This window comes from Felis catus, chromosome C2 (genome assembly GCF_018350175.1).
Source record: "Felis catus isolate Fca126 chromosome C2, F.catus_Fca126_mat1.0, whole genome shotgun sequence".
In the NCBI taxonomy this organism is placed as follows: domain Eukaryota; kingdom Metazoa; phylum Chordata; class Mammalia; order Carnivora; family Felidae; genus Felis; species Felis catus.
This window is the reverse complement of record NC_058376.1, coordinates 82,943,031-83,191,188: the sequence shown is the minus strand read 5'-3', so window position 1 is coordinate 83,191,188 and position 248,158 is coordinate 82,943,031. Positions and strand designations below refer to the sequence as shown.

General features: G+C 44.0%; 9 protein-coding genes, 3 long non-coding RNA genes and 2 pseudogenes across 28 annotated transcripts; 10 read left to right on the top strand and 4 right to left on the bottom strand.

The window, feature by feature from the left end:
• Positions 1-4,568: 4,568 nt before the first annotated feature.
• On the bottom strand, positions 4,569-97,161 carry ABCC5 (ATP binding cassette subfamily C member 5). Of its 10 annotated transcripts, none has more exons than XM_045037203.1 (30): positions 97,139-97,161; positions 83,123-83,306; positions 62,162-62,319; positions 61,815-61,970; positions 60,993-61,140; positions 55,834-56,067; positions 55,500-55,673; positions 54,580-54,727; positions 51,490-51,638; positions 50,990-51,097; positions 46,579-46,935; positions 43,247-43,318; positions 40,948-41,072; positions 40,753-40,825; positions 37,918-38,121; positions 36,925-37,068; positions 34,445-34,547; positions 31,373-31,557; positions 30,843-30,989; positions 30,407-30,536; positions 28,836-28,989; positions 28,623-28,751; positions 25,965-26,151; positions 24,341-24,430; positions 22,156-22,345; positions 18,254-18,413; positions 10,719-10,797; positions 9,396-9,509; positions 8,641-8,805; positions 4,569-6,024 (listed from the first exon to the last, which is right to left on the bottom strand). In XM_045037203.1, the coding sequence occupies exons 2-30, from the start codon at positions 83,249-83,251 to the stop codon at positions 5,923-5,925; spliced, it is 4,314 nt and encodes a 1,437-aa protein (XP_044893138.1). In that variant the 5' UTR covers positions 83,252-83,306; positions 97,139-97,161; the 3' UTR covers positions 4,569-5,922. The 10 variants fall into 10 exon arrangements, with proteins under 10 accessions (XP_044893138.1, XP_003991917.2, XP_044893137.1 ...); XM_003991868.6 differs by lacking the exon at positions 97,139-97,161 and adding an exon at positions 87,120-87,272; XM_045037202.1 differs by lacking the exon at positions 97,139-97,161 and adding an exon at positions 85,215-85,237.
• Positions 97,162-101,474: 4,313 nt separating this feature from the next.
• LOC101090286 (5-hydroxytryptamine receptor 3D) lies at positions 101,475-105,617 on the top strand. Its single transcript, XM_045037201.1, is given in 10 exon segments — positions 101,475-101,784; positions 102,145-102,194; positions 102,633-102,773; positions 103,039-103,074; positions 103,076-103,177; positions 103,416-103,474; positions 103,477-103,559; positions 104,369-104,621; positions 104,748-104,963; positions 105,093-105,617. Coding segments are annotated over 10 exon segments (1,410 nt in total). The 5' UTR covers positions 101,475-101,544; the 3' UTR covers positions 105,323-105,617.
• Positions 105,618-112,037: 6,420 nt separating this feature from the next.
• On the top strand, positions 112,038-118,331 carry HTR3C (5-hydroxytryptamine receptor 3C). The gene is made up of 9 exons (XM_003991866.3): positions 112,038-112,104; positions 113,415-113,581; positions 113,993-114,037; positions 114,507-114,616; positions 114,886-115,055; positions 116,679-116,839; positions 117,367-117,571; positions 117,755-117,970; positions 118,102-118,331. The coding sequence occupies exons 1-9, from the start codon at positions 112,038-112,040 to the stop codon at positions 118,329-118,331; spliced, it is 1,371 nt and encodes a 456-aa protein (XP_003991915.2).
• A 1,783-nt stretch (positions 118,332-120,114) lies between these two features.
• Positions 120,115-127,532, bottom strand: LOC123380006. The gene is made up of 3 exons (XR_006585212.1): positions 124,422-127,532; positions 123,185-123,232; positions 120,115-121,090 (listed from the first exon to the last, which is right to left on the bottom strand). It is a non-coding gene; the product is annotated as an uncharacterized LOC123380006 (long non-coding RNA).
• Positions 127,533-128,833: 1,301 nt separating this feature from the next.
• LOC101089793 (5-hydroxytryptamine receptor 3C-like) lies at positions 128,834-131,659 on the top strand. Its single transcript, XM_045037323.1, has 5 exons — positions 128,834-129,002; positions 129,324-129,499; positions 129,820-130,024; positions 130,231-130,446; positions 130,563-131,659. The coding sequence occupies exons 1-5, from the start codon at positions 128,834-128,836 to the stop codon at positions 130,763-130,765; spliced, it is 969 nt and encodes a 322-aa protein (XP_044893258.1). The 3' UTR covers positions 130,766-131,659.
• Positions 131,660-131,740: 81 nt separating this feature from the next.
• LOC109503542 lies at positions 131,741-182,004 on the bottom strand. Of its 3 annotated transcripts, none has more exons than XR_006585211.1 (6): positions 181,907-182,004; positions 180,781-181,631; positions 168,508-168,618; positions 144,157-144,219; positions 142,164-142,365; positions 131,741-133,255 (listed from the first exon to the last, which is right to left on the bottom strand). It is a non-coding gene; the product is annotated as an uncharacterized LOC109503542 (long non-coding RNA). The 3 variants fall into 3 exon arrangements; XR_006585210.1 differs by lacking the exon at positions 131,741-133,255 and adding an exon at positions 135,824-138,921; XR_002162603.3 differs by lacking the exon at positions 131,741-133,255 and having other exon boundaries at positions 142,043-142,365.
• LOC111556430 lies at positions 145,446-145,514 on the top strand (annotated as a pseudogene).
• On the top strand, positions 153,780-161,278 carry HTR3E (5-hydroxytryptamine receptor 3E). The gene is made up of 8 exons (XM_003991865.3): positions 153,780-153,846; positions 155,805-155,971; positions 158,619-158,728; positions 158,898-159,067; positions 159,392-159,552; positions 159,898-160,102; positions 160,274-160,489; positions 160,618-161,278. The coding sequence occupies exons 1-8, from the start codon at positions 153,780-153,782 to the stop codon at positions 160,845-160,847; spliced, it is 1,326 nt and encodes a 441-aa protein (XP_003991914.2). The 3' UTR covers positions 160,848-161,278.
• EIF2B5 (eukaryotic translation initiation factor 2B subunit epsilon) lies at positions 181,032-191,676 on the top strand. Its single transcript, XM_003991863.5, has 16 exons — positions 181,032-181,226; positions 182,229-182,353; positions 183,195-183,380; positions 183,474-183,651; positions 183,739-183,819; positions 184,096-184,173; positions 184,452-184,764; positions 186,010-186,155; positions 186,764-186,905; positions 187,027-187,128; positions 187,326-187,433; positions 187,867-187,957; positions 188,266-188,389; positions 188,896-189,021; positions 189,438-189,548; positions 189,725-191,676. The coding sequence occupies exons 1-16, from the start codon at positions 181,032-181,034 to the stop codon at positions 189,782-189,784; spliced, it is 2,166 nt and encodes a 721-aa protein (XP_003991912.1). The 3' UTR covers positions 189,785-191,676.
• Positions 186,518-186,603, top strand: LOC111556493 (annotated as a pseudogene).
• Positions 191,677-195,145: 3,469 nt separating the features above from the next.
• DVL3 (dishevelled segment polarity protein 3) lies at positions 195,146-211,187 on the top strand. 3 transcript variants are annotated; one of them, XM_023260347.2, is made up of 16 exons: positions 195,149-195,568; positions 201,153-201,222; positions 201,735-201,856; positions 201,978-202,087; positions 202,256-202,391; positions 202,573-202,666; positions 202,881-202,950; positions 203,570-203,709; positions 203,893-203,969; positions 204,085-204,152; positions 204,308-204,457; positions 205,019-205,150; positions 205,336-205,503; positions 208,497-208,712; positions 208,811-209,221; positions 210,078-211,187. In XM_023260347.2, exons 1-16 carry the CDS (start codon positions 195,408-195,410, stop codon positions 210,107-210,109), a joined length of 2,157 nt encoding a protein of 718 aa, XP_023116115.1. In that variant the 5' UTR covers positions 195,149-195,407; the 3' UTR covers positions 210,110-211,187. The 3 variants fall into 3 exon arrangements, with proteins under 3 accessions (XP_023116116.1, XP_023116115.1, XP_011284349.2); XM_023260348.2 differs by lacking the exon at positions 208,497-208,712 and having other exon boundaries at positions 195,146-195,568; XM_011286047.4 differs by lacking the exon at positions 210,078-211,187 and having other exon boundaries at positions 195,150-195,568; positions 208,811-209,369.
• A 1,694-nt stretch (positions 211,188-212,881) lies between these two features.
• Positions 212,882-222,028, top strand: AP2M1 (adaptor related protein complex 2 subunit mu 1). 4 transcript variants are annotated; one of them, XM_019840056.2, is made up of 13 exons: positions 212,882-213,036; positions 215,059-215,175; positions 216,402-216,407; positions 217,052-217,317; positions 218,015-218,097; positions 218,499-218,504; positions 218,704-218,839; positions 218,929-219,070; positions 219,542-219,661; positions 219,764-219,899; positions 220,000-220,097; positions 220,648-220,759; positions 221,417-222,028. In XM_019840056.2, exons 2-13 carry the CDS (start codon positions 215,102-215,104, stop codon positions 221,549-221,551), a joined length of 1,314 nt encoding a protein of 437 aa, XP_019695615.1. In that variant the 5' UTR covers positions 212,882-213,036; positions 215,059-215,101; the 3' UTR covers positions 221,552-222,028. The 4 variants fall into 4 exon arrangements, with proteins under 4 accessions (XP_019695615.1, XP_003991910.1, XP_019695616.1 ...); XM_003991861.5 differs by lacking the exon at positions 216,402-216,407; XM_019840057.2 differs by lacking the exon at positions 218,499-218,504.
• A 1,078-nt stretch (positions 222,029-223,106) lies between these two features.
• LOC109503541 lies at positions 223,107-223,773 on the bottom strand. The gene is made up of 2 exons (XR_002162602.3): positions 223,632-223,773; positions 223,107-223,368 (listed from the first exon to the last, which is right to left on the bottom strand). It is a non-coding gene; the product is annotated as an uncharacterized LOC109503541 (long non-coding RNA).
• A 96-nt stretch (positions 223,774-223,869) lies between these two features.
• ABCF3 (ATP binding cassette subfamily F member 3) lies at positions 223,870-230,863 on the top strand. Its single transcript, XM_003991859.6, has 21 exons — positions 223,870-224,011; positions 224,242-224,389; positions 224,548-224,627; positions 225,139-225,185; positions 225,368-225,465; positions 225,567-225,689; positions 225,854-226,120; positions 226,438-226,518; positions 226,608-226,667; positions 226,766-226,822; positions 226,936-226,958; positions 227,061-227,116; positions 227,243-227,443; positions 227,535-227,611; positions 228,687-228,731; positions 228,810-228,942; positions 229,478-229,566; positions 229,665-229,756; positions 229,944-230,076; positions 230,227-230,314; positions 230,404-230,863. Exons 1-21 carry the CDS (start codon positions 223,939-223,941, stop codon positions 230,560-230,562), a joined length of 2,130 nt encoding a protein of 709 aa, XP_003991908.2. The 5' UTR covers positions 223,870-223,938; the 3' UTR covers positions 230,563-230,863.
• The last annotated feature ends 17,295 nt before the right edge of the window (positions 230,864-248,158 follow it).

The window sequence follows — 248,158 nt, the reverse complement described above, 5'->3', positions numbered from 1 at the left end:
GCTGATGAAGGTAGTTGGGCAGGGGCTGTGATGGTAACTCCTACTTTTGGAGATCGGGGTGACATAGAAAGATGGATCTTTCATCTGTCTTTTACTCCACTGACCACATTCCATTTGGCTTCAGCTGTCATTTGCGTATCTTGGCTGGGAATGTTGTCCAAAACCTCCTCAAAATCAGATAGGGCATTTGAGGACTTTTCTTTAAGTTGCAGAAATGTATTACCCTAGTGGGAGGCTTGCCTACTCAATGTTCCCAGATGTGTTGAACTTTAAACTCCCCCTCCTTCTTCTCTTGCCCAAGGTCACACTGTCTGGCTGCTGAGGGTGGGATGCAGCTCCTAAGCCAGAGACACACCCAGCACACAAGGCCTGACAGCCTTCAGATTCCAGGGATGGCAGGTCCAGGGACGCAGACCTGGAATGGAGACCCCAGCAGGGTACCAATTCCTTCATTTCTTGGCCAAGGCCCTCAGTGTCAGACTGTGTGCTGTGGGCTCCTGAGTGAGATGGTGGAGGTGGGCCACAAGGTACCCACCTGAAGGGAAGCTCCCATGCGGAGTATGTCTGACCCCGTGGGAGTCCACCCTCAAGCTGTACCTTCATAGGCGGTCTCCCTGTGATTCTAGCCATCATTGCCACCCAAGCCACGGGGCCCCCTGTTTTCTCTTTCGGATTCTAGGCCAAGGATGGACAAAACTCAGACCCCTCTCTCTTGGTCCTCTAGGAACAACTCAAATCAACTAAGATGTTTTTGGCTGGGCACCTTCCCTGCATGAGGTATTTTCACATCAAATTTCTAAACCAGTCCCCTCTATACTACTGTGAAGAAAACTGCTTCCCACTTTACAGATGAAGAAAGCAAGGCTTAGAAGGGTGAACTGATTTGTTTAGTAATCCAGATCTTCTGTCTCCAAATTCAGTTTTCTCTTTCCACAGCTGCCTCCCAGCTGGGACAAGCCTGCATACTCAAAAGGAAGTTTGTTAAAGGCTAACAGAAAAGAGATGTTTTCTAGAAGCTAGTCATGCTTCTAGAGGCTCTGATGCAGCTGTAGGGGACTCCTTTGCAAGGCCTCACCTGTCTGATGCTGCCCTCAGAAACCCCTTCTTCAGAGCCAAAATGCCCTTTCTTCTCTGCCTCCCTTCTCTGCCCACAGACCTCCATCCAGGTGAGAGCCCTTTCTGTGGCCTTTGAAGAAAATGGATAAGGAGTGCACATCACAGACTCATCCCAGGGGGCTGTGCCCCAGGCAGGAGCCATTTCCCGTGACAGACTGCCCCCCACTATAGAGCTCTCAGCCCCCATCTCAATAGATGGGCTCAGGTGGCTTCTCCCACCTCTAGATCTACCCAAATCCAGTGCCTAATCCATGTTCAGTGCCTAGAGGATGTTCCATCCTGCCCCCCACGTCTCCATCCACGGGAAAGAACCCAAGTATCAGGAGGTACAGAGACCACTAGAGATGGAAGAAATGAGAGTTGAGGCAGGAGAGGTCCCCAAACTTATCTCCATACACCTGAACAAAGAGGGGCCTTTATTTCTTGTTTGTGTTTAACTTGTGCAATGTGCCCCAGGGTCTCATGGGAGTGAATGGAAACAAATACAGGTGGCCTGATTGGCCCTGGACAGTTAGGTAAAGTCCCCAAGGGACTGTAGCTATGACTAGGGAGGGTTGGAAGACCCAGGGACCTCTAACCAAAGGAAGGATTCTAGTCTCAGACACTATATCCAGGCAACCAGGGCAAAGGTCAGTGCTAGAGGGCATGGCACTGTTTTGCACATTTTATTATTAAACTTTGTTATAATGTTTATTTTTAAGAGAGTATATGTGTGTGTGTGTGTGTGACAGAGAGAGAGAGAGAGAGAGAGAGAGAGAGAGAGAGAGGGAGAGAGAGAGGGGAGGGGCAGAGAGAGAGATGGAGACAGAATCTGAAGCTGGCTCCAGGCTCTGAGCTGCCAGCACAGAGCCCAACGTGGGGCTCCAACTCACGAGCCATGAGATCATGACCTGAGCCAAAGTCAGACGCTTAAACCAACTGAGCCCCCCAGGCGCCCCTGCACATTTTATTATTATTTGTGCCTCCCTTCACTCTTGCAAGTATCTGCTCTGCTTCCTGTAAACACTCTACAACTGCTGACTCTAGTCTCCAGCCTTTCTAGAAGGGGAAATAGTGATGTGACATCTGACAGTTTGCAATGAACTTGGCATTTAGAATTCTGCTGAGTGTTCCAGGAAGCTTCCCCACAGGGAGCTGCTCTCTTTGAACCTCATCTTTGAAGGCAGGGCAGCACTATTCAAGAGTCAGCTGAGTAGCATCACAGTTATTAAGCACCCACTATATGTAAAACATAGTATTTAAGCCAGGAATTATAAAGTATACAAAAATAAGATTTGCTGCCTTTAAATTTATATTCAGATAGGTGGCTCAGTCAGTTAAGCATCTGATTCTTGGCTTCAGCTTAGGTCATGATCTCACAGTTTGTGGTTTGAGCCCCACATCGGACTCTGCAATGTCAGCATGAGGCCTGCTTGGGATCTCTCTCCTTTTCTCTCTGCCCCTCCCCCACTGGTACTCTCACTCTCAAAATAAATAAACTTAAAAAATAAAAGAATTTTATATTCATGGGCAGAAATATAAGAAAATGATCCATTATAATATGCAAAGAAAACAGAAACAAACCCTAAAATAGATGCGTAAGGAAAAGGTTATAGGAACCCAGAGGGATGTGAAGAGAAAGGTTTTGTAGGGGAGATAATAGTTGACCAGAGTTTTAAAAAATATAGTTTATTTATTTACTTTAGGTGCATTCTATGCCCAACATGGGGCTTGAACTCATGACCCCAACATCCAGAGTTGCATGCTCTACCGACTGAGCCAGCGAGGCGCTCCAAAACATGGCTTTTTTAAATAAGAGAGATTCCAAGCTAATAGCCAAGACTTAAAGGTGTGAAAAATATTTTTAGGAATACTGAATAGAAAAGGAGGGTTAGAGCCAGATAATGGACACCCTCAATGCCAAGCTAAGGAATATGGGCCACTTTATAGGCAATTGTTCCTTGAAGATTTTTGGTGGGTAAAGCATTTGACCAACTTGCATTTTTGGTCAGCATTTGGGCACTAGAAGGACAATGAGGCAGGGAGACTAGTTATGAGCTGTAGCTACAATATGAAAAAAGAAGGGAGGTGGGCCTTAATTAGGGCAGAGAGAGAGAGAAGGGGGTAGTGGTGGTGATATGTAGGACCTGGAATGACAGAATTTATTTGGGAAGAGACAGGAGAGCAGAAATAATTCAAGGCTTCTAGTCTGGAAGACTAGGGAGGCCCTGGGCCTACTAATTAAGACAGGGAGCATTGTTAGACTTTCGAGAGGCTATTTGAGGCTATTTGAGGACGCCAGTGGCGATGCTCGGCGCTAAGACAGGCCAAGCCCGCAGCTGAAGGTATGTCACTGTGCCTGTAAGAGTGAAAGATCCACTCAGGAGAGAAAAGGCAGGAAACGTCTCCGTTTAAGGGGCAAAGCAGGGAGAGGGAGGTGAGAAAAGACCAAGAGAAATACGAGAACAGCACCAAAAGGGGGGACACTGGAGAAAGGGTCGCATGCAGCAGGGGGCTTCAACAGGGTGACCGTGTAGGGGCTCTTCTTGCTGACTCTGTCACCTTCTTGGAAGGTAAACTCAGGGAATCAAAAAACGTGGCTGTTTACCTTAGTGCTATCCAACGGAACATTCTGCAATGATGGGAATGTTCCATACCTGCACCATCCAGGCCACACGTGCCTACCAAGCACTTACTATGTGACAAGGAGCTGAATTTTTTTTAATTTTAAAGTTTATTTATTTTGAGAGAGAGAGAGAGAGAGAGAGAGAGAGAGAGAGAGAACCCCAAGCAGGTCCTGCACTGTCAGCACACAGCCCGATGCAGGGCTCGATCTCACAGGTCATGTGGGATCACGACCTGAGCCGAAGTGGGATGCTTAACTGACTGAGCCACCCAGGAGCCCCAAGGAGCTGAATTTTTAAGCCAGTGGTTTACACAAATGGCTAGGCTTAAGATACGATTTCCGCTTGGTGGTCAGCAGAGCCAATACAAATAGTTTAAAAGCTTTCTTGGCTGCATTCAACACAATATATCGAGAAACTTTACAATGAGTACCTTTTGAATGGTACTCAATTCTCAATGAGTTAATCTGAATGAACTGGCCGAAAGGGCGATTGCATATTGTTTGAATTGCTGAGAATTCTCGACTAACTGTTCATTTGAAATCTACTTCACCACAATTTCCCACCTCCCCACAGCCATTCACCCTGCCCTTCCGCACCTCTTATTAGCCCCACAGGAACTTTGTCTGGTGACCATGCCCAAGAACACAGGCTGTAGGGACTAAAGCCCACCACAGAGGATTCCAGGCATGCCAGGCCCCGCCCCCCTTGCCAACCAGCCCACTCCGTTACGGGTCTTTCTGGCACGTGACTCCCTCGTTGGATATTCAGATCCAAGGCTCTTGTACACCAAAGCCATTACAAAGACATCTTGCGCCCTTCCCAGAAAACTATTTTCTACACCAAGAGTTTTACAAAATCCAAAATAATTTTATTCACTTTTTCAGATTTTTGCTTCCACGAGGTGTTCAGCAAACATGCTAAGGCGACAGAATGTCTAGTTGGTCACGACATGCAACTCTGACCATTCAGTTGATGACAGCAGCGACCACGCCCACCTGAGCTACTGGTCCCACAGCACAAAGGGGGTTTGCGGGAACACACGGAACCACACAGCAATCAGCAACCTGAGGTAGGTCTCTTTACAGTACAAAAAACTTCTACACCAGTGTGAGACACTGATTAGCAAGAGCTGCTTAAAGTCGCAGACTTTGGAGAGAGACAGAGACTGTGTGACAACTGCAGGGAGAGAGAACAGACCCACAAACTCCTGAACCCTGTCACTGAACCGTGGAGGCGTGGGACCAGGCAAATGAAAAAGTACCACCGAAGAAAGCAGCAGCTGGCTCCCGGGTTTGGAGCCAGCGGGTGTAGGAGCTGGAGAGCTCTGTGCAGTGGCCAGCGTTAGGAACCTGAGGCAGTGGGACACTCGGAATAGACTTGATTCTGGTTAAGAAACAACAGCAAAAAGAGGAAGGCAGGAAAAAAAACGCCCCCTGTCCGAGGAATGCTCTTCTGTGATTCTCATTCCCGACGGAGGGAGTGAAAAGGGGTCTGGGGCTTTACCCCACTGCTCTCCTGACAGAAACAGTGAATGACAACAGGACAGAAAGCAGGAGCCCTGAGAATTCACGGCGCTCTGCATGGCCTCCAGCCGCCCCCTCTACCCCACCTGGGAGTGGCTGGGCGGAGGCGCAGAGGGGGCCGCTGGAGGGCCCGCTATTGCCACACATCTTCCTTTTGGACATCCAGAGAACCCGGCACCGTGAAACCACCAGCTGAAGAACAGTATGCTACCCTTCCTACAATCTAATAGCAAAATCAGATCTCTAGTACAGCAAACTGTACAAAAATGATAGAAAGGAATTTGCACTGTTATCAGCACAGTGCTTATTTTAATATAAAATAAACAGCTTACATTTTCACTGTAAATATAGGCTATGTACAGAATTATATATAGATATAGCTACACGTATAAAGCTTCATTATAGGCCTCTGATACATTTATAATACGGTTCCCTGAACCTTTTAGAGTGCAATTAAGAACAAAAACTAAATTTTGTTTACATGAATATGGAATAAATACGATAATCAAAATATGACTCTCCCTAAAATTGAAACACATAAGCCAATCCTGAACTGCTGTGCGAAAGATAAAATTGGGAAAGGCAAGGTTTCGGCAGGAGGACGTGATGAGGGGCCCGCCCTAGGCAGGGAATGGCAATGCTCCAAGGAAAAGAGACGTGGCAGCAGCAGGGAGGAGTTAGCCCTTGACAGCGACCTTGTTCTCCACAGCGGCAAACATGGCATAGAACCGGGAGCTGTCATTGGACAGAAGGACTGATGGGGTGTCGAACTCCACCACCTGCAAAGGAAAGAGACACATCACTTGGGGTCATTCAGAGGACCACTGCCAGGAAGGGGGCAAACCCCAAGTCCCCCTGGGGAAGAATCGCAGTGACACTTTGATCAATCCTGCCACGCCCAAATGGGTTCTGCATTTGGTTTTTTGTTTTTACTAACTAGGGTATAAGGAAAGGTTAGGGACAAAGACATCCAGACTTCCTTCACATAAATCTCGGGGGGGGGGGGGGGGAGTAAATTACAGCTCAAGTCAATGGCATAGCAGGCAAATCTCATCTTGTTATACAAACTGATCCCAACCCAATGATGGAAAAAGAACAGCCCAAAATACTGGGTCGGTGGAATAAAAAAGGAAGTAAGGGATCCATCCAGTCGATTATCCATTCTTATGACAGACTTCAGTGTAGCCGCTGAAAATCATATTGTAGCAAAAAAATGAATGATATGCTGGCAGAGCCTGCCTTCCACCATAGAGGCAGAAAATGTCACATATTCACTTTCCCAGCTTTTCTTGCTACAGAGCCAAGACATGGGGCATAGCCTTGACCAAGGAGCAGTCTCTGCGGTGCTTCTAGGAAAGGCTGTCCTGCCCACTAGATGCAGACATAAGGACAAAGCCTTCCACAGGATTGCCTGTGTGAGGATATGACATTAGGAGCTAGAGCAGACATCCTGCACCATGAGGGGGAGGGAAGGTAGGAGCTGGCTGGAAGCTGACGTTGCTGGGCTGCTGAATAACCAACCATCAGGCCTCCTGCCATGGGATAATGAACTCCTGCCATCCAAGCCTCTTTCATTCTGGTATTGTGTGTCTACAGCAAAGCACATCCTATCTGCTGGAGTCTGTGTGCATACAGGCATGCAAAATGCTGGCAGGGTGCAAATTAATGTATTAATGATGCATATCCCTGGGGACGTAAATGACTTATTTTTGCTTTTATGCTTTTTTTTTTCCATGTTTTCCAAAAATTACAAGGAATTTTAATGAACACAAAAATTAAGGGATGGGAAGGACAGAGTTCCTCATTAAGAGCCAGTCAATCCCCATTCCAAAACATTGAGCCACTCATAGAAACAAAGTGGTGTGCATGTGTGACTTTAAGAAAGAATTTCCCAGAAGGTGTTCTTGGTCCCATCTACTTTTATTTCATTATATTCTATTTAATACCTATGTACAGAGTAGTACCTCTGTATATCCAATGTGTAACAGAATCTCACTAAACATTTAGGATAATGCAAACAAAGATGGTAACAAAAAACCATTAATGTTAACATAATTTCAATGTGAGGGGAAAAATCATTAACCCTATGTTCTCTCAAACCAAGCTGTGAAGCCCAGACTAAATCTGCAGTGTTAGATGTTTTTCTCAGTACTTCTCTACAAATAGAGGGATAGTGCAGTCCAGTAGTGGAAAGCATGGTTTTGGAGTCACTGGCCTACCTTGCCTCCAACTCTCCCTTCCTGCAGACTGGAGACAGGTTAAATTCCCTGAGCCTGTCTCCTCTTCTGGAAGGTAGGGTTAAAATATCTGTATCTTTCTCAGAGGTTGTGATGATTAGTTATATATTGAGAGGCAGTATATAAAAGCACTTAGTGCGGTGCCTGACATATAATAAACACCCAATGAAAGTGGCTATTATGGTAGTGGCTATTATGGTAGAAAGTGGTATTATGGTAACTTGTCTCATATAACACAAGACAAGTTATATATCGTAACTGGCTTGTTCCTGCTACCATCAATTTGCTGCCATCCCAGGGGCACACAAAGGAGGTACCCAGCCAACACAAATCTACTTAACATCTTAAGTGACATACTTAACTTCTATCATGTGCAAAGAACACAGTACAGAGCCCTGCCAGGGACCCAAAGATGAATGAAGTATGACCCATGACTCTAGAGAGCTTACAGTCTAATAGGGGAGAAAGAGCATTAGCCAGTTACCATCAGAGGAGGCAGAAGAGGTACACATTAAGTTTAAGGTGGCAGAGGCAATCAGGGCATTTAAGCCGTGTCTTTCTTGAGAGACAGGCAGGCTGTATGCAGACAGATGTAGGGATGTGGGCGAGGGGACAAGAGGAAAAGGTGCTGGAGGTAGATGGAACCAAGTGAGGGAAGAACAGAGGAGAACCAGCTTAGGGTATGCAAGACTGGTTAGAGCCACCGGCACCTGCAAGGAGAGAGGGGGAAATGAAGGCGGCTAGGCTGGGCCAGATTGTGGGAAAGTTTGGAACAGCCAGATGAGAAGTTTGGCAACACTACATGATTGCAGAGAGCAAACAGAAGGTGGCTGGTCTCAATATGTCTCGGGCAATTCCTGCCTACGTGAGTGAGTTAGTACGAACACATGCTTTCTGATCTAAGTCAAAGTGTCACTTTTACAAGCAACAAAAAACAGGTAGTCAAGTACAATGAGAACCCAGGAAGAGTGCTCCTACTCAATCTCTTGATTGGGGGGGCTGTATCCCCCATGCAGCCGCCAGGTTAGAGCTGCTAAGGATGCTTATCTGAAAGCTAAGAATTGCCCTGAGATGGCAATCAGCCCAGTCCTGCCAGGGGCCAGTTTTCCTCCCAGACAAGGCCACATGTCAAACCACGGTCCTTCAGGGGCTCAGTACCTGTCCCTGGGCCAGCACCATAATCCTATCGGAGCCTAGGACTGTATGTAGGCGATGGGCAATCGTCAGCATGGTGCAGTCAGCAAATGCTTCTCGGATAGTCTCTTGGATTAGTAAGTCTGTCTCCGTGTCCATGGCGGCTGTGGCTTCATCTAGAATCAAAATCTGCCAGAGAAGAGAGGAGAAAGAGAGATCCAACCAATTTCTTCCTAAGCATTCTACTTAATCTAGGTTTCACTAAAATGTATTTTATTATTTGAACCATAATCTGTTTTTCCTAAGTAAGTACACACATATGCAAAAGAACCATTTTGCTTAGAACGGAGACAACTTCAAACCCATGTGTTCACCTTCATTTCCACAAATAAAAGGAAATGCGTGTAATACTGATCTAACAAAATGCTGGCTCCTGCTTGCTCTGTGACTTGGAAAAACATCTTTCTGGATCTTCCTCTTCTGGTTTACAAAACAAGGCGACTGGATTTGATGGCCTGGATATCTCCAAGTCTATGGTTTCCAACAGTACTACAGCTACTCACTGGTCAGAAACAAAAGTCACCTTGGGAAATTAAAGGCTCAGGGAAGTCTGAAGGTTCAAAAACACTTGTATACCCAGATCGTGTCAAGGTTAATTTAGAAGCCTCTCTGGGCTTGCTCCTAAAATGCTCCACTGGGCTTCGTGCCAGGAATGCCTTTGGTTCTCTTATGACAGAGAAAGGCTGTTCTTCCTCCCCACCGCTCACCAAACCACCTACCTTACAGTGACGGAGCAAGGCTCTCGCGATGCACAGGAGCTGCCGTTCCCCCACTGAGAAGTTATCCCCGTTCTCCATCACTTCAGATTCAAGTTTCAGAGGTAGCTGAGCAATCTAAGGAGAAAGGAAGGTCTGGACTTGAAGAGTCCAAAAGTAAATTTTGAAAAAAAAAAAAAAAAACCCAACGAATAAACAAAAACTATACTAAATTTTGTCAAAACTCCAGTAGCAAAAATATTCTGAAATAGATGAAACAATTTTTAGCCACAAATCTGGCTCATCTAGAAAGAAGGTACAGGTGTTACGATCACATGTACGAGGACCCTCATTTTTTTTTTAATGTTTATTTATTTTTAAGAGAGAGAGACACAGAGTGCTAGTGGGGGAGGGGCAGAGAGAGAGGGAGACGCAGAATCCAAAGCAGGCTCCAGGCCCTGAGCTGTCAGCACAGAGCCCGACACGGGGCTCAAACTCACAAGCCGTGAGATCATGACCTGAGCTGAAGTTGGACACTTAAGTGACTGAGCCACCCAGGTGCCCTGAGGACTCTCATTTTCTAGGACATTCCGTATTTCAGATAGATTATTCTGTTAGCCTCATACCATTAAAAGGTCCTAGAAATTCCAGTATTTTCATGTCCCCAGATCCTGTCCAATGTCGGCCCTAATTTTGGTTCTGAAAATATGGTCATGCAAAGAGATCGCTCTTTCTGAATTTCAAAGCTATAGGTCCATGGCTGTTAAATTTTGCCTTTAAAATAAGCTATCGAGCCTACTCTTCAAATGAAATTATTTGAGGAAGGTCAATATATAAGTGATAAAGGCACAGCTGATCTAGTTGAGTCAGGGCAGGGGATCCAGAGCTTTAGGCAACTCAGGGGCATGAGAGATCTACTCCAGGTCAAGGGGATCACCTGTGGCCTTGGGAGGGTACATACTGAGTTACCCCAAGAAGTCTATGACTCCATATGCATGCTGCATGCTTTTTGTGGACTTGATACGTATTCAGATGCTTCAAAAACATGTTATACTGTCATGATGAATAAAATAGAAATTAACTTAAAAGCATTACAGAATCTGAGTGTTTGTCATTAATATCTTTTTTAATCAATAGGGAGCAAAAGGGCAATATGACCATGGTCCAGAGATATCAACTTTTATGCCCCTTCTGAAATGCCTGGGAAGCCTTATCTAAAGTGCTCCTTCACAGGATTTCACAGCCATCCTGGAAATAGAGCAACAGGCCAGGCTGGACACACGTGTCACTGCATTCCCCCCCTGCCCCCAGATTTCCAGCAAAGTGCTCCCTCTGTGCTTTACTTACACATTCTTTCATGTGTGTCCTTTCTAGGGCATCCCAAATCTGGTCTTCAGTGTACTGATTGAAGGGATCCAAATTTGATCTGGAGAGAAACACAGTAGGAATTTCACAATGATCCAACATGTAAGTGACCATCCTGCAAAGGTTATCTGTCATAGGATCATACATAGGGACAGGCCAGACCTGTCTTCTTCTTAAGTTTATTTATTTTTGAGAGAGAGAGAGAGAGAGAGAGAGAGAGAGAGAGAGAGAGAGAGAGAGAGAGAACGCGTGCGCGCACATAAGCCCAAGTTGGGGAGGGGCAGAGAGAGGGAGAGAGAAGCCCAAGCAGGCTCCACAGTGCCAGCATGGAGCCAGATGCAGGACTCAATCTCACAGCCCCAGGATCCTGACCTGAGCCGAAATGAAGAGTCGGCGCTTAACCAACTGAGCCACCCAGGCACCGCCTCTCTGTCTTCTTTATAAAACTTTATTTAACTTTTATTGTTTTTATTATGTAAATAATACAAGTTAGTTACAGAAAAATTAAGAAATACAGATCTGTGAAACACAAAACCAAAGCCAATTGACATTTTAATCACTTCTAATCTGACCCCCCAGAAACAAACACTGTTAGCATTTCGACATATACGTGTTGAAATACATCTCTCTGTATGTTCAAACTTAGAAAAACATCCTGATGCACCAGGGTGAGAGCCTGTCACTGAACAGGGACTCGAGGTCAGCTGGCCGACCAGGAGGAGGAGCTGATCCAGTAGAGGAGAAAGAAGAGCGTGAACAGCAACTCAAGAGGAAGGAATTTACTGGAACAGAAAAGCAGGTTGGGGACTATTCTTGCTTACTGTGCCAATAGTATCTGCTTTAAGAACATCAAGGATGATACCAAAAAATTGGCCTAGACATTTCTGGAAATCTTAAAAGACAGGGGAATCAGCTCTTTGTCCTAGAGGATGAGGGTAAAGTGGTGGGGTGGAACAGATAATTGATAGAAATTGGGATGTTACATGAATTTTGCAGTGCCTTGTCTCCATCTAAACATGACATTTATAGTTCTAGTAACCTGAAAGGTATTAGGTATAATTTGCTTTGTCCATAAAATTATACTTGGCATACAGGAAATAGGAAAGTCTTTGGGAAAACTTTAGCTCTGTGTCACATCCGTCTCCATGCCTGGGGTTAGCAATTCCAGGCACATAAATGCAAGCAGGACATTATCCCAGAACTCCACCTGACAGGAGGAAGCACAGGCTGGCACCGATCTCGCTCATCCCTTTGGGACACTTGTGGACTCTGCTGGGAGACTCTAACTGGCTCTGCTCTCTTATGCCCTTTGAACATGTGCACCTGTCCCCACCCTTTTGCTTGAGAGACACTGGTGAAAGAAAGGGCTCTGGGACCAGACTTGCTGATTCCTGTACAGCTTCTACTACAACTGTGTGACCCTGACCAAGTTAGCCTAACTTCTCTATACTTCAGTTCCCTCACTTTTTTATCTCCATCTTAAATAAAAAAGCACTTGTCTCTCTGTTCATTTGTCTGTCTCCCCCAGTAGATCAGGATCCTTGTCTGGATCTTATTCACTGTTGAAACCCATGTATATTGTCTACTATTTGTTGTAAGAATAAAGGAACACACATTCTTACTTGACTTCCTGGTAAGAGGCATTAGTGTGTCACAATTTAAGCATTTTCTGTAATCACAGAGGCGAAGAACAGTATGATGCAGGGAGGGTGTGAGTACACAGAATCCAGGCAGATTGGGCTCAAATCCCCACTCTGCTTCTTACCATCTGCATGACCTTGGGCAAATTACTCCTCAGTCTCCTGCTCTATGAAATGGGGATATAGTGACATGACTCAGTAAGTTACTGTAAACATTAGAGATAATATACCTACAGTGCCTGGAATAAGGCAGACATTCAATCACTGGCAGCTGTTAAATAGACAAGGTACATGTGGACACATTAGCTGTCTCATTCCAATGCTTGGTGGCCTTCTGATTCATATATTCAATGCATTTTCCAAGTGGACACAATAATCCAGGATCCTGAATACCAGGCTCAGAAAGAGTTCTGATAAAGTCCTATCTGTGAAAAGTCTGGATGGGGAAGACTAATCTATAAGCATACCATCTAATATCTATTATCTCTGTGGGTATATCTCTTAAAGAAGAAGGTAGTCCAGGGGACTTAGGTGGCTCAGTTGCTCGAGGGTCCAATTCTTGATTCAGCTGAGGTCAAGATCTCACTGTTCGTGAGTTTGAGCACTGTGCCAGCAGAGCCTCCTTGGGATTCTCTCTCCCTCTCTCTGTCCCTCCCCTGCATATGCGTGCACGCATGAATGCATGCTCTCTCTCGCTCTTCAAAATAAATAAAACATTAGGGAAAAAAACAGTACAGTGATGCCTATTGTTATGGGTTGAAGTGTGTCCTCTCCAAAAAGACATGAAGTCCTATCCCTCAGTATCTAAGAACGTAACCCTATTTGGAAATAGGGTCATTGCAGGTATAATTAGTTAAAATGAGGTCATTCTGGAGTGGCAAAGTAGAGTGGGCCCTTAATCCAACATGACTGGTGTCCTTATGAGAGAGGGTCACGAGAAGGCCAGGTGACAATGGAGGCAGAGATTGGAACGATGTATCTATAAGCCAAGGAGCATCAAAGATCGCTGGCAAACCACTAGTGGGTAGAAGAGACAAGGGAAGGATCAGAGGAAGCATGATCCTGCTGATACCTTGATTTCAGACTGCTAGCCCCTAGAACTGTGAGACAATAAATTCCTGTTGTTTTGAGCCACCCAGTTTGTGGTGCTTTGTTGTGACATCCCTAGGAAGCAAATACACCTAGGAAGTTCACCACATACCTCTTATCAGACACAGAGTATGCACACAAGGGATACAGTTACCTGCTCACTGAGGAGCCTGCCCCAGCGGATTGTCTGTGGGTGAAGACTCAGTCGACACATGGGTAGGCTCCACATTCAACCCTCTGAGGCTCATCACACCAGCTGATGGAGCCGCCGAAGGCTGAGCAATGGGCTCCAGATATATAAGGAATATTTACATAAGGAATATTTACATACACCAGTAGGTGGTGTACATACACATTAAGACAGACCAGACTGATCTCAACAGGGAGCTCAGTCAGGAATAGAAAAAAATACACTGTCATTAGAGAAGCCAGATGGCCCCGAGTCTAAGCCACAAACAGAAGCGAAAGCAAAGTTGCGCATGCACAACATCAAAAGTTGTAGCTGGACGGATGGATGGGTAGATGGATGGATGGATGGATGGATGGATGGAGAAAAAAAAGCACCTGAGAATGAAGACACCTATTTGTAACAGTCAGAATTCCTGGAGTCCTGGGGTACCTGGGTGGTTCTGGTGGTTAAGTGTCTGACTTCGGCTCAGGTCATAATCTTGCAGTTCATGGGTTCGAGTCCCGCATCAGGCTCTGTGCTGACAGCTTAGAGTCTGCTTCCGATCTGTGTCTCCCTCTCTCTCTGCCCCTCTCCCATTAGCACCATCTCGCTCTCAAAAATAAATAAACATTAAAAAAAAAAAAAAAAAAGAACTCCTGGAGTCCTAATGCTGCCAGAAGTGCATTTTCATCTTTGGTCTTTCATATTTTATTTTTAGCAGTATTCTAAGCTTGCCTGGTAGCCATGGCTAAACGAGGCTGAGAGTACCTCTGAGAGTGTGAGAGGATACAGGAGTCCCCTCTGCCCCCATACATGGGAAGACACTGCTATGCCACACCGTCCTGCCACGGTGGGGGTGGGGGTGAGGGGGCTCCTGAGCAGCCTGGGGCCTCAGAGCAGGGGACTTGGGACCTGCAGACCTTCTTCTGCTATAGGAAGCTAAAGGAGAGCTCTAGATAGTTATTCAGAAATATGGACTGGTTGTTAAGAGTAAAATTAGATAGAAAAAAGTTTAGAAGTGGAAAAAGAGAAATGGGGAACGTAGAGTAAATGAAAAAGACTCAAGAGAATAGCAGAGAGTGCATATTTTTCTTTTTTCAAGATAAGGGAAGCCTGTACAAATCTGGAATCAGATGAGATTTTGAAGATGCTAGAAAAGAAAGGTAACTAAAAGTAAGGCCCCTGAGGAAGCAGGTCTAACTCTGGTTTTTGGAAAGACGGGGTACCTCCCAAGATCATGATTATTAGCAGGTGTTGTGATAACTTCAGGAGGCAAAACAGTGAGTGTGGCACATAAGAGCCCTGACAGCCCAGGTTCAGATTCCTACCTTTGGGCAACTTACTTAACATCTCTGGGTTTCACTTTTTTCATCTATAAAATCGGAATAATAGTACCTACCTCATGGGGTTTTGAGTATTTGATGAATTAATACAATTAAAATGCTTTGGACAACATCTGCCACATACTGTTCTGTTGTTCTTTAGAGCAACAGTATCTGGCACAGAATGACCTCCCACCCCCCACCCCCCACCCCCTTTTTTTTTTTAATTTTTTTTTCAACGTTTATTTATTTTTGGGACAGAGAGAGACAGAGCATGAACGGGGGAGGGGCAGAGAGAGAGGGAGACACAGAATGGGAAACAGGCTCCAGGCTCCGAGCCATCAGCCCAGAGCCCGACGCGGGGCTCGAACTCACGGACCGCGAGATCGTGACCTGGCTGAAGTCGGACGCTTAACCGACTGCGCCACCCAGGCGCCCCATTAAAGATAATTTTTTAAGAGCCAATTTAGCTTCACAGCAGAACTGAGAGGAAGGTAAAGATTTCCCATATATCCCCTCTCTCTGGAATGACTTCAGCAAATGTTAGATAACATCTAGTGTTCTTGATACAATTATTCTAGACTTAACATTACTTTCTGATGTTGACGCTAAGGAGCTTTTGGGAAATCCCAAGTTCCACAGGGACTAAGACTATCAAAATAAAAAAAAATTAAAAAAAGGAAAAGGACACCCTTTCTTAAAATTTATTTTATTATTATTATTTTTTAATTTTAGAGAGACAGAGAGAGAGAGAGAGAGAGAGAGAGAGAGAGAGAGAGAGAGAATATCTTAAGCAGGCTCCATGCTCAGTGCAGAGCCTGATGCAGGGTTCGATCCCGTGACCCTCAGATCATGACGTGAGCTGAAATCAAGAGTCAGCCGCTCAACCAACTAAGCCAGCCAGGTGCCCCAGGCTTTCTAATAGTCTAAGAAAAGCAAAAGAACACCAAAAACTGAATACTCCTTGGGATAAAACCTGGTCTTATGTAAGACCTGAGAAGATAAAAGGAAGAATATCATAGGTCTGTGATTTAATTTCACCTCAGCATCTACTATTGACTTAAAAAGCCAAAATTACAGCTGGCAGAACATGAAACTCACAGGATTCCCTAAATTTGTACAGTGGATTGCCCAAATAGCACTCTGAGCACAATGACTAAAAACTCAGGGCAGTAGCACACCAGCCATAAGCTTGTCCATCAAGCAGCAACATGTCTCTGGAGTTGATAACAAACGGCCCCAACTCCCAGAAAGGCTGCACTTCCATGAGGGTTTACAAATACCAGCTGCCGTGCCAGCAGGTCAGTTCTTAACCATTAATTCTAGCATATGTGCTGCCAAAGCTAGCACTTAACCATCAACTCTAGAAGCCCCTGATTCACAGCCCCAAATGAAGTGCTGTAAAATTTGGAGATAAAACGTGAGGCATGTCAGTGGCAGTGTCCTTAACAGAGTCAAGTTTAACACACTTTATTTCTTAATGTTTTTCCAAGTGATGATAAAAAAAAAAAATGGTTCTTTTGTCCGGAGCCAAAAATTGTAAGGCCAATTATATTCTCAAAGGCATTCCTTGTGGCATCTAAAAATGGAGAGATTTATGGGAGGGAAGAGCAGATTTGGCAACAACTCTCAATTTCTTAATTTTAGACCCTAGTCTTCAATAAATTCTAATTCTCTTCTGACATTTGTTTGACTTTGTTATCTCAGTTCCTAAAGGGAACGACTGATCCATTCTATGCTGCCCAAATTCATTGGTGGTTAGAGAAAATGCCAAAATAAACACACCCAAGAGTGTTGACCCTACATGTGTATAGGAGAGAATTCATTTTATCTACCAAACCTCTTTGAATCAGTGAGTTCAGGTGCCATTTCCGAAGAAAGGGAGGGGACCTCATTTTTTTTTTAATGGTTATTTATTTATTTTGAGTCAGAGAGTGAGAGCGAGAGAGCGAAAGAGAGAGTGAGAGAGAGAGAGAATCCCAAGCAGGCTCTGTGCTGTCAGCACCAAGCCGGACACAGGGCTCAATCCCACAAACCGTGAGATCATGACCTCAGCCCAAATCAAGAATATGACGCTTAATTGACTGAGCCACCCAGGCGTCCAAGGAGGGGACCTGATTTTAAAGATAAGTCTGTGGTTATTTGAAATTAAGTTGGTACCAATTTTTTAATTTTGAAGACCACTAAAAATGAAAGAAATGGCAATACTACTTTCAGAGTGATTAAAAAAAAAAAAAAAAAAGAAGTCCAATCTAGGTCAACTATATAGTTAAAGATATTTTTAGTTCAAAGGAGAGGCAACTTGAATAGAAATGGACATGGATTATGGAAAGCCATTGTTTCCAGGAGGCAAAAGCTTAAAGCTAAGGGCAAGGGTGGGATAATTTATAAGGAAAGATATTGGGCTTAAATATTATTTCCTTCTTAGTTACTATTTTAACAGGTTGAGAAGAGGAATTTTATCTTAGGCATCCTGGGAGATTTCAGAGAGGCATCATTCCAGAGGTAGAAAAACATGGGGAATAATAAGGTCAGAAAACCATCACGAGAACTGCAACTTGGAGCATAGCTAGGGGAGATGACAACGTGGAGTGGGAGGAAGATGAAGGATGATGGTGGTGAGGCTGATGAGCTGCTACTATTCATCAGATGCTCACGGTTTGCCAGGCTCAGTGCTTATATAATTTATATGGACCTATCCAACCTTCACAATGAAAATCATCCCCACATTTAATTAATTTAATATTAATTTAATATATCCCCACATTTGGGACACCTGGGTGACTCAGTCAGTTAAGCATTGACTCTTGATTTCCGCTCAGGTCATGGTATTATGGTTGGTGAGACTGAGCCCACACTGGGCTCCGCGCTGAGCATGAAGCCTGCTGGGGATTCTTTCTCTCCCTCTCTCTCTGCCCCTCCCCACCACGTGTGTGGGCTCTCACTCTCTCTCAAAAAATACATAAATGAACAACAAAAAAAGTTTTTTAATCCCCATTTTACAGATGAGGGAACAAGCTTAGTTAGGTATGTTCAGGTAACTTAGTCACAGGGCAGAGATCTGAGCCCAGATCTCGCTGACTTCTTTACCACCATGCTGCAGGGCCCATGGGCCCTGTTTCGTTAATGAGGTGGCTTGTGCAGGGGAGCTGCCCCTCACTTCTGCACTAAGAAGCACAGGGTGGTGGGAAAAGCACTAGACTAGAGGTCACTAGATCTCAGTCCCACATGGAGGCTCTAACATGCCCATATGGTCTCGAAATGCAGCACGAAGCACATGGGCGCTCAGGTCCTTACCTGACAGTGCCACTGAACAGCACTGGCTCTTGAGGAATAATGGAGAGCTTGCTTCGCAGGTCGGCAAGGCCAATGTCACTGATTCTCACTCCATCAATCTTGATGCAGCCTCCGGATAACTCCACCAGACGAAAGAGGGCCATCCCTAGAGAGGACTTCCCTAAGGAGTCAAAAGACATGCAGAAAAGTAGCTCAATTAGCAAATTCCGTGAAGACAAAACTGGTTTATTCTCAGGGCAAAATCATCTAATTTTCTAGTTCTATTCGAACACTATTTCATCTGATTAGTTAAGATAATGTAGAAAATGATAGCCAGAGGGGCACCTGGGTGGCTCAGTCAGTTAAGTGACTTCAGCTCAGGTCATGATCTCATGGTTGGTGAGTTTGAGCCCCACGTTGGGCTCTGTGCTGACAGCTCAGAGTCTGAAGCCTGCTTCAGGTTCTATCTCCCTCTCTCTCTGTGCCTCACCTGCTTGTACTCTGTCTCTCTGTCTCTCTGTCTCTCTCTCTGTCTCTCTCTCTCTCTCTCTCTCTCTCAAAAATAAATAAACATTAAAAAAGAAAAAAAAAAGAAAATGATTGCCAGGTATAGCAAAAAAATACACTTTCCAGAGCTACCAAGCATACATATTTAAATCACACAGCTTCAGCCTGAGAAGGAGTTTGAGGGACTGTCAGAATTTCACAAGAGTAAATTGGAAGAAGGCCTGCTTTTCACCTTTGGGGTGGGCACACAGGCTGAAATGCATCTCAGGCAAAGTGAGAAGAACAGAGAGCTTATAGCAAGGAACTAGTGGGGCAAACCAGAGGACACGATGTCTTCTCTCTTTTCTGTCCCCGTATCACAGCCCAGAGAGAAACAAGACAAGGCCTTTCTACCACTGCCGCAGCAGCTGGGAACGGAAGAAGTTCTGGGGTAAACACATAGGGAAGGAGGCTTCGGCTTAAGTAAGTAAGTGGCTGTAGATAACTACTGCAATAAGGAACTGTGATAGAAAAGCAGGTCTGAGGGAGAAACTGATGAGGTCAGAATAGCTTTTCTTAATTGAATCTTCATTTTAGGGGCGCCTGGGTGGCGCAGTCGGTTGAGCGTCCGACTTCAGCCAGGTCACGATCTCGCGGTCCGTGAGTTCGAGCCCCGCGTCGGGCTCTGGGCTGATGGCTCGGAGCCTGGAGCCTGTTTCCGATTCTGTGTCTCCCTCTCTCTCTGCCCCTCCCCCGTTCATGCTCTGTCTCTCTCTGTCCCAAAAATAAAGGTTGAAAAAAAAAAAAATTTAAAAGTCATATAAGTAATTCAAGGAGATAATGTTAATCTCCTATAATCTCATTACTGTTATTTTTGATACATTTCCTTTCAGTCTTTTTCTCTGAATTGAGATCACACCAGAGATACAATAATATAATCGCCTTTTCCCACTTATTATATAACAAGCACTCAACCATGTTAAAAAATTTTTCAAAATAAAGTTTTATTGGCTGCAATATATTCCACCATGTGGATGTGCTCTTGCTTACTTGACCAGTCCTCTAACATTGGAAACATATTTAATACTATAATAATGTTATGGCATGCTCAAACTGTGCTGCCACCTCAGATGATTTCCTTGGAAGACATTCTCAGAACTACTATGTCAAAGGATATAAACATTTAAAAAGCGATAGTGCCCCCACCCTCCAAAAACTTAAGACATAGTCAGGTCTGCTTTTCTGCAACTCAGACCCGTGGTTTAGATTTAGAACCACAGGTTTTTAGCTTTTCAACAACTTTTCCTTAGCCAGATGCCTGGTTCTTGACCCCCCCCTTACTCTTCTTCTGCCTCCATGTTTTGAAAGTCCTCTCGTGAGAACTTCATGACTTTGTCTATTTAGCAGTCACTGAGGGCACAAATATCCTGCCTTCTCCCCAGTGTCTACAGCCACATCTCCACTGTCTGGATTTGTCCCTGGGCAGACCCCTGTCAAATAACTAACGGGGACCCTGAGAAATGTCCACCTTCCTGAAGCAGTGATCCTTACATGCATCTATTAGAAATGAGCTGGGAAACCGGGTCCACTCAGCAGGATTCTTAAGGAGGACTTCTCCTCTTATAGGTAAATGCCTTTGTTCAGAATTGGGGGGGGGGGACTCTGGTTATTGGTCCCGTACCCTCATACAAGGAAGGCAGGGAGACTCTCCCTTAGTGTCAAGGCAGTGCTTTAAGATCTAAACCAAGGGAGGAATTTTCTTCAAATAAATAGATCAAGTTGTTCCACCTTAACAAAAGATGCTACCTGGACTGGAAGATCCTACAGTTCTCTGAATCCAGACTACCTTTGCACTGCTGGAATGTACTAGTAAAAGAGGCCATGAGGTCCTCACAGTGATGTCCTTGACTATAGCCATGGCAGAGTCCCGGTCTAACAGTCTTTGCAGAAGCTTGTTAGAATTAGAGTCTAGATTTTGCAAGTCGGCCATTTATAATTATTTTATTTTTTCTTATTTTTCTTCTGTCACTCCTTATGGCTCAATGAAGTCTTAGTGAATACTTCAGTCTGTCTTACCTGTGTCAAAGGGAATCACAGGGGGGGGACATCAGTTAGAGCTTTCAGGGGAGCTGAGTAGCCCTGGAAGCCAATGTAGCAGAGGGAATTTGAGGGAGGAAAGCATAGGCAGAGCTTTAGGGACAGCCTAAAGCCTTGGCCAAGGCTTTAGGACAGCCTAAAGCCAAGGACAACCCTCCTTGGCTGAACATCCTCCTGCCAGTGTAAAAAACCTACAAACTGCATTGTTCTGACATGAAATAATTCCTTCAAGCAGGAAGCAGGAAACGGCGCTTTTTTTTTTTCTCTTCTTAGCAGGTTCTTTAAAGTAAATTGGCCAGAAAAGACACAAGGCTTTTTTTTTTCTTCTTTAATGGAAAGAAACAGACCTGGAAGAGTTCTGATGCCAGGGAAGCATGGAGCCCCAAAAGCTAATGAGAACTGAACCAGAGAGACTGCTTAAACCAGGTACACCAGTTAGTAAAACAAAACAAGACTCAATGTTTGAAATGTTATTCAGGAAGGAAAGGGAAAGAAATGAATTACTCAGTTCTTAACCCTAGAAATCTAAAGGGCACATAAGTAATATGATACTAAGGGCAAAGAAGAACGCCTAAAATGAGGGCCAATTCTCAATTTCTTTGCAATCAATATCAGGTTAAGAAAATAATTTCTGTCTTCAAAGGGACACAGGTTCCTTATTTAGAGCTGTGTTGGCTTCTGGTAAATATGAGGCAACACTGGCAATATGTCACAGAAAACTTAACTTTTTTGTGTATTTTGACCTCATAGAAATAAGGATGTTCACTGCAGTACTATTCATAATAGTGAAAAATTGACAACCACCTCAATTCCCCACAACCGGGGATTGGTTAAATATAAATTATGGTATATCTATAAAATAGAATTTTCTATCATGCTGCATAGAATTCATGTCATAGGCTATTCATTGACATAGAGAAATAACTGGTAGACTTAAAAGCAGCTCATGAGTTGGTGTGTGTAAAATGACTTCATTTGTGTAAACATATTTTTTTGATAGAAAAAGCCTGACAAGATACCCACCAAAATATTAATAGTAATTATCTCTGGGTAGTGGAGTTATGGGTGCTTTTCCCCCTTTTGCACTTTGCTATATGCTCCAAGTGTTCTGCATTGAGAAAGTACACTTTTATGATTAGAAAAAGCACTAAATATTACAAAAGCAGAGTTAAGAACACATTTAGAAAATTGCCTTCAGAGACACCCCTCTCCTCATTACTCATCTAATACAGAACTGGTTTGAAGGGATGAGAGTGATAGTCAATAAAACAGCAAATCATGGGCCCCAAGCTTAACTCAGATAGGTTCAAATGTTTCTCCAGAGGCCTTTGCATTCTTACCTGATCCGGTCCGCCCCACAATGCCAATCTTCTCCTTAGGTTTGATGGTGAAGGACACTTTCTTCAGAACCAGAGGGAGATTTTCTTGGTACCTCATCTCTGCATTCTCAAAGGTCACCTCTCCTTCCTGGGGCCAATCAGGGGAGGGAGCCTTGTTCTTAATTCTGGCAGGTGCTTCCAAAGAGAGAGTCTGGGGAGACAGAAGGGGCTGGATCAGACTGACCAGATTCTGTGGGGGCTGAAAGGCCTTCAAAGAGAAGTAAAATCAGGACAACCATAGCAGCCACACAGAGGCAGCTGCTACCCTGTCCCCGCCCTATGAAAGGGAGCAAGGGCTTATTACCACTAAACCAGACAGCGCACAATGGCTACTAGCTTTTCACTTAGCAGTTTACAGTGGCTACTAAGCAGCATCTTGAGGAGGACAGCAGCTCTCAAACAGTTTTCTGTCTTACGGAATTTCTCCACAAAACCACCTTGGAGGTTAATGGTGGGGCATGAGACCTTTCACTGGCTCTTCACACACAGCCGTTTTGATCGGAATTCTTTGAAAATATTCTACTTGAAACAAGATTCCACCATTTGAAAGCCAATGGCCTAAACCCAAAGGAAGGAAACTACCATTTACTAAATACTTGATCAGATGCTGGCATTCTGACGTATCGGTCACCCCAGGAGACATGCGCTGTAATCCCAGTTTGCCACCAATAGCTGTGTGACCTGGATATATCACTTCTTCACTCTAGGTCTTAGTTTCTCATCTATAAATCGTGAGGACTGGATTAAAGAATGGTGGAAATCCATTCAGCTTTAAAATGCTGTGTTCAATGTAACTGCTTGGGTGATTTTTGTTACCAACGGCCCCACCTTGTAATGTTTGAAAATTCTCTGGCAACTAGTCATGGAGCTTTATAGCCTCATAGGGAAGTGAAGGCCAAGGGCTGTGGTGCTCTGGGCAGCAGTAGGGGTGGGGGGTGCAGGTAGAGACTGAAGTCTCAAATTCCAAGCTGGAAGGACTCCATGCCGGCACAGGCATCCAGGTTGGGGACTGGCAGTGGAGTCAGTCCTCAGAAACGTGACTGGTTTGTGCATGGTCCACTCTGGTATGGCTGACCATCACCCTGACCTCTCCAGCAAGAGACTCTCACCAACAGCAATATTAAATCAAACACTACACACCCGTATATACACCCACATATTATCCACAGACATGAGCACTGGGCAACGAGGCTAACAGATAAACATAAGGAACAGCTATTAGCAGATATATTAGATGGTTATCTGCCATTCTGAGAATAACAGTTTGTAAGCTTAAGAAGTATCCTACAATTAATGAGGCTCATTGTCAAAACAATTCAGTGACGCATGTGTGCTGGCAAATGCAGTTTACATAATATACTAGTTCTCAATGGAAAGGGTAGTTTTTTAACACTATGCTTGTAGGTCAATTATTGGGAAGTTGGGATATATTCTTCCCATGTAAACAATGATAAAGTCTCTGAGCAGTTCACAAAATAGGTAACTCCTGAGAACTGAGTTAAATTTGCGAATCCTAACTACTCATGACTCTGCTTCTCTCTATAGAAAACTGCTTTCAGAGCTCCAGCTAGGACACCAGCAAGAGGCTGTCTCCTGGCAGCACTGCAGGGAAGGTGGGAAGAACTAGATCATCTCAGTATCCACTAAATTAACTGGTTTCTAAACTATGAGTGCAGTTTAGAATTAACTAGGGGGCTTCTAAAACTTCAGAAGCTGGGGTCTCACCCCAGACCTACTGCGTCGGAATCTCCAGAGATGAGGCCCACATCTGTCTCTGCCTAAAGCTCAGCCGGGGACACCGATGGCCTTCCCTGGTTAAGAGCAAGTGAACTAGGCTAAGATTTAAAACAATACATGGTTTCAAACAGGGTAAAGAAAACGTTACAGTAGTCAGCTTAACCGAACTAACAAAATTCTGAACATTTTAGAAGTTAGCTGATGAACCTACGTTCTCAGACACAATTCACAAAAGTATTTAGAAACTCTTAAGCTATTCTCTTCTCCATTCCACACATGCTGAAGAGTCCTCCCTGTGGAATAAGGCAGAGAAAACAAGCATCCTCCCTGCACATCCAGCTGAGGCAGTAAAAGGGCAAAAGGACCCCATGAAGGGTCACATCACAGTAAAAGGACTTCTCAGCCTGACCTTGATGTAGTGGTTGATTCTCTCCACTGAGGTGAAGCGGGCTTCTGTCTCGGATGCCAGTCTGACGGTAAACTGGAACAGCCCCGTTAGCTGATAATGGAAAGCAAAAGCCAAGGGAGAATTCATTATGAATACATGTCAGGCCAACAATAGAAAACCTGCTCCATCTAGGGGATTAGAGCTCAATATACGAACTAACTGGGCACCTGCAGCAGCTAGTTTTAGGGACTGAGTCATTCTCTAAACATGTAACACAATGCCTATTATCCTCCAATCAACTGCAATTCTCAGTGAATGTAGGTGGCATTGTGGTACTGCACGCACTAACTTTCCTGTATCCAAAGGATTTCCATCCATCTTTACATTTCCAGTACACATATCTGCAGCTGAGTAACTTCTGGGCTTCATACTTGCACCTGCACCTGCTCTGGCAGTCCTCTCCTCCTGAGAGGAATGAGTGAGAATGCAGAGCCCCTGTGTACCTCAGACTGAGGACCCTCAAACACAGCACATATCACACATATTCTTCCCCACCCAATAATCAAGTAAGTCTGCATAACACGGACAGACGTCTTTGGGAATCTGTAAAGATACATATGTCCTCTTGGTTTTCTTTTGCTACTTATTTATTTTGATCTTTCCCATAGGGAAAAATGTCAAACAGATACAGGAGTAGAAAGGGAAGTATAATGAACTCCCATGTACTTAAAAAACTGTCAACTTACAGGCAATATTGTATCATTTATACCACGCAACCCATCTGTATTATTTGAAAGCAAATTCCAGACATCCTATCATTTTATCCATAAATACTTTAGCTTACATCTCTCTAACATACAAAGACTCTTTTAAAAACACAATACCATTGTCCAACACCATGATGACACCTTAACAGCTTCAAATACTTAGTGCCCAAGTTCCCAATTGTTCTTTGAGCTTTTTATTTTTATTTTTTTTTTAATTTTTTTTTCAACGTTTATTTATTTTTGGGACAGAGAGAGACAGAGCATGAACGAGGGAGGGGCAGAGAGAGAGGGAGACACAGAATCGGAAACAGGCTCCAGGCTCTGAGCCATCAGCCCAGAGCCCGACGCGGGGCTCGAACCCACGGACCGCGAGATCGTGACCTGGCTGAAGTCGGACGCTTAGCCGACTGCGCCACCTAGGCGCCCCTCTTTGAGCTTTTTAAAGACCTTAGACTACCCCTAGGGGCCAGGTCTCCACGTGTAACAGTACTGGGAAAATCAGGGGCCTGAAAATAAAATGCATATAAGAAGCATACTGAGGACACAGTATTTTTTAGAAGACCAGGAAAGGCCAGAGATGGGAGGGTGGTGAACGTAGAAACCTACAATTAACAAACTATTTTCAAAATCATGTTTATTTATGAAGAAACAGCACCTATTTCTTAAACACATGCAACAGACTTAAATCTCTTTGTTCCTATATAGCACTTGGATCTCTCTCCCATTCTCCCTGCCCAACCAAGCCTAGGTTGTTACTAACAAAGAGATGGACAGAAGCTCTAAGAGTCAAAGGCTTAGGTAGAGCCCCCTACCATGCCCCTCCTAGGGCAACACAGGACTCAAGTGAGGAGAGGTAATGCTCCACCCCAGAGACTGACCTGGACAGCATAAGAGATGGCAAGACCCGAGTAGGCAGGGGGAATCTGCCCATGCATGAGAACAATCATCAGCCCAGTGGTGGTGATCAAGGCAATGCTGATCAGGTCCAGCCGCACAGCCAGCCACCGCATTGCACACGTGAACAAGAAGAAAGGACCTTGGTTGTTATCCAGTAGCTCCTGGTACCTGTGAGGGAGACAGAACACCTAATAGGCCAACAAAGCACTACACAGTCCTGGGGAGGGGTGATGTCAGAGTTCTGGTGGATTATGGATGGAGGGCTAACTTTTAAGTACTTCCTGTGTGTCACCAGGAAAATGCTATGGAAACCTAAGGACTGCAGAGTATTCCAGGCTCCATACACAGGACAACTTGTGGTTTTCCAGTTTTACTCCTTCAAAGAAACATACTAAATTTGTTAGGGAAAGATATCTATGTTAACGGCACAAGGAATGCACGGGGAAAAGAGACCAAATAAAGAGGCTGGTTAAGCTTTAGCAAAATGTCTTAGGTCAGGGGTCATTTCCTCAAAGAAAGAGAGGTTACACAGGCAAACTGCAGAAATGCCCTAGGGCCTGGAAAAATAAACTCACAGAGTGAATATGGTAAAATGGAAAATGTCTGCTGGGGCACTGATGTTGGGCAAAACGGTGCTTGTTTCCCAAGGCCGCAGAGCACAGAACCAGGAATTAAACCACAGTAAAAAAAAGACCTGGACAACCTTTGCCACTGAAGGAGCGAGACACTACTGAACCTGGGGTCCTAGAGAGCAGATCAGACACCATCCAAAGGCTTGCGTGTCACATACAACTACAACTTCAGAGCAGGGAGTCTTGCCAGGCAAATGTGCTTTGTTTTAAAAAAAAAAAAATCTCTTTTCTTCTTTATATATTTGGAGAAAATCTAGAAAATGTAGTAAAGAAGAAAACGCAGTATTCTCACCACTCTGTTAAAACCAGGGTTAATATTCTGCCATATCTTCTCTCAGTACTTTTTCTAATACACTTAAATTTATGTGTGTGTGTGTGTGTATGTGTGTGTATACACACATACAGTGTATTTTACTGTTTTTCTCTTAAAGTTAGGATTATTTTTCTGAGTTGTTTAACCTAGACTTTCCATTCTAGATTTTCTTTTAATTAATTACCTAATTTTTGGAGTAGACAAGATATGCACAGAAGATTTAGAAGGCATAAAAAAGTTTTTTTTTTAATGTTTATTTTTTTTTTTTATTTTTTTCTTTTTCCAACGTTTATTTATTTTTGGGACAGACAGAGACAGAGCATGAACGGGGGAGGGGCAGAGAGAGAGGGAGACACAGAATCGGAAACAGGCTCCAGGCTCTGAGCCATCAGCCCAGAGCCCGACGCGGGGCTCGAACTCACAGACCGCGAGATCATGACCTGGCTGAAGTCGGACGCTTAACCGACCGCGCCACCCAGGCGCCCCTTTAATGTTTATTTTTGAGAGAGAAAGAGAGAGAGAGCACAAGCAGGGGAGGGAGGGACAGAGGGGGAGACAGAAAATCTGAAGTAGGGTCCAGGCTCTGAGCTGTCAGCACAGAGCCCGATGCAGGGCCTAAATTCTTGAACTGTGAGATCATGACCTGAGCCGAAGTGGGACACTTAAGCAACTAATTCACCCAGGAGCCCTGGCATAAAAAGTTTTACCGTGAAAAGTCAGTCTTTCTCCTGCCCATCCTCCAGCTACTCAGTTCCCCTTTCCAGTGGCAGCTAGTACTTCCTCGTGCACCCTTTCAAGGATATTCTAAATGTCATCTATATAAACATATACTTAAAAGGGAGCATACCATGCACACTCATCTGTATCTTGCTCTTTCACTAGTGTATTTTATTCATTTTTTAATGTTTATTTTTGAGACAGAGAGACAAACAGAATGTGAGTGGGGGAGGGCAGGGAGACAGAGGGAAAACACAGAATCTGAAGCAGGCTCCAGACTCTGAGCTTTCAGCACAGAGCCCGATGCGGGGCTCGAACTCACAAACATGAGATCATGACCTGAGCCTAAGTTGGATGCTTAACCAACTGAGCCACCCAGGCGCTCCTCACTAATGTATTTTAGAGATCATTCCATATCAGTACCTATAGTACTGTCTCATTCTTCTTAAGGGCCACAGAGTAGTCTATACGGGTATACCATAGGTTGCTTGGTACAGTACCATATATATATTCTATGTGGGTATACCATAGCTTGATGCTACAGTACCATCAGTTCTGTACTGAAGGACATTTGAGTTAGTTCCAATCTCTTGTTAATACAAAGCTCGAAAATGACTGTCTATGTACATGAATTTCTCATATAAACAATCTTCAGCAGCTAAAATAAAAATGTCAGTCTAATGTCAATGTTCATCTTCTACTGTTTCAAAAAAAAAAAAGAAAAGAAAAAAGGAAAACTCCTTTATATATAGCCATTTAGAGTCCAAAGCCAACAGACTCCAAAACCTGTATTTTGCCTTCTCATTTGCTTAGAAAGGAGTTCCAGCAAGTGAGTGAATGAATTTTAATCAGAGACCATTAGATCACTAATACTTTTTTTTGTAATGAGCTTTACAATCCCCAACTCTTCTTGGACTTATTAAATACTGGTGTGCTGACCCCCCCCTTTGAGCCCTCTGGCCACCATCAGCACTAACCTGTGCAGAAATTCCTGCCCTTTGTTGTAGGCATGGATGGTGGCAAGGCCCTGTATGCTGGATGTGATGTGGGAGAGGAAAGGTGACTGTGTGATATTGTCCAGACGCTTCAGCTCTCGAATCAGCACCCTGGAGAGAGAATGAGTTCCATGTCAGAGTGGTAGACCAGCAACTCTGGCTTCATGCTGGAAGATGTAAACACTTCTTGTTTACCTGGAGACAATGTGCAGAACTGAAAAGAGGATGAAGAGGGGCCCCACCGCCACCAGGAACCATGGGAAAACTCCAGCGATCATTCCAACACAGAAGAACACCAGGATGACATTTTGGATGAACATCTCAGCCTGGAAGGGCAGGCGGACATCAACTGCAGAAATCATAAAGGAACAGGGAAAATGAGACCAAAAAATTTAAAAAAACACAAAAAGATTCCACAAATTTTCTGTCTGAAATGTGTGTGTTGTCTTTTAAATCAAAGAAAAATCTAGAAACCTGGTTGCTCTAATTTTTCTTGTCCCAGGAAATTCTAAGTGATCTTTCTTTCCCCAGTCCCTCTTTTGGGTTTACCATGCCACCCAATCACTTTAAACATTTTTTCCCTTTACAAAATAAATATGCTTGTTGCAAAATATTTAGAAAATAAATATTCAAGAAGGAAAATAAAAATGATCTTTTTCTTACCAGTACCAATAAACTGCTGCTAACATTTAAGAAATTTTTCATTATGAAAAAATTTAAACGTACACAAAAATCAAAGGAGTATAGAACCTTCAACAGTTAACAACATTTTCTTCATCTCCTTTTAGTTATATCCTCTCCCAACTTTTTCTGTTTTTTTGTTTTGTTTTGTTTTTTTGTTTTTGGCTGGAGTATTTCATAAAAATCCCAGACATGTTGATATCACTGATTTTTTTCTTTCCATCTTTTCTCCATGTGTGTGTGTGTGTTTTTGTGTGTGTGTAGAAGAAATGGGATCGTGTCATGCATCAGTTCTGTATATTAGTGATGGTTCTGATCCCTTGTTACTTCTGGTCATAGCTTTACATTGGCTTATCAACATCTGAAACATGTCCTTGGAGGCAACACAGGGTGACAGTTAAAAGCATTAGCTCTAGTGAAGAGATCTGGGCTCAATTCCCAGTTTTGTTATCTAATAGCTGTGTAATCTTGGGCAAGTTGTTTAACCTTTCTAGACATCAGCTTTCCCATATAGTCAGTGGATGAAGCAATACCCACCCCCCTAGGGCTACTCTGAAGATGAGGATAATCCATCTAAAACATTCAGTACACTGCTGGTTACACAGTAAGCCATCAATAAATATCAGGTGCCACTACTATTATTCTGGGCTATGAGAAGTATTTAAGCTCTGGTGCTGGCACAGCCCATGTGACATCCAGAAAACCTGCCAGAGGTTGTAGGTGTCCAGGAACCAACACACTGCCTTCAAAGTAAACATGTTTTGGAATCTCAGATGCTCCCATCCAAAGCATTTATGCCAACTGAATCCTCAGAACTTATTTTCAGGTTTAATGAGATCAAATGAGAAGTTAGATGGCAGGTAAGAAATCAGATGGGTCCTTAGCCTAAGTACAAGTTGCAATCTGGAGAAAATGCCAAAACTAACATGTTCCTGGTATGGACACCAGCACACCTGGTGAGAGCCCCTGTGCTCTCAGAATCTAAGGCTGGATAGATGTGCACACCTGGTGAGCATCTAGAAGGCTGGAGAGCACAGGGAGCTGCAGCTTGGGCTCCAGAGCATAAAAGAAGAAGCAAGAAATACCTTCATCCATGTCTTTGGAAAACCTGTTGAGAATCCTCCCTGTGGGGGTGGTGTCAAAAAATTTCATAGGGCTTCGAAGGATCCTTCGGAAAAGTTCATCATGGAGCCGGGAAGAGGCTCGCAGTGTGCCCTAAAGAGCAGAGGACAAAGTGATCATGGCTCAGAGACCCAGGGACTCAGGCAGACTCAGTTCCTATTTATCCAGGTCACAACCTCACAGGACATCCACTCCCAAAGCTGGAGAAGGGCAAATGGTCATGGAGGAAAGAGGTGGGTACTAAGAAAAGGCTGGGGCTAATGGGATACAGGTCATTTCAGCTAGGGCCATCTTGCTTCAGAGATGCTCCCCTGCTCAGAATTGACCTGAGAGAAGCCATGCCAAAGTCTGACCACGGAGTTACCAGGGAGAGCATGAGCAGAAGTCACCACTGCATACCTTGACAAAGACAACTCCTCGAATGGCTTTCAGGATCAGCATGACTGCCATGGAGAGGGCGTAGATGCTGGCATAGTACTGCATGAGAGGATTGTCCTTCATGCTGCTGCTCATAGAGGTCTTGTTCCCTTGTGTCACTGTGGTGTTCTGTTTGGAGGCAAGGCTGTGTGAGGCAAGACTCCTACGGACAGCAAAGAACTCCTACTCAGGGCCATTCTCAGTTCAAGGGAAGGTGCAGAATAATGACCATGGGATCTGGTTGTGGCAAACACAGGCAGGCTTTGGCCACCACTTCTCTCTTTTCTAAATGAGGGCAGACAGCTTTCAGGTGTCCTATTGCTGCATGAGCTGGTTAGGGAGCAACTATCTTGTGAGGTTACATTAGGGACTCGTCTTTTTTATCCTGGGTAATCCTTGTTTATTGGTTCTTTCAATCAAAAACTGAGCAGTTTCCCCAAGAACACCCAGAGAATACAAAGAAATGGCCACATTATTAGACATATAATTTTCCCATTAATGAGTAACCTTACCCCACTTCCTTGCTTGATCCAGTAACTCAACCACCAATTGCTGAAAGCTGTGCTGCCCACATTCAGCATGAAAAGGGATATAATGACTAGGAATGCCAAGGGGCCCCCAGCAGCCTGGATGTAGACACCATATACTGACCAGGGCACTGAACCCTGCCCCTTTTCTTCCAGTTGCACCAGCTGCCCTAGGTAGGAAAAAAAAAACACCATAAACTCAGCAGAAAAAGGCTACTTTTCTAAAACTGAGTCACCTATAGAAGAGCAAAATCAAAGAAAACCAATAGTTTCACATAGCTCTAGATCAGAATTATTTCCTCCTTATTAGAATATTATTCCCTTTAACATTTACTAAGCACCTATTATCAACCAGGCCCCAGATGAGTCCCTGGAGCAGTAAAGAGGATTAAGACTATGTCCCTGCCCTTAAAATCTGGCTGAGGATCCTTCCACAGCCTGGTAGGACAGACAGATAAAACAAGCACATAATTATGATAAAATGTGCTAAATGCCATGTTAGAGACATATGCAGGGCAACATGGGAACATCCAGGTGTACCTAAACTATTTGGGGGAACTGTTTCAGGGAAGACTTTCTGCATGGTCTCAAAAGGTATGCCAGGTTTGACCAGGTGGGGAAAAGATGGGCACTGGCCCAGAGGTGGGAAAACAGCACAACCAAATCAGCCAAATCGGCAAGGCTAGAATATTAAGTGCAGCTAAGAGTAGCAGGAGATAAGGTTGATTAGTAGGGAGGCCGTGGTCAGAGGATAAAGGCATTTGAACTTCATCCCTCAGATAAGAATTTCTCCCAGCAGGGCACCTGGGTGGCTCAGTCAGTTAAGCATCCCTGCATCCGGCTCTGTGCTGATAGTTAGTTCAGAGCCTGGAGCCTGTTTCAGATTCTGTGTCTCCTTCTCTCTCTTCCCCTCCCCCATTTGTACTCTATATCTGTCTCTCTCTCAAAAATAAATAAACATAAAAAAAAAAAAAAAGAATTTCTCCAGGTGCCTGGGTGGCTTAGTCAGTTAAGTGACCAACTTCAGCTCAGGTCATGATCTCTCAGTCTGTGAGTTCGAGCCCCGTGTCGGGCTCTGTGCTGACAGCTCAGAGCCTGGAGCCTGCTTTGGATTCTGTGTCTCCCTCTGTCTCTGCCCCTCCCCCACTCACACTCTGTTTCTGTCTCTCAAAAATGAATAAACGTTGGGGCGCCTGGGTGGCGCAGTCGGTTAAGCGTCCGACTTCAGCCAGGTCACGATCTCGCCCTCCGTGAGTTCGAGCCCCGCGTCGGGCTCTGGGCTGATGGCTCAGAGCCTGGAGCCTGTTTCCGATTCTGTGTCTCCCTCTCTCTCTGCCCCTCCCCCGTTCATGCTCTGTCTCTCTCTGTCCCAAAAATAAATAAACATTGAAAAAAAAATTTAAAAAAAAAATGAATAAACGTTAAAAAAAAAACCAAAAACTTCTCAAGAGAATGGGCTACAGGTGTGTGGAGATTTGACTCCTGCCCAGGCTATGGATGGCCAGATCAGCCACCTCAGGCAGGAAGCAACCTCATCCTGTTGTCCCTACGTGTTTTCTACGTGTGCCCTATCAGGACAAGGATTAGGAAACACTGCTTTGAAATGGGAGGCTCCTGAAAAGACTTCCTGAGGGAAAGTGAGTTAGTTGGTCTCCTGTTTTTAACTAGATCTCTCGGCTGTCTGTATGGAGGACAGATTTAAAAGGAAGTAGCTATAATACTCTAGGTACAAGATGATAAAGGCCAGAACTAGGGCCGTGGCAAAGGGGATGGAGTTTCAGGAGGTAAATTCATTCAGGCATGGTGATTGGCTGAGGAGGAGAGAAAAGTTCAAGGGTCTCTCCTAGCGGCTCCCAGGGATCAGGTGACTGATGCTGGTGCACTAACACAGAGAAACAGCTCTACAAAAAGCCAGCGCCTCTATATCATGGTCAATGTTTAATTATCTTGGAGCAAGCCTCGTGTGCCTGGAGTACTTGAAGAGTTATGAGTAACCAGGTCAGGGGCTCTGCAGATGAGAACAAATGTTCCCTAAGGGTATTCTGGGTTTTTTTAATACTGCCTATGGCAGGAACCAACAGATGACTCAGGCTTCTGTGCTATGTTTGCTTCCTGTGTAGAGGTATCTTACTTAAACCACACCCCAATTCAAAGTCTCATACATGGTTTATGAAAAGGAAGAAAAGCTCCAGAGTGTACTAAATCAGGGTGGTTAACTCCCAACACCAAACATCCACAGCTTTAAGAACAAGGAAGTGAAAACGGGCCAGGGCCAAAGCACAAGCAAACCCAGGGAAGGTCCTGGATTCAGAACACTAGGTGACATGATGACACAACAAAACCAGAGCTTTAAAACAGACACATTCCTTTCTTTCCTTTCTTTTTGGTAAACTGATATGCAGCTTGAAATTCACAAAGGTGAAAGAAAAGACCTAAGGTATTGTAAATAGCTTTCCTAACTCTCAATGTTTGTTTTATTGCTAAGATAAAGCATTTAAAAAACAAACAAACAAACAAAACAAGACTCCCCAGGACTTGTTGCCCCAGGACTCCCCCTGGGGAAAGTGCAACAGGAAAAACCTGCGCTATAAACTCTTCACCACAGCCCAGCTGCAGCCTTGTCGGAAAAAGCCAGGAGTGTATCATCCTAACGAGGGGGCTACTGAGGATACAGGCACTGCCGGTGCTGGAACATCTCTGCCTAGACTGGCACTGACTTCTCAAGAGCAGAGGTGAATCGCAGGAGGAAGGGTGTATCTCTAGCCATTATTCCATTTTTCCTCACTCAAGATGACTCAGCTGATTGTTGACACCTGACCCACACTGCAGAGAGAGGAGGCGGAGGATTAAAGGTCCTTCTTCCTGCTTTGGTGTGTTTAAGCAAACAGAGGGTGCACCTCATGATCTCCCAATATTCTGTAAGACTTTGTTATTCCAGAGGTAAAAGGCCAGAGACTCTAGAACACACAATGCTGTCAAACACTATGAATCACTACTTGGCATAAAGTTTCTAATAAACTTTAATGACAAATCTAAGAGGTCAGAAAAGGTCATTACCTTCCTCTGGCTTCGCTGCTTTCTCCTTCTTTACTGATCCTGTTTTAGGACCCTTGTCTTGTGACTTCTTCTGTGAACCGCTGGTTTCTTTTTTTGAATTAATCTAATAAAAAAAAAAAAAAAGCGTCTCCAGTTACAAGGCAGCCACTCAGACAAAGGTCCATAGAACATACTCGAGAATTCATCTGGCAAGCTGCTGCTACTCTTGAGAATACATCAAAACCTCTCAAAAGGGCCACCTATTCTCATTTCTTGTGCTTCCTCCACTCCTTCAATCTTTGAGATCTGGGTTCCTACCCTTGTCATTCCATTGACATTGCTCTCCCCAATGTTCTCAGCCACTCCAACTTGCCCAAAGTATTAGGGCTGGGGTCATTTCCATTCCTCTCACCTCTTATCTCCACATTACTAAATCAAATCATAGATCTGATCATTTCCCACTGCTACTACAGGATAAAATCAAACTTCTCAGCCTGATTTTGCAAAACCTCCATATTCTCGCCCCAGCCTAACTCTACATGTTTCTCTCCCATTCCCATGGCTTCTACTCTACAGCCACATTGGATTTCATACCATTCCTCACACCACACTGCCATTCTCTACTTCTGGACCTTTGTCCACAAGGGTTCTTCACTTGGAATGCCTCTCCCCTCATCCCAACTCAGTTAGTTGTTCCCATTCAGAGGGATTCAAATCTTATATCCTCCCTGAGGCAACTTAGACTCCTCCAGAAGAGAGCTCACCTCTCCCCTGTTCTCCCAGGCACTTGTTCTCCCAGGCATGCTGCTGTAGATGTGACCTGGTATTACAGTTCCCTGTAAGAGCATAAGAGCATTGATCTTTCCTAGGAGAATGTGAGTCCCTCAGGGATGGAGAGGATGTCGGACTCATGGTGATAACCAACGTTCACAGGGCCGAGCCCTAAGCACTGCCCATAATAGGGCACAAATGGACTTAATATAAACACTCATCAGGGGCACCTGGGTGGCTCAGTGGGTTAAGCGTCTGACTCTTGGTTTTGGCTCAGGTCATGATCTCATGGCTCATGAGCTCGAGCCCCCATTGGGCTCCTCACATCGGGCTCCATGCTGGCAGTGTGGGGCCTGCTTGGGAATCCTTCTCTCTCTGCACCTCCCCTGCTTGTGTGTATGCTCGCTCTCTCTCTCTCTCTCTCTCTCTCTCTCTCTCTCTCTCTCTCTGAAAATAATAAATAAACTTGAAGAAAAAAAAAGAAAAAAAAAAGATGAGGAAACCGAAGCTCAGGAAAGTTAAGTGATATATTGGAAGTATGTTCTCTCTGCTGCAATACACTGACTCTCAATATTCTTTTATTCCTCAGACATTTCCTATTTTAACTTCTCTCCCTCTCATTTTCCCCTCCATGTCTACAGTGAGGAGGAAAACTTCTGAAGAGTCTAAAGTACCCTAAGACTCATAAGGAGAGATCATAAAATCCAAATCTGGATTCTGGCATCTCTATAGAAGTTCCCGGTGACACTCTGAAATGCTTGAGTTATCCCCAGAGGCCTAAAATACATTGGTCATGAACAATTAGTTGTTCTGTATCTGAAATCAAAGAGGATGACACCCAAAGACTGAAATAGGACTCCCAGAAAAGGCCCTAATAACTCTGCTTTTATCATGCATAGACATCAAAATGGTAGCTAAGAAGTTGCTTTTAGGCTAGCCTGAGTGCACCCCCAGGACCCAAGGTGACCACAGGATAAGGAGTTCAATATGAGAGCAGGTTGGTAAGAAGGAAAAACAACGTCTTTGGTGTTTGCCTAACTTGGAGCCCGGAGTAAAGCCATGGAAAGCCGCCATCTTTCTGTGCTGCCACAGGAGGCAGGATAGCAAGGCAGAAACAGCACCGTGGAGTCAAATCACCCCCTTGTTAGTGAGCTGCTTAACTTTTCAGATCTTCCATTCCCTCAGCTGTAAAAGTGGGGGATAATCCCCTTTTGCCACAGAGCTCTATTAAAATGACTAAATGGGATGACATCTATAATGTGTCTAACCAGTAATTGGGACACAGTAGGTGTGAGTTAGTGAGTGCCAAGTCAGCAGTCAAAGCACCACAGATCATTTTCAAATGTATGCAATATTTAATTTCTTTTCCCTCACTCCTTATTCTCTCTTGTTTATTTAAAAAGGAGCTCCATAATGCTTCAATCAGGATCGGTTGCGTTTATGAAGCTAAGTTATGACTGAACAACACTGAGCCCATATATCCATCTCCCTGTCATTGCCTTATTAATAAGTTCTCAGTGGCAGAAGACACTGGCTCACCAGCCACATAATCCTGCTCTTCTAGAGTAGAAACAGTATGTGAACCAGCACAGCAGTCTGGTCACCAGAAAAAAGGGCCCCTTCCAATAAGACAGACACTGAGTTCAGCTGAGATCTCTCCATCAATCACTATGGTCGTGTCTCCCTTGCTAGAAAAGAGGAGGCACACACAAACACCATGAGAATCTTACCTCAACTGGGGGTGTCTCTCCCAGCAACAGGTTATTAAAAATGGTAGCATAATCACCATTTAAATTCATCAGCTCCTCATGGGTGCCTCTTTCTGTAATACAGCCCTCTTTCATGAAGATCACTTCATCACAATCAGCCAGGTACTGGGGACAAAGGCAGGGACAACACAGTGTTGCTGAGATTTGTGCAAATACATTCAATACCTATACCTTAGTTCAGAGGTTCTTAGCTGGAGGCAATGGAGCCTCTCGGGGGACATCTGGCAATATCTGGAACCTTTCTGGTTGCCACAACTGGGGGCAGGGTACTGCTGTTATCTAGTGGATAGAGGCCAGGAGCTCTCTGGGCCCAAATGTCAATAGTACCAAGAGCGAGAGAACCCTTGCTTTAGTTTATTGTGGCTTGTGACGTAGTTCAAAAAACATCTCCCATTTTTGGCATAAATCTGCTGATGGAGCCACATAAGCCTTGCATTAAACTTCACACCCTTTTGTTGCACTCAGAAGTGCATACAATTACAGACTTTCTGTTGCAGAATGGGGGATTAGCCCCCTAAACTTGACGACATATGCAAAGCAGATGGCAACATCCTGGAGCTGCTCTCCAAAGTGGCTGCTTGTCTTGGAATGACAGAGGGAGAAGAGCTTGTTTTCCTTAAACAGTTCCCACTTGCATATAGATATTAACACAAGCTTTCCAAACTATCTCATACCCAAACTCCAGTTTTAGCCTACTCCTCTTAGCCCTTTTACTTACTGATTTACATGCAAAAGCTAACATGCTCCAAGGATCTCTAATTCAGATGGCCATCTGGTACACCAGTACAATGAGTTTTATTGGTACATTGGGCCAGGAGCTATTTGCTGAGGAAATAACCACTGATGACTCCAGGAACCTCTAAGGAGTCCCGTGAAGGTACCTGGACCAGGCCCACCTCCCTGTTTCTGATTTTCCAAGCCAAGGTGGGCAGCCTGAGGAAGAATGCTCCATACCTGTAACTGGTGGGTAACAAACAGAACTGTCTTAGACTTTAAGTGCTTCTGGATAGCACTGTTGAAGATGTGGTTGCCCACATGGGCATCTAAGGCACTGAGGGGATCATCCAGGATGTAGATGTCCCGGTCACTATACAAGGCCCGGGCAAGGCTGATCCTTTGGCGCTGTCCACCACTCAGGTTCGCTCCTCGCTCGCCAATCTACAGGAGTCCAGAAAGCATAGTGAAACTTCCAGTTCAAGTCCAGTACCTTACTAAGTGATCACCCCAGTCACTGCTCCTCTGTTCCATCCATACCAGCTGCTTCTACTGAATTCCCCACCTGGATGAACTGCAACTCTTGATCCTCCAGGCCCCACACCAGAACCGGGGAAGCCACCCCAGAGGAAGACAACTCTTCCTCTCCCATAACCAGCTGGTTACTACTCAACCTTACTACCTCTGGCTTTACACTCCCCCTTGACATACCATCCCAATCCATTATCTATGGGCAGAAAGATCTTTGCAAAACACAAAGCTGACCATGCCCCACTCTCGCTTAAAACTCCCTTTCAAGGGGCACCTGGGTGACTCGGTCAGTTAAGTGTCAGACTTCAGCTCAGGCCATGATCTCACAGTCTGTGGGTTCAGGCCCCATGTTGGGCTCTGTGCTGACAGCTCAGAGCCTGGAGACTGCCTCAAATTCTGTGTCTCCCTCTCTCTCTCTACTCCTCCCCTGCTCACTCTCTGTCTCTGTCTCTCTCTCACTAAAATAGATAAACATTAAAAGAAAAGAAAAACCTCTTTTTCAAGAGCCCTAAGAAATAAAATCTAAACAAACATGTCACAGAAAGCAGGCCCTTTGCCACCTGGCTCCACCGCCAACCCTCTCTTCTACTCTCTGGGATCTAAGCCATTTTAAATTGCGTGTGTATCTGAACCCTCACAACTACTGTCATGCCTTTTCTGTTACCATATCTGCTCAGTTCTGACATCCTCTCCTCTGTGAAACATCTCCCACCCTCTTCTCTACTACTACCCAAAAAGGGGGGGACTTTTTTCTTTTTTTAATTAAAAAAATTGTTTTAAGTTTTGAAAGGGGACTCTTTCATCAGCTTATTTTGTGCCTATTCAAGTATCTCATCCTCCCAGCTATATGCTTTTTGAGGGTATAGATCATTCTCCTATTGCTTTATATCCCCAGTGCCCAGCCGTTTCTGTCTATGTAGCTGGCACATGAACACGTGAATAAATCAATTGTCAAATGGTAACTGGCTCTGTACTTAAAAAACCATTCATTAAATTCAGAGGTTTCAAATTTGAGCATGTATCAGATCACCTGCAGGGCTTGTTAAAACAGATGGTTGGACCCTGCGCCTATGATTCAGTAGGCGTGGGGTGAGGTGTAAGAATCTGCATTGCTAACAAGTTCCCAGTAACACTGCTGCTGCTGATCCACTATGAATCCAGGAACTAAGATTTGAGTACCAGTGAACTAAAGAAACCATTCTGGTTTGAAGGATTTAACTCAAGTCAGATGAAAAAAAGTGCTGGCCCCAAAGACCCCCAGGGTAAGTCATGGGAGACAAATATCAACAGGGAAGGACACAGCCAGTTCCAAAGACTCACCTCTGCAAACTGCTCCAGGGCAGAGAGCCAAAGAAAGAGGCCTTTGTGCTAAGGCCTCTTTCTTTCTAATTGAAAAGGGCTCTCTGAGACTGTATATCAGTAAGGATATACAGGATTCTGGTCGGCAGAATGAAGTTCAGAGAAGCTCAACAAGCACATGCTTGACTTATGGTTTTTTAAATGAATAGTGTGGAAAACATGAACTCTGAACCAACAATGGGATTTTGTTTAAAATTTGTATGACATACAGAATGGCTAAAATTAACAACCCAGGCAACAACAGATGTTAGCGAGGAAGCAGAGAAAGGGGAACCATTTTGGCACTGCTGGTGAGAACGGAAACTGGTGCAGCCACTCTGGAAAACAGGATGGAGGTTCCTCAAAAAATTGCACGATCCAGCAATTGCACTACTAGGTATTTATCCAAAAGATACAAAAACGCTGATTTGAAGGGGCACATGCACCCCAATGTTTATAGCAGCACTACCCAGAATATGGAAAGAGCCCAAATGTCCATTGACTGATGAACAGGTAAAGAAGATGTATATATAATATACATATACAATGGAATACTACTCGGTGATCAAAAAGAATGAAATCTTGACATTTGCAACAATGTGGATGGAACTAGAGGGTATTATGCTGAGCGAAATAAGTCAGAGAAAGATATCATATGATTTCACTCATAAGTGGAATTTGAGAAATGCAACATATGAACATAGGAGAAGGGAAGCAAAACTAAGATAAAAACAGAGAGGGAGACAAACCATACAGACTCTTAAATACAGAGAACTGAGGGTTGCTGGCGGGGTATTAGGTGGGGGGATGGGCTAAATGGGCGATGGGCATTAAGGAGGGCACTTGTGGGGATGAGCACTGGGTGTTATATGTTAAATTCTACTCCTGAAACCATTATTACACTATATGTTAACTAACTTGGATTTAAATAAAAAAAAAAAATAAATAAAATGATATGCAGATAGGGAAAAAATTCAAATGACATATAAAATATTTATACGTTTAAAACAAGTAGTGTTGATAACCCCGCCCTAAGGAACACATGCTTTCCTAACATAAAGTTTCAATGAAAGCAAAACTCCCTGTGTGGGTACTCCTGCATTTAAGATGCATTACTAGTAGATGGTTCTGGCACAGCCCCGCAACCCATCTTCCAGAATCCTCTCTGTTAAACACATTGCCCCAACAGGGGCAGAAGGCCTGTACCTCAGTCAGGTCACTGTTGGGAAGAATGGCCAGGTCAGGCCTCAGGCAGCAGCTGTTGAGCACAGAGTTGTATCTGAAGGACATAAAGAGACTAAGCATCAGGGACATGTTTGGAGTAGAGCCTGCTGCCTTGGGCTGCCTTGAGTCTCACACGGCCAAGATGGGAAAGCATGAGAGAAACCAAACATTCCTTGCCTTTCTTCATCAAATTCCTTCCCAAAGAGGATGTTGTCTCTCAGAGTGGCATTGAGGATCCAGGCCTGCTGGGCCACATAAGCGAAGGTTCCACTGACTGCAATGCTGCCCTCTAGAAGTGTCATCTAGGGAGACAGACACCATCCAATGGCATCATGATGCAAAAACACCACCCTAAGCCAACAGAACCCCCCACATTGCACAATGGAGTTCAAAGTTTTGGCAATCTTCTTGGATGCTTTTGGACCCAAATCCAGACCTCACCTTTGTTCCACAGAGAGAGCTACAGCAGCAAAGAAAATCAAAGTTCTCCTTGCTTATGTGTGATGGGAACCCAGCATAACCCATGACCTGAATGAACAAACACTTCATTCAGCAACCCATAAGCTACTCGATATTCTGTCTCCCTAACTGCAAACTGTTTTAACTAAGGGAAGCACTAGAGTGGAAGGTCCTTTCAGAATTCCCCTGAAGGGGAATTCTGAAGGGGAGGATGCTGTAAGGATTTAGAGCTAGTCCCTGCCTCAAGACTGGGGCAGGCCAATTCATCCATAAAATTAATTACTCCAGGCTGTTGGCTAAACCAGCTGCTTCTGTAAAATGAGGACCAAAAGGAAAAAAATTTGTTAGACATGAACTAGTATTGCAGAGTATCTATACGATGAGGATGGACCCTCTCGTTCAACACGAAGGCACTGCATGATGAGCCATGTGTTTCGAGTTGTGTTTTCACTCACAGTGATTGATATGATTTATCCATTTTATCCTCTTTCGGGGTTCCTTTTGGGACTGGCAGTAGACATCTGTCTTGAGTTAGGGATGTTATAGCTTGAAACAAAGGTTCATTAGCCAGCCTGCACATCGAAGCTTGTCCTCTCAAACACTGTTAGCAGACAGTGTATGGAGAGAGGTGCACCCACCACAGACCATAACAGTGGTATTAACTGCCCAGAAACTGGTAAGCACGCCGCTATGCACCCAAAGTGTTCCGAAACCCACAGAGGGTCTACCGCAGAAACTCCACACCCACACTGCAGACTGCCAACACAGAGTTCAACTCCAAAGAGGCCAGGGCCACCAGCTTTACCAGCCTCCCTGTCAAAGAGATCGCTGTCAGAGATTTGGTCTAAAAGCAAAGTCCCACTCTGCTTTCAACCTAACCACCACCCACTCAACACCACTGCCCCCTGCCCCCTTCATTTCCTCTGTGTCTCTCATCATTGACCCTTAAATCTGACCCCTAAGTTATCAGAACATCTAGGGGAGGTTTTGGCTTTTTACAAAGACCAAGGGCTGAGCCCAATCAGTAGAGTCTCATACAGCAGAGGGGTGAGAGGGTTGTCATTCCAGATGATGTGAACGCAGCCTTCCTCAGACCACACTAGGTACCACGGCTCTCGAGGAGAGCCACACTCTACCAACTGTGACAGTGACACTCAACAAGACAAAATATTCCATAACTGGACGCTACAAAACACTCTTCCCCAACTCCATCTCACATGAGTTTAATCTCCTCAATATGGATAAATGACTCATTGGACCTCATCCACCTGCGGGTAAGAATAAGCTCAAGTTTATCCTTACCTCAACCTTGTAAGTCAAGCTGGTTCAATTCAAGATTAAAAGCAGGTGGAAGCACCTTGTGTTTTTTCCCTATTATTTGGTTTTAAAACACAGTAAAAGATAATTTGTCTTAGCTGGATGACCTTTGCCCCTGACAGCCCTGGGCTGGCCTCTCTGTAAACCATTCACTCTCTGCCCTGGGCTATGCTTGTGGGTCTGGAAGGCATAGCTCCTCAACTAGACCACCAGCTCCTTGAGGGCATAATTCTTTCCACAGTTAGGTTGAAAAAGGAGTGCGGCTTTGCTTCTAGATCAAATCCTGATATCAATCTCTCTGACAGGGAGTCCGGTAAGGCTGGCCTGCCCAGCTTCTTCAGCTTGTGGGCAGTATTCGGTTTGTTCACCTCTTATATCTGACACCTCCCAACACACCATCTGGCATCATATGCCACTTAATAAATACATGCCGAGTAAAAGAAGGCAGGAGAAATAGAGGACTCCAGCTAGACATCAACCAGTCATTCGTCAGGCGTGCACTGAGCCCGCTTCCAGATGCAACACCATTAAGGGGTGGAAATGTGGGGGTGGGGGCAGGGGGCATAACGCAGACCAAGGGTTCATTTTGTTTCTGCCTTTCCTCTCTTCGAGAAAAGTAGTTCATTTTCCCCAAAGACTCTTGTTAAGCCAATTCCAGAGAAAGAAGCAGAAAATGCCAAGGACAATAACAAAATATTACCTGGCCTAAAATGGCTGAAATGAGAGAGGTTTTTCCACTTCCCACACTGCCACAGATTCCAACCAGTTTACCCTGCACAAAGCACACAGAGAAAGGAGGGTCATTACAGGACCACTGACCACTTATCTCTAGGGACTGCTGATTTCTTCAAGGAAAAAGACATTAACGACAGGCCAACAATATGGGAACTATCATCCTGATGACTCTGCATGTCACTTACCTCTGTTTCCTCCCTGTCAGCCACCTACTTCCTAGGGTTTCTGTGGGGATACACGGAGGTAACAGATGTGTAAGCCTTTTAGAAAAATTAAATATGCCGCACACATGAAGGTCTCCCACATCACTTTTAGAAAGGCTCAGCCTCTTTCCTACTTTTTTTGGCAACCCATGTTTTTTGATTATTTTTGCTGTTGTTTTTGGAAATAAGGGCAGGACTCTTAAAAAATTATTTTGGGGGCGCCTGGGTGGCTCAGTCAGTTGAGCGTCCGACTTCGGCTCAGGTCACGATCTCACGGTCTGTGAGTTCGAGCCCCATATCGAGCTCTGGGCTGATGGCTCAGAGCCTAGAGCCTGCTTCCGATTCTGTGTCTCCCTCTCTCTCTCTGCCCCTTCCCTGCTCATGCTTTGTCTCTCTCTGTCTCAAAAATAAATAAAAACATTAAAAAAAAAAATAAAAAAAATTAAAAAAAATTATTTTGTTGATTTTCATTTTATACGATTTTTTTCCTCTAGGGTCTATAAATTATTTTCAATAAAAACTATGTGCACTCTTGTTTCCATTTTTCTACAAAACATTTCCAAGAATCTGAAGAATATTGATACCATCAATCCCACTTAAAAATGGGGGAAAAAAAGCCTGTGATGAACTGAATATCCTCAGGCAAAATAATGAGTTCTCTTGACAGGTGGTGCTAAAAGTTTTCAAGGGCAGACTGGTGATTTTGAAAAGGTCACTTATTTAGCAACCCTGCATCAGCTCAAGCCTCGCAGCAAAGGAAAGAAGAGTGGTATGTAGAAGAACAGGGATTCTGGAGGCAGACAGGTCTCGCTGTGAACCCCAGCTCCATTAGAACCTGCCAAGTGTGTGATCGACGTCTGGTTACTTACACTAACACCGTCTGTCTCTCACGAGGCTTTGAGCAACTGGAGGAAAGGCGTTAACTTTGTAGAACGAAGTACTTTGTACAACCAAAGTATCTTTGTCTCGGACAAAGTATGTTGGACAAAGTTTTTGACGCTGTCCTGGAGTTTGAAAGATTACAGCCTGGTGGTCATGAGGAGACCAAGTCACGGGTTCAATCTCTGCTCAAGTCAATTAGGTTTACGCAAACAAAACCCCGTTCCCAAGACTAAATGGCAACTAACAGAGATATCAACAAGGAAGTGCACGCCCGGGGTGCAGACAAATATTAACTTCCCTTCCCCTCCCTGAAGAGGGGGGCCGGAAGAATTAAGGTATCCCTCTCCAAATAGCTAAAGGTCTGTCATGTGAAAGGGGCTCTAAAAGGGCAGAATGAAGATCAAAAGAAAGTAGAAGAGTACATTTCAGCTGAATATGAGGAGTAATCCTCTAATAGGGCTGTTTGGAAATGTAACAGAGCTGCCGCACTAATCAAAATCATTATTAAATGAGAAGTCTGTTGTCAAGAGTTAACTGAAGTAAAGAACTGATGTCAGTGGCCTCCAGTGATAAACTACACTAGTGGTTTCAGGTGTTTTCACTAAGGACCATCTCCTGCTCTTGTTTATATCTTTCAAGAGCTGGGAGCTTTTTGTTCTCAGAGTCTATCTCTGGGTCTGTGTAGCATACGTTAGTCGGTGGCTGACTTTGATACACACTGCATTAAAACCCACTGCTCCCCACCTCCAGTTATGTAGGTAAAGTCTCACCACCACCCCTGGTCCAAGAGACACTTCTGGGTTAACTGGTCTCCTTTCTTGTTTCTCTATACACTCTTTTGACTCCAGAGGCTAAAATATTTCTCTTCATACATGAGTCAGATCATATCATTCTTCTCCAAAACCTCCAATGGATTCTCTCCCACTCAGAGTAAAGCCAAAGTCCTGTAAGGAGGCTCAGACACCCCAGCTGCCTCTCTGCCCTCAGCATCTACTATTTTCTCCTGTGCCACTCAGTACACTGCAGACTCAGGGCCTTTGTGCTTCTGTTCCTTCTGCCTGGAATGTTCTTCTTCCTCCAGATATCCATATGGCTCAGTCCGCCACCTCCCTCCTGCCTTTTGCTCATATATTAGTTTTTAAATGAGGCCTTTCCTCAGGCAGGCTGTTAAAATCGTAACCACACCTGCTCCAGGCCCCAGCATTCACAATCTTCCTCACACAGCCTTCATCACCACCTGACATACCATATATTTTACTTGTTTATTATCTGTCTTTGCCCACTAAAACATAAGCTCCAAGAGCACAGGGACTTTTGTTGGTTTGGTTTTCCACTGCTATAGCCCCAGCCCCACAACAGTGTCTGGCAGAAGGCTGGCACTCAAAAAAATGGCTGATGAATGTATGTATGTGTATATATATGTATGTATGTACATACACACACACACACACACACACACACACACACACACACACACACACACATCTCAGACCCTCTAAATGGTTCACCCTTCAATATGGTGCTGGTGGAAACCAGTCATAGACTGTATTTGCAGAGCCCTGAAGTGGAGTCTGTTCCAGCCACTCTGTGCAGGAACCGCTCTGAGAGACTCTAGTCCTGTGCTACCTGGGCTGTGACATCATACACCATAATGATCCTTCATTTACATTAAAAATAAACAATTACAGAATCAATACGTTGTACGCCTGAAACTAATTTAACATTGGCTGTTAATTATACTTCCGTAAGGGTATACAAATAGATAAAACATTACAATAGATTTGTCACTAATAGTAGCACTGAGAGTTCTTCCTATGGGCCAGGTTCTGTGCTATGCACAGCTTGGTGGTAATGAGAAGTTCACCCAGAGTTATAATAACCAGAAGTAATTATTACAGCTCACACACAACTCTAACAACTAGAATCTATTCAGAGCAAGATCTTGGAAAATCCACTTGAATGCTTCATTTCCTTGCTTGTAAAATGAGCATCTCATGAGATCAGTTGATATTAATTTCTATTGTTAGATGCCTAAATATGCCTTTGTAGAGTTGGAGCTGGCCAGATTTGCTCTTTAGCTCAAAATGAGTCCCCAGCCACAGAGGACTTTGCTATAAGGAAAGCACCTGCCTACTCCGGCCGGAAGAGACACCCGCAGACACCTGCAGATGGATGGAGCGCAGGTGGGGAACGGGGGAGGCGGAGGGCTTACCTCTTCGATCTCCAGGTCGATGTTGTACAGGGTCCTCTGCAAGCGGAGGATCCCCAGGTGGATGTGCTTGCCCTCCTCCTCCTCAGGACTGGGCCTCTCGTCGCTGTCCAGGAGGAGGTGGCCTTTCTGCTCTGCCAGTACCGCCTGCTGCTCAGTGCGCTGCAGCTGTCTCACCTTCTCTTTCTTGCCCCTGGCAGCCCTCTTGTCTTTTTTCGTTTTGGGGGTCAGCTTGGGTGAGTTCTGGACACTGCAGTGGGAGGAGTCCCATGCCAAGGTGGCATTTCTCACCTCTATCTTGATGTGAGGGCTGGCTGGTTTTTTCTTTATCATGTGAACCTCTTCCATCAGAAACAAACTCTGATAGGAGTTGTGAGAGAGGTGCAAAGATGAGACACTGGATCAAGACCAGGGGGACAAGCCTAGGGCGCACACTCACGTAGCAAAACACATCAGGCTATACAGTGGAAGGAAGCTGAAGGGCAAAAGGTAGCTCATTAGTGTAGCCCAGCCTCAGGCCCATCGAGAGGTCACAGGGGTGTGGGGACACCCTCAGAAGGGACAGCAGCCATCTCAATGGCCCAGCGTTCCACACTGCCAATCACATCCTAACCTACCTTTTCCTTTCTACCAATCTATCGTGGCCAAAGCACAATTAACTAACCTGTCTACAGCCCCTCGTTCTCACCCATGACTTGCCAAACAGCAGGTAGTAAAATGCAAGCAGAAAAACCAAAGGGCATGCTTCTCTCCTGAACAGACAGACCCTCATCACTCTGTTCCCCTTCCAGAACACTCCTGTGGAACCTCAAAGCCTATGTTCTTCCCTCACCTACAACATGGCTCATGTCTGGCGGGAAGAGGGAGCTGAGATCACGACCACGCCTAGCTTGATGGGTCGGAAGGGAGTACCTAAGCCTATATCACAGGCAGAATGCCTCTTCTTGGCAACAAGTTCTCATGTCTTCAAAATCCTGCCTAGAAACTTGAGAGGATTCAAACAACCAAAGGAACAGACTTGGGAGGAAGTGAAGGCTATCTCCTCCCTCAGAAACATCCTTGGGAAACAACAAGATTTTCCTCCCACTTATTCCCAGAGACCCTCTGAGTTATGCTAGGGGAAGAAAAGAAGAATGATTGAAAAGCTGAGTGTTTCTGAAATTAGATTCAAAATACTAACTGCAGTAAACCTTATATGTGCCCATGATTTTGAATCCACTTCTGACAGCTCTCTTAAACTGGAGATCACAGAATGCTATCCCAGTTGGATTTCCAATATGATAAAAATAATTTTTTTTTAATAAAAAAAGGTTAGGGGCGCCTGGGTGGCGCAGTCGGTTAAGCGTCTGACTTCAGCCAGGTCACGATCTCGCGGTCTGTGAGTTCGAGCCCCGTGTCAGGCTCTGGGCTGATGGCTCGGAGCCTGGAGCCTGTTTCCGATTCTGTGTCTCCCTCTCTCTCTGCCCCTCCCCCGTTCATGCTCTGTCTCTCTCTGTCCCAAAAATAAATTAAAAAAAAAAAAAAATGTCGAAAAAAAAAAAAGGTTAAACATTACAAAGAAAGAAAGCACCTTTAGAGAAAAAGGTGACTTTCAGGGTCAGGATTCTGCTTATTTACTGAGAACCCCCAACTATTTTAAAGTTTGTGGGTATTTTTAAAAATTAATTAATTTATTTTGAAAGAGACAGAGAAAGAGTGGAGGGAGGGGCAGAGAGAGAGGGAGAATCCCAAGCAGGCTCCACACTGTCAGCACAGAGCTCGACGCAGGGTCAAACTCACAAAGCTGTGAGATCATATGAACTGAGCTGAAATCAAGAGTCAGATGCTTAATTGACCGAGCTACCCAGGCACCCTTTTGACGGTGTTATTAAATGTAACATATAATCCCCTTCCCTTAGAGCGAGCCCTTTCCCCTGGATCTTAAACGTGTAGCTTCCTCTTTTCCTTCCTTTGATTCCAACACCTCCTATCCATTCCTAATCTCCAATCTTCCCAGAAGTGTCATGGTTCTAAATATCCTCGATAGTCTTCACTCTTGATCAACCTTAGGTTTAATTTCCAAAAACAGCTGTTGGTTTCATTTGTTCAGAGTCTTCTAGAAAGACTGAACTAAGAACAACATGCCAAATATCTTGACCACCTTCACAGAGTACACCCATATGCTGACAGATCTCCCACCATTGCTCTCCCCTAAGGAAATATTAAAAGGCTCTTTCAGGCCTCAAAGGACGATTAAAAAAATAAGCCTTTGCCTGTAGTTTGCACAGCTCCTTCCCCACATCTCCTTCCCATGGGCTCCCTGCAGCCTGCCTCCTCCTGAGACATGCTGAGGCACACAAGGGCCTCATAACACTTGAATTTATATCTATCTGAACTGGCACCTACCAGGACAACAGACTCTTAGAGGTACATAAACCATAGACCTCGGGGTGCCTGGGTGGCTCAGTCAGTTGAACGTCTGACTCTTGATTTCAGCTCAGGTCATGATCTCACAGTTCATGAGATCAAACCTGGTGTTGGGGTCTGTGCTGCAGGTGCGGAGCCTGCTTGGGATTCTCTCCTTCTCCCTCTGCCCCTCCCTTGCACATGTGCTCTCTCTCAAAATAAATAAACATTAAAAAACAAAACAAAACAAAACACCAAACCCATAAACCTCAACTTTATCATAGGACAGTATCAAAACACAACCCTCATTCACTTGGAATGTATCTATTGAGCAGAAGAGGGGACAGAGGGTCGCCAGATAAAATAGAGGACACCTAGTTAAATTTTGACTCTATACAACCATTGAGTAATTTTATAGTATAAGCATGTCCCATGCAGTTATTAACTAACTGGGTGTCTTTTCATTTGCTAAAACTGGCAACCCTATACTGATGACTATCTTATCAGAAAAGTCACAGGGTGGCTTCTTACTGCCTTTCTACATGTTATCATCCTCCTGGAAGGAGGAGGAGGGGTAAGGGGAAGGTGAGAGAGAGGAGGGGCTGGAGGAGACTGCTAAGAAGAATAAGACAGAATGGAACTGAAGGCTCATGGGGCATATAATACAGCTGTGAGTGATTTTGCTTCTATTATTAACTCTGAAGTTCCCTGGATAGAGGAAGGAGCTATGATGTGAAAAGCCACCTGCTAATACCAAGTCCTCACCAGTAAATGAAGACAAGAAAGCTCTTGAAAAACATGGGGAGGACAAACCTATACTATAAACTCTTATTCTTTCATCCAAGATGCTACCAAATCCATCCACTAACAAGGACAGAGGGACAAACTTATGGTCAAAACATTTACTTTCTTCCAAGACTAGATACTGTAGATTGGGCAAAATAAAGCTCTGATTATAATTAGACCATTTCTTTTATATAGCTCTGGCTCTTAGCCTTCTAGCAGCCAGGCTGGAATGAGGGAGGGCACAGAGCTGGGGACGCATTCTTGAGGACTGGCTTTCTTGCCCAAACAAAATTCGCCTTGTTAACTGTAAACAAATAGGATATAAATAAATCACAGAAAGCTATATTGCATTCTTCATATTCTCCATCATGCCAAATTTGTTTTCTCCTGAATATCTAAGGTGAGGATATCAATGCCTCAAACATCTGAGCCCCAAACCTTCAAGCAACAAACATTGCTTTTGCATTGTTCTCACTAGCCAAGAAGGCTTAGCAGGAGTCCAGAAGCTACTCCACACAGGGGCATTGTCAAGGAATTGCAGCCCACACAGGTGCTGTTCCTGTTTAAAAAAGTATTAACCATGATTTTCAAATATCCCTCTACCTTCCTCAACATATCTCATCTCTTTGTATTATTCTGAAGGCACAAAGAACACAACTGAGGCATGATCAACTAACCACCCCCAGAAAAACCCTGCTATCTCCTTAGTTGCACTTTGCAACGTGGTCTCATTTTATGACTATTCCCATATCACTGCATTCCCTGCATCATGAGTGGCAACTACAGGGCAGGGAAAAAAAGTATCAAAAAAAGGCTTAGAGTATTGACCAAACAAAATGACAACAGCATTTTGGTAGAGGTAGACGCTAGACTGAGGTGAAGAAAAGCTGACAGTCACATAACATTTCTGATCTTCCAGGTATGAATCACTGAAAGGCCTAGAAAGTTACGACATATACCCATATAAGGGCCAGGAAGAAAGGCTCAGCTCTGAAGGGGAACACAAATCCTGGGAGCCCAGAACTAGGTGGGTCATCAATAAAAGGTAAATTTCACGTTCACTTGAAAAGGTAACTAGTCTCGTCCCTTAATTCACTCTCCTCCACTACCCTCTTTCTTACCAACTTGCCAAAAGGTGAAAAACCAAGTGCAGCCAGCCTTGTGTGGCCCATTGGAATAAAGGCAGCGGTGAGCTTTGCCAGGGATGGCTCCTGACATGGAGGAGGGGAAGGGAGCCACTCACCTTAAATCTGTCAACAGCAACCGATGCTTCCGAGAGGGATTTTACAGAGAATGGTGTTACTTTCAAAGCAAAAGTCATGGAATTGAAGACGGTCACCACTGTGAAAGCCTGAAAATAGGAAAAAATAACAAGACATCATCACTTTCCTTTCAGGTTTAAAGGAAGCTGAAACTTGACTGTCAAGTTGGTATGAGTCACATATGCTTTTTTTAAAGGTAGAGCTTTTATGAGACCTTCAATTAAAATTCTCAGTAAATCTGAACCAAAGGATGATCTGTATTTTCACAATTAAATCTGAAGTTGGGTTGACTTAAAAATAACCCATAACTTTATTTGTGCTTAGACCTGAGTCTTTACTCTTCTTACTTCTCAGCTTAATCACATAAAAGAAAAATACCTTCCGATTATTGGGGGCACCTCCAAATCCAGAAACAAGAGGACCAGAGTATCTCTATATGTGGTATTTCTAAAATTTTCCCAAGCCCTGAGGGCTCACCGACCTGTGCTGCCGTCAGGTCAAAGCCAAGGGTCATGTGAACAGAGAATGTCACCACGCTGGCAATCACCATCACAATGGGAGCTACACCAACAGTGATGCTCTGAAAGTATCCAGCTTTTTCCAATATCCGACGTTCCTCCTCTCGGATTTCTAAGAATAAAAAGCAAGCCAATTGCTGAAAGGCAAGCCAATTTGCTCCTCTGTCACCAAAGACTTGGTAGGTCTTCAGCCACACAGGGTTTAAAACAACTCTTTGGGGTGCCTGGGTGGCTCAGTTGGTTAGGTGTCTAACTTTCGCTGAGGTCACGGTCTCATGGTTCGCTCATGAGCTCGAGACCTGCATCGAGTTGTCTACTGTCTGGGCAGAGCCTGCTTCGGATCCTCTGCCCACCTCGCCCCTTGCCCCTCCCCCACTAGCATGCACATGAGCGCGCGCTCTCTCTCTCCCTCTCTCTCAAAAATAAACAAGCATTAAGGAGTGTCTGGCTGGCTCAGTCAGTTGAGCATCTGACTTTGGCTCAGATCATGATCTCACAATCTGTGGGTTTGAGCCCCATGTTGGGCTCTGGGCTGACAGCTCAGAGACTGGAACCTGCTTTGGATTCTGTGTCCTCCTCCCTCTCTCTCTGCCCCTCCCCTGCTTGTGCTCTGTCTCTCTCTTTCAAAAATAAATAAACATTTATAAATAAATAAATAAATAAATAAATAAATAAATAAATAAGCAAGCATTAAAAAAAAAAAAAACAACTCTTTAACACCTATAATATAAAAACCTAGGTCAACGTGACTATCAATTATTACCATTAATGCTGGTATACAAGCCTGAAATGGGATCAAGTCATAGGAACAAATGTAACAGAAAGCAGTCCCTACATATCAGTGCAGTGATCATCTTCTGCCTTAGTCTGATTTTTCTTGCAAACATCTTACATCTAAAAGGAATGAGCAGAGTAACTGCATCTGCAATCAGCAGTTTTGTTTGCTTACCTGCGTGTTGTTTATTTCCTGCCCAGGTAATTACAGAAAAGACTACCACAGTAATGGAGAATTAAAAAAGAACTCAGGTTTACCACAGTGCCTACTGTATGTCAGTGCTGGGTAAAGGCTTTCACACAAAAAGCAGTGAGGATGATTGAGAGAAAGTGAGTGAAATACAACTTTGGTAGGCAGAATGATTTTTCTTAAATATTTGCAAAACTGCGACCTTTATTAACAGAGCAACCCTAGAGTACTGAAGACCACGGAATAGGAAGTATGACAACAAAGTGGTGCGTTTTGTGTATGCAGGGTTTTTTAATGTTTATTTTTGAGACAGAGAGAGAGGGGGAGAAAGTGTGCATGCATGCGAGCAGGGGAGGGGTAGAGTGACACGGAGAAAGAAAGAATCCCAAGTAGGCTCCATGCTGTCAGCCTGAAGCTCGACTCAGGGCTCAATCCCATGAGATGTGAGATCAAGACCTGAGCCAAAATCAAGAGTAGGATGCTTAACCAACTTAGCCACCCAGGCACCCCTATTTTTTTAAAACATATAAGCAATTCTGAGAAGCTTTGCACTGACCTTAAAGGTATTACCACTGCCCAAGACATTGCGAACTATCCTCAGAGCTAGCTCCTAAGTCATATTTTTACAAATCTAACTCATTGCTTTCACATTTACTGTATAACTTGCCTAAGTCCATAATGAGCAAGAATGCTCTTTTCAAACTAACACACACAGGTAAAGACACCAGAGTCAGGGGCTGAAGAAAGAGTGGACTCTCAGAAATAAAATTATGAAACCACAGAGTGAGAGAGCCAGAAAGGACCGTGGGCAGTCACCTTGCCTAAAACATGCTGGGCAGATATCCAGTTAGCATCCATTTATTCCATTCTATTGGCAATGAATTCACTACTTAACAAAGCTGCCTAACCCACTGCTGGACACCTCTGAGTGGCCACCTCCTCCTGATGACCACTGATAAATAAGCGTGTGAACTGGACACAATGTTCCTGAAGATTTAATCGAGAAACCAAGCAGTAAAACTAAAATAGCTTCCTTGCTCTGAACACTGTATTTCTATTCAACCTAAAATTGCATTAACTTTTGTCACTGTAATGTATTGTTAGCTCACTATGAGGTGATGGTCAATTAACAGCCCACATTTTTTATACTTAAATTAAGTTTAAATGTAAATACATCTTCTTTTTTCAACTCCAAAGTGCCTTTAAATATATCCTTCTTAAATGTCACCTTTTTAAAAAGGTTTATTATTTTGAGAGAGAGAGAGCACTCACAAGTAGGAGAAGGGCAGAGAGAGAGGGAGAGAGAGAATCCCAAGCAGGCTCTGCACTGTCAGCACATGGCCCGAAGTGGGGCTCGAACTCATAATCGTGAGATCATGACTTGAGCAGATGTTAGATGCTTAACCGACTAAGCCACCCAGGCGCCCCTAAAGATCATCTTTTTTAAGGTCCATCATTTGGTATTTAAATATTAGACAAGTCTCTGTCTGCGTTGAATTTACTGATCATGATAACCAGGATAGGGCCAGGACAGGCCTTGTGACTCAACATAAGTCAATTGTTTGAAAAGATAAAAATAAAACAACAAACCAAAAACCACGATGAGTGAGGAGCTGAGCTAGACCCAGAGCCCCGCTGTCTTGACCCCCTGCCCGGCACTTCTCCTGCTCCCCCAGGATCTTACATTTCACTCACTACCTGTGGTGTACATGCACCTGTGGTGGGGAGGGGAGGGCGAAGCCCTCAATAGCCACTTGATACTGTTTTCTGTAATGTCTTCATGGCTAGGCCACAAAATAATGGGCAGGATGACAGTATAGATAGGCGGCTTTGAAACTGAATTAATTACTCATAACTGGCTTAGTTATCTTGGGAAAAATCACAATTTTCTGGTCTTAATTTCCTCCTGTGTAAGAAGAGATTATGGGTTCAAGTCTCTAAGATCCCTTTCAATATAAGATCATAAGATATTATAAGAATATAAGATATTATGATCCTATGACATTAGGATTCCTAGCAGCTAATGTGCTCAGGAAGCTAAGACACTAAAGCCCTTCTACCAGACACACATATAAAATCTTAAACTCACTTTGTACAATTTGAGAAAATGCTTTGACCCAGGCATACATTTTAATAAATTTAATGTAAGTGAGGACTTCATTCATCTTCTGGACACGTTCATCAGTGGTGGTCACACATTTTCTCCTGAAATATGCAGTGATCCGGGATACAAACATCTGAAAGGAAAAGCAATGTTGTGCCAAGTCAGGGCTTATTCAAACTTAAGAACCGTCCAGCCTTTCTGGGAAATAAATCTGCTCAAGATTATTATAAATAAAATGAGCATCAGGTAGGTGTACTGCTTTTTAATAAAAGTGGTCTATTAAATTAGAATAAAATAGTATTTAATTCTTACATCTTTGGAAGGAAGTTAAGACAAGTATTTGTTCTCATGGTAATTACAGATATTGAATGCTACCAAAGGGAAGCAGAAGAGCCTTATCAGTTAGTATCAACTCGAGATGAAGAGACTCAACACTCCCGTGTTAGCTGGAGGCCTCCTCCTTCACTCAGATTCTCTTTTTTATTTTATTTTGTAATTTTTTTAAGTTTACTTATTTATTTTGAGGAGAAAGACAGAGAGAGCAGGAGCAGAGGAGGGGCAGAGAGAGGAGAGAGAGAATCCCAAGCAGGCTCCTCACTGCCAGCGCAAAGCCTGATGTGGGGGCTCAAACTCAAGAACCGTGAGATCATGACCTGAGCCGAAACCAAGAGTCAGACGTGTAAATGACTGAGCCACCCAGGCACCCAGATTATCTTTCTTAAATCTCATTAAGAGCCATGGTCTTTATTCAAGTGACACCTTAGAGTTTTCCAAACCAGGTACCTGCTTTGAGGAAATTTCCGGTCAGAGATGTGATGTCTCAGTGGTGCCTACTACATAAAACCTAATGGAAATAACTCATTTTAAGGAAAAGCTGCTAAAATACGGGAAGGAGTCTTACTCACCATTGCTGGGTAAAAGAGGATAAAAACAGCTGATCCTAGGAAGCCTGTTGGTCCTAGAATAATTACATTATAAATCATGCCTAAGATGGCAACAATGGGTCCTCCAGCCAACAAGCTGCCAACGGCGGCTGCCTCAAACATCCTCTGCCCGTCATTGGAGCACATGTTGATGAGCTACGAGACATAGAGAGCAGTGAGAGGACCCCGCGAGGATGCTGGCCACTCAGCCACTCGTCTCAGGAGGAAGAGGCAGGACAAAGCAGAGATCCAACGGAAAGAAAGAGCTCAAGCTGGGAGCTTTCCCTCTGCCCTGAAGCAAACACCCTGTACTCACCTCCCCCACGGACTTCTCTTTAATGTTCTTTAATTTAAGGATCTTCTTAAATGCCATGGTCAGGATGGCCCCTCGCAAGCGGACGCCAGTTCGGTAATTCAATGCCCAAGTCAGTGCAAGTGACCAGGAGCGCACGACTTCCGTCAGGAGGAGGCCCAGGACTAAGAGCAAGCTGTACCGGAGGTTAGAGTCTGTGACCTGGGTGTATTCCAAGAGGTGTTTCACCACGAAGGCCTACAGGGAGAAACACACCCCACTGTCAACATCTCCACAGCACCCACACATCACGCCACAGTTTTATGTTAAGTTAGAAAGAGGAAGCAGCTCCACTGTGCAGTGGTACGTACGTACATAAGCAGAGAAAGACCTTGAAGGACCAAATCTTACGGACTACGTGGCCTGCGGGTATTTATTCAGGGCATTTCGCAGGTATGTCTAATCTGAAATTTTCTTCCTTCAGGACACCACCAAAACCGTTACTCTTTCTAATGTAACATAAACCTGTCCATGAGCTGAAATTAATTCTAAACACACGGTCATTAAAAAGTATCTATTTGACCTTACTCCAGTATCTCCACACACTGATACATTTCTTTAAATGAAATTAAGACCTTTTTTTTTTTTTTTGGATCGTTTCAAACGTGCTTATTTGATAAAAAGGAACAGTGTACCTACAGTTGGACTGGGGAAGAGTGAGAAGTGCATTTGCAAAACATTCCTGAAAATAAACATCGGCAGTTTAATAGTACAGAAGACAGCAAACAAAGCAGACTATCCAAAATCCAGAAACCCTCCCACGGACCCTCCCCACTCCCCACTCCCTCCCAAAAACAAAAACATGTTACCTCAGGTAGTATATGTCTAACACCACCTGCAGTGAGGGAAGGCAGCCAGCCCCCAAGAACCACCGAGTGCCACCTCCAGCTCTGAGGTCCTGCAACGCCGGAGCACACACTCACACAAGGCACATTCAGCAACAGGATTAAATACCAGGAAGTGGGAGGTAATGTACTTTTATTGAAAATGAAAAAAAAAAAAAGTACCATCTTCAAAGAGCATCTCACAGACACTGTACAACAGGAGGAGCATTGCGGTAACATACATGGGAACATACAGAGTCGAGTTATACAAGGCTAGCCGTCTAACAGGTCATCGGGCCTCCGACTGTTGTTTTAGCTACACACAGTGGAAATACAGAATAGAACCGATATCTGTTTCCAGAGTCCGGAGTAGTACATCAAGCTGACAGCACTTAATCGATTAAGGCTCCTGAAGCTGCAGGGAGGCTGCAGTGGAGGAGATTCTCCAGGAATAAGACCTTGCTGCTAAGGAAAGAGAATTAAAAAACAAAAAAACAAAAAACTAAAAACTCCCCAAAGAGGTAGCTCTGCTTAAAATCACTGGCGCTATTGGTTCAGCAGGCTGTGATGAATGACTTCTGTTCAGGACAGAATACAAAAATCTAGGCCTCAAGGAAAAACTGGTGGGATCCTTCAGAGTCTTTTCAAGTCCTTGCAGCTAAAATCGATCTTGCCAAAAATGAAAGAAAACAAGCCACGACAAAAGAAAGCCAAACCAATCCCCCACCCTGAAGGAAGAAAAAAAAAAATTAATGAGAAACCCATCCACCCAACTACCCCGGATCCTTATAGCAAAAGGTACTGTAGATGGAAGCCAGCTCTGAATGACAGACAAAAATGGAGGCCAGACACAATTGTCCTGAGGCGGCTAATACTGAATTCCAGAACCCAGACGCTCTCTGGTTAACTGGCATTTCTCATTTTTCCTGAAAGGAAATTAATACCAGATGTCCACTAGATCCTAAGAGATCCCCACCAATCAGATTTCTGTCAAGTGTCGGCAAACAACCTGATCAAATAAATGAGATTTCAGATTCCAAGCACTATTGTATTCCACCTCTCCCCTCCCTCAGATTTTTAGGTTTATATCCATTGTTTGGGTCACCACTGCATACAGCTGGGTTGTTGGTTTACTAGCAAGAAGATTGGCTTCTTTTCCAGTATGCAATCCAAAATGTGGAACTGAGTCACTGAGTGGCAGGGTCAAAACCCCATTTTTCCTCACGTGAAGCAACTCAGTAAGATGGCGATGCAGTAAAGCATTTTCTCACACACCTCGGCACTGATGGAACAGTCTCCAAAGGAAGGCGTGAAAGGACAGCAGGTTGTAGTTTGGGGTTCCTTCCTTCCCATACCTTTACAGTGCCATCTTTCAGCACCGGGCAATAGCATTAGTACCTCCCGGAGGTGAGGAGCCGGGGGAAAGTCAAAGACATAATGAAGGCTGACATTATGTAAAACTTTCAGAGGGTGGGGGGAAAGAGGAAACAGCAGATTAAAGAATTTCCAACACACAGGGTTTAAAAAAAAAAACAAAAAAAAAAAAAACAATTACATTTCAAACCATTTTGCATGGGATAAAGAAAAAAAGGTTTTTCATGAAAAATCCAACCAAAATTTAGTTTTAAAAAGTTACAAACTTATCATTTAAATGCAAACAAACTGGGAGGAAAACTCGAGATTGTCAGAATAGCTGTCTGGCTGTGGAAAGCATTCCCAGTGAATAAACATTACCTTACCTGAACTCTTGGCGAGAGATTCTGCCCAGCTTGACTCTCTCATTCTGACCGCAGAATACAGCCATCCTGAAAATTCTAAAGAACAGCTTCTGTCACTGGTTCCACTACAGAGAGACTCCCCCCAAATCCAGATCCTGACAGCACCAAGCAAGCTGCAGCTGGGGAGAGGTGGGGAGGGTGGGAAACTTACCTCTCTAGAGGCTATTCACTGCCCTTTCCCCAAAAGGCCCTGGAGCAGAGTTAGCATTCACCGAGATGTAGTGCTGCAGGAGGTAGTCTTCTCTTGCAGATCTACAGGGTGGATGCTAATTCTTTACACAAAAAAATCATAGGTCAGGCCTGGTCTTTTTAAATTGTTTGAATCCAAGGAGGTCACAACTTTAGCAAGACCTTAGCAAGTCTGGCCACTCATGTTAGGTCAGGACCATACCCATATACGTTCTGCTACTCCGTTAACACTACTGTGACCTTTGGACACTCTGCACAGAGCTCTGGTCCACCGGCATCACTGAAACCTTGGATCATCTCGATGTACAAACGTCCAGCCAGTTAAAAAACATACACACACATTAACTTCATTGTTTCATATATTCTGCATGTGGCTACCAAGGTTCAGTGAGGCCTGAGAGGAGATCAGAAATATCCCCATATTTGGGGAGTCGGTTCTTACATAGATTTCTAGAAGAACAGACTGAGCCAGTTTGAAAGTCGTGCCACATTAGAAAATGTCCAAAAATCTAAAATGGATGTTCTTCGAAAGGATTTAAATCCACAGAACAGAAGGTATGCTCATTGCTAGTACTAATCTCAAAACCAGCCTGATTCTTCAATTTCCAATTAAAAAAAAATTTATAAGAACTGGAGCTCCAAAAAAAAAAAAAAAAAAGAAGAAGTTTGCTTTGCTTATAGTTTTAAATCTTTTTATCATTTAGATAGACTACGGGTGGGACCATTGCTTTCTCAATTGTTCTAGGATGGAATCACATGAAATAACACAGGCCTTAAGTTGCTCTTCCCCAAGAGGGTAGAGAGAAGGAAAAGCGTGCTGCAGTTTTCCTATTAAAGGAAGGCTCTCAGTGTTCCCTGGCATCTAGAAGAGTTTACTAGAGTTAGCAATCCAGTACGCAGTGCCTTAAAAGAGAGATTAAGGAATATGCAGATGCTCGAGGGAGTGACTGTAGGCCCCAAACTGAACATGCATAGGTAGCTTTTTTTTCCCCAAATAAAAACTTAAAATTGCAGTAATCTATGGAATTTCTTCCCTTTCTTCCTTTCTTTTCTTTTCTTTTTTCTTTCTTTCTTTTTTTCTTTTTTTTTTTTTTTTTTTGTATGGGGGGGAGCCAATGAACTTCTTGCACTGGCCAAATGGAATCATGAAAGCCTGTATACTGTGCTATCCAGCTCAAGGAATTCCACAGAAGATCCAGAGCAGCCACCAGCCCTGTAGTGAAACAATGACAGAAGCTCTTCTTGGGGGAAGCTGGTCCTATGAACATGTTTGCCATTTTGGTCAATAACATAATATCCAGGTACATGGTCTCTCTTACTTAAAACTTATACAAAAGTGTGTTAGTTGGTCAATTAATATAGAAACCTAATACCAGGAAAGTAGTGTTCTCTGCTTCAGAAAAGAGATCAGAACTTTTAAAAAGGCATCAAACATTAAAAAAAAAAAACCCAAAAAACAAAAAACAAACAAACAACAATAATGACAAAAAAAAAAAACACAGAAAAACTGCAAATTAGTTTTACCTAATCACCATGCATCTTAGGCATATACTTACCAAAACCATGAACCTCCAGCTTACCCACACACGGAAAATGCACAGTATAAGTAGCACTACTGCTCCGATGCCTCAAGGCAAATATGCAGAGAATAGATTTAATCAAAGTCTCAAGTGTAAGGAAGCACAGCAGGTGTAAGAAACAGGTGTCCAGAGAACAGCGTGAACATCACTCTCTTACCTACCCTGCTTCAGTACACACTAGGAAAAAACCATGGCTACCACCCCAACACCTACAGCACAGTTCACACCATACACCAGAACTCAGCAGACTCCAGGTCAGACTCTAAAAACCTCAACGCTCCTCTAGTTTCTTCGGGCTCATTTGCCACGGAACCGCCAAACACGTGACAACCCTGCCTCCAGGCATTCGGTGTGACTCCAGCACTGGCTCAGCAACCTACGCCACACAACGCCGCTCTCGCCCACTCACAGCACCGTGAGACACCATCTCCCCAAACCAAGACTGTCATTTCATGTAGACACGCAGCAAAGAAGCACAGTCCTGCACAGGGCTGGAATCATTCATTTTCACCCGCCCCAGGAAAGCAAGCCAGGTCCAGCTCTCCTCTGGCAACATGGCCCCTCATCCTTCCAGCTGCTGACAAGCCACCATTCACTCCAGAATCGACTGTTCCCTTTCAACAGACCTAGAGGCAACTCTAAGGCTGCTAACTAGCCCAAAGGTGAGCACAACCCCTGCAACAGAACAAGAGTGTTAGAGCTGGCCATGGCCGGGCCCCTGGAGACTGTCAGAAAGGATGGTTAGAACTTACTGGTCCACTGAAGCCAGCCAGCTGTGTGATCATCAGGCACACGATGGAGAGGATGAGCCTGGTGCGGCAGAAGATCCACACAACCCTTCGGAGGGAAGCGGCGTCTGGCCCAACTTCATTCAGCTCTTCTTGCCACAGTCTCTCTAGTCTTAACAAGGGCACATGTCCTCGTTACACATCTCCCCAGGTGAACAGACACTCCCTAGATTCCCTCCTGCCATTGCTTTTTGCCTCCAGGCTTTGACACCACTCACACGAGCCTCTCCTTTAAACTGTGTACGCGGACTTCACCTTCTGGGAAAAAAATACCCTTCCTGGGTAACTACATATTTACCCTGTATAGGGAGTCCCTCATGACATAGAAAATAATGAGAACAAAAGTCCTTCCTTCCCCCCAGAAAAATTATCCCTGAACAGAATTTGCTCATGGCTAAGAGCGCCTTCCTCAAGGGTCCCCAACCCTTTCTGAAGAATCCTGTAGTCAAATGTAAAGTTGTAAGCTAGATTTTAATCATGATAATCAGCTACCACAAAAATGTATTCTGTCACAAGGCAGCAACATAATTTCCCTGTCGACTCAGGAAGAGAAGCGGGGCTGAGAGAGAGAGAGAAAGCCCGTGGTTAAAACAGGATTAAAGGTGAAATAGGAGATAAAGCAGAAGAGCAAAGAGAAAGTCATCCCCAGGCTACCCTCCCTCCAGAGGACAGCTCAGATCCTAAATGAACACAGAGCTGAGGGCATCACACTGCCGGACCCACCCTCCTAGCTCAGGCCCTACGCACCCAGTATGTGGGAGACCAGGGTGGACCAGAGACGCCTACCTTCTGCAGTTCACATCGGAAGACTCGTGTTTGGACAAAGACCACACGTCCTCCATTGAGAGCTCTCCCTTCCTGTGGGCCACACGGGCCAGAGGAGAAAGCCAAGAAAAAGTCATGCAGGAGAAGAGCCCAGCATTGTCCACTGGGTGCTGGTGTCTAAGGAGAGAAAACCCAAAGCACAAAATTGTCAGTGCACACAGACAGGCTAGCCAGCATTTATAATACGCTGTTTAGCAAACGGTTCCTGACTATAAATGGGTCTTCCCAAATGGTCTGATCTTAGCCCGAATTTTCAAAAATGCTTTTGGTGCTTCACAGACAAGTCATTAACTGGCAGAGCCTCTTACTTGGAAGTGGTCCGGATGGGCTTCAGAACACTTAAGCTGTGATGGTACTTTCCCTTGGGATGTTCCTCATCCAGGATTCTGAGCTGAGAATGCATGGAGGCGTCCAGGGAAAGACCCTCAGCTCGGGCTGCTGTTTCCAAGGCATCTTGGCATTCCAACTGTTTTAACAGATAGAGAAGGCAGGGGCACAGTTAATGAACATTACAAAAACAGAGGGGCAAATCTACCTGACATAGTAGCTCAAACTGCAAACCAGATTCGTCTTACCTGAGAAATCCCAAGACTCGGGGTTAAAACTAACTTGTATGATAAGAACTTGCTGAGGAACATTAAACCAGTTACATAGAACTTCCAAACTCTTGAGCACTTTTAGGTTCAGAAAAATTGAGCAAAACGTACAGAGAGTTCCCACATACCTCCTCATCTCCCCACCTCTTCCCCATCTGTTTCCTCCACTAGTAACATCCTTCCATTAGGGTGGTACATTTATTAAAATTGATGAACCAATACTGATATGTTACTATTGACTAAAATCCACCATTTACATTAAGATTCACTCTTTGTGCTATATATTCTAAAATTTATATATATTTTAAAGTGTATTGTATTTATTTTTGAGAGAGAGAGCATGAGCAGGGGAGAGGAGCAGAGAGAGAGAGGGAGAGAGAGACTCCCAATCAGGCTCCATGCCCAGCACAGAGTCTGATGCAGGGCTCGATCTTGGGGATCATGACCTGAGCCAAAACCAAGAGTTGGATGCTTAACTGACTGAGCCATCCGGGCGCCCCTAAAACTTATATTTTTATCACCAAAATGTTTTATCTTTCATTTTCCAATAACTGAGAGTCAGTTATTTCACTACTAACTGTAAATTCTGTCGCCCATTTTCTATGACAAGAACTTCATAATCATCCCCAATTAAACAGCCCTTGTCACACAGAAAAGCCAGTATGTACACGTGTTTCCCCCCTTTCTCCTTTATCAGCAGCAGGGAGAGCAGAATAGGGGCTCTCACCTGGCTGCACAGCTAAGAGCTCCAATACCCAGATATCTGCAGCATGAGGCTGAGGGTCCCATGAGTTGAAATACAAAGTTAACCAACCATATTTACCACAAAGCGTTTATAAATACCACTTAATCACATTAACAGAAATACATGTAATTCAAAGTCTGACTGAGGCAGAAGACGGTGGGCCAAGAATTTGAACACCTGTGTCCTTGTCTAGTCTAAAAGTAATTAAAAGTTGACATTTTCCTGTTGCAGAAGAGAGGTGTTATTTTCCTCAGATATGGATTATAAGCACATCATCCTTTTCTCACACTGTCACAAATATTTCCAGCAATGGTTATGAAACAGCAAGAAAGAATAGATCCCCAAATCAAGAAAAGTTAAGTAGTGCAGCACCTAACACACCGTCTTACACAAAGCAGAGTCTCCGTTTTTATGCACCACTTCTTTTCCACACAGAACAGAGGCCACTCAAATGTTGGCGGAAATGAATTCATGCATGGAGGTTACCTGGATGCCTAGGTGGCTCTCTCCTCAAATACAATAGCTTTAGTTCACAACACAGTTATGCATCTTCAGATAAGATAAGGTACTGTTTAGTATTGGGAAAGTACACAGCCCTCCCAACTGGGAAACACATTTTTTCCCTTTTGATAAAGGCAAGGTAGACCAGTTTCAAGAATATAACAACATTAACATGATAAATGAATCAATACCAAGAAACGAATTAACTTAAAATTTTTTTTAATGTTTATTTATTTTTTAAGAATGAGAAAGGCAGAGCGTGAATGGGCGAGAGGCAGACAGAGAGGGAGACACAGAATCCAAAGTAGGCTCCAGGCTCTGAGCTGTAAGCACAGAGCCCGATGTGGAGCTCGAACTCACAGAACATGAGATCATGACCTGAGCTGAAGTCGGATGCCTAACTGACTGAGCCATCCACGCGCCACAGAATTAACTCTTTTATAAAGTACTTAGGTATTAGGTGAACACTTATTTTGTGGTTAGGGACTATGGAACCTAATAACAAACTAAGTACAACAAAGGTAGGTTTTTTGGTTTTTTGGGTTTTTTTTTAACTTTTAGGCTGCCTATAACCACAACAAGAAGAAAGCCATTGGGTTGAGAAAGGAGAAAGATATACTAAAAATACAAACACACCTACTATAAGGAAGTAGAAACTGGGAATACGTACAGAATAGGTATAGAATGTTGTGAGGACCAGCCTTAGTTGGATATCCAAAGCTTCAGAAGAAGATAAAAATTAAAATAATACCACTTCAAGTGCACACTGGATATTTGCCAAAACGGACTACATGCTGGGCCCTAAAGCAAACCTCAACAAATTTCAAAAGACTGACATCACCATGGTGTATATACATTGACCACTTTGCAATTCAATTCAAATTCAGTAACAAAGAACACAAGAGAATCTCCAAATATTTAGAAATCATGCAACACACTTCTTTTTTTTTTTATGTTTATTTATTTATTTTGAGAGAGAGAGAGAGAGAGCTGGAAAGAGAGATAGAAAGCAAGCAGGAGAGAGGCAGAGAGAGAGGGAAAGAATCCCAAGCAGGCTCCACACTGTCAGCATGGTGACCGATGCAGGGCTTGAACCCACAAATTGTGAGATCATGACCTAAGCCGAAACCAACAGTTGGACACTTAACCAACTGAGCCACCCAGGCACCCCAACACACTTCTAAATAACATGAGTTAAATATATAAAATGGAAATTAGTAAATATTCTGAACAAAACGCTAAGAAATTATAGCACTTCCAAATTTGTGGGATGGGGCTATAGCAGAACTTGGAGTAAAACTGTGAACGTTTTAAAATCATATATTAGAGGGGCGCCTGGGTGGCTCAGTCTGTCAAGCATTTGACTTCGGCTCAGGTCACAATCTCGCGGCTCGTGAGTCTCAGCCCCGCATCAGGCTCTGTGCTGACAGCATGGAGCCTGGAGCCTGCTTCAGATTCTGTGTGTCCCTTTCTCTCTGTTCCTCCCTGCTCGGACCCTGTCTGTCTCTCTCTCTCTCAAAACTAAATAAACATTAAACAAATTTTTGGGGGGGTGCCTGGGTGGCTCAGTCGGTTGAGCGTCCGACTTCAGCTCAGGTCATGATCTCAGAGTTTGTGAGTTCGAGCCCCGCGTCGGGCTCTGTGCTGACAGCTCAGAGCCTGGAGCCTCCTTCAGATTCTGTCTCCTTCTCTTTCTGCCCCTCCCCACTTGTGCTCTGTCTCTCTGTCTCTCAAAAATAAATAAATGTCGGGGCGCCTGGGTGGCGCAGTCGGTTAAGCGTCCGACTTCAGCCAGGTCACGATCTCGCGGTCCGTGAGTTCGAGCCCCGCGTCGGGCTCTGGGCTGATGGCTCAGAGCCTGGAGCCTGTTTCTGATTCTGTGTCTCCCTCTCTCTCTGCCCCTCCCCCGTTCATGCTCTGTCTCTCTCTGTCCCAAAAATAAATAAATGTCAAAAAAAATTAAAAATAAATAAATAAATAAATAAATAAATGTAATAAAAAATCTAAAAAAATTTTTTTTATCATGTATTAGAAAAGAAGAAAAAGTGAAAACTTGGGGGAAGAAATTTTATTATTTCTGTGACATCCTTTTTAAAATAATAATTAGATTTATGACTGAACCAGGACATATCAGATTTTTAGGAACTGTGTACAATTTCTGGAACAACATAAAGAAAGTTGAGCATCACTTCTTATTTGACAATGCTTCCCATGAAATTTAACAAACAAATTAAGCCTAATTAGTTCAATGTCTTCCTTTCACAAGTACAGAGAATACATCTTTTGAGATGTTTCTAGGGACCCTCTGAAAAATCCCAAAGTTAGTTCAAAGTGAACAAGACTTTATTAGAATTAGATTTGGGGTGGGGCACCTGGGTGGCTCACTCAGTTAAGCATCCAACTTCGGCTCAGGTCATGATCTCACGGTTCATGGGTTTGAACCCCACATCAGACTCTGTGCCTCCTGCTCTCTCTGCCCCTCTCCTGCTTGTACTCTGTCTTTCTCTGTCTCTCAAAAACAAATAAACATTAAAAAAAAAAAACAATTAAAAAGAAGAATTTGATTTGGGGGAAGTTTGTCAAAAATATCAAAAGGCTTAAAACACTTGATTAGATTACAGCCACCATGAAACAATACTTAGTTACCCATTTTGCCAAAGTGACAATTAAAGACTTCAAAAGCTAATACAGAAAGCTACAGAGTTGTAAAAAACTTAGCTCTTTTAATAGAGAAGACTCAGTTTTCTAAAATAAAGGTAACATAAGGTGCAATAAATTATTTTCATAAACCATAGAATCTTTGTTTTCTAGGCAGATTACTTAAAAGGTAAAGAAAAACCTTTCACAGTCTCATCTAGACCAGACCAATAGTTCAAGAAAACTTTGTCCTTTTAAGCAGATGAAATAAAATTTTTTCAGTTTTACAGAAGTATATTATTGATATTTAAATTTATTTTTCCTGAAGCCAATTAAATAGAACTCTTTTACATAGTAATTTTGGCAATGCCCTCTGGAGGTAGAAAAACACCACATATGTAATATATGTCCATAGACCTACATAACATGCAGACACAGAGACCCTGTAGCTTTCATTCCAAAACTCTAGCTGTGAATCAGGTATTTCTCACACGGCCAAAGCTTTTTTTTTTCTTCTTCTTTTTTTTAATGTTTATTTATTTTTGAGAGAGAGAAAGAGAGAGAGAGAGAGAGTACGCATGAGCACAAGCTGGGAAGGGGCAGAGAGAGAAGGGTACAGAGGATCCGAAGTGGACTCCACACTGTCAGCAGAGCCCAGTGTGGAGCTCAAACTCATGAACCGCAAGATCATGACCTGACCCGAGATCAGATGCTTAATCGACTGAGCCATCAGGCGCTCCATGGCCAAAGCTTTCTGAGGAAAGGGAGCTTCTATAGCAGTCAGTATTTTGAAAAGCCTCTTTTTCCCTATTAAAAAAAATTTTTTTTAATGTTTATTTATTTTTGAGAGAGAGAGAGAGAGAGAGAGAGAGAGAGAGAGAGAGAGAGAGAGAGAAAGAGGCAGAGAGAGGCAGATCGCAAGCAGGAGAGGGGCAGGGAGAGAGGGAGACCCAGAACCTGAAAGCAGGTTCCAGCCTCTGAGCTGTCAGCACAGAGCCTGACATTGGGCTCAAACCCATGATCCATGAGATCACGACCTGAGCCAAAGTCAGACACTCAACAGACTGAGCCACCCAGGCGCCCCTCTTTTTCCCTATTTTTAAATTCACTCTTTGTGGACAGTGTTTTGGTTATCTCCTGGGGTGTTTACATTTCAAAGACATGATAAAATTTACAACGTTAAGGGGCAGAGAGAGTACAAGTTTTCTCTTAGGAGTTTTTTGAGTAATTGCTATTTGGAACTTTCCTCTGTATTAAGGGTTGGACAGCCTTGGGCATTTTGTCTATTTCACTGCCAATCACCATAATATTCTCCCCTTCATTCTCTTCACTTTCCAGCAATTACAACTCTTAGATCCATTTTTTTTTTTTTTTTAAAGAAGGCTCCATGCCCAACATGGGCCTTGAACTCAAGACTCTGGGATCAAGAGGACCCTGGGATCAAGAGTAAGATGCTCTACCAACTGAGCCACCTCTTAGAGTCCTAATCAGGCTTTGTCACAAGTGCTCAGACCTCAATCCACAGAAGCCTACACCCTCCTAGCTTTGCAAAATGGCAAAATGGCAAAACGGAGACTAAGGTCTCCAACTTATTATCCTGCTCTCCCACCTAGTCTGCCAGTCCCAAAACTGAATAGTGGACAACTGCATGTCCTTCTCTAACTTCAGCCCTTACCCAACTTTCTGATCCAAGCTTCAGCCTCTAGTTAGTTGGGCATCAGTGGCCAGCAGAGCTGCCCAGACTAGAGGCCAGCTCACAATGAATGCTCACTGGGCAGAGTGAGCACAGTGTGCTATGAGTAGTTTCTCAAATGTGTATCAGACCTGCTGGCATTTTCAGGGTGTCCTAGTACTCACATGGTGGTCCACAAGCATCTAACATACAGGCCACCACTCCCCACATCAATGTAGATAGCCAACCAGGGATTTCCCCCAAGGAGGATGCCTCTTTCCCAAGGCCATTTCTTTGGTCTCCTGACTGGCTTGCCAACAGTTGGTTTGTAAACTGGCCCCCATACATGCAGGGCAAGGAGAGACCAAGGAAAGAGGCAAACCACCTCAGATTGGTAGGTAGCAGGTTTGATAAGCAAGGGAATTTACCTATGAGACTTTTCTTGAGTGACAAGATGAGTATATCTCCACACCCACCTGCCAGAGTCTTAAAAGTTTATATAGAAGCCCTAACCAGGTTCAGTCATGTATACAGTCCAGATGGTCTCAACAACACATTATTATCTCAAGGCTGTGTTCCTCGGGAAGCTTCTGGGAGAGGGGAAGGCAAGTGGAAGCCACACATTCCAAGGATGGGGGAGGGAGTGAGGAGCTTCCAATTGTAAGGGTCCAGTTCACAGGTCAACTGGCACTTGCATCCTCTTGATGAACCTTCTTCCCCCACTACTATTAGCTTTAGTAATTTCAGTTTTATTTTGTTGACCTAAAGCTGCCTCTATCCCACCTACCCCGGGACTTTAGCAAGAAATAGAAGAAGCTAGAGTAATTGTCCTTGTTTATAGCCAGATCTCATGACTAGCATTTATCTGTAAAGGCAAACAGCTTACTTACTCGAAGATGACAGGAATATCTGGGCAAATTAATTTATACCAAGTCAACACAGCATTCCTATGTGCCAAGCATTGTTTCAAATACTTTTTAGGTATTAACTCATTTAAATCCTCCTAACAACCCTATGAGGTAGGTACTATTATTTCTCCTATTTTATAGCTGAGGAAAGGGAGGCACTTAGATGTTGAGTGGCAGCAGGGATTTGAGTCCAGGCTCCAGAGTTGAGGCTCTTAATCACTATGCTATGACGCTTTCAAACAAACAAACGAAAAAAGCAAATAAACTATCACTGTACAAGATGACCTCAAATGTACCCTCATAAACAGCTCTCCTCTTTCCCCAGGGTGAGTATCAGATTAAAATAAACTATGACTCTCTAACTCTGACTCTCTCAACTAACCTCATGATAAGCAAATGGTAGTTTCAAAGTCAAAGTCACAAGTACATGATTAGAATACTAGAATGCAAAAAAACTACTTTATTTAAATTGCAAAAATAAAAAATGTGCTTCCTCATTATTTTTAAACCAAAGATGAACAGATGTTAAACACAGACACATTATAGACTTATACTGAAACAAAATAAAATTATCTTTATACCACCCTGTCAGTAACCACACAGATGTCTCATCCTTCCAACTATTTGATTGTAGGCCTAACTTCTCCTCTCTAGCCTTCCTAAAAAGCTTACCTGGCCAAACAGGCCAGGAATAAAAGAGTATGTCTGTTTAAAGATAAAAATAAACTTATCCCACCACATTAACATTCTATAAAGTGAGTTATCGACATTCTAAGTTTGAATGGATTAAAGATGGAAATGAGCCAAGAGAAAAGACTTAACATATTCAAACTATAAGTGTTTGCTGTATGAAAGCATAAATAACAGGGTAGAGAAACATGATTCAGTGAATATTGTTGGGAAAAACAAATAACAGATTAAAGATGAATTCATTGAGATCCAGGTTTCACATTGTGATACTGTGATTTATAAGAAATGTATATTTGGTCACTCACATAACCAAAATACATTTCTCGTATATATTTGGTCTTCAACCATAGTTACTGGATCATAGCTCCAAAACCCCTTAGCATTTCCTAAGTGCCAAGAGTGATGAAGGTGTCTTTTATTGTCTTAATGAAAGTGACTTTTGGACCTCATCCAAAGCTGGGGGCTGGATGCTGGGAGGACCAACCACGTGATTAAAGTGTTGGAACTTCCAGTCTTGCCCCCTACCAGGGGACTGCAGGCTGAATCAGTCAATGGCCAATAACTTAGTCAATAATGACTGTGTAATGAAACCTCTGTAAAAACTCAAAAAGACTGGGTTTGGAGAGCTTCCAGGATGGTGAACACATGGAGATTTCAGGAGACTGGTGCACCTGGGGATCCATGCTCTTTCCCCACACCTCGCCCTGTGTTTCTCTTCGTCTAGCTATTCATTCATACCTCTTAACATGTCTTTTATAAACTGATAAATGTAAGTAAGTGTCTCCCTGAATTCTGTGAGCTATTCTAGTGAATTACAAGAACTTTAACAAGGAAGTTGGTGGAACCTTCAATCTATAGCCAGTCGGGTCAAAAGTAAAGATAACAAACAACCTGGGGCTGGCGACTAGTGTCTAAAGTTGAGAGATGGAGGGAAGTCTTATAGGTCTGAGCGCTTAACAGGTAGAATCTGATGCTGTCTCGGAAGAGAGTCAGAATTGAGTTGAACTCTCAGACATCCTGCTGGTATCCAAGAATTTCTTGGTGTTGTGGGGTGGGGGTGGGGTGGGGAATGCCCCCCACATTGGAAATTGGCAACTCCAACATCTAAAAGATATACCACACATTAATCCATCTGGGATTAACCCAAAAAGTTACATTAAAAAGATGAAATATGGCACAAAAACAGACACATAGACCAATGGAATAGAATAGAAACCCCAGAACTAGACCCACAAACGTATGGCCAACTCATCTTTGACAAAGCAGGAAAGAACATCCAATGGAAAAAAGACAGCCTCTTTAACAAATGGTGCTGGGAGAGCTGGACAGCAACATGCAGAAGGTTGAAACTAGACCACTTTCTCACACCATTCACAAAAATAAACTCAAAATGGATAAAGGACCTAAATGTGAGACAGGAAACCATCAAAACCTTAGAGGAGAAAGCAGGAAAAGACCTCTCTGACCTCAGCCGTAGCAATCTCTTACTCGACGCATCCCCAAAGGCAAGGGAATTAAAAGCAAAAGTGAATTACTGGGACCTTATGAAGATAAAAAGCTTCTGCACAGCAAAGGAAACAACCAACAAAACTAAAAGGCAACCAACGGAATGGGAAAAGATATTCGCAAATGACATATCGGACAAAGGGCTAGTATCCAAAATCTATAAAGAGCTCACCAAACTCCACACCCGAAAAACAAATAACCCAGTGAAGAAATGGGCAGAAAACATGAATAGACACTTCTCTAAAGAAGACATCCGGATGGCCAACAGGCACATGAAAAGATGTTCAGCGTCGCTCCTTATCAGGGAAATACAAATCAAAACCACACTCAGGTATCACCTCACGCCAGTCAGAGTGGCCAAAATGAACAAATCAGGAGACATAGATGCTGGAGAGGATGTGGAGAAACGGGAACCCTCTTGCACTGTTGGTGGGAATGCAAACTGGTGCAGCCGCTCTGGAAAGCAGTGTGGAGGTTCCTCAGAAAATTAAAAATAGACCTACCCTATGACCCAGCAATAGCACTGCTAGGAATTTATCCAAGGGATACAGGAGTACTGATGCATAGGGCCACTTGTACCCCAATGTTCATAGCAGCACTCTCAACAATAGCCAAATTATGGAAAGAGCCTAAATGTCCATCAACTGATGAATGGATAAAGAAATTGTGGTTTATATACACAATGGAATACTACGTGGCAATGAGAAAAAATGAAATATGGCCTTTTGTAGCAACGTGGATGGAACTGGAGAGTGTGATGCTATGTGAAATAAGCCATACAGAGAAAGACAGATACCATATGGTTTCACTCTTATGTGGATCCTGAGAAACTTAACAGGAACCCATGGGGGAGGGGAAGGAAAAAAAAAAAACAAAAAAAACAGGTTAGAGTGGGAGAGAGCCAAAGCATAAGAGACTCTTAAAAACTGAGAACAAACTGAGGGTTGATGGGGGGTGGGAGGGGGGAGAGGGTGGGTGATGGGTATTGAGGAGGGCACCTTTTGGGATGAGCACTGGGTGTTGTATGGAAACCAATTTGTCAATAAATTTCATATAAAAAAAAATAAAATAAAAAGATGAAATAAATAGAAGAAAGAGAATTAAATTGCTTACTTAGTTGAGCTATGGGAGGAAAATAGTCTCCATTTTCCCCCAAAGCCAGAAACTTATCAAAGGCAAGATGGATGAGTTTAAATATAAAAAGGAAAATGTTTGCATAATGAAATTAACATTAAGGAGAAGGGGAATAAAGCTAAAGAAATGACAAGGTAACTGATATATTTGAACAGCCAGTTTTTACTGAAAAATATATGATTTTTTAAATCTATTCATTCAATAAATACTTACTGAAGGACCTACTATGTGCCAGGTACTGCTCTAGGTGCTAGGGATGCAAGAGTGGACAGACCCCACACCTCTAAATCACTGCCTTCATGCAGGTTACTTTCTAGTATTCACAAAAGGTCGAAATTCAGAACAGTCTGCTAAACTGGTTCAAAAGCTTCTTTCAGCCTCTAAATGCAATGTCATCAATTGAGAAATAAATTATATTTTAAGATACAACTCTATATACCTCCCATACAAGAAGGAGGGAAGTGTTAACACAAACATACATCGTCTGAATATTGAACTGATTTTTTAAAAATCAGTCTTCCTTTTGCTCTTTTTTTTTTTTTTAATGTTTGTTTGCTTATTGAGAGAGAGAGAGAACGCATGCAGGAGAGGGGCAGAGAGAGGGAGAAAATCCCAAGCAGGTTCCACGTTATCAGTGCAGAGCCTGACTCAGGGCTCAATCCCACAAACCATGAGATCATGACCTGAGTGGAAATCAAGAGTTGGACACTTAACCAACTGAGCCACCCAGGCGCCCTTGAACATTGCAGTGATTTTTAATATGCCACTGACAGGTACTCAGGAGAACAAACTGGTGATACGTAACACTCTACATATTCTCTGTCTTTATAATAGTAATGTATGAAGGAAAATTTTCAAAAGAAAAAAATAATTTCAATCCAATGGTTTATTGGGTATTAAATACCTAATACAAAATTAATGGCTAAACCACATTTGATCAATTAGATCAGTTCAGTGCTGTCCAATAGAAATATAATGCAAGTCACAAATGTAATTTAAGTTTTTCTAGTAGCTACATTAAAAGAGTAAAAAAAAACAGGTGAAATTAATTTTAATAATATATTTTACTTAATCCAATAGAAAATATTATCTTTTAAATACATCATTGATAAAATTGTAATAATGTAATGTTATTTACATTTGAATGTAATATATAATAAATATTACATTAATTATGTAATGTGAAAATATAATAATAAAAATTACTAATGAGATGTTTTAACTTTTTTTTGTACCAAGTCTCTGAAATCTAGTGTGTATTTTTTTTAATGTTTATTCATTTTGAGAGGGAGAGAGTGTGAGCAGGGGAGGGGCAGAGAAAGAGGGAGAGAAAGATAATCCTAAGCCAGCTCCAGCTCCACTCTATCAGCACGACCATGAGATCATGACTTGAGCCACAAACAAGAATCGAACGCTTAACCGACTGAGCCACCCAGGCACCCCCACTGTGTATCTTATATATCTAGCACATCTCAATTCAGACTGCACATATTTCAAATGCTCAGTGACATGTGGCCGCAGTATTACATAGTGTATGTAGCCCCACAGTTCTCAAGAGAGGGTGATTTTGCTTGCCAGGGGACATGTGGCAATGTTCGGAGACATATTTGGTTTTCACAACTGTTTGTCCTGTAGGTAAAGGCCAGAGATGCCGAACATCCTACAATGCAGAGAACTACCCACCCGCCCCCCCCCCAACAAAGAATTATCTGGCCTCAATGTCAATAGTGCTAAGGTTGTCCTAGACAGCTAAACAGATTATATCATTAGTATTTGACGTACGCTGATCTAGGGGGGAGTGTATTTTATGACGCCTATTTGTTTTTTATGTTACAGTATTTTAAATCCTTTTTAGAAGTAACTTTTTACAGTTTCTCCTGAGATAAGAGCCCCCATTTCTCCTTATTTCTCTTGACAGGCACTGCAGACAGAAAGGCTTTCCATGGCCAGATGACTCGGCCAGAGAAAGGCCTCTGCAGCAGTCGATTCATTCCAAAGGGAAAAATACTGCTTGATCCAGGAGTTGAGAAAACATTAAACAAGGAAATACTACTGACATTTATATCTTCCTGAGGATTATGTAGCTACAAGATACTGAGCATTTTTTTGTCCTACCAAGGCAACGGTGATGGGCACAGTGGGGGGTATTGGGGAGCTAAAAGGGGTCAATGAAATCCAGGTTCTGCATGGTTCAAATAAAGGTCAGGGAAACACACAGTCATATTCATGTCCATCTGGTGAGGGAAACAAGGAACATTTGATCCATAAGCAAAGGGAGATAACTGCATAAGAGACTTCCCCTCCGCTGTGCACACTAACAGCATCCCAGTGGCTGTGATAATTAGCACACCTATCGCACAGCATGGCCACCGCATAACTAGTTTGTCCCATCTCATTTTAACAGGCTGCCAGAGCGGAATGTCTGCTGACAGGGCAACCATGGGCTGTCCCCTGCATGGAGGCCCCTGGAACAAGATACTAGGGGCCAGAAATCATTCCCCAGGCTGAACAATCCCTTCCTGACAGCAGGACAACAGCAGGACAGCCTTCCTAAGCCTGGGGGCTGAGGATTCATCCAAGTTGTTCCTGAATGTGGGGACGGCAGGAATCAACTGGCAGTTCAGAGGCGCCTCTCAGCTTTCAAGGGGATTAAAGGCTACAGCACTCCTGTCTGGCACACTCCACAAAGAAAGCAGTAATTGGGGGTGCCTGGGTGGCTCAGTCAGTTAAGCATCCAACTTTGGCTCAGGTCATGATCTCTAGGTTTGCAGGTTCGAACCTCTGCTGCCAGCACAGAGCCTGCTTCAGATCCTCTGTCCCCCTCTCTGCCCCTACCCTAGTCTCTCTTTCAAAAATAAATAAATAAACTTAAAAAAAGGCAGTATTTGGGGTACAATCAGAATAGACTGGCCTCAGACGCTACAGCATATTCTCCCTCTCTTCTCCTTAATTCACAAGATCTTAATTCACAAACACAGAATGGGTAGCCTCTTATAAACTTTTCTGGCCCAAGTAAAAGTTTTTCTGAGATGTCCCTCCCCTGAAACTGCCTTTATGACAAACATCTAGATGGATAAACTTTTTAAGGGGAACTCTTGTATGATCAGACACAGGTTTCAAGAGACTCAAAATATTAAAAATTAAATCAAAAAGAAATTAAAATGTGTTTTTTAAATCAGAGAAGAAATAAAAAAGTTGATGCCCTCCCAAGACCAGCTGACTTTAGGCATTCCCATTCTCCCTACCTGCAACAAGTTAAAGAAAACTACAAAGGACATTTCCTCTCCTAATTCTCATCCCATCCTTACTGCAATAGGTTAGGAACATGATCCTGACCATCTCAAGCTCTTCCCTTAAGAACTTAGTCCAATAGTGGCCACTTCAGTCAAGAGGGATAGCAAAATTCTAGAAGGCAGCCTTCATGGATTCATCCATAAAACCAATGGATATAACTTAACACCAATACCATGGCAAATAGGTATTTTTCTGCAGTTCATAATCTAGCATTACCCAATAATTGGCAGGAATTTGAGAGTTTTTAGCTGCTTCATATAAAGCTAAATTCCAAGGAACTTATTCAAAGTTTCTATTACACTGGGGAGTGAGATTAACTTTGTTATTACAATGATAAGGTTTCAAAGGATTAAACTGAAAATGAATCAGAAGGGGAGAAAAAGACTTACAGGAAACACTTAGAGCCCCACTGGTGGAGGGGATAGAAGAAACTTTATTCCATGAGATCCAGAGCAGAGATTCTCTGTGCTGGCTACATTACGATCACCAGGGCAAATTTACAACAACATGGATGCTGGAACCCTAATCCAGAGAGTGGTTTAATCAGTCTGGTTTAGGGCCCTTCATAGGTATGGTTTTTAACGTTCTTCAAGTGATTTTCATATGCAGTCCAGACTGAGATTTAGATTTAGATAGAATTTTGATATTTTGCATTTGACAAAAGCTCTTTAAGACTGTCAGGCTTTAGCTTTAGGAAAAAAAAAATCTGGGCACCTAGGTGGCTCAGTCAGTTAAGCATCTGACTCTTGATTTTGGCTTAGGTCATGATCTCACAGTTTGTGGGATCGAGCCCTATGTAGGGCTCTGTGTTGACAGCATGGGGCCTGCTTGGGATTCTTTCTCTCCCTCTCCCTCTGCCCTCCCCCCCCCCCCACTTTCTCTTTCAAATAAATAAATAAATGTTTTGGGTTTTTTTTTTTATCCAAAGTATAATTCACAAATAAAACTTCCTCCAGGGGCACCTGGGTGGCTCAGTCAGTTAAGTGTCTGACTTCGGCTCAGGTCATGATCTCACTATTCATGAGTTTGAGCCCCGCTTCGGGCTCTGTACTGACAGCTCAGAGCCTGGAGCCTGCTTCAGATTCTGTGTCTCCTTCTCTCTGTCTGTCTCCCTCTCTCAAAAATAAACATAAAAAACAAAAACAAAAAACTTCATTCAGCACCTTGTACCATACATAGACCCATGTTAAATGCTTAGTATAAGATGTTAGTATATGACATTAGGATTCTGTCATGTGACCCCTGTGCCGCAGAGCCCCTACAACTGCTGACAGTGGTGAGAAGCAAGAAGTGAAGACTGGGGCAGTCTGGCTAGCTTTCTACTGTGAGAATACAACATTTAAGAAAACCAAGATATAACACCGTATCTGCTTTGGTAAACACAAGTTTTCATCTGATACCTAATAACAGAGTGAAGTTGATTCCTTGAAAAGCTAATTTACACAATAATCTTAAATAATTAAAACATATGTAAGATCTAATTACCTAAATAGGTTAACTCCCTAAAGGGAGGATAAGAAGGGAAGGGACAGACAAGCTTAATTCTGCTAATTAGTGAATTTCAGTGCACCAAATTAACTTCACATTAATCTGTAATTTTGATATTGACCAATTTGATCATTGACAAAGACCTCTGAAGGCCCAGTTTCCTGTTCCTGGCATTGACCTGTTTATTTCTGATTAAAAGAAAGTGGAAGAATGGCGAGACATTAAAGAAACCATTAGCAGAAGGCTACCTAAAAGCAGAACCAAGATTTCATCAAAAAAGTTTTCATTAACCATTTGTAACATCCAGATCATACATCTTAACCAAATAAAGGCTTAGGTATTTAAAACTGCTTAGAATACAGGAAGCTGGTTTCAATACTCTTCTTCCCTTTTGACAGAAGCCTCCTTCAGCTCCAGCCAACAGGCTATATTTATTTCCCTGAAGCAGCATTTCCTAGGAGAGAAGCAGCAGCCTCACTGCAGACAGCGTAAAAGAGCTCATGATCACGGCAGCAGGCCAACCTCAGGAGACCCATGGCCCTGTAGATTCATTTCACCATGCAAGAAAGCCACTGGGCTCTGCACCAATAGGAGTGCTGTTGTCATCTCCAGCAGAGGACTCTGGGCTGCTATTGGAAACCAACACCTGGCACCAAGCCAGATAACCGTATCACACCCGTACTGAGCTTTATAAAGCTTTATGGATGCCCACAGGGAAAAGAAAAGGAAAAAAAAAAAAAAAAAAAGCAGGTGTTCTTACTCATCCTATCACTGACTGTCCAGAAAATTTGCTGAGTCACTGAGTACCAATCAAGAGAAAAATAATGCAGAGTCTGCAAATACTAATCTCCTTCATCCTGCTCTCCTTCCAAAAAGCAAGTAGACTCACAGGTAATATTCCTGACTCTGAAAATACAAGGGCATAGACAAATTCACACACCCTTAGTCCATACAGAAGAGTTTTCAGAGTCAAATATCTGAAAATATAATGTACTCGACAAAGCTATTTTTTTACTTAAAAAATTTTTTTTAATGTTTACTTATTTTTGAGAGAGAGAGAGACAAAGCGTGAGGGGAGGGAAGGGCAGAGAGAGAGGGAGACACAGAATCTGAAGCAGGCTCCAGGCTCTGAGCTGTCAGCACAGAGCCCCACAAGGGGCTCGAACTCATGAACCATGAGATCGTGACCTGAGCCACCCAGCACCCCAGAACGTGACCTTTTAAAAACACTTGACAGGTATGCATTCAGTTTAACATATATAAAAAAACAGACAGGATAAACTTATGATTTTATTTATTTATTACTTAGGTCAAGACTGAGCAAAAATAAAAAATCCAGATTAAAAGAAATACTTCAAGTAAGAAAAAAGTTCAGAGGGCACAAGGATAAGATAAAAATCATTAAAACAGTACTCAAATTTAAAAGTCTGGGAAACATGAAAGGATAGTGAAAATAAAGTTTATGTGGACTCTTGAAATTTTATAAAAGTAGTAACAGCCTTCCTGTTTCTTCAAGATAAGACTCGATCACATGAAGGAAACTTGCTGTCTGGCTCCTGACTTAATAAGTTAGGGGACAAAGGGCACAATAGTGATTCTATTTACAGTTCTTCTCCACCTGGAGAGGAAAAGCTGGCTGTTGCCACTGTATGTCCTAATGTCACTTCTACTGTAACCAACTGGGTGGGGACCCTGTCTCCAGAAATTTCACCAGACTACCCACATACAATAGCTTCCCAGCTTCCACCTTTTTTCTGAGCTATAAGCCATCCTTGCTCACTCCCAAGGCTTCATCTGTATGGATGCACTAATGACTTCAAATTTTTCTTCTCCTACCTTACTTGCCTGTGCTCTATCTTCTGATCATTTTATCTGGATGCACTCAAATTCAACATGTTCAAAGTAAACTCATTCTCACCTGAATCCTCTTCTCTTTCTATACATCCATTAGTAGTTTTAAACTCTTACCACCAATCCCAGACCCCCCAATACTTCCTTCTCCTTCCAGAGATGCCCCTGTCTCTCCTCTCTCATCTCTCCTCACTATTATGCTTGGTTGGATGCAGACTCCCGGCCTCTTTCACATAGATTGGCACAGGAGCCTCCCGACCGCTCCCTATATTTTATCTCTCTCCTATGCAGGTTTTTTCTACATTGTCTCAAAACTAATCTTCCTAAGATAAAAATCAAGTCTTAAAAATCCCTTCTCAGCTCCATATCATTAGCCCTTGGGTAACACAAATGAAAACCACAATGAGATATCAGACATACCTATCAGAATGGCTAAGATAAAAATAACACCACCACCAAATACTGCCAAGAATGCAGAGAAACTGGATCATTCATACATTGCTGGTGGGAATGGAAAAGTGTACAGCCAGTCTGGAAAAGAGTATTGAAGTTCCTTATACACCGAAACATGCACTTACCATATGACCCAGCAACTGCATTCCTGGGCATTTATCCAGACAAATGAGAGCTTATTCACACAAAATCCTATATATAAATGTTCAAGGCAGCTTTATTTGTAACAACTACACACTAGAAATAACCCAAAATGCCCTTCAACAAATGAATGGTTAAACAATCTATGGTTCCTCTATAACATAGAATAGTACTCACAATGAAAAGGAAAGAACTACCTAAAACATGGAGTACTACTCACAAAAAGAAAATACTGATCCACATATCAAACGAGATGGATATCAAGGAAATTATGCACAGTGAAAAAAGCCAATCTCAAAAGTTACACGCTACGTGATTCCATTTATATAGTATTCTTTTTTTTTTTTTTTTTTTTAAGACAGAGCAAGCAGCAGGGAAGAGGGGCAGAGGGACAGAATCTCAAGAAGGCTTCAGGCTCGGTGCAGGGCCTGACATGGGGCTCAATCCCACAATGCTGGGATCATGACCTGAGCCAAAATCAAGAGTCGGGCACTCAAACGACTGGGCCACCCAGGTGTCCCTATAGCATTCTTCAAATGACAAAATTGTCAAGGTGGAGAACAGATTAGAGGTTGCCAGAGACTGGGGGCAAGGGGAAGGGAGGTGGCTATGGCTGCAAGGGAGGTGAGAGTAGCATGAGAGATGCTTGTGATGGTGCTGTTTTGTGTTCTGACTGTGGTGATGGTCACAAAAATCTACACATGCGAAAAAACTGCACAGAATACACACATGCAAATGAGTATACACAAAACCATACAACTGGGGAAGTCTTAATAAGGTAGGTGGATTGTTTTAATGTTGAGATATGGTGCTATAGTTTTGTTTTTTATGTTTATTTTATTTTTGAGAGAAAGAGAGCACAAGCAGGGTAGGAGCAAAGAGAGAGGGACACACAGAATCTGAAGCAGGCTCCAGGCGCTGAGCTGCAGGGCTCAAACCCACAAGCAGTGAGATCACGACCTGAGCCGAAGTCGGACACTTAACCAACTGAGTGACCCAGGTGCCCCTACGGTGCTATAGTTTTCTGCAAGAAGTTACCACTGAGGGAAGATGGATAAAGTGTATACAGAATTTCTTTGCATAGTTATCTCAAAATAAAAAGGGGGGGACAAAAACCCTCCTCAATAACTTCCAATAGTTCCCCAGTGCCCATAGTAAAAGATTCCTTAGCATGACATGCAGAATTTTCTCTTTCACATCCTAAGCTCTAGACAACTGGTTCTAAGATCTAACATTTAGAATGTTAGAACGCCATCTTAGAATGGCAGGCATCAGTCTAAGCATTTTATATGCATTATCTCATTTAATCTTCAATAATCCCATGAGTCAGGTTCTACTATCAATACCATTTTATTCATAAACCATCAAACCACAGATGACATAGTAACTTGAAAGCATCCCTACCTAATCATCCTTCAAAGTCCTGCTCCAATGTCACCTTTGTGACTTTTTCTAGAGTTAAGTGCATACTGACAGTGCCTGGCACTCAGAAGATACTCACCACGTGGTTAATTAACATAAGGCTTAGACAAACAACACACACCACAAACAAGTTATAGAACTGGCACCTTAAGGATTTGACAGTGATTACATTGAATGTTTTCCAAAGTTCAGCTTGAGTAGGAAAGCACTATATAATAAACAGTGGGGATGGAGCACCTGGGTGGCTCATTCGCTTAAGCATCCAACTCTTTATTTTGGCTCAGGTCATGATCTCACAGTTCGTAGGTTCAAGTCCCATATCAGACTCTGAGCTGGCAGCACACAGCCTCCTTGGGATTCTCTCTCTCCCTGTCTCTGCCCCTACCCTCCCTCCCTCCCTCTCTCTCTCTCTCAAAATAAATAACCTTAAAATATATATATACGGTGGGGACAGAAAACGCCTATTACTGAGAAAATGTTGTTTAATAAGGCAACAGCTTTCACATACCAAAGAAGGACAGGTAATGTCAGGCTGATGAAACTCCAGCGTCAGCTGCAAAGTTTTTCTGATTCTCAAGTTTTCACATAACAAATACTGTACATGAATACAAACCTTACCTTCCTAAACCCAGTCACCCCCATTCTTCCTTTGCAATTGAAGAAAAGGTATAATTTTTTTTTTTCAGAAGAAAGATATTTCTTCCATTTTAAAATGTATACTCATGGCACACCTGGGCATCTCAGTTGGTTAGGTGTCCGACTTCAGCTCAGGTCTTGATCTCACACCTGTACGTTTGAGCCCCGCATGGGGCTCTGTGCTCACAATTCAGAGCCTGGAGCCTGCTTTGGATTCTGTCTCCCTCTCTTTCTGCCCCTCCCCCACTCACACTCGGTCTCTGTCTCTGTCTCTTTCTCTCAAAATAAATAAACATTTAAAAAAACTAATTAAGGGGCACCTGGGTGGCTCAGTCGGTTAAGCGGCCGACTTTGGCTCAGGTCATGATCTCGTGGTCCGTGAGTTCAAGCCCCGCGTCGGGCTCTGTGCTGACAGCTCAGAGCCAGGAGCCTGTTTCAGATTCTGTGTCTCCCTCTCTCTGACCCTCCCCCATTCATGCTCTGTCTCAAAAATAAATAAACGTTAAAAAAAATTTTTTTTAATAAAAATAAAAAAACTAAAAAATTTTTAAAATGTATTTTAATTATTTCCCTTGGAGAAAACAAAATTCTTATCTAAAGACTCCTTCACATCCATGGAGTTCCTTGGAAAACTTACTTATCATACTACCACAGTCTAGAATTGTTCCAGTACTCTGAAATCTGCAGGAGTCCCTCCAAAGGATTCACATTTTAAACACAGACAACAGAGGCAGAGGCAAAAAAACAAACAAACCAATTTTAAGTACATGAATGAAGTTTGGGGGGGTTTGTTTCTGTTTTATTTTGTTTTATTTGAGAGAGAGAGAGAGAGAGAGAGAGAGAGAAAGAGAACATGAGCGGGGCAAAAGGAGAGAGAGGGAGAGGGAGAGAGAAGATCTTAAGCAGGCTCCACACTCAGCACTGAGCCCAACAAGGGGCTCGATCCCACAACCCTGGGACCAGGAGCTAAGATTAAGTCTGATGCTCAACCGACTGAGCCACCCAGGTGCCCCTAAGTACATGAATGAAGTTTAATGGTTCATATTCCCTCTCTTCCCTCTTCAGCACCCCCACCCCCACCCCTACAAGGTGACTTCTCTCAAGCAAAGCCTTTTCAGAATTCATCACAGGGCAGTACAAGCAGGAGAGAGGAGAACTCAAAAGGAGAAATAGGTGGCAGGCTGAAGCCAACCAACCGCTCCTTTTTTATATGTAACCATAAATTCTTACCAGTGATCTGAAGCCAACAACAGGGATGCCTGGGTGGCTCAGTGGGTTGTGCTTCCAACTTCAGCTCAGGTCATGATCTCACGGTTTGTGGGTTTGAGCCTGGCATCGGGCTCTGTGCTGACAGCTCAGAGCCTGGACCCTGCTTTGGATTCTGTGTCTCCCTCTCTCTCTGCCCCTCCCCTGCTCGTGCTCTGTCTCTCTCTCTCTCAAAAATAAATAAACATTAAAAAAATTTTTTTAAATAAAAAAATAAAGCCAACAACAAAAATGAAATTTCGTTTTAATTATGCATTATATGAAAAAAGAAGGTGTAGTCTAATACAACAAGTAGGTAAGAAAAGGAATTCAGGAAAAGGAATACTGACCGGTCGATTTCTCTTATATTTGGAGTCCTCTCGGTCTCTGTGCTGCCCGGAAGTGCTGGTTCTCTCTCTCACGTTTCTATAACCAGGACTGGGGATGATATACTCTTTTCCTATGTCGATATCCTTCATCTTCTCTGAGTAGAGGTGCCAGGGCTCACAGACTTTTGGTTTCACTTGAGAATTTCTGAAATTAAAAATTCATCAAAGAATAACACTATATGTTAATTATACCAGAATTTTTAAAAAATTTTCTTTATTTCCTTAAGGAAAGAGATTTTCTAAATTTGTACTTAATCATATGCAACGGCACTTTAAACTAGAAAAAAAAAGGGCAAAAGCATTAAAGTTTACTACCATTATACCTATAAAAATAATTTTTCAGAAATGTTTAAAGTGCCATTTCATTTTTTTAAAGAAAAAAATATCAGTGTAATAGAACCAAGGATTACCACCTCCCACCCCTAAGGGGGACGAAAAGGATTAGAAAAAAATAAACACACTAGTAAAGAGATATCATCACCTTCAACTAAGCTCAAACCCATGTAAGGAGCATTCAGATAAGTCTTTCAAAAAAAAAAAAAAGACATCTTTTAAGTTTGTTCCAAGCATTATAAACTCCACAATTTTAAAATGGATATTATTTCTCCTACTAAATGTTACTAAATGAAAATTTACAAAGCACTTATTCTACCAATGATATATCCCACCTCTGCGTTTTTATAATAGGGTAATTGGTTTGTTATTTTAAAGCTCCATGAAGTTACATAAATACAAATACAAAACAAATTTATACTTGAAATGCAAAACAAAACAATATTATCACACCTTAACTTAGAAAAAAAAATTTTTTTAATGTTTATTTATTCTTAAGAGAGAGACAGAGACAGCACGAACAGGGGAGGGGCAGAGAGAAATAGAGGCACAGAATCTGAAGCAGGGTCCAGGCTCTGAACTCTCAGCACAGAGCCCGACACAGGGCTCAAACTCCTGAGCTGTGAAGTCATGACCTAAGCGGAAGTAGGATGCTTAACTGACTGAGCCACCCAGTTGCCCCAACAATAATACACCTTAACTTTATTTATTTATTTTTTTATTTTTTAATTTTTTTTTCCAACGTTTATTTATTTTGGGGACAGAGAGAGACAGAGGATGAACGGGGGAGGGGCAGAGAGAGAGGGAGACACAGAATCGGAAACAGGCTCCAGGCTCTGAGCCATCAGCCCAGAGCCTGACGCGGGGCTCGAACTCACGGACCGTGAGATCGTGACCTGGCTGAAGTCGGACGCTTAACCGACTGCGCCACCCAGGCGCCCCCACCTTAACTTTAAAAACAAATTCCCCTTGGGGTACTGAAAGTGTTCTAAAATTAGACAGTGGTGATGGTTGCCCAAGCCTGTGAATGTACTAACCCAAAACTGAGTTGTAATACTTTAAAGGGGTGCATTTAATGGTATATAATTTATATCTCAACAAAGCCGTTATTAGAAAACAATAACAAAAAGAAATTCCCCATCCTGTCCAACAAAATCTTACCTAATATTTACCTGAAACTCTGCTCTAAACCTCTGCTTGCCTGGCTAACTTTGATCAATATACTGTATCAACTCTGGTTAATTCTGAAAAAATAAAACACACACATTTCCCCCACTCTGAGATGGCTCAAAGTTTCCCAGATACAAGCTGAGAAAACACCTTTCGCACCAGCCTCACTAGAAATTAAAGAAGTGTAGCTGTGTTGCCTTTTGGATTCCATAACTTCCTAGTTATCACTGGGTCTTAAAAGTACTACTCTGCAGACAAAATTCTGACCACTACAATTCATTTTTCTAAGGTATCAGAGAAAAGGAGAATACTTACTAAATAAAAAAGAACTAAATCTCCTCCATACAGACGTGTTTCCAACACACTTCTTGCCTTTCAGAAGTCTAGTTCAACTACCCTGAGTCGATACTGCTAAATTACGTATCTTTAAAAAAAAAAAAAAAAGTCACCTTGTCCAAGGACAAACTGCACCATAAAGCACTCCGGCTTACAACCAAGAGCACAGCAATCACGTCACTGAGACCTCATTAAGCCTAAACTATAAACAGACCTGGGCATCTGCCTGTGTCCCCAATGTCAGGTTGCAGCTGCAGATCAGAGTAATCCTTCTTGTTAGAGGGATAACTGAAGTCCAACCTTCCTCACAAAAGGCTCCCTAACCTAGCTGATTGTGTGGAAGCTGAACAGATAAGTCCCATGTTGAAAAAAGGCAAGAGGAAGGAAGTGGGTGTGAAAGGGGCACGGCCCAACCAACTAATTCACAATTCCAAATGCCATATCAAGAAGAACATAAAGTTCATCCCAATTGTCTAAGAACTCTTGATAACCAAAGTGTGTTTCAATCATTTTATTTCAAGTTATTCTACGTATGAAGGAGGTGGGGAGTAGGTCTCCATTGCCTCTAACACTCTTGTTTCTTAGCTTCCTGGGAAAAGAGGCATAGCCATGAGAGTAGGCAGGCCTTGAGTATGCACAAAGTTACTATCTCTTGGCCTTGAATATAAGAATTCCATCTTCTGTGTATCAGGATTATAAGACCGGGCACCCCACATAGAGGCCACCCAAGAGCTAGGAATCCCTATGAGTTTTAGAAAGAAAACAAGCCCAAGTCTGAATAAAGCAACTAAGAAAGGATCACTATAGGCTTGACTCTTTTTGACTCTATTTGTACTTCCCTATTTTCTTCTATTCTCCTTTTGGGTGTTAAAAAGTTGTTTTGCAATGCTAACTTGACTCAGCTGTCAAGAACGGAAAAAAGGAAAGGATTTTTTTTTTCTTTTTTGAGTCAGAGCTATACAACAACATTAGCAGAACAGCCAAAGTGGTAGAACCCCAAAGAAGTGTCCAGATTCAAAATCAACAGAGTTGAGGCCAGACAACTGCCTTTTTTTTTTTTTTTTTTAAATCAAGGTTCCCCTTCCAGTGGTAAAAGTGTAGGCATTCTCCCTGCACAATGATGCAGAGGAAACTGCATGGGGGAGGGGGATTGCAAGAACTGGAACTAGCCAGACTGGTGTTTCCAAATTGCCTTCATTACAACATTCCTTAGGTATCCAACCTCAGGAATTTCATTCAGGCCCTGAAGCTGCACAAGAAGACCTGAAGCTATCTACCACCCTCTGATAATCCACTTGTTGTGCTTCAACCTTCCGCACCCTTCACTTAGGCAACAGATTCCAGTATAACCTATCCATCTTGTCCTTCAAAACCTTCTGAAACTTTGCCAATCATTCCTGTGCCCTTCTGCCTCCTGCCTCCCCATGTCTGTGCAGAAGCCAGATGACCCCTGTGCAACAAACACAAAGCAACATGCAGCTCTGTGTGGTGGAAGTGGAAAGGCACTGATGACAGTCAAGAGATCAGGACTCCCTCCATTCCTGGCTCTGCCCAGGGTTTGCTGTGCGTACTTGTGTCACGAACCTCCATTTACCCGTTTGCAGAAAACGAGAGGATGACTTTTAAGGTCGCTGCGCTGGCAGCTCAGAATCGCTGGTATAAGACTTGAGCGGGGTGTGCCCCGGGCCGCCCTCCCCACAACCATGAGGATGGGGGCTTCTCTCTCGCCAGCTTCACCTGGGGTGCCTTGACCCTTGGGCGTTCCCACGGCCAGTTTGGGCCTGACGAGGCCACAGCGACCCACACCCACGGGCCGCGGACGCAGCACCCCCTGGTGGCCGCATCCGGGTATGTAGCCAGCACTCTCGACCACTCAGCCCACCCTACCTGCCTTCCGACGCCAGGACCTCAGCATCAGCCAGCCCTCAGGGATTGCGTCCCGAGGAGGGGGCGGCGGGACACTAGAAGGAGGCCAGGCTGCGCTTCTCAGGTCTCCGGATTCCCCCCGAACCTCCTCTTATCCCCGATCCCAGTCCGCCACCCCGGGTGGGAACATACAGGGGTGACCCCCGTGACAACCAACAGAGAAGGAGGGGGTGCGACGTTAGCTGCTACCTACCTGTGCCCCGGCTCCAGGACGGCCGCACCGGCCACTCGACCACGCTCCCGAGCATCAGCCCCGGAGCAAAACAAGCCTTTATAGCGGCATTGGCCGCCAGACTGCGCAGGCGTGCTGCACAAAGACTCCCCAAGACTGAAGGGAATTGTAGTCCCTCTTCTAGGAGCCCGAGGCTCGACACGCGGCAAAGGACTATATTTCCCAGAAGCGCTGCAGAAGCCCTGGAGGAGGTGCAGGCTGCTCCTCCTTTCCACCGCGCTCCTGGCCCTGCACCATCCTTCTCAGAGCTTCTGCGAGCCTGTCTGGAATCTTCTCTGAGGCCGTGTGCCCCAGTGGGTGGCCGGGAGGGTTGACAGTAGCCCTTGGGGGAGGGTGGGGGGCGCAGCTCGGTGTTTGCAGGCAGGACGGAGCCGACGGTGTGCGGCCATTTATGCACCAGAAAATATCATGAAGGTCATCAGCTATCAACTAGCCCCAACTCGTGTCTTTTATGGCAGTTAACATTTTATGGCAGTATAACATTTTACGATTGTTTGCTCAGTATTCGACCTGCATCCTGCGCTGATAGCACCTTTATCAGTTTTATCCCATTGCCCGTCACATAACCTTGTGCTACCTGGTTTCTAGATAATGAAACGCCAGGATCACAATTTCTACGGTAGCAAGAGCCTTGGAAACGATGTACCAACTCACTCCTTTTTGTAAATCAAACTGAGGTTCCCAAAGAGACTGATCACAGTATTTCTCTTTGTGTTTCATCTGTACCTTCAACATGATCGTAACATCACTACTCTCTATTGAGTGCCTACCTACTCTGTACGTGGTGCTTTACATGAAATTCTTGTTTCTTTTAATCTCCACAACCACACTGTAGGTATATCTTCTCCATTTCAGAGATTATTTTTAAAAAGGTAAAGTGACTTGTTCATCTTTATACAACTAGCTAGTGTGAAGACACTAAGGTATCATAATTATTTAACACGATGTTCCTGAGTGAGGATGGATTAATAGGCCTATGCAACACCACAAAGAGGCTGGGAACAGACTCATGCATATATGTAAACACGATCTGTGACTGAGAAAACATTACAGATCAGTAGGGAAAGGAAGAAGTTTGGATAAATAGTGCTGGGACAATAGGTCATCTGTATTTTTAAAAACTCAGGGATTACTACTTCAGCCCACACAGAAAAATCGATTTCAGGTAGATCAAAGACCGACCTGTGAAAGGGAAAACTTTAAAATGTTGGGAAGAAAATGTGAAATAACTTCATGACCTTGGGAGTAGAGAAGAACCTCTTAAACAAGTTGCAAACACAAAAAATAAAGGAAAGATTGATACATTCTTACTATAGTTAAATTTAAATTTCTGTACAAGAGCCATAAATTGAAAAGCAAAACCACAAGTTATAACCAACAAAATTTTGGATACAAGATATACAAATAGTTTCTACAACTCAATAAGAAAGGGCAAATCACTCAGTCGGAAAATAGGCAAATGATATGAACAGACAGTGAACACACCGTAAAGGAAACCTGAACAACCATTCAAGCATGCAAAGACACCGAATCAGGAAAAAAAAACAAACAAACAAAAAAAAACAGGGAAATTCAAGTTAAAATAGCAATGAGATACTGTTTTATGCCCTTCTCATGGGAAAACATAAAAACCTGACAACACCGACTATTGTCAAGGATCTGGAAAAACAGGATATTTTGCACATTGCTGGCAGTGTATCAACTGATAGAACCATATTAAAGAGCAGTTTGGCCATATTTAGTAGATTGGAAAAGGGCTATATATAGGGCAGTATTGTTAGATCCCTGGCAGACACCTAAAATTTAGTGGCTCGGAGTCAAGAAGTTTATTTCTCTCATAAATAAAAGTTTTAGGTAAGTATCCCAGATCAGTAGTGTAGTCCTGCTTCCTGCAGGTAGTCAGAGACCAAGGGTATGGTGGCTCTGTCAGGTTCAACATATAGCTCCAAAATTTTTCTACTCATTGCTATTACGAGTCACCCGGGTGGAAGGAAGGAAGAATATGGAGATATGTGACCTGATCTTGAGGCACCAGCAGGGAAGCAATATACATCATTTCCATTCACATTCTACTAGTGACAATTTAATCATCTGGGCACATCTAAGTGAGAGGGAAACTGGGAAGTGCAATCCTCAGCTGGGAAGCTATGAGCCATCTACAATTCCATTACAATGGAAGAAGGAAAGAACAGATTTCAGTGGAAACTAATGGTTTCCACCTCATATGCCTATCCTTGAACCCAGAAATTCCACTTCTACATATATGCTGTAGGGTAGCCTTTCTCTATGGAGGCTTCTGCAAGTGAATTAAGCCCTAAAAAGAATTATTTGAGTGATTATTTTCTCAGTTCTCCCAAGGATAACACATATCTAGTATCATTCTAGATGTCCAAGAGAGAAGTTAATTCATTACACACAGTGAATGCTTTAGGGCATCAGGGCTTAATGCTATTAGCTGAGAAAAGATGCTCTAAAGGGCCTCCCACATATATACACAAGGAGATATACTCATTGTCCATTGTCTGTAGTAGTGGAAAGAATCTAAATTCCATTAACAAGAGAACAGATAACTAGATTATGGTATTTGTATAATGAGCTACTATACAGCAGTTAAAGAACATGGGCTATAATGTATCACTATGTATAAGTTTCAAAAACAATGTTGAGCACAAATAAGTTACAAAAAGACTCAAATTGTATAACCCCAATTTGTATTTATTTTGTAAATATGTAAAAATGTGATATGTTGTTTATGAATACACATATATGTACTTAAAAATATAAAAAATACCTGGGCATGATGAACAATTTCAAGGTGTAATTGGAGATATAGCTGGTGTTGGAGGTACTAGAATAAGATCAGAGAGGGAGACACAGGAGCTTCATCTGTTTCTGTAATATTTTATTTCTTTTTAAAATGATTTATAGGGGCGCCTGGGTGGCTCTTTTGGTTGAGCATCTGACTTCAGCTCAGGTCATGATCTTGCGGTTCATGGATGGAGCCCCGCGTCAGGCTCTGTGCTGATAGCTCAGAGCCTGGAGCCTGTTTCAGATTCTGTGTCTCCCCCTCTCTCTGCCCCTCCCCTGCTCATGCTCTGTCTCTCTCGCTCTCTTAAAAAATGAATATACATTAAAAAAATTTAATGACTTATAAATGTTCATTTTAACGAGGTTTGGAGTGGGTACACAGGTCCTTCCAATATCATTTGCTGTACGTTTTTGGTGGCTTTAAGTATTTCGTAATAAAAATGTTTTAGTGTCATAGGAACAAATCATATCTCCTCTCACTGGGACTATATGCACTTGAGCCAAAGAATCTTGCAGGTCGCTATATCTATATCTGCTGATGAGAATTCCTGAAGCGCCTGTGGCCATCTGGTTGCATAAGATAAACCTCCTCAGCACACCTCAAGCCACCTTGCTGAGGTATACTACACTTCCTACCATGCCTCAAACACCGTAGAACCCCAAAGCTGCAAATCTGATACTTTAATATAAAATCAAAAGCTTCTAAAAATCTTCCTCAAATACTCCAAATATATTGATCATAGGTTAAAAGAAAAAAAAAAAAAAACAATAATAGACGACCATTGCGCAGACCTGGTGCCAAGCCTCAATACCCTAAGGTCTTATCTCTGTCTGTCCACAGATAGCCTGGGCCAAAGAATTGTACTTAACTTACACTTACTTATAAGTATAATTAGACTTCTACTTATTTACATGATACTGATTGCAAAGCATCCCCTCCTTAAAATGATTTTGTGTTGTGAGATGTTTGGGGGAGTGATAGTCTCCAATCCTCAGGCAAGGGGCTAGAGTAGAGAATCTATGTAAACCCACACTTGTACATATTTTAAAAATAATACTTATTTTGTGTAATCCACTAAAAATATTCATTCAATATTTGATGGAGATATAATGGAGCGAAAACAGAGAAGTTTCCTGTCCTTATGGGGCTTAGAGCTCCAAATAAACTTGAGTCCAAAGTTAAATTATAACTGGAGTAGGTACGAGACAAGGAAGGTATGAGTTGTGCCTGAAGGACAGTGGGAGTTAGTAAGGTGAACACGTGGAGGTGGGCAGAGCAGAGAGCACTCCAAGCAGAGGGAACAACAAAGACCAAGCAGAAGGAAAAGGAAGAGAACATCTCCAAAGGCCTTGTAGACCATGTTACAGGTCTCAGAGGAAGAGCAACTGGCAACCACGACAAGGTTTTTAGTGGTGAGTGGGTTAAGTGTTGAGAAATCAAATTTGCATTTTGAAAACTGCACTGTGGCTGGTAGACTGGAGAAAGAGTCAGAAGTATCTAGAAGGGAAGACAATCAGCAGACCTTGGTGATGGAGTAGGTAAAGTGGTGTGAGAAACAAAGGGGTCAAGGGTACCACCTAGGTTTCTGGTTGCAGAACTGGATGGATGGTGGTACCGCTGCTCATTGACAGAAGTGTTTTATTGCAGTAGCTTCCTCTACCCAGGTTACCAGGACCTAATGCCAAATGGCAATGATCACTGCACATCTGCTGTGGCATTCGCAGTTGAATTCTTATGAAGACAAAATTTCACTTTTGCAGATCAATTTTACAATGAAAGTCATTTTCAAGAAATAAGACCTTTTTTTCAAGTTAGCTAATAAAGTGAATATTTTACTTGCCATCACAGAAACAACAGTGTGAGAGAATAATAAACCTCTTTAACGGTCTCTGGCAACTTAAATTTTTTTTTTAATGTTTATTTATTTTTGAGAGAGAGACAGAGAGACAGAGCGTGAGCAGGGGAAGGGAAGAGAAAGAGAGGGAGACACAGAATCTGAAGCAGACTCCAGGCTATGCTGTCAGCACAGAGCCGGATGAAGGGCTCGAACTCACAGACTGAAAGATCATGACGTGACCTGAAGTTGGTCACTTAACCGACTAAGCCACCCAGGCACCCAGAGAATTCTTTTTTTTTTTTTTTTAATGTTTATTTATTTTTGAGAGAAAGAGAGCCAGAGAGGGAGCGGGGTAGGGACAGAGAGAGAGAGGGAGACAGAGAATCTGAAACAGGCTCCAGTCTCTGAGCTGTCAGCACAGAGCCCGACGTGGGGCTCAAACCCACGAACCATGAGATCATGATCTGAGCCGAAGTTGGAATGATCTGAGCCGAAGTTGGACGCCCACTGACTGGGCCACCCAGGCGCCCCTAAATGTTTATTTTTTGAGAGAGAGAGAGAGAGAGAGAGAGAGCGAGCGAGCCAGGGGAGGGCAGAGAGAGGGGGTGGACAGAGGATCCAAAGCAAGCTCCACACTGACAGCAGCAAGCCTGATGCAGGGCTCAAACTCACAACTGTGAGATCACGGCCTGAGCCACTGAGCCATTCAGGTGCCCCCCTGGCAACTTGGAAAAGAGAAAAGGATTTCACATATCAACAATTCCAAAGTTGGTGCAGCCACTGTGGAAAACAGTATGGAGTTTCCTCAAAAAATTAAAAGCAGGAGCGCCTGGACGGCTAGTTGAGCTTCCGACTCCAGCTTAGGTCATGATCTCATGGTTCGTGAGTTTGTGCCCCATGTCAGGCTTTGTGTTGACAGTTCAGAGCCTGGAGCCTGTTTCAGAGTCTGTCTCCCTCTCTCTCTCTCTGCCTCTCTCCTGTTTGCACACACACTCTCTCTCAAAAATAAACATTAAAAAAATTAAAAATAAAGTTACCATATTATTCATTAATTCCACTACGGGGTATTTACCCAAAGAAAATGGAAACACCAATTCAAAAAGATATATACACCCCTATGTTTATTGTAGCATTTTTTACAATAGTCAGGATATGGAAACAACCCAAGTGTCCATCCATAAATGAATGCATAAAGAAGATCTTATATTTTATATAAAATAGAAATATAGAATATAAATATAAATATAGACGATTATAAATATATATACATACAGATTTATATAGAAGATTATATATGCAAATATACATACATATACATATACACATATACATATGTATACATATACACATATACATATATACATATATATACACATATACACATAGGTGTATATATATAAAGGAATATTGCTCAGCCATAAAAAAAGCATGAAATCTTGCCATTTACAACAACATGGATGGATGTAGAGGGTATAATGCTAAATGACATGAGTCAATCAGAGAAAGACAAATACCATATGATTTCACTCATATGTGGAATTTAAGAAACAAATGAACAAAGAAAAAAGAGACCACCAAAAGTCAGATTTTTTTTTAATGTTTAGTTTTTTATTCTGACAGAGAGAGAGAAAGCATGCTCACAAGTGGGAGATGGGCAGAGAAAGAGGGAGAGAGAGAATCCCAAGCAGGCTGCACACTCAGTGCAGAGCCCCATGCATGGCTCAATCACATGATAGGGAGATCTTGACCTGAACTGATATCAAGAGTAGGTTGTTTAACCAACTAAGCCACCCAGGTGACCCCAAAACACCAGACTCCTTTTTTTTCAAGTTTACTTACTTATTTTGAGAAAGACAGAGAGAGCAAGCAGGGGAGAGGCAGAGAGAGGGAAAGAGAATCCCAAGCAGGCGCCACACTGTCAGCATGGTGTCAGATGTGGGGCTCAAACTCATGAACTGTAAGATCATGACCTGAGCCAAGACCAAGAGTAGGACATTTAACTGACTGAGCCACCCAGACACCCCCTCAAAACAGACTCTTAAATATGGAGAACTGGTGGTTGCCAGAGGGGTGGTAGGTGGGGGAGGGGGGTGGGTACAATAGGTCAAGGGGATTAAGGGCATGCTTATCATGATGAGCACTGAGTAATAATATATAGAATTGTCAAATCACAACATAGCCTAAGACTAATATAGCCTAAAACTAATATGTTAATTATACTGGAATTGAAAAAAAATTTTTTAATAAACTAAAAAGAAAAAAAAAGATGTCAACAATGCCATATGAAAGCCAAATGACATTGCATATTATATAGACAAAGATTTCACAGTATTTTCAATAGAGAACTGCAATGGGTGAAGCTGAGTGTTCATACAGTGCACAGCAGTAGAGGCACGTTATGGTAAGTCATATCACATAGCCACTTTATGAAGGAAAGAATTACACACTTCTCACCTTCGTAGCAATAACATCTCAACTAATTAGCAGTAAAGGTAGTAGTGAGAAAGAAATGAAGAATTGCTTTAAAAAAGCGTTAAGTACAGTTATATTGACATGCACTATCATATTGACCCAATAAAATAACAGATAGGTGTTCAAAAACTAGCTCCTTGGGGGCGCCTGGGTGGCGCAGTCGGTTAAGCGTCCGACTTCAGCCAGGTCACGATCTCGCAGTCCGTGAGTTCGAGCCCCGCGTCAGGCTCTGGGCTGATGGCTCAGAGCCTGGAGCCTGTTTCCGATTCTGTGTCTCCCTCTCTCTCTGCCCCTCCCCCGTTCATGCTCTGTCTCTCTCTGTCCCAAAAATAAATAAACGTTGAAAAAAAAAAAAAAACTAGCTCCTTGTAAAAAAGATAGGGAAATGGACAGCAGTTATCTAATTTTAATAAAACAATATTATCTACCACATTAATGTTCTGTTGATTCTACAGTCTTGTATGTACATAATTTATAAATTTATTCTAATTTATAGAATATCTAATTTTTAGAATTGTTACTTCTCAAATGTTCTCGGACAGTAACATTTTATTTTTTATAAATCAAATAAAAAATTCTCATTTGTAGAATATCTAATATATAATTTTATCTTATAAGAGCTATAAGTATAAGGACTTTATACATGATTTTATGATTATAAATATTTAAGTGATATTATAAATAATTCAAGTTAACATCAAGGGTTTAGGAGTTTTGTTTCTCTTTAAAAAAAAATTTTTTTTTAATGTTTATTTACTTTGAGAGAGAGAGGTAGCGTGAGCAGGGGAGGGGCAGGAAGAGAGGGAGACACAGAATCTGAAGCAGGCTAGCTGTCAGCACAGGGCCTGGGGGGGTGGAGCTCAAACTCACAGACCATGAGATCATGACCTGAGCTGAAGTCAGATGCTCAACCAACTGAGCCATCAAGGCGCCCCTTGTTTCTCTTAAAAGAGGTCTGAATCTTATTCAACTTTGGGAACCACTGAGTGATAGAATAAAACCAAATTTCAGCTGGGTATACAAAGCCTTCCGTGATCTGGCACCACATAATACCACAGCTTCATTTCCTGTTACTCTCCTACTCAAATCTGAGGTCCTCACAACACTGTGATTTCCATGTTTTTACTTAAGCTGTTCCTTCCACCTGGAACAACCACCTAAATCTATTCAACTAAAATAAGCATCACAGCCCATAGACCAGCGTTGGGATTGTAAACCTCCCAGAATGACAGCTAATGGTTACTTACTCGACTGAATAAAATCAGAGAGCATGTCTGATGCCTCTCCTGGTTAGATGTGCAGGGGAGATTCTCCCACATTATTGAGAAGTATGGAGTGGGCACCTGTCAGACACCAACGTGGGAGGCCCCACTAAACAGGGTCCCACTAAACCAGAAGAGCCAAAGATAAAGAGTGCAGCCAAAATGGAGCCTTCTTTCTAAAACAGGCTGTCACAGGCTGCAGGAATCACTCCCAGTCACTCCCCAAAACTTCTTGCATGTTTTTGCTTTATAAATATGGGCTTCTGATGAGACGAGATAAACCACTTCAGTCTGTTTGTGATAACATTTTTGGCATGAATATTTGTTTAGGAAAACTGGAAATCTGTGAAGGCTGTATTTATTTTTCACTCAAAGTAACTCATCTATTGAATACCATGAGGAAAAAGTGTGTACTCTTAAAACACAAATTATATACTCGATTGATTATAAGACCACCAATGAGAAAAATTAGTATTGCTTTTTAGCTACTAAAATGTTACTTCGGGGGTGTCTGAATGGCTCAGTTGGTTGAGCAACCGATTCTTCATTTCGGCTCAGGCCATGATCCTGGGGTTGTGAGGTCAAGCCCCACATCAGGTTTTGCACTGAGCATGAAGCTTGCTCAAGATTCTCTCTCTCTGGGGGGCGCCTGGGTGGCGCAGTCGGTTAAGCGTCCGACTTCAACCAGGTCATGATCTCGCGGTCCGTGAGTTCGAGCCCCGCGTCAGGCTCTGGGCTGATGGCTCAGAGCCTGGAGCCTGTTTCCGATTCTGTGTCTCCCTCTCTCTCTGCCCCTCCCCTGTTCATGCCCTGTCTCTCTCTGTCCTAAAAATAAAAATAAACGTTGAAAAAAAAATTAAAAAAAAAAAAAAGATTCTCTCTCTCTGTCCCTCTGCTCCTCTCCACCGCTTGTTCACTCTCTCTAAAATAAAATAATAATAATAATAAATCAAATAAAAAATAAAATGTTACTGTCTGAGCACATTTGAGAAAACAATACCAAGACATTTTATCTATTTAATTAATTTATTTTTTTTCAACGTTTATTTATTTTTGGGACAGAGAGAGACAGAGCATGAATGGGGGAGGGGCAGAGAGAGAGGGAGACACAGAATCGGAAACAGGCTCCAGGCCCTGAGCCATCAGCCCAGAGCCTGACGCGGGGCTCGAACTCACGGACCGCGAGATCGTGACCTGGCTGAAGTCGGACGCTTAGCCGACTGCGCCACCCAGGCGCCCCTAATTAATTTATTTTTAATACTTTATTTTATTTTTGAAGTAATCTCTACACCCAACATGAAGCTTGAACTCACAATCCTGAGATCAAGAGTTACAGGCTCCACTGACTGAGCCCGCCAACTGCCCCCCAAAATATGTTTTTAAACTCTCATTCTAAAATTGGATCTAGGCGAATGACATGTGATCTACAGCTGGTAGGTAACTGATCTAAAGGAAAAGAAAGAAAAAGATTCCTTTTCAAGTCAGTCAAGTTTATACTGCTAACGGAATCAGAAACAGCTTAAAATTTTATCTATTTTACTTCCTATTTGCTTGTAGGTTCTTACAGTTCTAATCAAACTTCACGTTTTAGTATACTTACCTAAGGGGCGCCTGGCTGGCTCCATTGGTTAAGTGTCCGACTTCGGCTCAGGTCATGATCTCACAGTTTGTGAGTTGAAGTCCCACATGGGTCTCTGTGCTGACAGCTCAAAGCTTGGAGCCTGCTTCAGATTCTGTGTCTCCTTCTCTCTCTGTCCCTTCTCTGCTCATGCTCTGTCTCTTTCTCCTTCAAAAATAAATAAGCATTAAAAAAATGTTTAGAATACTTACCTAAAATATACTTATTGGGGCATCTGGGTGGCTTACTCCATTAAGCGTCCAACTTCAGCTTAGGTCATGAACTCATGATTCATGAGTTTGAGCCCCGGGCTGGACTCTGTGCTGACAGCTCAGAGCCTGGAGCCTGCTTTGGATTCTGCGTCTCCCTCTCTTTCTCTGTTCCTCCCCCACTTGCTCTCACTCTCTCTCTCTCTTTCTCAAAAATAAATAAAGACTGAAAAAACTTTTGAAAACACTCATCTAGTTTATTTCTTTAATTTCCTGATTGATTTATACATATGTTGCTTGCATTCTATACCCTATCTATAGAATTTTCAAGTTTTTTTCTTCTACATTTACTCTATTCACCTAAAGCATTGTTTCCCCAAAATAGTAGATGAAGTACTACTCCTGCAAGATATTCTGAGAAAAAGAAATTCTCAAAGTCAACTAAGTCTGGGAAATTATACATATGATATTCAAGTCACATGAACATTTTAGCTAAATACTCTGAGGAATCCTATAGTAAAAAAAAAAAAAACAACAACAAACAAAAAAAAACCTCTGCTTAGCTTTATTTAATTCATTGTTTCTCAGACCCCTTTGAAGTTTAAATAACAAAAATAATTTTTTTAGAAAAGAATTTAACATCCAGTGGAACTAGTGTTCTGCAAGAAAATGCTTCGAGAAATACTGATCTAAAGGGATGCCTGGGTGGCTCAGTCGTTAAGCATTGGACTTCGGCTCACATCATGATCTCACGGTCGTGAGTCAGAGTCCCACATCAGGTGAGCATGAGCCTCGCTTCGGGTGAGCCCCGCTTCTCTCTCTCTCTCCCTTTCTGCCCCTTGTGGGATTCTCTCTGTCCTTTGCTCACTGTGCCCTCTCTCTTAAACAAACAAACAAACAAATAAAGCCATCTTTTAAAAAAAAGAAAGAAAGGGGCGCCTGGGTGGTGCAGTCGGTTAAGCGTCCGACTTCAGCCAGGTCACGATCTCGCGGTCTGTGAGTTCGAGCCCCGCGTCAGGCTCTGGGCTGATGGCTCGGAGCCTGGAGCCTGTTTCCGATTCTGTGTCTCCCTCTCTCTCTGCCCCTCCCCCGTTCATGCTCTGTCTCTCTCTCTGTCCCAAAAATAAATAAACGTTGAAAAAAAAAAGAAAAAGAAAAAAAAATTAAAAAAATAAAAATAAAAAAAAGAAAGAAAGAAAAAAGAAACTTCCCAAAGGAGAAGGGATCCTCAAATGATGAAGAGGGCTCCTACGGAGTGAGGGACGACCTTTATGGTAACCTACAGCTGAGTGAGGCTGAGAGAAAAGACTGATGCCCACAGCAGCCAGGGTTGCTTCAGTCAACCCAGACATTTGGAATCCAGAAGATTCCATTCAGGCTGAAACAACCTGAACAATCTCAAGAGAGCCAGGGTAACAATAACAGCTACTATTATTGCCACTTTTACTGTTATTTCTGTTTCAATTCAGTAATTGCTTAGAACAGAAAAGGTAACACACAAACATTATCCCTAACCACATAAAACCCCAATATTAGAGATAAGGAAACCTTTGCTACCTTATTGTTCCAGCTCAGGCCATAAACTTCTTCACTGAAGCAATTGCTCTCTTTGCTCTCTAAGCCACTCATTACTCTCTCTGGAGCCTTCTCTAATGGAATTAATTCCAGAATAAAAGAGGTTAAACCCTCTGATGACTTTGGCCCACTTAACCATAACATGTCTGGTTTCCACCATGAATCAAATATTTGTACATGCTAAATCTGACAAGACCTGTGATCATCTAGGCATGGCATGGTATGTTGAAATTACTTCCCAAGGCTCTTTTAAGACTACATGAGAAAGTAAATCTTAACACTCAGAGGCAAATTCAAACACCTACAGAGGATAAGCAGGTAACATACATGAGGGGAGCTGGTCAGGAATAATCAATAGTTGGTGACAGACTGTGATGATCTAGAGAGAATGTTCCATCCAAACAGCATAACCATTAGCTTTGGCAAATTGTTGCCAAGCAAAAACGTGAGCCCAGTATTGGTTGATCTTACTTTTTAAATCAAGCCAGAAATACAGGTCTTGCACGAAATCTCCCAATTTTTAATGTCGACAACTAACTAATTTCTTATAAAAAAAAAAAAACAGCAGGGTCTAAACAACATGAATTTGCAAGCTTTCCTTTCATGTTCTCATCAGTCAACTTCTACTAAAAATAGCATTGTCTCTACCACCTCCCCTCTACCTCACTGATCACTCCTTCCATCCAGGAGATCTGGGTTGCTTTTGACACACTCACAAAATCAAAAGCTGAGACTAGCCAGTACTGAAGTCACGTTTAAAACCTCAAAGTCTGAAGTTGATTATAAAAAGGAGGCCCCAGTTTTTCTGAAAGATGGTAGCAAGGTTAAAATAAGTGCATGTGCCACTTGAAAGCAATGGCAATTATCATGTGCCTTGTCTATGATGCATTGCAGGCCACAGTGATTCTAAAGTATGAGGAGACTATTAGCACTGCTCCAGTGATCAGATATTTTTTTCTTCCCCCTCTCCTAACTGATTTTCCAGATTACTTTTGGAGATGAGATTCAGGCCCAGTTAGGGCACAGGGTGGGCTAGTCCTCTGTGACACTCTCTTGTCAGTGGTGCTTGTTAGAGAGACGGCTAATGCCACCTGATACATGTATTATTCAAAACTAGGGTTCAAGGTGTGGCCTGTGGTCTTTTAAGGTCAACATCATCACTAAGTCCCCAGAGATCAACATTATCTCAGAGAAGAGCCAAAGAGAAGAAGATGGAAAGAGGTTGGCTCCATGAACATGGATTCTTCCTTTGTCTCGTTCTCCACCTGCTGCTTCAAGGTAAGAAGGGACAAGAACAAGAACAAAGCAAGCATACAACTTCTAAGAAACAGACCAACCAGACTAATTTTTATTATTCCTAGATAGTAAATGTCTGGATGTTCGTCCAGGTAAAAATGAAAACTCAAGACACTGATAGCTTTGTACCTCTTTGTAAGATCCTTCTGTCCCTATGTTTCTATTGGGCCTCTTCTCTTTTCTCATGTCTTTCTCTTTCCAGGCATATAATCTAACCACATGGTTTCTGAGTATCAACTAATGTTAAAAAGAAGAAGATTCTTTCTCAGCTCTCTTGAATCAAATTAAATGGAACAGAGAAAATTCTAAAGGGAAGAAGGTGATGAGAAGGTCTGTCATGAAAAAGGGAAATATTTTTAGTAAAAATTTTCAGTGTAGATTATTTTTCTCATTCATTATTGAAAATGAATGATGAGGGAGTACCTGGGTGGCTCAGTCCATTAAGTATTTGACTTTGGCTCAGATCATGATCTCACAGCTTATGAGTTTGAGCCCCGCATCAGGCTTTCGGCTGTCAGCACAGAGCCTGCTTCAGATCCTCTGTCTTCTCTCTGCCCCTCCCCCTTCTGGTTCTCTCTCTCTCCCTTCTCTCTCTCTCTCTCTCTCTCTCTCTCTCTCTCTCTCTCTCGCTCATTCTCTCTTTCAAAATAAATAAACTAGAAAAAATGAACGATAAGGGTTAGTACAATATCAGAGATAGATATGAATAGACTCTACCAGAAGATGTTATCACATAATTCTCTATTTCTGCATCACAAAGTAGTTCTAACCCTAGAAAAGGGTTAGGTGTAAGATGGGAATCAAGGAACTCTCTTTAATGTAGTCTCACTGGTGATAACCACTGTGTTTTAGACGAGAACAATCATAGCACATAGTGGAGATACAGTAAATCCTTATTAACTTGAAAAACTGAGTTCCTTCCTTAGGGTCCCACATACCTCCTACTACCTACCTGATTATTGCCTTCATCATTAATTTATGATTATCTATGCTGCATTAATATAGTGAGGAGAACTATGATTGCAAATATTGTCACTGACATCACCCAGATGGCTCAAGGACAGAGATGAGCAATGGAAGGACACTGAGTGAAGGTGGAGAAGTTTGTGGTGAGATTCAGCAGGACACTGAAAAGTGGTGGTCAAGGCTGAGTTTGCCTACATGTTTGGAAAAATTTTGCATGTGGACAGAAACAAAGGAATTGAGGATGGAGCCCTGACTCAGCTCACCTCATCAACTTCCACCATTTGCCTACCAGCCCAGCCCACACTCCCTGGTCCAGGAAGGAGGAGCTCACACACTTCTCCCATGCCCCCTGTTTTCTTTGTGCAGAAATGCTACCTAGCCCCCAGTCCTGACACTCTTCTCACAGGGTCTCTGCTCTCTTCAGGAAGAGGAGACACATTCACCATCAATTGCTCAGGCTTTGACCGGCATGGAGTGGATCCTGTTGCCTTCCAAGCAGTGTTTGACAGAAAGGCCTTCCGTCCAGTCATCAACTATAGCATCCCCACTCGTGTCAACATCTCCTTCACTATGTCAGCCATTGTGGAAGTGGTGAGTCCTGGCTCAACATTGCAATGTGCTGATCAGTGGCAAGTGGTGGTGGGTTCCTCACTTGAATTTTGTAAAATGAAAATCTCATTCCATGAGGTGGGAAGATATGACAGGGCATGTTTCAGTGACATCATAGCAGATAAAATCTGTCCCTTTTCAGACTATTCCATAAGAAACATGACCCCAATGTACTTTTATACTGCCTTTTTTTAAAACTATGTTTTCCATGTACTCTGGAGTATTTGACCTACATTTTTCAGTGGTTTATGATTAAAAATCATAATTGTGACATAGAACAGCCATGGAAATGAGAAAGAGGTGGATGGTGGCATTGGACTTGACTTCATGGAGGCAATGATCCCAGGTGAAAATTGTTTTTTCAGGATGCACAGCTTCAACTGATGACATCTTTCCTATGGCTAAACATGGTATGATAGACTTTTTCCCCTTTACTGTGGTACCTCCCTTTTCCCACTGCTGGGTCCAACTTTGCAGTGTACAATGGATAAAGCTTAGAATACCCACAAATTAGACAAATTCAAATGGAAGCAGACCAACAATGAAAACACAAAATTTCCTGATTATTCTGTCAGCTTGGGGCACAGGGAGAAGGTAGCATAAACAAAGGTCATGGAAGATGATACCTAAGTGGCTCCATACCAGGGACTCCAAAGTTGAGGTCAAGGTCTCCCTTGAAAGAATCAAGGGAGAAGTAGAAGAAAGACTTTGTTAGTGCACTGTGATATCTGTCACCAGAGAGGAGGTAGGAGAGTGAAGAAATGAGAGAAAAAGGAAATATAAAGTGTAAGAGACAGAGTGTGACTAAAACAAGTTCCCACCCTATTGGTCTCACACCATGCTTTCCTATAGTTCTGGTACAATCCATTCATCACGTGGAACCCAGAGGAATGTGGGGGCATCAGGAAGATCAGCATAGCAGCTGAGAATCTTTGGCTTCCGGATATCTTCATCGAGGAGTTGTGAGTATCCGCACTGAGAAAACAGCAGGAAGGAAACGCTATCTCCAAGGAATGGGATGATATAACCAATAGGGGGCACATAAAGACTCAGTTTAGAAGGAGCAGTGTCTGAATTGAGTTTATAAAACCCCCAGAACACAGTGACAGGTGGAAGGGGGAAGTCAGATAAGTGGGGTTAGAGCACAGGAATGGTGTGATCTGAGAGAGAAAGAAGGCCAAGACTGATAGCTCACAGTACCCACCTTCCCATTCTTCTCACATACAGTATGGATATGGATCAGACAGCTACAGGTCTCATGGTTTATGTCAACAGTGAAGGTCTCATCAAATATGATAAGCCAATGCGGGTGGTCAGCATTTGTAACCTGGACATCTTCTATTTCCCCTTTGATGAACAGAACTGCACACTCACCTTCAGCTCATTCATCTACACAGGTAAGTGAGACTCTGTATAGTAGCTGATTGAGAGGCAGAGAAAGTGTTTTGAGAAAGAAGAGGCCAGGAAGCTGGGAACGGTGAGGGATTTCCCCTAAAGGGGTGTGGAAGCTAAGTGGTAAGAAATGCAAGTCTGGGTAAGGGGTTTGGGAACATTTGGGAGGCTGAGTTGTCTGGGTCTCTTTTGCAGTGGAGAACATGCTCCTGGGCATGGAGAAGAAAGTGCAGGAGATTTCGAACACATCACAGGACCTCATTCGGAGCAAGGGGGAGTGGGTACTTCTGGATATCCACCAGAGAATGATGAAGATGACTGTGGGCACCAACCAGTATGACCAAATCATTTTCTATGTGAGCTCAGGGGCCATGGCTGTGATCTTCTCTAAGATGCATAACTTATGTCCTCCACCAGAATGTAAGCTCTCCCACTAGAAAGTAAGCTCCGTGAGGGTGGATATTTTTATCACTTTTTTCACTGATAAATTTCCACTACCTAGGACAGAACCTGGCACTCAGTAAATATTGATTGAATAAATCCTCCTTGGGGAAAAAAACAAAGGTCCTATGGCAGTGACTCATAGTGAGAGTGAGCTTTCCATCTCCCATGGCTATCAGAGCTCTATGGAAGGCAAGGGTTTTTAAGTTTATTTTTTAAAAAGAGATGGTGTAAAAGTTATGAAACACTGTCTTAGGGATATTATGCTTTCAAATCTTGGTGACCTCAAAATTATCTGCCACTGTCTTGCCTTCCCTCCACTGGTCTTGAATGGACACCAGCAAAGTCACTAGCGATTAGACCTTGATGAGAAAGCAAGCAGAAATACAGAGATAAAAAGCACATGATACCTAAGAATCTGGCCCCACAGTCCTGCTAAGAGCACATTGGTAGGGCTAAAAGTGGAAGTGGAGAAAGTTGACACCTTGGGTCAAGAAGGAATGAGATACATTTCAGTGGTAGGCAGCATGGCAGAATCAAACTCTGGAAAGGCAGACAGTGGTGATTAAGATGACTTTGTTGAAAGACAGGACAGTGAAAGGGACTTGAGGCAACATTTCCTTCCTAGACAGTGTGGTCTGGGACATATCTTAACTCTTGCTCTTAACTGGCTCAGCAGCCTCCCAGCCTACTCCTCACTTGCGCCCCTCTCTTCTTCCCCCAGGTTGCCATCAGGCGCAGGCCCAGACTCTATGTTATAAACCTTCTGGTGCCCAGTGGCTTTCTGGTTGCCATTGACGCCCTCAGCTTCTACCTGCCAATAGAAAGTGAGAATCGTGCCCCATTCAAGATGACACTTCTGCTGGGCTACAACGTCTTCCTGCTCATGATGAATGACTTACTCCCTGCAACTGGCACCCCCCTCATCAGTATGGTCCCTTCCTCCATCAGGAGAATGAAAGCAAAGTGGGCGTGGGGTAGGGAGGCAGACCAGTGGAACCTGGTCAGAAAAGGGATCCTGGAAAAGGACCCTCTGGGGAAAGAGGAAACACAAAGTCCTAGGAGGTACCTCTGGCCCTCACATTGACCCATCTTCCCTCCAGGTGTCTACTTTGCCCTGTGTCTGTCCCTGATGGTGGTCAGCCTACTAGAGACCATCTTCATCACCTACCTGTTGCACCTGGCCACCACCCAGCCCCCACCCATGCCTCAGTGGCTCCATTCTCTCCTCCTCTACTGTACCAGCCCAACAAAATGCTGCCCCACTGCACCCCAGAAGGGAAATAAGGGCCTAGGCCTCACCCCCACCCATCTGCCTGGTAAGGGGAGTCAGCACTGCCCACACATTCTCTTTCCACACCTCCACTCCTCTGCTCCTGCCTCCTTCCCTGTTTCCTTCACTCCCCAGGTAAACTTCATGGCCCATGGCTGAGTCTCTATCTCTGTAGGTGTGAAGGAGCCTGTGGAGTTGGTGGGGAAGGTGCCAGGTCCCAGAGAGGCAGAGTTAAATGGGTGCCCTGGGTCAACAAGGGCCCAACAAGAATATGAGGCTCAGAAGCGGCACTTGGTCAACCTGTGGATAGAGTTCAGCCACATGATGGACACCCTGCTCTTCCGCCTCTACCTGCTCTTCATGGCCACCTCCATCATCACAGTCATCGTCCTCTGGAACACCTAGGCAAATGCCCATCTGCAAGCTCCAGTCTGGAGCTTCTCTTGCCTCTGGAAACCATCCAAGCTCCCATGTGTGTCCAAGTCCCAGCCTCACAGGCCTGGCAACCACCTTGTTTTCTGCTCAATCCTTCTGTCCGGTTTCAGACCAGACCTGGATGATTGCCTATGCCTCCCAGGATTAGGTCCTTGCTCCTGCACTCCATCAGCTCCCGTCAGCACTCCCATAAGTGATGGCCGCCTGCCTCATCAGGATTCAAGTTCCTGGAATACTTTCTTGATTTGAATCATCCCCAATAAACCCCTTTGCAGAAAGCATTGGCTCTTCCCTACCTTATATTACAGTGTCAGAAATCTTGGATTGAGAGTCTTCTTGCAGAAACTACTCATTAACAAAGTAAAAAGGATTTTATAAGACTATTATGCAACTTAGGAAAGTGAGGAGAGGGGAGAGAAGGGCTCAAAACCCATTACAAGGAATTATAAGAAAATAGAGCTAAATCTCCTAAGTCCAATTTTCCGATTTAAGCTTTAGAAATCAATAATGTGCCAGAATCAGGCATCTCTTACTTAAAAAGTGAAACATTTCATCACAGCCTGACATATGACTCATTCATCCTTAAGCATCTAGATGTTAACGTAATCCCGAATTACCGTTAACTGTCTGCACTGTAATCAAAGTTGACTGCCCTTAATCATGCAAAGGAAAGAGCAGAAGCCAAGGAAAGCACATTTGAAAATGGCATCTGCCTTACTTGAGAATAACACAAATGCCCCCATATGAACTGGAAAATTCCCCTTCCTGGAACTTGCCTTCTGATTTTGCAAGTGTTTGTCTTTTGGCCCATCTCTCCCACTAGCTGTCTGGGGGAGGTGGAGGTTCCATGGAGCCGTGACATGATTTGTTGGACACCCCGGGTTCAGAAAAGCACAGATGTGAGAGCAAATTAATTACAACTCATACAAAATCTTTTATTTTTAGCAATCATTTCTTTTCTTTTCTTTTGTCTCTTCTACTACTTTCTATTGTAAGCCTAAGAGATTAATGGTGGTCTTTACTGAACAATATTTCCCTGGTGCCTCCTCTCCACTGCTCTTCCTCAAACTTCTTTGGCTCCCTCTGGTCACCGTAGATGCCTAAAGAGGGGCAAGACCACCAATGCTCACTAGAAAGGTTGCTGTTGGTGGTGCAGGCCCAGGGTCCTTCCCCAGTGTTTGCTGCAGGAGACCAAGCCAGCAGGGGCAGATATCCCCAGCTGAATGCTGAGTCACCAGGACCAGATATCACTTGTTCTTTCCTTGCGGTCTCCTTCCACAAGGACTCAGACAGGATTTCATGAGAATCTGGGGGCACTGAGGCAGAAACACCCTGCTAAACTACAAATCACTCCTTGCACATGCCCATGGTTTTCTAACTCAAGTTGTGTTCCTTAATTCTCCTTTTCTTTTCTCTGCATTTTTTTTCCCAGAAAGGTCTTCGGTTTCTCAGCTTCTAGGGCCCTGACAAGCTCCTCCTCACCAACACCAGTCTTCCGGGAATGTCCAAAACCTAGCATCCACACAATCTAGGCTCAAATCAGGAGCCCTGACATTCACCTAAATAAATTAGTGTATCTGTTATTATTTCCGCAACTCCTCAACTCACAGCTTGCTACAATGTGGGGCCTTAGAAAGGATACAGTATACTAATAATAATACCAACACTTATTAAGTTATGAATATGTAGCAGGCACTCTCCTAAGTGTCTTAGATAAATAACCACATTTAATCCTTACAGTAACTCTATGAAGTGGGAACTGTAGATCCACAAACCCTTGGAGTCAAATGCGTTTTGGAAGTTAGAATTTTTCAGACTTTAAAAAGGAAATATTTATGCACATACTGTATGGGGCAGGGGGCAGCACCCTGAAATCAAACACATTACTATTTCTGCAGTGAGATCTATGAATATTCATAGTAGGGAGCAGAAACAAAACCGTGGATAGACTCTCATCAGCCCAGGTCATCTTTTGCCACCAAATAATTTGTGAAAAATCATTTGGTTTTCAAAGTTCTGTAAGTTTTAGTACTGTGGTTTTGTATTATTATCCCCATTTTATAGATTCAAATAAAGGGGATAAAATAAATGAAGCAAATGAAGCACAGAGAGGTGAAGGGACAGCCACTGAGTGGGCTCCCAGTGTTCTGAGCTAGTTACATGAGAGTTCTGCAGGGCAGCTGACTCCAGACACCGGCCTCTCAGCTCCTGCCACACTGCCCTCCAAACTGAGGAAGAGGGGCACCTGGGTGGCTCAGTTAGTTGAGCATCTGACTCTTGATTTCGGCTCAGGTCATGATCCCAGGGTCATGGGATGGAGTCCCATGTCAGGCTAACACCTTAGGAGAATTAAAACAGAAAAAGCAAGGCCCTGATCAGGGTCCCAAAGACAAACTTTCTTTTACATTTCTTTTAACTCCCTCCCTCAGCCTTCCCCACTCCTCCTCTCTCCCCTCCACCCCCTCCACAGCCGGCCAAGTTCACTACTTGCACTTTTTCCACTCCTTTCCGTAGCATGCATTTCCCCAGATCTCACCTGGGAAATCCACCTTCCCTTTGTATTCTCTATGGATTTAGATTTTTGCTGCTGATACATATTCTATGATTTTTTTTTTTTTGGATATCTACTCCTATGCCTTATTCCAGGATAGTCATCTCACCTGGAAACTCATCCTTGACTTTGCTAAACAGCCCATTTACCCAGCTTTTGCGAGGTTCTGAAATTATTTAAGATCAATTTGTGGCATTTTGGTTTTCCCACCCATCTTCATGGTACATATTATTCTGCTTATTTTCTTCACGTGCTTTCTAACACATAACTTTATGTTTTATTTGAATAGAAGATACACAATTTGTTTTTTTTTGAAACGTGAATTAGGAGGCTAGATCTCTTTTCAGCAAGAGAAGGCATGATATGGTGATTTTATCTTCTCCACAAGCAAAATATGAACACACGATATTAATACACAAACGATAATCATGAGGAACCTTAAAACCAGAACTCTCCCAGAAAATTTACAGATATGGTTTCTGCCTTTCTATTCTACCTATAACAGAATCCTATAGGAATGCTTAGTACTAATGACTTTCCTCTTGTTATGGAGCAAACCACTGAAAGGCTTTGCAAGGTAACTTAGAAAAATTTAGGAAAATCTTTAGAAAAATCTGCTGATAGGCAACTGCTCCTGCTTGGGCTATCTTGCATCTGATGGCTTGTGTCTGGATGATCACTCTTCACCTTGGCCATTCACCTGCAGTGCTACCTGTGGTTCTTCCACGCATTTGTGCTCACTCCCTTTTTCTCTAAACTATTAGAAGCAGTGTTTCTCCAACTTTTCTACATTTTCTCTTGGCTCCATATTAACCTGACATTAAAATTTATTATCTCCTTACTATCTTTGCTCTCTCTCCTCTTCCTTCAGGTCTACTCTAGGACGTGAAGTCACAGACTTCATTTCAAGCCCATCCTTTTCCTCCTCTCCAATTTCTGATCCTCCCTTTGGTAACCTCTCTTATTGGGTCACTCATTAGTACTGCTTCTTCCAAATGGCAAGTACGAAAATAGTATAGCAGAGAGACTTTGGAATCTGGCAACCTTGGGTTCTAATCTGACTGCATTACTTGTTGGATAAAACCCTATACAAGTGGCTTCACCCTTTATGTTTAAATTCCATTTGTGTTGCTGAGCTAACAGCACAGATGAAATTATTTTTAAAATATGGATTTAAAAATCATTTACAAGCTTACAGAAACTAGAAAACCAAACGTGACGCACCAGAGAACATCTATTTATCATGCAGACTGGGAGTGTGCAAAATCGACTTGTGGGTGAGAGGCAGTAGACATAAAGAATTACTGACTTTCTAGTTCAACCCACTCATTTTTTAGGTGAGAAAAATGAAGTGGAGGAAAAGGAAGTGATAAGTGTGGGGTTGTCAGACTTTAAGAGAGCCCAGGATCAGAGCCTGAACCTGTCAAAGGTGAATGCTTGTCCATGGGACTCTTTTCCTAGGTGCATTTCAGAGTCCCAGGACCTTCCTTCTCTTCTGCGTCAGGCATCATAGCCAGCCTGACCCCCAGCTAGTGACCCACTCTGCAGTTTGGATGTTTCAACTGCCTCTGTACTCTTGGATCCTTAGCTTTGGCCAATGGCCTCTGTGTGTGACTGCCATCCATCAGTGCTGCAAAACAATGGCCCTCATTTCCCCCTTCCACCATTTAATTCTGCCCTTGCCAGGTTACAGCTATATTCCCCAACCGGATGAGTGGGACCATGCAGCACGATCCTACTTGGAATAAGTTAAGGAGAAAGTTATTGGTGTCTGTGACTTGCAAAGTTACAGCTCCTGTCCCCACTGTTTACCTCTGAATCCAAGCATTGTCTAGGCCTAGGGATTTCACTTGTGGGAAAGTAGGGTCCTAATAATCCAGGCCATAAGACTTCCAAGCTATGGAGTAATAAAAAGAGCAAGGAAAGAACAATGGAATCAAACCTGGTTTTGAATCTGGATTCTACCTATTTCTACCTGGGTGGACATTGAGCAAGATATTTTGACCTTTTGTGCCTCAGTTTTCTAATCTGTAAAATGGGAGAAATTCCACTGACCTCATAAAGCAGTTGTGAGGATAAGAATACTAGGTGGCTCTGTTGGTTAAGCGTCCAACTCTTGATTTCGGCTCAGGTTATGATCTCACAGTTTGTGAAATCAAGCCCCGCATCAGGCTCTGTGCTGACAGCATGGAGCCTGCTTGGGATTCTCTCTCCCTCTCTCTCTCTGCCCCTTCCCCACTCGCACTCATGCTCTCTCTCTCAAAACAAATACATGAACATTAAAAAAAAAAAAAAAGACTGTAAGTAAAGTGCCTAACACCAGTGTAGGGCACATGACACAAACTCAATAAATAGACATTCTGGTTAGACCTTTATTGGAAACTTAGAGGGGGGCAGTCAGAAATAAAAGGCTGGGCCCTGGCTCCAGCCCTCTGTATCCCACCTGCTACTTTCACTAACCCCCATCTCTACCATACCGCATCCAAGATGGAACCCACACCTTAGCTACACCATGGGAGCAGCAAGTAACTTCTCTGATATGGCCTCAGGATCCCCATTAGGTTCCCAACGGGGAACCTACACCTTACATCTGTCCAAGGCTTGTGTGTCTCTCTCCATCCATAGTGAACTGATGGGCCAGATATTTAACTAACATTTATTGATTGCTAACTACTATATGCCACACACTGGGCAGAGTTGGGGAGTGTGGTGGGGAGAAGGACAAGATGTGCTTCCCGCTTTCCAGGAGGTTATAGAGCAGGAGAGGAGATGCCTGCTCTATCTCTCCTGCCTCTATCATATCCACTTCCTAGAAGCCAAACCTACTTTTAAGTCAACCTATATATTTAGGTCCAGTTTTTTAGCCAACCTTGATAAAAGCAAGGTGCACAATTGTCATCAGCTGTCTTTCATTAAGGCTTAAAGTTAACCCTCATTTCCTAAACCCAAGGTCTGGTAGCCCAGCCTACGTGTGGAACTAAGGTGTACTTGAAAGACCTTCACTCTTAGCCATTCCAGGAGCCCAGTGCCCCACAGGTGTGTCTATAGACACAGTAATACTTTGGTCCTACATGGCATCATGACCCAATCCTCTGGCCAAGTTTCTAAAACAGGGAAGAAATGCCTTACAGAGCTAGTGGGGCTGAAGCACTGCAGATATTTCAAACCTTAGACAGAAAATATCTCTCTCCTGTGCTTTCCTACTTTGGGCCCTTTGGTCATTCCTGTCTTCCTCAGCACTTTCTATTTAGGGCTGTCATGATCTTCCATCTAAACAAAGTTTCTTTTGTACTCTAGGTCTGATCCTTTCCCCTTTCTGCAAGAAAAAAAAATTTCCAAGTCTTTCTGGAAATGTAACTAAGATACTTAATATAACAATGCTCCAATTTATTCATTCGGTCCAATTGTGTTTTCTATAGAGATGTCACATAAGACATAATATTGATACATGCCATTAATATTGATGTTATCAGAGATTACTAGTTTATGATAATGTATAACACTACTGACAACACGAAGACATTAAAAAGGGTTATGCTACCTTAATTTTATAACTTCTATTATCATGAAATCAATGCACAAAGTAAAAAATGTATAGAAAACTTGGTTTAGGTAAAATGAATCAGAAAGGCAGAGAGATTGAAAGGAGGAAATCTGGTTAGGGGCTGTTGGAAAAATATAGACCACAGATGATGAGGGCATGAACAGAGCTTTATAATTTGATGCTTGCAGTTACCTCTAATGAATACATAACCAAATCACTATATATTGTCACCTTTCCAAATCTGCAAATTCCCTGGCCTTAAAAGAATTTAATTCTTACTTCCCCAGCCCACACCCTCTCATTAAGGCAAGTTATTTTGTTATTGATCTCAGCACAGACCTGTCAAACAGGTGCTTTGCCCTTAGTCTTGGCTTACCTTCCCCCCTGCCTGGAGCCCGGAAGGCATACCTGCACAAGGGCAAAACAGGACACTCTGCTGTGACCTCTCTGGCCACAGCCTCTCACCAGGGAGTGGTCACCTGCCATACACATTATTCAAAACCAGGAACCAAGGTGTGGTCTGAGCTCCTTTAAGCTCAAGGGTTTGGGGGCTCCTGGTGAGTCCCCAGAGAAGAGTCCAGAAGAAGAGAATGGAAGGGGGGTGGCCTGCTGGGGGGGGATTCCTCCTCTACCTCACTGTCAACCTTCTGCTTCCAGGTAAGATGGGACAACAAGAGAAGACCAGAGTGGTTCTGAAGGACATCTAGAAACTTCTCTGCAGCACTTGGAGGACATTCAGAATTAACATGTTAAATATTTCTTCCCTAATATCTGTGTCTTGAGTGTGTGTATTTGTGTGTGTGTGTGTGTGTGTGTGTGTGTGTGTGTGTGCGTGTGTTTGGGTATATCAGATAGGAAGACATTTTGCTGATCAGTATACACTGACTTCTCTATTCCTGTCTGCATAGGGATCTGCCAAACTGTCCCACTTCACCACCTTCCAATTACACCTTTTCACCCACTTCCGATGCCCCTCCCCCTACACCCTCATCCCACTCTTCCTGTCTTCTTCCCTTGACATTGTATCTGTGAGAAGGGTAGCCACTGATTTTAAACATGTCATCAAGGAGTAGGTAAAACACTGAGGGAAGGTAGGAATCAATCTGAGGTAGGAGTAGATAATTTGCTTCCATGAGGGAATATTTGTTCCTAGCCTGGATATATACCTTAAATATTATGAAAAGAGATGGAGTTGTAGAAGAGCAAGCAGAGCAAAAGATCACACAAAGCTGGAAATGGGGCTAAGATTCTGCTCAGGTACTACCAAGATGGCTCCCTGGTCATGGCCAAAACACAACACCCACACAGGCCTCACTATACTATTGGCATATGGTACAAGCTCAGTGATATTGCCTAGTTATCCCAATGCTGGAAATAAAACCCAAGATATCTGAGGTCACTAAATCTGAGAAGGAAAAATAAATGCATAGCACCAAGGTACATACCCATTCAGAATACCTACTACATGTTATCCATATCTACCTAGGAAGTACATTTGTTTACTTCCCTTATTTTTTTTGACAAATCAGTTCTTGTCTTCAGTAAACAGAAGTCCCTGAGAATGAGGAAAATACATTATAGCAGATTTCTATGTGACCCAGATGACAAGTGTTAGGACAGTGCTGAGAGGTGCTACTAGGTAGACCCAAGAAGCCTGTGACATACATTTGAGGACTTGTTGAAGTGAGACCAAGTTTGCATATAGATTTGGGCAGATTTTGCATGAGGATGAAACAATAGGAATGAGAATAGAGCCCTGACTCAGCTTACCACACCAACTTCCACCATTTGCCTACTTGACCAGCCCATCCTCTCTGGCCTGGCAGGAAGGGCTTTGGCCTTGGGAAAACTTGGCCCAGGGAGGAGGGCTCACCATTCCTCCCAGTATGTCACCTGTTTTCTCTCTGCAGAGAGACTTCAGCCCTGGCAATAGAGGCTCTCTCTTATAGGGTCTCTGCTCACTACAGGAAAAGGTGACACTTTCACCATCAATTGCTCAGGCTTTGACCAGCATGGGGTGGATCCTGCTGCCTTCCAAGCAGTGTTTGACAGAAAGGCCTTCCGTCCAGTCATCAACGACAGCATCCCCACTTGTGTCAACATCTCCTTCACCCTGTCTGCCATCCTGGAAGTGGTGAGACATGGTCCCCACTTTCCATAGATTCTAATAAGGAACAAGGATTCTCTGCCCTGTCAACCCAACATTGTACTTGCCCAGTGGTGAACATTCAGTCCTCTGAATGGATTCTGTACAAATTAGAGGATTTTCCTATGGGATGGGGAGACATAAAGAATAATGCTACAGTAATATTTTTTCAGGATTTGTTCTTGAGCCCTGTCCTTTCTAGAATGCTCCAGAAAAAAAAGAGTGGTCTGTCAATTAAAACTGAATTGTCCCTAGCTATGAGGGGAGACAAGTAAGGAAAAGACAGTCCAGCATCTAGAACTATGCCTGGCCCAATAAATTATTAAATATACGAATATGAGGTGGGCATAGGTCAAGTCTTTTTGTACTAACAACCCTGGATGGGAATTTCTTTACCAGAATGCACAGCTCCAGCTTCTGACGTCATTCCTGTGGATGAATTTGGTAAGGCAGCCTCAACTATCTCCCTCCCAGTTCCATTTATAAGTGTAAATTTGAGGAGTGACTCAAAGGTTTCCTAGTCCAAACCTCTACTCAATGTATAAATCTTTCTGTGACCAAATAACTCCATCTAGAACTGGACTGGCCTTGGGGACACAAATCTCTCTGGGTAGCTTATGAAGGTGGAGATGGTGACGCAAGAAAATGGCCAAATGGTTACAGGCCAATATATTGGTGTGCTCCTGGGACCAAGGAATTTTATACTATATTTAAGTGGAAAAAAGGCCACTAAAGGGGACTTTACCAGTGACACTTGGCTATATGAAGAGGGGGGATACAGGCTGTGGTCATTAGGGACACAAGTGGGAGAAAGAGGATCAGAGCTCAAGGAAGAACAGGAGGGGCAGAAGAGGCTGATTGCATAAGCTCCGCCATTGCTCACCTGTTTCCTGGCTCACTGCCCTGGCTACAGATGTGGGACAATGCCTTCATCAGCTGGAACCCAGAAGAGTGTGCCAGCATCAATAAACTCACTGTATCAGCTGAAAACCTGTGGCTCCCAGACATCTTCATTGTGGAATCGTGCGTATCTGGGCTGGGGAAAGCCAGTAGGAAGCCCATCTGCAAAAAACAGCCTAGGGGCAGTGCAAGGCACAGGGACATCAGAAGAGTCAGACAGGGCACCGTGTCAATTAATTGACTCCCACAAAACACTATGAGGAGTACGAGAGACAAGACAGAGTGACAGTAGAGAAAGAACCCAACTGGAGAGCATAGGAGAGGAAGACTTGGGAAGGGAAACGAAACTAATGAAGGCACCACAGCACCCTCTCCCTCCCTCTCACAAGCAGCATGGATGTGGATCGAGCACCTCCAGGTCTCACTGTATTCGTCAGCAGTGAAGGTCAAATGACCTACGACCGGCCAGTGCGGGTGACCAGCATCTGTAATCTAGACATCTTCTACTTCCCTTTCGACCAACAGAACTGCACCTTCACCTTCAGCTCCTTCCTCTATACAGGTGAGCAAGACATGTGTTGGTAGTTATTCAAGATTTGGGGAAGATATTTAAGTGGTATAGGTATGATTAGAGAAGGTTTTAGATCAGTGTTTCTCAACTGTGGCCACCCACTAAACCTTTTTAAAAATACCAATGACTATGCATCACTCCAGAGATTCCAATTGTTCCAGGTGGGGCGCAGGTACTGTTAGTTCTTATATGTCATCAACTGATGTTAATGTGCAGACAGGATTAAGAATTACTGCTTTAGAGGTGCCTGGTGGTTCAGTCAGCTAAGTGTCTGACTTTGGCTCAAGTCATGACCTCATGGTTCATGAGTTCAAGCCCCATATCGGGCTCTGTGTTGACAACCTGCTTCAGATTCTGTGTCTCCCTCTCTCTGTCCCTCCCCCACTCGACTCTGTGTCTCTCTTAAAAACAAATAAACATTCAAAAAATTAAAAAAAAAAGAATTACTGCTTTAATTCCTCAATGAAGTTTATAAAAAAGAACTACAGGGGTGCCTCGCTGGCTGAGTCAGAAGAGCATGCAACTCTTGATCTCCAAATTGTGAGTTCAAGCCCCATGTTGGGTGTAGAGCTTACTAAAAAATAATAATAATAAACTTAAGGGGTGCCTGGGTAGCTCGGTTAAGCATCCAAATTCAGCTCAGTTCATGATCTCATGGTTCATCGGTTCAAGCCCTGCATCAGGCTCTGTGCTGACAGCTTGGAGGCTGGAGCCTGCTTAGGATTCTGTGTCTCCCTCTCTCTCTGCCCCTCCCCCGCACACGCTCTGCCTCTCTCCCTGTCTCTCAAAATAAATAAACATTAAAAACTAAAAATAAAAAAAAAATAATTACTGCTTGATATCTTGGATGGCCCTTGTGCCAAATGAGGTTCATCTGACCCTGAGCTACTGCATCTCCACAATTTTTAGCTGAAACTTTTTATTTTTTTATTTTTTAAAAATGTTTATTTCTTTACTTTGAGTGAGAGAGAGAGCAAGAGCACACACAAGTGGGGGAAGGGCAGAGAGAGGGAGAGAGAGTCTTAAGCAGGCTCCACACTGTCAGTGCAGAGCCTGACGAGGGGGGAGATCATGACCTGAGCCGAAATCAAGGGTCAGACCCTAACCAACTGAGCCACCCAGGCACCCGTAGCTAAAACCTTTTAATTTTAATAGCTAACACACTTTACCAGTAAACACATTGAATGCCACCAGGTGTCATGTGGCAGATTTAGACAAATTAATCATTATAATGGGCATGCATGTAATTATAAAAAGGTTGAGCTGTTCATGTTTGATTCCACCAAAACAACATCATAAAACTGGGGAATGGAGAAGGAAAATAGGAATGATTGCAGAAGTTCTTGACTCATGTTTGAGTCATATCCAACATTCCCATAACAACTTTGACTCATTCTTGTTTTCAACCAAAAAGAAAAAAAAAAAAATCAATGCTGCAGCCTGCACACCCATGAACTGTGGTCCTGTAATCCATTTTTGAGAAAACTTGGATGCCTGACCTTAAAGGAACAGAGAGGAAAATTTGTTGAAGAAGCTCAACAGGGGAGGAATTGAGTCTGGGGGCAGGAAGCTGGGAGAACTTCTGGACCAAACTGCCTTTGGCCTGCCTTGCAGTGGACAGCATGCTACTGGGCATGGACAAGGAAGTGTGGGAGATAACAGATACATCTCGCAACCTCATCCAGACCCAGGGAGAGTGGGAGCTCCTGGGCATCAACAAAGCCACCGCAAAGATGTTGGTGGGCAGCAACCTATATGACCAGATCATGTTCTATGTAAGTCCAGGGGCCCCTGTTTGACTTCTGATCCCGGTTGCTCTTTGATTTTCCTCTTAATCTAAGGCACTTTAGAATGTAAAAAAGAATTTCTGGGGGGTTAAGCACCTATTCCCCACTCCACCCTCTATCCTAACTGCCCTGAAGAATGATCCCCAGGGCCCCCCCCCCCCGCCTCTTCCCATCACCTCTTTCCCCTCCCCACCCTGCAGAGAGGAGGCTGGGCTTGGCTGTAACAAGCTCTACTGCTCAGAATGGAGCAGCCACCTCTGTGATGGTCCAAAGGGCCCTACTTGTCCCTAGATGTCTACAATTGTATTCCCAGCAGGTTGGACATATTTACAAGTGAAAATTAGACAACAAAGTGGGTACTTCTGTAGAGGGCACAATTAAATGCATGTGGTACCTAAAGTGATCCTCCCACAGCCAGCCTCAACACATCAGCAAGGATTAGATAGTCAAATATACAAGTCGAGCTCTCTGACATCAGTTTATTTGCCACATTCTCCAACAAATCCTCCCCGCAGGTGGCCATCAGGCGCAGGCCCAGCCTCTACATCATAAACCTTCTGGTGCCCAGTGGCTTTCTGGTTGCCATTGATGCCCTCAGCTTCTACCTGCCGGCAGAAAGTGAGACTCGTGCCCCATTCAAGATAACACTTCTGCTGGGCTACAACGTCTTCCTGCTCATGATGAATGACTTACTCCCTGCAACTGGCACCCCTCTCATCAGTATGGTCCCTCCCACTTTCCAGGGAAGCAAAGGCAGCAGGGCACAGGGAGGGAAACAGGAGAACCGCTGCCTCTCCACTTAAGGAGGGAAGGGGTTCTGAGGAAAGATTGGATTTGGAGAGGATTAAGACAAGTGTAGAAAAGAATCTGCCCTAGTTTACTTAGAATTTGCTTTGTCCTAAGGTGTCTACTTTGCCCTGTGCCTGTCCCTGATGGTGATCAGCCTGCTAGAAACCATCTTCATCATCCACCTGTCGCACATGGCTACCACACAGCCCCCACCTATGCCTTGGTGGCTCCACTCTCTGCTCCTCAACTGTGCAAGCCCAAGGAAGTGCTGCACCACTGCACCTGGGAAGGGAAATAAGGGCCTCGGCCTCACCCTCACCCACCTGCACGGTAAGGGGAGTCAGCACCGCCTACACTTTCTCTTCCCACACCTCCACTCTTTTACTCTTTCTTTCCTCCCTGTCTCCCTTGCTCCCCAGGTGAACTCCATGGCCCATGGCTGGGTCTCTGTCTCTCTGTAGGTATGAAGAAGCCCGTGGAGTTAGTGGAGAAGGTGCCAGGTGCCAGAGGGACAGGGTTAAATGGGTGTCCTGGGTCAACAAAGGCTCAACAGGAAGATGAGGCTCAGAAGCAGCACTTGGTCGACCTGTGGGTGCAGTTCAGCCACATGATGGACACCCTGCTCTTCCGCCTCTACCTGCTCTTCATGGCCACCTCCATCATCACAGTCATCGTCCTCTGGAACACCTAGGCAGGCATGCATTTCCACTTGTCCCTGCAAACCACAGCCTGGAGTTTCTCTTGGTCTTAGAGCCAGCCAGTCCTGGGCCCCATTCCTGATCTTAGCCACTTAACCCCAGTGACTACCATGTCCCCATCTATACTCCCCAAACTCCAACACAACTGTACCAAGCAGGTTCAGAATAGCCCCAAACAATTTCCTGATTTCTCGTATGTCATTCCTACACACTTTAAGAGTTCCTTAGCCACACATAACTTCTGACTCTCTTATCAATGGAGCTGAGGGTCAGCAGAGTCTCTCCTTGATTGATTGTCCCCCAAACGCAACTTTTCAGGAAGCACTGGCTCCTCAGTACATTTGTAATAGGTCCACAAACACTGGAACGTAGAGTCCTCTTGCAGAGGACTTGATAGTTCACTTAAACAGCTGTAATCTGAGTTGATTTGAAGACACTTTCAGAATTTTAAAAGAAAGAAAAGGTCAAGTCTCATTTGTAAAAAGTTACTATAAAATATTTACAACAGGAAAATGTTTCTTGTATCAACTACTTTCACTTCACTTGCCTTCTCTCTCATTCCTGAAATTGCTCTTTGAAATAAATTATATATTGTGTCCTTTTTCCCCCCTCTGAATTCACAAAATCAGAGAGGGCCTTCTGAAAATATATGTTTGGAGGAGGGCTGGACAGACTAAGGGTTCAGATTAGGAGCGCCTGGGTAGCTAGTTGGTTAAGTGTCTGACTCTTCATTTTTGCTCAGGTCATGAACTCACAGTTCGTGGAATAGAGCTGTGGGGTATGGAGACTGATTAAAGCTTCCTTCTGCCTCTCTCTCTCTCTCTCTCTCTCTCTCTCTCTCTCTCAAAACAAAACAAAACAAAACAAAAAAACCCCAAGGGGGTGGTTCAATTATCCTATAGCCACATAATTAGTTGCTTTGTAGCCATTTAAAGTAAGAAGGTAGATCTACGCTCATACCATAGAAACAGGACCATGATATATAAAGTGGGAAAAACAAGTTATTACACATAATTTATGTTAAAAAAAAAAAAAAAAAAAAGGAGGGCTGGAGAGAAGGGCAGAGAAAAAGGTATGGATGGCTAGAGACCAAAACATCATAAGCAAACTTTGTCTTGGATTAGGGAATTAGAAGTGTTTACTATTTTCTTTTATATCTTCATTTGTGTTTCCTTTTAAGTTTATTTATTTTGAAAGAGAGAGTGTGTGCATGCACTCACATGAACGAGTGGAGGAGGGGAAATGATGGGGGTGGGGAGAGAGAGAATCCCAAGCAGGCTCCACGCTGTCAGTGCGAAGTCCAATGTGGGGCTCAAACTCACAAACTGAGAGATCATGGCCTGAGCCAAAGTCAGACGCTTAACTGACTGAGTTACCCAGGTACCCTTTCATCTGTGTTTTCTTAATTGTTTTCAATGAGCACATATTATTTCTACTATCCAAAAAAGCCCCAATTTTTAAAAAAAAAATTTAATGTTTACTTATTTTTTTTTAATTTTTTTTAACGTTTATTTATTTTGAGACAGAGACAGAGCATGAACGGGGGAGGGGCAGAGAGAGAGGGAGACACAGAACCGGAAGCAGGCTCCAGGCTCTGAGCCATCAGCCCAGAGCCCGACGCAGGGCTCGAACCCACCGAACCTGAGATTGTGACCTGAGCTGAAGTCGGACGCTTAACCGACTGAGCCACCCAGGCGCCAATGTTTACTTATTTTTAAGAGAGACAGAGACAGAGCATGAGCGGGGGGCGGGGCGGGGAGAAAGAGAGGGACACAGAGTCCGAAGCAGGCTCCAGACTCTGAGCTGTCGGTGCAGAGCCGGACACGGGGCTTAAACCCACTAACTGTGAGATCATGACCTGACCCGAAGTCAGACACTTAGCCGACTGAGACACCAGGCACTCCAAGCCCCTATTTTCTTAAGTGCCCCTTACTAATAGTACTTCACACCTTCATAGGCAGATATGATCCTGGGGAAGATTCTAACAGCTGGCTCTGAGGAGAGACAGAAATTGAAGATGGAGGCAAAAGAATACCAAAGACATATTTCTGAATTATATTCCAATTAGGTGAAGACATTTCAGAGATTTATTTACATTTCTGCCTCCCCTAAGAGAATGTGTCTTTGTGAAAGTCAGGTACAGTGTCTCATTCATTTTTTTAACTCAGTATCAGGCATTATGCCTGACATATCACAGGTGCTTAACATAGACTTGCTGAATAATTAAAGGAATGAGTGAATGCCAGCCAACCAAGAATTAGTATTTTACTACCTCTAGGTGTAATCTCTTTATCCCATCCTGGTATATTTTATTTTTCCATATCTAACGTGGGAAATAAGCTACCCATTGTTAGGCATCAGCTATCTTTGGGTTCTTAGAGACATTAATTAGAGGCACCGGCAGAGACATTTCTGGTGGCAGATTCTCTTGTGCTTCCTTCTTTCCATTACTTTGAACATATTTCTCACTCAGAAACTGTCCTTGACTTTTGTCAATAATGTAAAATGGAGAGTGTCTGCCACATCTTTGAGGAATTTCCAATTTCTTAAGATGAGTTTTGCGTCATTTCTTTTTCCTTTCCCATATCCACATTGTATTTCTTTAGATGTCATTTTGCAATGTTCTTCCACCTCACAGAAATGTGACTTTAGTTTTCAGTGCCAAGACCATTATGATTGACAATATCCTTTGCAAAAGAACATCCTGTTTGTATGTTAGAGTTGAGGCGAGGCTTGTGGTCTAAAACACGACCTAAAAATGAAGCAAAATATTTTAAGCCAGTACTAGCCTAGACATGTCATCAGGAACGTTAGGAGTATTTCACAATTTCAGACGGGGTGCTTCTGGTTTCTGACATCCTTTCTCCCACTTAAGATATATACAAACAGCAGCCTTTGTGATAATACCTTTATTTCATTTTCCTCCAGTTTCTATTGTAAACCTCTGTTAAGAGTATGCATTGGATGGGGCGCCTGAGGGGCTTGTCGGTTGAGCTTCCGACTTTGGCTCAGGTCATGATCTCGCTGTCCGTGAGTTCAAGCCCCGCGTCGGGCTCTGTGCTGACAGCTCAGAGCCTGGAGCCTGTTTCAGATTCTGTGTCTCCCTCTCTCTCTGACCCTGCCCCGTTCATGCTCTGTCTCTCTCTGTCTCAAAAATAAATAAACATTAAAAAAAAAAAAAGAGTATGCATTGGAAATGTATGAACTGTGTGTAAAAAACAGACCATTGGCCCTAGATTACTACTCACCTCCAATGTTTGATTATTCTTCTAACTTCTCAGATTGTCATTTCTACTAGCTTCCCACTCTCTCCTTTCATTAGCAGTATCTAGGGGTATCCTCACAAACTTCTCACATCTCAGTGTTTATCTTCTTCTTTCTTTTTTTTTTTTTAATGTTTATTTATTTTTGAGAGACAGAGAGAGCCAGAGCTCAAGCAAGGGAGGGGCAGAGAGAGAGGGAGACACAGAATCCGAAGCAGGTTCCGGGCTCCGAGCTGTCAGCCCAGAGCCTGACGCGGGGCTCGAACCCACGGACCTTGAGATCGTGACCTGAGCCGAAGTCGAATGCTCAACTGCCTGAGCCACCCAGGTGCCCCTTATTTGTGTTTTAACTCAAGCATAGCTGACACACACGGTCACACCAGTTTCAGGTGTGCCACATAGTGATTTGACACCTCTACACATTATGCTACGCTCACCACTAGTGTAGCTACCATCTGGAACCAGACAACACTGTTGAAATACTGTATTCCCTACGCTGTGCCTTTCATCCCTGTGACTTAGTCATTCCACCCTGAAGGCTGTGCCTTCCACTCCCCATCACCCATTTTGCCCATTCCCCCATGCCTACCCCCTTTGGCAACCAGCAGTTTGTTCCCTGTATTTATGTGAATATCTTCTTCTCATTGTTTGTTGGCTGTTTGTGTTTCCTCTTCTATAAAGTGTCAATTTATGTCTTTAGTCGATTTTTCTGATAGGGTTTTTTTTGTCACTGTTATGCATTTATAGGTATGTTTTGTATATTTTCTACTATTTTTTTCAGTTATATATGTGTTGCAAAGATATTTTCCCAGTTTATGATTTGACTTTTCACATTTAGTGCCCTTTATTGAAAATAAGTTTAAGATTTTTTAAATTGCTGAATTTATCACTTTTCCTTTGTGTTTGTGATTTTAGGGTCTTATTTTAAGAAATCCTTCCTTATCCAAAGTTTTAAATCCTTAAAAATGCAGAGAAACTGGATTGCTCATATGTTGTGGGCAGGAATGTAAAATGCTTCTGCCACTCTGAAAATGAGTATTGCAATTTCTTTATAAACTATACATGCAAATACCTTACAGTCTAGCAATTGTACTTCTGAGTATTTATTCCACAAGACTTATGTTCACACAAAAACCTGTAGACAAATGTTTATAACAGCTTTATATGTAATAGACAAATAATTGTAAACAATTCTGTGAAGAAATAGGTATTTGGTCTCTGCTCCCAGTTCCTGACACAGAGTTTATAAATCCCTTGCAATTTTCTAAATAACAGGAGCATCTCTCTAATAAGGTGACTCTTGGTGGCCTCCTGGGTAGCTTCAGGATGGGGACTGGTCATCAGGAAGACCCAGCCATGATTAGAAGCTTGGAACTCTCAGCCCTAATTCCCATCCTTTAGGGAGGGGAAAGGGACTGGAGATTGAGTTAAATTGATCATGCCTACATGATGAAGCCTCCCTAAAAAATCCTTAAACTATGGGGTTTGGAGAGCTTCCAGATTGGTGACACATCTACATGCTGGAATTCCACAGGGACAGAATCTCCTGCCCTTACGACCCTTCCAGATCTCACCCTGTGTACCTTTTCCTCTGGCTGTTCATCTGTATCCTTTATTGCATCCTTTTCAGACTGTAAAGAGAAGTAAATGTTTCCATGAGTTCTGTGAGCTGTTATAGCAAATTATTGAATCTGAGGAGGGGGCTATGGGAATCCCCAATTTATTGTCGGTCAGAAGTACAGGAGGCCCTGACTTGCGATTGGCACCTGAAGTGGGGGTCAGTCTTGTGGGAATGAGCCCTCAATCCAAGGGGTGTGCACTAACTCTGGGCAGTTAATGTCAGAATTACTCGGTGTGAGGAAAAAGCCGACAATTTGGTGTCAGAAGTGTTATGAGTAAAGTAGAAATAAGTGTTTTCCCTTAAAACTCAAAGTCCTTCAACAAGTGAGTGGTTGAACAAACCGTGGGACATTCCTACCATAGAATACCAGTGGGAAGTAAAGAGGAGTGCATAATGATACCCATTACAATCTGGGCGGATCTCCAGAGAATTACATTGAGTGAAAAAAAGCCAGTCCCAAAAGATTTATACTGTGCGATTTGATGTCTATAAAATTCTTGAAATGACAAAATTATAGAAATGGAGAACAAATTCATGGTTGCCAGTTAGCAGGGTAGGGGGACATAGGGAGGGAGGAAGGTGGTTGTGGCTATAAAAGGACAACATAAGGGGAAGCCTGGGTGGCCAGTCGGTTAAGTGTCTGACTCTTGATTTCAGCTCAAGTCATGATCTTACAATTCGTGAGATTGAGCCCCACATCGTGGGGTTCAGCCCTGACAGAATGGAGCCTGCTTGGGATCCTCTCTCTCTGCCTCTCTCTCTCTCTCAAAATAAATAAATAAAACTTAAAAAAAAAAAAAAAAGGACAACATAAGGATCCTGGTGTTAAAGTTCCATATCTTGACTATATTGATATCAGTATCCTGTTTGTAGTATGGTAACACAGCCCAGCCCAAAGGTTTTCAGTGAAGTGAGTGTGAATCAGAACCATCTGGGGAGCTTTTAAATATACACATTCTCTGGGGCACCTGGGTGGCTCAGGCGATTAAGCTTCAACCTCCGCTCAGTTCATGATCTCATGGTTTGTGGGTTTGAGGCCCGCATGGGACTCTCTGCTGAACAGCTCAGCGCCTGGAGCCTGCTTTGGATTCTGTCTCTCCCTTTCTCTCTGCCCCTCCCCCACTTGTGCACACACTCTCGCTCTCTCTCTCTCTCAAAAATAAATAAACATTAAAAAAAATTTATAAATATACACATACCTTCCATAGGGGTGGATGGGTGGGAGTGCAGATATTTTCAAAAAGTTCATCAAATGATTTTTTACTCACACATTCCTACATGGCCCCAGAGCTGTAGGCCTTTAGAGACATTAGGGTAAGGAAGCACGAGTAGGAGAGGTCTGTTTTAGGAGAATGGCAAAATGGAGGATTAGACTGGGGGTAAAACAGGTAGAGGAAACCTTCTGAAGAAGCTGCCCCAATAGTGCAAACAAGGGATGATGCAGATCATACTAGCTGTGCTGGCCATGGGGACAGACATCTGTCAGCCCGGATTCTGTCCCAGAGAAAGAAACTTACTCTCTCCATATTTTTAGCTCAATATTGACAATAATCCCAAATGTCCACAAGTGGATAAAGAATACATTTCCAAGTATGCAACAAAATAATTACATGTTCTTGCCTCCCAAGATTAGCAGGTGTCTCTACCACACCCCTTCTATGTAGTCCGTGCACTTTCCCTGAGGCACAAGTTAGTTCCAGGAGGACCTGATGAGACCTTTATCCATGGCCTTACCTGCCCGATCTCCCAAGTCCCCCATTTTTTCTGAAGGGTACTTGGAACTCAGATTTCAAACTCATCCTGCTAAACATGTGCTTTTCCCCTGGTTTAGGCCTTACTTCCCCTTGCCTGGGGCCCGGAAGGCATACTTACACAGGGGCAAAGCAGGACACTCTGCTGTGACCTCTCTGGCCACAGCCTCTCACCAGGGAGTGGTCACCTGTCATGCACACTATTCAAAACCAGGAACCAAGGTGTGGTCTGAGCTCCTTTAAGCTCAAGGGTTTGGGGGCTCCTGGTGAGTCCCCAGAGAAGAGTCCAGAAAAGGAGGATGGAAGGGGGGTGGCCTTCTGGGGGGGCATTCCTCCTCTGCCTCACTGTCAACCTTCTGCTTCCAGGTAAGATGGGGCAAGAACAGGACAAGATGGGAATGCTGTTCTGGGCAAAATCCAGAAATCCTCTCATTCTCCAGAACTAGGAGCATCTAAAATAACTGGGTTAAACATTTCTTTTCTCTGTAACATCTATGTTTTGACTTCCTTGGAAACAGATGAAAAACCCATTTCACTGATCAGTACACACAACCCCCCTTTCATTTGCCTGCCTAGGCATCTACTAAACTGTTTGTCCTTCCATTTACCACCTCTCCAATCCCACCCCTTTATAGTGTCCAACTTTTCCTTTCTACCAAGATATAGTAACTATGAACAGGGTGATATGGGTCCTGTTGGCAATAACATAGCTCCTTTCCCATCTCACTCAGGAAGATATTGCAGAGGAGGTGATGTGGAGGGGAAAGGGAAATGTTTTCTTCCTCTGGGATAAGTTTCTCCTTAGTTTGGCGATGTACCTTATGAGTCAGCTGATATGGGGAAGTAATGGATGAGGTACGAGAAAGAACTTGCTGGGCCGCAGTTACAGGAATAACCACAATCATCTGGGGCTGGGATGTGGGTGAAGGGGGCCAACGGGCTTTTACATTTCATTGTACATCTCCACCAAGCACATGGTAGATGATCGATGAAATAGTCTCAAAATGGTGATAACAAAAATGGCTCCCACAGATCTTTGAGGAAGTCACTGAATTTGAGAAGGGCACAGAGCACAGCACATAGTAGGTAGTTGATAAATTCACATTAGTGCAACATTAAGTTCCCACATATTTTACATCACACTTACGATGTACTCATGATTTACTTCTTTCTAAACTTTTTCTTCCAGGACATGGGGAAATGTAAAAGTGGGAAGAGGAAATTAAGAAACAAAATTTTAGGGAAATTTTGTTCAGTGACTATAAGAATGAATCATAACAGAGCTAGAAAGAAAAATGTATGGTCAGACAAAAGCCAAAACTTCAGGATTGGGACTACAGAAGAAATAGGACTCCCCCTCCCCCCACCCCAGAGGCTGTTTGCATATGAATTTGAATAGGCTTTATATGGGAGCAAAGCACAGGAAGAAAGGGCTGAGCCCAGGTTCAGTTTACCACATCAACTTCCACCATTTGCCTACCAGACCAGCCCATCCTCTCTAGCCTGGCAGGAAGGAGTTGGCCTTCAGAAGTCTTGGCCCAGAAGGAGGGGCTCACGTGCCTCAACCCATGTCCACATTTTCTTTCTCTGCAGAGGTTCTCAGGCCTCAACCCTGGTACTCCTCTCGCTTAGGAAACATGAAAGCCCTATTCCCACCTCACGGGGCCTCTGCTCTCTACAGGAAGGTCAAACATTTTCACCATCAATTGCTCAGGCTTTGACTGACATGAGGTGGACCCTGCTGTCTTCCAGACTATATTTAACCAGAAGGACTTCCGTCCAGTCATCAACTACAGCATCCCCACTCAGGTCAACATCTCCTTCACTTTGTCTGCCATCCTGGATGTGGTGAGTTCTACATTCTTTCCATAGGCTGCCAGTAGGGAACAAGGAGTCTTCACCCTGATAACCCAACCTCGCACTGGTCTAGTGGCGAGCAATCAGTCCTCAAATGCCCTACAGGTTAGATGTCCATCCTATGGGCTGGAGAGACACGAAGGAGAACACTACCATGATGTTTCTAAAGGGAACATTTGTCCTGAGTTGTGCCCCTGTAGGCAGATAAAAACAACATATTTCCAGTGGGTCCCATGCTGGTTTTTTCCCCTACGTTTGCCATACAACCTACATTTTTTGGACCTACCTTTCTTTTGAGACCACTGACTGAAAGCTGACACACAGGACCACGTAGGAAACAAAGGCAAGAAATAGACTGGGACCTGATCTCAAGGCATTAATCATCCTAAATGGGGACTTTTTTTGTCAGGATGCACAACTTCAGCTGCTGACATCATTTCTGTGGTTAAAGATGGTATGTAGGTCCAGTTTTGTTTTCTTTCCTTTTTTTTCTGGTCTTGTTTGCAAAAAGCACATTTGTTGACATTGGCAGTGCCAGAGAGAATAGACAAATCCAACCAAAATAGGGCCCATACTGATGACAAATGGCTTTTTGAGCTGCCAAAGAACTTTGAAAGACATCAATGGAAAATATAGGAAGAAGGGGGGGTGCAGTTGGGAACCCCTAACTAAGCTCCAGGGCCCAAAGGTATCCAGCACCCAGCTTAAGATTTCTCTTGAATGTGTGGGTGGGGGGGAGGGGGGGAGGGGGGCGGTGCGCTTGGGTGGTTCAGTCGGTTAAGCATCTGCCTTAGGCTCAAGTCATGATCTCACAGTTTGGTTCATAAGCTCAAGCCCCACTCCAGGCTCTGCCCTCTCTCTCCCTCTGTCTCTGCACCTAGTGGGATTCTCTCTCTCCACCCCCCCCGTCCGCCCCTCGCTCTCTCACGCTCTCTCTCAAAAATAAATTAAAAAAAAAAAAGATTTCCCTTGAGTGGGAAGTGTAAGGCCAATAAGACTTTGTTAGCTAGAGAAGGGGGAACTTATCGCCAGGAAGAGAAGAGGAATCAGAGTTTAAAAGGAATGAAGTTTTTTAAAAAAGCGACATGCATAACAATGTGCAAAGTATGAGTTTACCTGTGTAAATAAAAATGAATGCTGGAATACGTATTAATTTATTTTCTGGAAAGATACCAAGAAGCTGTTAAAAAGGAGATTGAGACGGGGCTATGAACTGAGTTGGAGTGAATTGAGAAAGGAGAAGCTTGTTTTTTATATTATACTTTCTGGAATGGTTAAAGTTTTATCCTATGCCTGTAGTACATACATTTAGGGAAAAAATACATACATATGAATATATATATATATATATATATATATATATATATATATATATATATATATATGTAAGGGAACAGAAGGGTAGATGCTAACATAAACTAGCTCCAGGTATCAGCCATAACCAACCTTCTGTGCTCTGTGCTCTAGATCTGGACTAACCCATTCATCAGCTGGGATCCAGAAAAATGTGGTGCTATCAGTAAACTCACTGTGACAACTGAGAACCTGTGGCTCCCAGACATCTTCATCGTGGAATCGTGGGTACCAGGACTAAGGAATACTGGAGTGGAGATCCTTTTGCAAGGAGTAGGCCAGGGCAGTGTAGAGCAAACCCATTTCAGTTGGGGCCACCAAAACTTATTTCAGAGAGGAGCACAATCACGGCTCACCAACTTCTCCCACAGAAATGAAAAAGTGGTGGGCAGGAAAGATAGCAGAGTGGCCACAATGAGCAACATTGGGAAGTCCCACCTTAAGAAAGACACTTAAGCTGGGGCACTTGGGTGGCTCAATCTGTTAAGCATTCCACTCTTGATTTCAGCTCAGGTAATGATCCCGGGGTCATGGGATCGAGCCCTACATTGGGCTCCATGCTGAGCATGGAACCTACTTTAAAAAAAGAGAGAAACTTAAGCTGATGTGAAACCCAGAGCACCTGCCTCTCTCCCCTTCTGCCACTTAGCATGGATGTGGATCAGACCCCAGAAGGCCTCTCTGCATATGTGACTAATGACGGTCACATTGTGTATAACAAACCAATGCAGGTGACCAGCATCTGTAGCCTGGACATCTTCTACTTCCCCTTTGACCAGCAGAACTGCACACTCACCTTTAGCTCTTTCCTCTACACAGGTGAGTTGCTGTGGGGGTTCTGGGATGGGGTAAAATGAGATCAAGCAATGGGACAACAAAACAGCACACACAGGCAAATTTATTCTTTCTAATGCCTAAAAAGGAGAGTGTGGGGGTGGTGGGGTGGGGGAGTTGAACTTAGGAGGAGATAAGACTTCTGAGAAAGCCCAAAATTGAAAAGAGGCAACTGAGGAGCAAGGGAGCTGTGTTATGGGGCAACCAGAAAGAGGTCGCTAAAGCAGTTTGCTAGTTCATCTCTCTGAGCCCTGCACAGAGCAGGTGCTAAACAGAGTGTTGAATGAATGTTTGTCTCCCCTGCAGTGGAAAACATGTTGCTGGGCATGGAAAAGGAGGTGTGGGAGATAGTGGACACATCACGTGACATCGTCCGCACACAAGGGGAATGGGAGCTCCTGGGCATCAACAGGGCCACCCCAAAGATGTCTGTGGGCTCCAGTCTTTTTGACCAGATCATGTTCTATGTAAGCCCCAAGACTGTGAGATGTGTCTGTCCCCCTTACCTCCCTCATCAGACCTTCCTAAGTCACAGAGCTTCTCACTTCTTGTCCTGTGACCAGAAAACCGCTGGGTGCCACAACCCTTAGTCCTTCCTCTCTCTCAAGTCCCCCAAATCAACCCCCCTTTCTAAGCCTGCTAGCACTGGCACAGGTTTTCTTTTGTGAAAGCTGCTTCTTCATCCAGCCCCAGAAAGAGCCCCTGTTGGGTTGAGAACATCAAGGAAGGAAGGGGCTGGAATCATCCCTATTTCCCCTCAGTCCTAGCTTCACCTGGTTCTCTGCTCTCTCCTCCCCACCAGGTGGCCATCAGGCGCAGGCCCAGCCTCTACGTCATAAACCTTCTGGTACCCAGCTGCTTTCTGATTTCCATTGATGCCCTCAGCTTCTACCTGCCAGCAGAAAGCGAGAATCGTGCCCCATTCAAGATAACACTTTTGCTGGGCTGCAACGTCTTCCTGCTCATGATGAATAAACTACTTCCTGCTAGTGGCACCCCACTCATCAGTATGCCCACCTCCTCACTGTTGGAAAGTAGGGGACAGAGAAAGGAGGCAGGGTAGACAGGTGCACTGGCTCGACCTGCTAAGGCAACTAAGGCAGAAAGGAAAAAGCAGTCATCTCAGAAAGGGCTTTCTGTGTGAGACACAGAAAAGGGGGGATTGGTGGTTCTTCTGGGCCTCAATCGCACATGTTCCTTACTCCTATCCCAGGTGTCTACTTTGCCCTGTGTCTGTCCCTGATGGTGGTCAGCCTGCTGGAGACCATCTTCATCACCTACCTGCTGCACATGGCCACCACCCAGCCCCCACCCATGCCTCCGTGGCTCCACTCTCTGCTCTTTCATTGCACCAGCCCAGGGAAGTGCTGCCCTGTTGCACTCTGGAATGAGAATACAGGTCCAGGCCTCATGTCCACTCACCTGCCTGGTAAGGAAAGTCTGCACTGCCCCTATTCTCTACACTGGGTGTAGAGTCCCCAGTCTCCCACTTCCCCAAACCTGTCTCCTTCCCACTTCATAGCTGAGTCTCTGTCTTCTCCACAGGACTGAAGGAGCCGGGACAGTTGGTAGGGAAGGAGCTGGGATCCAGAGAGGCAGAGCTGAATGGGGGCTCAGGATTGACAAGCACCCAGCTAGCTGGCCTGTGGGTGCAGTTCAGCCACATGATGGACACCTTCCTCTTCCGCCTCTATCTGATCTTCTTGGCCTCCTCCATTATCACGGTCATCGTTCTATGGAACACCTAGGAGCTGAATTCTAATGGTGCAAGAGCGACCCAGTGTTCAAGTTCTCTCAGCGTCAACTGACCATCCCAACTGACCATCCCAGACCCCATTCCTCTGCTCCAATTTGCATACACAGTCCCAAATATGCCAGAATCCCTGCTCCGGGGCTTAAATAGAACCTCTGCAGACTCTCAGAAATAGGACTATATTTCTAAAACATAATGAATTCAGAATATACATGTTTATGTTAGAAATATAATTTTCATTGGAAAAGGAATACTTTATAACTCATCGATTGGTATAGAGGAAAGGGGTTAAAACTCTTTTTAAATATAGGCTAACATAGTTACTTATTCTTTTAATAAATATTTATTGAGCACCTACCATGTGCTAGGCACTGTTTTGAGTGCTGAGGATACAGCAGTGAGCCAAACTGACAAAAATCTCTGCGCTCACAGAGCTTACATTGAGGGTAGGTGGAGACTGACAATAAAGGAGATAAATATGCGAAACATGGAGTATGTGCTAAGTGCCAAGGGGGAAAATCAAATTAGGGAAGGAAGAATGGGAAATGGGGGAGGAGATTGAAAGTTTAGGTGGGTGGCCAGGGGAGGCTTCATGATAACTTCCTGCCTGGCTGGCTCCTATGCTGTTATTCCACAAAAGAACCAGGTGGGGCACAGGTGGTGCTATAAACAAATGTCCCTTGACAAATGGAGACTTGAGGATGACTCAAACAGAGCTCTGTCCTCCAAGGGCTTATGGCCCAGCTGGAGAAATAAAATGTATATGTGAAATAATTTCAATTAAATATAGAATGTGTTTTGAAAGTTTTGGTGAGTGCTATTAAAAAGAAAGTGCTGTAGGGGAGCCTGGGTGGCTCAGCCAGTTAAGCATCTGACTCTTGGTATCAACTCAAAAGTCACGACCTTGCAGTTCATGAGATCAAGCCCCACATTGGGCTCTGAGCTGACAGTGCAGAGTCTGCTTGGGATTCTCTCTCTCTCCCTCTCTCTGCCCCTCCCCTGCTTGCACACATGCTCTCTTTCTCTCTCAAAATAAATAAATGAGATAAAGATTAAAAGAAAGAAATAAAGAAACTGCTGTACAGTTCAGAGGAGAAAAGATTCTTCTAGCCGGAGCAATGGTTCTTGATCCTGTCTGCGCATTGGAATCATCTGAAGAGACTTTTAAATAATCCTAGCCCCCAGGGCTTATCCCAGACCAATGAAATCAGAACCTTTGGTGTGGACCCTGGATTTGGTATACTTGGAAGCTGCCCGTGAGATTCTAATGTGCAGCCAGCATTGAAACCGCTGAGCTAGTGGAGGAGGCAGTGTTGACTTGGACTCTGAAGGATGACTAATATATGAACAGATGGAGGACTTGCTGGGTCTAATTACAATGCACCTCTGGAGTTACATTTGGGCAGAATCAAAGCAGGTTGGGCCTCAGGGGCCCAGGTGTTTGTGCAGCAGTAGTTGAACGGTGGGATCCAGGCAGAATCACGACACACTCATTCTCATGGTACTCAGAAGGCTCAAGTGTCCAGAACAAACTCATAAAATCGTCTACCAGAAATAGCCCCACATTAGAATGCAAAATAGTTCAGGCATTTCAGAAAACAATTCAGCAGCTCCTCCAAGTATTGAACATAGAATTACCCTATAACCCAGCAATTCCACTCCTAGATACATGCCCAAGAGAAATGAAAACATATGCCCACATAAAAACTTGTATACAATGTTCATAGCAACATTATTCAAAATGGTTAAAACAACCCAAATGTCTATTAACCAACGAATAGATAAGTAAATTTCGTATATCCACACAATAGAATACTATTGTTATTTGGTTATAAAAAGGAATGAAACACTCAGACATGCTACAACATGGATAAACCTTGAAAACATTATGCTAAGTAAGAGAAAAGTCAGTCACAAAAGACCACATATTATATAATCCCACTTAAGTGAAATGTCCAGAATAAGCTAATCTATAGAGACAGGAAGTAGATTAGTGGTTGCCTAGGACTTGGTGGAGAAAGGGGCAGGTGAACAAAGAATGACACTAATGGGTACAGTATTTCTTTGGGGGATGATAAAAATGTCCTAAGAGTAGACTGGTGATGACTGCCTAACTCCATAAATATACTAAAAAACCATTGAACTGTACACTTTAAATAGGTGAATTTGATGGTATGTAAATTATATCTCAATAAAATTGCTAAACAATAACAAAAAATAAATAACCCCACCACAAAATTATCTGTGCCCATCACTTCTCTCCTGCTTACTCTCTCATTCCCCTGCTCCCTGCTGTCATCTCCCTCTCTGACTCCTGACTCCATATATTCAGTTTTCATCAATGTCTGTCCCTGATCCTCCTCCACCATCATATGACTCACCAGGGGCCCACGGACTGCAGCTCCCCACTCACCTGTCAGCTCTGCATGCTTCCTTGAGTTGGAAATCACCCACAACTTCAAGTCAGACACAGTTTCCACCATCTCTAACGATATGAAACATTTACCAGTCAGATAAACTCAGAGATCCTTGATAGGAGATGGGAAATGAGACATTATACCTAAGATAAATAGTTCTCAGAACCTCAGACTATTACCCATGGAGGATTCTTGCAATGAAGAATATAGCAGCCCTGATTCACTCTCTGCAATTAAAGATGAAAACACAAGGCTGGGGTAGCTGATAACCCCTGTTGGTCACCTGGCAGGTGGAGCTCCTGTACATGGGGCATGCTATCAGGCTCAAAGGAGAGCTTCTACCTCTATGGACCATCTAGTCATCTGGTGCCCAGAAGAGTAACATGGAATGAATGGAGTAAAGCGTTCATTCATTCATTCATTCATTTATTCAATCTTTACCAAGTGCTTATTTATGTAATAGATACTTTAAGTTCTTGGGATAAACAAGTAAAACAGACAAGAGGAGGCTAATCTTCTAAAGTAACAAACTGATGATTTCATATACTGATAATTGCTCTGAAGAAAATAAAGAGTGTAACAGGACAGAGAGTGACATACAGATTAACAGGATGTTCCAGGAAGGCCTCTCTGAGAAAGTGACATCTGTGTTAGCTGAGAAATAGATGATCATATAATGATGAGATGTGTCCTGGGATTCATACTGATCTAGTCCTAAGGGGAGGTTGGGATGAAACATGATAGGCACGGCATTTATAGAAGTAAATCTGGGTAGCCAGGATCTTTGGGTGAGCAAGGTGAGAAATTGGAAAGAGTCCCATATTGATTATTTTGATGCTATTGTATAATGTTTAGGAATTGTAAGGGTAAACATTTACAATCCACCCAAAGGGTTTAGAACAGAATTTTTCAAATGGTTTTGATCACAGAAACTATTTCACTCACCCATGCATACTGCCTTCCTCAAAAAAAGGGGGGTGATAATATAGAATTAAAAAAGAACAAAATTAAAAGCTGCATTAAAGTTATTGCTAGAATTACTTACTATATATGTACTATGAGTTTACCCATTTAATTATAAAACAATGCCCTGTAAACTTTAAAATAGGTTTTACAACATTTGTCTTGATATTATATTACAAGTTATTTAACAAACTACTAGTCTCTGAAAGAAGATCACCAATGCAATGTCACTACAAAGGCAGATTTGTATATGTCCATAGATACCTGAAACACAAAGTGAAATGACTTAATGCAAATACATCACAACACCCTGAAAGGGGTAATGGAACAAACCAAGTGATGTTGAATAGACGAGGAAACAAAGCTAGCAGTTTATTAAAGAGCATGAATAGCAACTCGACCACCTCAGATCAATGCTGCTAATGTACTGATAACAAAAAGCCCTGCATCTTGAAAGAACTCCAACAGTCCGCATGTTTGCCTTCAGGAGGGAGCTTTGCCATCCTGCAGCGTGCAGGATCTCAGTAGAATGGCAAATCTGAATCTTGAAGATATCGAGCAATGTGAGATTTTTAGATTACAAATGCCTAATTTTTCTCAACCCTGAATTAGCAGATCCTTGGAGAAGGGCAAAGCTAAAAGGAAGACGCAAAGAAAAGAATTGGTGTCTGCCGGCCCTTCGGGAGGTCTATACTGCCCTCTAGTGGGGACCCTACCCAGACCTTGTCTGAGATCGTTGGTAACCTTAGGTATGCAAAAGAGCATAATATGCAGAGTGTACCTACATTATCCATATTTTCCCAACTAAAATTTGGACAAACGTGTAAGATGACTTAATGAATTGCCTTTATTAAAAAAGTTACATGAAAAGAAATATGAAATCTGCAAAAAAACAAAACAAAGCAAAAATAACGAAGAATGCATATCAACACGCACCTGTGGTTTTCATCATTGACCTACTGTTGAAGTTGACAAGTAGATGAACTATTATTCCACCTGCCTTTGTTGAGCAAGCACTCTGCTTGTTTGAATATTAATGAGTCTGAAGTAAAATAGAGACATGGTGGCTTGTACACTTTTCATGGAAGGGGGATGATAATATAGAATTATCTATAATTTCCCTTATGTTCATCTGTTTTGCATCTTAAATTCCACGTATGAGTAAAGATACATATTTGTCTTTGTCTAATTTTGCTTTGCATAATACACTCTAGTTCCATCCACGTTGTTGGCAAATGGCAAGATTTCATTCTTTTTGATTGCCAAGTAATACTCCATTGTGTATATATACCACATCTTCTTTATCCATTCATCCATCGATGGACATTTGGGCACTTTCCATACTTTGGCTATTGTTGATAGGGCTGCTATAAACATTGGGGTGCGTGTGCCCCTTCAAAACAACACACCTGCATCCTTTGGCTAAATACCTAGTAGTACAATCGCTGGGTCATTGGATAGTTCTATTTTAAGTTTTTTGAGGAACCTTCAGATTGTTTTCCAGAATGGCTGCACCAGTTTGCATTCCCACCAGCAGTGCAAAAGTGTTCCTCTTTCTCTGCATCCTCGCCAACATCAGTTGTTGCCTGAGTTGTTAATGTTAGCCATTCTGATGGGCATAAGGTGGTATCTCATTGTGGTTTTGATTTGTATTTCCCTGATGATGAGTGATGTTGAGCATTTTTTCATGTGTCTGTTAGCCATCTCTATGTCTTCTTTGGAAAAGTGTCTATTCATGTCTTTTAAGCACCCTACTCTTGATTTCAGTTCAGGTCATGATCTCACGGTTCGTAAGATCAAATCCTGTGTTGGTGTCCGCACTGACAGCGCAAAGCCTGCTTGGGATTCTCTCCCTCTCCCTTTCTCTCTGTCCCTCCCCTCCTCACACTCAGTCTCTGTCTCTCTCTTAAAATAAATTAAAAAAACATTTTTTAAAAGTCTTTAAAAAATGATAGCCATCACTTACTGAGTACTTTCTATATGCCAAGTCTATCACATCCATCATCTTGTTTTATCCTCACAACACTTCTATGAGGTAGGTGTTAACATTATTCCCAGTTTTCAGATAAGGACCCCAAGGTAGAAGGAAGTTAGGATCCTTCCCCAGGGTCACACAGCAAGTAAATGATAGAACCATTTTGACCCCAATTATGTATAACTCTTAATCCTATGTTTTAACACATGTAGGTCATTGCCAAGGAATGCAGAAATAATAATTCTTGAATATGAAAAACTAAGCATTAGACTCTGAATCCAGAATGATCTGTACCAAAGGATTTATCCCACCTCACTCTATTTGATAACTCTTAGCCTCTGGGTGTCAGTCTTCACTGTAGCCACCATTAGCCTTTGGGCTTTCCACAGCTGTTACGATTCCCTGGCCTCTTACTGGGACCCTTAGAAACTGGCTTGTTCACACACACACACACACACACACACACACACACACACACACAAATGATTGCATGCATAACTGGTGATATCTGAATAAGCTATATGGATTATACCATTTAAAGACAATTTTCAGGAAAAGGCAAAATCATGACTCTCGTATAAAAGGGAATACATATTGAAGAATGGATTCAACTCATATAATATGAGAGAAGCAGACAGGTGTTATAACTGGTTCAAAGGAAAAGTCAAGAAGCACAAATTTATACGGAGTAAAGATACTGAATTGCAAATAGAGGTAATTTTTCCACAGGAGGAGGAGGGAAGTCCACTGGAACTCTATAGGACAAGACAGAGTTTGCATATTGGTAATGTTGAATTTTACTTTACCTGAGCCCTGTGTTCCCAGAAAACACCAATGGCTAAGAAATTTTCCCAATTCTTTGCTTTCTGAAATCCCTTCACCCTTTTTTGTTTCAGAAAAGAACCACCTTTCCCCAAATGACTCACTCACTGTCCATTCTCTCATGACTCCTGTAGGTTTCACAGGTGCCTCCCTTATTTACCTGTGACAAGACCAAACACAGACTTTTCCCCTTTCACCTGAATTCACTGGCAAGGTAAGACACAGATCTTCTAACTCCCGGCTCTTTGTCATATGAATGATTAACTGAGATTACAGCTGTTTATCTCCAAAAACTAGCTAGACACAAAGGTAAACATTTCCTATTTAACTGACTGAGACTTCCCCTGATTGGGAAACAAGCCCAGCTGTAATTCATTCCACCTTTAACCTGCTTACTTTTCCCTATAAAAAGTCTAGGGCAAAACCACCCTGCTTACATACGCTGATCTATGGATATAGGTGATCTCCCTACTGCAACAGCCTAAGTAAAATCTGTCTTCTTAATTGTTTGGTTTTTGTCATTGACAATATTCACCAGTTACCTGCAATTTAAAGAGCTGACATATAGCACAGAGATAATGAAAGGATTGTTATATGAAAGCTGGGAACCATTACTATAGACAATGCATAATTTCTCATTGAATTACACATTTTTTTCTATAATTTCCACCCTTTTGATCAAAAATAATCTCAAAGGAAGATTATTTTTTATCACAAATAAGGCTGGTCTCTAACTTTACTAGTTATACAGGTGCAACAAGAGTGAAAATTTGCCACTTAGGCCTTCTTAAACTTGCTTTGCTGAAAGTTTTCCCCCAAAACCTCAAATTTGACTTTTAAAAGCCTCTCGATGGGTGCCCGGGTGGCTCAGCTGGTTAAGCATCTGACTCTTGATCTCAACTCAGGTCTTGATCTCAGCTTAGATCTTGATCTCAGGGTCATGAGTTCAAGCCTCACGGTGGGTTGTGTTGGGTGTGAAATAAGTAAATAAATAAATAAACCAAAACATAAATTAAAAGCCTCTTGAATCTAGGTACACCAAGAACTCAACACCAGATTTCAGCTACAGTACCCATTGGGTAAATTTGTCTCTTCTTAAATCTCCCCAAATATCCTAAGATTCCTGGGTCTGGCAAGAAAGTGATCTTACCCACCCAGAAGCTCAGAACCTTGTAAGCTAAGTATCAACCAATTTTCCTGGAAGGGTTTGTAAGCATTGGCTCCATAAAGTTAACCTAGCTCCTTAGATGTGTCTGGTCATATTTGATTAAAGGAGTGTTATTCCCAAATATAACACTCCAGGCGAGGCCTTGGTTGCATAAGCAGTGTTTCCAATTATGTCCTGGTAAAAAGGAGGACAGATTCTTACTGAATCTATGCCAATAACTATATTGTTATGAAAATGTGATAATTATATTGTCATGAAATTAAGATTATTTAATAAGAGTTTACAAATTCTAGAGGGCTCAGGGAAGGAGAAAAAGCTATCATTCACAAATGTTTCATTTTGGTGTACAAAAGCAGAGTCTAAAAAAAAGCAGAGTTATAATTATTATATTGCTATGAGTTATAGATAGCTTAAGAGTTTAGAGTTTAAGATAGTTTAAGATAAGTTTAGATAACTTAAATATCCACAAAATAGAACATTACAAAAATATCAACAATAGTTAAAACAAAAACAGTAATCATCCCTCAACAATTCATCAGTCCTATGTAACTAATTCTTGCTTCAGTGGATCTTGGGCTAGTGGTGTCATGAACTCATTGGCTTCTCTAGAGTTCTAGAAATCCTGACTGAGTCCACTAGTATGGTTTCAAAATTGTTTAAGCAATGCCATCAGAAACCTGTACTCCAAAGTATATGAAATAGTCCTTTTCCATAGAATTCTGAAACATTCCTTTGTTGAATATAAAGTACACTGGCCTGTAGTTGATTGAAAAACTTTCAGGGAAGCATCAAAGAAAAAAAAATATCTGTATATGACAGAAGATTTAAATGGTTTTAGTTAGCTTACTAGTTTATTATTGATAATTTTCAAAACTGAAAGAGCTTATAAGAATTCATTATAAGAATTATGCAAAATGATAAGGAAATTTGGTTTTTTCTACGGTATGCAAAACAATATAATAAAGTCAATTAAAAAAACCTTAGAAAAAACAATTATAAACATGATTAACTCTATTTTCAAAGAAGACAGTGAACATTCCATCTAATTTATAAAAATGGATGAACATGCTTTTAACAAAGAAAAATAGTGAGACCTACCATATAATAATCCTAACTTTATATATCATGCATAGACCAAGCTTATTGTAAGAATATACCAAGAACATATCAAGGATGTCAAGTAAAGAGATTCAGTAAGTCTTCAGTAAGTCCTAAACATCTGTATATTAATTAAACTATCAGTGATCAGTGATCCCCAGTTGAAGCCCAGGAGATGCTAGATTCAAATTTAAGAAGTAAAAATGTGATGTCAATATTAAAAAGAAATAGTAACTGAAATTATGACCAAAGGCTCCAGCCACATGACCAAGAGATCTGCTGCCCTCTCCTGGAGGCCAATACTCCATGACTCAGTTCTGGCTCAAAGGAAAACGGACACATGCAAAACTACTAGACTTACTTTTGCTTTTTTCTTCCTTTCTTCCTCTTAAAAAATGATTCTAAATTCACATAAAATTTCTAAAAATACTACAAAGAGTGCCCGTGTACCCTTCACCAGGATTCCTCAATCATGGATATTTCCAAACCATTGAGAAACAGTTGCAGAACTGATGACTCCTTAACCCTGAATATTTCAGTGCATATTTCCTAAAAACTAGGACACTCTCCCATACAACCACAGTATAACCATCATAATCAGAAAATTAACATCAATCCAAGATTATCATCTAATCTATAAGCCCTATTTGAATTTTGCCTCTTGTTCCAATAATGTCTTATAAGGTGCAGTATTCAGCCCAGAAATAAACACTGCATTTAGCTTCAGTCTCCTTCAGTCTCCCTCAATCTAGAACAGTTTCTCAGTCTCTTTGTCTTTCATGATCTTGACATTTGTGAAAAGTACTGCCAGTTATTTTCTAGATTGCTCCTCAATTGTATTTGTCTAACATTTACTTACAATTTATGCATTTTTTGCAGGAATACCCCAGAAGTGATGCTGGGTTCTTCTCAGTGCATCAAGGGAAATACACAATGTCAATTTGTCCCTTTAGTGATATTAACTGTTAACTAGTAGTTAAATGAATCAGTTGACTAGTAGTTAATTAAATTAGTAGTTAATTAGTAACTAAAGATAATTATCAAGTGTGGTGTGTTTACTAATAAGTAATTAATAAGAGTTTTTCAGAAAGATGTTTTTAGACTATGTAGTTATCCCATTCCTCACCATAGTGATTCTTGTACGAATTACTTACTCGAGGATCTTTACCAAACCGTTATTTTCTATTTCCATCATTTCTTCTACATTTATTCACTGGCACTCTAATGTAAAGTAGAGCTTTATCTTTTATTTTACTCATTTATATCAGTACATATTCATGGGGGTGCCTGGGTGGCTCAGTCTGTTGAGCATCCAACTCCGTTTTGGCTTAGGTCATGATCTCATGGTCATGGGATCTAGTCCTGCCACCAGCTCCGTGCTGGGTATGGAGCCTGCTTGGGATTCTCTCTCTCCTGCTCCCTCTGCCCCTCCTCCCCCAAAATAAAAATAAATAAAAACTTTAAAAATACATACTCATGGATCATGTTATTCAAAAAATTAAATCCACTATTATTGATATTTATTTTGATGCTCAATTGCTTGAACTTACTCTAGACCAACAAAGAAGAAAGCAGTAGTTGACAATATGGCAGTGACAGGAATGTAGGGGAAATGTCCACTTCATTTGTCAATGCCCTTCTGCCAAAGACCACCAGAAACATATGTGTAGTTAAACAAGTTGGCTTTACTGCTCATTGCAACAAGGGAGAACACAAACCATAGATAACCATGGGGTATTTCAGTACAAGAGTATTAGAAGAACTTGTTCTAGGATTTGGTCTTCCCTTTGGGTGATTTAGGGAGAGCATAAAGAAGGAAGGATTTGGGGGCGCCTGGGTGGCTCAGTCGGTTGAGCATCTGGCTTCGGCTCAGGTCATGATCTCGCGGTCCGTGGGTTCGAGCCCCGCATCGGGCTCTGTGCTGACAGCTCAGAGCCTGGAGCCTGCTTCGGATTCTGTGTCTCCCTCTCTCTCTGACCCTCCCCCGTTCATGCTCAGTCTCTCTCTGTCTCAAAAATAAATAAACATTTAAAAAAAATTTTTTTAAAAGAAGGATTTGTTCAAAATTGAATGCTGTCAGAAATCAGGGGTATGATTGCATAAAAAGTAAAAGTCATTCATTTCACAAGAGGGGAAATATTTGGTATTTTGTGGTTTTACATAGTTATTTTTGTATGTGAATAGACAAAATTATGAAGTAGCCTTGTTTTGTCTCATTCTGTCACGGTCTCAGGATAATCATGTCTGAGGTTGGTATTCTGTAAGATTGTTTACAAATGAACAAATGGCCTGTGAGTGTCAGATCACTTCTGGACATCAGAGGCTGCTTATTCCTTTCTCACAATGTGAAGAGTGGGGAGTGGGTGATTGTGCAGTGTCACACTCCAGCATTGTATTGGATTACCACAGTTCTTAATACAGTTTTCTACAGCCATATGCATCACTAACTTTATATCTTCTCTAAGTGGCAAAAATGAACATGTTTATATTGCCTCTTTATAGCATATAAAATAAGAAGAGAGGATGAAATGGATGAAGGGGGTCAAAAGGCAAAAACTTCCAGTTATAAAATAAATAAATCATGGGGATGTAATGTACAGCATGGTCACTACAGTTAGTAGTGAGTTCCTAAGAGAGTAGATCTTAAAAGTTCCCAAGAGAGTAGATCTTAAAAGTTCCCATCACAAGAAAAAAATTTGTAACTATATTTGGTAACGTGTTTTGTTTTATTTTATTATTTTTTTAAAGTTTATTTAAAACTCGCTCAGCTGACTGAGTCACCCAGGCACCCCTGTATGGTGACATGTTAACTAGACTTATGGTGGTGATGATTTTGCAATATATCAAATATCAAATCATTTTGTTGTGCACCTGTAACTAATATAATATGTCAGTTATATCTCAATAAAAGCAAAACAAACTAACAAACAGAAACAAATATATGGCTTACCTTAACAAATCAGGGGAGGAACTTATGAAGGAGTTTCAAGAGCCTAACCAGTAGCAGTACTGCCCAAACAGAGAACGTATAGCTTTGTGATGAAGATCACATTCTTTGGAGCCAGACTACCCAGGTTCACCTTGCACCTCTGGGCTTCCTACTGGCTATGTGACCGTGGGCAAGTTTCTTAGCAACCCCGAGCTTCTGTTTCCTGGAAGAGGAAACAGTTGGAAGACTAACTAAACAGTAGAAGACTAACAGTTGCAGTTTCATAAGGCTGTTTTGTGGATTAAATTAAATAATTCTCATAAATGTTATGGAACCATGCACTCAATAAATGTTAGATATTATTACAAAACAAAAATGAAGAAGCAAAAATATGTAAACTCAAAATTATGTTTAGTAATCAGTGCTTGAGTTTAGAAATGATGTAAACATCCAATAAATATCCACTATCTCAATTTAGTGTCAGTCCAAAGCTTTAGGTTACCTAACTACCTTACAAATCCTCTTCAAGCTGATATACTACAAAACACAGTTACTAGTGAAATACAATTTTCAATAAACAAAATAATAAAATAATTACTGTCAGAATAATGAATCAATTTGGTTAAACACAAATCTATACTTTTCATAACCTTAAAAATTAAGTAGAAGTAATGCAACCCATTTGATGAGTAAATCTGCATGCATTTAGGAAGAACTTATCTAAATAGAATAAAAACATAAACTTATACTATACTTAAGATTGATAAATCAAAGGAAACATTGCTATTTTTATTTTTTTTTAAGTTTATTTATTTTGAGAGAGAAAGAGATAGAGGGTGAGCAGGGGAGGGGCAGAGTAAGAGGAGAGAGAGAATCCCAAGCGGGTTCCGCACTGTTAGCACAGAGCCCGATGCAAAGCTTGAACCCACAAACCGTGAGATCATGACCCTAGCCGAAACCCAGAGACTGCTTAACCAACTGAGCCACCCAGGGACCCTACATTGCTCTTTTTATTAAGCCAAAGTTACTAAATCAGTCTCATTTGCCAAAAAACTACCTAAATCACGTGAACTTGAATTCCTAACAATTCTGTGTCAGAATTTCTGTAAGAATACTCCTTAAGTATAGCACATTGAAAGTATTACCAGTTCAACTCCCTGATTTTTTTAAGTAGGGAATATTCAGTTTATAATAAATGTTTATTTATTTCTACAAGCCAATCAGGATAGAGATCCTTAAAGAAACCTTATAATCAATTTAGTAACGCCATCTGGAGGTAGAAAATATTTCACTTTCACACAATGAGAAAACCTTCTGAACTACAGATGTAACAACAGATAAACAAGTGCAAATAGAACTTCGAGTTTAAATTTTAAAATTTCATCCATAGGTTAAGAGTAGACACAAAATTACAAAACTTCATGGTCCATATAAAAGACCTGTTCTATCCACAGCAGATATAAATTCTTCATTGATTTGAACTCAAAATAGGCAAACACAGGGGCGCCTGGGTGGCTCAGTCAGTTGGGCGGCCGACTTTGGTTCAGGTCATGATCTCGTGGTCCGTGAGTTCGAGCCCCGCGTCGGGCTCTGTGCTGACAGCTCAGAGCCTGGAGCCTGTTTCGGATTCTGTGTCTCCCTCTCTCTGACCCTCCCCCATTCATGCTCTGTCTCTCTCTCTATCTCAAAAATAAATAAAGGTTAAAAAAATTTTAAAAAAATAGGCAAACACACAAACAGAAAAGATTAACAAACCAGTCTCTGACATTTTTCACCCAACAGGGACAAGATATCTATAAAGCATTAATCCATTTACAGAAATCATCAAATGGTCAGACCATAAAACCAAATTTCCAATTGAGAATAATTTACCAGCTAAAACAAATTGAAAACAAAATTAAAATTTGGAAAAACAGAGAGTCACAAAAATACTATTGACTCTTTGGATTTACTTCTGGAAGCCAAGAAAAGATGTGCCCAGATTTATGCCACCCGTGAGACTGATGAATGTTACCTGGCTCTGTAAGGTGAATCCCCTGGGCATCTTGGTGGAACTTCCAAAACTGATAAAAGATAACTTTGGAAAAAAGGAAAATCATGAATTTCATACAGATATAAAAATGAACATGTGCTAAGATTTTTATTTTCCTTATATGAGGGAACCAAGCGGATGTTATAACTAGTTCAAAGGAAAAATCAAAAGAACACAAATTTATATGGAATAAAGGGGTGGTGAGATGAGTTGTAAGGAGAGACAAAATTAATTTTTCCACAAGGAGGAAGGAAGTTAGTTGCATTTTTACCAGACAGGACAAAATTCACCTATGTTTCAGCAATCTACAACTTTCAAGAGTGATAAAATTGCTGAAAGTCAAGAAACACAGCTAGAATCAGAGAGCCCTGAAGGGTGTGCTATATGTGATGCATAATTTTCCATTAAAACACAAAACTTTTTCGGCGTGCTTGGGTGGCTCAGTTGGTTAAATGGCCGACTTCACCTCAGGTCATGATCTCGTGGTTCAAGAGATTGAGCCCCATTTCGGGCTCTGCACTGACAGCTCAGAGCCTGAAGCCTGCTTCGGATTCTGTGTCTCCTTCTCTCTCTGCCCCTTCCCCACTCATGCTCTGTCTCTCAAAAATAAATAAATAAATAAATAAATAAATAAATAAATAAATAAATAAATAAATAAATAACATTTAAAAAATTTTAAAAAACACAAAACTTTTTCAACAGCTAATCTTTATTGCTTACTTTGTGCCAGGAATTGTGCTAAATGCATCACAAGCTTATCTCATTTAATCATCACACTAACTTGGAGAGGTAGGTACTATTTTTTTTAAATTTTTTGATGTTTATTTTTGAGAGAGCGTGTGAGAAGAAGAAAAGGAGGAGAGAGAGGGAGACACAGAATCCAAAGCAGGCTCCAGGCTCTGAGCTGTCAGCCCAGAGCCCAATGCGGGGCTTGAACTCATGAACTGTGAGGTCATGACCTGAGCCAAAGTCAGACGCTTAGCCGACTGAGCCACCCAGGTGCCCTGAGGTAGGTACTATTATTAAGAATATTTTGTACTTGCTCTGGCGGCATATATATTAAAACCGGAGGGGCACCTGGGTGTCTCAGTTGGTTGAACATCTGACTTTGGCTCAAGTCATAATCTCGCAGTTTGTGGGTTCGAACCCTGCTTCAGGCTCTGTGCTGACAGCCTGGAGCCTGCTTCAGATTCTGTGTCTCCCTCTCTCTCTGCCCCTCCCCCTGCTCACACGCGCTCTCTCTCTCTCTCTCTCTCTCTCTCAAAAATGAATAAATATTAAATTTTTTTTAAAAAACTGGAATTATACAGAGAAGATTAGCCTGGCCCCTGAGCAAGAATATTTTGCAGACTGGGGGGCACCTATGTGGCTCACTCACTTATGTGTCCGACTCCTGATTTCAGCTCAGGTCTTGATCTCAGGATCTTGAGTTCAAGCCCTACATTGGTCTCCGGGTTGGACATGAAGCCTACTTTAAAAAAAAAAAAAAAATTTTTTTTTTTTTGAAAGAGAATATTTTGCAGATTAGGAAACTGAGGCTAGAGGGTTTAAGGAAAGACCTTGTAGCTTTTAATTGCTTATATCTCTTTGGCTAAGAGCCACTTAAAAAAAAAACACTTTATTGAGGTATTTTATATACCATAAAATTCACCTATTTCAAGTGTACAATTCAGTGATTGTTAGTAAACTTCACCATAGTATAACCATTACTGTAAGTCAGCTTTAGAACATTTTCTTTTTTTTTTCTTTTTTTTTTTTTTTAATTTTTTTTTTCAACGTTTATTTATTTTTGGGACAGAGAGAGACAGAGCATGAACGGGGGAGGGGCAGAGAGAGAGGGAGACACAGAATCGGAAACAGGCTCCAGGCTCTGAGCCATCAGCCCAGAGCCCAACACGGGGCTCGAACTCACAGACCGTGAGATCGTGACCTGGCTGAAGTCAGACTCTTAACCGACTGCGCCACCCAGGCGCCCCAGCTTTAGAACATTTTCATCCAATAAAATGCCTCACATCCATTTACAGCTAAACCATGTTCCACACTCAGACCCAGAAAACCAATCACTTTATGCATGTATAGATTTGCCTTTCCTAAACATTTCACATAAATGGAACGATACAGTATATAGTCTATTGTGTTTGGCTTCTTGAACTGAACACGGTGTTTTTGAGATTCATTCATGACGTAGCATGTGTCCATAGTTTATCTCCTTTGACTGTGAATAGTAGTTCATCATATGGATATCACATTTATCTATCCATTTACTGTTGATGGAAATTTAGGCTGTTTCCAAATTTTGGCTATTATGAATAATCTTTCTATGAACATCCATGTGCAAGTCTTTCTGTGGATATGCTTTAATCTCTCTTGAGCAACTGCCTAGGAATGGAATTGCTAGGTAGTCTAATAATTTTATCTTTAGCTTTTTGGGGAAATTTTAAACTGTTTTTCAAAGTAATTTTACCATTTTACATTCTCACTGTGTGTAAGGTTCTCAGCTTCTCCATGTCCTCACACACATTGGTTATGTGCCTTATTTATTGTAACCATTCTAGAAGATATAAAATGGTATCTCATTGTGGTCTCAATTTGCATTTCTCTGATGACTATGGATGTTGAGCATCTTTTTTTATTTTTTTAAGCTTATTTATTTATTTTGAAAGAGAGAGAAAGTGTGAGTCAGGGAGGGGGAGAGAAAGAGAATCCCAAGCAGGCTCTGCACTGACAGTGTGGAGCCCGATGCGGGGCTCAACCTACAAACCTTGAGATCATTACCTGAGCAGAAGTTGGACGCTTAACTGACTGAGCCACCCAGGAGCCCCTTATGTACTTATTAGTCAGAAGTCCTTTTAAAAGAATGTGATTTTCTTAAGGGTACTGGCCATGCTTGCTCATGCTCCTGCTGGTTCTCTTGCCTTTTCCCTCACCCTCCACTGTGAGATACTTATAGCATCTCACTTAATGATAGAATCACACACACACACACACACACACACACACACACACACACACTATAGTAAACATATGAAAACTCACTCCTATATCACATATTATTTACATGAGAATGAAATCCTTGATCTAATTCTCTTGGGCAGATATGCTGTTGGAATTCAGAACTTCTTAGATCTTAGAATGAGAATACATTGCATATACCATATATTACATAATTCTTCCACAGGGGCTTGGGACAGCATTCATAATCAAACACATCTCTATTTCTGCAGAAAAAAAAAGTATGAATATTCACACTAAGAGGAATAAACATAGATCATAAACAGCTTCATATTAGTTCAGGTTATGTTGTGGTGCCAAATCAGTTCACCCCAAACTAACAAAAAAATATATTTATTTTATTTTCAGAACTTTCTGCCTTCTAGAATTATGGGTAAACACTTGGGGGCCTACTTATAACAACGTAAGAGTTCAATAGGCTACCAACAATGTTCATATTATTTGACACTTAACTAAATATTTATTAATTTTTATTTTTTCAATTTTCTTTTTATATTTTGGAGCCAATAACCTTTCCCCAAACCTCAACCATTTAATAGGCTGCTAGGAATCTCTTGGACTCTGTGCACTGTGCCCCTAGTGCTTTACAGATAAAATACTCCTGTACATTAATGCAAACAAGAGAAGAAGGAACTCAGAAACAAGAACACAAACAAAAGAGTAGCATGAACTTGTAAGAACAGTGAAGGAAAGCTAATGGCCAGAATAAGTGAGTGCTTGAGAATAATGCCAGAATGAGGATGGAGAACATCTACTCAGTACCTAGGAAATACCCAGCACTGAACTAACTTTTTTCAACGTTTATTTATTTTTGGGACAGAGAGAGACAGAGCATGAACGGGGAAGGGGCAGAGAGAGAGGGAGACACAGAATCGGAAACAGGCTCCAGGCTCTGAGCCATCAGCCCAGAGCCTGACGCGGGACTTGAACTCACGGACCGCGAGATTGTGACCTGGTTGAAGTCGGACGCTTAACCGACTGCGCCACCCAGGCGCCCCTGAACTAACTTTTTTCAAATGCCATCTCTTTAAATCACCATCCAAAACCTATAAAGTGGACATTATTATCCCCGCTTTGAAGATGAGATCAAATACTCAGGAATTAAACTTCTCCCAGAATGAAATAGTTGGCGTGTGATGGAGCCAGGATTTGAATCCATGTCTTCCAATTCTAAAGTCAATACTCTTCCCACCATAATGTCCTGATATATTCAGAATAGAATACATATAAAGAGAACGAGTCATCCTTGGGGAAGAGATTTTTATCTTTTCCATTAGGTAGGAAAATTAAGCCAATTGGAGATAAACATAAATGACCAAAAGAGTTGAATACCAACAAATGTAAGGAAGGAGAAGAGGCGCCTGGGTGACTCAGTTGAGCATCTGACTCTTGACTTCGGCTTGTGTCATGATCTCACAGTCTGTAGGATTGAGCCCCAAGTTGGGCTCTGTGCTGATGGTGTGGAGCCTGCTTGGGATTCTCTCTCTCCCTCTCTGCCCTTCCCCTCCTCACACACACACACACACACTCTCTCTCTCTCTCATTCTCTCAAAATAATTAAATAAAATTTTTTTAAAAATTTAAGACACAGAGCACCTGGGTGGCTCAGTCAGTTAAGCCTCTAATTTTGGCTCAGGTCATGATCTCATAGTTTGTGGGTTCAAGCCCCACATCAGGATCTGTGCTGACATCTCAGAGCCTGAAGCCTACTTCAGATTCTGTGTCTCCTTCTCTCTCTGCTCCTCCCCTGCTTGTGCTCTGTCTCTTTCTGTCTCTCAAAAATAAATAAGCATTTAAAAAATATTTTTAATAAAAAAAATTTAAGACACATTTAAAATTTAATTCTTACCTTTTTTTCCCCCAAATGAGATTTTTATCATTTGTCTTCTGACATCATTAGCAAGTAGACTGCAGACTGACATGTCTCTGAGCTGGCCATCCACTAATCCCTCTATCTCAGAGTACAAAATGTAGCCAAAGACTTGAGGCCAGGAAGGAATTGAAACACTAAGCCTGTGTCACATACTGGTATTGAGTCTGAATTTACACCATCCACACATATGATGTAAGATTTTTAAAAATTGAAACACACACACACACACACACACACACACACACACACACACACAGTGACTAGACTTGGTTAAAATCCAAAGGCTATGGCAGAGGCAAATGACAAATTTCTTTGTAGGGAAAATTTGCGACCCAAGCACATGAAGCTCCCACTGAAGTAACCTCCTACTAAAGATGAGTTTCCAATCAAAAGAGTTAACAAATCATATAAGGAAATAAACCTCATGAGACAAAGTCAGCAAAATTGTTAGCATACCAAGAACTAGATGTAATAAAACAATCTGAAAGGAAACATAAAATAAATATATTCTGTCAAAAGAAATTCAGAGAGCTCTAGTTGATATGCATATTATACTGAGCAAGGAACAAACTGAACAAACCACCAAAGTGGTTAAGAAACTCAACTCTCAGCAATTACAGCTCAGTTTATAAAGCATAAATGCAGAAGTGCATTTTCTATTGTGGATTGGTTACTAGAAACTTACATTCTCTTTTATTGCAAGTTTACTCTGTAGCTGATTAGCTATGAAGCTTCTTATTTTTTTTAAGTAAGCTCTATGCCCAATGTGGGGCTTGAACTCACCACCCCAAGATCAAGAGTTCCATGCTCCACCAACTGAGCCATCCGGCACCCCATGGCTAAGAGGCTTTAAGGTCATGCTGACATGAAGAAATCTTAACTTTTGTTTAAGGTCAGAGTAAGCATCTGGGGGAAGCAGGACAGTTTCAGGTTTTGGTTGCATGATTATGAGTTTTTGGTCTAGGAGTATATTCAAACTGTGGTCTCCATTTTGGTTTTTCTTTAGCAGTTCCAAATAATAAAAGATTAAAGAAATATCAGAAGCCACAATGAAGAACAGTATAAGAAAGAAAAGAAAGAAAGAAAGAAAGAAAGAAAGAAAGAAAGAAAGAAAGAAAGAAAGAAAGAAAGAAAGAAAGAAAGAAAGAGAAAGAGGAAGGAAGGAAGGAAGGAAGGAAGGAAGGAAGGAAGGAAGGAAGGAAGGAAGGAAGGAAGGAAGAGGGGTGCCTGGGTAGCTCAGTTGGTTAAGCATCCGACTTTGGCTCAGGTCATGATCTTGCAGTTCCTGGGTTCAAGTCCCACATTGGGATCTGTGCTGACAGCTCAGAGCCTGGAGCCTGCCTCAGATTCTGTGTCTCCCTCTCTGCCCCTCCCCTGCTCATGCTCTGTCTCTGTCTCTCAAAAATAAATAAAAATGTTTAAAAAAATTTTTTTAGAAAGGGAGGAAGGGAGGGAGGGAAGAAGGAAAGGGGAGAGAGAAAGGAAGGAAGGAAGAAGGAGGCAGAGAAAGAGAGAAAAGAACCAAATAGATTGGTTTCTTAAAAGAACCAGAAACAACTTACAGAAACAAAATATATGTCACTGAAATTGAAAACTCAGTGGAAAATTAGAGAATAGTTTAAATACAATAGAGAAGGATGCCTGGGCGTCTCTCGGCTAAGTGTCCGACTTCAGCTCAGGTCATGATCTCTGGTTCGTGAGTACAAGCCCACGTCCGGCTCTGTGCCGACAGCTCGGAGCCTGGGGCCTGCTTCGGATTCTGTGTCACCCCCTCTCTCTGCCCCTCCCCTGCTCATGCTCTCTTTCTCTCTCTCAAAAATAAATAAACATTTAAAAAAATAAAATTAAAAAACAAATACAATAGAGAGGGAAATCTGTTACCTGGAAAGTAGTGTGAAAGAAATTACTAGGGACACAGATAAAGAGGTGCAAAATATGAAAGAGGGATATGTTAGGCAGAAAAATCATCCTCCAAGGATGTCCACATCCTAATCGCTGGCACCTGTGGATATGTTCTACAGAAAAGGGGGAATTAAGGTCACAGATGGAATTAAATTGGCTAATTGGCTAACCCTGAGATAGGGAGAGTGTCCTGGATTATCCAGGTGGGCCCACTGTAATCACAGGGGTTCTTTTTTTTTTTTTTTTATAATTATTTATTTTTATTTATTTATTTTTTTATATATGAAATTTATTGACAAATTGGTTTCCATACAACACGCAGTGCTCATCCCAAAAGGTGCCCTCCTCAATACCCATCACCCACCCTCTCCTCCCTCCCACCCCCCATCAACCCTCAGTTTGTTCTCAGTTTTTAACAGTCTCTTATGCTTTGGCTCTCTCCCACTCTAACCTCTTTTTTTTTTTTCCTTCCCCTCCCCCATGGGTTCCTGTTAAGTTTCTCAGGATCCACATAAGAGTGAAACCATATGGTATCTGTCTTTCTCTGTATGGCTTATTTCACTTAGCATCACACTGTCCAGTTCCATCCACATTGCTACAAAAGGCCATATTTCATTTTTTCTCATTGCCACGTAATATTCCATTGTGTATATAAACCACAATTTCTTTATCCATTCATCAGTTGATGGACATTTAGGCTCTTTCCATAATTTGGCTATTGTTGAGAGTGCTGCTATGAACATTGGGGTACAAGTGGCCCTATGCATCAGTACTCCTGTATCCCTTGGATAAATCCCTAGCAGTGCTATTGCTGGGTCATAGGGTAGGTCTATTTTTAATTTTCTGAGGAACCTCCACACTGTTTTCCAGAGTGGCTGCACCAATTTGCATTCCCACCAACAGTGCAAGAGGGTTCCCGTTTCTCCACATCCTCTCCAGCATCTATAGTCTCCTGATTTGTTCATTTTGGCCACTCTGACTGGCGTGAGGTGATACCTGAGTGTGGTTTTGATTTGTATTTCCCTGATAAGGAGCGACGCTGAACATCTTTTCATGTGCCTGTTGGCCATCCGGATGTCTTCTTTAGAGAAGTGTCTATTCATGTTTTCTGCCCATTTCTTCACTGGGTTATTTGTTTTTCGGGTGGGGAGTTTGGTGAGCTCTTTATAGATTTTGGATACTAGCCCTTTGTCCGATATGTCATTTGCGAATATCTTTTCCCATTCCGTTGGTTGCCTTTTAGTTTTGTTGGTTGTTTCCTTTGCTGTGCAGAAGCTTTTTATCTTCATAAGGTCCCAGTAATTCACTTTTGCTTTTAATTCCCTTGCCTTTGGGGATGTGTCGAGTAAGAGATTGCTACGGCTGAGGTCAGAGAGGTCTTTTCCTGCTTTCTCCTCTAAGGTTTTGATGGTTTCCTGTCTCACATTTAGGTCCTTTATCCATTTTGAGTTTATTTTTGTGAATGGTGTGAGAAAGTGGTCTAGTTTCAACCTTCTGCATGTTGCTGTCCAGTTCTCCCAGCACCATTTGTTAAAGAGGCTGTCTTTTTTCCATTGGATGTTCTTTCCTGCTTTGTCAAAGATGAGTTGGCCATACGTTTGTGGGTCTAGTTCTGTGGTTTCTATTCTATTCCATTGGTCTATGTGTCTGTTTTTGTGCCATTTATTTATTTTTTTAACGTTTATTTATTTTTGAGACAGAGAGAGACAGAGCATGAACGGGTAGGGGCAGAGAGAGAGGGAGACACAGAATCAGAAGCAGGCTCCAGGCTCTGAGCCATCAGCCCAGAGCCCGACGCGGGGCTCGAACTCACGGACCGGGAGGTCGTGACCTGAGCTCGGACGCTTAACCGACTGAGCCACCCGGGCGCCACTCACAGGGGTTCTTAAAAGTGGAAGAGGAGAGAAGAGCATGAGAAGCAGAGATGGTAGTGTGAGAAAGACTTGCCAATGTTGCTGGCTTCAAAGATGGAAAAATGGGACCATGAACCACGAAATGCAGGCAGCCTCTAAAACTGGAAAAGATAATGAATTTGCTCATAGAGACTCCAGAAGGGATGCAGCCCTAGCAAAACATTGATTTTAGCCCAGTGAGACTCATTTCAGACTTCTGGCCTACAGAACTGTAAAATAATAAGTTTGTGCTTCTTAAATTTTTAAAAAATGTCTTATTTTTGAGAGAGAGACAGAATGTGAGCAATGGACGGGCAGACACAGAGGGGGAGACACAGAATCTAAAGCAGGTCCCAGGCTCTGAACTGTCAGCACAGAGCCTGACACGGGGCTTGAACCCACAAACCATGAGATCATGACCTGAGCCAAAGTCAGACGCTCAACCAACTGAGCCACTCAGGTGCCCCTGTAAATCTGTGATTTTTTAAAGCCAACTAAGTTTATGATTTGTTACAACAGCAGTAGGAAACTAATATGAGAGGTTAAAAAAGGAAACAATCCAACATAAGTCTAATAAGAGAAAAGGTAGAATATAATCTTTTTAAATGGCTGAGAATTTTCCAGAATTGAAGAGATGACTCTTCAGACTGAGAGATCACACAAAGGTCTTAATGTAATACATATCAACTAATCCACAACCATACACATTGTAGTGAAATATATGAGAAAGTCTTAAGAGCAAATGGAACCTCCAGCATGGGCAAGAACAAGACAACCAGAACTCTCTTTTCAGGAAGGTAACAAATGTCAGTGGTCAACTAATGCCATCAGTATTCAAAATCAGACTCTAGGTGTGGCCTGTGCTCCTTTAATCTAGGGATTCCTCGGTGCTGGTACACTCCTGGAGAAGAATTTAGACAAAGAAGATGGAAGGAAGCTGGTTCCACAAAGAGAGATTCCTCTTATTCCTTGCTCTCGGTCTTCTAATTCAAGGTAAGAAAAGGGCAACAACAGGGAAAGAGGCAGAGACTCTCTCTAGCTGAACACCTAGAAACTTCTTTCAAATTTCCAACTCCCAGAGATGATCTAAAATGGGTATTGTTATTTCATAACTTTGTTATAATAATGCCTGAATAGACTTTCCTTCTCTGGAAGACAGAAAATATCCTTCCAGGGGCACCTGGGTGGCTCAGTCAGTTAATGACTCTTGATTTTGGCTCAGGTTATGATCTCAAAGTTCATGAGTTCGAGCCCCGCATTGGGCTTTGTGCTGTCCGTGCAGAGCCTGCTTGCAATTCTCTCTCTCCCTCTCTCTCTGCCTCTTTCTCTGCCATCTTCTGCCCCCCCCCTCTCTCTTCCCCTCTCTCTCCCTCTTCTCTCTCTTTCAAAAATAAACTAAAAAATATATATCTTTCCAGTGATGTATCATACAGGAACTATTTTTCTTCCCAGGACCCATCCCTAATTGTCTTCTCTTCTATTTAGACTTAATGTCTATCCATCCTTCTACACACAGGTATAATTCTTTTTCTCTGCAGCTATGAAACCCACTCCATTGTAGCAAGGTGCTCACTTTTAGCCATAACTTCCCCATCCACCTTCAGGATCCAAGAGCTTTAGGTTAGGTAAGATGCCAGAGGGTAGCAAATGGAGAGTGAAAATAGAGTATGCTTCTCTTTCAGGAAGTTAATATAGTATAGTGGAAAGAACATGGGATTTGGAGACAGACAGACCTGGGTTTGAATCTTGGTCCCTCACTTTGCACCTTATGCAACCTTGGGCAAATTGCTTGACTTCCCTGAGCTCCAGTTTCTTCATCTGTAAAATAGGGCATGTCTTGCAGAGTTGTGAGGATTCAATGAGAGAAAGTTAGTAGCATAGTGCCTGCCTGGCATATGATAGGTATCAATAAATGTCGTCTCTCCCCCTTAGGTTGTCATATAACTTCTGGATAAGAGAGCATAGGTAGGGCTAAACCAGAGTCAGCTTTAGAGGTCAGTATAAGGAAGAGGAACAAATTGTACTAACTACTCAGTAGAGAACACTAGAGATGCTCCTCTGGCCACTCACTGGCCATGATCAACAAATGAATATTCATTGTTCATAGAATGATCCAAGGATTTGTCTGGACAGCACTGTGACTTTGGGAATGGATAAGGCTTGATGTCCTTAGCATACAACAATCTCTCTCATTCCAGGCTGTTGTTCCTCTAACAAATCGCTACAATTAGAGAGGGTAGAAAAAAGGGGAAGGCAACACTTCAAAATCCTCAAACTGGAAAAGTGATAGAGGTTGAGCAGCAAAATAGGAAGAAGGAAGTTTGGGGCAGTGAAGGTGAAATCAGTGTGTTCTCTTTGGGGTCCTGGGAATGGAATCCTATCTGATGGCTATCACTGTCCCAGGGGCAGTTTGCATATAGATTTGGGCATGATTTGCATGGAAACAGAAACATTAAAAGGGCAGCCAGAGCCCTAACTCAGCTTACCACATTAGCTTCCATCATTTGCCTTCCAGCCCAACCCATCCTCCCTGGCCTTGGAGGGAGGCACCCAGCATCTGGTGATCCTCTTGGTGATCCTCCTTTCCCAGTCTCCATCTCATCATTGGGGGAATATACTACAGCATCATCAAACAAACCAGGGTTCAGAGCAAGTCCAGTTTTTGCCTCTTATATATTTGACCTCAGGGATTTAATTCCTCTTACTGGATCTCAGTTGACTCATTTATTACATAAGGACAAAAATAATTTCTCCTTGATAGGGGCTTGGGAGGATTAAGTGAGGCACTTCCTCTGAAGGGCTTAGAGTATACCTGGCACATAATCAATGCTCAGTAAATCTTAGCTATCGTTGTTATCACAGACTACCCCCAAGATCCTATCATAGAGCCCTCTCACATAGGCAACAGGAGAGTTCTCTCCCTCTCCTCACACATTCTATGTCTTCTACAGGAAGGGGCAGTACTTTCATCATCAACTGCTCAGGGTTCGGCCAGCATGGAGGGTATCCCACTGTTCTGGATTCAGTGTTTGAGCGGAAGGCCTTCCGTCCAGTCACCAACTTCAGCATCCCCACCCTAGTCAACATCTCCTTTACTATGTCTGCCATCCTAGATGTGGTGAGTGCTGACCCCTAGCCCTTAATTTTTTCCCAACCTGGCAAGGGAACCCCAAAAGCTCTTGTCCACATTGCACCTTCCTCCATCACTGCTAAATGTCATTTGCCCAGTGGGGATCTCAAAGAAGCTCTGTCTGGTTTAACAGGATGTGGTGCAACAGCACATAGAAGAGAATTTCTTTTCTTTCTCACCCAGTGATTCTCTACCCTGGCCATATACCACTGTTCAGTCTCCACTCCCAGAGATTCTGATTGGATGGAACCTAGACTTCAGTAGTTTTAAGCTCCTCAAGTGATTGTAAGATACAGCCAGGATTGAGAAGCACTACTCTAATCCAGCCCTGTTGTGAATTCTCCCACACATGGGAGAATTAAGCTTTTCAATTAAGCTGTTTCAATTAAGCTTTTGTCCTTGACCTACATGTTGACCTTGATCACAGCACCACTTTTACATACATTGGGAGTTGGTAAACAAAAATGAGGAGTAGGAGGGGCACCTGGGTGGCTCAGTTGGTTAGGCTGTGGACTTTTGATTTTGGCTCAGGTCATGATCTCACGGTTTGTGGGTTCAAGGCTGGTGTCTGGTTCTGTACTATCAGTGCAGAGCCTTCTTGGAATCCTCTCTCTCCCACTTTCTCTGTCCCTCCCCGCTCCCCCCCCCACCCCCCCCACCCCCCCGCTCGCAGGCACTCACTCTTTTTCTATCTCCAAAATAAATAAACTTAAAAAAAAAAGGGGAGTGGGAGGGATGGACAGACTTCTTACCCACGTCATACTAGAAACAGGAAATTCTTTTGGCAGGATGAACATCTACAGCTCTTGTCATCATTCCTGTGGCTGGAAATGGTATGGCTAATACCGTTTATTCTCTCCCTTCATTTACATTCAGAGAGGATTTTAAACAAAGATATAATTATGACCTTTATGTACCTAACAACATATCTTTGAAACACATGAGGGAGAAATGGAAAAATCTACAATCATGGTGAGAGGCTTCAATATACTGGTTTCAAAAATCAAGTAGAAAAAGAATAAAAAACATTGTGATTTTTAACAGCACAATTAGGAAACTTGATTTAATAAACATCAAACTTTGTACCAACGAAAATGCATAATCTTTTCTGATGCAATATTTTCCCACACTGACGAAGATCTCAACAAACTCAAAAAAGCAGAAATTATCTAGACCACAATCTGATCACGATACAAGAAAATGAAACTAACTGGGAAAAGACAGCCCTCCCCCCAGAAAGCCTTATTTCTTGGGAATTTAAAACTAAACTTCCCCCAAAAATTAAGCTTCCAAATACTTTGGGCTAAAGTAAAAATAAGACAATTAAATAGAAATTGCAAAATAATTAGAAACAAAGAGCCTACACATGAAAATCTATGAATATAGCCAAAGTATAACTCAGTGGAAATTTTGTATCTTAAGTGTATTAATAGGAAAACAAGAGGGGAAAAAATGAAAGTAAATGAATTAAGTTTCCAATTTGAAAAGCTTGGTTAAAGAGAAGGAGAGAGGAGGGGAATAATACTAATAATCACCTAATCTTGCTCTCAAAGTGCAGTTCCCAGATGGGCAGCACCAATTGATTGCACCACCTGGAAACCTAGAAATGCACATAATCTTGGGTCCCACCCAGTGTAACCAACCATCCCAGCATACCCAAGACTGAGGAATTCTCAGGACATGGAATTTTCAATGCTAAAACCAGCAAAATGCTGGGCAAATCAGGATGAGTTAGTCACACCACCTATTGAATCAGAATCTATACAGTTCAATATGATCCCCAGGTGTTTTATATGCAAAGCAAGACTTGAGAAGCACCGATCTAGTATAAAGTTTTATTTAATGTGCATAGAGCCTCCCTTCCGTTCTGGCTGTGGTTCTACAAACTGCAGTTGCTGTTGAAAGTACCCTGAGACTAGACAAGCCCACCCAGAATTGGACAATCCTTGAAAACGGTTCCCAAAGAAGGTTGCCAGACTTGGAAAAGAGGGTTTGGAAAGGTCATCCCAAAGACAAGAGAGGGTGGTGCCTGGCACCTGCCAACAAAAGGAAGACCATGAAGTCTCTTGCTTCAAAGAACCCAAGAGCTTGTCCAAGGTCTCCTTGCAATAAAGACTGGTGAAAGGGGTCTGGGAGACAGTTGCAGGCATGCTAGATACTAATTCATAATACCTATGAACATTACAGTTTCAAAATTCATTGATATGCTTTATTTCATTTGATACCTACTAATCCCCTTATTTTACACTAAGGAAATTCTAGCTCAGAGAGGCTAAGTTACTGATCTTTCAGCTCTAAATCTCATTCCTACTGAAGAAAAAATAGTGTTTCTCTAATCACCAGTAATTTCTCACAGAAATGGAAAAAGAGAGGAATCAAAGTTTATGAAGAAATGAACACAGAGAGCTTCAAGTCTATTTGTAATTCTTATTTCTTAAAAAAAAAAAAAAGCCAAAGTAAATTTATCAAAATATTGACTCCACAAAGTTGAGTGATAGAAACCTGTTTATTATTTTATATACTTTTTTATGTGCTTGAAATATTTCATAACTTTTTTTAAGAAACATCAAAGGACAGAAAAAAATAGCCTTAATCTCTATCAGGCTCTCTCACCTCTCCTCCACCTGGGCTCTAGGTCTGGGATAACCCATTTATCAGATGGAAACCAGAGGAGTGTGAGGGCATCACGAAGATCAGTGTGGCAACCAAGAACCTATGGCTCCCAGACATTTTCATCATTGAGTTGTACGTATTAAGGGCTGGGAATAGCCAGAGGGAAGCCCCATTTTCTGGAATCAGTAGAATTTACAATCTGCCATTGGAGACACTAAAAGTGGTATTAGATGGATGAGAAATAATCAGAAAGGTAAAAAGAAAAACAAAGCACCCGCATCCCACTTCATCTCTCTTACAGCATGAATGTGGATAAGACCCCAAAAGGCCTCACAGCATATGTGAGTAATGAAGGTCGCATCAGATATAAGAAACCCATGAAGGTGACCAGCATCTGTAACCTGGACATCTTCTACTTCCCTTTTGACCAGCAGAACTGCACCCTCACCTTTAGTTCATTCCTTTACACAGGTAAGTTGCTGTGGGGGCTCAGGGATGTGGGTGAATGAGAGCAACCGATTAAACAACAGAAAATAAAATACAAAGAAATTATGAATAAATGGTGACTAAGGTGTATGGGTAGAGCAAAAATTAGGGCTCTTATGGATGTTTAAATATTTTCCATAAAGGGAAAATCCAAGCCTGTCTTGTTGATTACCATTCCTAGCTCTTGCAAACTTTCTGCCATAATAGTAGGTACTCAAAAATACATGTTGAATGAAGATGAAAAAAGAGAATGTAGTTGAATCAACAGGAAACCGTATCCTTGGGAAATGATCTGGATCTCCCTTTCAGTGGAGAATATGTTGCTGGGCATGGAGAAAGAAGTGTGGGAAATAGCAGACACATCCCGGGATATCGTTCAAACCCATGGAGAGTGGGAGCTCCTAGGCATCAACAAGGCCACCCCAAAGATGTCTGTGGGCACCAGCCTATACGATCAGATCATGTTCTACGTGAGTTCAGAGGTCCTTGATTTTTCCTTTCTTTCTTGCTTCTACCCTTGCCTAGAATCTCCACCAAATGGGTATTTCTCAAGTTTCAGGGTTTCTCAGTTTTACTTCTGCCAGACTCAAACCTTTCTTCTTGGCTGCCCAGCCACATTCTTTTTCCTAAAGCTCACTGCTCTGGCCTAACTTGTCACTGGCAGTCTCTATACTTATTTATGAAGCTGCATTCTACACAGCTATATATCTCAGGGTGATATCAGACCAAAAAGGAAGGCAGAGACATAAACAATCACTACTATTCCTGGCAGCTTCCAAATCCCTTATCCACTTCCCTTTCTTTCCTCCCCCAAGGTGGCCATCAGGCGCAGGCCCAGACTCTACATCATAAACCTTCTGGTGCCCAGTGGCTTTCTGGTTGCCATCGATGCCCTCAGCTTCTACCTGCCAGCAGAAAGTGGAAATCGTGCCCCATTCAAGATAACCCTTCTGCTGGGCTACAATGTCTTCCTGCTCATGATGAATGAGTTACTACCCACCAATGGCACCCCCCTCATCAGTATGGCATCTCCAGCCTTAGGGAAAATAAGGGTGGGGAGGATTGACTGAACTAGCTCAAGGGAGAGAGATATACTGGGAAAATGAGGCCCTAAGCCTGCCAGGGTGGGATTGGAAGAGAGAAGCCCTAGGTGGTGCCTCTGACCCACATGTAGGCCTACCTTCCCTGCAGGTGTCTACTTTGCCCTGTGTCTGTCCCTGATGGTGGTCAGCCTGCTGGAGACCATTTTCATCACCTATTTGCTGCACCTGGCTACCAGCCAGCCCCCACCCATGCCTCAGTGGCTCCATTCTCTGATCCTCTACTGCACCAGCCCAACAAAGTGCTGCCCCACTGCACTCCAGAAGAGAAATAAAGCCATGGGCCTCCCCCCTGCCCACCTCCCTGGTAAGGAGATTCAGCACTGCCCACATTTCCTCTTCCCACATAGCCATTTATCTGTTCCTATCTCCTTCCCTATTCCTTCCACCCCAGGTGAACTTCATGGCCTATGCTGAGTCTCTATCTCTCTGTAGGTGTGAAGGAGCCAGTGGAGTTAGTGGGGAAGATGCCAGGTCCCAGAGAGACAGAGTTAAATGGGTGTCCTGGGTCAACAAAGGCCCAGCAGGAAGATGAGACTCAGAAGCAGCACTTGGTCAACCTGTGGGTGCAGTTCAGCCACATGATGGACACCCTGCTCTTCCGCCTCTACCTGCTCTTCATGACCACCTCCGTGGTCACAGTCATCGTCCTCTGGAACACCTAGGCATGATATCTATTTGCTCCTGCAGATCCCACCCAGAGCTGCTTCTGGCTTCCAGAGACCAGCCAGGTCTTTGCCCTTTGTTGAGTATCGACTATCGCAGCCCAAAGATGACCCATTCCCTGCTGCATTCCATGCATCTCAATCCAGCCCCACTGATCAGTCTCAACCCAACTCTAGACATTTTCCTCTTGTATCTGTATTCTGTTGGCTCCCCTTAGTCCTCTCATGAAGTTCTACGATCCCCTTATGTCTTCTGCATAGCAGTCCCACCTCCTCTGCTTCCTTACTTGTCCCAATAAATCATTCTTCAGAGACCTCTGGTTCTTTGTCATGTTTTGAGGTAGAAACTTAACTATTCATAACTGATAGTTTCAAAATATCACTTGTGCATCCCTCTGCCTGTGATAGCATTTTGATCTCACAACGGACGATCCTCTTACCTTCAAGTCCAACGTGACAGTTGTCCTGTCTGGAAAGTTTTAATTTTCTTGGACATTTTTAAAGACATATGTCTTACTTGTAGACTCTTTTATTCATCTTTTTCATTATTGTACAGGAGCTCTGCAGAGATATTGCAGGTTAGGTTCCAGACCACCACAATGAAGCAAATGTCACAATAAAATGAGTCAATGAATTTTTTGGTTTCCCAGTAGATATAAAAGTTATGTTTACACTATATTGTAGTCTACTGAGTGTGGAACAGCATTATATCTAAAAAACATGTACATACTTTAATTTAAAAATACTTTATTGCTGGTGCACCTGGGTGGTTCAGCCAGTTGAGCATTCGACTCTTGATTTTGGCTCAGGTCACGATCTCATGGTTAGTGGGTTCAAGCTCTGCATCAGGCTCTGTGCTGACAGCCCGGAGCCTGCTTGGGATTTCTCTCTCTCCCTCCCTCTCTGCCCCTCCCCTCACTCACACACTCTCTCTCTCTCTTTCAAAACAGATAAATAAACATTTAAAAAAATAAAAATACTTCATTACTAAAAAATGCTAACCACCCTCAGCTTTCAGCAAGTTGTAATCTTTTGGCTTTGGAGGGTCTTGCCTCCAAGTTGAGGGCTGCTGACTGCTCGGGGTGGTGGTTGCTGAAGGCTGTGATAGATGCGGCAATTTCTTAAAGACAATAATGAAGGTTGCCACATCAATTGACTCTTCCTTTCACAACAATTTCTCGGTAGCACACGATACTGTTTGATAGCATTTAGCCCCCAGTGGAACTTCTTTCAAAACTGGAGTCAGTCCTCTCAAATCCTGAGTTTATGTAATATTCTAAATTCTTTGTTGTCATCTCCACAATCTTCACAGCATCTTCACCAGCAGTAGATTCCATTTCAAGAAAACACTTTCTCTGCTCATTAGTAAGAAGCAACTCCTCATCAGTTGTTATATCATGAGATCACAGCAATTTAGTCCCATCTTCAGGCTCCACTTCTAATTCTAGTTCTCTTGCTATTTCCACTACACCTGCAGTTACTTCCTCCACTGAAGTCTTGAACCCCACAATGTCAACCATAAGTGTTGGAATCAACCTCTTTCAAACTGTTGTTAGGAAGTAATGTATTTTGACCTCTTCCCATGAATCACAAATATTCTTAATGGCATCTAGAATGGTGAATTCTTTCCTGAAGGTTTTCTATTTACTTTGCCCAGATCCATCAGAGCAATCATTTCCATAGCAGCTATAGCTTTATGAGATGTATCTCTTAAATAATATGGCTTGAAAGTCAAAGTTAGTCTTTGATCCATGGGCTGAAGAATGGATGTTGTGTTACCAGGCAAGAATACAATATCAATCTCATTAGAGCTCTTGGATGACCACATGTATTATCAATGAGCAGTAACATTTTGAAAGAAATATTGTTTTCTGAGCAGTAGGTCTCAAGGGTGGGCTTAAAACATTCAGTAAACCATAATAGATAAATAGATGTGCTGTCATCCAGGCTTTGTTTTTCCATTTACAGAGCACAAGTACAGTAAATTTAGCATAATTCTTAAAGGCCCTAGGATTTTTGGAATGGTAAATGAGCATTGGCCTCAACTTAAAGTCACCAGCTGCATTGGCCTCTAATAAGAGAGTCAGTCTATTCTTTGAAGCCAGGCATTGACTTTTCCTCTCTAGCCATGAGAGTCCTAGATAGCATCTTCTTCCAATATGATGTTGTTTCCTCTACCTTGAGAACATGCTGTTTAGTGTAGTCACCTTCATTAATTATCTTAGCTAGATCTTCTGGATAACTTACTGCAGCTTTTACATCAGTACTTGCTGCTTCACCTTATATGTTTATGTTATGGAGACGTCTTCTTTCCTTAAACATCATGAAGCAACCTCTGCCAGCCTCACACTTTTCTGCTGCAGCCTCCTCACCTCTCTCAGGCTGCATAGAATTGAGGAGAGTTAGGGGCTTGCTCTGGATTAGGCTTTGGCTTAAAGGAATGCTGTGGCTGATTTGATCTTCTATCCAGACCACTAAACTTGCTCCATATCAGCAATAAGGCTGTTTTACTTTCTTATCATTCATGTATTCACTGGAGTAGCACTTTTAATTTCCTTTAAGCACTTTTCCTTTGCATTCACAATTTGAACAACTGGTGCAAAAGGCCCAGATTTTGGCAAGTCTCCGCTATTGACATGCCTTCCTCACTAAGCTGAATCATTTCTAGCTTTTGGTCTAAAGTGAGAGACGTGTGACTCTTCCTTTCACTTGAACACTTAGAAGCCATTGTAGGGTTATTAACTGGCCTAATTTCAATATTGTCGTGTCTGACATAATAGGGAAGACTGAGGAAAGGGAGAAAGATGGGGGAATAGCCAGTTGGTGGAACACACACATTTATTAAGTTTGCCATCTTATATGGGCACAGTTTGTGGCACCCACAACATCAAAGATCACTAATTATAACATCAACATCAAAGATCACTAATCACAGATCACCATAAAAAATATAATAAAAAAGCTTGAAATATTGAGAGAATTACCAAAATGTGACACAGAGCCATGAAATGAGCAAATGCTGTTTGAAAATGGTGTTGATTTGGGGTGCCTGGGTGGCTCAGTTGGTTGAGTGTCCAAATTCAGCTCAGGTCATGATCTCATGGTCTGTGGGTTTGAGCCCTGCATAGGCTCTGTGCTGACAGCTCAGAGCCTGGAGCCTGCTTCTGATTCTGTCCCTCCCTCTCTCTCTGCCCCTCCCCACTTGCAGTCTCCCTCTCTCTCTCAAAAAATAAATAAACATTAAAATAATTTTTTTAATAAAAAAAAGAAAATAGTGTTGATAGACTTGCTTGATGCAGGGCTGCCACAAACCTTCAATTTTTTTTCAATATATGAAGTTTATTGTCAAATTGGTTTCCATACAACACCCAGTGCTCATCCCAACAGGTGCCCTCCTCAATACCCATCACCCACCCTCCCCACCCTCCCACCCCCCATCAACCCTCAGTTTGTTCTCAGTTTTTAACAGTCTCTTATGCTTTGGCTCTCTCCCACTCTAACCTCCTTTTTTTTTTTCCTTCCCCTCCCCCATGGGTTTCTGTTAAGTTTCTCAGGATCCACATAAGAGTGAACACATATGGTATCTGTCTTTCTCTGTATGGCTTATTTCACATAGCATCACACTCTCCAGTTCCATCCACGTTGCTACAAAAGGCCATATTTCATTCTTTCTCATTGCCACGTACTATTCCATTGTGTATATAAACCACAATTTCTTTATCCATTCATCAGTTGATGGACATTTAGGCTCTTTCCATAATTTGGCTATTGTTGAGAGTGCTGCTATAAACATTGGGGTACAAGTTCCCTTATGCATCAGCACTCCTGTATCCCTTGGGTAAATCCCTAGCAGTGCTATTGCTGGGTCATAGGGTAAGTCTATTTTTAAATTTTTGAGGAACCTCCACACTGTTTTCCAGAGTGGATGCACCAATTTGCATTCCCACCAACAGTGCAAGAGGGTTCCCGTTTCTCCACATCCTCTCCAGCATCTATGTCTCCTGATTTGTTCATTTTAGCCACTCTGACTGGTGTGAGGTGATACCTGAGTGTGGTTTTGATTTGTATTTCCCTGATAAGGAGCGACGCTGAACATCTTTTCATGTGCCTGTTGGCCATCCGGATGTCTTCTTTAGAGAAGTGTCTATTCATGTTTTCTGCCCATTTCTTCACTGGGTTATTTGTTTTTCGGGTGGGGAATTTGGTGAGCTCTTTATAGATTTTGGATACTAGCCCTTTGTCCGATATGTCATTTGCAAATATCTTTTCCCATTCCACTGATTGCCTTTTAGTTTTGTTGGTTGTTTCCTTTGCTGTGCAGAAGCTTTTTATCTTCATAAGGTCCCAGTAGTTCATTTTTGCTTTTAATTCCCTTGCCTTTGGAGATGTGTCAAGTAAGAAATTGCTGTGGCTGAGGTCAGAGAGGTCTTTTCCTGCTTTCTCCTCTAGGGTTTTGGTGGTTTCCTGTCTCACATTCAGGTCCTTTATCCATTTTGAGTTTATTTTTGTGAATGGTGTGAGAAAGTGGTCTAGTTTCAATCTTCTGCATGTTGCTGTCCAGTTCTCCCAGCATCATTTGTTAAAGAGACTATCTTTTTTCCATTGGATATTCTTTCCTACTTTGTCAAAGATTAGTTGGCCATATGTTTGTGGGTCTAGTTCTGGGGTTTCTATTCTACTCCATTGGTCTATGTGTCTGTTTTTGTGCCAATACCATGCTGTCTTGATGATTACAGCTTTGTAGTAGAGGCTAAAGTCTGGGATTGTGATGCCTCCTGCTTTGGTCTTCTTCTTCAAAATTACTTTGGCTATTCGGGGCCTTTTACAAACCTTCAATTTGTAAAAACAAAATATCTGTGAAGTGTGATAAAGTGCAATAAAATGAGATATAACTGTAAATGAGTTCAGCAAGATTAGAGGATGCAAAATCAATATACAAGAAGCATTAATTTATACATATTTACAATAAACAACCTGAAATTAAAATTAGGAATCATAAAATATAAGACATTTAGGAATAAACTTAACAAAAGAAGTACAAGACTTGTATACTGGAAACTACAAAACTGCTGAAAAAAATTAAAGAAGATGTAAATAAATGGAAACACATATCATGTTCTACATTTGGAAAACTTAATATTGTGAAGATGGCAATATTTACCAAATTAACCTATAGATTCAACACAGTCCCTATCAAAGTTCTAGCTGCCTTTTTTTGCAGAAATTGACTAGCTAATTCTAAAATTCATATGGATATGCAAGAGACTCAGAATCACCAAAATCGGGGAGCCCAAGTGGCTCAGTTGGTGAAGCGTCTGACTTCAGCTCAGGTCATGATCTCACAGTTTGTGAGTTCGAGCCCCGAACCGGGCTCTCTGCTGTCATCACAGAGCCTGCTTCAGACCCTCTGTCCCCCACTCTCTGCCCCTCCCTTGCTGTTTCTCTCTCTCTCTCTCTCTCCTTCTCAAAAATAAATAAATTAATTTTAAAAATATACTTAAAGAATAACTCAAATAATCATGGAAGAGAGCACAGTTGGTAGTCCTACACTTCCTGATTTCAAAACTTATTACAAGCCACAATAATCAAGATAGTGTTTTGCTGACATAAGAATAGACATATAGATCAATGATATAGAATTGAGAGTTCATAAACATTTATGATTAATTCATTTTTTACAAAGGGAACAAGACAATTCAATATGGAAAAAGACTAACTTTTCCAGCAAATGGCAGTATGATAACTAGATTTCAATATGCAAAATAATGCCTTTGGATCCGCAAATCACACCAAATGCAAAAATTAACTTCAAGTAGATCACACACCTCGATATAAAAGCTAAAACTCTTAGAAAAAAACATAGGAGTAAATCTTCATGATCTTGGGTTGGTTAATGGTTTCTTAGATACAATAATAAAAGCACAAATGATAAAAGGTAGATAAATTGGACTTCATCAGAATTTAAAACTTTTGTGCTTAAAGAAACCATCAAGAAAGTGGGAGAGGCAGGGCAACCGGGTACTCAGTGTGTTGAATGCCTGACTCTTGATTTCAGCTCAGGTCATGATCCCAGGGTCGTGGTATTGAGCCCTGCATTAGGCTCTTCCTTGAGCCCAGAGTCTGCTTAAGATCCTTTCTCTTTCTCCCTCTGCCCCTCTCTTACCCCTCCACCCCCACCCTCCCTCACTCTCTAAAATAATTTTAAAAAGAAAAAAAAGTGGGAGGGGTACCTGGCTGGCTCAGTCAGTGGAGCATGTGACTCAATCTCAGGGTTGTGGGTTTGAGCCCCACATCAGGGAAAGAGATTACTTAAAAATAAAATCTTAAGGGGTGCATGGGTGGCTCAGTTGGTTAAGTGTCCAACTTGGACTCAGGTCATGATCTCACGGTGCAAGAGTTCAAGCCCTGCATCAGGCTCTGTGCTGACAGCTCAGAGCCTGAAGCCTGCTTCAGATTCTGTGTGTGTCTCTCTCTCTTCCCCTCCCCTGCTCACGCTCTCTCTCTCTCAAAATTAAAATAAACATCAAAAAAATCTTTTCAAGTAAATAAAATCTTTTTTAAAAGTGGGGAAAAAAACCCACAGATGGGTGAAAAATATTTGAAGGTCATATATCTGACAAAGGACTTGTATCCAGAATACATAAAGAATTCTTAGAATTCAACAATAGGTAGATGATCAATTTTTTAAAATAGACAAGAGAATGTGCATAAAAGATTTTATCAAAACAGATATATAAGTGGCCAATAAACACATGAAAAGATGCTCAGTGTCTTAGTCATTAGGAAAATACAAATCAAAATCACAATAACATATCACTTCACACTAAAAAGGATGGCTACAATTAAGAAGACAATAACAAGTATTGGTGTGCTCACTTCAGCAGCACACATAATAATAATAACAAGTATTGGTGAGGACATGGAGAAATTGAAACCTTTGACTATGAAACTTTGAAACTGAATACTTTGTTGATGGGAATGTAAAATGGTGTAGCCTCTTTGGAAAATGGTTTGATGGATCCTCAAAATGTTAACCTAGAGTTACCATATGACCCAACAATTCTACTCCAAGGTAGGTGACCAAGATAAATAAAAACATATGTCCACACAAAGACCTGTACAGAAATGTTCATAGCAGCATTATTCACAATTGCTAAGAAAAGGAGACAAGCCAATGTCCATCCACTGATGATGGATAAATAAAATGTGGTATACACATGTGATGTAATATTATTTGGCCATAAAAAAAGAATGATACATACCAGAGCATGGATGAACCTTGAGGACAGTGAAATGCTAAGTGAAATACACAAAAGGCCATATTGTGTCATACCATTTATATGAAATGTTCAAAATAGGCACATCCATAGAGAATCCATAGACATACAAAGTAGACAAGGAGCTGACTTAGGCTGATGGAGGAGGAGACAGCATTGGGTTGGGAGGAAAGGGGACTTACTACTGATGGGTATAAAATTTCTTTACGGGATGATGAAAGTGTACAAAATTAGATTATGGTGATAGTTGCACATCTCTGTTAAATATACTAAAAACATTGAAATGTACACATTAGATGAGTGAACTATATGGTATGTAATTAGAAAGCTGCTAAGTAAATTAAATTGAGTGACATTCTACAAAATAACTGACCAGTACTTACCAAAAGTTAAAGTCTTGAAAGACAAGGACACACTGAAGAATTGTCACAGATTGGAGGAGACTAAGGGGAAGTGAAAACAAATGCAATGCAATGGGGGATCTTGGTAGAATCCTAGAACAGAAAAAAATGATATTGAAGAGCAAAATTGTTGAAATTCTAATAAACTCTGTAGCTTACTTAATAATATTGTACCAGTTCCTGGATTTCATAATTGTACTACGGTCATGTAAATTGTTAACATTGGGGGAAGAATATTAGGAAACTCTATACTATTTTGCAATTTTTCTATAAATCTAAAATTATTTCAAAGTGAATATTTTTTTTTCAAGTTTCATTTATTTATTTTGAGAGAGAGAGAGACAGCACAAGTCAGGGAAGGGCAGAGAGAGAGGAAGAGAATCCAAAGCACACCCTGCACCACCAGCACAGAGCCCCATATGGGGCTCAAACTCATGAAACTGTGAGATCATGTTAGTTGAAACCAAGAGTCAGATGCTTAACCAAATGAGCCACCCAGGTGCCCCTAAAAAGACTCGGGCTGTCTTCTCTCCATATATGCCTTTTTTTTTAACATTTCTTTTAATTTTTTTAAATTTTAAGTAGGTTGCACACCCAAGTTGGGGCTTGAACTCACAACCCTGAGATCAAGAGTCCCAGGCTTTACCCACTGAGCCAGCCTGGTGTCCCCATGAATATTTTTTTTAAGAGAGAAATTTGGGAGACATTTCAATAAATTCCAATATATAAACTTTCTTTTGGCCCTATGAAACAATAAACTATTAAAAGAAAAGGCACCTTATGAGATAATTAGGGAAACTTGAGCACTGAGTAGATATTTAATATCAAAAAGTTATTGTTATTTTTCAGTAGAATAGTGACATTATGGCTATTTTTGTTAAACAGTCCTTTTTTTAGAGATAAGTGCTGGAATATTTACGGATGAAATGATAAAATGTCTAGCATTTGCTTTAAAATAATCCAAAGGGAGGGGCGCCTGGGTGGCTCAGTCAGTTAAGCATCCGACTTCGGCTCAGGTCATGATCTCACGGTTTGTGAGTTCCAGCCCCACGTCAGGCTCTGGGCTGACAGCTCAGAGCCTGGAGCCTGCTTCAGATTCTGTGTCTCCTTCTCTTTCTGCCCCTTCCCCACTTGTGCCCTGTCTCTCTCTATCAAAAATAAATAAATGTAAAAAAAAAATTAGGGGCGCCTGGGTGGCGCAGTCGGTTGAGCGTCCGACTTCAGCCAGGTCATGATCTCGCGGTCCATGAGTTCGAGCCCCACGTCAGGCTCTGGGCTGACAGCTCGGAGCCTGGAGCCTGTTTCCGATTCTGTGTCTCCCTCTCTCTCTCTCTGCCCCTCCCCCGTTCATGATCTGTCTCTCTCTGTCCCAAAAATAAATAAAAAACATTGAAAAAAAATTAAAAAAAAAATAATCCAAAGGGAAAGAGAGAAATGGCTGGGGGTGGGGGGCAGAGGTGAAATACAGATGGAATAAGATTTGAGTTAATCATGTCACATGGTGATGGGTACACAAGGATTCATTATACTACTTTCTCTAGTTTTGTATATGTTTAAACTTTTCATTCTAAAATGTTTTTAAAACTGTTTCTTGGGGCACCTGGGTGGCTCAGTCAGTTAAATGTCGATTCTTGATTCTGGCTCAGGTCATGATCTCCTGGTTGGTGAGTTCAAGCCTGACATCAGGCTCTGCACTGCCAGTTCGGAGCCTGCTTGGAATTCTCTCTCCCCTTCTCTCTCTGCCCCACCTGTATGTTCTCTCTCTCTCTCTTTCTCTCAAAATAAATAAAATGAGCTTTAAAAAAAAACTTGCTTGTTTCTTTCCTTTTTGTTATAAATCCTAATCTCTTCTCAGGCAGATGCAGGCTTCAAACCAACTATGATGATGTCATGTATTCAGAAAGACAAGGAAGAAAAGCACATTACTGGCTCTCAAAATATTATCTACAATTAAATTAGTATTATGACACAAAGTTTGAGGCATTATTTCTGGTTTAGGGTTATGGACTCAGGGAACCAATCTATAGGGTTGACAAATATACAAGTATAGTCTATAAATGAAATAAACATTATCATATATACAAATATATATTTATATGATCATATGTGAGATGATATATATTTGTATGTATAACTATCTTCAGAGGTGTTTTTAATTTCCAAATGCATGGAGTTTTCTTAATTATCTTCATGTTATTGATTTCTAAACTCCACTGTGGTTAGAAAACATGCTTTGTCGGGGCGCCTGGGTGGCGCAGTCGGTTAAGCGTCCGACTTCAGCCAGGTCACCATCTCGCGGTCCGTGAGTTTGAGCCCCGCGTCGGGCTCTGGGCTGATGGCTCAGAGCCTGGAGCCTGTTTCCGATTCTGTGTCTCCCTCTCTCTCTGCCCCTCCCCCGTTCGTGCTCTGTCTCTCTCTGTCTGAAAAATAAATAAACGTTGAAAAAAAAAATTAAAAAAAAAAAAAAAAGAAAACATGCTTTGTCAATGCATGTCAAACTTTAATGTGCACATGGAATGCTCTGGGGATCTTGTCAAAATGCAGGTTCTGACCCAGGAGGTCTGGAGTGGGGCCTGAGCTTTTATTTTTTTTTTTTTTTTCTAAGTAGGTTCCACATTCAACGTGGGGCTCAAACTCAACCCTGAGATCAAGAGTCACATGCTCTACTGATTGAGCTGGCCAGGCACCCCTGAGCTTATACATTTCTAACAGCCTTTCACATGATTCTGCTGTTGCTCTATGGACCATACTTTTCATGGAAAGGGTCCGTGTAACACCAATTCCCTAATGAGATTTTCTTAATTAAAAATTTTTTTTAATGTTTATTTTATTTTTGAGAGACAGAGACAGAATGTGGGCAGGGTAGGGGCAGAGAGTGGGAGACATAGAATCTGAAGCAGGCTCCAGGCTCTGAGCTGTCAGCACAGAGCCCATCATGGGGCTCAAACTCATGAAGCGTGAGATCATCACCTGAGCCGAAGTTGGAGTTTTAATGGACCAAGACACCCAGGAGTCCAATTCCCTGATATCTATTGAGATTTAATTTATGTATAGTTAATGCTCACAAACATTCCACAGGCATCTAGAACTAATGTGTATAATCCGCTTATTGAATGGTGTGCTGTAAATATCTATTAAATCAAATGGTTACTTGTGATATTCAAGTCTTCTGTATCCTTATTCATGTATTTCTTTGATCTACCAAACACTGAGAGAAATATATTTAAAATCTTCCTACGATGATGGATTTGTCAATTGTTTCTCATAGTTTCATTAATTTTTACTTCATATGCTCTGAAGTTTCATTTTTAGGTGCACAGAATTTGAAATATTTTCTCTTCCTGGCGAATTAAAGCTTTATCATTATAAAGTGACCATTTCAATTTCTAGTAAAACTTCCTAACAGATTTGTTTTGAACAGTATTTGCCTTGTGCACCTTTTTCCATCTTTTTACTTTCAGCTATTCTGAGTCCTTATGTTTAGGTGTGTTATTTGTAAACAGATATTGCTGAATTTTAATTTTTGACCCAGTTTTTACATGAATAATAAGAAAGATCTTAGAATGTTTTAACTCTAATCATCTCCTTTCTGACTTATATTTACAAGTAATTTAGCACGTTCTTTTCTTAACTCCCAATTCAGACATTAATATTATTTTATATCACCAATATTTATTTAGATTAACTCACACATTTACAGTTTTACAGGGTTTTGTTTTGTTTTGTTTTGTTTTGTTTTGTTTTGTTACTAGATCTTTCACTGTGCATCTCAAACCTTTGTTCTGGAATCTTCTGCTTTGAGGTATATCTTTTAACTGTGCTATTCAATATGCGGTTCAAAATGTTGGAAATAATCAATATCTGCACTGTCTAATAAACCAGCCACTAGCCACATGTGGTTATGGAGCACTTGAAATGTGGCAATGTGACTCATTACTGAATTTTTTTGTTTTATAATTTTAATTTAAATAGCCATATGTGGCTAGTGGCTACTGCACTGGACAGTAGAACTTTAGAAGTGCCATTAATAAAGGACTTTTGATGATTAAGTGCATGTTTTTGTTGATCTGAAAATGTATTTCACCCTTGTTCTTGAAAGATAATTTCTCTGGGAAGAGAATTCTAGGCTGACGATATTTTCTCTTAACACTTTAAAGATGTTATGCTATTATTATTTTCGGGCTTCCATTTTTTAAAATAATTTTTTAATGTTTATTTACTTTTGAGAGAGAGAAAGACAGAGACAGAGTGCAAGAGGGGGAGGGGGAGAGAGAGAGGGAGATGAAGAATCCAAAGCAGGCTCCAGGCTCCAGGCTCCGGGCTGTCAGCCAGAGCTGACATGGGTCTCACGGGGCTCGAACTCACAAACTGTGTGATCATGAGCTCAGCAAAAGTCAGATGCTCAACCAACTGAGCCACCCAGGCGCCCCTGGCTTGCATTTTTGCTCTAGTGAAGTCAATCTAATTTTTATTCCCCTTTATTTTTTTTAAATATTTATTCATTTTTGGGAGAGCACAAGCGGAGGAGGAGCAGAGAGAAGGGGACTGAGGATCAGAAGCAGTCTTTGCCCCAACAGGCTGACAGCAGCAAGCCCAATATGGGGCTCAAACTCACGAACTACGAGATCATGACCTGAGTTGAAGTCGGACGCTGAACAGGTGCCCCTGTTCCCCTTTAGGTAATATATATTTCTCTGGCTGCCTTTAATTTTTTTCCTTTGGTGTTTTGCAGTTCTGCCACCTGTAAACACCACAGTGTTGTTAATATCCTCTGGCCCCCCAGACTCAGGATCCCCTTCTTGTCCAGGTATTGGGAAAGCTCTGGTTATTTCTCCAGGTAGACTCTTCAGGAGGGAGTTACCAACAAAATTCTTGGCACCTACTGACCTGCCTCTATGGTAACCAAACATTCCAGTTTGCCAAGGACTGAGAGTTTCCTTGAGTCCAGGATGCAGGACTTTCAGTGCTAAAACTGGCATAGTCCTGGATGACAAGGACAGTTGGTCACCCTACCTACTTTCTCTCTTTTATACCACAGCTCTGCCCCTCCTCACGCACACATGTCCCCTTGTGGGAGGCTGGATAAAGAGCAGGTCAAGTATAGTGTCCCTCTGTTCCTATAATGCCTGCTCCATCAGGATTCAAGACTCTGATGTTCAAGCTGATACGTTAGCCATACTTTTTTTTTCTCTTGGCAATGCTGTCTCAGGAACCTTATTGACTCTCAGAGAGATGGCTCTCTCCCCAGCCACAAAGCTCAAGCTGTTTTCAAGAAAACTGGTCACAGAGTAGCCCAGGTCCTGGGCTCAAAGTACATTGTGGATATGGCTGGGCTCCTTCTTTACAATTTTGGAACACTCTGTCAAAAGGTACCTAAGTAAGTCTACAATAATTGCAGAATAGGTTCGTGCACAACACAGCAATGACCTCCAGAGGGTGGTGGTGCCCAACTCCCCAAGCCACCCTCCAGCACCTTATTAAGGCCCAGCCCAAGCAGAGTATTATGTGTGTTAGTGACTGTTTTCCCTTTTTTCTCCCTTCTCTTAAGTTTTTTAAAAAAAATTTTTAGTGTTTATTTGAGAGAGAGAGAGAGAGAGAGAGAGAGAGAGAGAGAGAGAGAGAGAGAAACAGGCGGGGGAGGGGCAGAGAGAGAGGGAGACACGGAATCCAAAGCAGGCTCCAGGCTCAGAGCTGTCAGCACAGCTGACCCAGATCCCGACTCAGGGCCTGAACCCACGAACTGTGAGATCATGACCTGAGCTGATGTCGGATGCTTAACCAACTGAGCCACCCAAGCACCCCTTCCCTTAAGTTTTTGAGTGAAGTTTCTTTTGAATAATCCCAGCATGTTTTGCCTGAGCTATAGAAAGTTTAGAGGATATTTCTTCCTCAGCTCATCCTGGAAGACAAAGACGATTGTTATACCTACAGAAACTAGTTTTATCACTGGAGATAATAGTGAAGATTCCAGAAAAAAAAAGAAAGAAAAGAAAAGAAAAGGAAAGGAAAGGAAAGGAAAGGAAAGAAAAGAAAAGAAAAGAAAAGAAAAGAAAAGAAAAGAAAACAGAATGGGAGAGAACTCAGAACTTTACTTATTCTTTCATTTTCTAGCAAGCTAGGACATGAACAGTAAACATTTCAGCTATCCTATAACATATTTAGAACGCTTTCAGAACAACTCCAGATCCAAAAGTAACTAGAAAATAAACAACAACACTTGTGGCAGTGAACAATCAGCTCGGATTACTAAGCCACAAGTGAGCCCAGATGGAAGCACAAAAGGCTCTAAGATTTCCTGTCAAAATGCTCTAATCCACCAGCTGATGCATGCAATCCCCAAGTCCTCTTTAGCACTGCCTAGAAATGGCCTGCTCTTGTGCATGTATCAAGGGTACCCTGCAGGGGACAGATCCTACCATTATTTTGACATCTTTATAGTAGAACCTGAAGACAAAAAAAAAAAAAAAAGTGCCATTTAAAAGTTAAAAGAAAACACAAGAGAAAAACCTCTTGACACTGGATTTTGGCAACGATTTCTTAGATATGACACCAAAAGTACAGGTAACAAAAGAAAAATAGATAAGTTGGACGTCATCAAAAGTAAAAACTTTTCAACGTTTATTTATTTTTGGGACAGAGAGAGACAGAGCATGAACGGGGGAGGGGCAGAGAGAGAGGGAGACACAGAATCGGAAACAGGTTCCAGGCTCTGAGCCATCAGCCCAGAGCCTGACGCGGGGCTCGAACTCACGGACCGCGAGATCGTGACCTGACTGAAGTCGGACGCTTAACCGACTGCGCCACCCAGGCGCCCCAAAAGTAAAAACTTTTGTGCATCTAAGGACATTATCAACAGAGTAAAGAGGCAACCCGTGGAATTGGAGAAAATATTTGCAAATGATATTATCAGATAAGAGATTGCTATCCAGAACATATAAAGAACTCCTACAACTTAAAAAAAAAAAACTATTTAAAAATGGGCAAAGGACTTATATAGACATTTCTCAAAAGATACACAAATGGCCAATAATTATGCACGTGAAAAGATACTTAATATCACTAGTTATTAGAGAGATGAAAATCAAACCCACAGTGAGGGGTACCTGGGTGGCTCAGTCGGTTAAGGGTCTGACTTCAGCTCAGGTCAAGATCTCACGGGCTCATGGGTTTAAGCCCTGAGTCAGGATCAGGGTGAGCTGTGCTGATAGCTTGGCGCCTGGAGCCTGCTTCGGATTCTGTATCTCCCTCTCTCTCTCTCTCTCTCTACTCCTCCCCCGCTCATGCTCTGTCTCTCTCTGTCTCTCAAAAATAAATAAAAACTTTTTAAAAATGAAAAAAAAACCCACAATGAGATACCACTTCATACTTATTATGATGATGATTATAAAATAAAGCTTTATAAAAAAATAACAAGTGTTGGTAAGAATGTGGAGAAATTAGAACCCTTGTGCACTGTTGGTGAGAATGCAAAGTGGCACAGCTGCTGTGGAAAACAGGAAGGCGGTTCTTCAAAAAAATTAAACATAGAATTATCATATTATACAGAAATTTCACTTCTGGATACATACCCAAAAAAAAGTGAAAGCAAGGACTCAAACAGATATTTATACACCCATATTCATAGGAGCATTATTCACAATAGTGAAAACAGGGAATGAACCCAAGTGTCTATTAAGTGTCAAGATGAATGGATAAACAAATATGGTGTATACATACAATGGAATGTTATTCAGCCTTAAAAAGGAAGGAAATTCTGACATATGGTACAACAGGCATGAGCCTTGAAGATATTATGCTAAGTGGGGCGCCTGGATGACTCAGTCGGTTAAGCGTCCAATTTCAACTCAGGTCATGATCCCACAGTTCAGTTCGGTCCGTGGGTTCGAGCCCCACTTGGGCTCTGTGCTGACAGCTTCAAGATTTTGTCTCCCTTTCTCCCTGCCCCTCCCCCACTTGCGCTCTGTCTCTCTCAAAAATAAACTTTAAAAAAAATCTTTAAAAAGAAGATATTATGCTAAGTGAAATAAACTAGTCACAAAAGAACAAATATTGCATGATTCCACTTACATAGGTATCTAGGGTAGTCAATGCTTAGAGACAAATTGTAGAATGGTGATTGTCAGAGCTAAGGGGAGAAAGAAATGAAGAGTTATTGCTTAATGAGGACAGAGCTTTAGTTCTGCAACATGAGAAGAGTTCTATGGATGGACGGTGGTGATAGTAGCACAACAACGTGTATGTCTTTAACACTACTGAACTGTGCACTTAAAAATGGGTAAGATGTCAGGGCACCTGGGTGGCTCAGTCAGTTAAGCGTCTGACTTTGACTCAGGTCATGATCTCAGAGGTTTGTGAGTTCCAGCCCCATATTGGGCTCTGTGCCGGCAGCCCGGAGCCTGGACCCTGCTTCAGATTCTGTGTCTCCCCCTCTCTCTGCCCCTCCCATGCTCACACTCTGTCTCTCAATAACAAATAAACATTTTTTTTAAAAAAATTTTAAAGAAATGGTTGGGCAAATTATGGTAATATTCATACTACAGAATATTATGGAATCATTGAAAATAGCTAGGTTTGTCTACATTCTACAGTATATTAAATAAAAATTAAGTTGCAGACAAAAATGTATCATCACTAGCAAATATTCAAATTGCATTGACAGTGTGTCACACAGGGTTCTAAGGGCCTTTCATATTTTTATTGAAATATAATTAGCATACAGTGTTATATTAGTTTCAAGGTACAATATGATTCAACAATTCTATACATTACTCAGTGCTCACCACAATAGGTATAGGGATTTTTTTTCCCTAAGTTTATTTATTTGTTTTGAGAGAGAGGGAGAGAGAGCAGGGGAGGGGCAGAGAGAAAGGAAGAGAGAGAATCCCAAGCAGGCTTCGCACTGTCAGTGCAGAGCCCGATGTGAGGTTAGAACCACAAATGGCAAGATCATGACCTGAGCTGAAACCAAAAGTTGGATGCTTAACTGACTGAGCCACCCAGATGCCCTGGTGGGGAACTTTTTATATGTTATCTCATTTAATCCTCACAACAATCTTATGAGGTAAATACTATTATTATCCCATTTCAAAGATGAAGAAGTCCAGGCATAGAGAAAATGAGTAATCTGCCCAAGGTTAAACAGCTAGTAAATGACTGGAGCCTGTAATGGAGCCCAGATTCTCTGACCCTGGAGTACCATCATATAGCATACTGTCTCTAAACATAATTCTATGCTTGGGTATCTGCGAATATACGTATATCATGTATGTATGAATATATGTATATGGTGTATGTTTGTGGGTGTCTGTGTCTGTGTGTTTAATCATATAATGTATCTCTAGACCTAGACATATAAACTTAGGGGAGAAATGGAAAGATTACCTACCGAATTATTAATAATGGTTATAATTCTCAAGGTTGGGTAGGATGACAGAAATAGGGGAAAGGATTTTCACTAATTTTGCTTGTGTGTATGTGTGATTATGTACTTGTGGATTTTAGGATCTTTCCAGTAAGCTTTTTTTCAACTTTTTTTTTTACTGCGGTAAAATATATATATAACATAAAATTTACCATTTTAACCACTTTTAACTGTACATTTCAGTGGCATTAAGTACATTCACATTGTTGTGCAACCATCACCACCATCCATCCACAAAACTCTTCGTGTTATAAAACTGAAACTCTGTACACATTAAACAACAACTCCCCGTCTCCTCCTCTTGGCCAGCCCATGGCAACCACAGTATTACTGTCTATCTGAATATGGTACCTCCTATAAATGGAATCATACAGTATTTGTCTTTTTGTTACTGGTTTATTTCACTTAGCATAATTCCTCAAGGTTCATCTATGCTATAGCTTATGTCAAAATAGCCTTCCTTTTTCAGGCTGAATAATATTCTGTTATACATATATATCACATTTTGCTCATCCATTTATTCCTCAATGCACACTTGGGTTGCTTCCATGTTTTAGCTATTGTGAATAATGCTTCTATGAATATAGGTGTACAAACATCTGAGTCCTGGCTTTCACTTTTTGGGGATATTTATCCAGAAGTAGAATTGCTGGATCATATGGTAATTCTATGTTTAATGTTTTTGAAGAACCACTGTCCTGTTTTTCCACAGTGGCTGTACTGGTTTACATTCTCACCAACAGGGTACAAAGATTCCAATTTCTCCACTTCCTCACTAACACTTGTTATTTTCTGTGTTTTATTTTAATATTTTTTAAGTTTATTTACTTATTTTGAGAGAGACAGAGCGCAAGTGTGGGGGAAGGGCAGAGAGAGAGAGAGAGAGAAGGAAAGAGAGAAAATCCCAAGCAGGCTCCACACCACCAGTGCAGAGCCTGACACGGGGCTCAAACCCACAAAACTGTGAGATCACAACCTGAGCCGAACCAAGAACTAGATGCCCAACCGACTGAGCCACCCATGCACTCCTGTTTTGTTTTTTTGATAGTAGCCATCCCAGTGGATGTGAGGTGATATTTCATTGTACTTTTGACCTGTAATTCCCTATTGTTTAGTGATATTGAGCATATTTTCATGTGCTTTATTGGTCATTTGTAGATCTTTTTTTGAGAAATGATTATTCAAGAAATTTGACCCATTTTTGTTTGGATTTTTGTTGTTGTTGTGACTGAGTCGAGTAAATTTTGAAACATACATCCTCCCTGAGCCCCTCCATTAAAAACCTTATACCCAGCTATCCGTATACAGAATTTCATGACTCTAGACTTTTCACTCACCACTTTCCTGGATCACAAGAGTCATTTAAAAGTTTCTAAAATTGCGGGTGCCTGGGTGGCTCAGTCCATTAAATGTCTGACTCTTGATTTCAGCTCAGGTCATGATCTCACTGTCTATGGGATCAAGCCCCCAGCTGGGATCTGCACTGACAGCTCAGAGCCAGCTTGGGATTCTTTCTCTTCCTCTCTCTCTGCTGCTCCCCCACTCGCTTGCATGCACACACTTTCTCAAAATAAATAAATAATTTTTTCCCTAAAATTGGACCTACTTTCTATATGCTTCACTACCACCACCACTGCTCCAACACCTGCAAATCACTAATCCAATTTAATCAGCCTTTTTTTTTTCTCTTTCTGCCCATGGATTTGTAGGACAGTAGAACAGCATCCTTTACAGTGCACATATATTTAAGTGGAAACTTCTACTGAGATGCCTTCTCCCTTTCCTTCTCCAGCCTAAATTTTCACAAATCCTTAAGAAATGGTTTTTGCTCAGCACTATCATTAACCAGCATGGGGAAGAAATGAAAGACTCCGTGGTCCTAGGAGGAGAGCGCCTGAGTACCTCTAGTCAAACCGCAATGACCACGTGGAAACAACAAATCTAAGCCTTCTGAACCCCAAATGGCAACGTGCAAGGCCAGCAATGGTGAGAACAAGGTTGGCAGAAACTTTGCCGGATAAGCGGATCATGGATTTCGCACAGTTCTGTGTAGAAAGGGCGCTGAGCCTTGCTGGAAAACTAGTCTCCCAAATAACCGCCAAGCAGCGCTACCTGGCTTCCCCCGCGTCCCCAAGGTCTGACTCCTCCGCAGGACTGGTTTTTTCCCTGCAGCCACCGCCTTTCATGCTCTGCCTCTCGAGCCTAGGGCTTTGCTTAGTTCCTTCCGCCTCAAAGCTTTAACTCCAGTCCCACTCAACCTTAGATCGACCTGAACTCCGCTCTAAGACACAGTAGGGTTTCAAGAAATGCTGATAGGCCGAATGAATGAAGAAATGAAGAAATCATAAAATAGGAACTTTTATCCTCATGTAACCTGGCAGAAAGATGTGGAACTCTGAAGGCAGACAGATCGGGTTCCAATACCAGTTCTTCCACTTAGTAGCTGCTGGGTGAAGTTCGCTCCTCTGAGTGTTCAAAAAACGTTTGTTGAGCGAATAAGATGTGTGAAAAATTAAATGAGATAATGCTTGTATCGTCCGCTGGCCACCATCAAGGCTCCACAGAATTACTACTCTCCCTACTATATGCCATGTTCTGTATTTATTTAGGTGGACTGTGAGTTCCCTGAGGAAGGAGATGTTTGACTGGGTTCCGAACTCCCCAAGGTGCTGGGTCATATTTAAGTGACTAGAACGTAGATGGAGGACTGCAATTTTTTAAATGCTCCGGCCGAGGAAGATTACATATTCCGAATGGATCAAGCAGAGACCCCAAGTCGCATCATCCCTCGAGAAATCTCAGCCAGTTCGTGTATAAAAGAAGGCCTACCATACCTGCAATTCGAGTCTGTGCGCCTTAGGACTCCACCCCACCCCGCGCCTCCATCCGCTGAGCCCAAAGGCGGCCCACGACTTGCTCCTCCCAGGGGCCGGCGCCTAGGGAACACGCCTGCGCACTGCTGTCTCCTTGTCTCCTCCCTCCTTCCTTTCGTTGATCCTTCGCGTTTCGAGCGCTGGGTCCTTTTTGTCCCCTACTCCGAGCGGTGTCAGCTTCCGTGCGGAAGCGGTGGCCGTGAGGGAAGAAGATGGCGGCGACTGTAGTGGCGTCGCCTGGTGCGGTGGCTAGTCGGGCCAACAAGCGCAGCGGCCCTGGGCCGGGAAGCGGCAGCGGCGCGGGAGCCAAAGGGTCGGAGGAGGAACCGCCGCCGCCCCTACAAGCAGTTCTGGTGGCAGATAGCTTCAATCGCCGCTTCTTCCCCATCTCTAAGGACCAGCCTCGGGTGAGCACCGCGCGCGGAAGCAGCCAAAGGGCCCGAAGGTGGCCGGGCTACAGCAGGTTATCCTTTCGGCTGCGTAGTGGGGAGTGCTCTGGCAGATGGGCACTCATGCTGACCACCTCAGGTTTGAAAGGCTTGCATAGGGCTCAACGTAGAGGTAGTGCTTGTGAGAAGTCTTCACACGGGGATTCAATGCCCCAGGAGGAGGCTGTGCTGCCTTTAACCGTGCAATGGAAAAAGAGATCCTTAGGTGAATGGGAACAGCACTTCCTTTTGCCTGCAAAAAGGGAGGTCATATGCCTGAAAAAAGAGCAGACCGGTAACAGTCTGATCCCATAGTAAGAGCTGTCTTGAATCCCGGAGGGTGTCCTTTTTTTCTTTCCAGGTTTTAATGACAGACGGTGCCATCTGTCAAAAGGAAGACAGAACTGGTTTAGTGGCCGGTTGCCAGCAGACCCCATATTGTCTAGATACTGGGGAATTGGACTGAGCTAGTCTTAGGGATTGCAGGGTCACTCAGCAGTCCCTAGTTCAAAGACAGCTGCATTCGGATAAGAAAAAATCCTAACTCCCCACACCTCCCAAAAAGCCTAATGGCTGTTCATTCTAGACAAATGATTGGGATGGCCAGAAAGAGATCTGGAAGGAAATTTTATGGAGGAAAGGGCCTTATCACTGCTTACGTTTCTGGAGATAAGATTGATTTTTAGTATTATCCTTTGCCAGAGTGGCCTGTTGTCCTGTAGCAGCTGTGTGTCCGTTGCTAGGCAAGCAGATTCCATGCTTGCTGTTACATTCTCATCCTAGGTTCTCATGCTTAGAGCATGCCATGAACATCAAAGGTAGGGGCCTGATTTCTTTTAACTTTAGAAGATAAAGTAAAACGATAGCGTTTGGGAACACTGGTAGGGGAGTGAAAATTGTGGTTAAGTGGAGGAGAGAATAGTGCCCAGCGGACCTTTCTGGATTCAAAAGTTAAGCCTTTTTTCATCTCCTGCCCTCCAGGTCCTCTTGCCCCTGGCCAATGTGGCACTAATTGACTACACTCTGGAATTTCTGACCGCCACAGGTGTACAGGAAACCTTTGTTTTTTGTTGCTGGAAGGCTGCTCAAATCAAGGAACATTTACTGTAAGACTCTGCAACTTTTCTTTCCGTATTTCACCATTTTTTCCAGTTTCCTTAGGATGGTTGTAACTAAGTAAGGAGAAATTGTGAGGGGAAAAAATGTGTCTGTTTGGATTCCATCATAAGGACTAAGGGCATTCTCTTCACCTATCAGGAGGTGAGCAGCTGAAGTTGTGACAAAGATTAAAGAATAACATTTGGATTTTTTCTAAATCTCATTTATAAAGTTTGATCTTGTTGATTTTGCTTTTATTTAAAGGCTCCAATATGGAAGTCGTGAGAGAAACATCTTTGTTTTGCCACTGAGCTTCTAAATATTGAGCTCTTCCTCATCTTTGTATTCACAGTGCCTAGCTTAGTACAAAGCACGTAGTAAATAAACACTTAACAAATGTTTGGTGAAATCTTCTTGAAAAAGAGTGAATCTTAGGATTTATGGAAGTATAGGGAATAAAGACTAGGATATTAGCATGGTGTCCTTTAGCTCCTAAATTTGGTTTGGACTTTGCAAGGAGAGAAGTGGCATGGAAAGTGTGTTCCCAGGATACTTTGTATACTCTTAAGTCTCAGCAGGATTTTGAATTCAGATCCATGTTTGGGGACAGGTGTCAGGGCATGGAGAAGAAATAACTATGTTTCTCTAACCCATAAAACAAGACTGGTGACACAGGATGCTGAAACCATTCATTATAGTTCATAAATCTCTTTGAAGTAGAGGATGCTGGCAGGCACCCAGAAAAGCTGTAGAGAAGGTGTGTGAATGTTGAATGGGGGAGAAAAATAGGGAAGCTCTACGCAATCTTTATGCTTGATTTGCTCGTTCCCCTCATCCGCCTTCCTTTAGGAAATCCAAGTGGTGCCGCCCTACATCCCTCAACGTGGTTCGAATAATTACATCAGAATTATATCGATCACTGGGGGATGTTCTCCGTGATGTTGATGCCAAGGCCTTGGTGCGCTCTGACTTCCTTCTGGTGTATGGGGATGTCATCTCAAACATCAATATTACCAAAGCCCTGGAAGAACACAGGTCAGGATGGGAAGATGGTAAGGACAAAGGGTTTGGAACCAGCAGAGCCCTAAGACTGCTATTTTGCTGCTCTCTCCTTCCTATCCTTTATAGATTGAGGCGGAAGCTAGAAAAAAATGTATCTGTGATGACAATGATCTTCAAAGAGTCATCCCCTAGCCACCCAACTCGTTGCCATGAGGACAATGTGGTAGTGGCTGTGGATAGTGCCACAAACCGGGTTCTCCATTTCCAGAAGACCCAAGGTCTTCGACGGTTTTCTTTTCCTCTGGTATGTGGGTATCTGGGGTCCCTGAGATGGGAAAGTGACAGGCTTTAGCAGGAGACACGTTGAAGTGCTTGTAACTTCTCCCTACAGAGTTTGTTCCAGGGCAGTGGAGATGGTGTAGAGATTCGCTATGATTTACTGGACTGTCACATCAGCATCTGCTCTCCTCAGGTGAGCTTTTCAGGGCCAGAGCTGCATATCTAAAGAGTAAAACTCTGAGGTATGTTATTGCTCCTTTAGAAGGCCAGGGTATATTTCTTCTCCCTTTTTCTCTTATCAGTTCCACAGTAAACGGGTGCTTCATCTTGACCCCAGGATCCCATTGGGAGCCTTTTTGGGATTCTGGCCCTTGTCCAACTGTCATAGGGTCTGATAGGTCTTTAGAGGCTTATCTTTGCTTCCAGAGAATAGCACTTACCATGGTGCCACCCAACATCCCCCCCGCAGGTGGCTCAACTCTTTACAGACAACTTTGACTACCAAACTCGAGATGACTTTGTGCGAGGCCTGTTAGTGAATGAGGAGGTAAGAAAAGGTTCCCATGCCTCTTTAGAAGAGGGTTGTTATTTTATCCCATGCTAATTTTTGGTCCTCTTTTGTGTTTTATTGAGCCTTAGGAGTAAGGAAAAGAACTAGGGGGTGGGGCGGGGGGAGAGGGAAGCAATAGACAAAGAAACATCTTGACCATTTGGCTAGGACATTGAAAGGCAGAGGGGAACTTAAAGTTAGGAAAGAATTGTACCTGGTTGTGTTCTTCCTCTCTTACTTACTTGGGTGACCGCCCTTTCCTTGTCCCCTTTCAGATCCTAGGGAACCAGATCCACATGCACGTGACAACTAGGGAATATGGCGCCCGGGTCTCCAACCTACACATGTATGCGGCTGTCTGTGCTGATGTCATCCGCCGATGGGTCTACCCACTCACGCCAGAGGCAAACTTCACTGACAGCACAACCCAGAACTGCACTCATTCCCGGCATAACATTTACCGAGGGCCTGAAGTCAGCCTAGGCCATGGCAGCGTCCTGGAGGAAAATGTGCTTCTGGGCTCTGGCACTGTCATTGGCAGCAATTGCTCTATTACCAACAGTGTCATTGGCCCTGGCTGCCGCATTGGTGAGCACAGGTGGGGAAATCAAACTGGTCACCCTAGGAGCAGGAACGTGGGGAGCCCCATGTCTTCAGAGAAAGAGAGGGATCGTTCCTGAGAAGGAGGAACTAGTGTGGCTACCTTAGTAAAGGACAGAATAGGGATGTGAAATTTGTGGCCTTTAATTTGTGGCCTGTGAGCCTCTTATTGGGTGACCCTTCACATTCCAGAGTACCTTATTCACATTCAGGACCAAGTGGATAATTAACATGCAATAATAACATCTGTTTGGTGCATTGCAGTTTTACAAAAGGGTTTTGCGTACATCGTTTCATTTATCCTCACAAAAACCTTGTGAAGTGAGTATTATTTATTCTCAGTTTATAGCCAAGCAAAGAGGCTCAAAGAGGTTTATCTCCCTCAGGGCTATAAGCTAATGAGAGGCAGTGCTAGGACTTGAATGTGAGTATTCTAAGTACAGCATTCTTTTTACTCTACCATTACTACCTGGTTGCTTCTTGGTAAGTCACTTTGGTTATAGGAATGTGATGCTTTTAATGGAACTGGCCCTTTAAAAGAACAACAATAAAATTCGAATTCTAAAATGTACAAGAAGAGGAGCAGACATCTGGCTGGCTTAGTCGACAGAGTACGGGACTCTTGGTCTTGGGGTTGTGAGTTCAAGCCCTGCATTGGGTATAGAGATTACTTAAAATCTTTTTTTTTTTTTTTTTTATTATTATGTTTATTTATTTTGAGAGAGAGAGAGACACACAGAATCCGAAGCAAGGCTCCAGGCTCTGAGCTGTCAGCACAGAGCCCGATGTGGGGCTCGAACCCATGAGTGGGAGATCATGACCTGACTCCAAGTCGGATGCTCAACCGATTGAGCCACCCAGGCGCCCCTTAAAATCTTTTTTAAAAATTGAAATGTACAAGAAGAGATGGAAAAATTGAGTTCTACTTCTAGACGTGGATATGATTCTAACAAGGATCTTGAGTTCAAAGGGGTCCCCAGATATCTTGAAGGTTCTCAGGTACTTAAGTGCAGTATATAGTCTGTGATTGTTGCAAACCTAGTGGAGGATGGTCGTGGTAAACACTTCTATTCTCAGGCTGGAGCTTAGAAGGGGAGAGGGTGTTTCTGGTGAATTAGGGATGCAGTATCAGAGTTGGGTGGGAGTTGTGCTGCTATCAGTCAGCCCTGTCCTCTAGGAATGGCCCTGGTCTGGAGCCCTGAGTGACCAGGAATGCTTCCTGTCCTGAGCCAGGTGATAACGTGGTGCTGGACCAGGCCTACCTGTGGCAGGGTGTCCGAGTGGCTGCTGGAGCACAGATCCATCAATCTCTGCTCTGTGACAATGCTGAAGTCAAGGAACAAGTTACACTGAAGCCACGCTGTGTCCTTACTTCCCAGGTAAGACCATCTCCATACTGCACACAAGCCCCAAACTGGTTGGTGGTCACGTTGAGCCAGAGGGGCCTTATGTCCACCCATGTTCCAGCCTGAATTGAGAGTCCCAATCCAGTGGATTCTTTTTTTTTTTTTTTTTTGAGAGAGAGCACATGTGCTTGCACACACACAAGTAGGGGACGGACAGAGAGAGAGGGAGAGAGAATCCCAAGCAGGCTCCACACTGTCAGCGTAGAGCTGGACGCAGGACTCGATCCCATGTGAGATCATGACCCAAGCCGAAATCAAGAGTTGGAGGCTTAACTGACTGAACCACCAGGCAGCCCCCCCGTTGTTTTTAATGTTTATTTATTTATTCTGAGAGAAGCTTTGTGCAGTGGCAGTATCGTAGCCAATGAGGTTTATCCGAGGCACGATTATTGCTAATTGAAAACTATTTATTCTGAGAGAGAGCGCGAGCACACGGGGCAGAGACGGGGAGAGAGAGCAAATACAGTGCATTCATTTATCTTCTACTTAGCTTAGTAAAAATAGTTGCTCTCATTGTCAGGATGTACCTTTTCCCAACACACTGATGGATCTGTGCTACCTACTCTTTTTTGGTCCCCTAGGTGGTAGTGGGCCCAGACATCACGCTGCCTGAGGGCTCGGTGATCTCTTTGCACCCTCCAGATGCAGAGGAAGATGAGGATGATGGCCAGTTCAGTGACGATTCTGGGGCTAACCAAGAAAAGGAGAAAGTGAAGCTGAAAGGTGTGAGGCTTAGCAGGTGTGGGGCATCTGTGTGTCTCTTTGCCCCGTGGGAAAACCAGTATTTCCTCCTAGAGTGATTGTGCTTCTCATGTGCCTTCACTAAAGATCAATGCTTTTCCAGGTTACAATCCAGCAGAAGTCGGAGTTGCTGGCCAGGGCTACCTCTGGAAAGCTGCAGACATGAATGTGGAAGAGGAAGAAGAACTACGGCAAAATCTATGGGGTGAGCTATGCCTTATTCCTGTCACCCCCCCCGCCCACACACACACACACTCCTAAGTTGGAATATTTTGAAGGAGAGTGAATACTTCAGAATCAGACCACTTGTTTATTACTTTATTCACTCAAACAGGGTAGATAGATTACTCTGTGTCAATGGCTCTTTCCTTTTCTTGTTTCTCACCCTTAATGGGTTCTCAGGACTCAAAATCAATGTGGAAGAAGAGAGTGAAACTGAGAGTGAGCAGAGTATGGATGCTGAGGAGCTAGACAGCCGAACGGGCTCCCCACAGATGGATGACTTCAAAGGTGAGTGGCCAGGGGAGCAGTGTCCTGGGACAAAAGAGGAAAACTTCCAGTTCATTCTTTGTCTGGATCGACTAGCCAGAGACTTGTGTTTCTCCCAGAAGGGGTTTGGTATAAAATCAGGCCCATAGGGTGCTGGGGTGGGCTCAGTCGGTTAAACATCCAACTCTTAATTTCGGCTCAGATCGTGATCTCACAGTTTATGAGTTCAAGCCCCACGTTGGGCACTGCGCTAACAGTGCAGAGCCTGCTTGGGATTCTCTCTCCCTCTCTCTCTGTCCCTCCCCCGCTCATGCTGTCTGTCTCTCTCTCTCTCTCTCTCTCTCTCTCTCAAAATAAATTAATATTTAAAATAAATAAATGATAAGGTCAGGACTAGAGAACTTAAAGCATTCTGGAGTGATGTTGGCTCATGAACTTTTTCATTTGATTTTAGTATTCCAGAATGAAGTCCTGGGAACACTACAGCGGGGCAAGGAGGAGAACATTTCTTGTGACAATCTAGTCCTAGAGATCAACTCTCTCAAGTAAGAGCAGCCCTTCCCTCTGCTCCTGTCTGCTGGGTAATCCCAGGCAGGTAGAGGTTCTCTCCTGTTTCTTTCCCAGATAGGAACTAATTCCCTCAACGTCCCAAGTGAGCAAGGCTAGTAGAGAATTAGGATGATTCAAGGAGAATGTTAGGTTCTGGCCTCAGCATAGACTTCCCTCTTCCAAAGTCTTCCCCTTGCATGTTGTTCCATCTGACTTCTCCCCCAGTGTCCTGTCAAAGTCATGGTCCTACAAGCAAGCTGAAAGGGCCAGTGAAGGCCCTGGTGTCACCCCAGTCTTCCCACAGATACGCCTACAACATAAGTCTAAAGGAGGTGATGCAAGTATTGAGCCACGTGGTCCTGGAGTTCCCCTTCCAACAGATGGATTCCCTGCTAGACCCAAACCGTTACTGTGCCCTGCTGCTTCCCGTGAGTAAAGATGGGCTGGAGACAAGAGATTGGGTGGTGGCAGATCATCGTTCTTGCTGTGTTTCACTTTAAAGGAAATAGGGAGTAGAAGGTCTTACTGTGGGATATGTGTTACTTGTGGTTCCTTTCTCCTTGCCTCTGGGTATAGATTGGGTACAAGAGCAGCCCAAAGATATATCCAGAATAGTCCTAGACTTTTATACTCTCTGACTGAAATGATTTAGCACAGAATGAGATCAACCTTTAGGCTGGCAATAGGTATGTTGAGGCAGCCTGTAGCATCTGGCCCCCTTTTTCCCTTCTCTGGGAAATCTTTTCTTTTTCACCAACCCTGACTGCCAGCAACTCCCAAGTCCCTCTGACATGATTCCTCAGGCCTGTATCATCTCCCGCTTGTTTTCCCATATCCTGATAGTCCTCTGTTATCGATATTGACTTTCTTTGCTATCTAGATGTAGGTGCATGCTCAGGAATATATTGCAGTTCCCTTCTCCTTTCTTCCATAGCTTCTCAAAGCCTGGAGTCCTGTTTTTAGGAACTACATAAAGCGTGCAGCTGATCATTTGGAAGCATTGGCAGCCATTGAGGACTTCTTCCTGGAGCATGAAGCTCTTAGTACTTCCCTGGCCAAGGTGAATACCTCAAGCCCCCTAGTCCTGCATTTGCTTTGAAACAGACCTTGGCTGCCTTCATGGAGACACAAAACAGGCTGACATGAATCCAGTATGGGGTTTGATTAATAGCACCATCTACCCCTATTATCATGCTGTTTGCTAGGATGTACAGCTTGGAGCCAGGCTAGTAAGGCAACCATTTGGTGATTATCCCAAATAATACCAAACAAAAGTTCCAGAAGTTAAACCTATCCCAGTAGCAGAGTGAACAGCTCATTCTTGTCTATTTTTAAAGCAACTGCTTGGTGTTTAAAAGGAAGCTGATAGTTTGGTGGGAAGAGGTTCTAAGATCTCGCTTCCTCTTTCTCTGTTATCTATTATATCCTGCTGGATTCTTTGAGGTCCCTGAGATCTCCTCTGCTGGCCTTCTGCAGGTGCTGATGGCTTTCTACCAGCTAGAGATCCTGGCTGAGGAAACAATCCTGAGCTGGTTCAGCCAAAGGGATATGACTGATAAGGGGCAGCAATTGCGCAAGAACCAACAGGTGAGTCAGGCTGCCCTCCTGTGACCACAATGGTTGTCTGGTCCCTGGCTCTTGGTCATAGATTCCAGGGTGGTTGGTCCCTGGGACTCTGGCTGCTCAAGCTGTTTATCTGCTAAGGAGAACAGAAGGGTTATATTTCCCCTTCCTCAATAGCTTTCCACTCTGCTTCCTTACAGCTGCAGAGGTTCATCCAGTGGCTAAAAGAGGCAGAAGAGGAATCATCTGAAGATGACTGAAGTCACACCGCCTGCTCCTATGGGTGTGTTTATAGCCCTCCCAGCTTCTGGACCAGAGCAAATGAGAGGCTAGTTGCAGAAGGATGAGTGATCACCATCCAAGCTGAGACTTAAAGGAGCAGAGGCTGGAGCTACAGTATTCTTCCCACCGCCAGTAACCGTGTGCCTCCCATCCTGACTGGGGAGTTGGGAAAAGGGAAGTTGGGCTGGAACAAAGCTCTGCCTAAAGAGGAGCAAGGCAAGCCCTGCAGTTAGAGGAAGCCCAGAGGAATAGTTTTGTGCTCTGGCTTTCCCTCAGGGAACAGCAGAGAGCAACTGGCCCTTTCTGCTGCTTGTATTTGTTAATATTAAAAAAAAAAAGAGAGAGAGGGGGATGTATTTGGTTTCTCTCCAACTCTGACTGATCAGCTCTTAAAATAGGTGACCAAAGAGTTCTGAACCTGGCAGCTTTTCCTTAACACCTGGGAGAGAGGGAGAGGAAGGGTGTTACTGCCACTAGGTGGTACTGTGGTGCCTTGCTAATTGACCATTGCCTTGGCTCAAGGGCAGTGAAAGGCCTAGATTCTTTTACAGCCTCTGTGGACCAATTTGTGGTCCTGGAGTAGTATTCCTGAGCCTATTGCCATAGAGAGTCCTAATGCAAACACTTTCCTGCCAGAGGGTGATGATCCAAACATATGTAAAGTCCATTGACCAACTGCCATGCTTTGTGCAATAGATCCAGTACAATTATCAGGGAAACTGGGATATTCAGCATCTTAAAGATAAGGAAGTTTGCTTAAGGTCTCAAGACTCTTGAGGAGCAAAGCTAAGGGCTTGAATCTCATAATCTAGAATTCTTTATGTTTCAGCATATTCAGTGTCTCAGTGAAGGGAAATTGCCTCCAGAGGCAAATATAACCCCAAGCCAGCAATGAGTATCCTAAGAACAGAGAAAGATGCTATGAAATGGCTTACTGTATGGTAAGCATTTTGCTAAATACTTTTCATGTGTTTAAACTTCACAGTAGACAATAGGTCATATCCCCATTTCCAGATGAAGAACCTAAATTTCAGAGAGGTCCCATAACTGGTCATTGATAAAGCTGGAGTTTGCCATTTTGCTCTGTTGTCCCCTTTAACTTCGACTATGAGACATGCTCTTCTGTCTCATCTTTTTAAGCTCTTTTTTGCTGTCCTAAAACCTTTACCCTATTGACACTTAAACTGTGGCAAATGTTACTGGTAACCAGTGATCCTCCTGGACATCACAGAAAATGGTTGCCATTATTCATTTTAGTTGGGTAAAAAGGAGTAAGCTGAGGAAAAGAATACTGAATTGTATTCAAGGGTGTGAATGGGCAGTACCGAGTATTTCTAAAAAGTAAAAAAACAGGATTTGGCTTAATTTACTTTTCTTGTTCAGTAAATCTTAGTTTCTGCTTTTTCATATGTAGGAACTAGTGCCTAGAGGGCATATGAAGGTTATGGCATGGACTACTAGGAGCTGTTAAATACAAATAACTTTAGGGCATCTCTGATTCGTACCTAATGGGTAGCAGAGATTAGAGGTGGCCTATAGAACTTTTTAGAAGGAAGAGATTCCTTCCAGAAGAGTAATTAGGGAAGGATTAGAGGATTGTGACACTTGAGTGGCCTAAAAGTAGGAAAGGGTAGAAGGGGATATTAAAAACAAAGCAGAGGATTTCCATTTAAATGTGGTATACTAAACACATGGGGTTTTGTTTTGGTTTGTTTTTTGTTTTACTTTTTCAAAAACCCCATTCAAATGCCAGTAATGAAATTCTTCAAAAAAGGCACATGACTCAATAAGGAAAACCAGAGGTGATCAAAATGAATAAGAGACATTAACATTTTGGAAAATGAAAAATAAATCAAAGAGTGAAAGTTGATTTAACAGAGCAGAATGAGATGGGTTCTCTCTGCTGAGGTGGTTATTAACAAGAAGCAAACCTAATGTGCCCTTTTGAACCCAGAAGAGGTTCAGCAAAGGGGATAAGGATTGGGGCTGAGAATGGGGTGGGTGCAGGAGAATCAAAGATCTGTATAAGAAAAGGCCCCCCAGGTTTCTACCTCATCTGGTTTAGCCAGGTAATTACCCCAACTGTCCTGCAAGAAATGGGAAATTTAGTCTGAAGAAATGGAGAGGAAATTATAAAAGAAATATTTATGAAGTTTTCTTAAACCCAAAAGGCAGGACTTTTCAGACTAACAGCTCATGAGTGCCCAGTAGAATGAATGAAATAGCCCCATGAAATTTCAGAACTTTGAGGAAAAGATATTAGAGCCTCTGGACTCAAGAGCAGACATGGGGATGGGGGTGAGGGGCTAGATTGGAAATGAGGGATTAAGTGAAAGTGTATGAGTGGTAGGGCTCTGAATATCAGCACACACCAGGCAAAAACAAGCTGAATAAGTGCAGGGGAAAAAAAGCCTTTCAATACTTACACTTTTTGTTCTCTCAAAACCAAAAACCATCTTTACCCGATTTGATCATCGTACAGTGAATCCTGTTAGTTAAAAAGCCCTGTACCTCGACAGAGCTTCCAATCAACTTTTTAGTATTTCACTCTTAAATGTGAATAGACTGCCAATGGTTATCAAACATTTGAGGAAACTTTGAACATGAAAGGCAGAGACCAAAACAAAATGGAAACCATGACAAAGTAGGGAGTTATTTGAAAACCTCAGGGAGGGGGGAGAGCTATAATTATTCTCAAAAAATATTGTGTCTGAAGAAAGTACTATGAAAAGGGAGAACTAGATAACAAAAATTTTTTTCAAACAAGTTTTTAGAAATTAAGTAAATTGTTTCCTACTGAGAATTGGAGGACTAGAGAACTGAATAGGATGGAGATGTTATCCATCCTTATGTAGTTGAATTTTGAGTTGTGACATTTTACCTATCCAATTGGATAGGGGAAAGGTTGGAAATAATGTTAAGAAAATCTTGCAAAAAGATGCAGTCATTCAAAAATAAAAGGGAATGGTTGATAAAGGAAGAATCCAGAAGGTCCAACATCTAACAAGTTGTAAAAAGTATGGGGAAAATAGTAGTGATGTTACTAAGTAAGGAAATATTGTTGAATTTCTCGATGGAAAGGACTCACTAAGTGCCTAGCACAGTGAATAAGCACCAAGATATATCGCCATGAAATTTCAGAACCTCGGGAATAAAGGGAACTTCTAAAAACTTACAGAAAGAGTAAAAACAAGTCATGTGCAAAGCCTTAGGGAAAAATAGAGATCTAACTGCTTAATAGCAACACTGGAAGCTGGAAGACAATGTAGTGATACCTTCAAAATTCTGAAGGAAAATTACTTTCAACTCAATCATGTTTTCAGATTTGCAAGTTCTCAAAAGGGGTTTTATTTCCCATACTCTCAAAGTAAGCCACCAAAGGGTGTGCTTTACCAAAGCAAAGGAGTAAAAAGTATCCAGGAAATGGGGATCCAACACAGAGGAGAGGTAATTCAGAACATGATGCAGAGAAGTCCCAGGGTGAGAGCTGTGCATAGGCTGAGACAGCCAACAGTGCTGACCAGAGCAAGAGAGCGGAAGGTTCCAAGGGAGAAAATGGTTGGATAATCTAATATATTTGACTATGTAAACAATATGTATTGAGAAACTTAGATTATGTAGTAAGACTTAATGGTAGATATATAAAAAAGCAAATGAAAAAGGAAGGCTATGATTAATGCCAGCAGAAACAAAAAGTTGTGAAGGAAGCATTTACTCAGTGAAAATGTCAATACTAAAATCTATACTGAGTTAACCAAAAAGGATAATTTTACTATTTTAAGAGGCTAGGGGGAAGGTGGAAGAAAAATCCATCAATGAAAAGTGGAAGTAATATGCAATATCTAGAATGTATAGATCAAGAAATAGTATAAGCTTTAAAAGTATACTGGGGTAGGGAGGAAAATGGGACAGAGAAATGCTGTTAAGAGCTTAACATGCACATATATTCAATTAAGAAAAAGGGTATGAAGTGAAAATGCACAAGATATGTGCAGGTACTAGCAATTAGGTTGATTTGCTGAAGTAAAAAATATAGCCAGCATATTATGAAACAAAAAACTGTAGAGGTTGGCAGTTTAGATTATGGAGAGTTTTGAATACAGTGCTAAGAATATTTGGAAGGCACTGGGGGAATGTCGAGAGGTTCCTGAGCAGAAGAGTTGTGTGGAAGAGGTACTTACTCTGAAAATGCTAATTAGACAAGGATACAAAATGGAGTGGGAGGAGCCCACACTTGTTACTGTGGCCTTAAAAGACCTATGTGGTCTAGTCCCAGCCTATGTTTCCAGCCTCATCTACCACTATCACTAAAGTCACAATGGCCTCCTTGTTCCTCAAATTGGGAGAGAGTTATTTGTGCCTTGAGTCTTTATATTTGGCCATGCCCTCTGCTTGGAATGCTTTCCCCCACACCAGACCCTCTTATAGCTGCTGCTGCTTCCATTCTGTCTTAGCTCAAAGGGAAGAGGCCTTTCCTAACCACCCATAATTCTCTTCTCCCTTTTACTATCACATTGCTCCATTTTATCTTTTTCATAGCATTTGTCACTCAAGTTATTTATTACAAGCTTGTGTGCTTCTTTTCAGATCAGTGAAAGTCCTGAGAGTAGTCTTACCTGTCTTGTTTTGCTTTACCCCCTACAGTATGCCTTGCGCCTAAATGGACACTTTATTGAATGAATTAAAAACTAAGGGGTGAGAAAATCTATTAGGGACCGATTACACCTAGTTCTGGTTTCTTACTGTCCCAGTCATGCACTCGTTTTCATTCTTGCACTCGTTCTGCATCAATCCATTTATTAAGCCACTGCTTTGCACCTAGGTATTGTATTGAAGTTATAAGAAGAAATCAGAACTCGATCCCATTCTGTCCTCAAGGAACTCAGTTTGACAGACTCAGTGACAGCAGCTATGCTTTTCAAAAGACCCTAAAGGGCCATGTGGAGGTCACTTTCCTCCACTGATACCTGGTCAGAATCACACCCCCCCCCCAACTCTGGGGACCAAAGTGACCCCTGTGTTACACCCGTCCCAGGCTGCTGAGGAACAGCCGATAGATCCCCCCTGGGTCCAGAGCCGGGGCCTTGGTGAGTCCGGGAACGTAGCCACCCTGGTGAGATCTACCCTTCCTTTCTGGGGGCCTAGGCGACTGCCGCCAATCTCCCCGCGGGCCTGGGACCTGAGCGCCTGAGGCCAAGCTTACAGCTCGGCGGGTAGGCTGGGTGTCCGCAGGGCCATCTGCGGTGAGGCCAGCGCGGCTCGGCGGCGGACGGGGGCGGGGCTCGTGCTGGGGCGGGGCAGCGCCCGGGTCGGGGGAGGGGAGCGGGCCCAGCCGCAGCCCAGAACCCGGAGGGCCGCGGCCACCGGAAGAGTCGTAGTCGCCAGCCGAGCCGGGAGAGTGGGGAGCGGAAGCGGTGGCCGCGGCAGCGGCAGGCGGCGCTGGGACCCGGGAGCGGCCGGAGAACAAGGGAGCTGGCGCCGCGGCCGGCTGCCGAGCGAGGCTGAACCGCTGGGCCGCGCCGAGCGCCGTCGCCGCCCGAAAGGCCCGGCCCGGCCGCCGGAGCAGGCCGCGCGCGGGCCCCGGGGCCCGAGGCCGGAGCCATGGGCGAGACCAAGATCATCTACCACCTGGACGGGCAGGAGACGCCGTACCTGGTGAAGCTGCCCCTGCCCGCCGAGCGCGTCACCTTGGCGGACTTTAAGGGCGTTCTGCAGCGACCCAGCTATAAGTTCTTCTTCAAGTCTATGGACGACGATTTCGGGTGAGGATGGCCCCCGCCTCACCTCTGGGGGACCCGGGCCCCTCCGGCTTCTCGCGGCCCACTCAGCCAGTTTGGACTCCCCTTGCTACACTGGCTTCTAGCCCTACTAAGGATTCTAGGGGCAACTTGGCCATTTGGGCCGCCTCTTTCAGCTGGAGTTCCAGCCTCTTTAGGGATTCTCCTTTTGCCTCTTATGGGGGACCTAGGCCCCCCTAGTTTAGGAGGACGACTAACTCCCCAAGAGCAACCGGAGTTCCGAGCCTCCGAGCCTCCTCAGAGACCAGCGGCCCACTTACACACACACCCCCCTCCACCCGATTCCAGAGCCAGAGTCCCTAACCTTCCTCCTGCCATGGGAGCCACCTTTTAGCATAGACTTAGGATGTTTGGCACTCGGCCTTCTCCTTCTCCATCTTTTCAGCTCCACGACTCAGAGCCATATTTGGAGTAGTGTTTCCAGGGGCTTTGCTGGGGACTTTGAACTGGAGGGAGGGGGAGTTGGGGGGGCTCAGGGACTAAGGCTGCAAGCTAAGGTCAGCAAACCTAATGTTTATTTAGCTGTCTCCCCTCCCTTGTGGGGTGTTCGGGATGTTGTCAGAGAATCAGAGTGCCTGACCCCTGAGAAGTCCCCACTAGCCTAGGTACTGATTTCCCTTCAGAACTGGGGCCTTTTTCCTCCCGATGGTGGCCAAGGGGGAGACCTTGGAAAGGGCCTCAGAGCCTGGATGGGAGGGCCAGAAAGAGTCTTTTAGTGTTCTTCATCTTCCCCTCTCTGGCGGGGTCTTCTCCACCCAGCTGCAGGGCTTTGGACAGGCTGAGTTTGGAAGCAGCGACTTTCCCTTTAAGAGGGGATGGAATGTTGGAGCCGGAAGGTTCTGTAGCAGCTGGCCTGGGAGGGGGAGCCTGGCCCATCCCCTCACAACACCCCCCCCCCCATAACTCCCAGGGGACTGGGGGAAGGGAAGGCCCCCAGGCTTGCCTGCCCCACACTAACTGGGCACTGGGCCTGGAGGCCTGTGGGGAAGGCCTTCCCGGGGCCCTCTAGGCCTAAAGGCTGTCTCTCCTGCCCTAGCCTGAGGCCTGCACTGCTCTTTGGAGCTGAGGCCCCAGAGCTGAGTGAGGGGAGATGTTCTCTTCCCCGGTGTTGATATTTCTGGCTTCTCTTCCAAGACCCCTGCCCTCCTGGCCCTGGAAAGCAAGCATCTTCTCTCTCTTCTGACTAGCATGTTTTGCTGTCACCTTTCCCCATGGAACTCAGGGTTTGATGAGCCCATGAGATCCTATGTGTGAGAACGCTTTGTGCAGTGGGAAGTGCTATGCAGCTTCTGACCAGTCCCGTTTCTGTTGTTGTTCCTACCCTGGGGTGAGGTACTTGTAGTGTAGTAATCATTGTCTGGCTTTAGTCCAGGGACAGACACTCCTGATTGGAAGATTCTGAAGAGGGATCGATCGATCTGCAAGGGGTGAGAGTGAGGGGGCAGATGCTTTGGTCTGGTAAGAGAAAAACAGAGCTGGAAGAGACCAAGATGCTGCCACAGGGTATGGGATAGGGGAAATCAGTTAGAGTCCAGTGTGCTGGGGTCATTTGCCTTAAGGGACTAGGGTAGGCCTGTGTCTCCACTCCCAACTCACCCCTGAACCCACTGGGCTTAGCTCCCACCTCCTAAACCTAGACCTCTCTGGGCTGCCTCCCACTCCGCCCGGGCTGCTATCAAGCCAGGCCTAACTACAATCATAGTTACATCTGCTCACTGTTGACTTAATAGTATTCTTTAAATCCACTGTCAGCCCACTCACTCCTTCTTAGCTTGACCCAGTCAGTAATATGAAATCACAGGTCTGATTTTCTATTTGTATTTCTTTCTAAAATATGTTAAAAAAAAAAATACTTAACTATTGCATTAAATATTCATCAGGTACACCTGAAGTGATCTTGCATACATTAGTGGTACTTGAACCATCGTTTGCAAAATGTTATAGTAGACTGTTTTAACAGAGTTGAGAACAAAGCTAAAGGAGGAGATTGGTTTTGTTTTTATCCCCAGAAGGATTAATGAGCAGGAGACGTGGTAGGGCTGTCTTGTCACAGGACTAGTAGCTAAGAAGTATATATTTATTTCATGTATTTAACAAATTCTTTTTATGGTACTTTGGTATACATGCACTGATCTAAATGCTTTTCAAATCTTTATTCACTCAATCATCTTAACAGCCCTATGAAATAAGTAGTAATATCCTCAGTTTTTACATGAAAAAACTAGAGCACAGAAAACTTAAGTAATTTACCCAAGGTCACATAGCTGGTAAGTGGCAGAGCTTGATTTTACATCAGGAATCTGGCTCCAAAGTCTAAGACCTTAATCACACAATTGTAGGTATTATTATCACTGTTTAACAGACACATCCTCTCCAAAGGAGATGCTGAGCCTTGGCAAACTGGAGAGATGATAGGGTTGCCACTTATCCTAGCCCCATGAGACCAGGGTCGGGCAGAGGCCAGCAACCTCTGCTGACAGATGGAGAGTGGGTCAGAGGAGGAAGGCTGCTCTCCAGGCTCAGCCTCTAAGGTTCTGGCTTGTAAGGCCTGAGGACTCCCCAACTCCCATCTGGTCTCCAGAAGTATTTGTCAAGCTAGGGTAGGCCCAACCCTCTTAAATTACTTGGATAATGGAGGAAGAATAAACATTTTCACCACTGAGGGAGATGGTGGATGAATATTAGAGTGGCCTTGAGCTGTAGGTAGGAGCAACATGGGAAGTTGGGCCACTATGTTCCTGCCCACTCCATGTCACACACTGCCTTGCCTCTGCACTTGGTACTGAGAACACACTCCTCTTGTCTTCCCGGGGCCAAATTTTCCCATCCTCTGGGTTTAGCTTTTAAAGTTATGACACTTTATCCTGTTTACCCTTATACCAACCCAGCTCCTAGCCAGGACATGACACCAAAGACACCTACTCAACAGACATCTGTCCAGTGGACACATCTGCTGCTCTTGTGGTTCAGACTACTTCCCACTTGCCATATACTTGTGTGAATTGTCCGTTGGGCCATAACCTCCAAGGACAAGGCAGGCTCCTGGTCTGATGCTTCTTGAGGTTTTTTTTTTTTTGTTTTTTTTTTAATTTTTTTTCCCCAATGTTTATTTATTTTTGGGACAGAGAGAGACAGAGCATGAGCGGGGGAGGGGCAGAGAGAGAAAGAGACACAGAATCGGAAACAGGCTCCAGGCTCTGAGCCATCAGCCCAGAGCCCGATGCGGGGCTCGAACTCACGGACCGCGAGATCGTGACCTGGCTGAAGTCGGACGCTTAACCGACTGCGCCACCCAGGCGCCCCGCTTCTTGAGGTTTTATACAATGGCCAGCATAGGATTTAAAACCTGCTGGGCTCTTAGCAAAGGCTTTTTAATTGAATGGACAACAGTGAGCAGATTTGTTTGGTCCCTGCCCTTAGAAATTTACACATAGTTGGAAAGAGAGAATAGACCCTGCTAAAAATTGACACGGTTAGTAATTAGCTTTTATTGTAATCCTAGACCATGCCAGGCGTTTACAAATCCCACTTACCAGGACAAGACAAAGGCTTGGAAAAGTTAAGAAACTTCTCTGAGATAGGAGGGCTAATAAGTGGCAGAATTAGAACCCAGATTTGTCCAACTCTGCTTGGAGAGAGAGAGAGAGAGAGAGAGAGAGAGAGAGAGAGAGAGAGAGAGAGTGTGTGTGTGTGTGTGTGTGTGTGTGTGTGTGTGGCATGGAACTCTGAACCATTCGTCTCCGTGGTGTGAGGGGGAGGCTTGTCTGAGGTCCCCCAAGGCTGCTGCTGAAGATCAGCTGATCGTTGTGAGTCAGCAGAGCCTTGGCGACCTGTCGGTGACCCCTAGAAAGAGAGGAAACATCTGTAGCGTGGAGCTGTGTGGTGGGGCCTGCTGGGGGAGTGAGTGGTGGGGACTCAGCAGCAGTTTCCCACTACAGGGAGACCCTCTCCAGAGCAGGTCATAGTCTCTGCCATTTGGCCCACATACCCCATTTTCCTGTGAGTCCCAGTTCCCCTTGTGGGCTGCAAGTTTAGGGTACCCTATGGCCAGACTGGCTGGTGAGTCTGAGCTACTTCCATGTCCCTTCTTTTCAGCATGTTCTGTCTCTAGGCTTTCTGGCATCATGGGCCTGACCTGTGATGCTTTCTTGGGGTCTTTGTGGGGTTGGAAATGGTGTAGGAGCCAGAGCTGGATGGGAGGGAGAAGGGCAGGCTCAGTCTTCAAACTTGGCTATGAGTCCAAGAATGTGAGCATCACAAGGAGCCAGGCATGTTCCCAGCTCTAGGCAGAAGCTGCTCCAAGAACAAGGAAGGACTAGGCTTCCCAGCCTCCTTCCTTGCTATCTTCCCTCTCTGCTCACAATCCCAGGCACATGTCTTCCTCTTGCCATTGATGGCATCTTTCCAACTCTGTACTCTTAGGGTGTTTGACACAGTCTGGGGGTCCCCAAACTGTAGTCATAGTCTGACTTCTCGCCTTGATGCACCCCTCAAGCCAGACTACATGCCTGTATACACATCCCACCCCTGCCATGCCCCACATCCCTGTCTCCCCAACCCTTACCCACCACAGATCCACATCACCTCTCACTGTACAGGAAAGAATGCAAAGTACCATGGGAAGAGCATGGGTTTTAGAGTCAGGCAAGCTTGGGGTTGAATTTTAGTTCTGATGTCTTTCTGCTCTGTGGCCCTGGGCAAGTTACTAAATGTTTCTCCATTTCTTTACTCATAAAAAGAGGATATTGTCCACACAATGAAGGTGATGTGAAGATTATACATTCTAACTATAGAGAGATAAGATGGTATAATAGGTAAGAATAAAGGCTAAAGAGTCAGGCTGACCAAGATTCAAATTCCAGCTCTTCTTGGTGATGTGACTGTAAGTGAATTTCTGAACCTACTAAGTCTTAATTTCCCCATCTGTATCTATCTCAGCATTGCAGTGAGTATTAAATGAAATGAAATAAGCAAAGTGCTTAGCTTAGTGCTTGGCCCATGATACATGCCCAGTAAATGAGAGCAGTTTGTTGCTATTACCATAGTGGCAGTGGAGGATGTTCAGTAAATACCTTTTTCCCTTCTCTTTCCTAATTTCCTTAAACTCCTCATCCACACCTTCCAGAAGAATGTCAGGATTCCCAACTAAGAAGGGAAAGAGAAACAAGGGTGTACTTTTTCCTAGTTTAGGGTCAGGGGGAAAGAATAGGTCTAGCCCAAAAGAGCTATGTTGGGGCTAGGTAAAGCCCTTTCGAGATTTTAGGGAATGGCCACACTAGGGGGGACAGCAATTTGTCAGGTGTAATTTGCAATCACCTGATGACTGAGAGGACACTCTAGGGCAGCATCTGGCCTGGGCAGGGCTGGTGTCTTCCTGGTGGTGCTAAAGAGCTGTCCTTGGGTGACCCCCACTTCTCCCATTTGAAAGGCTTAGGCTGGTGGTTTGATTCCCAGGTTAGGGTGGAGGACCCCCTGAGTTAGGATTGTGAGGACACTTCCATTTCCACCCCAGAAAGCTCATTCTGACACCCCCGCCCTTTCCCTGCAGAGTGGTGAAGGAGGAAATCTCTGACGACAATGCCAAGCTGCCCTGCTTCAATGGCCGGGTGGTGTCCTGGGTAAGGAGCTCTCCTCAGCACCCCCTCCTCCTATATTCCTATGGTGGGCTGGACAGAGGAAAAGCATTGCTAAGATTGTAGCTGGTGGTTTTATGCTTCAATATCTGAATCTTCCTTGAGTTTTCTACCTGAACTGTTTCTCCCCTCAGATTATGTAGCCTTGGTGAAAGGTTAGTTGGCCGGGGGTAGGGGGAAATGTGGGACATTGTAGGACAATGTCTCCTATATGCCTTTTGAAGCACTTTGCCTCAGATTCCAGCCAACCTCTCTTTTGGACCACTGACCCTTGTTCCCTGCCCGCATGCCACTTCCAACAACCCATGCCTCCCATCCCCCCATCAGTGCTGGCAGCACTGAGTCCATTCCTTCCCTCAGCTGACCTTGCACAGTCCTGTCTCTCTTCCTCCATGTCCCCTGCTTCATTCTCCCCAAGTCTGCATGCCTTTCCAGAAGCCATCTGCTATTTCCCTGGCGCCCCTGTACCTACTACCCACCCATTCTTTCCCCATCAGTTGGTGTCTGCTGAAGGCTCACACCCAGAGCCTGCTCCCTTCTGTGCTGACAACCCATCGGAACTGCCACCACCCATGGAACGCACAGGAGGCATTGGGGACTCCCGGCCCCCATCCTTCCAGTGAGTGTGACCTCAGAGTGGAGAGGGCCCTTGGGGAAGGGCCGCATCAGCTCAGCCCAGGGCTGGGGGAGGGAGCCCCCAGCCCTGCCCCCTCTCCCACCAAGTCTTCTCTTCCCTGCAGCCCTCATGCTGGTGGAGGCAGCCAGGAGAACTTGGACAATGACACAGAGACAGACTCCTTGGTGTCAGCCCAGCGTGAGCGGCCACGCAGGAGGGACGGCCCAGAACACAGTGCGTCTTCCCTAAACAGACGCCTTCTCCACTCCTCCATTCAGCTGCCCTCAGCTCTGTTCTGAGCTCTGGATATGCCTAGCCCCGGTGCAGCCCCTAGCCCTTCCCTGTGTCTGTCCTTCCCTCCTGCGTTGACACTGTGAACCCAGCTGCCTCTATTCCCTACAGCAACCCGACTAAATGGAACTGCAAAGGGGGAGCGGCGGCGAGAGCCAGGGGGTTACGATAGCTCATCCACCCTTATGAGCAGCGAGTTAGAGACCACCAGCTTCTTTGATTCGGATGAGGATGACTCCACCAGCAGGTGGGGCTTTGGTTTCATTGGTACTATGGGGCAGGTAACCGCCCCTCCAAGAGCCCTGACCCCTAAGGATGCTGGGACCCTGGGAGGGCTGTGGGCTTTGCGTGGGGGACTTGGGCCCTGCAGTGCCTCTTGTGGGGCAGGGCTGGGCCAGCCTGGTGGGGAACGACTGTGGGCCCCCCAGGTTCAGCAGCTCCACAGAGCAGAGCAGCGCCTCACGCCTGATGAGAAGACATAAGCGGCGGCGGAGGAAGCAGAAGGTTTCGCGGATTGAGCGGGTATGGGGCCTGAGATGCCAGGGATGGGTGGGGGCAGACTGAGCCCTGTCCAGGCATTTCCAGGGTGTGTGCTTCCTTAGACCCCCTCCTATTGGGCCAGGCTTAGAGCCTTAGAGGGGAGGGGGTACTGAAGGCTCCCCTTGAGGAAGAGCTAGGTGGGAATAGTGAGTTCTTGGGACCCCTACCTGCTGCTCAAGGCCTCTATCTATTCCAGTCCTCGTCCTTCAGCAGCATCACGGACTCCACCATGTCACTCAACATCATCACAGTCACTCTCAACATGGGTGAGTCTGGTGAAACAACTCTTGAACATTTATATACCAGACACTGGGCAAACTTGAGGAGGTCAGAGAGGCATAAGATACATTCCCTGCCCCCGAGGAGCTCTCTCTCATAAACATAAACTGGTACATAAACGGATCGTTTCAGTATCTCATGATCAGGGCCGTGACAGAGATCAGCACAGAGAGTTGTAGAAGCAGAGAATGGCAAGGAAGGCTTCCTGGAGGAAGTGATTTCTGATTCTTATCCCCCTTCCCATTTTTCAGCCATTGCTTGTTGCTCTCTGATGTCTGTCATAGGCACTCTCTTTAGGAAATAACTGGCTATAGTTATTCCCAACGTTGGAATTTAAGCCTGAGTTTGAATCCTGCCACGTAACGGCTTAGAAAAGTCATTGAAGCTCTCTGAACCTCAGTTGCCTGTTTTGTAAAATGGGACTAAGAGTCCCTGTGGCAGAACTAACAAGGATTAAATGGAAATATTCTTGACCATCCTGAACACAGGACCTGATTCAGGTTCAATGAATGTTAGTTCCCATCCCTTTCCACCCTTTACTAATAAAGGGCTTGGAATTTAGGTAGGAACCTTGTTCCCCTCTTAAGGTCTTATTACTCTCTATAGAAAAGTACAACTTTTTGGGCATCTCCATTGTGGGCCAAAGCAACGAGCGTGGTGATGGAGGCATCTACATCGGCTCTATCATGAAGGGTGGGGCTGTGGCTGCAGATGGACGCATCGAGCCAGGAGATATGCTGTTACAGGTACCACTGCCCACCCGGCGTGGCGGTGTGGGTGGGGAGAAGGGAGATATTCCTACCCTCTGTACCCTGCTCATTTAGAGGCCACTTCTTGGTAGGGGGAAGACCTCCTGATCCACCAAGCTCTGCTTCCCTACCCACCTCCCCAACCCAGCTGCTTATCCCACTCCTGGCCCTCTCTCCCAGGTAAACGAGATCAACTTTGAGAACATGAGTAATGACGACGCAGTCCGGGTACTGCGGGAGATTGTGCACAAACCGGGGTACGGATGGGATGGGATGTTGGGAAGGAGGGGGCAGGCATTTCTGATTCTCAAGCAAGGGGGTTGGTCTGGCCTCCACACATCCTGCCCTCACTAGGGTCATCCTTGCTTTCAGGCCCATCACCCTGACTGTAGCCAAGTGCTGGGACCCAAGTCCACGTGGTTGCTTCACACTGCCCAGGAGTAAGTGGATGGGGGACTCAGCCCTAAAGCCGGTGCTTGGCATACATGAGCCCTGTCTCTCCTTCCTTCTGTGTTGCCTTGAGCCCTCATACCTACCCTGTTGGGCCTGGCAGCGGACAGGGTAGGCGGCCCCTGACCTCTCATCCTCCCTGCAGGCGAGCCCATCCGGCCCATTGACCCTGCAGCCTGGGTCTCCCACACTGCAGCCATGACCGGCACCTTCCCTGCCTATGGCATGAGCCCCTCCCTGAGCACCATCACCTCCACCAGCTCTTCCATCACCAGCTCCATCCCTGATACAGAACGTGAGTGTCCAGCCCTGCCCCCTAGGCCCAGCCAGACGGGGCAAGGTGGGAGGGACTGATGAAGGCCCACATGGAAACTCTTGCTTAAAAGTGAGAGGGAGCTGGGAGTTCATCCTAGCTACCTCACACTGCAGCTTCCTTCAGTGGACACCTAACCCTCACTAAACAGTGTTTGCTTCTGGACCTGTATTGAGCATCCAGTGAGCCTGTTTCCTCTAGTAAAACAGGACTAATGATACATAGTCTACCAGGTTCCTGGGGGTTTAATGAGAGAATATAAGTGAAGCCTCAATCACAATATGTGGCATAAAGTAAGCACTCAATAAATGACTGCTGTTTTCATTATAATACATATATTCTATGCTAAGCATCTTCATTTATATTATTTCTCTCTTCAGATACACTCTTCGAAATAGATATTAAAGTCCCTATTTTTACAGAGGAAACTGAGTGTCCTAGAAATCAGTAATGTGCCCAACATTGGTAGAGCTGCGATGCAAATTCTTCTCTACCTAACTCTGTAACCCGTTTCTGCCTCACCATTCTGCCTCCCACCCCTAGGCCTAGATGACTTCCACCTATCCATCCACAGTGACATGGCCGCCATCGTAAAAGCCATGGCCTCCCCTGAATCTGGGCTGGAGGTCCGTGACCGCATGTGGCTCAAGATTACCATCCCCAACGCTTTCATCGGTGAGAGGGCCCCATGGTGGGATGAAGGCTGGGGTGGGGAGTGATGGTGCAGGGCAGGCTGGGGGCTAAAGTGGCCCTCGGGCCACTCCTTTGAGCTAGAACCAGCCCCAGCCTCATGGTTCTTGTGAGGTCAGATGAGCCCAAGTCAGGTGGGCCTCCCCATCAAGTGGCTGCCTTGCCTCCAGGCTCAGATGTGGTAGACTGGCTGTACCACAACGTGGAAGGCTTCACTGACCGGCGAGAGGCCCGCAAATATGCCAGCAACCTGCTGAAAGCCGGCTTCATCCGCCACACTGTCAACAAGATCACCTTCTCCGAGCAGTGCTACTACATCTTCGGTGACCTCTGTGGCAGTATGTGCCTCCCCCACCTCCTTGCTCTGTCTCCTGGCTGGGAGTGGGGAGGTGCCCAGGGATGTGGCAGCAGACTCCAGGGAACCCACACAAAGTGTGAGCAGGCAGCTGAGCTGGGGGCCCAACTCAAGGCCTGACACAGGCCTCCCTCTCTAGTAGAAGCAGAGCCAAGTCAGGCCTTTTCACCTTCTCTGCGTCCCCTCTTGGGGCTGGCATTTTCTAAGTGCCTGATGTGTTTCTGGCACCATGCTGGTTGTTTCTAAGCAGCATATCACTCTCAGTCCTCACAACCTCCACCTCCTCACCCTTGGGTGAGGTGGGTCACTATCCCTATTTTAGCTGAGGAAACCGAGACTTAGAGATGTTAGATAGTCCACCCATTCTCACAGCCAGAAGCAGAGTTAGGCCTTGGGGATCCAGGTCTTTCTGGCTCCAGAGTCCTCATTTTTACCACCATCTGGGGCTACCTAGGTGTGTGGTATTGCAGAAACATTGTCTTAGCAAAGTCAAACGCAGATCCTCCTGTTGGCCCCCGATCAGCCTCTAAGCATCAAGGAGGTTCCACCAGGGCAAGACCTAGGGCTGCCCTGAGGCCCCACATCCCCAGCCTCTTCATACCCTTGAGGCTAGGCTGGACCTTGGGACAAAACTGGAAAAGCTGTCAGGGCTAGCTTGTAGAGGACTCTGCAAGCTGCATTGAGCAGTTTGGACTTGATCCTGAGAGAGTGCAAAGCCAGTGAGGGTTTTTAAGGAGGAGAGGTCTCAGGGAACCCCCCCCCCCCCCCACTTCTCCTCCTGAGCACATAGACACACCTTGGGAAGGAAGGGGAGTTCTCAAAACAGGACATTTCAGGACTTGGAGCATTCCCAGCAGCCACCTCTGCCTCAGGGAGCCTTTTGGCAGCCAAGGGTGCTTGCTGGCTGGAGTCCAAAAGCTAACCTTTGTGTGTTGTTTTTTATTTTTGTTTTTTTTAAGTTTATTTATTTCTTTTGGGAGAGAGTGAGAGAAAACAAGTAGGGGAAGGGCAGAGAGAGAGGGAGAGAGAAAATCCCAAGCAGGCTCCGCACTATCAGCGTGGAGCCCGATGTGGGGCTCAAACCCACAAACTGCAAGATCATGACCTGAGCTGAAGCCGAGAGTCAGATGTTTAACTGACTGAGACACCCAGGTGCCCCCAAAAGCTAACTTTTAAAATGCTTCAGATTAGGTTCTAGGATTAGAAAGGCTGTTGCTGCAGGGCACAAGTCTGTGGTGGATGCATAGGGTTTTAGAGTTGGATAGCTCTGAGTTCAAATCCTAACTCCGCCCTGACTATGTAGACATGAGTAAGTGACACTGCCTCTCATTGTCTCAATTCCTTGATCTGTAATTTGGAGGTAATAGTAGAACGTATTTTAGAGCTGTTTTGAGGTTAAGACAATGTGTATAATGCTTTTAGCACCATGTTTGTCCCACTGTAAGTGCTCTTAAAAAAAGTTCTCCATTTTTCATATATTTAATTGATTCTAAGGTGAACATTTTTTTCACATTGCAATATCTCTAAAGTTGGGTACACCTTAAAATTAATGGCTTCTTAGACTCAATTCTATATGGTTATTATTACCATCATTAGCAGAAGTGAGACCTAGCCCCAAACATCTAGGGACACCTAAAGCTTCTCAAGACAGCTGTGGTTTTTGCTCAAGAGATGTTGTTCTATCCCTGGGCCTCCTGGGTCTTCTTTCTACCCATGGGCCAAGGCCCCCAGAGGCCCAGTTCAGGGATATGCTAACAGAGGTCTTTTTCTTCTCACTGGCCAAGGTCTCCTCAGCTGGGAATGTAGCAGACTCAAAGGAAAGAGTTGGTGACCTGGGTAGCCAGCCCCAGGAGTCCACAGTTAACTCCCCTCAGGACAACAACCTGGAGGCTGAAATAGTCACCAGCTCTTGGGGCATGAGCCAAGGCAGGCCCTTGCTTCTCACCAACCCCCACCCCCAGCCCCATGCTAGCTGCAGGCCTTAACAGGTCGATGGCTTAGCTGGTAGACTCCACAGACTGCCTCAGCCCCCTCAGATCCCCCTCTCCTGACCAGGTCACATTAATACATTGAGATGAGTGCTGTGAAGAATGAGGCCTCCCTGGGAATAGAGTGGAGGGCACAGAGGAGGCACCTAAGTTGTTCTCTTTCTGAGCCCTTCCCACCTTCTCCAGCAGCACCAGAAAATTTATCTGGGCCAAGGGCTTTTGTATAGGGAGAATCTGAAAGGCCTATGTTCTTTCTGGCCTATAATGGGTACTTTTTTTTAGTCCTAGGTGAAAGGAGAGGGCAAAATTTCACCTAAATTTCCCCAAACTGTACCCTACTCCTTACTAATGACTCATCTGGAAAGGTAAGAAGAAAGGAAGCAATTCTTAGCTTCTGCTCTGGCTACAATTTGGATTGACCTCAGGCCAGTCATTTAACCTCCCTGGACTTCACTTTCCTCATCTGGAAAAAATGTGATAACATTTGCATGAGGTGAAGTGCTTTGTATTGTGCCTAATGAATCGCAGGTATGCAATACCTGTCTGGTATTTCAGCTTCCCACATTCCCCTACCTTTACCATCTAAGTGAACAAAGGAGAAAACTACCAATTAAAAGTTATGCTCCTTGTGGCCCACTAAGGAAGGAGGAGAAACTGTCAAACGCTTGGAAGGGGGCCTCCCTGAGACTGAGAGTTGAGCGTAAGGATTTGGCACTGAGCATCTGAAGTGGTGACTCAGGGCCCTCCTGAGGAGGGTTTTCCTTGGGGCTGTGTCCATAGGGTCTCCCTCTCCACCATCTAGGTGGGTGGCAGAGGGGGTGTGAAGAAGTGAGAGATCTCTGACCTATGCCTCCTCTCATTTGGGGAACAAACTACCACTGCTGTTGGTGTCATCGCAAATGTACCCACCCTACCTAGACTGGGGGACCTTTCTCTCCTGACCTAGGGGCATGACCCAGCTCATCTGGCCCTCCCCTCCCCTCTGCAGACATGGCCAACCTGTCCCTCCATGATCACGATGGCTCCAGCGGCGCCTCTGACCAGGACACGCTGGCCCCTTTGCCACACCCAGGGGCAGCCCCTTGGCCCATGGCTTTCCCTTACCAGTACCCGCCGCCCCCGCACCCCTATAACCCTCACCCAGGCTTCCCAGAGCTGGGGTACAGCTATGGTGGGGGCAGCGCCAGCAGTCAGCACAGTGAAGGTAAGGCAGGGGGCTTGGGGGTGGGGGGTGCACAGATGAGCCCCAAGCTTCTGCAAGATCTGAGCATCCCCCATCCTGTCCCTGCCTGTCCCCTACAGGCAGCCGGAGCAGTGGCTCCAACCGTAGCGGCAGTGACCGACGGAAGGAGAAGGACCCGAAGGCGGGGGACTCAAAGTCTGGCGGCAGCGGCAGCGAGTCGGACCACACAACCCGCAGCAGCCTGCGGGGGCCGCGGGAGCGGGCGCCCAGCGAGCGCTCAGGTCCTGCCGCCAGCGAGCATAGCCACCGCAGCCACCACTCAATGGCCAGCAGCCTGCGCAGTCACCACACGCACCCGAGCTACGGCCCCCCTGGCGTGCCCCCTCTCTACGGCCCCCCCATGCTGATGATGCCCCCTCCGCCCGCGGCCATGGGGCCCCCAGGAGCCCCTCCGGGTCGCGACCTGGCCTCCGTGCCCCCCGAACTGACAGCCAGCAGACAGTCCTTCCGCATGGCCATGGGAAACCCCAGTGAGTTCTTTGTGGATGTGATGTGAACAGGACCCCTCCCCCACGTCCATCCCACTCCCACCCCTGGGCGGTTGCGTCCCTCTCTCCATCCGTCCGTCTTTTTTACTTTGTCTGGTACCTGAAAGGGAAATAAATTGAACTAAATTCAGGCGCGCTAACTGCTCGCTGGGCGCAGCGAGGGCGGGGTGCACCCACCGATCGCCACCGCGGCCCCTAACCTGCCATCAGCCCCAGCTTGTCCCTCTGCTCGACTAACTGCTGCCTAGGACTTGCCAGGATCCTTCGTGTCACTGGGACCTGACTTGCTGGTGCTGCTCCTTATTCCCCACAAACACTTCAGGAGTTACCCCAGTGGTGCCCTTGAGGCCCTGCTCACCCCCTTCTCCCCGCCTTTTCCCCCCCGCAGCAACCTTGCACTGTTCAGTCAGCTACATCAGCCCTCTATTAACTGCATCTCCTCAAGCATGTGTGCCAATCTCTTGACTTTTCCCCCACAATACTGACACCAAAAAATATTTGCTCCATTTATTCCTCTTCCTAACTGCCCACCCCACCCCCATCGCTGCCCCAGTCCTGCACCCTAGAGCTATAGTCACTTATAATAACCATCCACACGATCCCTGCCTGTGCTGGCCTTCACTAGAGGCCCAAAGGACCCCCTTAGTTGCCTGAGCTGCTAGTGGCTTTCAGGAAGCATATCTGTTCTACCCCTACATCCACACCCCCATGCCTGCCCTGTGTGCTGGTTCCTTCCGACCCCTAACCCTACTAACCAGCAGGCTCATCTCACCTCTGAGCCTGAAACATTTCTTTTCTTTCTTTTTTCTTCCCTCAATTTTTCCTGGGCCTGGAGCAGCCAAGAATTTCGGGCTGTTTGACTTTCTGTGAGCCCCCATCAAGGGGAGGCCCAGCCTCCGAGGAGACCAGGAACCCTGCTTCAGCAGCCCCTCAGGGCTTCCCAAGGATGTTCAGCCCCCAAACCCACACTTCAACATGTTGAGTCACTAGGCTTTGTTAGAGGGTTCCAGCCTCTCACCCGTGTATGAGAGACTGTTCCCCTTTCCACAGAGTGCCCATCCCACTCTCCCTTTCTCACTCACTCTCTCTCTCGCCCTCTCTCCTTCTCTCTCACACGCACACATACATACACAAACACATACACATACACGTGTCTATGCAAGTTCACTTAAGCCTCAGGGCTGGTCCCTGCTCAGAGGGCTGGACCTTCTCTCCGAAGTTGTGGGGCTGGTCCCCTGACTTCCCTCTCCCCAAACCATCCACACATGTCCCCATCATCTTCCTACCTGGATAAAGCCCATAAGCTGGATCTCAGGTCAGGCTCAGCAGAGGACTCCGTAAACAACTGACAGGCTGTTCTCACCCCACTTCCTACCCCAACACCCTTATTTCACAATAACCATGATACCCCAGAGAAAGGTTAGGCAGGGGGTCTTCTGGGACCTCTAAAATGCCGGGTTTTATTTTTTACCTTATTCTACAGTTTAAACAAATCATGATCTCTTTAAGCCTCTTCTATAAATTCTCCTGGCTCACCTAAGCTTCCATACTTTTAGGACTGAGGTGTCAAGAGTACAACTAAGTCTTAAGCTCCAGGCTTTGGGGCAAACCAGGGTAGGGACATTTTAACAAATACTTCTGGAGTTTTTGGTGCATAAGGGCTGTGCTGGAAGTGTGACTCAGTCTTGCCTGCCTTCCAGGAGCCCAGGCCACGGCTTTCTGTAGCCACCACTATAGGGCTGCCTCCTATACTTCTTTAACTTTTCTGACTCTGCCATGTTCAACTCCCTTGAGAATTCCTCCAGTATTGCTCATGCCTTCAATGTTGGTGCTCCTTGTGTTCTTTGGTTCACTTCTCTTTCCTCTATATTTACTCGCCAAATGGTGTCACCTATACTGATGTCCTCAATTGCCATTGATATGCTGGTGATTCTAAAATACGTATCTTCAGCCCCAACTTCCCTCCAAATTTTGGATCTGTATCATCACCCACTGGACATCACCATGGACATATCCATATGGACTCAACTCATTCCCCCATCAAGTGTGTTCCTCCTGAATTCCAATCCTGGTTATCTTCATCACACTGTATGTAGGCTAACCAGCTAGGAACAGTTATGGGCTTAAATTCTTCCCCCTATCTTTCTAGTCAGCATATCATATCCATTACACCCTAGCAATCTTTCTTGAATATGGTCCTTCCTTTCCCCTCTGCCTCTACTCTAATTCACAGGAGCATGGGATTTGGAGTCAGATTGTTCTGGGTTTGAATCCCAGCTCTACTACTTTTTGGTTTCATGATAAGAGAGTTATTTAATCTCTCTGAGCCTCAATTCCCTCATGTAAAATGACGATAATAATACCTACCTCACAGGGTTGTTGTGAGGATTTAAATTAGATATTGTACGAAAAGTGCCTAGCACAGTGCCTGGCACATAGTAGAATAGGTGCTCAATAAATGGTAGCTATTATTATTATTATTATTATTATTATTATTATTATTATTTACTCTAAATTGGTAGGGCATGTATTGAAGATAGAGCTTTTGGAAAGGTAGCAGTGAAGCCTTGAGTGCTGGTTCAAGAGTTAGAAATGCCCATATTTGATCATTTAAGAGGTTCAGACTGTGACCACGGTTTGAGGGAGGCTAGATCTTCATCCTGCCACATCCTGACTTCTAGCAGGACAATGCTAGGGATAATAGGGTTTTCAACCAGGTTTGCCCTTTTTTGCCCTTCTTCCCATAATAGGCTCAACTACAGGGAAGGCAGCAGGGTATCTCTCCCTGTTGAGAAGAGCTAACAGATTTTATTTAGGTCCTGAGAAAGCCAAGAAGGCCTTTCATGTTTGAGGGTTGGCTCTGTCTCTTCTTCTCAGCTTGGATGTGAGGATTACCTCTTCAGAGAGGGCATTTCAAATTCCATGTCCAATTAAATTAAACTTGCCAACGTTTTTTTAAGCAACATATATGTCGGTCACTAGAAAGCACACAGGTCCTGGCCTTGAGGGGTCACATAGGTGTGCATAGCTGGGATAGAACAAACATTCTTGAAAAGCTTTGGCTAGTTTCTTACAAGTATTTGCCTCCTCGCTCCCTACCCTTTTCCTTGGGTCTTGATCCCTGGGAAAAGGCTCAAGTCTAGTACAAATATTTGATGAAAGAATCTTGGGAGAATCAGAGGTGGTATTAGAAAGCAGTGAATTCAGACAAATACTTCCGCCAAGTCGTGTGTGTGTGTGTGTGTGTGTGTGTGTGTGTGTGTGTGTGTGTGTGTGTGTGTGTGAATTGAACACAGCCAGTCCTCGGACTCCGGAGACAGAAAAGGCCTACAGCAATCTGAGGCTTAACAGATGGGCTTCAACAAATGGCATTAATCCTCAGAGGCTCTCCATAAACACTGAACTAGGAACAGGAGGGATTCCAGACTACAATTCCCAGAATGCTCAGTGGGGAAAATGAAGGGAGTGGAGCAGCGTATGATGGGATGTGTATTTCGTGTAGGGCTGAATAAGGCCTCTCCTATCCCTCCCCAAGGCACTCCTACCCCGCCGAAGGCAGTCGGTCGTTGTAGTTTTGTTAAACCTAGGAAGCTTAAAATTGTAAGCAAAAAGGAGGAGAGGTTTGACGGGATTTGTAGTCGGCACGGTCTTCCGACGCGCAAGCGCAACTGTGGTTGGGGCGGGGCCGGGGCACTGCAGTGAAAGCCGAGGCAGCGGGCAGGCGAGCAGGGGGCGGGCGGACATCTTGGGATCTGGAGAGTGGCCGGGCAGGCTGAGAAGGCGGCCGCGGACACCAGGTGAGCTGGGGATCTGGCCAAGGGTAAGGGAGGATGCCTACCCCGCTGCCCAGCTTTGCCCTTCCCTGCACTACGCTACGCGGAAAGCTGCCCACACCCGGGAGTGGCCTCAGCCTTCAGATCGGGAGGGAGCTGACGGCTGGGCGGGGGCGCCTGGGGCGCGGTTGCAGGACAAGCTGGGAGCGGCGCCCTCCACCTGACCCGTCCGGAGCCTCCCTTGAGAGGGATACTTACTGGAATCCTTCCAGAGCGGGGACTCCGCGCGGCGACCCCCTCCCCGGGATCGTGACAACCTCCCTGCCCCTTGGCGCCTCCTCTCAACGCAAGGACAATTCCCCCATCTCCTAGGACTGTGACACCCCCTTGTGGGCTTCTTCTGGGACCGTGACAAGTCTCCCACCCTGCGGCACCCCCTCCCCCCAGTTGAGTGACACCCCGCGGCTCTTTTTTCTCAGACCTGTGACAGCCCCCGCACCCCCGTGGAGCCATATTTTTTTCCGCGATGTCTTCCTCCCCAGGGCGAAAAACCCATCAGCCCGTCATGCCTCTGCACTTGAACTCCAAAGCAGGTTCTGTCGCCCCAGCTTTCCTTTATTCACTACTGTCAGTCTCTCACTGCTGTTTTTCTTCTTCAGAGCCTTGACCTTTGCCACACTGGAAACTTCTTCCCCCAGATGCCCCCACCATCCCTTTTGCTGCTCCAGGCTCACCTGAGTAGACTGCCTGGCTGTTTCTGCCAGTCTTTCCCCTTAACTCATTATTCCATTCCTGTCCTGGGCCCCACCTCGGCTGCCCTGGTGCTCTGAAGTCCCTATCACTGTGTGAACTTGCGTCTTTGCCCAGGGCTCTAAACTCCATTTTGCATTTCTTCTCCCAGCCTCTTTGGACTGAGGGATGGAATGTGTCCACCACCACCTTGAGAGACCTCTCACTGAGTTTGGGAGACCCTGGTGGCCGCAGTAATCCGCTTTATTTTCCAGTCTAGAAAACTCTGCTAAACTCCCTCTACCCTGTGAAAATTAATACCAGAGCTAATTCAGGAAATCTAGAACTAAATTAACCCTTTTTCTCCTTGCAAACAGTCTAAATTAGTTTGACCCAAATAATTTGGATAATTCATATATTCTGCCCCTTGCTTATAGGTACTCGGGCCAGAAATCAGTTATGTCATGGGGTCTGGAATCATAGAATTTCAGCCAGATCGATCTCATTGTTTTATGAACCTATATTCCCACCCCCTTATTTTTATTGCATTTGGGAGCTGAGAGGGAGCCTCCCTTTTTAAAAGGGAGATAGTTAAAAATAACTAATAAGCAGCTTGGGTCATTAAAGTGTAGTCTGCCAGGGCTGGGGCCTTTCTCTCTGCTCTTTTGCCTGCTTATCTGACTGCCTGGGATTGGTTGGAACCACACTCCTGGGTCCGTGTCAGGGCCTAAGGCCTCCCTTTCTCTCCTCCCCACACCCTGCACACCCTTTCCTGGAATGTTTAGATTTCTGTGAATTAGAGAGCCACAGGTCAGGCCCTACTGCCTTCTCAGAAGGGTAGTGGAGCCTGAGAGACCCGGTCTTCCTAAAGCTGTGCCTGAGGGCCCCAGGCCTGAACCAAGTGGAGGTAATTCCTACCGCCATTCCTGCAGCCGCAGGCAGGCCTTCACTGTGACTCACCGGCTACAGTCTGAGTGAGAGTCTGCACAGGAAGGGGCCAAAAAGGATCCTTGCTGAGTTCAGCACTGTGAAGAGGGGGAGGGGGCTGCTTTCTGGGCTCAGCCCCAGAAAAGGGAGGGTCAAAATGGCCTTAGAATCCTGGGCCCAAGTCCTTCTCCATTTCTTTCTCCTTTCCAGTGTGAGATAAACAGGAACTGGAGCCTGGCTAAGGGGAGGGGCATGCCTGGGAGGACTGCAGGGTCACTTCTGGAGGGTTGAGTCAGGAAAAAAAGCCGAGCCAGTGACCTGCACAGCCCCAGCTGGGGATGTTGGCAGAGGTTCTGAGGCCTTCCCTTACCCTGCCTCCGCCTGTCCTAGGTCTGTTCTCAGAGCGATGGGCCTTGGAGACTGAGCTGCCGCCATGATAGGAGGCTTATTCATCTATAATCACAAGGGGGAGGTGCTAATCTCCCGGGTCTACCGAGATGACATCGGGTGAGTCCCCTGGCTGAGCCAGCTGTGCCCCCACCCCTTATCCTTCCTCCCCAGCATGCAGGACCAGGTCTGTTGCTACCAGAGACTTGACTTGGGCCACCCCCTTCCCTTGCTGCATCCTAGAAGCTCAGCTAATACAACCTGGTTCCCATTAGGTCTGGTGGTATTGGCCTGATAGCCAGTTACTGCCTGATAGGCAGGACCTGTGGAATAGTGTGGCCCCTGCAGTCTTAGGAACTTTTGCCCTTCCTGCCTTCTCCTTTCCTTAGTGACAGACCTAGTTGCTCGAGATGAGTACTTTTGCCCTGGCAGATTGATTCCTCCTTTGAGGAGGAGGGAGATATTTCTCCAGGGGATGGAGTTAGTGGCCAGGCTAGAGGTACTAGGCCATCTAAGTCTTGCTCTCAAAAGCCATTCTCTTGTTGAGAGCCTTCACTGGATTCTCTTGAAAGCCTCTCCAGGCTGCCAAATCCTCTCCCACTCCCTTTCTCAGGAGGAGGCAGGCTGCTGACTCAGCCATTTTCAGTTCCTCTGGGCTACCCCTGCAAGAGAGGTTGTGAGCAAGCCTGGAGCACTCTCTGGGTCACTGAGGGAAAGGCAGGGAGGCCATGTGGCCCTTTCTGGCCTATCAGAGTAGATGTGGAATAGCTTCTTGTTCTGGGTCCCTCAGACCTTAACGAGGAAGCGCAGCCTGCCTTCTCATTCTGCCTCACCCTGCACGCCACTGTTCTTTCCTGAGTGAGGGCCCTTGTCCTAGCCTCAGCAACTCTAATGAGATTAGGCTTCTCTGGTTCCCGCTGCCCTGTTTTTCTTCCTCTAAGAGCTTAGGATAGAGAGTTACAGAATGGGCCTGCTGCAGCGCCTTAGCTCCTTGCCTCCCAGCTCCCTGGCTAGTGGGCTGGCCTGGCCTTTGTGGCTGTTTGTCCACTGACTGGTGGTGGGGCATGAGCTAGAGTTGTGGCGATGCCTGGCTTGCCTGGACCTGGTTGGCTGTACCCATAGGCACCCCACTCCTGCCGTGGATGGACCTGCTTAAGCTAGGGCACATACTGTCTTGCATGCCTTGCTATGCTCTCCACCCCTTGCCTGTTGCTTGTCTGCTTCCACCTCATGGTGTGTGCTGCCCACCCCCAGTGTGTTGTGTGTCTAATCCTCTCTCTCGTTGCTGTCACTCTCCTTTTCTTGCTGGCGTCATTTCTCTCATCCCATCTCATTGGCTGCCGTAGCAATAGGTAAGCAGCCTATCAAGCTGCCGCCCAGGCACAGGTGGGTGGGGGGCCCTGCCCCCCATCATTGTTTTCTTCATCTGTTTTCATTCCCCAAACATGCCCTGGAATTGGATCCTGGACAGGAATGAATGGCCCAGCTCCATGGCCCCTCGGTCCTTTCTCCTCGGTAGATCAGAGCCTTCTCTGAAGTCATGCTGACTTTGTCTAACCGGTGGAATCACAAGTGGGAAGACTGGGAAAGAAGCAGAGTCTCTCTTTCATTTGGGCCTGGAGCTTACTGAGAAGCTAGAGAGGTTGCAGCTGGGAAATTGGGGCCAAGCTTGGGAGTTAGGAGCATACCTCCTTAAGCCTGATGGATCTCACTTTATTAACTCTACATCTATCCTCCTGTCATTGCCACTTGACTTCCCTGTCTCTGATGGCCTTCAGACACTAGACCAGCTCTGACCCTACCCTTGTGCCTCCGCTGGGAGTCACAGGGAACTGCCCCAGTGGTTTAGGCAGTTGGCTTCAGAGTACATGCCAGACTTAAGCAGTGAAGGGGGGGGGGGGGTAGGGAGGGGGGAGTTGTTAGCAGCTGTGGTTGATCCCTGTGGAGTGAGGTTTGCCTGGGCGCTGAGCAGCCCCTGTGTACCCTTTTCCCTCAGGAGGAACGCAGTGGATGCCTTTCGGGTCAATGTTATCCACGCCCGGCAGCAGGTGCGCAGCCCTGTCACCAACATCGCTCGCACCAGTTTCTTCCATGTTAAGCGGTCCAACATCTGGTTGGCAGCTGTCACCAAGCAGAATGTCAATGCTGCCATGGTCTTCGAATTCCTCTATAAGATGTGTGACGTAATGGCTGCCTACTTTGGCAAGATCAGCGAGGAGAACATCAAGAACAATTTTGTGCTCATATATGAGCTACTGGATGGTGAGGCTGGCAGGGCGGTGGGCCTAGGGTGGGGCTGAACCTGATGGGGCCTGGCCTGGAGGTAGGAGCAGGTGTGAGGTTCCCTCCAGTGCCTTCTGAACTTTTCTGACTATTTGGTCTTTTGAGCCCTGAAGGCCAGCAAGTAGAGGTGGGAGAGGGGGCAGAGGACCAAAACATCTTTCAGGGGGATAAGAACCTAACTGTGGGGCTTGGTAGCTGGGCCTCCTGCAGTTAAGCACATTTCCCTTTCACCTTTGTGGTTTGGGCCTTAGTTCCCTGACTGTCCTTCCAGCTTTCTATCTCAATAGCTGCCTCAGAGCCTGGAGGAGGGTGAGCTACTACCAGCTTCTAGGGTTACATTATCTCTCTTCCTCTGTAGGGTATGATTTAAGGGAACAGTCTTTCCACCTTCCCAATGTCTGTCTGTTTTCTAAGGACTCAGCACTTCCTGATCTCTCATTCACTGGCCATAAGAGTCTTCTGCTGATTTTCTCTGTGAAAAAAACTGACATTTAGTTATGTTTTCTTATGAAGCACAAATCCCGGAATAAATGCTACAAAGCAAGAGGACAGTGCTGTAGATGATCCCACACTCTTCTGGAGCTGTCCTGGCCAGCTATGTCCAGGCCAGGGGAGGGATTAGACTAAAGAAACCTTCAGCTTTTTCCAGGGGCTGATGGATCCCTTCCTTTTGCAGAGATCCTGGACTTTGGCTATCCACAGAATTCAGAGACAGGAGCACTGAAAACCTTCATCACTCAGCAGGGTATCAAGAGCCAGGTACTCAGTTGTACAGCCACAGCCAGGGTGGGGCCCATCCTCCTTAAGCCCCCTGAGCTCTGTCCCGGCTGACTCAAGCACCACCTCTGACAGGAAGTGCTGGCCTGAGCCCTCTGCCATGATTGCAGGCCTGTTTTGCTGTGTGTGGCCCTCCACCCCAGGAGCAGCCAACTCAGCATCTCTGTTTCTGGGAATATAGTTCAAGCAGTTTCCTTCTGCACTGAGGGAAGGGAGGGTGTGGGCTGCTCTGGAGGCCTGGTGTTCCTCAGGAGGAGAGAGTGTGGGCCCTCCTGTAGGATCCAGGCCTTATAGCTGCCTTCTCCTTCTTTTCTGCCTGCCTCTTCCCGTCTGTGCTCCCCTACTGCTTCCTGTGGGCATCACATTGGCCCTTTGGCCTCCAGCATCAGGTAAGCTGTTCCCTTAGCTTCCATCTTTACAGCTTTGTTCCAGTTTTCTTCAGGCCTTGCAGCATGGAGCTTATGGGGGAGATGAGTTACAGGGTGGGGACCAGAAGGCAGGGGGAATGAGGGTAGAGTGGGGATAGAAACAGGATGATTGAAGGTAGAGAGGAATGAAGTCATTATGTTGTCTCTGTCCCCCGCGTAGACAAAAGAAGAGCAGTCCCAGATCACCAGCCAGGTGACTGGGCAGATTGGCTGGCGGCGGGAGGGCATCAAGTATCGCCGGAATGAGCTCTTCTTGGATGTGCTAGAGAGTGTGAACCTTCTCATGTCCCCACAGGGTGAGAGCCCTCTCGAGATGAAGCTGGAGGGGCAGGACCAGGGCAGGATCCTCATCCTGACTCAGATGTTCCCATTTATCTATCACCAGGGCAGGTGCTGAGTGCCCATGTGTCAGGCCGGGTGGTGATGAAGAGCTACCTGAGTGGCATGCCCGAGTGCAAGTTTGGGATGAATGACAAGATTGTTATTGAGAAACAGGGCAAAGGCACAGCTGATGAAACAAGTAAAAGGTGCCTGGGGCAGGGTTGCTGGTGGGAGAGGGTGGACCTCAAAGGGCTAAGCAGGGTCTGGTGAATCACAGGTTCCTTTCTAGATACCATTTTTCCAAGCTCTTGACATCTGTGCTTAAGAGAGATGAGGGAATTGTACTCATCGTACTTAAAGAGTAGTCCCCTTTGTTTGATTCCCCAGGACTAGGATTTTTCTATAACATACTGATGGCTTCTGGCCAGCGTGCCTAAAACCTCTGGGTCCCAAGCAGCGGAGTTCTCCAGAAACAGTGAATTTGCAAAGCTCCCACTCATCCCTAAATTGGCAGCAGAGACCCCTGAGTCAAAAAGCTATATTCTGGTAGCTTTCCAGTCTGTAGTGCAAGCTTCACTCAGGATGTGGCAGCCTTTGGGGGTGGGATAGATTCCCAGCCCAACTCTCTCTTGCCACTCTCCTGTACCAACGAAGAGACCTTCTGCCCCTGCTCACAGTGGGAAGCAATCAATTGCCATCGATGACTGTACCTTCCACCAGTGTGTGCGACTCAGCAAGTTTGACTCTGAACGCAGCATTAGCTTCATCCCACCAGATGGAGAGTTTGAGCTCATGAGGTACCATTGGGGTGTGAGGAGGCAGGGAATGCTGCTGGCAGAGAGTGGGGAGAGGGAGGAGGACAGGCTCTGCTGTGCCAACCTTACTCCCCACCCCTAAAGGTATCGCACCACCAAGGACATCATCCTTCCTTTCCGGGTGATCCCGCTAGTGCGGGAAGTGGGACGCACCAAGCTGGAGGTCAAGGTGGTTATCAAGTCCAATTTCAAGCCCTCATTACTGGCTCAGAAGATTGAGGTGAGAACAAGGGACTTGGGGAGGAGGAAACACTGTCTCCAGATAAAGGCAGCTGATGTCGGGGCTTGACAGAGCTCTCTGACAGGTATATCACTTCTAGGTGAGGATCCCAACCCCACTGAACACAAGCGGGGTACAGGTGATCTGCATGAAGGGGAAGGCCAAATACAAGGCCAGCGAGAACGCCATCGTGTGGAAGTGAGTCTCCTTCACAAGGTCACTGCAGGGCTTAAGATGCTTTGGTGTACTCCCTTAAGTCTTACCTTCATCCTCTTGAGTGTGAGTGGTGTGTGTGTGTGTGTGTGTGTGTGTGTGTGTGTGTGTGTGTGTGTGTGTGTGTTGCAAGGATGGGGGGTGCCTGTCTGCTTCTCCAGGAGCCTCTGCTTATGCTGTCATCCATATACCTCTGTGTGAGTATGCACATTTCTGCACTTGGGTGCATGTGTGCATTTAGTTATCAAAATGCCTCAACATTTCCCTATTTGCCCTTGTAACATCTCTGTGAAATAGCAAGGGATAGCATGCTTGTGTATTTAGGCTGAAATTGCAGCCCACAGTGCTAAAGGAATAGCAGACCCAAGATTCCATAGCAAGTGATTGCCAGGGCCCTTACCACATTTCCTGTCCTAGCACTTCCCACAAGTTCCTCTGTTCCGTTCTCCCCACCCCTCCAGAAAGGGCACCGTCCACCTTGAAACTCCTCCAAGCTATCAGGGGCACTTGCTGCTCATTGCCCCTCTGTTCCTAGGATCAAGCGTATGGCAGGCATGAAGGAATCACAGATCAGCGCAGAGATTGAGCTTCTGCCCACCAATGACAAGAAGAAATGGGCTCGACCTCCCATTTCCATGAACTTTGAGGTATGGCAAGGGGGGGCCTAGAGCCACTGCAGAGGGTATGCTAATAAAGATCTTAGGATCGTCCAGGTCACCTTCTGCACCTTGTGACCTGCAGATGAGACCCAGAGAGGGGAAAGTGACTTTTGTAATTCAAAGACCCATTTCCTCCCCCTCCAGGCCTCTTACTAGAAATCACTATTCACACTGACAAAAAAAAAATCTGTGATTTGTAAAGTTTGTCATAAAACAGTTTTTTGGAAAAATTTAGATTGTTTGACTACCAGATAAGACCCAAAGTTTATTTACACACAGGAGACTGGGCTGGCATTGCTTTGCACATGTTAGACATATAATTTTCTCCACCTTATTTTTTAAGCCCATAATATTGAGCGTGGGTCTTTGGTTGCTGCCTCCTGCTGATTAAAGGAATTGATTCGAGTTACCACAGGCAGGGCCTGATTTCCAACCCAAGTGATTGTTAGTTACACTTAGATATGCTTTCTTCTTTAGTAACCTTTTAAGATCCTTCTTAAGCTTCCCCTAGCTTCTTTCAGGACTCCGATCATTCAAACACCTGTAGTAGAGAGAGATGAAGTAGGGCAGAGCTACAGAACTTCCCAGAGGAGAGCAGCTGTGAGAGGAAGACCAAATTCCTAACTGGAGCTATCCCTTGCCCAGGTGCCATTCGCCCCCTCTGGCCTCAAGGTGCGTTACTTGAAGGTGTTTGAACCGAAGCTGAACTACAGCGACCATGATGTCATCAAATGGGTGCGCTACATTGGCCGCAGTGGCATTTATGAGACCCGCTGCTAGCTGCCTAGTAGCAGCTAGCCTGCCTCCCCACCCACCTTCTTCCACAGGTCTGGGTGCCCCCGGGCCACCACACGTCAGCGTCTCCTCCCTCCTGCTTTGCTGCCTTCCCTTTGCACCAGCCCCTGAGTCTAGGTCTGGACCAACCACATCGTGAGCGGGACTGGTGGAGCAGTCCCTGGGCTCCCTGGGCAGGGTGGTTTCTGGGGCTCCTACTCCACCATCCATCTGTGTGCCCTGGCCCAATGCCAGGCTCTGTGTTCTGTGACCAAAGCCAGGTGGGCTCCCTCTCCTCCCCTCCCCTGTGGCCACATCTCTCTGGAGTGGGAGGGTTGGCTGCCCCTCACCTCGGAGCTCCCCCAAAGGCCAGTAATGGATTCCCAGCCCTCAGTCCCTACTCTGCTTTGGGATAGTGTGAGCTTCATTTTGTACACGTGTGACTTTGTCCAGTTATAAACCCAATAAACTCTGTAGAGCCGAGATGCTAAGTGTTGGTGGTGCCGGAGCTACACGGGGAGGGGAACTGATGGGATTGCTCTTCCCAAATCTTAACACCGCATACTGTGAGTTGAGTAGAATTGTATATTCTGAGCTCTCTTAAGGTTCTGGGCCCCCTTGAGGTGATCCAAGCCCTTATCCTGACTGGTGTCAGTCCCAGGCCTCCTTTCTCAGAACACAACCTCAAGGGCAAGCAGCTCCACCTGGTCCTAGATCCCTGAGGGTAGAGATTCTTGCCCTAGTTGACCTCCAGCTTTAGACAGGTATTTTCTAATTAGCAGAGATTAAGCAAGGTTTACATTTGTTTTTTCCCACCATCTTGAGAAACTGACCTCAGTTCTGTCCTTTTTGCAATTACCCACGCTTCCCAAACAGTGGTGAGTGGCTGGTAAAAGGGATTCTCCTCCTTGCTAACTTCCCCTCTGCAGAGAATCTTGTGATAAGCTAGTCCTTAAGAAGAGTATTCCATACCCTGCTGGTGTATTGGGGCAGATAAAAGAGCAAACCTGCCGTCACCAGTTTTCCCTTGTTTGGTTTCAGCCATTTTAAATCTATTAGAGAAAATTTCAAATATAAAGAGAAGTAACAAGATATATGTAATGAACCCTCATTCAACTTAAGTTATCAACTCGTGGCCAGTTTCTTATCAACATGAGCTGTGTTCAAAATCCAAGAGTCCTGTTTTTTTTGGTTTTTTTTTTGCAACTTGCATCAGGATCTAAACAAGGTCCGTTGTGGTCAGTGAATGCTTTTTAAATCATATAAACCACAGGTTCCCTGTCAGCTGGTGCAGTGTTGTGGAAGAAAGCATAGTTTGTAGTCCTCCCGCCCCCCCCCCCCCCAAATTCCTCTTTCCCTCTATTGCCTATAAAATGGTTGTTAGCTCTAGGAGCTTAACTTTTAAACTTCAAATAGCAGGACTGATCCTTCGCAATGGCAAAGGATGATGGATCTTAGGTGAAAATTTTAGAGCCAGGTTGGAAGAATATTCACATTAAATGTAAAGCAGCATCATTTGAGGAAAATAGTCTTAACTTCTGAGGAAATCAGTGAGAGGAAGTAGCTTTTTAGTCATTTACTGAGCTTCCTGATGCAGAGCAGTACGCTTTGGGTGTAGGTAGGGAATAAATACCATTGAATTTGCACAGCCTTTTGTCGATCTGGTTTTCTTGCCCTTTGGTGGAGAGAGAGCTTGTGCCCTGTGGTGAGGTTAGGACCCAGTGAAAATAATTCGCGTAGTACTGCTGAGCTGTCAGGTGAGAGAACGGAGTGCTGGTCCTGGGCGGGCTGGCCACCGGGCTGATACCAGAAGCCCGTAGGACCTGGGGACCGGAACAAAACCTGTGGGCTGTACATTACTGTGCAGGGACTTCTGAAAGCTCGGGGACGAGTGAGTCAGCAAACCTCTCGGTGGGCTCCAAAATGGACCCGGCTGGGCGCGCTGCGGTAGACGCGCCTCAGGGGAACGCAGAGACTCGGGCGAGGCCCGCGTACATTATCAACCCCTCGTCTGTCAGAAGGTTCCCTCCCACCGGACCATCAGTGTCTCGAGTCCAGATAAACCGCGAGCTTCCCTGCACCCTACCCCGCCGCCTCCCGTAGCTCCACCTCCCAGAAGGCAGCGAGAACCGCACATGTGGCTAATTTTTCAGTGGAAACGGCGTTGCGCAAGCGCAGAGAGAGCAGTTCTAGCGTAGACTCTGAGCGGCGCTTGCGCACGGTTCCTCCATCCCAGATCGCCTAGTCCACCGGATTCCGAGTGCTCTGCGCTTTTCTTACGTCACTACTAGGCATGCGCTTTGGGAGGAGGGGTGAGCTTTTGGGAGACCGGCCGGAGGCGGGTCTTGGCTGAGGTCTAACGGCGCCTGCGCGGACGGGAGCCCTACTGGAACATGGCGACTTGCGCTGAAATCCTGCGGAGCGAGTTCCCTGAAATTGACGGACAGGTCTTCGACTACGTGACGGGTGAGCGGAACCGAATCAACGCGCTGGGGAATCGGAAATGGAAGTCATTAGGGGAAAGACTAAGGGCGGGCAGTGCCGGGGACCGCTGCTAGGCCTCTCCTCTGTGTGACCTCTTGTCCCGAGAGCCGGTTAGGTCTGGAGCCCGGACTGGGGCCGTGGTTCGGGGGCTAAAACTGCTTGTATGTCTACCGTACCTGCTCTCTTCCTCGACCTGCCACGCCCGGCCTAAGGCGTCTTGCACAGCGGCAGCGCGGACTTCGAGTCTGTGGATGACCTGGTGGAAGCAGTGGGGGAACTGTTGCAGGAGGTGTCCGGGGACAGCAAGGATGACGCGGGCATCAGGGCTGTGTGCCAGCGCATGTACAACACTCTGCGCCTGTAAGTGCCAGGGCGGGGGAATCCTGGGGCAGGATGGGGGGTGGGGGCGTGATAGGAGGGCGGACGGTGAGGAGACGAGATGTAAGGGAAGAAGGTCTGATGGTGGTAGAGTTTTTTATTCAGCTCCTAATTCTGCGCTTTCTGTTTCTACCGTCAAGGGCTGAGCCACAGACCCAGGGAAACAGCCAGGTGCTACTAGACGCCCCCATCCAGTTGTCAAAGATAACAGAAAACTACGGTGAGAGTGAGGGAAGATTGAACTAGCTGCCCTCTGCCCTTGTCTCAGCCTTCACCCCCTACCCAGCCCGCTGTCCCCTAGAGCCCAGGACTCCTGGTACCCCTTTTCCACAGGAAAAGGTTGTAGAAGCTAGTTAATGTTTTTACTGAGGGCAAAAGAGGCCATTGATGAAGGGAGTAGGATTGGACAGGTCTCCAAACTCTTAGGTAGGGTAGGAAGAATATGGGCCTTGTAACTAGACAGACTTGGGTTTACTTCCCAATTTTGTGACTTTTCTAACCAGTTGCATGACCTTTTAGGAGTTGCTTATCTGCCTCAGTCTCTCTATTGTTAATCTGGAAGGTGTTTTTTTGGTTTTGTTTTGTTGAAAAGTGGGGGGATGACAGCTGTTTCTGGGATTGTAAGGCTTTTCTTTAAATGTCTATGTCTGTGTCTCATTCATATTAATTACTCAAAATGTTAGTTTCCCTTCCCTCAGGGAGAAGGTGACTGCTTTTCTTATCGCTTACAGACTGTGGCACCAAACTTCCAGGACTGCTAAAGAGGGAACAGTCCTCGGTGAGGAGGGGGAAGAAAGGGTGGGGGCTGAGGGTGAGCGAGGGTGAGCATTGACTGTCTTTAAATACTGGAGTATCTTTTTGGGGAATTTCTGATAAAGTCTTTCCCTGAGAGCAGGGTAACTTAAGATGTTGTTTCTGAGGCTCCAACCTAGGCTGAAATGGTTGTGTTTGGACCTTCAGACAGTGAATGCAAAGAAGCTAGAGAAGGCTGAGGCTCGACTGAAGGCAAAGCAGGAGAAGCGCTCAGAGAAGGACACACTCAAGACCAGCAGCCCTCTGTGAGTTTAGTAAGAAGGGCTGAGAAGAGAATAGAGCAGTCTCTATTGGGATGGAAGGGTGGCTGGGAGTGCTAAAAGCCATCCATTTCTTCCTTTGAAAGAGTCTTGGAGGAGGCATCAGCCAGCCAGGCAGGCAGCAGAAAGGAGAGTCGGTTGGAATCATCTGGCAAGAACAAATCCTATGATGTTCGAATTGAGAACTTTGATGTGTCTTTTGGCGATAGGTGAGGGAGCGGCAGTGGGGGGTGACGTTTTTTCTTTTTCCAATTAAAGGAGAGTTTGGACAGATGGAATGGGGCTTAAAATAACACTAGGTTTGTGTTGTTAAACTTGCTGCATACCTGTTTCTAGAGCAGCACCCTTTGTTTTCTTCCTGCTACCCCTGCAGGGTACTGTTGGCTGGAGCAGATGTGAACCTGGCATGGGGCCGCCGCTATGGACTGGTGGGCCGAAATGGGCTGGGGAAGACAACACTCCTGAAGATGTTGGCCACTCGGAGCCTGCGGGTTCCAGCCCACATTTCCCTGCTGCACGTGGAGCAGGAGGTTGCTGGAGATGACACCCCTGCCCTTCAGAGTGTGCTAGAGAGTGACACCGTGAGAGAGGACCTTCTGCGGAGGGAGCGGGAGCTCAGCGCCCAGATTGCCACTGGCAGGTAAAGGCTCCAGAATAGGTAATAACCAGCAGCCACAGTTCTTCACAGAGTGCCTGTCGTACTACCACAATCCATAACTTGCGTGCCCATCCTAGTAAGCAGCAGAGCTTAGAACTTGGCTCTGTGGGGCTGTAGAGCCCCGTTCCTTCCACAGTGCCCACTGCCCTCACTGTCTTGAGCAGGTTCTTCCTGTCCTCTATTCCTGTCCTGGCAACAAGGCAGTCGGTGACCTGCTTTTCAGCTACATAGGGTGCAGGACATTCCCCCAAGACTACCTGCATTCAGGCTGAGTGCTCTTCCTCCCATTCCCACTCCAGGGCTGAGGGCTCAGAAGCTGCACAGTTGGCAGAAATATATGCCAAACTGGAGGAGATTGAGGCCGACAAGGCACCTGCCAGGTATTTAAAATTCCCCTTCCCTCCCTCAGATTTTACCTTTCCATTTCGTTACCTGTTCCAACGGGGTTCTTTAATTTCCTCACTTCTAGGGCATCAGTCATTCTTGCTGGGCTTGGCTTTACCCCTAAAATGCAGCAGCAGCCCACCCGGTGAGTGGCCCTTGCCATTCTTAGTTACGAACACTGTTGGCTCTGTCTCTACCTGTCCTGGTGAACACCTACAGCTGATGTGATCTGTGTTTCTTTAGGGAGTTCTCAGGTGGTTGGAGGATGAGACTGGCCCTGGCCCGGGCCCTGTTTGCTAGGTGAGTCTCCTGGGCCTGAAGGGGCCCATGGATACTGTGGAGGATTGGCCTTGGTTCATGGGAGGTCGTGAACTGCTGACCTAAAACCTCAAGGCTTGCATTCTTTTCTATAGGCCAGATCTTCTGCTGTTGGATGGTGAGTTTAAAATGGGCACCCTGACTTTGGGCTGAGGAAGGATGGCAGCATCCAAGTTCTCTAGCCCTTCAATCCCAAATGTGTCCTCCCCAACTTTTCCAGAACCCACAAACATGCTGGATGTAAGGGCCATCCTGTGGCTGGAGAATTACCTGCAAGTGAGTGGCTATAGGTGCTGGAGTAGGTCTAAGGAAGGTCTGCCTCTAAGACACTGGTGGGGAGGTGGGGGGTGCTGGAAGTTGATTTCCCTCCCAAACTGGGCCTGCCATCCTGTGACCCCTCAGACATGGCCCTCTACAATCCTGGTTGTCTCCCATGACCGCAACTTCCTGAATGCCATAGCCACAGACATCATCCACCTGCATAGCCAGCGGCTAGATGGCTACCGGGGAGACTTTGAGACCTTCATCAAGAGCAAGCAAGAGCGGCTGCTCAACCAGCAGCGTGAATATGAGGCACAACAGCAGTATCGCCAGCATATCCAGGTATGGGGGCAGACAGGGCTAGGGGCCCATGGGTATTAGAGTTTTCAGGGATGAGGGAGCCTGACCAGTGTCTGCACTCATCCACCCACAGGTTTTCATTGATCGATTTCGCTACAACGCCAACAGAGCTTCTCAAGTGCAGAGTAAACTCAAGATGCTGGAGAAGCTGTGAGTACAGTGCCCTCGATTAGGCCCTGACTCTTATTCCCTTAATTTTTTCCCTGATTTTGCAGGGTACCCCTTGCCTTCCCATTCTAGGTCTCCCCTTTTCTAGAAACCAACTTTAATCTCCTCTCCAACAGGAAAGCAGAGAATTTTACACTGCTGTTGTAAATTGGTGTTGTCCCCACAGTCCTAGGCAACCACTAATTTCTTTTCTGTCTCTAATATATTTGCTTATTCTGGATATTTTATATAAATGAAATCCTGTAACAGGTGACATTTTGTGTCTGGCTTATTTCACTTAACGTAATGTTTTTGAGGTTCATTCGTGTTGTAGCATGTATCAGTATTGCCTGCCTTTTAATGGCTAGGTAGTATTTCATTATAAGGATATACAGCATTTTGTTCATTGATTCATCAGTTGAGGGGTATTGGAAGTGTTTCTGTTTTTTGGCTCTTATGAATAACAGTGCTCTAAACATTTGTGTACAAGTTTTCGTATGGACATATGTTTTCTATTCTCTTGGGTATATGCCTCAGAGTGGAATTGCTGGGTTACAAGATAATTCTATGTTTAACTTTTTGAGGAACTGCCAAGCTGTTTTCTAAAGCAGCTGTACCATTTTATATTTCTACCAGCAATGTATGAGGGTTCCAATTTCTCCACATCCTTGCCAACACTTATTATCTGTCTTTTTAATTTTGGCCATCGTAGTGGGTGTGAGCGACAGCTCACTGTGGTTTTGACTTGGATTTCTTTAATGACTAACAACGTTGAACATTGGGGGTTAATCTAATAGCAACCTTTCTAGAAGTGCCGGTGGTGGAAGGAAGTCTAACATCAAAGGCTTAGGTTTTTGTGACATGAAATATTTATCATAATGTATTAACTGGAAGGCCAAAAATCTCCTGAAAGGGATATTGTGAACTGGAAGAAGGTACTCTAAAATAAGAATGGGGTCTGGATGGTAGAATTACGAGTTTTTTCTAGGTTTTCCCTGAACATCTATTATTTGTGTAGTAAGAACAAAGTCATTTTTTTAAGCCATAAATTGAGTTTGCCTGCCCCTTCTCTCCTCAGACCGGAGCTGAAACCTGTGGACAAGGAGTTGGAGGTGGTGATGAAGTGAGTGCTGGGCCAAGGGGCTGGTGGGGAGCTCTTGTTTCTGGCCACCTCTGTGTTCCTCACCACCACCTCCTGCAGGTTCCCTGATGGGTTTGAGAAGTTCTCACCACCAGTTCTACAACTAGATGAGGTGGATTTCTACTATGATCCTAAGCATGTCGTCTTCAGCCGTCTATCCGTCTCTGCTGATCTCGAGTCCCGCATTTGTGTGGTATGGTTGCTGTTTCTCTGTTCTGTGAGCTGGGACTCTGCCACCCCTTCACGTGGTGTGGATTGGCCCAGATCATCTGGCTGCAAAGGGAAGTGGTATACAGGAGCAGGGATTGGCCTGGGCCAAGGGCTTTGCTATACTTCCTTGCAGAGATAGGAAGCCTGGTTGTGGTATTTTATGAATACTTAGAACAAGACTTTATCTTACTAGTCTTAGCTCTGAGTTTTCTGAAACCATGGAACATGGAAGAGAGATCAGATTTCAGGTCTTGACTCTGCCTGTTGCTAGCTTGGTCACGAAGTGGAGATAACACCTAATGTCACTCAGTTATTGGCAGGATTAAATCCCCTGCACTTAGTAGGTATTCAGGTGTCAGTTCCCTTTATATCTTTACTAGCTCTTTCATCTTTCTGTAGAGTTCCTTAATATTTTTTTCGTTGTTGAAGGAGTCATTGGTCAGAACCAGTTCTCATCTCCTTCCCTTCAGTGTCTCACACATGTCCACTCTTGAACATTCTCGGGGTTCTTTTTACAGGTTGGGGAGAATGGTGCTGGTAAGTCTACCATGCTGAAGCTGCTTATGGGGGACCTGGCCCCTGTCCAGGGCATCCGACATGCTCATAGGTAAAGCCCCCAATTCCAAACTGCTCATATACTGTAGCTACACTCGTTTATGGTCATTGCCTTCCATCCCCTCTTTCCACCTTTGTTTCTGCCTGTAGGAATCTGAAGATTGGCTATTTCAGCCAGCACCACGTGGAGCAGCTGGACCTGAATGTCAGTGCCGTGGAACTGCTGGCACGCAAGTTTCCCGGTACCTTAGGGATTTGAGTCCAGAAAGGAGGTGACCCCTACGGCTAGGCCCATCTTGGGGTGGGGTAATGAGCAGTGAGCCCCGAGTCTAAGTATAAGGACATGGGCATTTGGAGGTAGGGCTGAGGGGAGGGCAAAGAGAGAAAGTTGGGTCAAGAATCCACTTGATGGGGTGAGGCCTATTCCAGGGCGGCCTGAGGAGGAGTATCGTCACCAGCTGGGCCGGTATGGCATCTCTGGAGAACTGGCCGTGCGCCCTGTTGCCAGCTTGTCTGGGGGCCAGAAGAGTCGGGTAGCCTTTGCTCAGATGACCATGCCCTGGTGAGCTCTTGCCTTCCCCTCTACCCCTCTACCCCTCTACCCCTCTACCCCTCTAGCCAAGTAGAAAATGTTTCTCTTGCCTTCGTATCAGAGGGTTCATTTTTCTTCCAACCCCAATAACTACCCACCTTCCTGGGTACTGCCTTCTAGCCCCAACTTCTACATTCTGGATGAACCCACAAACCACCTGGATATGGAGACGATTGAGGCTCTGGGCCGTGCTCTCAACAATTTCAGGGTGAGTGTGCCTTCATGCTGCCTGCTCCTCCCCAAGTGTCATCACCCCTTAGGGCCCCCCTGAGTGCCTCCTGGTCTCCTCTCTTTCAGGGCGGTGTGATATTGGTATCCCATGATGAGCGCTTCATCCGGTTGGTGTGCCGGGAGTTGTGGGTGTGCGAAGGCGGCGGCGTCACCCGGGTCGAGGGGGGGTTTGACCAGTACCGCGCCCTTCTCCAGGAACAGTTCCGCCGTGAGGGCTTCCTTTAGGGTCACCAGGCCGAGGACTGTGCCCAGGACATGGACTGGTCTCTCAGACCCCTGGGCCGCGATATAGGCAACCATCTCCAGGCCACGGACTTCCCCCAACTTTGGGGACAGCCTTATTTCCAAATCTCCTTTTAACTGGAGCATCCTCTGCATAACCCAGGGAGCCCCGTCTAAGTGTCTGTGAGGACTGGTCTTCAAGGGAAGGGTGGGGGTGCCCGCTGGTTATAGATCCCCCCAACTGCCCCAGCTCTGACTGGGCCCCAAGTGGCTGCTGTGTAAATTAAATGTCCCCCTGCATCTCCCTGGCTTCATCTCTGCTGCTCATTGGCAGGGCTGCAGCACTTGCCCAGTGTTAAGGGGCGTGGGCTCTGAGGTTTGGGCTTTTCCTGTAACACTTATATCAGTCACATGGCCAGGTCCATGGCAGCACCAGTCTTGCTCTGGAAGGAGGTGTCATTACAGCCACTGGGGCTCAGAGATCACCTGCCTTACTTTGGGTGGCCTGAGCTGGTGGAATGAAGGGCAATGTATTACATCACTGGGGTATACTATTCCCTATAGCCTGGGCTCAGCTGCAGCAGAAGGGGGCTTGGTTTGTGCTGCCTCAGTCCCACTGCTTGGAGGAGTGAACTGATTCTGTAACCTGGCCTCCAGCATGGTTTGTCAACTGCTTACGCCTGTGGTCTCTGACTTAGGCTCACCTTGCTTCTCTGATCCTCGGCTGGAGCTGAAGAGAAACCGAGAAACTATCTTTGTCCCATTTTGCTTGGGTGGCTTCATGTTCTTTATTTTCCTTCGAACTATGTAGGGGGGGCCTGGGAAGTAGAGAATTGAGAATGGGGTCGAATGGGAAGAAACAACACTTTGTTTTTAAATCAAGGAATCTCAGGAGAGCAGTTGTTTAACAGAGTAGTAGCTCTTATAAATATTGTTTCTTGAGGACTCCACTTCTATATGTAATTGTTAGAAGACACTAAAATAGGAACCTTGCCTTCCTCAAAGACAACAGAGAAACCAGAATCAACAGAAGGAACTTGCTGGCTTCATGGGAAACTGTAGTCACAGGGATCAACCTAAGATTTGTAGCCCCCTGAGGCTGTTGTGGTATGTAGGTAGCTGGGGGAAAGAGCCTCTTTTGGAGGAAAGGAGAATGAAATCAAGAAGGTTCTGTTCACTACACAGCAGGTGCTGATAGACTGAGGAAGCTGGCCAAAGGGCCACTAGTCAGCCAGCCTCCTCAGCCTCCCTCCCTCTTAGAAGTCCAGAGGTGTTCCAGCCACTTCTGTGTACCATTGAAGTCACGAGGGTCTTCTCATGGTCCCCACCACACTCCTCACCCTCAGGCCTGCAGGTGTGCCAGTTTGGGGGCCGTGTGGTGTAGTTTCTGTGCCTGCCTTTTTGGCCAGGCTCTCAGCCCCTTCACCCCTCACTAATTTGTGAATCCCTGTAGGAGTCCTCAATTTCTCAGTCGGTGAGAATGCAACTGAAGGGTTCTGTGACACAGAGTCTGCTTCTTTGGATGTGGCTTTGTGTACAAAGAGCAAAGGCATTGGAGTAGGGCCTGAAATCAAGTCCCAGCTCCATCCCCAGTAGTAGAAGGGGCCACTAGTATTAGCTGGGTAATCACAGCACATCACAACCTTTTTGAACACCTTCCTATGTGGTTTCTTTATAGGGTTGTTGTGAGGTTTAGATGGCAAGCACATAACATAAGCCCTCAGAAAGCAATTCTTGGGTGAGCGGTCTATGATTTAAAGACTATTATTATTATTTGAGGAAAGAGGAAATTTTTCTCTTGAGTGGCTCCAGAGGTGGACCATTTTGGGCTCAAAGGAAAGAAAACTTTTAAATAGGCTGCTTTCTGGGAGTGAGTTCCCAGAGACTGTTCAGCCCTGCCAGGCTACGGAGAAGGGCTCTGAGGGGGAAGCCAGCACTAGATGGCCTCCAGACTGGCTTCCAGTTTATGATTCCATGAAAGAAATGTGAATGAAGAGCTTTTATATATGACAATATAAGTCTATGCTGCAGGACTTGAGAAAGACGGCATGAATGAATTGCAGGAGGTGAGAAAGGTCCCAGGATAAGTGTGTATGGTGAATTTCTGGAAGTTCGGGGAGGTGAGTTGGCAGGAGATGGTGGTCTTCAGGGATGGAAAATGGCAGCAAAATCAGCCATCTCCACTCCACAGGGCAAAGGGGAAAGTGACCCAAAAGACTGCCCTTGATCACTCCAGACGGCCCAATACAGCAGTCTACCCTTCCATGCTGTGGAGACCCTATCTAACCCCAGCCATTGGAAAGCTGGTCCTTCCCACAGCTACTGATGCTGGAGCTGCCCTGCCGACATCAGGTCTTTAAAGCAGTCCAGACCCAGCCGGGTTGAAAGACCTCAGTCTGCAAGGTCTTCTTTGAAATGCTGGCCTCCCCGCTTCTGCTGGCCTTACCATACTCACCAGTGCCTTCCCAGACAACCTGGTTGGTCGCCGGTGGACAAGGGTGCAGTGGGTCTCTGCACCAATCTACACGACCCTCAAAGATGCCAGCCACAGAATCGTTTATTCCAATGTGATATTGCTGTCTTGAGATTTGTTAGACCTAGACATTTTACTGAGCTTTCCAGGTAAATGTTAGCACAGAATAGGAGAGAAGGTACCATTTACCCTGCCTGGCCATGCCCCAGCCTGATGTGTCATTTGGGTACAGAACATCTTACTAGGAACCGCTCCCCAGGCCTGGGTCTGGTCCATCCACAGATGCAAACCAAACAACACCCCTGCCAGCATCAGAGCACTGTCACTGCATCAGCGGGAGCCCGCAGACTGGATGACTGAAGGGCTGGGAGGGTTTTTCAAACCTGGGGTGATGGACTCTGCTTCAACCCCGCCCTCTTCCAAGTGGGCTTCATTGGCACTGTGTGCTTCCCCCATTATAAGCTGTATGCCGATAAGATCGTAGTTCTGGTTTGCCTTGATATCCTTGAAGGCCAGGCCATGGCTTGCTCATCTTTGCATCTCCTGTGCCTGTCACAGGTTTGCTTCCCTGGAAAGCAGCTTGAGATCAGTTGAGCAGAGGGAGAAGCCGAGCAGTGATGCAGGCCCAGGAAAGGCTCAGCCAAGTCCACATTCTGGAGCTGGGATAGCCCTGCAGAGTTGGTCTAAGCTGAGGCAATGGGTTCAGCCTTTATTCTGCTGAGTGATTAGTCTTTAGGTGCCAGCTGCTACCAGAACGAGGCGTGACCTTCGGAAAGGTTTTCTTCAGCTGAGGCAATCCTCCTCGGGCTGACAAGTGAGGGCTTTCTGCCGTCAATACGCAGCAGCTGGGGCAAGTTCTTCACTCCTAAAGGGGGATCTGGGTAGCCCATCACAGCATCCAGTACAGTGCCTCCCAGCTAATAGGCGCTCAGTTAAAATGCTTGTTAAGTGACTATTTGGGGAAAATTGAGAAAAAGTAGAGAATGATGGAGGAGAGAGCAGAGGCAAGAAGACCAACAGGGAGGCCATGACCCAAATCCAGCCCTAAGGACGTGGAGTCGAGATGATGGAGGCAGAGGTGAGACCAGGGAGGGTGGTATGCTGACTTAGCAAGGGGTTTGGAGCTCTGCCCAAATGAGGGAGGGCTCCTTTTTCTGGGCCTGAGTCTTGAAATAAGTGAAATGAAATGAGAACTTTGAGACTCTAAGAGGTTAAAGAGATACTTGTTTTTAAACCTTCCCTTGTTCCTCCTTTCAACACAATGCTAAGGAAGTAACAGTTAATGTTTATTGGGGTCTTATGTAACAGGCACTGTTGTAAGTGCTACACCTGCACTAAATCAGTCCTCGAAACCCTATGAACTGGCACAGTTGTTATCCCCGTTTTACAGATAAGGAAACAGTTGACCGTGGGTGTCTGGGCTGGGATTCAGGCCAGGCTGGCTCTATATCTCTAACTGCTACAGTGCTGCCACTTAGCTCTACTGTGTGACATACTGAATAGTCAGGTTCTTAATTCCAATGCTTAAAACTCACTAGTTGCATGGAGCGGGGGAGGGGGAAAGTTTGAACAAGCTCCTCTCCAGAGGCTAAGCCGATGAGTAGGTGTCCCTGGCACAGTGGCTGATGTGCTAGGTGTTCAATGAATCGTTAAGAAATCCCAAAACACAGTTTAGTGGAAAGTCATGCACTGGGGTTAGTCCAGCTCTTCCACCGGTGGCATCTTGGATAAGTCGACCTCTCCTGGGTAAATTATCCTTAAGTGGGCTTACTGCACTTTGTCCTGCCTGCTTCTTTGGGTAGTTGGAAGGATTAATTGAAACAAGGTCTTGCGCACGCTTGGATGGCTCAGTCAGTTAAGGTTCTGACTCTTGATCTCAGCTCAGGTCATGATCTCACAGTTTGTGAGTTTAAGCCCCTCCTTGGGCCCTGTGCTGACAGTGTAGAGCCTACTTGGGATTCTGTCTCCCTCTCTATGCCCCTCCCCCATTCGTTTTCTCTCTCTCTCTCTCTCTCTCTCTCTCTCTCTCTCTCTCTCTCTCTCTCTCTCTGTCTCTCTCTCAAAAAAAGAAACAAGGTCTTGTGCAAACTGAATGTTTTTATAAACTGTAAAGTGCTATGGATCAGCCTGTGGGAGAACTGATGCGGCAAGCACCCTAGAGCCTCCTCTGGAGACAGTCTCACAAATGCTCAGGGCCATCATCAAGATGTCACCCAAGAAGGGCCACCCCACAGCCCTCATCTGCTGAGCTGCACATCAGAAAGCATGGGTGCAGGAATGCCTAGCCCCTGCTGAGTTACATGGGGTTGGGCAGAAATCACCATGTAATTTAAGCCCATTATAATACGTATACGTCATGCCCTGTCGGTAATTCTAGGTTTCTGTTTTATGTTGAGTAAATGGGTGGTTTGAAAGTGATTTATGATTTACTGTATGTAGAGAGGCCTTTGAAACTCTGAATTACAGTACATAAATATTTGTCAACCGACACTATAGCATTTTAACACTGAGGAATGCTTCATGAATGTTCTCTTTTGGTCTTATCCTCTCACCAACCTTGTGTTAAATGGCTCCTGCTGAATTATTCCCATTTTACAGAGCAGGAGCTTGAAGCAGATGTTAAGGGTCTTGCTTAGGTTCAGATACCTCTTTTTGTGCAGAGAGAGGGCAAGAACCAAAGTATGTGGTTCATCTCTCCAGATCAGCTGTTCTCAGCTTTGTTCCACAACAGTTTATACAGAGGGTGACATTCTCCTGAGCATGTCCAGGGTCAGGAGCCCTTCTGTCCTTTTAGGAAAGTATTTGAACCTGGAAGGAGGGTTAGTGCCTGTGGGTCTGATTTGTTTTAACTTGTGTATTAGGGTGCGAGCTCTGGAATCAGAACTGCATTTGAGTCTGGATTCTATTATTGAATGGCTATGTCACCTTGGCAAATGATGCCTCTCAGTGCCTCAGTTTCCTGATCTATAAAATGGGAACAATAATGGTCCTTACATTGTAGGTTTATTGTATTAGATAATACAACCAAAATTCTCATCATGGGCCCACTAGTTCCATAAATGTTAGCCATTATGATAACTAGTGTTTGTTGTGACCTTCACTGCCTTACTGATTTTAGTGAGGTAATATTTATGATGCTCTGGAGCTGAAGACCACTGTATTTAGTCATGGTGCCTCAACCAAAATGACAGGTACCCACACTTCCAACTTTGTGTCCTTGGACCTAGAAGGGACCCCGTCTTGGATTCTTCTCTCACTGCAAAGACTTATCCTTTAGATTCTTACACACACACGCGTGCTTCTCTTGTTCTTTATGGATGTTCTCTATTCAATCTATTCCATCACTCAATACTTTGTTCGAAGTTGGGGATTCTCCATCAGTAGAGGAGTCTAGGTTTTTCTTGAGTACTGGTGACCTTTGAGTATAGCCATTCTCAACCTTCTTACCCCCAAAGATTTTTTCGTCTTCCTCTTCCATGAATACTACAGTCAGAACAAAAGTATGGCACGCCCAGAACTTGGAAGTAGAGTTATCTTAGAATAAGACTAGTAAGAACTAGTGAACAATGGGTGAGATGAAGTCATTCAAGAAATTGTACATTGTGGTTTGGTGTCAGGGTTGGGGGTACTTTTTTTTTTTAAGTTTATTTTGAGAGAGAGAGAGAGTGGGAGGTGGGCAAAGAGAGGGAGAGAGAGAGGAGGAGGGAGAATCCCAAGCAGACTCTGGCTGACAGCATGCAGCGCAACAACAGGGCTTGATCTCAGGACCCTGGGATCATGATCTGAGCCAAAATAAAGAGTCGGACACTTAACCGACTAAGCCACCCAGGTGCCCTAGGTTGGAGGTACATTTAAGAGCCATCAGGTAAATGAGGCACAATTAGCTAAGGAAGAATAAGTGACTGGAACAATATATGAAATGTGATTGGAATCAAGAATGCCAGGATCCTGCAATGGAGAAGAAAGAATATGAGAGACCAAGCATTGTCACTGGGTCCCCAGACCTGCTGGCAGGTGGCAGACTCTATCTGGCGACTTGACTTTTTAGCAGGTCTTGCGTCGAGGCACTGGATGCCCCAATCCATCACAGCTTGACACCACAGGCCCCAGAGCCTCATCCACTAATTCCCCCATCCCATTCGACCTTCCTCTGGATTCCTTGGCTTGTGACTTGGCTTCTGTGACCTTTCTCACCTGGAGAGCATATACGGACTGGAACGTTAGATTTTCAGGCCTCTTGTCAGCTGCATCTCTAATGACAAATTAATAAACCGACCTCTGGTTTATATGTCAGTCTCTTCTGAGTTTCAATACTGTGGCTTTATCTAACAATAATAATATGCTAAACACGATGTACCAAACATCATTCTAAGCATTTTACATGAATTGACTAATTTAGATGTATTTTTTTAATTTTCTTTTAATGTTTATTTCTGAGGCAGAGAGAGACAGAGCACGAGTGGGGGAGGGTCAGAGAGAGAGGGAGACACAGAATCAGAAGCAGGCTCCAGGCTCTGAGCTGCCAGCACAGAGCCCGACGCAGGGCTCGAACTCAAACACTGCGAGATCATGACCTGAGCCGAAGTCGGACGCTCAACCGACTGAGCCACCCAGGCACCCCGATGAATTGACTAATTTAATCCTCACAACAAACCAGTGAGGTATGGATTATCTTTATAAGTGAGAAAGCGGAGGGGCGCCTGGGTGGCTCAGTTGGTTAAGCGTCCAACTTCAGCTCATCGTGATCTCGTGGTCCTTGAGTTTGAGCCCTGCATCGGGTTCTGTGCTGATAGCTCAGACCCTGGAGTCTGCTTCAGATTCTATGTCTCCTTCTCTCTCTGCTCCTCCCTAACTCACACTTTGTCTCTGTCTCTGAAAATGAAAACCTTAAAAAAAATTTGTTTTCAATTAGTGAGAAAATGGAGGCCCAGAAAAAATCTAAACTAAAGACACCTTGCTCGGGGCTAGCCACTCGTGAGACTCTGAGCTGGGCTTGAACTGAGGTCGTGGTGAGCCCAAAGCTCCAGCTTGCCCGCTCTAGCACAGCAAGGTGCCTCGACCACATTAGCACTGAGTACCTGAGGTGGTGAGGAGCATCTCTGTGCTGTGGTGACCTCAGTAAGTCCTGGGACCCTAGGTGGGCCACCCACATCTGAGCAGCCTGCCAGCCCACACGGGCCATGCTGCCATGTGTTAAAAGATTGTATGAAACAAATATAATTTGTTATTTTCCCGTTAAAATTTGATCAAAATATAATATGGTACTAGTCATAGTTTCTGATCAGCCTTAAATAATCACAATTGCCAACCCAACTTATTTGATTCCAGCACAAGAAAAGAAACACTGTTTATTTTTTTAACGTTTATTCATTTTTGAGAGGCAGAGACAGAGCATGAGTGGGGGAGGGGCAGAGAGAGAAGGAGACACAGAATCCGAAGCAGGCTCCAGGCTCTGAGCTGTCAGCACAGAGCCCGATGCAGGGCTCAAACTCACAAACTGTGAGATCATGACCTGAGCTGAAGTCGGACGCCCAACCCAGGTGCCCCCTGAATGAACAGCTTCCAAACGACTAGAGACAGGACATAGACTGATCCAAACTGCCTGAAGAAGGGATGTATCAACCCACAGTGCCCATCCCAGCACCACCCGGAAGGGTGGCCTGGAGACTGCTCCAAATCCCAGAGGTCCTACTAGGAGACCCTTTCCTGTGGAAATGAACAGGTGGAGCCATCTGAGGCCGGTGCCATCAAAGTTCTGATTACAGTACCACCCCCCTTGTTTTGATACCGTATTCATGAAGTGACCCCTTGAGTGTCTCACTCACCTAAGCTGGCATATTAGGGAGATGTAGCCAAAACTGCTGCCTGGCCCCACCACTCATCAGCTCAGTGCCTCAGGCCAAGTTCTCTAACTTCTCGAAGTACAATTCTCTGGAGATGGGAGGATAATTTGCATAAGATGATTACAAATATCAGGGCCACAGCCCACCTCAGTTGGAAGAGCATGCAAATTAAAACAAAAACAAAATAAAACACGTGGGGTGCCTGTGTGGCTCAGTCAGTTAAGCAGCTGACTCTTGATTTCGGCTCAGGTTATGATCTCATGGGTTCATGGGTTCGAGCCCTGCATTGGGCTCTGAGCTAACAATGCGGCGCCTGCTTGGGATTCTCTCTCTCCCTCTTTCTCTGCCCCTTCCGTGCTTGCTCTTTCTCTCTCAAAATAAATAAATAAACTAAAAAAATTTTTTTTAACGTTAGAAAAATGATCACTGAAAAGATTAAGAGAATTAACACCCCTGGGCTGGGAAGAACACCTAAGGAGGGTGAGTTCTGTTCAATGAGGAGCCCTAGAAAACAGAACTATAAGGCTTTGCTAAATGAAGTGGGAACATTGCAGTTGGAGTGTCACCGGGAAGGGAGGGCAAGAGAAGATACGCATGTGTCCTGAGTTCGATCCTGTTACCTCCTGATGACCAGTGCACTTCACAAAGGGGGCGGGGTGGGGAGGGGGAGAAAGTCTAAGAAAAATGAAGGTTCATTCTTTGTTTTTTAAACATTTTTTAGATTTGTTTTTGAGAGAGAGCATGAGCGGGGGATGGGCAGAGAGCTCATGCCCTGAGCCAGAAGTCAGACCTTAAAGGACTGAGCCACCCAGGCACCCCCAAGGGCCAATTCTTTGAAGTTATTTGCATTTCTGAGACTCAAAACCCTCAGTTATCTCAATCTTTTGTAAGTGATTTCTGCTGTTGTTGCTTGTATTTTTGCTTTTTGAAATCAAGCAAGAGCCCGAATCAATGCAGTGTGGAACAAAAAATAATAATGATGGAAGAGTTCCGAGCCAGGCATGGTCATAGGAATGAAAACATAAGGGCCCAACTGCTGGGAACTTGCAGGAAACTTAGAAAGGGCTTTAAGCAATAGATACACTGCTTTCCCTGCATTTTCAGACTTCTTTGGACTCTGTAATGTGAATGTCACTTTTTTCTTTTCACGTTAACATGGGCCTATTTAAATTTATAGGCACTTTAATGATAAAGTGTCTCAAGTTTGACCAAAAACATGAGCCATGAGCGTATTACAGGAAAAATAACTATTATATTGCTAAGAATAAGTTTGTCCTATGCTTCTCATTCTTACGGTTTAGGCTAAGCCAGAGATAGACATTTAGGCAGCACAAGTTCTATTCATCTGTAAGGTTCTAGAGGCTTGACTGACCACAGAGCGACCTCCACTCGCATATCTGCAGTGGCCTCTGTTCCTCCCCTTGTGGATCTCTACCCAGAGTTGCTCGAGTATCCTCACAACTGAGTGCCTGGTTCCCCAGAGCAAGCCACCCGAGGGAGAAAGCAAGGAGGAAGCCACGATGACTTTTATGACCCACAGGTCACCCACCATCACTTTCAGCACATTCTATTTCTTAGAAGCACCTCACTCACACTCAAGGGTAGGGGATTAGGCTCCACTTTTTTGAAGGGAGGAGTGTCAAAGAATCTGTGGACTTGTTTTAAAACCACTACAATTGACATTGTGGTTTTAAGGTTTAGGCTTGTGCAAACTGTGTTATCTTTTCAACTCTAAGACTTGGTGAGGACCAAGTGTTTAGCCTATAAGGTCTAGAAACAGACTCTTCAGGGGCAAATTCATGAAGGGGATGCTGCTTAGCAGAGACGCATTAGAGACACCCGCTGCTTTCCCAGGTAACAGCCTAACTACATCAGTGTTTTCCAGAAAAACAGAATCATTAGGATATATAAAAATATACATATATATATGCATATATATGTATATTTATATATACATATATATTTATATATATATATGTATACATATACATATATATGTATATATATTTATAAATATATATATATTTATATATATGTATATTTATATATATATACACATATATTGTATACACATATACATATATATACACATATTGTATACACATATACACACATATATATATATACACATATATATATTGTATACACATATACACATATTGTATACACATATACACATATATATACACATATATATATACACATATGTATATTTTTTCTTATATGTATATATATCCTAATGATTCTGTTTTTCTGGAAAACACTGATGTAGTTAGGCTGATAAATATATATATATTTATCTGAAAGAATTGATTTACATGATTGCGGGAACTGGATAGTCTGGAATCTGTAGATGGGCCAGCAAGCTGGAAACTCAGGGAGGAACTAACACTGCAGTCTTGAGGCAGAGTTTCTTTTCTGAGAAACCTCAGTTTTTTGTTTGCAAGACTTTTCAGCTGATGGGATGAGGCGCACCAGGTGATGGTTAACCACATCTAGAAAACACCTTCACAGCCACACCCAGATTCGTGTTTGATTAAATAACCAGGTACTCTAGCCCAGCCAAGTTGACGCAGGAGGCTAACCGAAACCAATCCCTGTTTTACTTTCCCCCGTTGCAGAGTGGGCTCACCCCAGCCAAGCTTCTGTATTCCTCCGAAGTGCTCCCCTTCTTCAATATCAGCTCATGCTTCCCAATGACCAGTCCCTGCCCTTTTTATTATAAATACAACAAATGCAGGGCGTTTGAAAGCAGAGGGGGAAATTACTCACAATGCCTTCATTTGTACCTTGCCAGATTTTTCTTCATGAACACACTATATATAATTGCATTTTTACAGTCATGGTAGCCTTGCTATTTTGTATTTGTCTTTAAACTTAACATTATCTCTATATCAAAAACTCTTTTTCTTTTTTGTAGTTGCTATTACAGTTTTCATAATTAAAATTTTTAACGGCAGAGCACCTGCGTGGCTCAATCTGTTTCGGCTCAGGTCAAGATCTCAGATTCATGGGTTTGAGCCCCGCATTGGGCTCTGAGCTGGCAGTGTGGAGCCTACTTGGGATGCTCGGTCTCCCTCTCTCTCTGCCCCTCCCTCTCTCTCCCTCTCAAAAATAATTGAACAATCATTTTTTAAATAAAATAAAATAAAAACTTTAATGGCTATGAAATAGTCTACCGAGCAGATGTATCATAGCTTATTTAAAATTTCTTTGTTGGATATTTGAGTTGCTTCTAAATTTTCACTGTTATGGATAAATGCCACAATAAACATCTGTGTGCACATTGTCTCTCTGAGTGTTTAATTGGTAGTATAGGGATTAAAGTATTTACACCAAAGAGCTATAATGATTGAATGAGGTAATGTGTATAAAGCACTTGATATAGAGCTTTGCATACATTAGGTACAAAATAAATGGAGGTTACTATTATTATCAGAACCTGATTCATACTGACTTGGACAAGACTTTCTTTTGTGTACAAAGACTTTCAAGAGAGGGAAAAGAAGCAAGGAAATCTTACAGAATCTGAAAGGATGTATCAAGGCTGTAGTCATTTGTTAAAGAACCTCTATAATTCTCTGCCCTCAATATTGTCACTCACACTTTGTTTTAACTTTCCTGAACTTTTTTTCTTATTATATACAGTAGCTTTCTTTTTCTACGTATTTGAGAATTCTTGTTTAGCAAAATTATTAGGCTAGGAATTTTAATATCAGCTCTTAATCTCTGTCATGGTAATGTATTCCCTAAAGTCTATTGAGCATTGGAGATTTTAAGCTTCTGAGACAGTGGAGATATAGACAAATTTTGTGCAGCAAAATGCATTGAGCTGCATAGAAAAGGTAAAATTAGGGGTGCCTGGGTGGCTCAGTCAGTTAAGCATCCAACTCTTGATTTCAGCTCAGGTCATGATCTCGAGGTTTGTGAGATCAAGTCCCGGGCTGATAGTGTAGAGCCTGCTTGAGATTCTCTCCCCCACCCCCTTCTCTACCCCTCCCCAGCTCCTGCGAGTGTGTTCTCTCTCTCTCTCTCTCTCTCTCTCTCTCTCTCTCTCTCTCTCTCTCTGTCTCAATCAATAAACTTAAAGAAAAAAAAAAAAGGTAAAGCCACCCACACTCAGAGAACAGGTGAACTTGTAGAACATACTACACAGTAGAGAGTGTCAGAAAAATAAACAGAGATTAGGGTAATTCACAATAAAGGAAGAATGGAGGCAGCATAATCTGTCTCAAGATAACTTTATCTATCATCTATCTATTTTTTTTCAAGCTTAAACATCTGTCTTTGAGAGAGGGAGAGAGAGCGTGCACATGCAGAGCAGAAGAGGGGCAGAGAGAGGGAGAGCGAATCCCAAGCAGGCTCCTTGCTATCAGCACAGAGCCCAACATGGGACTCGAACTCACGGATCATGAGATCATGACCTGAGCCGAAATCAAGAGTTGGATGCTTGCCAACTGAGCCACCCAGCCTCACCCCCTCGCCCCCATTTATTTACAAAAACGCCTTCCTCCTTAAATAGTCTCCCAGCTCTCCTTCTGGATTCAGAGGGCACTTGGCATCCAACCCATTGAAATGAAGAATGTGTTCTCTGCCTTGAGAGGAGCATCTGTTGTGTCAAAGTGGCAGGACAAGGAATTGATCTAGGAATCCCTCCTTGGGCCAGTGTTGAGTCAGGTATACAATAGCAATCTTAGAAAATGTTTGTGGAAAGGAATATTCTTATCTCCATAGCTACACATCACTGGCCTTCCTGACCTGCACCCCAGCAGGCCCGTAGGGATATTTGTATGATTTGGTGATGTACGTGGTTCTTTCCGTTGGAACAGCTGGTGCAGCAACTTTGGGAGAAAGAATATGGCAGAGCACTTGGACATCCCGATCACCCAGGTTGCTAGTGAGATATTAGTTGTGTATGTCAAGGCTTGATCTTGAACTTAAAAAAAAAAAGTGATGCTACGTATTCTCTTTAATTTTGCAGTAGATATTTTAAACTATTTATTATGAGAAATCGCAAATATATACAAGATTAGAGACACAGAATAATGAGCCCCATGTTCATGTTAACCAGCTTCAATGATTATCATTCATGGTTCAAATTAGTTAATCTTGTTTCATCTCTACCCCTTTGTTTTGCCTGCCCTGTGAATCCTCCCCTCCCCGAATTTGCCATGCTTTGTCCTCACCCCACGACAATGCTTACAGTGTGTTGCATATTCTTACCCGGAGGAATGTAATGTCTGATTGCCATTTTGTGATAGCTTTGATATTTACCACAGGATAAGTTTCAGTTTTTTGTTTCTCTTCGTTTTCTTTGCAGTTTATAAAAGGGTTTCTAACAGAATTAGTAGTGTAAAGTGTCAAGTTACTCATACAGCCATTTTTCAGTAATCACGATTATACTACGGAATCAACATATCATAGAGATGCAATTTTCTTGCAAGAAGTGAAGTTCTTTTTTTACTAAATTTTTTATTTTAATTCCAGTGTAGTGAGCATACTGTGTTATATTAGTTTCAGGTGTACAGATAGTGATTCCACAATTCTCTGGGCTCATCATAAGTATTCTCTCTCTCTCTCTCTCTCTCTCTCTCTCTCTCTCTCTCTCTCTTTTTTTTCTTTGGATAAGTTCACTCTTGAATCCCCTTCACCTATTTCACCCAACCCCTCCCCCACCTCCCCTCTGGTAACCATCAGTTTGTTCTCTATAGTTACAAGTTTGTTTTTAAAAAAGAGAGTCTGTCTCTTCATTTGTCTCTCTTTTTTTCTTCTGCTCATCTGCTTTGTTTCTTAGATTCCACATATGGGTGAAATCATATGGTATTTTTCTTTCTCTCATTGACTTATCTCACTTAGCATTATACTCTCTGGCTCCATCCATGTTGTTGCCAATGGCAAGATTTCCTTCTTTTTATGGCTGAATAATATTCCATTGCTGTGTGTCATCTAGCAATGGACACTTGGGCTGCTTCCATAATTTGGCTGTTGTAAATAATGCTGCATAAACATGCAATTTTCTTGCAGGAAATAAAATTCTAACCTGTTAAAAAATATGTTTATCTTTCAGAGATGTTTTAGGTTCACAGCAAAATTGAGGGGAAGGTACACAGATTTCCCATATACCACATGCCTCTACACATGCATAGCCTCCCCTATTTTTAATATCCCCTATGGGAGTGGTACATCATTACAATTTATGAACCTACATTGACATGTCACTATCACCCAAAGTCCATAGTTTACATTAGGGCTCACTCTTAGAGTTGTATATTCGATGGGTTTGGCAAACATATAATGACACATATCCACCGTTATAGTATCATACAGACTAGTTTCATTGCTGTAAATGTGCTCATGCACTTTTAAAAATTAAAAAAACTCCTCTTCTTTCCTTCCCTTCCCTTCTTGAACAATTCAGTCCTGAAGCCATCAAGTGAGGGAGAGCAATGTAGTTGTTCACACTAGGATGAGGTCTACCTCAACGAGCCCGAGCAGGGTGTCAGAACCTGAACAGGCTGAGGAGGGCATCTTTGGAAGAAGATGGCTCAGTGTGAAGCATCAGAGCCCAAGTGAGGTGAGGACATCCATGCATATCAGAGACCCAACAGGGTAAAGATGGTGTACTTGCAGCAGGGGAGGTAGGAGTGCAGCCTGGTGTGGAGAGAAGAGCCCAAGCAGGGCAAGGAGGGAAAGACCAGGACAGGGTGTTGGGGAAGGTTGGAGTGGGGAGGGCTTCTGGGTGTGGAAGAGGGAGGCGGCAATAGGGGGGTTGAAAGTATGAATAAATACATCAGGGAAAATGAGGCAAGATTCTCACAGTTGGAAAAGGAGATGACAATACAGGAAGAGAGAAAACTTGGGGCACCTGGGTGGCTCAGTCGGTTAAGCATCAGACTCTTGAGATCAGCTCGAGTGGTGATCTCATGGTCCGGGAATCGAGCCCTGCATGGAGATCTGCGCTGAGTATGGAGCCTGCTTGGGATTCTCTCCCTCTCTCTCTGTCCTTCCCCCTCTTGCCCTCTCACTCTCTCTCTCTCTCAAAATAAAAAAACATTAAAAAAAAAAAGATAAGAGGGACGCATGTGTGGCTCCGTTGGTTAAGCCTCTGAGTAGTCTCAAGTCATGATCTCATGGTTTGTGAGTCCAAGTGTCCCATCGGGCTCTCTGCTGTCAGCACAGAGGTGCTTTGAATCATCTGTCCTCCACTCTCTCTGCCCCTCCCCCACTTATGCTCTCTCTCTCTCTCTCTCTCAAAAATAAATAAACCTTAAAAAAAGAAGAAGAAAAAGAAAACTAGAACCAACATTGTGACGCTGGGTGAAAGTTGGAGATAATGGTGTAAATTCATGGTTTTCAATACAAAGAAACATGGAAAGGGGCGCCTGGGTGACTCAGTCAGTTAAGCATCTGACTTCAGCTCAGGTCATGATATCACGGTTTGTGGGTTCAAGCCCCCCATCAGGCTTTGTGCTGACAGCTCGGAGCCTGGAGCCTGCTTCAGATTCTGTGTCTCCCTCTCTCTGCCCCTCCCATGCACATGCTCTGTCTCTCAAGAATAAATAAACATTAAAAAAAAGAGAGACATGGAAATAAATACAGATGTAAGTGAATATATAGCTCTGTCCCAGCTCTGGCTATTGAGAGGGCCTTGGAGAAGTGACAGCCCCACCCCAATTGCAATGAGCACATCCAGTGTCCAAATCTTGGCTTCTAAATACATTCTTCACTGTAAAGTGCCAGAGTTCCCTAGTGAAAAAGCTGGTTCTTGGGCTGAGGGAGAAAAGATACAAGATGCGTCTAGAACTCTTGTACTAGAAAGCAAAGACGATGAAGGAATAATTGGGACATGTAAGAAGGACACAAGTCAGCTTGACGTGCTCCCACTGGGCAAATTAGGGATGGTTTCAGCATCAGTGTGAATAATGATAGTAAGAAGTTATAACCCCTGTGTAAAATAGGAATACATACTGATATGTATAAATACATGAATACATTAAACGTTTGGTGAGGAATGAGATACATGTTTTTAAAATACTTCCACACCAAACATTTATTTATTCTAAAGAGAAAAGCAGTTGCTTTACAGGAGAGAAGCCTAGCAGACACTACCTTAAACAGGTAAAGTCAATATCATCAGCAATGTAAAATCAAAATCTTATGCCACCTAATAGGATGCAATCAGAAGAACACATGCATGAGGAAGCATCAGACAAATCCAAATTGAGGGACCTTTTACAGAATAAATATGCTGTACTTGTCAAAATGTCAGCGTCACGCTGGTCAAGGAAAGAAAGACTGAGGAACTGTTCCAGAGAGAATAGACTACAGAGATTTGACAAAATGCAACACATGATCTGAATTGGATCTCCTTCTTCCCCTTCCCTTTCCTCCTCCCCCTCCCCCTCCTCCTCCTCCTCCTCCTCTTATTATTATTATTACAAAGGATGCTATTGGGACACTAGACAGAACTGGATTGGAGTTAGAGGATTAGATGGTAGAAATGTATTGAGTTTATTCCCTTAATTTGATGGTTGTGCTGTGGTTATGTAGAATGTCTTTGTAGAAAATACACATTAAATCAGGGGGAGGAGGAAGATCTTTGTTCTGTACTTCACATTTTCTGTATACTTGAGATTGTTTCAAATTTCAAAAATATGTTTAAAATATAAAAGTAATACATGAATGTTGGAACAACTTGAAGAATGCAATGGTATATTCAAAGTTAATACCCCCCTCACTTCCAATTTTAGTCCTGTCTTCTGTAAAGAAACCATTGTTACCAGTTTCTTAGACAATCTTTCCAAAATTCATCTATAATCTCATGAACATGTAAACCTATAAATGTATATGTATGGAAAGACTTTCTCTCATTGTGCCAGCTATTAACTTTCTCCTTAATGTCCTTCGCTAAACAGAAATCCTTAATTTTTGTAACATTTTATTTTGAAATAATTTCAGACTTGGAGAAACATTGCAAAATGTTACAAAGAATTCTGCTCTTCCCCTCAGCCAGATTCCCCAAATGTTGCCATGTTGCCACATTTGCTTTATCATTCTGTGTATATTTGTGTGTAAGTGTGTGTATAATTTTTTCCTAAATAGTATGAGACTAAGTTGTGAACATGAGGTTCCTTTATTTCTCAATATCCCAATATGTTGTTTTTTAAAAACAAAGACTTTCCTTATGTAACCACAGTACCATCCTCAAACTCAGGAAATAAACACTGATATATCAGGAAATATTGATATATATCATTATCTATAGAGTTTATCCAAAAATTTG

Coding starts and splice junctions, on each gene's coding strand:
- AP2M1 (XM_019840056.2), top strand. CDS start 215,102: ATGATAGGAGGCTTATTCATCTATAATCACAAGGGGGAGGTGCTAATC. Junction 219,071..219,541: donor GCTGATGAAACAAGTAAAAG/GTGCCTGGGGCA, acceptor CCCTGCTCACAG/TGGGAAGCAATCAATTGCCA. Junction 219,662..219,763: donor GGAGAGTTTGAGCTCATGAG/GTACCATTGGGG, acceptor CCACCCCTAAAG/GTATCGCACCACCAAGGACA.
- HTR3E (XM_003991865.3), top strand. CDS start 153,780: ATGGAAGGAAGCTGGTTCCACAAAGAGAGATTCCTCTTATTCCTTGCT. Junction 153,847..155,804: donor TCTCGGTCTTCTAATTCAAG/GTAAGAAAAGGG, acceptor TGTCTTCTACAG/GAAGGGGCAGTACTTTCATC. Junction 160,103..160,273: donor CAATGGCACCCCCCTCATCA/GTATGGCATCTC, acceptor CCTTCCCTGCAG/GTGTCTACTTTGCCCTGTGT.
- LOC101089793 (XM_045037323.1), top strand. CDS start 128,834: ATGGATGTGGATCAGACCCCAGAAGGCCTCTCTGCATATGTGACTAAT. Junction 130,025..130,230: donor TAGTGGCACCCCACTCATCA/GTATGCCCACCT, acceptor CTCCTATCCCAG/GTGTCTACTTTGCCCTGTGT. Junction 130,447..130,562: donor CATGTCCACTCACCTGCCTG/GTAAGGAAAGTC, acceptor TCTTCTCCACAG/GACTGAAGGAGCCGGGACAG.
- HTR3C (XM_003991866.3), top strand. CDS start 112,038: ATGGAAGGGGGGTGGCCTGCTGGGGGGGGATTCCTCCTCTACCTCACT. Junction 114,617..114,885: donor GACATCTTCATTGTGGAATC/GTGCGTATCTGG, acceptor TCTCACAAGCAG/CATGGATGTGGATCGAGCAC. Junction 115,056..116,678: donor CAGCTCCTTCCTCTATACAG/GTGAGCAAGACA, acceptor CCTGCCTTGCAG/TGGACAGCATGCTACTGGGC.
- EIF2B5 (XM_003991863.5), top strand. CDS start 181,032: ATGGCGGCGACTGTAGTGGCGTCGCCTGGTGCGGTGGCTAGTCGGGCC. Junction 182,354..183,194: donor CAAATCAAGGAACATTTACT/GTAAGACTCTGC, acceptor GCCTTCCTTTAG/GAAATCCAAGTGGTGCCGCC. Junction 183,381..183,473: donor AAAGCCCTGGAAGAACACAG/GTCAGGATGGGA, acceptor TATCCTTTATAG/ATTGAGGCGGAAGCTAGAAA.
- ABCF3 (XM_003991859.6), top strand. CDS start 223,939: ATGGCGACTTGCGCTGAAATCCTGCGGAGCGAGTTCCCTGAAATTGAC. Junction 224,012..224,241: donor GGTCTTCGACTACGTGACGG/GTGAGCGGAACC, acceptor GCCCGGCCTAAG/GCGTCTTGCACAGCGGCAGC. Junction 226,823..226,935: donor GCCCGGGCCCTGTTTGCTAG/GTGAGTCTCCTG, acceptor TCTTTTCTATAG/GCCAGATCTTCTGCTGTTGG.
- DVL3 (XM_023260347.2), top strand. CDS start 195,408: ATGGGCGAGACCAAGATCATCTACCACCTGGACGGGCAGGAGACGCCG. Junction 201,857..201,977: donor TCCCGGCCCCCATCCTTCCA/GTGAGTGTGACC, acceptor TCTTCCCTGCAG/CCCTCATGCTGGTGGAGGCA. Junction 202,392..202,572: donor GAGGATGACTCCACCAGCAG/GTGGGGCTTTGG, acceptor TGGGCCCCCCAG/GTTCAGCAGCTCCACAGAGC.
- ABCC5 (XM_045037202.1), bottom strand. Junction 61,971..62,161: donor CCCATCCGGACCACTTCCAA/GTAAGAGGCTCT, acceptor TTCTCTCCTTAG/ACACCAGCACCCAGTGGACA. Junction 51,098..51,489: donor TTGACCTGACGGCAGCACAG/GTCGGTGAGCCC, acceptor TCCTATTTTCAG/GCTTTCACAGTGGTGACCGT.